Below are 258,860 nucleotides of genomic sequence, written 5' to 3' on the forward strand. Positions count from 1 at the left end.
AGTTATTTCTCCACTGATCTCCAGTAGCATATTGGGCACCTACTGACCTGGGGAGTTCCTCTTTCGGTATCCTATCATTTTGCCTTTTCATACTGTTCATGGGGTTCTCAAGGCAAGAATACTGAAGTGGTTTGCCATTCCCTTCTCCAGTGGACCACATTCTGTCAGACCTCTCCACCATGACCAGCCCATCTTTCCAAAGAAAGGCAATGCCAAAAAATGCTCAAACTACCGCACAATTGCACTCATCTCACATGCTAGTAAAGTAATGCTCAAAATTCTCCAAGCCAGGCTTCAGCAATACATGAACCGTGAACTTCCTGATGTTCAAGCTGGTTTTAGAAAAGGCAGAGGAACCAGAGATCAAATTGCCAACATCCGCTGGATCATGGAAAAAGCAAGAGAGTTCCAGAAAAACATCTATTTCTGCTTTATTAACTATGCCAAAGCCTTTGACTGTGTGGATCACAATAAATTGTGGAAAATTCTGAGAGAGATGGAATACCAGACCACCTGACCTGCCTCTTGAGAAATCTGTATGCAGGTCAGGAACCAATAGTTAGAACTGGACATGGAACAACAGACTGGTTTCAAATAGGAAAAGGAGTACATCAAGGCTGTATATTGTCACCCTGCTTATTTAACTTATATGCAGAGTACATCATGAGAAACGCTGGACTGGAAGAAACACAAGCTGGAATCAAGATTGCCAGGAGAAATATCAATAACCTCAGATTTGCAGATGACACCACCCTTATGGCAGAAAGTGAAGAGGAACTAAAAAGCCTCTTGATGAAAGTGAAAGAGGAGAGTGAAAAAGTTGGCTTAAAGCTCAACATTCAGAAAATGAAGATCATGGCATCCGGTCTCATCATTTCATGGGAAATAGATGGGGAAACAGTAGAAACAGTGTCAGACTTCATTTTTTGGGCTCCAAAATCACTGCAGATGGTGATTGCAGCCATGAAATTAAAAGACGCTTACTCCTTGGAAGAAAAGTTATGACCAACCTAGACAGTATATTCAAAAGCAGAGACATTACTTTGCCGACTAAGGTCCGTCTAGTCAAGGCTATGGTTTTTCCTGTGGTCATGTATGGATGTGAGAGTTGGACTGTGAAGAAGGCTGAGCGCTGAAGAATTGATGCTTTTGAACTGTGGTGTTGGAGAAGACTCTTGAGAGTCCCTGGGACTGCAAGGAGATCCAACCAGTCCATTCTGAAGGAGATCAGCCCTGGGTGTTCTTTGGAAGGAATGATGCTAAAGCTGAAACTCCAGTACTTTGGCCACCTCATGTGAAGAGCTGACTCATTGGAAAAGACTCTGATGCTGGGAGGGGTTGGGGGCAGGAGGAGAAGGGGATGACAGAGGATGAGATGACTGGATGGCATCACGGACTTGAAGGACGTGAGTCTGAGTGAACTCCGGGAGTTGGTGACGGACAGGGAGGCCTGGCGTGCTGCGATTCATGGGGTCACAAAGAGTCGGACACGACTGAGCGACTGAACTGAACTGAACTTTAAGAGAGGATGGGACTGCTGTCTTCCTGGGTTTCCAGAAAGAGGGAACCAAAATCTGATGAAAAGATAACATCATCTCCACCACCACAGACACCATTCCTTCTTTAATCCTGTTAATGAAAGGCTACAGTTGGAGATAAGGGCACATCCTCGCTGGGAGAATCTCCTGTGAGTATATGAAAGGCCTCCAAATGGCGTGGCAGTAAAGGGGAATCTTTATTTGATTCAGCATTTCCTGAACATATATGGACACTGAGCCTGTTTTTCTGAGTTTCACCTCCCTTGGAACTCATATTCTGAGGCGTGAACTTTGGGAAACGGTCCTGTGGCCCTCGGTTCTCTTATCTGTACCAGCTGCCTGTCAGTCCATGGCGTCCGGGGCAAGAGGTGACTCGGGAACCCTGGAGAATGAACGGCCACTCCACCCCGACCCCAGGGTGAACCCGTGAACCCTTCTTCCTGGTGCCTCCCCACCCTGCTTCCTGTGTCAGTCACACCCCTTTTCTAGGAACATCACAGGAAGGCGTGGCCCTCAGGCTTGATTTGGAAGGGACCCGAGCCCAACCTCTGACCCAAAGGAGACTTCCCCTTAGTCTGCTCAGGGTGAGGCCCTTCCCTTCTGTTGGGTTCCTCCCGAGACCGCACCGGCTCCCTGGCAACCCTCCCCTGGCCCGGCTGGGCGGTTCAAGCTGTTAGCAGCCCTTCTCCCTCCCGGAGCCAGGATCTGCTGTCGGGGACCCTGCGCCCCCGCTTCCAGCTTAGACCCTCATTCCTTATCACGTGACAGACATCTGTGCCCCCACCAGCTCCTGCCACGTCTCTCCAGGCAAACTCCTGTGTCTTCAAACGTCAGTGAGTTTCCAGCCCCTCACGGTCCTGCCCTCCACCCCTGGCCCTGTCATTAATGTCATCATCTTTGCTGGGCTCAGCTTTCCAGTTTCTGGTAACTTCTGGAATCTTGATTGGGTCAAGAATCATCTTGGTGATTGGTCACTCTTTCCAGCTCTGCAATGCCTGCAGATAAACATCTCTGGTGACTCAGATGGTAAAGAATCCTCTTGCAATGTGGGAGACCTGAGTTTGACCCCTGGGTCAGGAAGATCCCCTGGAGAAGGGCATGGCAACCCACTCCAGTATTCGTGCCTGCAGAATCCCACAGACAGAGGAGTCCAGTGGGCTGCAGTCCCTGGGGTCGCAAAAAGTTGGACATGACTGGAGTGACTTAGCACGGCAGAGGCAGACAGACCCATAAGCCTGTATTTCTACAGCTTCATCCAAATCACTGAGCCGGGCTGGGGAGGGGAAGGTGGATTTGGAGGTTCAGGGAGGAGGGGGCGGGAAGGGTACTTACTGGGCTCACCTGCCAACCTGCTCAGGGGCCAAGTTTATATACTCAGTTGCTGTCTTGCCGGCCTTGCCCTTCCCATGTCTGGAAACAGCCCCCAGGAACCCCTGGCGTTTTCCAGTACGGTCTCCCAGGGGCTCTCATGCTCTCGCCAGCCCTGTTTGTCTGCTCATGGTTCATTGGCCCAGACACAGGGTCATGACGTGATTTTCTGCCTTGGCAAAGGGTCTGGTTTGTTTCTCACCAAAGAAAGGATGTTAAGTGTTCTTTCTTTTAATACTTATTTGGCGGCGCCTGGTCTAGTTGTGGCATACAGTATCTTTGGGCTTTGTTGCAGCCTGTGGGATCTAATTCCCTGACCAGGGATCAAACCTGGCCCCCCTGTGCTGGGAGCATAGAGTCTTGTTTGCTGGATCACCAGGCAAGTGCTCTTGATCTTGAGGAGATACTGGTCTGCAGGGGGAGAGGACTGAGGCCAGCCAGCCACCAGGGCACAGACATCCCAGCTCAGTGCCTGCCTGGCCCCAGGAGACAAACAGGTGGGGTTAACTGATGTTTTTTTGTTATCATCTCCTGAAGCTACAGAACAGTGACAGACTTTATTTTCTTGGGATCCAAAATCACTGCAGATGGTGACTGCAGCCATGAAATTAAAAGATGCTTACTCCTATGACCAACCTAGACAGCATATTAAAAAGCAGAGACATTACTTTGCCGACAAAGGTCTGCCTAGTCAAAGCTATGGTTTTTCCAGTAGTCATGCATGGATGTGAGAGTTGGACTATAAAGAAAGCTGAGCACTGAAGAACTGATGCGTTTGTACTGTGATGTTGGAGAAGACTCTTGAGAGTCCCTTGGACTGCAAGGAGATCCAACCAGTCCATCCTAAAAGAAATCAGCCCAACATATTCATTGGAAGGGCTGATGCCGAAGCTGTAACTCCAATACTCTGACCACCTGATGTGATGAGCTGACTCATTGGAAAAGACCCTGATGCTGGGAAACATTGAGGGCAGGAGGAGAAGGGGACAACTGAGGATGAGATGGTTGGGTGGCATCACTGACTCAATGGACATGAGTTTGAGCAAGCTCTGGGAGTTGATGATGGGTAGAGAAGTCTGGCGTGCTGCAGTCTATGGGGTCACAGAGTCGGACACGACTGAGTGACTGAACCAAACCTGAAGCTAAGGCATGTGTCTAGCACACAGGACAGATGGGCCAAATACAACAAGATGGTACAAACAAGTGTGTTCACTGATAGAATACAATTGGGTATATCTGCACATACATCTAATAACTTTTGGGGGAAAAAAGTCCATGGCCCTGGCCTGACCACCTGTTGGCCTCTCCCTGTTATCAGAGGCGGGTGAGTGTTCTACCAGCCACCTCCCTCCCTGGCCTGGACCAGTCCGAGACATGACCCCAGCCTGGGCTCAATAGCTTCATGGGGAATCTGAGAGCAGCATCAACTGACAGAAGGCAGCAAGCAGGTGCCAAGTGATGCCATCTAAACATCTCATCCTCTTGTCACCCCCACCCCCTCCTGCCCTGCAGCTCCTCCTGCTCCCTTGGACTTGGCTGCATCCAAGGACCTATGCTTCAGAGAGAGGGCATGTCCATGGCTCTCAGGGTTGCCCCCTGTGTTCACTGGGTGGGGTGAGAAGTGGGAAGATGGGATGCTGGTTGGCTGAGTGGAAGGAGCCAGTCTCTAAGCAGAGCCCTTGCTAAGCTGTCCAGGGGCTGGCGGGCCCTTGGGGTCCTCCGGTGAATGACCCCTTCCTGGTGGTGCAAGAGAAAGCAGAGCATCCTCGGAGGTCACCAGAGGGGATGCGGCCTGAGGGGTGAAAGCATGTTAGCAGGATCCTAAAATCCAACCAGGCTGGACACTGAGCTCATGCCTTGGCGTGTGGGCAGACATCCTATGTGCTTCAGACACACGCAGGTCGTGTCTTTCCTACTGCTGTGTTGGCTGAGTTACCTCCCTGGCGTCCCTCCCCTGTGGATTTCCTGGACCAACAACCTGTTTACACCTGCCCCAACCCCTGCCTCACAAGGCGTGTGGGTCCTAACCTGGCCACCTTTCTGGAATTCAGCCTGAGCCAGTACTTTCGGGGAAATTTTCTGCAGTGTTTCAAGGAAGCTCTGCCCACAGAAACTAAGGAGGGGATTTCCCTGGTGGCCCAGTGGTTCAGTTCAGTTCAGTCGCTCAGTCCTGTCCGACTCTTTGTGACCCCATGAGTTGCAGCACGCCAGGCCTCCCTGTCCATCACTAATTCCCGGAGTTCACTCAACCTCAGGTCCATCGAGTCGGTGACGCCATCCAGCCATCTCATCCTCTGTCGTCCCCTTCTCCTCCTGCCCACAATCCCTCCCAGCATCAGGGTCTTTTCCAATGAGTCAGCTCTTCACATGAGGTGGCCAAAGTACTGGAATCTCAGCTTTAGCATCGTGCCTTCCAAAGTACACCCAGGACCGATCCCAGTGGTTAGGACTTTCCAATGCAGGGGGTGTGGGTTCGATCCCTGGATGGGGAGGTCCTAGGATTCCCACATGCCTTGTGGCCAAAAAACCAAAACATAAAACAGAAGTGATACTGTAGCAAATTCAATACAAGATTTTCTTTAAAAATGGTCCATATTAAAAAAAAAAATCTTTAAAAAATATAAAGACACTAAGGGGGACTCTCCAGCCCTGGGACCCTGCCATGAACACCATCAGGTAAACACACCCCTCCTGCCTGTCTTCCCACCCACTGAGCCCACTGCTCCCTCACCATCCAGACAACTACCCAGGAAGACAGCTCAGAACGACCCCCTGGTCTGAGAGCGGTGGTCAAGTCTTGAAGAAAATGGAGCTGACTTCCAAATCTAAAACTGCCTTTATTTGTGGTTGGCTCAGCATAAGATGCCATCATTGATCAGCAGAGTTATAAAACTGTACAGGAGGTACAAAAATAGGCTGTTTAATGTAGATAATTACCCTCACATCATCGACCTTTAAAAATACACATAAAAATAGTACAATCTGGCAGTTTATAAAATATAAAGCTAAAAAGGGGATTTTTAGGTTCCACAAAGAGGATTGTATCACACGATTAACACATACCCATGAAACAATTAACCATCCACAGAGAAGACACAATGGCACAGAATTTTTTTTAAAAAAATCACTTTAAAATGAACATTTTTACCCTGACCAAATTATTCACCCTTTAATGACAAAACTACTGTAAGGCATCCATCCCATGGAAGGATACAGTATAACTTTTCCAGTTTTAAAATGGTCAGGGGTGTTTATCCAAAGCAAATCTGCTGTGCTCTAAGCAAGTGCAACTGTCACGGGATACACTTCAGAGTAAAAATTAAATAAATATAAATAGGTTCAATAAATAGGTCGTTGCAAAAAGAATGCTACATAAAGTGAGCATCTGAGAATGTGGCAGAATCGACTGGTAATGCTTTCTAGGTCAGTGGGGACGCCCCCGTCACAGCTTCTGGGACACTGAAAAGGAATACTGGACACTCGAGAACTGGGGGTGAGGTGAGCGGGGTGGGGACTTTGGCTGGAAGTGTTGGTTAAGGCTGCTCTAGTGGGGAGGCTTATTCTGGATGCTGTCTTTGTGGTTTTCCAAGAATACAGAGAGGATTTAAGTCCTGATACAAGAATTGGAACCAGTTACTCATGGGAAATCACTGATTCACAGAGCAAACCAAATATACAAAAAGTAGACTCTTTGGTTTAAAAGGTAATGGTCCAAAAAAAAAAAAACAAAAAACCCAAAGAACGATGACGGTCCAGCCCTGGAAGGTAGAATTCCGGCTCATCTGGACAGGACACCTGGAGACTTACTTCCAGGCAAGCTCGACATGCGTAGCAATGCACAAATGAGAACAGCCCAGGAAGCCCACGCCTGGCCCCAGGCCAACTTCGGAGAAAGAAGTGTCCAAGAGGAGAAAGCCCTGCAACCCAAAGGAGCCCCCTCTCATCTGTGACGTCAGACCAGCCATCAGTTCATCTTTTTCACTGCGGTGATAAATGAATGGCATCCACACAGAACCTCACCCAAAGGATCAGTCAACTGAAGAAACTACTCCAGGATGGTGAAGGGTGGCCAAGGAAGAGAAACACTGGGAAATACGAAGAAGAGGGATTTCAGAAGCTGAACGATCGGAGAGAAAGCTCAAGAGAAGAGAGAGAGGCTCCCTCCAGGTGTGCTGTGCTCTGTCCCCCAGCCCTTCCACAGAAGGCTGTGAAGACGGAACCAGCCCACCTCCCGGATGACCTCAAGGCTGAGGATCCGATGAACAGAGACACACAATGAGAACAGTCCTGGGAAAGCCAAGCCTGGCCGTGGTTCAGCTTCAGAGAAGAGAGAGTCCAAGAGGAGAAAACTCTACGACCCAAAGGCCCGCCTCCCATCTTCGATGTCAGACCAGACTCCAGTTCTTCTCTTTCACTGCGGTGATAAATGAATGGCATCCACACAGAACCTCACTCAAAGGATCAGGGTGAGCTCTGATAAGGAACTTTCTTCTCAAGTTGGTAGGAAAGAAGCACTTAACTGGGCCTGCTAACCGCTGGACCTCCCACTGAAAGATGTGTAAGGGGTGGGAATGATGTCTCCCTGGGGAGAGCCGACAAGGACTACTGCACTGAGAAAGGGGGAGGTGGGAGAGGAACTTGGTGCCAGGGTGGCATGCATGAGACAGCAGGTGCTTTAGCGGCATCACCTAACACCTGTGATTGCAGACACTCTGGAGCCCGTGACAGGTGGAGCTCTTCAAAAACTGAAGTTAAAAGGACTCAAGAAGCAGCAAGAGGATTCTGGCAGGTGTGCCAAGGACAGATTCAACACAAGGTTCAATACGAGATTTAAAGAGACGATGGTGTCCTTGGGATTCCTAACAGATGTGACTAAATTCTGTCTTAAAGATGAGACAAGACTTCCCTGGTAGTCCAGTGGATAAGAACCTGTCTGCCAATGCAGGGGACACGGGCTCGACTCCTGGTCTAGGGAAGTTTCCATATGCCTTGGGGCAACTAACTGAAGCGCTTACTGAAGCCTGTGCACCCTACAGCCTGTAATCTGCAAGAAGAAAAGCCACCTCGATGAGAAGCTGGTGACCTCAGCGAGAGCAGCCCCTGCTTGCCACAAGTAGAGAAAGCCCGTGTGCAGCAGCGAAGACCCAGCACAGCCATAAAAAAAAAAAAAAAAAAAGATAAAGATGGTGTACTTGTGAAAATTCAGCCTTCCAGGAATCGTACAGAAGATCAAGAGCAACAGCTCAGCTGTGACAGGACGTGGCCGACTGCAGAACCCTGCCCAAAACAACAGGAAACCAGAACTCTACAGACCAGGACAAGATAAACCAGATGGTGCCCGAGGTGTCATCATGATGGGCACCCACACAAGCCCTCTACAGGCCACGTGGGAGGACTGACGGGTGCCTGGGTTCCCAAGGGTGACGGAGAGAAGATGAACAGAAGGCGATCTGCTGGGTGCCAACCCCAGACACACGCCCTTCCCCACCTCCGCGTTTTCCTCGCAGTGCTGGTATTTACTCCCTGTCCGCTCTCTACCACTGGCTCGTGCGAAAGCCGAGGTTTGGCCTGTTTTGTTCACCTGTGTCTCTGGCACCCAATATCCTGTCCAGCACATAGAGAAGTGCTCAAATAAAATACAGTGAATAAGCGAGTTTGAGACAGTTGGAGGGTTAAAAACCAGTACCACAAGCAGAAAAGGCAGTTAAAAAAAAAAGCTGTCCTGGAGGCAAGAGGGGCCAAAACAGAGAGACAGTCCTTTAAATCACTCGTGGTACTTTCTCCTTCTCCACCTCAACCAGTCTCATCATCTGCCCTGGCGGCAAAGCAACCTGCAGAGCCGTGTGAGAGCAGCTGGGGAGGGGCTGGCCCGGGAGCATCAGAGCTCGGAGAAGAAAGACGTTGGTCTTCCGTGTTCCTGAAAAACGGACAGCATGGTACGAGGCATGATGCCGACCGAGGATGCTGGGTTCCCAGGTTTAAGTGAGGCAATGGATGAGGTTTAAAGATGCAGGATAATTTTAAAAGAGAGAGAGAGAAGATGACTTTAGGCAGACGGAAAGGAAGGGAGTTAAATTCACTGAAGGCAGAATGAGTATGTTGGTGACTGGCTCTTGCTCAAATCCACTACCAGAAAACATCTTGCGAGGAGAAGAAACAGTGATTTCTCTCTGTCAGTTAAAGAGAAAATTGATAGTAACATTCTTTCTCCTGAACGGAGTCTCTGAGTTCACCAGGACCGAACTGCAGCGATCCGTCCAACTGGCTAGAGAAGGTCCTCAGAAAATGCTTCCTCACCTGTATCCTGACTGTAGTAAACCTCTAAGGGCTTTCGGCAGAGAAAAGACAGAGAAATTTTTGACTAAAACTAAGGTTAAACATTGTATCAATTTTGGGGGAAAAACCCCATGGTATTGACATGATGTGGAGAGTGGGATTGTGAGGCTGTGTCACACACGTACATAGTGTGGCCACTATGTAGAGAACCAGAGGATGGGGCTTTCCGTGCCCCACAAAATAGAAGATGTATTATTCTGTTTCTTGCATTGCTTCTTCATGAGTAAGCTTCAAGTTCAGTTTAGCTCACACTAACGTAGCATTCTACGGTATGATCAAAATAAAAAGTTATTAAAATCTGCCAGGAGAAACATAAAAGCCTGCACAAAGTGTGTGGTGACTCTGGCCTCGGCTCTCAACCCCCTGGCCCGTCCTGCTGGCCCCAGGGACAGAGTGGCCTCAACTGCCTGCCCGCTGGCCAGGACGCCCTGGTGGGCCCTGAATGTCCCCTCCGGCCCCTCTGGCCTGTCCCTGCCTGGGTCTGAGCTTCTATCCCTCATGGCCAGGGGACTTGTCCCCTCTTGCTCCCAGATGCTCCTAAATAACCCCAAGTGCCCAAGGCACGGACCCACCAAGGGCCACCGTTCAGGCCACCAGTGCTCGGGGCCACGGCATCCTCTCAGTGTCTGTGAGACCTGCAGACACAGCCTCGCCTTTCAGAGTGCCGGGCTGGCCTGTCCCCTCACCGCACCCCTATGCTCAAGGTTCTGGCTGCCCCAGAGGAAACGCTGGTCACAGTGACCTGGGAGCCTGTGGGTGCACAGTGTCTCTGATCCCCGGGGATGACACCCTCTGAAGGCCCTCCCCCTCCCAGGGGCCCTCTCCTCCAGGGCCCTGCTCCTAGCAGGGGCCACACTTGGTACAGCTCGGCCTAGCTGGTCCAAGAGAGGGTGCTCCTGGACCCAGCATGCAGGCTGGGAGGGGTCCCTAATCTCTCTTCTTTAAAGGCCTACAGGCCAGCATCAGACAGGGAGTTTTAAAAGAAATGCAAGTCTGAAGCGAGTATATCCAGGAGAAGACGGACGGTGCTCCTCTCTGCCTCTGGGACTGGTCCTCCTTTGCAAACATCCCCCAACGGTCCAGCTTTCATGACCAGTGTCTTCCCAGCTCCTCCGCAGGTTGGGGGGGTGGGGAGGAATCACCTCTCGCCCTGCCTGGGGTTGGCATCTTCCCCTGCTGGCTGCGGAGCAGGCAGCTCAAGGCACTTGGCTTCAGGGCCTGGTCTCCCTGCTTGGCCGGGAGGCACCGGGCTGCAGCTTGTAGAGACCAGGCCCTCAGTCCCAGCGAGGCCACCAGTGTGGAGGCCGCCCGGCTCAAAGGGCGTCTGCAGTCACAGGGGGCTGGGGCTCGGGGGGCTCGTGGTAGTAGGGCTGGAAGGGCCTCTCGTGGCGGCACAGCTCCATGGCGCGGTAGGTGTGCGAGAGCAGGTGGGGGAAGCGGGAGGTGAAGTAGCGCACGAAGTCGTCAGGGAGGGCGCCCAGCGTCTCCTGCACCTCCTCGGGCAGCTCCCGGTAGTGGTGCTTCTGCAGACGGGCGACACAGACACATGGTCGGCGGAGAGGAGCCTGTGGGACCCCGGCCAGACCCACTCGAGGAACACAGACTGCGAGGCTGGCTAAACGGACCACCCATCCACTCCCTGGTCTCTTCCCCTTCTTTGGGGGAGGCCTTTGAGGCTGGTGTGGGGAGAGGAGGGAGGGGCAGTCAGGTGCAGAAAGGGCCCCCATAGAGGGACTTCATTGAGTGCTGTCCAGGCAGGGAGAGGGCACCGGGCAAGCATATGGCGACTGAGCCCGCTTCCCAGAGCATGGCTTCCCGCCCCAGCATCCCTGAAGAGAAGGCTCATCCAGGGGAAGGAACAGCCGCTAATGTGTCCAGGGCAGCCATGGCCGCCCAGCCTCTGCGAGCTCCTCACTCCAGGGTGGCCGGAGCACCCATGGGGAAGGGATACGAGGAGGGGGCTGTGCAGCGGCCCTGCCCGGCCCCGCCGTGCGCCCTCGGCCCTCACCTTATTCCTCATGGCTCGGAGGAGATCTCGGACCGAACTGCCTTTATAAGTTCTGAATTTCCGCAGATCTAGGAAAAAAAAAAAGAAGGGAGGCAATGTAATAAACCCACTCGATTCCAAAAGAAAACAGTTTCTGGAGCTCCTGGAGATGAAGCAGTCTTAGGACAGAAACACGACCTAACTCCATCCTCATCGCAGATTCTCCCAATCTGAACCGGTGCAGGGCAGCTGCATGAGCCTGAATTCCGCCTCCCAGTCACGCCCGCGGTCAGAGATGGCCGCTGAGATCACCGTGCCTGGCACAAGCCTGTCACTCTGAGAGACGAAGGAGGACGCGCCTGAGAGCAGCGGGGTGACCGGCCACCCAGACCCCAGGAAGCCTCGGCCCCAGAAGCGGCATTTGGAGCCCCACGCGGCCTGGAGTTGTCGCTCCCACGCCTGCTTCTCAGAAGCGCTCAGGGGAACCGCTTCCGCCCACAGGCGCCCGGGCGCCTCGCGGTCACCTGTCTGCAGGGGGACGGTGATGTTCTCCCGCCAGTCCATCTTCACCACGGCCCGCCCGCCGCGCTCCAGCTGCTTCACTATCGGGCCGTCCAGGGCCTCCTTCTCTATCCGGTCACTCACGTCCTGGGAGGGAGACAGGGCGATGGGGGACAGTCAGTGTGGAGGCGCCGAGGGCCGAGGACGGCCTGGCCACCCCTGCCTGAGCCGGGCAGCGAGGGTCCTGCCTGCTCCCCGGGAGCGGCCCCGCCTGCTGCTCGCTGAGGAGAGACCTCCTGGCTCCACCAGACGCACGCCGTCCACAGGCCTGCAGCACCTCGCCCGCCTGTCACCCACACTACGTGCCACACGGGGCCACGTGTGCAATCTGTATTCACCGATGAACCAAGAAAAAGGTTCACTTGGATTGACACGCTGTGACTTCTGTGTGCCCACACACACAAAGCCATGACTGATGAGGGGAGGTTTATCATTCTTCAATCAAACAATTAGAAAACAACAGGAAGCCAAGACTTCTTTCGGAGGAGGAAAGCCAGTGACCAGAGTATTGGGTCCAAAGGCCCCGGCCATGGATCCAAATCATGCTCTGTGTTTGAGGGGGTGGACCTGACCACGGGCCTCTCGGAGTCCCCATTAGTGAGACAGATCCGCTGAGCAGCTTTGTGGGGAACACAGCCTTCATCTTTGATGAAGATAAAATCAGACCAGCTGACTGTCTAACTTGCAAAAGGAAAGCCCTGTGGGGAACTGATGGCCGACTTGGGTACAAGGGGGGCTTTCCTGGTGGCTCAGTGGAAAATAATCCACTGTAATGCAGGAGACGCAGGAAACAGGGGTTTATCCCTGGGTCGGGAAGATCCCCTGGAGTGGGGCATGGCAACCCACTCTAGCATTCTTGCATAAAGAATCCCACGGCAAGAGGAGCGTGGTGGGCTACGGTCCATAGGGCCGCAAGGAGTCGGACATGACCAGAGCAACTAAGCATGCACTTGGGGACATGGGGGGCACTTGGAGCTGAACCACAGAGCTGGCACAGCTTGTGATATGGACGGAAGCCTGTATGTTCACAAGACATGTGACTGGAGACACTAAGAACTTACATCTCAACCCGGGGTGCGGTGAAGTTCCCTTTGCATGAGCTTTATTCCTGCTCTACATCTTATCATCAGCCAAGTGACCTGGCTAATCTGGAGGGCCCTTGAAGACGTCTGCCCTCAGACATAACGTTACTGCATTCTTAGACTACAGTGTGATACAGACATTAACACTTATGCGTACTGGGAAACCGAAAAGTATGTGTGGCTCGCTCTACTACAGTATCTGGCTTATCACCAGGGTCTGGAGCCGAGCCTGCAGTATCTCCTAGGTCTGCCTGTATGAAGACAATATACTGAGATGCCAACTGTGGTTCTCTTTCGGTTGTGGGATTATGGGTCATTTGTTTCATTCTTTGTTCGTTCCTATAGTTTATGGAAAGAAACGGGCAAGGTTAAATGAATATCTTTGATGAAGAAAACAAACGTCTCCACCTGGAAGAACTGGAGCTGCTTTTCCAGGCTCCAGAAGAAAGGGTGTTTCAGCACATGCTTCGCTGATGGGCGCTTCTGGGGGTCCATGGCGATCATCTTCTCTATTAACTCCCGGGCAATGACGTCCTCTGCAGAGGAGGAAAACAGACACACAGCTCGTTATGACCAGCCTCAAGCTGCAAGCAGATAAATACCCCAAACCTTAACAGTCTGCATCCCTGCGACTCAAGGTTCTACTGACAAGTGAAAGTCGCTCAGTCGTGTCCAACTCTCTGCAACCCCACGGACTATAGAGTCCGTGGAATTCTTCAGGCCAGAATACTGGAGTGGGTAGCCTTTCCCTTTTCCAGCAGATCTTCCCAACCCAGGGATCGAACCCAGGTCTCCCACATTGCAGGCAGATTCTTTACAAGCTGAGCCACAAGGGAAGCCCAAAGATGCTGGAGAGGGTAGCCTATCTCTTCCCCAGCAGATCTCCCCAACCCAGGAATCAAACCAGGGTCTCTTGCATTGCAGGCAGATTCTTTACCAACCGAACTATCAGGGAAGCCTTGATAGCTACTGACAGAAACCCATTCCAATAACATAAGACTTTGGCTAAGAAGGAGAGACCTCATCACGCAGTTAATGAAAAGGAGTGATCCGAAATACTCGCTATCAGAGTCTTGGGTGACACAGTCCTGCCTCCACATGCTGGACTGTGGGCCACCAGGATGATGTACTGGCTGAATGTGGATGGACGTGGGTAGAGAATCAAGATGAAGGTTAAAAACGAGTGTGCTTTCCCTGGTGGTCCAGTGGTTGAGAATCCGCCTGCCAATGCAGGGGACATGGGTTTGATCCTTGGTTTGGGAACTAAGATTCTACATGCCACAAGGTAACTAAATCTGTGCGTCACTGTGCCCTAGAGTCTGTGCTCCACGACGAGAAGCCACTGCAATGAGAAGCCTGTACATCACAACTAGAGAAAGCCCGTGTGCAACAAAGACCACCCAGTGCAGCCAAAAATAAGTCAATAATAAGAAAAGAGCATGCTGCAAAATACTATGTACTATTTAACTCCACTTTTTATAAAAATATGAATATGTGTCTAGAGAGATGGTCAGAATAATGTGTACAAAGGTATCGACAGCAGTCATTCATCACTGTGTAACGGATCTATGAGCCTTTATGCTAATCTGTTTTGTCTCCAGGGAATAAGGAAAATTAATCCATGAGCAAAATTGTAAGATAGTTTAAATCTTTCTAAAAGGCAGGAGCAGGTGTCACAGGCCGATTACAATGTGGGAACCCCTTCAGTCAGGCAGAAAGGCTTGTCCTCACGCCTGGAGAGTGAGTACCCAGATCATCTGTCCCTAGACCAGGGTGACCCCCTGACTGCCAGCCCACACACAAGAGCCCAGTTTATGGGGCATGGCCCTTCTGTCTCCCCGAACATTGGGACAGGAAGGTACCACGAATTGTTTAACCCTCAGGAGTCACAAACTGGAAAACAGAGGTCCCCAAAGGGGCCTTGCCCAGGTCACATGTGACCTCAGGAACCTAGGAATTACTTGGCTTCAGGACACCCCACCCAGCCCTCCACCAGCTTTGGATCGAGTCCTTGGTTCACTGAGGCCCACTGAGCCAGCAGCTGGGAGGAAGGCCCTCTGGGGCCTCAGAGCCAGCACTACCCCCACCCGCAGGGGCTGCTCCCGAGCCCCCGACTCTGCCACCTGCTCACTGTACTTCTTGGGGTACAGGCAGTCGAGCCCTGCCTCCCCCCAGCCCCCACTCACCATGCTTCTCAGGGTGTAGGCAGTCAAGGCTGTAGGCACCCAGGAGGATGTTGGCCTGGCGTTGCAGGGACTTGCCAAAGGGGTGGCTGCCCTCAGATATCACGTAGTAGAAGACGCAGCCCGCGGAGAAGATGTCCACCGTGTAGGTCTGAAAAGAAACGAGGGGCGTCAGATGCTCTGGAGGGTGGGGGAGTTCTCATTCTCACCTAGCAGCAGAGTGCAGCTGCTCGGAGCAGTGCTGGGCGTGGAGAACTGGGCTCTGGAGCCAAGGTGTGGGACGCTGGCTCCACCACTGGCCCCCGGAAGCCCCCTAGCCACTCTGCACCTCCGCATTTACAACCATGAAGTGAGGATGAGCCCGTGGGGCTGCTGTGAAGACTGGCTGCGTCCTCACTGCTGGTCATTCTTTACCCAACCAGCTCGCCACTGCTCGAGGGCCAGGCTGCCCTTGCATCCCTGTGGTACCCCAGGTACGTGCATGCAACAGGTCTTAACCTCTGTTAATAAATGAAATACAATGTTTGGTGGGAATTCCCTGGCAGTCCAGATTAGGACTCTGCGTCTCACTGCTAAAGGCATGAGTTCGATTCCTGGTCAGGGAACTAAGATCCTGTGTGCTGTGTGGTTAGGCCAAAAAAAAAAAAAAAAAAAAAAAAAAAAGGAGTGTTTCATTCAAAAACAGCTCCAAAAAGTGATTATTTGACAAGTTTCCAGTGCGTTCACTTTGATGGTATCTATTAACATGTCTTACTTATCCCATGAAACCATTCCGTGTCTAGAGATGAAACCAGTGTGTGTGACTTCTAGCTTGGTCTACGTGGGGTGTAATGCTGGGGTGCAACCCAAGCATGGCGTAGGTCCCTCACGCCAGGCCCCATCACTTGGATTTTCCACTAGATGACGTGAGGCTCTGGTGAGAGAAAGTCAGGAGCTGGTCACCTTCCTCACCGGAGAAAACACACCCTTCGCAAGAGCCTCGTGAGGTGAGCGGAGCAAACGTCACCATTCCCAGACAAAGACACAGAGTGGTTCGATGACAAGCCCAGGGTCACTGCTGGGGAGTGACGAGCCAGGGCAAGACGCAGGTCTTATTGCCAAGTCCCATAAATTACTCTGTTGTCAGAGCGTTCCTGAGGTGGCCGACAGATTCAGTACAGGCGGAGCAAGTCCACCAGCGCCGTTTCCACCTAATGGCCGCTTACCGCCCCCATGGGGAACAGCTGACGTCCCCTGTTCTCCACAGCCTGTGATGCTGGTGTCCCCAGCATCCCCTCCCTGATGCCGCCCCAGGGGCTCCTGTCCTGCTTGCTGGCCCCTCTGCCTCCAAACTCTAGAGCTCACCTCTAGGCTCAGTTATGCTCTTTCCCAAACTCATTTCTGCCTCTGGTCCTTGTAGTTTAAATCCTCCATAAGCTGATAAAACACACACGCTGCCAAGTCTGAGGTAAGTTGAGTCTTTAGTAAGACTTGATACGAGAAAGTTGCTACAAAAATTGCTGTGGGATTAGATGTGGGAGACTCAACTGTGAGCTAGACGGGACATAAATAGCTTGAGGCTAGGATTCCGCTCTCAAATCACTCAGGGGGTGTTTAAAGTGTCTGAGTCTCAGTGCAGAAGTCACCGAAGGCATTGTGAGCGTGCTTTATGCAAGAGAGGAAATCAGCAACTCCACTCAGTTGGACCCAAAGTCAAAAAAACACCTTGTTTTACAGCCAAGATTTCTCTTATTTAGAGAGCCATGTGACTTAAATTTAAAATTAAATGTTTACAGTGTGTATTTTCTTATGATTCTCTATCGTAACTGACTTTTTTGATTAACAGACCAACTGCTGGTCCCCAGTGAATTAGATAAGATGGCTCTGGTGCATCTTATCTATTTTAGGATGGCTGATCCCATCCAAGTTTGCTCAGGAAGTGTCAGATAATCCTCCAGGGTCTTGGTGAGCTAGAAAGCAAGGTGCTCAGACACGACTGAGCTCTTAGCAGAAGAACGAAGAACCCAGCTCAAAGAGGCTCTGGTTGGGCAAATCTGGAACAATTTGAGTATCAAAAGGGATGGGAGCTATTTTCACAGACGTTTAAGAAACATCTGATGAAGCTCAACTTTCAGGAACCAAGGACTGCCAGAAAATATTGGCCTCTACATTAAGCATTTAGACACTTACCTGAAATCTGCTTTGTATAAAGAAATAGTATGGATATATTGAACTGCACATTTTAAAAAAACTTGATTGCTATTAAAGCAGAAATTATAAGATTGTAAAAAAAAAAGGGGGGGGATAGGAACAAAAACAAATAAGACTACACCGAGTTATATTACTTTTCTTTTTTTTAAATCCATGAGTCCATAGTGACTTAAAAAAAAATTGAAAGGGCATAGAAAAATGTCAGCTAATAAATGCAGAATTTCAACTGAATGGAGTGATTCAGGCAAGGGATGCCAACGAATGCTGAATCATTACCTGAGTGACTGTTGGTATCAGGACACTGACATTCTGCCAGGGTGCTGCCCCACAGAGTCCTGGCACAGGGGATATGCCACTGTTAAACACCTGCCAGGTGGGCCAACTCGGCATCGCCAGTAGGGGCGCGGTAATAGTAACGGTACAACCTGAGTGTGGCTGTTCTTGTCCAAAACACTTAATTTGATCCAACTGAACCTTTAGACCTACTGCTAGCTCACAAGAAATATAAGGAATAGATGGGCAAATTCAGCATCACCAAGAGGAAATGGGTGAGTGAATCCTGAGTGGGGCATTCTACAGAGAAGCATCTGGACTCCTCAGAGAGCCACTGTCATGGGGCAGAAAAGGTGAGAGAACCGTGTTAATTAAAGGAGAGAAAGTCAGGGACTTCCCTGGTGGCCCAGTGGTTAAGACTCCACACTCCCAACGTAGGGGGCCTGGGTTTGACCCCTGGTTGAGGAACTGTTCAAATGCCATGCAACAAACACGTGGTTGGTCCTGGTTGACAAAATCCAGCTCTACAACAGACCTCTGGGGAACAACTAGGGAAACTTGAATATGGATTGAATACTAGGCATCCCGGAAACAGTAGTAATGGTTGAGGTGTAACCATGGTGAAGTGGTTAGGAGGTAGAATGTACTTGTCTTTGGGAGACAAGTGCTAAAGCATTAAAGGGTAAAGGGCTGGGAGGCCTGCCACTTTTGTGCAAGTAGTTTCAGGGACAGAGAGAAAGTGAAAAATACTGACAGATGCTGAACTGAGGTAGAGGTACAGGGGCACTCACTGCTCTCAATTCTCTGTATTCTCAAAACAGAAAGTTGGAACACCAAAAATTTTAAAAAGAATGAAAACTGGAAGTCCTCTCACCTTATGCTAGCCCTGACTTCCCAGTTTCCCAAAACAGGGGGAAAGTGACTGGAAGAGTAGGAGGGGAGAAACACAGACCATGGCCCAGGAGGCAATGTCAGAGTGGCAGCACGCGCTGCTAGGAGAGTAGCTCTTTGCTAGAGAAACATCGCTCTCCAGCAGTGAGCGTCGCAGCCCATCGGCAACTGGAGCTTCTGACTCCCGAAGGTACAAGAGGCTGGCTCCGCGCTTTTCACAGAGTCAGGCCCATTACTCACGGGGTTCTCCTTGCAGTCTTCGCTCAGCATCTCCGGGGCGATCCAACCTTCGGTGCCTGGCACCCCCGAGCGGCGGCTGAAGCTGTGCCTGCCCACGGCCAGCTTCTTGCAGAGGCCAAAGTCGGAGATCATGGCCTTGATCCTGCCGTGTGCATTGGGCATGGAGAGGAGGATATTGTGGGGCTTCAGGTCTCTGTGAACTAATGGAACAGCCCAGGTTAGTCCACTTCTTCCACCATGGGGACGCGCCCTCCTCAGATTCCCGAGAGACCCGCTGCTGCCTCTAAAGCTTCTAGTCTACAAATGTGAAAGTCCTCGGGTATGTAGACAACTGGGACCCCGGCCATGCAGTAAAGAGCTTCAGCAGAGGCGAGGCTACCTGGCAAGTCATCTCCCCCCCCGGCAAGGGGGGGCTTCTCACCGATGTTGAGGGAGTGCAGGTGGGCCAGGCCCGAGGTGGTCTGCTGCAGCAGAGTGATGGGCTCCAGGCCGAGGTGGGCGAAATCCTTCTGTTCCACGTACTGCAAGAGGTACAAAGGCGGGGTCACCGCACGGGGCCCCTGGGGCTCAGCTCCTCAGCACACTTCTCTCACTCTCTTTTTAAAAGTGATTTAATTTTATTTAGAAACACTCTGCCTGAAGGCTTTTGCTTTAATTAACATCTGGTATTGGGTCAGTTTGTTTTCTCTTATCATATTTTAAGAAAGAAATGAGAATTTTTACTGACAATGTTTTCTACTTCCATCTTTTCCAGCAGACTTTCTCCTGGAGTTACAGGCTAACTTAAACAAGCAAACAAGGCTCCAGTTTACTAGTTTATAATGAGATGATGAAAGGGTAAGAAACCCAAGTTCATTGTCTCCTATAGTAAACTCTACGATGAGGCCAAATGATACTCAAACAGTTTTATAGCCTTGAAACTGAGCAAAAGGGATTCGATAGATGATCTTAATGACTCCAGTCATCAACTAGCATCCTCCTAGCCCACACCAGCCCTGACCAGGGACAAGAGGAAGGACTAACCATGTTTCTTGGAAGCCAAGAGGGAGAGAGATGCCACCTGCAACCAAAGACCTTCCCAGGTAGCCTAGGGGACCACACAATTAAAGTTTGGGTGGGGACTTCCCTGGGTGTCCAGTGGCTAAGACTCCAAGCTCCTAGTGCAGGGGGCCCAGGTTGGATCCCTGGTCAGGGAACTAGATCCCACATGCCGCAACTAAAGTTTTACGCGTACAGCAACTAAGAACTGGTACAGCCAAGTAACTACACTGAAAAAGCTGGGGAGATGAAAATGCACTATATTCCATCGCTTGTGGCTAAGCGTGTACATACCCTTGTCAACATGCAGCAAACGGTACACTTAAAACTAACATATGTTAATGTAACCTTAATCAAGCTGATAAAAGTAAGTGAACAACAACAAAAAAAGCAGGCAGTCCCTAAGCGCGCCGGTGCCGCGGGGGAGGCACGGGGCGCTCACCTCCTGCAGCGTGGCCGCGCACAGCTCGATGGCGATGTACTGGAACTGCCGGTCCCTCTCGGTGCAGAAGTAGCGGATCACATTTGGGTGCTCGTCCGACTCTCTCAGCAGCTGGACCTCACGGTCCGCGAAACTGAAGCACTCGGGGAGGATCCTCTTGACGGCCACGTCGCGGCTGTCAAACATGCCCCTGCCAGACGACGAGGGGAAGGTGGGCTACGGACATGCCCGGCGAGCACTGGCCCGCGGGCTCCTTCCACCGACGCAGCGGCTGCCTCTGCAGCCTCGTGGCCCACAGTGTCCCGACCCACCGCCCGGAGGCCCCGCGGCCATCACTACCCTCCCGGGGGGAGCTCTTCTGTCTGGTCACCGTGATGACCCCCAGTGCCCCGGGAGCCAACGGGAGCTCCCACATGAGGCCATGGGCGTCCGTGGCTCTCCAGACCACTCACCGGTACACAATCGTGCCCTCAGCTCCGTGGCCCAGGACATCCTTTGGACAGAAGGAGATTTTCCCAACCATCACCATGCTGGTCTCCTCATCTGGGTCAAAACAGGGAAAAGAACAGATGTGACCTAAAGAACCTTGAGGCCAGAGTGGCTGCGAGCTCTTGGTGAGCAGGAGCCCCTGGGTCCGCTCCCCACGCTTGCCCAGGGCCACCTCCTCCCTCGGTCTCCACCCTCTGTTCCTGCTTTACATTAATTACTGTGAGGATGGGAGCCTGAAGACAGGGCTTCTTTACAGGTCAGCCTAAAGGTCTGTACCTGAAACACTCAGGTAATGACGGGGGCAGGAGGCATGTGAAGTGGAGAGACCAGTAGCAGAGTCTCCAGCCTGAGACCCGGGACTCTGAGGTCTCCTGCCCTGGTCCTGCGTCCATCCCCCCAGAACATCAGCCCCAACAGCCGGCCTGAGCCCACCTCCCCAAGGGAAGCGGCTCCACAGCTGCACATGTATGCGTGGTAACTGGCCAGCCTGGTAACTGGCCCGCCTGGGGGATGCTCTCGACCCAGGCGCCAGGGTAGCTCAATCAGCAGCGACTCCCAGCCCCAGCAGAGCGAGACAGAGGGAGGAGTGCCACGGTGGCCCCTGGGAAAGAAGCCCTTTGAGGGGGAGAGGCTGAGCGATGGGGCAGAAGCCCAGCCCCCGAGTCAGGGGATGGTAGGAGGGGGTGAGACCTCAGCAGACCCTTGGGAACATCATAAAGCCATGGAGACCCCCAGGAGGCGCAGGGGGCTCTGTGGTCCTCAGGCTGTGTTTCCACGAAAGAAAAGACGGCAGCTCCCTTTACCCTCGTCGTCCTGCTCCGGGAAGGGGCTGGTGACAGCCTTGGAGGTGGAGCCGGTGGAGTGGAGCGAGTGGTTGGAGGCTCGGGGGGACGTGTTGGGGCTGCTGGTGGCCGAGCTCTCCGAGTATTGGCCGGACGAGTCCTGGAGCTCGGCGTCCTGTGCTGCATCCCCGGGCGGGTGGAAGGGCAGCTGCTGCTGCTGCAGGAGCTGGATCTTCTCCAGTTCCTTCTGGAACTGCTGATGCTGGAGCTGCCGCTGCTGGTGGATGCTCTAGGAAGAGAAGCACATGCCCGGGGCAGTGCAGCCGCTCCCCCGGCGGACAGGCGGGCGTGGGAGGGCAGGCTGCCTATGGCAGAGGGGCGGGCGACACTGGACGTGACCCCGGGGGTGGGACGCAACTATAAGAAGGCAGCAGAGGGCAGGATCGGTCAAGGACTGGATGGAGGTCTTCCTGCCTGTCAGACTTCCTAGGACAGCCCATTCCCCCGACTGCAGGGGCCAGCAGCGGCAGCCGAGGAGGGATTCTGATGTAAGTGGAGGACTCGGCCAGGTGGAGGGGGTTCCGTTCAATTCTACAGTTCTGGGGCTTTTATGAAAGTCTGGAGGACTTCTCTGGCAGTCCGGAGGTTAGGACTCTGAGCTTTCACTGCTGAGCGTGCGGGTTCAATCCCTGGTTAGGGTGCGTGCTAAGTTGCTTCGGTCATGTCGGACTCTCTGCGACCCCATGGACTGTAGCCCGCTGTCCCCGGGACTCTCTAGGCAAGAATACTGGAGTGGGTTGCTGTGCCCTCCTCCAGGGGATCTTTCCAAGGATTGAACCTGTGTCTTGTCTCTTATGTCTCCTGCATGAGCAGGTGGGTTTTTTTGTGTTTTTTTTTTACCATTAGTGCCACCTGGGAGCGTAGCCAAAAAAATTAAAATCATGAAAGCCCGAGGATTGTTGCAAGAGTGAAACCAAACAGGAAGAATGGGTACCAGGTGTCTGAGAGCACAGCAGGCACGGAGAAGACCTGGCCGTGCTGTCTACCACGGCCATGCACTTGGCAGAGGTTTGTGCAAAGATCGGCAGCAGTGCAGAGGTGAGGACGCTGGGGCTGAGATGTGGGCAGCTTGGCCGAGGTCGGGCTCCCAGTTCACCCCGCTGCTTTCCCCACACCCACACTCCTCTCATTTAGTCTGAACAAGGCATTCCATCCTGGTTTGAAGTGGCAGCGACTGTGATTATTAATTGTCCCCATGCGTGGGAAGGTGACTGTAAGGATGGGTATGTAGCCAACACTCTCCTGGGAGTTTTCTGGAGAGTTCGCTCTCTCTTTTTCAACTTGGGTTGCAATTCTGGAAATTCCATCTAGTAGCTGGGTTACCTTGGGAGAGTTACTGAACTTCCCAGAGTATAGTTTCTTTCTTTGTGGTTAGGGGATAAATAGGGTTTCCCTGGTGGTGCTAATGGTGAAGAATCCACCTGCCGATGCAGAAGACCGGAGAGACACATGATTGATCCCTGGGCTGGGAAGATCCCCTGGAAAAGGAAATGGCAGCCCACTCCAGTATTCTTGTCTGGGAAATCCCATGGACAGACGCTGCCCCTTGGCTTGTGGGATCTTAGCTTCCCGACCAGGGATGGAACCCAGGCTCTGGGCAGTAAGAGAGCAGAGGCTTAACCACTGGACTGCCAGGGAATTCCCATGTGTAGTCTTAAAAAAGAAAACACAGTTAAGTATTTAAAATGATCGGCAAGCAAGGTTTCCAAATCAATTTTTACAGTCAAACTGTAAGTTTTAAGTACAAAACTGTAATTTCCTGAGAAGTGAGCATCTCTTTGATTACAATGTATTTGAAGGTAAGCCAATATTGACTCTTCAGTGGGAAAAGAAGCGTATTTGCTTGTTTGTTGCCTTTGTCTGGACCTCACTGACAGGCAAAGGTTCAGAAACGTGTGGGCGGGATGGGGGGGAAGGAGCAGAGCCTTACCAGGGGGTAGGTGATGATGAAAGCCACCCAGCCGATGAGCAGGAAGGTGCTCAGGATGATGGTGGCCATGTCCTTGAGCACGGAGTCCACGGGGGCCTCGGGCTTGGCAGGGGCACGATCGAACTTCTCTTCCACGGCCGGAGAAACCGTGGTAGGTGCGTTTTCTGAAGTCTGGTCAACCAGGTCGATGACCTTATGTGGGAGAGAGTGGCGACATCACTGCTCCATTTCCAGCCAGATATAAAAGAGCCAAACAATCAGGAGAAGCCGTGACTCAGCTCAGATGGGAGTGGGGTTTAGGGGAGAATGGATACAGGTATGTGTATGGCTGAGTCCCTTTGCTGTCCACCTGAGACTATCACAACATTGTTAATCGGCTATACTCCAATACAAAATAAAAAGTTAAAAAAAAAAAAAGAGAAGCCATGATTATTTATGAGGAATGACTATGCTGTGAAATATGTTGGATTGTTTTTAAGGCCCACCCAAGACCACAAAGCCAGATAACTGTTGCCCTTTTCAAAGCAACTGCCTTGAGAGGCCATGTGCTATTGCAGTGATGGAATCATTACTCAAAAAAACGGTTTCTAGAGAAATACTTTTGAAAGTGCCTTCACATGCAATATTCTTTCGAAAATCCTTATTAAAGGCAAAACCCTCCTTGGACAGTAGATTTGCTGTTTGGGGAAACTCTGAAATCATCGGTAACAAGTCTGGTAGAAAGCTGGTGGTCCACTTGATAACAGCATTTCACATTAAAAAGGAAAACACACAATCACACAATCTAGGAAGTAATAAAGCAACTTTCCAACGTTGCTTGTAAACTTTCAGTGCGACTCCAAGCACAAAACCATTTATTCAAACAGTCCACTATATTTCAAAGTTTTCAAAAAGCTTTAGGGTCCTTTGTTAAGCCCCAAATTAACTCAGATAAAGTGGAGTTTTTCTCAAACTCTTCAGAAACTCTAGGACTTCTAGAAAAATGCATTGATTTGTTCTGGGACATCTACTTGTCCAGGCGTGCTTCAATTATTTGCTGGATGAGATGGACACACAGCCTCCTTGGCACCCCCATGCGCTCACGCCTCCCTCCGCCTCCCTCGGGCCCACCGCCGCCTGTGGGGGTGTGTGGGTGGCCTGGCTAGTGGCAGCTGAGGAATGTTTGCTGACCATGTGACCAGAGACACACCACTCATTTGGTTATATTTGCTCAAGTGTGTTTGTTTTACAAAGTTACTCTTCAGTTCAGTTCAGTTCAGTCGCTCAGTTGTGTCCGACTCTTTGCAACCCCATGAATCGCAGCACACCAGGCCTCCCTGTCCATCACCAACTCCTGGAGTTCACTCAAACTCACATCCATCGAGTCAGTGATGCCATCCAACCATCTCATCCTCTGTCGTCCCCTTCTCCTCCTGCCCCCAATCCCTTCCCAGCATCAGGGTCTTTTCCAATGAGTCAATTCTTCGCATGAGGTGGCCAAAGTACTGGAGTTTCAGCTTTAGATCATTCCTACCAAAGAACACCCAGGGCTGATCTCCTTTAGAATGGACTGGTTGGATCTCCTTGCAGTCCAAGAGACTCTCAAGAGTCTTCTCCAACACCCCAGTTCAAAAGCATCAATTCTTCGGCGCTCAGCTTTCTCTATAGTCCAACTCTCACATCCATGCATGACCACAGGAAAAACCATAGCCTTGACTAGATGGACCTTAGTCGGCAAAGTAATGTCTCTGCTTTTCAATATGCTATCTAGGTTGGCTATAACTTTTCTTCCAAGGAATAAGCATCTTTTAATTTCATGGCTGCAGTCACCATCTGCAGTGATTCTGGAGCCCCCCAAAATAAAGTCTGACACTGTTTCCACTGTTTTCCCATCTACTTCCCATGACGTGATGGGACCGGATGCCATGATCTTCGTTTTCTGAATGTTGAGCTTTAAGCTAACATTTTCACTCTCCTCTTTCACTTTCATCAAGAGGCTTTTTAGTTCCTCTTCACTTTCTGCCATAAGGGTGGTGTCATCTGCATATCTGAGGTTATTGATATTTCTCCTGGCAATCTTGATTCCAGCTTGTGTTTCTTCCAGTCCAGCGTTTCTCATGATGTACTCTGCATATAAGTTAAATAAGCAGGGTGACAATATACAGACTTGACATACTCCTTTTCCTATTTGGAACCAGTCTGTTGCTCCATGTCCAGTTCTAACTGTTGCTTCCTGACCTGCATACAGGTTTCTCAAGAGGCAGGTCAGGGGGTCTGGTGTTCCCGTCTCTTTCAGTCTTAATACCAGACAATGCCCGCCAGAGTATTTTAATGGACTTTCAGAGGACTCTTTGCTCAAGATGGAACGATTATATAGGAAAATATCCATGACAGCCATCTCTGAGTGTTAGATTAAGGGTATTGTTTAATTTTCTTTTTAAACTTTTGTTTTCTAGGTGTTTAATAACAAATATGCTAGGCTTTACTCAGATCAAAATCAGATCCAGATTTTAGGGCCCTGATCCCCCTCCAACCTGGCTGCCTCCAGAGACGAGGGACAACTCAGCACGTTCCAGAATCTTAAACGTCCACGTGATTTTCTTTCCGTTTCCCTCTGGATAAAAACCTAAATCTCTAACGTGAATTTGATATGACCACAGCCCTCCCCCCACATCAGCCAGTTACTCCCCTCTTTCTCTGGCCCTGCCCACAGGCCCTTCTCAGCCACAGGGCCCCCGCCAGCAGGGCTGCAGTCGCTCCCCTCTTTCTCTGGCCCTGCCCACAGGCCCTTCTCAGTCACAGGACCCCCACCGGCAGGGCTGCAGTATCCTCCAAGCCCGAATGGCCTCTGGACCCCGACCCCCAGCTCCCACCCTCCTGCAGCCTCCACACCTGCTCTGTGCCCCAGAGGCTACGCACATGGGCGAGATGATGGTCTCCCCGCTCCCTGGCTTCCACCAGCAGATGAGACGGGGCTGGAGTTCTGTGGGGCTGCCCAGTGTCTTTGCTGGAGCTCCAGGCTCCACTCCCTCCCCACTGGCTTCAGGCTCAAGTATGCCCTGAGCACCCCAGAACTGCCCATGGAGTGAAGGAAATCCCCCTTGAGTCATCCTAGTTTGGGTGGTTGTCTGCTTCTGGCTGAGACCCTGAAAGCAGGCTTCATTTCCCCGGGCTCAGGAGGGCGACCTGGGCCGAGTCAGGCGGGCTTCCCGAGTGCCCACACCCACTCAGCAGGCGCCCTGGGTACCTGCCAGACCAAGAGGCCAGAGCAGGCCAGGCCTGGCTGGAGAGCACCTCAGTCTCCCACCTGCTCTCTCGGCCAGCTCTCCCCTCACTGCCCGGCCTAGAGCACAGCTTCTGTGCAGTCACCTGACCCTGTCTCCCACGGCTCCCTGCCGGGCATCCTACAATCCCGTCAGGCTGTCTCCTCAGCCCCAGAGACAGACGCACAGGGTTAACCCTGCTCCGGGCCTGCACCTCCACCTGTGTCCCTCTAGCGCGCCCACCGCCTCTCCCACAGGGCCCCTCCCACTGTCGGCCCTCAGCACTTTGCTGTGGATTCTCCTGTACCCCTGCCCCTCCTGAGTGGACTGCAGGCCCTAAAGGCAGGACAAATGCCTCATTGCCCAGCCTCTGACTCGGGGCCCGGTGACCAACTGTCCATGTCCCCACTCACCTTCTCAAAGCTCTTCTTCTCCGAGTCGGCAGGAATCACGTTCTCCCGGTGTTTGGGCAGGTTGTTGGGGAAGCGCTCCAGCATTTTGGTGGACGCCGACAGTGGGGTTTCGTGGTGTCCTGTGAGAGGAAGCATGGCCTCTAATGAGAATGGTTTCCCCACATGGTGGTCGCACTTGACGCTCAACTGAGACATCAGTCGCCACCCAGAGAGGGGCCTGCGATGCAAGTGCTCACGTGTGTAAAGGCAGAGAAGGTGAGAGCTAGGGACTGGAGGAACTCCACCAAGACAGAGCTTTTACCTTCGAAGGCCAAGAATGCAGTATTCTGAATCTCACGATAAGGAGCAAAGACGTGGCCCTGTCATGAGAAGGACCGCGATGTCCAGGACACACGCAGAGCCAGGCACAAGTGTGCGCACGCGCGCGAGCGTGTGCTCAGTCATGTCCAGCTCTTTATAATCCCATGGACTACAGCCCGCCAGGTTCCTCTGTCCATGGGATTCTCCAGGCAAGAATACCTGGATTCTTGGATTGCCATTCCCTTCTCCAGCGGATCTTCCTGACTCAAGGATTGAACTCGGGTCTCCTGCATTGCAGGTGGGTTCTTTACCATCTGAGCCCCAGGGAAACCCCCAAGGACTAGTCTGAGCTATGTACACTTCTCATTTGGAGAAATCCCCTTGAACTCTCCCTCTAGGTCAGTTCTCTATCTACACCGTCAACACTGCTCATTAAGGGAAGCCTAGGTTTGTTTTGAGACATCAAGTTCCCCTCATCTTTCAAGGAACACCGAGATGCAGGATTTCCTGAACTGGCTGCCTGCTTCAGACCTCTGACTCACACTTGCCAGTGGGGCCCAGGGATCTGACCCGGGAGTGTCTCCAGGTACCTCTGAGGCTCGGGAACAGGAGACCCTCAAGCTAAGAGGAGTGAGGCTGCCCCTCCACATGCCACCCTGTGCTATGGCGCTCTGCCTGCTGCTCTCCTGGTTCCAAGCCCTGCCCCTTGGCCGGGCACCTCCCAACACACTGGTGAGCCCAAATCCCCTCTTCTGCCCACAGTCCTTATAAACAGGCCTTCCCCTAGCGGAGCCTTTAGCAGCATCATGGAGGGCACTCTGAACCCATTGTGCTACAAACGTGACTGTGAGATCCGGAAACACTTCTGCGCAAACAAGACCTGGTCTTCTGTTTTTCCAAAAGAGCCACGAAGCCTGTTTTTCTGGATCTTCCATGGTCTCACATACATATTTCCTCAGTTTCCAGTCGCTTTTCTTAATTTCACCTCTGGCTGGGCTGAGTCTTTGCTGCTACACTCGGGCTTTCTCTAGCTGTGGGACCAGAGGCAGTGCGTGGGCTTCTCCTGGGATGGGTTCTCCTGCTGCAGAGTACAGGCCCTAAGCGCAGGGCCCTAGCAGCTGTGGCTCGTGGGTTTAGCGGCCCCGACGTACGTGGGGTCTTTCTGGGGTAGGGGTCAAACCCGTGTCGCCTGCATTAGCAGGCAGATTCTCAACCACTGGACCCACAGGGAAGCCCAGTTTCCAATAATTTTTTCATTCTTAACCACTGGTAGACAGTCAACGCAACCCGTAACTGCTACATAAAACCAAGTGGCCCTGTGATTTTAACGGCCTCTGCCCATCAGTTCTTTTTTTCCTCTGCTTTGGGCCCATTCATAACATGCTTTCCAAACTACATCTGTTCAGGAAAAAGGGTAGAATTATTTTGTTATCTCCTATGCTCATTATTTGGTAAAAATAATAACCAGAAGAAGAATGGAACAAGGAGTCAGGATGAACAAAGAACAGCAAGGCCTGGACGATGGCAAAGGGACCCATGGGGGCTCTAGGACATCTCGCTTCCTCTCTGTGATGCCCAGTTACCCCCCTTTGGTATGTAAAGGGAAAGATGACACCCGAAGGCAGCGAGTGTGACCGATGAAGGCAGAGGGGACAGGAGCTGCGTCTCTGGCAGGCGTCCCAAGTAACTAGCGTAACCCCCACCCAGATGCCACTGCCTGGCTGCCTCCAGGGTGTGCAGGCTCCTCGGCGGCTCCACCTCCCATTCCCGGCACCCCAGGCCTGACCTCTCTCTGCTCTGGCCCCAGCCCGCACGAGCACTGGGGGAGAAGGGTGGGGAGAAAGCTCATCAGCCCCTGTACTGCACCCGCTCCGGGGCTTGGAGATGGCAGGATCGGGGAGTAGACGCCACACAGGAAGGGCAAACCCGATTAAGAAAACTCCATATTGCTCTAATTACTTGGGATGCTTGCCAACAGCTCCTGTCACCTCTGCCGTCCTCGGTCACACTGACTCAAAGGGGCCTCCAGCCTGGGGGCCAGCAGGGATGGCAGCAGAAATAGAAGGGGAAAGGGGCCATCCCACACCCCCGGGACTTCTGCCTGCTGCGGCTCCTGCACCTCAGTCCAGCCTCTGACTCTCTTCCAGCCTCAGTCCCTCCTGGGTCTTCAACTCATTCCTCTCCCACTCCCCCCGGTCGTCCACACCAACTCCCAAGTGAATTCTTCCACAAAGGATGCCTGCTTCCTTGACTCTTAACTGGATATAACAAGGGTGCTGACCTTGCAAAGGGGTCATTTGTGGGAAATAAGGAAATACTCGAAAGTGCCTGGCACAGACATCCAACATGCGTCAGATCACTGCACAGAGCTTGTAATATTTAGTACTGGGATTTTGGAACATTAGTCAAATGATTTCTGAGAACTGACTTGGTAATACAGCTAGACTGTTTTGTTTTCCTTGGGGTTAAAATAGTCCACGGTCTGAAAAATCAACGTGGACAGGCTTGGAGCACAGAGCTGAGGGCTATGACTGGTAATGTTGTCTCTTGGCCACAAGGAGGCAGCAGGTCATCGTCGGCGCCCCGAGGAGCTGACTTACCAATGAGCAGCCAGTAGTTCCGCAGGTAGTTGAGCTTGCTCTTTCCTTTGAGCCCGGGGTCGAACTTCAGGTCTGTGCTGGGCGTGATCACACACTCCCCTTTGTCCCCGATGGTGACACCGTCGGTCTGGGGGCCTTCCAGCAAAGGAAGGGTGCTGCCCCGGGGCTGTGAAGACAGACCGGAGTGGGGCTAGGGGTGGCTGGTAGGACAGCAGTATTCCCGTGCAAGGCTGGTTGGGAAGGCAGTTCAGTTCAGCCGCTCAGTTGTATCCAACTCTTTGTGACCCCGTGGACTGCAGCACGCCAGGCTTCCCTGTCCATCACCAACTCTGGGAAGGCAGAGCGGAACTCAAAGGCCCCAAGATGGGGCAGGAGCAGCCCTTCCCTCAGGGTGTGACAACGCTGCCCTGATGTCTTTTAAAATTTGGCTGTCTTTCTATTTATTTATTTACTTATTTATGCCACACTGTGCGGCATGTGGGATCTTAGTTCCTGGGCCAGGGATCGAACCTGTTCCCCTGCAGGGGAAGTATGGAGTCGTAACCACTGGGACTCCAGGGAAGTTCCTTGGACATCTTTTGAAATGTGGACATCTCTCTAAATCTGGGAACAGGGAAACAGGAAGGGTGTGTGTGGAATTCCACGAGGGTACTGTGAGAAGCAGATATAACTGATGGAATTCACACATGGTACAAGTGACTGGGGTGCGGATGTTCCAGCTGCGAGCCCAGTGCTGGCTCGGGCACCACTGGACCCTGGCAGGCCCTGCCCTGAGCAGCTGACAGACTCACTGGGAAGACAGGAGACGCCAACCAAACAGCTCAAACACCGTAAGGACCAACACAGCAGCCCGGACGGTGATGCCTCAGACTCTCAGAGACAGAGCGCTTGAGGCGACCTGGCAAGGCTGGAGGAGGCTGGACCAGTCACCAAAGGATGCCCAGGATTTGGGGAGGAAAAGGGAAGACAGGAGTACAATCCAAGTGTGAGGCGCAGCCCGAACAAGGGCTGAGAAAGATGGACTGGAAACTCTCGGAACTCAGGGAGGAGAGGGGCAGTGTAGCCCCCACCGTGACACCAGCTGTGGGGCGGACGGGCACTGCGGGGTGGGCCTGCGGGGGGCCTGAACCCCAGCTGGGGAGTCTAGACTGGAATCCAAACGCCAAGGGGAGCAACCGGGGCTTCCCAGGCCCAGGCGGCTGCCTCAGTCACAAGACTGCTCATGAGGCAGAACGCGGCACGTGCACAAATTATCTCTGAGGATTTAGGATGCGTGTCTTGTGTCCTTAACAGGATGTTGGCGTATCATTCAGCTGTTCTTTGCTGAAATGGAACAGGAGTGCGTTGAGGTTGCCTCCGTGAGCCCCACCCCCCAGCCCCCAGAGTGGACTTACCACAACGGCGACGCCCTCGTGTACCATCGAGGGGGAGGCATAGAGGCTGGTGGAGTATTTCCCCACATACAGGGTGGGCCTAGGAGACAAACAGACACGTGCAGGCCACTGTCATTTAATCTCTGGACCCACCAAAGGGGGCTTTCAGGAGAGAGTCACAGCCCTGACTACCACCCCCAGGAAGAGGCACACGAAGCCCCAAGCTCTGAGCGTGGAGAGGGTGGGAGGCAAGGGAACTGCCCTGGGCCCGAGGAGAGCGGGACCACGAGCCCTGATGTCACTGATGCCTTTGCTGGGCCACCTGCCTGCAGCCTGGGTTTCCTCAATTGCAGGTGGCGGGTCTGCACCGGCCCATCCCCGCTTCTGGCCTCAGAAGGGACCCTGAGCAATGATCACCCAGGAGAGACTGAGGCTGGAAGGCATGCAGCCACCCCACAGCCTCTAATTCGGCCCAGCCAGCATACTTTGATGGCTGACGGGCCACCAGAATCCCCACCATGATGGCTTGTGGACGCCTAAAGATTCTAGAGGTTCTACAGAAGCCTGGAGAAAAGTCTTATCTGAATGCTTGAAGCAAAGGGGCTGCACAGGAAATTCCAGCTGGGTGAGACTTCTGGTGGGTGGTCTGTCCCTGTCGGGGGCACTGAGGAGGCGAGGGGACCTGGCTTTTGTCTGTGGTCGTCATGAGTGTGAAAACACGAGGCTGCACGTCCAGACCCTGCTAACTCGGGTTACTATCAACAGCCAGTCTTGGGGGTGGGTCACCCACTAAATTCTCTAAACCTATCTCAACAAACATCTTATCTGAACAGTGCTATGAACTCAGAGAACATTTCACGCTCACTTGATCATTTCCACGGCTCAGCAAAATGGGAAACTGAGACTCCGCAAGGCTAAGTGACGGGGTTACAGGCTGTTCGCAGGCGGGGGTGGAGAAACGGGCCTGAGTCTTAGACACACACATACCCTAACACTTTTTTCCTGATTTTTAAAGCAAATACAAAAAATTTTTGGAAAATACAGAAAGCTAAAAACTAAATAGCCTTCCCCGTGCTTCCACCACCAGAGAGAGGTTTGATGGCGCTGCAGCTGCACCGGCAGTCTCTTTCCTGTGTCCTTCCATAATTTTGGCTTCCCCAGTGGCTCAGCGGGTAAAGAATCTGCTTGCAGTACAGGAGATACAGGAGATGTGGGTTCGATCCCTGGGTTGGGAAGACCCCCTGGAGAAGGAAATGGCAACCCACTCCAGTATTCCTGCCCGGGAAATCCCATGGACAGAGGAAGCTGGTGGGCTATAGGCCATGGGGTCACAAAGAGTTGGATGGGACTGAGTGACTAAGCACCCTAGCACCCATAGTTTCAATTTATTTAATACTCAGGAATCTGAAGCATCCAGGGGTGCCCACTTCTTCTGAGGTTTCTGAACAAGCTGTTCTCAGCTGTTTATATTTCTCGTGGCTTCAGGGGTGTCTGCCCCAAGCCCTGGTGCCCAGTGCCTGGTACAGCACACCGCTGCAGGCCCAGAACACCGGGGACGCGGCCCCTGTCTTTCCACCCCAAGTCCTGGACTCACGTCAGCTTGCTCTTGGCCTCCGTCTCCTTGGGGAAGGGGTACTTCCACTTGGTAATGCGCCCCACCTCCCCCGACATGAAGGTCAGGTAGCGCAGGGTCTCCACGGCGACGTTGATGTGCATCACCTTCCGCAGACCCTCGCGCTGCCAGATGTAAAAGGCCACCACGGGGGAAGCGTAGTTTTGGATCCACAGGACGTCCCCAGACTCGCTGTCCACTGTCACCACCAGCCCATCGCCATTGGACACAAAGTGGGACATCTCTGTACGGATCAGATAAACATGGCATGTCAAGTCTCACCTCAGCTTGCAGCCACATCCTCCGTGCTCTTGCCAAGCTGCAGTCACCTGACCAGAGGAAACAGGCCTTCTGGAGTGTTCTCAGAATGCCTCCCAACAACTCTGCTGGCTTTCAGTGAATCTGCTCAGGCTCTACGACAGCGAGAGCTGCCTGGTTTATAAACCGGAGACAGGGTCACCCTCTCACTTGGCGGTGTTCTTTTTTCACTTGGTAATTCAAGTCAATTAGTGGGTTTCGCTGGTGGCTCAGATGGTAAAGAATCTCCTGGGTCAGGAAAATCCCCTAGAGAAGGGAATGGCAACCCACTCCAGTATCCTTGCCTGGAGAATTCCACGGACAGAGGAGCCTGACAGTCCATGGGGCTGCAAGGGCCGGACACGACCGAGTGACTGACACAACACACACACACAATTAGTGGGAGTAAATAGTGGAGGGAAGGGAACCAGAGGAGATCCTGTGAACCTGGCGTTTTACAGCCATCCTTTCAAAGCTACCAATCAAGCTGGAGAGTCAGGGCTGACCACTGACACTGCCCGCACGAGGCCCAGAGGACATCTGTCAGACTTACAGGTACCGGTGTTAAGATGGCAAAATTGGCTTTTAGTTTTCATTTGAGCTGGGGGGATGTTTTCTAGAGAAATAACTTGGGAATGAGCCACAGTTACGGAGGCAGTTGTTCATATCAAACTGACATTTAATTTTGCTTCCCATGGGCTTGAAGTCAATTCCTGCAACATAGAGGGACTCCAGGAAGTGTGTCCTACCTCCTCCAGGGTAAACTTACCACTGTTTTACCTGGGTTCCCTCCATACTTCTCACCCAGGCCCCTGCTTTCAACACTGGCTGTTAAAAAATAGATAAATAAAAGGGAATTCCCTGGCCGTCCAGTAGCTAGAATTCCACACTTTCACTGCAGGGGGCCTGGGTTTGATCCTTGGTCAGGGAACTAGGCTGCAGTCCATGGGGTCGCGAAGAGTCTGACACGACTGAGCGACTTCACTTTCCCTTTTCACTTTCATGCATTGGAGAAGGAAATGGCAACCCACTCCAGTGTTCTTGCCTGGAGAATCCCAGGGACGGGGAGCCTGGAGGGCTGCCGTCTATGGGGTTGCACAGAGTCGGACACAACTGAACCGACTTAGCAGCAGCAGGGAACTAAGATCCTGCAAGCCACGTGGTACAGCCAAAAAAAAAAAAAAAACAAAACCCCATTGACTGTTTAAGTATCTACTACAAGTCCATGGAAAGTCCAAAATCTGGTGACCAAGAAGGTCTTAAAAGGAAATTCGGTTTTCTGGAACCCTCGTTTCCCCACAGGTCCTAAGTACCCGCCTGACCTCGCCATGCCAGGGAGGCGGGGGTGGGCTACTTACTGTAGTCCCCATCGTCCTCAGGCAGCGCGGCCGCGTAGTCAAAGTAGGTGGCGTTCCAGCGCAGCTCGCGGGTCTTGGTGTCGTACATGGTAATGGTGTATTCTGAGTGGGGAGCACACAGCAGCCTGTTACCGGAGGGGCCGTCCATGTAGGGAGAGAGAGGCCACGGGGAGGAGGACTGGAGTCCCAAATGCACGAGCGAACCCGGCCCACAGCCTGTGCAGCAGAGACAGGCCGCCTATGCTGTGTCCTTGAACTCAAGGCTCCCGAATCATGAGCAATGTCCTGGTGTTGTTCTAAGCCACTTAAGTTTTCGGGTAGTTTACTATACAGCAATAGAGAGCGGACACTAGAAATCGGTACCTAGGTGTGGGATGGTGCCAGAACAGAACCCTAAAACGCGTGGCACTGACTTTGGGACTGGGAGGCAGATGGAAGCTGGAAGAGCAGTAAGGGAACAGCTGACGGAAGCTGAAAACGATGACCCAGGTTAGCTGGTGGTGACACAGTTACTAGTTAAGACCACTTCTTGCCATAACTTGAAAAATAGAAAGATTTAAGCAAGTAATGAACTTGTGGCTCTGACTAAGGAGATTTCCAGGCAGAATGCAGAACACGCCAAATGGTTTCTCTTAACTGTGCGTGGTAGGACACAAGGCCTATAAGCTAAAGAGGAAACCACTCTGTTTTCAAGTTGAATGTAGAGGAAATACAGAAGGTCCAGGACTGATGCTCCAGCTGGAAAAGACTCTCAACATAAAAAAATGGCCTTGGGGAGGGACTTCGCAGGTGGTCCAGTGGTTAAGAATCTGCCTGCTAATGCAGGGGACATGGGTTCGATCCCTGGTCTGGGAACTAATATCACACATGCTGCAGGGCAACTAAGCCTGTGCGCCACAACTACTGAAGCCGATGCACCCTAGAGCCTGTGCTCCACAACAAAAGAAACGAGCACTTCGAGAAGCCCCTCACTGTAATGAAGGGTAGCCCCCATCTGCTGCAACTAGAGAAAGCCCACACACTGCAGCAAAGATCCAGCACAGCCAAAATAAATAAATCACCTAAAAGAAAAAGGCCTTAGGATGAAGATCAGGTTCAGGTGCTTCCAGTAAAAAATGGCTTCAGGGTTAAGGCCAGATCAAAGATGAGGCTGTAAGACCCTCCTCTGAGGCCTCAGAAAGGTTCAAGGTGATCCTCCATAGATCTGCTTCCCCTTGTCGCTCTATCTGAGCTGTCCGTTATTCTTATGGAGCAGCGGCGGGGGCCAGGGCTGCGCCTGTGACATTTGGGAGGCGGGCCCCTGGAGCAAAGGGCCGCCCGCCCACCCACTCATTCGCTGCAGCCTCTGAGCCCCGGCCACGTGTCAGCCTCACGCCAGGTGCGGAGACTCAGCAGGCAGACAAGACCAAGCCCTGCCCTCAGGAATCCAGAGGTCTAGCTGAGGGGGCAAATACGATTTAGAAACGCTTGGCAACAAGAGTGGAGGAGGAGGAGGAGGCTGAAGAGAGAGGAGGTGGGAGATGGTGTGGTAGGGAGGCTGCTGATGTCTGGAAAGGGCCAGCGATGGGCCGTGTGAACAGCTGGGTGGTGTGAACAGCTGAGGCTGAGAGCAGGCAGCCACAGAGGTGGGGGCTATATCACAGGAGCTTCATAATCCTCGGGCAATGGGGAGCTTCTAGGGGGTATCATAAAGGGGAACAACATGGAAACCTGTGTGTGGACCAGGCCGCTCTGGGTGCGTTCTAGAGAATGAAGCCTGGAGGCAGAGACCCCAAGGGAAGGCTATTTCAGGTCATTGTTCGAAATCAGGCAGGCTGTACACGATCAATGATTCCTTCTTACCTGTTCGCCCCAGATACAGAAGAGAGGTTGATGGGCAGAGACTGTCTGCAAAGGCTGACGACAGGGTCTGCTGCTTCTCCCCAGTCAGGAGGTCGATAACGTACCAAATGTCCTGCTTTTTACCTGCAAGGTCACAAGGACACGTGGTGGTTAACACTCACCCAACATGGAAAAAAATATCCCCGCCAAACCAGCAGCCCAAGATGCTCTCTGAGCTGAGAAACAGGCCTGAGAGTCTCATGATGTTGAAGACACTTCTATGATGGTCTGTCGGTGACCAGGTTAATGGTAATGTGCAGATAATAAAGCTTCTTGGGCCACTGGGTCCTATAACAACTTAATAACCTAGTCATGGTATAAAAATTTCTCCACGCCTAATAACATAACAACTCACAGATTTTATTGCTCTGATGAGTAGCCTTAAATATGAAAAATCTGGCCTGTTAAGACAAACCTTTTCCCATAGACTAGGATCTATATAAATCCAGAAGTGCACCCAGGGGCTCATCTCCCTGGTAACCATCATTCACACATCTCAACATCCCTACTCATGAGCCCTCATGTAAAAAGGACCTACAGACACTGGTTTATAATCTAATTAGTGACTGGGCACTAGAGCTGGTGGCAGCCCAGTGCTAATGAGGCCAAAGTGATCTCGGCCTCGACCAGCAAGTGACTCCCCAGCCACACGCTACACCCTTCCTCTCGGTCAGCTGATTAAAAGGTATGAACTGGTGGACAGTGTAGCTAAACAACACAATTAGGAAAACTCAAACCTATGGTGACACACACCAGGGCATCCTGGTGATGGCAAGCTCCTAAGAAAGCTGTTTTATAAATACTCCATACTGTTTTAATAATTTTATTATCTGTTTATTTTTGGTTGTGCTGGGCCTTCGTTGCTGCGTGCAGGCTTTCTCTAGTTGCAGTGCACAGGCTTCTCACTGCAGGGGCTTCTCTTGGGGCAGAGCATGGGCTCTGGAGCACACAGGCTTCAGCAGTTGCAGCTCCCGGACTCTAGAGCACAGGCTCAATAGTTGTGGTGCTCGGGATTAGTGACTCCGAGGCAGGTGGGATCTTCCCGGATCAGGGAGGGAACCTGTGTCTCCTGCGTTAGCAGGCGGATTCTTTACCACTGAACCACCAGGGAAGCCCAATACAGGGTATTATTTCCACTATGATTTCAAGATAAACACAGCTCCTGCCTGAAGGTCAACACCTTCACTGTGATGTGCACGCTTCTGTTTCATAAGGCCTGTCTCCCAAAGACAAGTCTTCTCTCTGCTCACTCGTGTCTTCCTGCCTCATCGGCCATGCTTCCTACTTCAAGGGACTTTTGGAAGCCAAGTACCGAGATGCCAGCAAGCTCACAGGGCACGTGAAGCTGCTAAAGCTACGCCTAATTCTAACACAGGGAGCATACGGGCCAGTCTACATGTCGGAAACGTGTCCACGATCCTAACTTCCTGCTCCCAGTGACAAATCTTAATATGAAAAAGATCTGAAGATGGAGACAAAACATCACACCCGACAGCTGTGGCCAGGATCCCTTTCTGAATGGCCCGGGCACCCTTCTGGTTACTATAAGGACTGTGACAGTCTGCGTGACCCAACTACCACTTTAATGGATGGGTCGGGGCAACTGCCACAACTTACATGCACCCTAAGTGATGAATTGTTGGTCAGAGCTGGAAGATCAGCCAGACAACAGTGATTACAGATGGTGAGAAGATGTTCAGAGGGGCCCGAGCACGGCTCAGAGCACAGAGAAAGCCTGTGTTGATCACTTCCCCTGAATCCCTGGCCAGGGGCTTCCTCATTCTGAAGGTGTGGAAAGAAGAGCCCCAGTTTCCTTAGACAAAGACTTAAAATCCAGCCAGGGCCTGTGCTTGAGACCCAGAAACACACATAAAAAGCTCCCAAGGCATGAATAGGCCGTAAGCACTTTCAGTTCCTCAGAAAGAAAGCTGCTTTATAAATACAGGATATTATTACTACTATGCTTTCAAGATAAATACAGCTCTCCTTTGTGTCACAAATGCATTTTTATTGACATTTTGGCAGCAACCTGGTCAAAGAAAAGCAGCTGATCTGATGCTTTGAAAGACGTGACCCCTGTAGGTATGAAGGAGGCTTATCTAAGCAAGCTGTTAAGTGCTGTTTTTATCCAATATTCTGATAGCAGGAAATACTAAGAAAGCCCTATAATTAATAGGCAGAGCCTGGCTTCCCTTTCTTGGCTCAGACTATTGTAATTCACTTTAAATTTCATCCAGTTGCTTCTGGGTATGTTGCAATCTGTAAATCGCAGGGGTAGGTCAACACAGCAGCTAAAAGCTTGTTAAATGAGTAACCATATTAATGGTGTTAGGTCTGCTCCCAAGTGTGGCGGTAGGGGTAACCCTTTCTTAATTGGTCAGCTAATCCTGGCCTGAACCAGCCCAACCGAGGCAAGAAAGGCCTTCCCCAGAAGGGTGGGTAGAGGAGTGTCTATACACACATCTCCTCTCTCTCAGACCCGCCACCTTCCCAGATTGTGGCATTCGCTTCCAAAAGGGATCAGCAACAGGAACTCTTACCCATGTAGAGAATGCCATCTGAACTTCGGCACGGAGATGCCTGCACCAACTCAGGGATCGTAAAGGGAAGTTTCTTTAAAACAAACCAAAGGGGAAAAAAAAAAAAAGCAAAGCAAAAAAAAAAGTTAACAAGGTCTTGTGCAATGATTACAACTTCACTGCAGTCTGTTTGTGTTACCCAATTCTGCTAAAAAGAGGTGGTACGTGGGGTTTTCCTAACTGGAAACCAAGGAGAAGGAGGCACCCTAGGCTCCCTGCACACTGTGGGCAGGTGTGCAGGGAGCCTAGGCTTCCAGGTCCTCGGTGCCGGACACACTGGTTCTTTTACGTGACATGCCCCCTGCAAGTCTCTAGTCCAGAGCCCTTCTGGGGCTCTTTGACCTTTTCTGAAAAGACACACAAATAAGGACAGAACGACACAATCTTTGAAATCCTAAGGGTTGGGGGTTGGGGGGGAGGAGGGAGAGTTGCCCTGTCTTGGAAAATTATCCCAGAGCTGCTTAGACGGAAGCAGAAAACACTCCTCAGAGTGGGAGTCAACCAGGAGACTACCCTGAAAGGTGGCCTCGAGGGAGAGGAGCAGCCGTCACTCTGCGGGCAACACAGGAGTTTGGGGAAGGAAGAGAAGTTTTGGTGTTTTCTCTAGCAACGAATTCTCCTACTGAAAAAGAGAAGAAGACTGGGCTTTTTGGTATTAAAAGGAAGTTATGGTAGGTGCTAGGAAAAGAAACTCAGAGCAGTCCGCATGTTTCAACTGCATTTCATCATAAAAACCGATCCTTCAGAGTTGACAGCTGACATCTGACAAGCTCTTTGGGTTCGAGTTTGTTTCAGAACACTTTATTTTTGGAACATTCTGTGTTCTTGAAACCATCCCCTGGATACCTGCCTCATGACAACTGTCACCTTTCTTGCCAAGAAAGCAAAGTCAACAGAATTTTCAGGAACCAATAATGCAGATTTTCCTGTCATCCCAGTGTTTAACCTAAGCGTTAGCAGAAAAAACACGCCCTGGAGAGGCTGTCCCAACGGGGTTCTTCCAGATGTTTCTCAGTATTAGGATGTTGTTGCAAGGTTTTCAGTCTGGACTGTTTTGCAGTCTGCAGGGTCAGGCTGAGTGCGGCCACCTCGGCCTTCTGATTCGAGGCCCAGGCTGGAAACCATGTTCTTGGAGCTGCTAAACCACACCAAGTGGTTTGCGGCTGGTGGCAAGAGCAGCCTCTGGAAGGTGGGGGTTCATGGAGCACCCCCTCCACCTGGTGCTTTGGCCTTGGGCACATTCCTTCACCTCTCTGGGCAGAGTTTCCACACCTCTGCTGTGGAGATGACCATATGTGTGGGCCCACTCCCTTTCTCGGGAGCTTTTTTAAAAAAGTCCTGATGACCTAGGTCAATCAAATGGGGACTTTGGGATTGGGACCTAGACAGTATTTTTTAGAGATCGCCAGGTTATTACAATGTGCAGCTAAGGTTGTGAACCTTAAGGTCTGTTCTCAAATGGAGGCAGCAATGGAATATAACCCCCCACCCCCACCCAGGGGATGTCTACTGAGGGATTGCACAGTGTTGCAAACTACACTCCTCCCCCCAGTTAAGAATCGCTCACGTTAGGGACTTCCCTGGTGGTCCAGAGGTTGAGACTGCACTTCCACTGCAGCGGGCATGGGTTCAGTCCCTGGTCAGAGAACTAAGATCTTGCATGCCAGGTGGCCAAAAAAAATTTTTTTAATGATAATAATAATAATCACTAGATAAAGTGAGTCCTGTTCCTGAAGGAATTTCACATCCTTCCAGTGTGCTGGCTGAGCCCTGAGAAACTGCTAGGATAGGTCAGTGTTTTTGAACTCTGGGCTATACATTTAAAAGCTCATCGAGGGAGCTGTGAAAAAGACACTTTTGCCCAGGCTGGACCCCCTAATTCAGTATCCCAGAATCTTTTGTAAGTTCTCAGATGATCCTGATGTACAGCTGCAGTTGAAAACAGAGGACTAGAACCTCCGGAGCACCAAGAAGCTCAATACACTCACCGTCAGGCCTTCATTGTTCTTGCCCCCAAGCGTGTACAAGCTGCCGTCATTGGGATCTGGGAGGAAGGCAGGCCTGCAGGTCAAGCAGTAAGTATTAGTGACAGATTACAGCCCAGGGCACAGAATAAAATACCAAAGCCAGGCAAAACCACGATTGGTAGCAAGGGGTGTGTGTGTGTGTGTGTGTGTGTGTGCGCGCGCGCGCGTGTGTGTGTGTGTGTGTGTGTGTGTGTGTGTAGCAAGGGGTGTGGGTGTGTGGGTGTGTGTGTAGCAAGGGGTGTGTGTGTGTGTGTGTGTAGCAAGGGGTGTGTGTGTGTGTGTGTGGCAAGGGGTGTGTGTGTGTGTGTGTGTGTAGCAAGGGGTGTGTAGGGGTGTGTGTGTGTGTGTGTGTGTGTGTGTGTGTGTGTGTGTATAAAACAATTCCATCCACTTCTTTTTCATCTTAGCCACAGATAATAAAAAATCCTTCTGGTAATCTCCAACGGTCCCCAACGTTTTTTTGGTACCAGGGACCAGTTCTGCAGGTGACAATTTTTCCATGGATGGTGGGGTGGTGGGGAGGGGGGAGGGTGTGGTTCAGGATGATTCAAGTGTATTCCATTTATCGTGCACTTTATTTCTATTATTATTACATCAGCTCCACCTCAGATCATCAGGCATTAGGTCTCAGAGGCTGGGGACCCCTGGTCTATACTATACTTGGCGTGGGAAAAAAAAAACAAACCAACCTGCAGTGGAAAACTAGTCCAAAACCACAGAGGAGTAAATCATCATTTGGTCAAAGCACGCTGGCTAAAGGTACAATAGGGGAAAAGGACCCAGCAAGCCTGCTTTTCAGTTTCCAAGTCAGCTGCATACAGGACCGCAACAATTAATGTTTAATAGCATGGCATGGCACCTAAACAGGGAGAACAAATGTGTCTTTGGTGTTCCACAAACATTTATTTTTAGGAGGCAATAAAAGCTTGACTTGAGAAAGAAGCTGCCAAGGGGATGGGTTAGGTTCTCACCAGCTGCTTCTCAGGAAGCAGGTTCAAGGTGCTCTTCTGTGACGCTAACCTGCTAACCACTGAATGATGACTAGTCATGCAGAAACCCCTGGCTGAATCTTTTCTCTCCCCAGTTTAGAGCATCATTTGAGGCTCTAAGAGATGCCATCCGAACTTTTACTCCAACACACACACTCTAATAACAAGTCATTTTCTTGTTTCCTCTCCACAGTTTTGCACAGAGAATGGGGCAGAGATCCAAAGACGCCTGGGCCCTTTTGAGAACTCTGGAAGCTTAAGCTCAAAACTCACCTTAAATTACATCTCAAAGAAGCCTTTTTAACACCCTTGCCTCCCCACCTCACCCATCAAGGAACTGACCACCCTTTTCCCAACACAGGCTTCTTTCAAAGTACCCATGAGTCATTTGTTCTCATTCTACTTAATATTAATATCGATGTATACATGTGCTCCCAGCAACTAGCTTCATAAACAGAGTAAAACAGAAAATGAATCAAAGGGAAGTGTGCAGCAAATCAGAACACTTACTCTTCCACGTGTGTTGGAACCTGCAGGACTGGATCTGTGCAAAAGAACAACAAAGGCATTGTCAGACAGACTGTAAAATGTCAAGATTTCTAGAGTTCCTAGGACCAGCTCACAAGATGGACCAATAAATTTATCTACACGATAAAATGTAGGTGAAGGCACTTTAGAAAACTCACACAAAAACACTAATGTAGGCTCTTGGGAGCGGGGCTGGTGGGGGCGGGGGGGCAGGGGCTTCCCTGGTGGCTCAGCCGTAAAGAATCCACCTGCAATTCAGGAGATGCAGGCTCAACTCCTGGGTGGGGAAGACTCCCTGGAGGAGAGCATGGCAACCCACTTGAGTATTATTGCTGGGATAATCCCATGGACAGAGGAGCCTGGTGAGCTACAGTCCTTGGGGTTACACAAGAGTTGGACACGACTTAATGACTAAGTACACACGTACACACGCACGCACGCACGCACGCATCACTCATGCAAGCTCTTAGGTCCGTTGCTGAGATTGGAGAGGGGGCTGAGGGCAGGATGGAACTGCTCTCAGAAAACATGCCTGTGACTTGGAGGCTGGACATATAAGGAAGCACAGCGACAACCCACAGTGGACAAGGGGTCACAGTATCACTATCTGACACGTTAAGGACTTCTAAACCCAAACCATCTCTGGGTCAGATACCTGGCGTGGTGCTAGATATTTCCATTGGGAAAGCAAAACTGTGGCTTAAGAAGCAGTTTTGCTGTTGATGAGAATTTGACTGGATGGTAAATGGGGCAGCAATATGATGACTTTAGAGCCTTTGAATGTTTTCTTCTTGATCCCCTTTGATCCATTAATTCCATGTCTATAAAGTCTGGTTTAAAAACAACACAAAGTATATAAAATGCTTTCTGTACAAAGATCTTCACAGTAGCATCACAGATGACCTAACTGTTCAGGGATGTGGTTAAATTATGGAATGTCCACTTGGCAGAAAATTAAGACTTCTAAAGTCGCTCAGTCAGGTCCACCTCTTTGCAATCCCATGGACTGTAGTCCGCCAGGCTCCCCTGTCCATAGAATTCTCGACAAGAACACTGGAGAGGGTAGTCATTCCCTTCTCCAGGGGGTCTTCCCAATCCAGCAATTGAACCCAGGTCTCCTGAATTGCAGGGAGATTCTTAAAGCTTCTAAAAGGGCTTATAAAGTTATAAGGGCTTATAACTATATATGTTCAGGAGAAAAAAATAACATTGTACCTAGAGTATTAATGCAGCTGAGAAGAAAAAAAAAACACCTATGTGTGTTAAAAAAAAAAAAAAAGACGGAAAGGTCAAAAAAAGCGCTAAATTGTAAGTTATCTTTGTTGAAAATATAAACGACTTCTCCACCTTTTCCACATTTCCCCAAATTTCTACAAAAGTAGGCATTACCTTTGAAATAGGAAACACAGTTTTTCCTTCAAGTCGTTTTAATATTGGGTTGGCTGAAAAGATTGTTCAGATTTGTCCACTTGATGGTACAGAAAAACCCAAACGAACTGTCTGGCCAAGCCAATATTTGCTGTCATCTGAATGACAGAATTTCTCCTGGGCACAGATCACAAGGACAATCCAGAGTCCACGGGGTGGCTGGAGGCCACTGACCCAGCAGTACTGTAACAGAGCTGAAATCCTAGGCATGAGACTACACAGCAATGAGGTGTTTCCAGCCATTGGGACCCCACAGGCTATCAGCCATGCTGCCCACAAAACTTCAAAGCTAGGGTTGAGGACGGCAAATGCTGTGATGTGACTCTGGATACAGGCCCTGCTTATGGTGGCAGACAGCTGTCTAATTCCCCAGGTCAGCTGGGATTCTCAGATGAAGGAAACCCTTTCAAGCCTTATCGTGTGTTGACTTTGCTTTGCAGGCCCAGCTCCCACATGAAGGTGGACCAGTGTTCACAACAACAGAGGCGTACACACCACATGTGGTCTGTGGGCAGCAAACAAACAATTCATTAAAACCAAGAGCATTTCAGGAAACAGGAGGAACTTTCAGTTGGTAAGCACATGGTGATCGTCCCCATTAATCACCTCTCGGTACACTCTCACAAACAGACTGATGCAAGAGACAGGAAATGAGGGTGCCTAGCCCTCACCCTCCTGAAACAGACCAGCAGCAATTATAACCCAGCGCCGCCAATGCAGCCCAGAAGCTGAGTGCACCAGGGAGAGCGAGAAGGCATGTTTCCAAGAAAACACAGTAGGAGGAAGGCATCCTTTCGATTCGCTCCGGCCACTTAAAGGTGCCGCAGATCAACAGAGATGAAGAGGACGCTACCAAATCCTAGCTGTTCACCAAAAACAAGACGTGGACACTGAGGGGGTTTCGATGCCTGTTCCTGAGCTGATCTTTGCTGGTCAGTGTTTGCTTACTCTCGGGGTCTCCTCCTTCACTGTGGGTTTTCCTGGTTCTCTAGAGCTTATTCAGCTTATCTGACACGGAGGCCTCAGGTCCCAAAGTGTGTCCCGCACCAGAGAGGTTCCAGTTAAGACACAGGCTGCTGGCAGGAGCCAGGGAAGGGCGGGTGGACACCTACAGCAGGGTTGAGGAGCCACGCTTTCTCCTAGGCTTAAGGGGACATGACCTCCAAGAGGGGCACCTCCTCATTCACTCGTAAAATAGGGCCCCTGGAATACACACCTGCAGAGCTGCATGCATGTCACAGCAAGCAGATGTGGAACAGTGACCCGTTCTGCGTATTTTTCTTCTTAAACAATCATTTGAATCTAAGGTTTCCTTTCAAATACTACAGGAAACTGGAGGATAATTCCAATGTTGTGGTTTTTTGCCATACATCAACATGAATCAGCCATAGGTATACATGGGTCCCCTCCATCCTGAACCACTTCCCTGGTAGTCCAGTGGTTAAGACTCTGCATTCCCAATGCCAGGGGGCACGGGTTCGATCCCTGGTCAGGGAACTAAGATCACACAAGCCACGTGATGTGGCCAAAATAAATAAATTAATAATGATATAAAAACAACACAAGGGAAGGAAACAAGACAAAAAAATGGCAGCCTGTTGATAAATGTTTAAAGATAGAATTGACCACACTGGCCTGTCATTTACTGTTCTCTCCACCTCTGCTTGAAATTTTCCATATTAGAACAGGTTAAAGGATAAAAATATTTGAAAAGCCAGCAAAATAAAAGGAAAAAGCATCAGCTGAAAATGTGCCATGGAAGCGCAACATGAAAAGGAATTGTTTTGGATTTAATCATGAGAACTGGACTTAGGCAAGATTCTTGCTCTCAAAAAAAAAAACAAAACCAAAACACAAAGTCACCTTCATGTGAAAGGAAACAGTGGCCTAACCCTAAGGCTAGAAACAAATGCTGCTACAAAATAAGCCTCTCTATCTATATGGAAACCGATAAGGACGAAAGCCATCTCACCAAGCTGTTTTACTTTCAGAAAGGGCAGGAAAAAAAAAGTTACTTTACCAGTATAAAAATGGGTGTTATTCAACGGAAAGGTAAAGATATCAGAAGCGGTGCGGGGTGGGGGAGGAACTGAAATCAGTGTTTGGTCTCCAAGATCAAGACAGAAACAGATCTGCCCACTTCCCCCCTGGGAGCGGCCACTGGACTCGGCTCCCCTGGCGGGTCCATTTCAGGCCTGATTTACTCTGGGAGATGTGGCTCCTGCTCTGTGCTGGTGGAATCCTCCTTTTCAACCCGAGGCAGAAATGACCCAAGACAGACGTAAACATGTTTATTTCCAAACGAAGTGAGTTTTCATCTTTCCAAGAATACCTTTTTCACCATCCTCTCTGGAACCTCCTACCTTCTCTGCACCGGGCCCTGACTGCACACTGGACTCTGCTCCCTTCTTGAGCCCCGGGGCCTCGAGGTCTCTGTCCATCAGCACCCACAGCTCTACTCTTGCAGCTGGTTCACTACCCTGCGGGTGATCCCACGTGCCTGCTGCTGCACCCGCCTCAGGTTCGACCCTCCCCTCCCCCAGCCTCTCCACTTCCTGGTCTCTGCGGCCCTGCAATACTGCCAGATTTTCACTCATCTCTTTCTCTCCCTCTCTCTTCCGCCTACTCCTCTCCCCTCTCCCTCCCTCTTCTTACTCCAACAGGGAAGAACTTTTCCTAGCTCTCTTCTCAGTTCTCTCTGAGAGCACATCGATCTCTGTAGCTTCAACCATAATCACAACAGGAAAATTCTAGGTCCCCATCTCTCAAACTCTTCTTTCTGGACCCACTGAACCTTTCCATCATCTCCTGCCAGCACCTCAACCACCACTTGCCCAAATCACACCCTCCATCGTTCTCTCCAGACTGGCTTGGCTACCCTGTTCTCCTAGGAGATAGGGAGTCCTCAGACCACACTGCTAAGTCACTTCAGTCATGTCCGACTCTGCAACCCCACAGACAGCAGCCCGTCAGGCTCCCCCGTCCCTGGGATTCTCCAGGAAAGAACTCTGGAGTGGGTTGCCATTTCCTTCTCCAATGCATGAAAGTGAAAAGTGAAAGTGAAGTCACTCAGTCGTGTCCAACTCTTAGCGACCCCATGGACTGCAGCCTACCAGGCTCCTCCGTCCATGGGATTTTCCAGGCAAGAGTACTGGAGTGGGGTGCCATTGCCTTCTCCCTCAGATCACACTGCTGACGCTCACTTCCCCTGCAGAACCTGCCATCGGATGTCTGACTCTCTGGTCTATTTCATCACTCTTCTTCCTACTTCCAGCAACTTTTCAGCATCACTGGAACTTGTCTTTCAAGAGTTCCCTTTTCTCCTAGTTGTATGCCCTTTGGGATCAGAAAAACCTAGGATTAAATCCAAGCTCTGCCACTCACCAGCTGAGTGACCTCGGCAAAGTTACTTAACCTCTCTGAGCCTCAGTTTCCTTGTCAGTAAAGACAAAAATAAAGAGATAGAGATAATAACACCAAACTCGAGGGGCAACTTTATGTTGATTAAATAAGGTTAACTATATCTTAAGATTGTAAGTCAGTGCCTTGACATAGAAGAGTGATGCTTCGAAGACATAAATCAGATAATGCCTCTCTGCCACTCACAATCCACTGACGGGTATTCTGTTGCCCAGTAGAGGCCAATGTTCACCCAGTGAACATCTGTGAATCCACGCAACCCCACACCCACGCTGGCAGTCTGCCATGATTTCTTCCTTACTCTGTTCCAGCCATGCTGGAATACAGGCTACTCCTGGACTACTGCCAAGTCTAAACCTGCCTTGGGGCCTTTGCTTATGCTGTTCCCTGTGCCAAGGTCTTTGATCAAACATCACCATCTCAGAGAGGCCTTCCATGACCACTTCCTAGCCCTGCCCCCAGGATCCCCTACTCTCTTCCCTGCTTGATTTTTCTTCATGACACTGACCGCCTCTGAAGTGCTACGTATTTTACTTTTTAAATGTCTGACTCTGGTCACTATAAGATCCGTGGGGGCTGGGATTTATCTTCTGCAGTTTGCCAACAAAGGTCCATATAGTCAAAGCTATGGTTTTTCCAGTAGTCATGTATAGATGTGAGAGTCAGACCATAAGGAAGGTTGAGCACTGAAGAATTGATGCTTTCAAACTGGTGCTGGTGACAGCAAGGAGATCTGACCAGCCAATCCTAAAGGAAATCATCCCTGAATACTCACTGGAAGGACTGATGCTGAAGCTCCAATACTTTGGCCACCTGATGCAAAGAGCCGACTCACTGGAAAAGACTGATGCTTGGAAAGGTTGGGGGCAAGAGGAGAAGGGGATGACAGAGGATGAGATGGTTGGATGGCATTACTGACTCAATGGACATGAGTTTTAGCAAACTCCAGGAGATGGTGAAGGACAGGGAAGCCTGGCGTACTGCAGTCCACGTGGCCGCAAAGAGTGGGACATAACTTAGCGACTGAACAGCAACATACTCCCGACATCCTGGGTACTTTCCAAGTACTTCCCTGGGTACTTCTTAACCACTGGTACAGTGGTTCGATCTTAACCACTGGTACACAGGCTTGATCCCTGCACTGGGGAACTAAGATCCCATACGCCATGGAGCAGCTAAGCCCAAGAACCACAGTGAAGAGCCCATGAGCCGCAACAAACACCCAGCACAGCCACCCCCCCGCCCCCCAAAAAAATAGTGCCTGGCGCATGAGAGGTGTTCAATATATTTACGGACTGAAACAACCAACAAATACTAGTTTCCTTCCTACTTGTACTCTTGCCCTGCCTGGATATCCATCGCTGACCATTCTATAATCCAGCAGCTATGCTCCATCAACCCTCCACCCAGAATCCACTGGGCAATCCCCTCTCCTCCTCCTCAGTCCTCTGAGCACTGCTGAAGAGAACACCATAATCACTCGTGGAGATCGCAGAATGTAACCGTGGCCAGCTGGGCCCCGAGTCACCGGAGATATGTTTATCTACTTCCTGTTCTGCTCCTCACAGCTGGTGTTTCAGACTTCCATGCCTTGTCTCTAGGCCCCTTCCTCTCCGCACAGGACTCCCCTCTGTGGCACGGGGGAACTCAGAGACTTCCTACCCCTCGTCCTCCAGGTTTGCCAACCCCACGCCACCCTGCATGTTTCTATAAAAGGACACGCTTTCACCTTCACATTCACAGATACTTCACACTCACACATCTAGAACCCCCAGTATTCTGTCTCCCAGGGGTCTTCAAGTCCTTCTGGATAACTCCCTCCTCAGCCTGTAAGCATGCCAAAATCTTCTTTGCACCTTTCCTAAATGCGTCCATTTGAGTCTTTTTGGTTGCGTTATTTGGCTATACCACACAGCTTGTGGGATTTAGTTCCCAGATCAGGGATTGAACCCATGCCCTTGGCAGTGAGATCTCAGAGCCCTAACATTGGACTGCCAGGTAATTCCCTCAAGTGGCAATTGAAATGCATCACAGCAAAGGCCCCCAACTCAGCTGGGCAAAGGAAAGCAGTGCAGTCTAACGCTGAAGCTACTAGGGCTCAACACTTGTGGAGGGCTGCTGTGTTTCTCTTAAAAGTCTAAAACTTTAACTACCATGCCCTGAGAGCTGACTGTGTGCCCAGGGCCACTCAGCACATGGGGGAACCACAGGCCTTAAGCATTCAAGGCTCTGCAAAACCTGGGCCTAATTCTTCTCCATCACAACTCTTCCCAGAACTCAGCCCTTGCTTTCCTGTCTGTCTCTGAGGTCACCATCACTTGCCCCAACTCTGTCTACCTCTGCCCGGCCTTCAAATGCCCCTTTCTCCAGGAAATCAGAAATGGAGCGCCCACTGCACTTGGCCCTTAGCACATTTCTCAGGCAACAGGTTCTTAATTGCATGTGGCCTCTCTGGTTCTCAAAGATCTGGGGGCTGGATTGAATTTTAAGCACTTTGTAGGGCAGGGACCATCTATTTTGTTTCTTGAGAAATACACATGGGAAAGTGCCTGGGGCTTATGACAGTTCAAGGAGTAATCACAACGTGCACTCCAGGGTAACTGCTGCCCAAGTCTTTGCTCGCCTCCTACTCAGCAGGTAAAGCTGTCTGTAGAATGTAAAGAAAAGTCGATAATTTAAGATATCCAATATTGCACATGGAATGCAGTCACTCAGATAAGTTTATCTTAATGAGAAGGGCTTTTCCACACAGAAACCTATTTGATAAAAGCAAAAAAGAGCTGCCCAGGTGTAGCTGTGTTTGTTCACTCACACTTAAAAATTATTTTAATTTACGGGAAAAAAATGATACGGTGTTTGCTTCCCAATGATGGAGATGGGGAAGAAGACTGTCATGTGTGAGTCGTCACTGAAGCTGGATATCTGAGGCTTTCATACTATTCTCTTTACTTTTGCATATGTTGAAGTTTTTCTAGAATGAAAAAAAAAATTTAAGAGAAGCTAAAAAAAAAAAAGAGCTATTTAAGGAATATCTTTCTGGGAGGTGGGTGGAAGGGTGAGGGGGATGGGGTAGGATGTGGCAGGGAGGGTCTGCAAAGAAAGACCTGTTCTTCCTGCCCACCCTCAGCTGCAGCGTGAATCTTGACAGCCTGATCCTATAATGTCCCAGGGCTGGAGGAGAGAAGAGAAGCCCAGGGGAGGAGCATGAAGGACCCTGTCAGCACCATTTCAGGCTTCCCTTAACACAGAAAAATCTCTCCGATGAAGTCGGTCACCATTTGAGTTAATTGCTTCAGACCAGAGTTTGGGGCAGATGGCCTCTCTCTGCAGGTGACTCTGGGCCGACTCACTCTCACGTGGGAAGAAATCAGATCGCTTTGATTACAGAGGCTGCAAGAACAGGCTGCCCATCTGACTGGAGCTCGAGGAGCCCTGTGGGTTCCTTCCCCGTCCCTAGATGAACGCCGATATTTCTGGAACACATTGCTTCTCCGGTGGAATGTAGGTGGGTGCAAGGTTTACTGCCCTGCTCCTCCTCACCTGTCTTTCCAAAGCACCACCTCCCCCCTGCCCCTGACAGAGCCCGCATTTAAAACCAGCCCCAGGGCTTCCCCAGTGGTCCAGTGGTTAAGAATCTGCCTTGCAATGCAGGGGATTTGGGTTTGATTCCAGGTTGGGACTAAGGTTCCCGCACAACTCAGAGCAACTACGAGCCCACACACTCTGGAGCCCGAGAGTCACAGCTAGAGAGTCCAGGCGCCGAAAGGAAGGATCCCATGTGACCCAACAGAGATCCCGCGTGCAGCAACTAAGACCAGATGCAGCCGAATAAATATCAAAGACGAAAAACAGCCTCAGGACCTCCCTGGTGGTCCACTGGTTAAGAGTCCGCCTTGCAATGCCACGGATGTGGGCTCGATCCCTGGTCAAGGAACTAAGATCCCACATGCTGCGAGGCAACTAAGCCCTCGAGCCACAACTAGAGGGCCTGCATGCTGCAACTAGAGTCCGTGTACTACAACAGCAGCAGCAGGTATCCCACATCTGATGCAAGAGAGATCCCCCATGCTGCAACTAAGGCCTGATGCAGCCAAATAAATAAGTGAATATTAAAAGACACAAACCAGCCTCCTCTCTGACTGGAAGACCTCTCCAGGTGCAAGTAAGATGTCTTGTTGGCTAGAAACTCTGCAAACCAGACCCTTCTCAGTGCACCTCTAGCAGTGACCAGAAATGTCCTGGGTTGGCCCTCTTGAAAGGGATTTAAGGACTGAAAGACCACAGGTGAAGTCCCAGCTGCTCTATGCTCCCTGGAAGCCTCCCCATATACCCAGTCTTTGAGAGCCTCCTTCCTTCTGGGAGCAAAACGAGAAAGGGTGGACGGTAGGTGGAGAGACTGTGGAGAAGAAAGGGGTGAAAACCTTGGGATGCGGTGCGGTGGGCACCAAGGAGGAAGCAGCCTTTTGAGAAGAGAAACGTGGTACAAGACTCTGAAGGCAGGTGAAGACAGGCAGGCACCAGGGGACAAAAGGGGATGTGAGAGAGAAGGAGGAAGCACAAAGGGAGGGTAGCGAGGGGGATGTCCCTGGTGGTCGAGTAGTTAGGGCTCTGCGTTTCCAGGGCAGAGGTGAGGGGCTTCGATCCCTGATTGGGGAACTAAGATTTCATATGTCACGTGGTGCAACAGCAAGAAGAAAACAAAGAAAAAACCAATGGGTAGTGAGGAAGGCAATGCCATAACCCCAGTAAGACAGTCTGAGACAGTTTGGGGGTGGGGTGGGAAAAAAGAGGGGTGGTCAGAACCGAACAGGACGGAAAAGAAACATCAACAGGACTTAGTCCCAATCAGAAAAATGAAGTGAAGAAATGGAATGAGTTTAAGAGGACACGGAGATTTTAATCCCAACTGACAGTGAAGCTAGCTTGGTTAGTCTGCATGCAAAAAGCTGCCATTTCCTCAAGAAAATGCTTAAGGGCCTAATACCCCTTTTTTTTTTTTCAATAAAAATTATTGGTAGAAACAAGGTCATTCACCACTCCCCCACCTTAACTCAAAACTTAAGTCTCCTCAATATGGTCCATGCACTCAAGTGAACCAATTAGGGACTCCTTCTCCCCAACGGCGGCTCATTTCCTTCCTCCAGAGTGAAGGAACTTGGGTAATCTGTGCCCTAAACTCCCATGAAAGTTGTCAGGTCCAAGTTGTAGGGCAGCAAGTCTCAAAGTTTCCTCAAAGCTCAGCTTTCATGACAAGAGCATTTTAAAATAGATCTCTGCTCAGAAGCTCTTAAAATCCACAGTGAAATTCCAAATTTTATCAGAGCTAGGGGGAGGGTGCCATAAGCTTTCTTCCAGGGTGATCTCTACAAGGGGCTCCCCTGGTGGCTCAGCAGTAAAGAGCCCACCTGCCAGAGCAGGTTCGAACCCTGGGTCAGGAAGATCCCCTGGAGAAGGGAATGGCAGCCCTCCCCCATATTCTTGTCTGCAGAATCCCATGGACAGAGGAGCCTGGTGGGCTACAGTCCACAGGGTCACAAAAGAGTCAGATATGACTTAGCAACCAAACAACGACAATCTCTGCAAGTCACCAAATGTCAAGTTTGATGAAGAGAATCCTGTAGAAATACCAATATAATCTGAAAAACCAGCCATGGTACCAAAGGCTGTCGAATGCTAAGGTCTCACTCATCCTTGCCCTGGCACAAGTAACTCAGGCCGAAAAACACACCCTGCATGCTACAACCAACCATGAAGGAATTCAAGCTATAATCAATTGTGAAGGAGGACAAGGCAATTTAATGCTTGGGACTCTGCCCCAGTACCTCTCAGGATGTCATTAACTTCACAGAGTTCAATTCTGGAGCAATCAGAGTGTTCACCCAAAGGTAAGTAAAAGGATGGTAACTAAGTCACAGCCAAAACTGGCCTTTTATCCTGAGCTTCAATATTCACAACTATATTCTGAAACACACCAAGCAACACTGCAGAGAATGCCTGCTGGAGCTGAAATCTATGCTACTGTGTGTGATGATAGCTTTTTTTTTTTTTTTGGCCATGCTGCATAGCATGTGGGATCTTAGTTTCTCAACCAAGGATTGAATCTGAGTCCCCTGCAAAGGAAACACTGAGTCTTAACCACTGGACCACCAGGGACGTCCCATGACCACTATTTCCAAGAGCCCTTCCATGACATGAGACATATTGCTCCAAGGCAAACCCCAGGCATGTGGGAGGGACGTGAGTGTAGGCACAGATACACGAGGCTGTGTACCAGCTGGTGCTCACTGAAGCTGAGTGATGGGTACAAGAGTGTTCATTAGATCATCATCTCTTTGTCTGTGTGTGTTTAGACTCTCTTGATAAAAAGCAAAACACTCAAAAAAAGAAAATACTTTTTCAAGAGACTCAAAAGCAGAAACTCAAAAGCAGAAAGGCCTCTCTCACAGCCCCTCTCAGAAACTTAGTTTTTAGTCCTTCAAAACAATGGAGAACAAATAAACACTTTTCTGTGCTTCGGCAATTAGGGAAAGACAGTGATGGCGTAGCTTAAGCCTAGAAAATTCCTTAAGAGAAAATAGATTAGAACTACTAACGAAACATCGCCCCCTTTCCCGACCTCCCTTCTCTTGAGTGTCACACACAGTTTTCTCTCAAGCCTCTGACGGTGGCTCGCTGACACTCCAGGGGAACACGAACCCTGTCTGAAGAACAGGAGAGAAAACCAACTGCAGAAAGTCATGAAAAGCCACGTGCAGCTCAAGATCAGAAACTGGAACTGGAAACTTCCATGATGACGGATCCTGGGGAGGCAAAGCCCGCCTCGCCCGCTTCTCCCTGGGGCTCAAGCTGGCACTGGGTGTCTTAGAAATTTACTGAGACCCCCTCCTTCAAGGAGTTAGAAATCCACTGGAAGGACAAACAGAGCCAAAAGTCCCCAGGAAGCAGGAGGTGCCGGTACAGAGGCTCCAGCGAGCTGCCTCTGGAGCCTGATGAGGGAAGGGCTCACCCTGCAGCAGGAGCCCAGGAGGTGAGCTCTGAAGGGGTCTTAATGGATGGAAGGGGGCTTGGGCAACACTGCAGGCTGCTGGTGGGGAGAGGCTGTAAGCAAAGGCCCCGTGTCTCCGAGAGCTGATGGCAACAAGCAGCTGAGGCTGGAGAGGCGGGTGACAGGTGTGATCAGGGGCTAGACCTCACCCTGGGGCCCAGCGCTTCTCCAGCTGACTGTGGGGAAGGGCCAACTGTTGAAAAGTCCAACCCCCCAGGAATGAGGCTTCCGCTCCCTTTTGTACTTCTCTCCTCATGGGCGAGGAACATGGGTGGGCAGACCACGCTCGGAGTAGCACCGTGATGGAGAACGCCTCTCAGTAGGGGTGCAGTGTGGTCTGTGCAGTCGTTTCAGAGGCCGGCCGTGTGCTGGGTGATGGGGAGGGTGAGGCGAGCAGCGGGGATGGTGGTCAGCAAGCTGCTGCATGGATCCAGGAAGTGCATGTTGAGAGCTGGGCTAAGACACTGGCAAGGGGGACCAGGAGGAGGGCTCAGGTTTGGGATACCCTCCGTGAGTCCACGTGGCTGGACTGGGTGACCAAGGGGCAGAGCACTGCTCTTTTCTAGCCTGGGTGGCCCATAACTGTCAGCACCGGTAGGAACTATGAACAGAGGCACAGGGCTGGAAATTCACAGGAGAAGATGTTCTTCAGGCCTCAAATAACTAATTTTGTTTTTAATCCTTCCCTCATAAGAAATCTCCAATATTAACCATTTAGGGAGCATCTCAGGAGTTTGGACCTCTCTGGCTACAAGGGTAGCATATTGCTATAGTTAGTAAAGAATGGTTCTAAGGACTTCCCTGGTGGTCCCGTGGCTAAGACTCCACACTCCCAGTGTAGGGGGCCTGGGTTCGATCCCTGGTCAGGGGACCAGATCCCACGCGCTGGAACTAAGAGTTCTAATGCGGAAACTAAAAGATGCTGTGTGCCACAACTAAGACCCCGAGCAGCCAAATAAGTAATTTTTTTTTTTTAAGATATGGTTCTAAATTAGACCTAGTCCTCTGGACCTATTATTGCAGGAAAGGAGATGGAAGGGAATGGGAGTGGGGGTTGCTACAGAACCTTCTGCAGTTTGATGAAGATCTGAGTATCAGACTCACCAGTCATGGCAATAACAAAGAGAGTCTTTTAATCCCACCAGGCCAAGGCAAGCTTTAGTGAAACGAATCTAACCCAGAACATGACAGCGATGTTCTCCGTTTATGTCTGGGATGGGAGTGCAGAAATGAAACACACTCAGTCATGATCAGTGGTGAAATTTCAGAGACAGACAGCAGTGCTGCTGCAGTTACAAAATCACAGCTTACTGGGATCACACCTATGGGAAAACGCCAGGACTCAAGTCTGTTTCCGAAAACAAACAGAACTTGTTTTCTGTACTAAGTGGAGTTCGCTGCTGTGATGTGAGAAATCTCCATTTCTGGGAACAGCAACACATGTTTGGTTGAAGAACAAAAGCACCTGCCAAAACCATTCTGTGGATAGAAATTTAAAAAAAAACCACTCCCAGTTTCTCAGTCCCTGAAAAAAGTAAACAGTTAGGAAACCACAAAATGGAGTCATAGGTCAGTGCTCTGCAGAACCCCAGCTTGATGACTTGGAGGTGTCTGTCTGCATCAGCAAGTTTTCCCATTTCAATCTGACTCGCCACGGCCACTCAGGCCCACGCCCGCACCCTCCCCTGCCTGGACCGGTGCAGTAGCCTGCACAGCGCTTATCGCCACTATGTACCTTATCTCCTTATCTGATTGCCCCATAGAATGAAAGCTCCATGCAGGCAAGGATTCTGCTGTATTTTCAGGGTCTAGAAGAGCAGCTGGATACATTTATACATCTACTTATGTATTGTTGCTGTTGTTTTCCACTGTCTCCCAGAGTTTGCTCAAGGTCACATCCATTGAGTCAGTAAAGCTATCTAACCATCTCATCCTCTGCTGCTCCCTTCTCCTTTTGCCTTCCATCTTTCCCAGCATCAGGGTTGGAAAACCAAAGAGTTGGCTCTTAGCATCAGGTGGCCAATGTACTGGAGCTTCAGCTTCAGTCCTTTCAGTGCATATTCAGGGCTGATTTCCTTTAGAAGTGACTGGCTTGATCTCCTTGCCGTCCAAGGGACTCTCAAGCGTCTTCTCCAACACCACAATTCGAAAGCATCAATTCTTCAGTGCTCAGCCTTCTTTATGGTCCAACTCTCACATCCATACATGACTACTGGAAAAACCATCGCTTTGACTACATGGAATTTTGTCAGCAAAGTGATGTCACTTGCTTTTTAATACTCTGTCTAGGTCTGTCATAGCTTTCCTTCCCAGGAGCAAGCACCTTTAAATTTCATGGCTACAGTCACCATCTGCAGTGATTTTAGAGCCCAAGAAAAGAAAATCTGTAAGCTTCCATGTTTTCCCCTTCTATTTGCCATGATGAGGTGGGACCAGATGCCATGATCTTCAGGTTTTTTTTTTAATTTTTCCATTCTCCTTTCACTTACATATTAATGGTTTTGAAATCTTTAGTTATAACTGCAAGATTAAAATTAAATTAAAAGTTCAGGGTCTCTATATGTTACCATCTTTAATCTTTGTATAAAAATATACAGAGAGAAGGAACTCCCTGGTGGTCCAGTGGTTAAGACTCCATGCTTCCTCTGCAGAGGGAATGGGTTCACTCCTTGATTGGGGACCTAAGATCCCACCAGCTATCCAGCCAAAAAAGAGGCGGCGGGGGTGGGGGGGTCTACCAATACTAGCCAGGGCCCAATTTAGCTAAAATGAGCCAATTTATTCTCAGAAAAACGATGAGACTTAGAACATACTGAAATTTCACTGAATTAAATTGAACCGAATTTCATTACTTGAAATTCCTAGGTCTTAATCAACTTTCTCTAATTCTGCCCACAAGTGTCTTTTAACTCTGCCTGCTCTGCCTACCTAGCCAGTTGCTGGGCTCCCCGATTCTATTTCTGGCAGGCCTCTCATCCTTCCCACCTCTTCCCTTTTCCCTGCCCCCCTTCCTCAGGTCAGCCTGCCGTCTCTAGTCGCACACACTGCTGCTGAATTAATTTGGAAGCAGTAGCACCTGTTGAGTCACTCACCTGCTCAGGCGTGTGAATGGCTCCCAACTTCCTGTTCCCTCAAGTACAAATGCCTCAGAGCTGCCACAGGCCTCAACATCCCCTGTCTGCCTCCCTCCACCTCCATCGCTAAGCCCCTCCCAAACCAGACCTGTCCTCACACCCCAGACTGATGCCTTTGTTCCCCGCCAGGCTTCCACCCGACTGCAGTTGCATCCACCAAGGCTCAGCTCCGCACATGGAGCCTTTCCTGGCCCAGCTGGAACGGTTTCCTAGCACCTCTCTGCGGTGGTTACAAGGCTGCTTCCCTGTTGAACTTCTGTGTGCTTGTCATGTCTCCCTCCCGACTGTGGGCTCCTTGAGGGTAGGGGCTGTCTTTTTCCTCTTTGTGCCCCATACAGTATCTTTCACAGATAGAGTTTAGAGTTCTCTAAATTTGCGTTAAACTTAAAAGGAGACAAGGGACTCCCTGGTGGTCCAGTGGTTGAGAATCCGCCTGCCAACGCAGGGGACACAGGTTCCATCCCTGGAAACCTAGCTCGCATCTGCCACGGGGCAACTAAGCCCGTGCACCACCGTAAAAGACCCCACCGGCCACAGCTAAGAGCCGATGCAGCTAAACAATTATTTTTAAAGTATCTTTAAAAATTAAACAAACAAATAAAAGGAGGCAGTTTCTTTCAGCTCTAAATTACAGGAGAGAACAGATTGTTTCTTATGTTTGGCTAAGTAACAAACAAAGCAGGACACAGTTTTGCTGGCTATAGGCAAGGCTACTTGCAGAAATTAAGACTTGGAGATTGTTCTAAAACAATACACGCAGCAGAAAAGCAAAGCAGAAGAATGAAGTGGCTTGGGGGCAAAAATGTTGTGCCTGGGAATACTGGAACTGAGGGAACAGCTCTCATATTTAAAGCAAAAATGTTTATCTCAATCCTTTTCTGACTTGTTGATTTTCATCTCTGGACAAAGTCAGACATTCTGAAATATAAAGAACTCTGCTTACACATGAGAGCACAGATAATATTCGGAGAGCCTGTAAGGTACTGCCAAAACTGGGCTCTCCCATCTTGTGGGCTCTCGCACCTGAGGGACCTGGTCCTTTCCATCACTTAAAGTCCTTGCTGATCCAAGCTGGCCCAGACAGGTGAGGCAGGGCAGTCTGTGGTTACCTAGCTGCCAGCATCTGTGGATGGCAACCAGGTTTGCTGCTGAATGGACCAGATGATGTATGACCTTCTGATATAGGCTAATATTTTTCCAACTAAAAACACTATTTTGGAACATTTTATTAATGAAGGGAAAACATTTGCTGTGTTCAAGAGAATAATGAGTCATGGATTAGGGATGAAAGAGAACATACCAGCCAGACCTGAATCTACGGCCAAAGGAGAATTACGATAGGATGGAATACAAGATGACTCTGAAAGCCCCCAATCCTGGGATTTGCCTGGCTTTTATCCAGGAAGATTACTTTGGGAACTGAATACGATTTCCCAGCTGTAGGGAGTCCATGCTGCCCACCATCACCAGAAACACAAGATCATAAAATGGAAGCTTGGTAGAGTAAATGAGAAACAGCCTCTGCCTTCCACTTCCCTCAATGTACAGAGCTAATAAAGTGACTGACTTGGATGAATGTCAAATCTTACAGCCCTCAGTTATTCCAGCCTCTATAAAAACAAAATGAGTAATTTGAGGTTAGAGAAGATAGCTTCTTGTAATTATGATTACAAGATTCTAATCATTAGAACTTAAAAAAAAAAATTAATGTAGCATGACTTCGTAAAGACCAACCAGCCAGAACTATTCATAGAAAAGCCTAGAGCCATTTATACATGAAATCTAGATAACTGCAAAAAAATAATAATAAAAAAGATAAAGCTTATCTCAACTGATGCCCTGAGTGGATAATCACAATTTGAGTTGTAAACATACCCTTTGTGTGCACTTCATCTCTTCTCTTTGACTCTGTTATCTTTTTTTAGTTTATTAAAATCATGTATAACTGTTTCTCTCTTTTTCTGGAATGTTTCCTCAGAAGCAGATGAGCAAACGTCCATGTCACCCCAGGACCAAATCCCAATTACCTTCTTTTAAAGTCCATTTGATGGAGCCTGTCCTCTTGCTGACGGCATGCAGACTTCCATCCAATGTTGACACAAACAGCAAGGTTTCAGGAAGTGTCACAGTGCTGGGACTCCCAAAAACCTGCAGTGAGAGGTAGAAGAATCGATGTGGTCAATATGATTCTTCTTGGGTGTGCACAACCACAGACCAGCTCCTCCCTTACCTGAAAAGTTATCCTTCTAAGATCCACCACGTCACAGAGAAAGAAACCGAGGTTGACGAGATGAAGTTCCCATCAAGGGCATGTGTCTGGACAGCAGCTGGTTTAGGACTAGAACCAGATTGCCTTGTTCTATCTGAGTAACAGTGCTTCCCACACAAGGGCTAATGACCTAACATGTCAGGGACGAGGGACTCTGAATAGCCCAAGGCCAGCCTCCACTGAAACAGACGGGGAGAGTATGTATGCTCAGCTTTGAGTTCCTTCTCTTGGTTATATTTTACTTTCTGAAACGTGGTTATCTTGCAAGACTCCATACTAAAGTAGAATGCCAACACACAGACCCGCACTTACGAGACTTTAAAAGGCAAGCAATCTGGCTCAGTGGTAAAGAATCCGCCTACAACACGGAGACTTGGGTTCGATCCCTGGGTCAGGAAGATCCCCTGGAGAAGGGAATGGCAACCTACTCCAGTATTCTTGCCTGGGAAATCCCATGGACAGAGAAGCCTGGTGGGCTACAGTTCATGGGGTTGCAAAAGAGTCAGACATAACTTAGCGACTCAACAACAAACAATAACAAGGAATTTGGGGGAAATATTTAAAGCAAAATAGGAAAAACTGCTCTCATTATAGAAAGAGTTTATATAATAGTAAACACCAAGATTTTGAGAGAGACATATCATAAAAGAAACTGTATGACTCAGGGAGTTCAACTTGGTGCTCTGTGACAACCTAGAGGAATGAGATGGGGTGGGAGGTGGGAGGGAGGTTCAAGAGGGAGGGGACGCATGTATACTTATGATTGATTCATGCTGACGTCTGGCAAAAAGCAACACAATATTGTAAAGCAATTATCCTCCAATTAAAAATAAAATCTTAAAAAATTCGCCATCATAACCCAAATTATTCTTCACATAATAAAATACAATTTAAATTAAAACATCTTTTATCTTTAATGAATTTTTAAAAGATTCTACAGAAAATAACCAAAGGTAGTGAAATTCACTTTCTCATCCACTATTGATTGGCAATGAAAATTATGTTAGTGCAACCTTTCTGGCAAGCATAAAAGTATTCATGCTTTTGACTCTCTAGTTCCTCTTTTACATCCTAAAGAAGTTAAGTCCAGCTATGGGAAAAGCTCGTTGCACAATGATACTCATCAAAACCCATTTATAAAAAAACAGGAAAGACCTGAACACTTCTACAAACAAATTAGGACACAAACAGTCAATGGAATATCATGTAATCATTAAAATGGCCCTTGGAAGAATCTACAATATAGAGAAAAACTTGTATGTGTTGTCACAGGAAAACTATAGAATCCAAAATTAAATGTACGCTGTGTTATAATTAGCTGACAGTTTTTTTTTGCTTGCCTGTCCTCTGGGTTTGCTAGGAACTGTACACTCATCCACATGGTTTCCATGGGAGCGAATGTGTGCGCGTGTGTGTGTGTGTGCGCGCTCAGGCACATGCGCAAGCAGGCAATAGCTGGTACGGTTTCCTAGGATAACTCCCTTCTGAAGTCTGGGTCCACTCAGCAATGCCACCTGTAATGAGATTTTCTCTTCTTTGTCACCGTACTGTCACACCAATCAGCTGGTTCCTGCAAGTCTTGAATTAAAAACAGGCCAATGCAATTTGCTTACACTGCGACAGTTTAAGTTTTGGCACAAATGCTTTTTTTAAAAATACAGCAGTATGGCTGGCTTTTAGCACGAAACATAAAGACTGCATGGGAGCCTGACCCCCAAAATACCTGGTCACTCTTGGTAAAAGCCAGGATGACACTAATTAATCTCCTAAAACAGATGGCTCTCTCCAGGGCAGCCTGAGCTGGTGGGATAAACACTCCAGTGCCTGCATGCCTTTTCCAATGTGAAGACCCCCAGGCAAAGGGGCCAAGCAGCTGCCAGAACCTCCTCTACCTCTTGCCTGTGTGTGGCCTGCAGGGGAAAAGCCCTGCCCTCCACTTTGCCCAGGGCGAGGGCCCCTTACCTGGGATGAGCGAAATAACTGCAAGCCTTATAGTTCCTGCTGAATCTACTCTCCAGGTTAAGCCTTAAGGCTGAGAAGAAGAACCTGTTTTTAACTTCACTTCTGCAAGTAGGAGATCAGTCTCAGTACAACCTGGCTAGGAAAACAGAAGCCCCAACGTGGTGGCTGCCCTGGGCGGAATCCAAAGTCTTGTACACCAATTGTCTAAAATTATTTTGGACCATGGGGTATGGATGGTGACTAGCCTCTTCTAGACCTGCTCACACCTGAACACGTATCACCTGGAGCACCTGGCCTGGAGAACAGAGCCCTGTGGTGACCACTGAGGCTGGAGCTACTCGGGACCCTGGGGGAGGGGCTACCTCCATTAACAAAGGGGAATGAATGGGTCCTCGACTGGATGTGGGATGGTGGGATTAAGTTAGGTGAGGGCAGTGTGAAGGTCGACCAAATGAAATGGGAACATGTATGCATATCTGGGGGCCAACAGGTGGAAACCCCCTCCCTCTGTCACACAGTTACCCTGGGAATAACCATTCTTAGGTCTTGGGAATCACGTCAGAAGCAGGTTGAACAATCTGGGTGGCTGAAGTACTAAGAAATTAAACTCAGAAAAAATAAAAGGGAATTAAACTCGGGACGTTTCCGTGGATATGTTTTTCTCCATGTGGAAGAGGCTGGATGAGAGCGAGAAAGATAAAGACAGAAAGAAGGTTGAGAAGAAACAGGGCAGGAAAGCTAGGAGAAAGACCCTGGCCTCCAACACTTCTCAGGCCTGGCCAAGCCCTGTCCTTGGGCCCAGGGACACCCAGCCCGTGCAATCAACTCCCCTGTTTGCTTAAGCTTGTTAGAGCTAAGTTTCTGTCCCTCGAAACTGAAACAGTCCTAAATACATACACACACATACACACACAAGTATTTTCGATATATCTATAGAAAAAAAATGTAAAATTATAGCCCTAGTTTTTTCTCCTTTATTTTCTAAATTTTCTATAATATGATCATAAAAAAGAGATGGATAAGTTAGCAGGTAGAAGAGAAGCTGGGATTTAAAGGACCTTCAGCAAGCCCCTAAATTCCAGAAGCCCTTTCCACCTCAGGGTTATTAGGTAACCCAATCACCTTTGATCATTGAAATCCACCAAATAAGGGACAGAAGTTTAGAAACACAAAGGTCTCCCGGTCAGAGAGTGTACATCCAGAGAACAGAAGAGTTTCACTGTAATTAAAGCCTACAGTACAACTATAATTTAACTAAATGCCCCCAAATACATCTCATCACAGTCGTAATACTTAAAGGGGCCAATATTTACTAAAACATATCAGTGCTGCTCCACTATTGGCATGGAAACGAAAATTAGCTGCTTTGCCTGAGCATCTTGGAAACCACAGGAAGAGCAATTGTCCATGGTTGGTTGGTGTCTCGAAATAAAACACTCATCACATAACTAACATGGTCTTCTAAAAATCTCAGAAAGACCAGGTTTGGCCGGAAGTCGAATTTAGCAACTGAGAATACTGAATTAATCACAATGTCCACAGTGATGTCACAAACCCCATCTCACCAGACAGATTTTTCTCTTCTCTGAAGCTCTTGACAGTCTCAAATTAGAGAGAGACACTCTGAGCAGCATTAGTCTCTCATGAGGCAACTTAATATCACAAAATATCTGCCTTTTTCTTCTGGCATTTTTTAAAGCATTGAAATGCTTGCCCTCAGCTACAGCTGCTATTTGTTGTTGCTGTAGTTCAGTCACTGAGTTGTGTCGACTCTGCGACCCCATGGACTGCAACACACCAGGCACCTCTGCCCTTCACTATCTCTCAGAGTTTCTGCAAATTCGTGTCCATTGCGTCGGTGATGCCATCCAACCATCTCCTCTTCTGTCCCTACCTTCTCTTCCTGCCCTCAATCTTTCCCAGCATCCAGGTCTTTTCCAGTGAGTCGGCTCTTCGCATTGGGTGGCCAAAGTACTGGAGCTTCAACTTCAGCATCAGTCCTTCCAATGAATATTCAGGGTTGATTTTCTTTAGGATTGACTGGTTTGATTTCCTCACTGTCCAAGGGGCTCTCAAGAGTCTTCTCCAGCACCACAGTTCAAATGCATCAATTCTTCAGTGCTCAGCTTTCTTTATGGTCCAACTCTCACATCCATACATGCCTACTGGAAAAACTATAGCTTTGACCACATGGACTTTTGTTGGCAAAGTGATAAGTTGCTATAACTCACGTGAATGCCACAAGCAACTAATTCTGTGTGCGATACTGAGCACAGCTCAGAATGATGTGTGTGTCAAACATTTAAAAACAGCGCTTCATGATGACAATCTGGCACATCACCTTCACCCTGTTGGTGTTCCATTTTCCCTGCAATGGATATAAGGGCTTCAGGCCCCAAAGCTACACACACTAGTTTCCAGACAGCCTGAGAGCGGAAAGAAAAGGTCTGATCCTGCCAATCAGCCTGGAATCTGCCTTGTTTTTCAAACTAGTGGGTTATATACTCCTGGCTTCATTGGTGACTTCTAAAAAAGTAATTGCAGTGACATGGCGGAGGCCGTGGCGGGTAATCTAGTCTAGTCTAAAATGAGACATCCATTAGCTAATTGGTCCTCCTGGAAGCCTGGCCCTCACACATGAGGTGACCCTGACATAGCAACTCGGGAAATGCCCCGTCTGAGGACCGGAGAGCTGGGCAATTTGGGCCAGATGATGCTGGGGAAACGTGTGCCTGTAAAAACAGCTTATTTCACTTAGGTTGATTCCGTTGTTAAAAGCCAGCCCTCACTGCTGCTCGGCTCAGCCAGGGCTGCCTCCTGTGAAAACATAATTCCCAGGCTGGATCCTCATGTTCAATTTTCTTATTATAAAGCAAGATTAAAATGCACCACTTGCTTTGCATTTCCCACAAAAGACATGAACGCAGCTACCAACTGCTCACACAGAGATGAATAAAAGGTAGTTAAGTCTCCAACAATCTCATTTTCTAATATTCTAAACTCAGCTAATTGTCAGTTGCTCCTGCATTAATGAACTCAAATGATTATATTTCAGGCAAGAAAAAAAAGTCTTTCCTAAAACAAGCTCTGGAATAACTTTGTTTAGTACAGACAAAAGGGACTATCTGTACAAACACTCACAAATCAAGTGTTTAGGTAGCACAAAAACAAATGAAACGGCCTCTAACACATCTTTTTTTTTTTAAGATAAAAAAGTAGATATATATATTTATTCATTTGGCTGCATCAGGTCTGGCTGCAGTCGAGATATGTGGGATCTAGCTGAGGAGGGTTCGAACCATGGCCACCTGCAATGGATATGTGGATTCTTAGCCACTGGACCACCAGGCAAGTCCCTTTAAGATTTTTTTGATGTGCACCATTTCTAACTTCTTTACTGAACTTGTTACAATATTGCTTCTGTTTCATGTTTTGGTTTTTTGATCACTAGGCATGTGGGGGGTCTTAGCTTCCCAAACAAGGATCAAACCCTCATCCCCCAGTACTGGCAGGCAAAGTGTGGAACACCAGGGAAGTCCCAAACCTACCAGTTTCTAAACTAGAACTTGGGACGGGTCAGGCCAGAGGCAGCTCCCCGGTGGCTGGAGAGGAGCCCACAAAGCTGGGGTCTGGTTGCAGTTGCCCGGCTACCACTGACAAGGCTGCTCCCCTGCACCCACCCTCTGGCCCCTGAGGATGAAGCAGGAAGCACACCGCATGCTGCTCGAAGATTCAGAACACAGGGCAGCCCCATGCTTCCCCATTAGGGTTTTCCAAGAGGCTGCACTTTCCAAAGAAACACAATTCTTAAATTTCAGACACTTATTTCAAGCACCAGCTCACGGTTTAACAGACTACCTAATAACAATGGTCAGAAACAAGATCAATGAAGACCTTTCATCTCGAAGTCAGAGGGAAGAAGTGGGGCCATGCACACACGTGTCTGACACCCCGATTTCCAAAGTGATCTATACATGATACTGTAGTATTGGTCCTCTCCCCAAACTAGTGTGTCCTTGTTGTTTAGTTGCTAAGTCGTGTCAGACTCTTTTCTGAACCCATGGGTTGTCCATGGGATTTTCCAGGCAAGAATACTCGAGTGGGTTGCCATTTCCTTCTCCAAGGGATTCTCAGGAACCCAGGAATCAAGCCCACGGCTCCTGCTGTGTCTCCTGTAATGCAGGCAGGTTCTTTACAGTTGAGCCACCAGGGGAGACCACACACACACACACACACACACACACACACACACACACACACACACACACACAAAAGAGGATGCGCACACTGTGAACAAGAGAGCCACACACTTCTCAGGTGGTGTGCAAACTGATCAGGTCCAACCCAAACGCCCATCTCCAAAAGCTCAATGTACAGGCCCTTTCCTGTGAAACTTTCCCCATTCTTACCTCCACCCCAACGGACCAAACCATTTATAATAATTAGAATACAATAATCTAGCTAATTACAAAATGGTATTATTTTTCTTTCAGGAGTACCACATTGATTTCCAGGATTTGCTGAGAGGTGGGGTTTTTTGCTTGTTGGTGTTTTTTGTTTTAACTAATTTTTTCCTGCATGGTTATTGGATTACTGTTACATTACATAATCCTCACTTTTAGTTTTACTTATTTAATTTCTATCTGAAAGACACAAAGGCCAAGTCCATAAAAAGCAGAATTTTAATTTGGAAAATAGTTTAAAATGTGACAGTTCACTATCTTGGTAGTGTATATTTTAAGACACAATAAATCCATAAAACTTTTAAATAAAGACATGGAAATATCGCTTTAGTATGCTTGAAGTATAAGCAGAGGTTAAAGGGTGATTCCAAACGTTCTAAGTTATTCTTATGGAATAATTTTACTAGTTTTCAAGCCCAAGCCCGATATAGAAAGAGTCTAATGATTGTGTCTTTGAACATACATACTCTCCCTGGCATAAAGAATCTGCCTGCAATGCAATAGACACAGGTTTGATCCCTGCTTGGGGAAGATTCTCCTGGAGAAGGAAATGGCTACCCACTCCAGTGTTCTTGCCTGGGAAACCCCCTGGACAGAGGAGCCTGGAGGGCTCTAGTACGTAGGATCGCACAGTTGAACACAACTGAGTGACTAAACCACCACCACCAAGGTTAAGAAAACCCTTCCACCAAACTGAAAATACAACACTTGCATTAGTCTAGCAAAGATATTGGCATGTGTCCAACAGAACATCCTTATACAACATCAGTTCAGTTCAGTCGCTCAGTCGTGTCTGACTCTTTGTGACCCCATGAATCGCAGCACGCCAGGCCTCCCTGTCCATCACCAACTCCTGGAGTTTACTCAAACTCATGTCCATCGAGTCGGTGATGCCATCCAGCCATCTCATCCTCTGTCGTCCCATTCTTCTCCTGCCCTCAATCCCTCCCAGCATCAGGGTCTTTTCCAAAGAGTCAGCTCTTCGCATGAGGTGGCCAAAGTATTAGAGTTTCAACTTTAGCATCAGTACTTCCAATGAGCACCCAGGACTGATCTCCTTTAGGATGGACTGGTTGGATCTCCTTGCAGTCCAAGGGACTCTCAAGAGTCTTCTCCAACACCACAGTTCAAAAGCATCAGTTCTTCGGTGCTCAGCTTTCTCTATAGTCCAACTCTCACATCCATACTTGACCACTGGAAAAACCATAGCCTTGACTAAACGAACATTTGTTGGCAAAGTAATGTCTCTGCTTTTGAATATGCTATCTAGGTTGGTCATAACTTTCCTTCCAAGAAATAAGCATCTCTTAATTTCATGGCTGCAATCACCATCTGCAGTGATTCTGGAGCCCAAAAAAATAAAGTCTGACATTGCTTCCACTGTTTCCCCATCTACTTTCCATGAAGTGATGGGACCAGATGCCATGATCTTAGTTTTCTGAATGTTGAGCTTTAAGCCAACCTTTTCACTCTCCTCTTTCACTTTCATCAAGAGGCTCTTTAGCTCCTCTTCACTTTCTGCCATAGGGTGGTGTCATCTGCATATCTGAGGTTATTGACATTTCTCCCGGCAATCCTGATTCCAGCTTGTGCTTTTGCACCTATAACCTGCCACCTGGAACCTATAACTGGCCACCAACAACCATTCTGCCTTGTGCAGTGCAAGGCTCCCTGCCTGGGCTCCAACCCACTGCACAGCAGGCCATAACGGTAAAAGGAAGGTAAAGTGACTTTTGGTTGGTTGATGAAGATCCATTACAGTATTATTAAGACTTAAGACAGGCATGCAAGTGAAGGAAGGATTCCACAGGAAAGATTTCCAAGCTATTTTGCTTTTACTACTTAGGACAGGGGGAATCTTGAGAACAATTAAGATTGCATGTCACCAAATGTAGAATAATAAATTGCAAATGGACTTAGAATGTGCTAGGGAATCAGAGCTTCTAATTATTAACCTTAGCAATAACACTTGGAGGTGAGAAGGGCATTGGGTGCCGGGGGAAGGGCCAGTGCCAAGGCACCATAAAGAGGAGAGAAAATAAGGCTTGCACATCTGCGTGTGTGGGTGTGACGGGGGAGATGGTTCCTGTGGACGAGAAAGCGGAGGCATGGAAAAATCACAAGTAGACTGGATCCTCCTATGGGCTATACCCAGCTGAAAGCCACAGGATGGGTGAGCTTATTTTGAGAGCTATGGGTAAGACATTTTCTGGCTCGTCATACCAGATCCCAGTCCTATAGGGCTTCCCACAAAGGGGAAACCTGTGCAATTAAGCAGGAAGTTCCTCAAAACAGTATTATGTAACACAGTCCCTTGGCAGGCCCGAAACGATTGAAAACAAAACAAAAAAAGACATCTTTGTCTACAATTCTATTTGCAGCCATATTATATACTTCTGGCTACAGACTCCAGCAGAGTCTGGCTCTTTGCAATTCTGGTGGCTTCACAAAACTACTAAGCGGGGTACTGTCATATTTGGCCACATGGTAGAAGACTGTGCCCAGAGATGGCCAAAAAACCACCAAGAATTCTCCAAAGCAGCATGCGACTGAAATCAGTGCCCAGTAAATGCCGGCACACACCCATTACATAACAGTCTCCTGTCGAAAAATGAAGCCCCCATCATGATCAGTGGAGCAGGCTAGAACAGCAGCTCACAAAGCCCTTCCTTTGAGGGTATCTTAGGTAAAGGTCTGATGAGACAGATCCAACAAAGTGTAACAGAGTCTGGCATCTTCTGTTATCTTCTGCTTTCTTATCCATAGGAACCGTTTCCACCATCACACCCACACATACACACATGCAAGTCTTATTTTCTCTCCTCTTTACGGCGCCTTGGCACATCCCCCGGCACCCAATGCCCTTCTCAACTCCAAACGTTATTGCTAAGGTTAACAATTGGAAGCTCTGATTCCCTATTCTAATCAAACTGCTCCCCATCCCCTGTCTCACTGACATACCTGAATTAAGAGTCAAGTACTCAGTATGGGTTTCCCTTGCGGCTCAGCTGGTAAAGAATCTGCCCATAATGCGGGAGACCTGGGTTTGGAAGATCTGCTGGAGAAGGGAAAGGCTACCCACTCCAGTATTCTGGCCTGGAGAATTCCATGGACTGTATAGTCCATGGGGTCGCAAAGAGTCGGACACGTCTGGGCGACTTTCACTCACTCAGCTCAAATGTGGAGACTTTTATACAGTCATCTGTACACAGCGACACAGAAACCTCATTGGGTTTATCCCAATCCAGTAGACTAAGGATGAAGAACGGAATTAAAACACCGTTGATATTAAAGAGACTTTTAATTGTGTCTACGTTTTAATGGTTTCAGTCTAGGATAAAAACCATGCCAAACTCTGACACATTTTGTTTACCCGAGCTTAGATCAGCACTAATCCGTCAACTGTATATATTTCCTGCTAATCAGCCCATCGGCTGCTGTTTCTTGACATCGGGTCAATAAAGGTAACCGTGACATTTGCTTTGGATGGGAGTCGGGTGTCTAACTGGGATGCAGAAAAAGGGCAAGGTTTAGCTGAGCAGTGCTGGGACGTTTCCAAACTCAGCCACTGAGACAGTTAAGCTAGCATTTGCAGCAATTCTTGCGTGTGGTGTAATTAACCACCACCCAATTCTTTGGTGGTCTAAGCTGCTCCCTTAATGGATCTGATAAAAGGTTCCTTGTAAGGCCACATGATTTCTGACAGTAAAGGTGTGCTCATTTCACAACAGGTGAAGACACTTTCCCCAACTGGTTCTGGGGCCCCAGGCTAAGTGTCTAAGCAGCTGGCTGTTCCATTTGTCTTCACGGTCCCTCTGTCATCAACTTATATTGACCCCAGGGGAGGAGCAAATATCTTTGGGCGTGAAAGGTGCTACAGGAAACCCTTTATCATACTGTGGTCAAGGTACCAAGCCCTGTTCTTAGGGTGATATCGAATCCCTAAAGTTGTTAAGCGTTTTATTAATATTAAAACTAAAACCCAAGGTTTCACCATCATTTAGTGGTTGAGATTTAGAATGCATGTATCACCACCATTATTATTCAGTCTTCTTCACTGAAGGGAAACAGCAGCAATGCAGGCCTTGTAAAAAACTAAGAATCCTATTAGGCTCACTCACTCACCTGAAGCAGCACTGTAAACAAACAAAACCAATAAAAGTCTGATTAGACCATAAATTCATAAGGGGACTACCAGCTTTACAAAAAAAACAGATTTTATCTATCTGAGTAGCACATTCATCTGCAGTTAAACCTATTATTAGGAAGTCTTCCTATGAAAACCCCAAGGGGAAAAAAACTCAATTAGATACCAAATTTTTCAGTCTTAATAACCGCAGTTAATCTGAAACTGTCAATTTTGCTCTTTAAACTTGGTAAGAGATTCCTTTCTGCCAGAGACGGACGGAAGGGGTCGAATAGAAACTGGATAAATGCTCTAGTTGAATAAACATCCATAAACAACTGTATTTATGTATTTATGACATAATTGCCACCTAGGCCTGCCAGATGTTGCCAAGCTTTATAATGGAAGTCAAACACTATGAAATCTGCCTGAAGTTGAGCTCCTTGGCCAGATCGACTTTCCCCTAGACAAGAGTCCCCATTGTCTGAAGTACGTCTGAGGATTACCCACTGCCTGGCTGGCCCCATCCACCATGCCACCTTCCCCTCTCCAGTTAGCTGATGGTCCCGGAAATCCACATGGTTCCAGACAATACAGATCAAACAAGCAGGGGCTGTTTACGGCTTCTGGGATATGTAACTCCAGCAACGAAAAGAACTGGAGAAGGTCACCTTATTGCAGCCTCTTAGCTCACAGGAGAGGAGTCAAGGCCCAGAGGGTGAAGTGACTAGCTCAAGGCCCCACAGACTGCTAACCGGACTGGAACCAACGTCTCTCTGCCTCACCTCCTGGTCCTCTGCATACTGTACCACACTATAATTTCCCTGCTTTAAATCACGGTTTTCTGAGAAACACAGGCTTCAATTACTTGAGGCCCGGAGTCCTTTGAGTCTTGCTGGAGATCAACACTGTTCTGATGGGGAAGGGGTTGGGACCTTTCGGATGAGACACCAAATTTGTAATACATATGTACATAGCCACCCAATAGACCAAAAGGCACTGCAAATTATACAGGGTGGGGCGTTAAAAATAAATGTTCTGGATAAAAATTCCTGAGATCCCACTGTAGATCCAAGTGGGCGCGGACAACATCACAGGAAGTCAGAGATCATGGCCTTAGCCACTATAAAAAATATTCCTGGAATCCATCTATCCAGCCCCGTTCTGATGGTTCTTTAAAAAAGTGCTCTTTGATGATGATGGTGATGATACAGGGGCCACTGCCCATTCCTTTGATGAAGTGAGTCATTCTTTTAATGCCAGCGCCAAGGAAACGCACATTACTGATTAGCACTGGACGACTCCTTTTGCACATGGAGGACCACTTTAATAACATACGTACACCCATGAGCCTCACGTAGCAAGCCGTGACAGCTTCACTTTGCAGGAATAAGATGCTTCCAAAAATATCGACTTTTTCACAGCAAAGAAAATCGTATAAACAATAAGATCCTACTGTATAGCACAGGGAACTATATTCAATATCCTGTGATAAACCATATTGGAAAAGAATATGAGAAAGAATGTGTGTGTATATATGAATATATGTATCACCAGATCGCTCTGCTGGCTTGATTAGAAACTAACACAACATTGTAAATCAACTATCCTTCAACAACAAAAAAATTTTAATAAAAAATAAAATCGTATGTCACAGGATTTCCATACTCTCAGCATAGGTTTCTATTTTCTAGGCTCTTCTGAGAGGCAAATATAAACATCCCAGTGCAATTCCCACACTTTTGGACAGAGATAGGAAAGTGAAGAAACCGCTTGGAAGACTTGGCACAGGCAGACCTACGGAGTCGTGGTGTGAAAACTGCCGCCCGGGAACTGGCCGAGATGGAAGGACCGCTGCCTCCCCTGGCGTATCTAGGGTGGGCGGGAAACGGGAGCCGGAAAGAATCACCCCAGGAGGACACCACGCCTTCGGGTTCGAGGAAGAAGCCCTTCCAGACACAAAGGAGGACTGAACGCCCTCCGGAGAAAGGAAAAATGCCGTCCAGGGCCGGGAGGGGAGAGGGCACAGGTTCCTAACAAGGACATGTTCTGCCGCCAACAGACTGCATCCCAGTCAGCCTTCTGCTTTCTCTGGAGGTCATCCAACCTCACTGCCAACTTCTCGGGGCCAGAAGAAAGGCTTCCATGGGCAAGTGACCTGTGGGGCAAGGTGGCTAAGCTTCCTACTCTGTTTTTCCTTTTGAAAACTGAGCAATAGCAGTATCCCATTGAATGCTCAGCAAAATAAATATGAAGGATGTCAAAGACAAGAGCTGTGTAAATATTAGGGAAGACCATCTTATTAAAGAAAACTGGTGCTGGCCAAAGATACCAACAGAGAGTAAACAAAACGCAAAACCTGATTATCCACTCTGTCCCAAACCTCAGGTGCTCCCCACCTTTTGCTCTTGTGGGCAGACAATACAATGTAAGAGCTGGTGGTGACAAGGCAGCAATAATGTAAGAGCTGGTACTGACAATCTAGAATAATCAAGAAACGCTTGAAATGCTTGGTTTGTGGTGTTTAAGAGGGAAGAATAATATAACTGCTGAAAAGGTGTCCACCCCACAGTTCTAGGGCTGTATTTGGATTACCTGGAAACTCATTTATGCAATAGCCCCCATTTTCTGACAGTTCAACGTATGTTTGCTATGTTTCATGTTTTGTGCCCAAACAGTATAATGTGTCTGCAAGAAGAGCAGTCACTGACTTATCTGTGCCTTGGTTTTCTCACCTGCAAAATAGGGGACAACAATAACGCTGATTTCAAAGCATTGGTGAGTTAATATATAATGGGTTAAAATGTATAAAACTCTTAGTGTACAGTCAGCATCACGTAAGTGTCAGCTCTTATGACGATGATTAATTCAGGCTGTGTAAGACGCTAGGAATTTTTTGGGATGACAGAGGATGAGATGGCTGGATGGCATCACCGACTTGACGGACATGAGTTTGAGCACGCTCTGGGAATTGGTGATAGACAAGGAAGCCTGGCGTGCTGCAGTCCATGGGGTTGACTGAGCGACTGAACTGAACTGAACTGAATACCCTAGGATCTAATCACAACAATGATCTGATCCCTGCCCTCGTGGAGCTTACAGTCTAATAAGGGACCACAGGAGTAAAAAAAAAATATTGCACAAACAGAATGGCAAATTGCAGTGAGTGCTATAAAAGGGGCATCCCAGGAACCACGAGAGTGTATCAGAAGCCAGTCTGGTCTGGTGTTGCAGGGGGCATGGATCACAGTGTCAAATGTTTTTCACAAGGCCTAACAACGGAATGAAGATCTGCAGGAACTGGGAGGTGGGAGGAAAGAAGAGAAAAATCTCCTGGGCAGAGGAAACAGCCTGTGCAAAGGCCTGGAGACTAAAAGTAATTTGCTGGATTTGAGGACCTATCAGGCCAGTGCTGCTGGAGAGAGAAAGCAGAGGGGTTACTGGGACAAGGAGGGGCTGGGGAAGCAGACAGAAGGCCAAGGGTGTGGGGACTTCCCTGGCAGTCCAGTGGTTAGGACTCCAAGCTTCCACTGCAGGGGACATGGGTTTGATCCCTGGGCAGGGACGTAAGAATCCACAAGCCTCACGATGTGGCAAAAAAAAAAAAAACAAAAACGGCTGAGTGTGTACTTGTACGGAGTGGGTCACAAAATCCACGTTTTCTTGGTTTCCTGCGTAGCTCACAGAATAAGCAGGAGGGCATGCTGTTCCTACGGATGCAAAGCAGACCTGGGGGAGAAAAACACTCCTCGAAGGGGAAGCGTTAGATACGGCTAACAGTCTGTTCACAGCCCAGGTGAGGCTTCCTGGTGTTGTCATTTAGACTAACGTCGGACTGGTGTTGCTTAGTTGGTTTACAGCTGAATAGGAGCGTCACACACCGAAACCTCACGGGAGAGTTTCACAAATGAGACAGTTTTTGTGGTGAAATATGGCCCACAGAGCAACCTCATGGCAAGTTCTCCTGCTTTTGAGACCCGTCATCTGAGGCACTTCTCCAGCCAGACCCCAGGCACTGGATCACAAGGCTCCCCTCAGGAGGCCAAGGAGTGACAGGCACCCTCTCCAGTGGGGGGTGGGGAGGGGCTCCCTCTGCAATAACTGCAGTCACTTCCAGGGCTATTTTCTCTGCAAGAGGCAGAAATCCAGGGCAGGGAGGTGGGGGAGTTGGGGGCACTAACCTTCCAGGTCATGGCTGAGTCCTGGATCACAGGCTCACGTTACTCAGGAGGGTTGGCAAGGACAGGCAGTATTTATCAATCTCTTCCAGGCACTCCCTGGTTTACGCTTCTTCCTGTTGGCTGACTCCTCTATGTCCAACTTTCTTACTGGTTCGCTTATTTCAACCCCCACCCCCACGCTGGACTCCTCTCTCCTACAGGTAACACAGAAAGAAGGGTCCTGTTTTCCATGAGGCACTGGCGCCTCGAGGTCTGTAGGACTCCTGCCTTCAAGGGTTTTACCATCTTGCAGAGAAAAAGTGCCGTACAGGGGAAAAGACGGCAGGTCCCACGACTGTGACCCCTGGAAGCTGAGCTGGCAGCATGCCCAGGCCCTGCCCAGGGCAGCTCCCTAAGATTCTGAGCCCACATGTCCCTGCTCAGGCCTGCTGCTCACTCTTTGGCCCATCCTGGGTTCGTGCAACTCCAAAGCCAGTTAATCCTTAAAACTCCAAGTGAAGGGACTTCCCTGGAGGTCTGGTGGTTAGGACTCTGTGCTTACACTGCAGGGGGAATGGGTTTGATTCCTGGTTAGGGAACTAAGATCCCACATGTCGTGCAGTGCAGTCAAAAATAAAAAATACATGGAACTCTAAGTTAAAAACCCCCAAGGTGTCTCCATGAGCCTGTCACACGCTCAACAGATGTTATTTGGAGAAAGAAAGCTGAAAGATGAGCTGGGGCACAGGGATGTATGTCCTGGTTCGTGCTCTGAACAAATCATTCAGTTTCTCTGTGCGTCAGCTTCCGATTCTCTAAAGAAGACTGGGTTGGGTGTGCCCTTTAGCTCAGAAGTAGGACAATCCAGGGTTTAGCAGGCTCTCGCCTCTCCTCATGGTTTACTGTGGATCCTTTCGGTCCCCAGTCAATCAAAACATGACCCAAACCCAAGTAAGAATGAGAGTGTTCAGAAGTCTTGATGCCTTTGAACACAGTGCTGGTCTTTCAACACCCCAGTCTCTCCACTTATTTTGAACTATTGCAACACTGAAAATTATAATAGTAATAACCTGATTCACTTTAAGGTTCAGGGTGGGGAAAAGAAACATCACATAAATGGACTCATATTATGTGGGAGGAGATAGGTGACTCTCAAGTACACGTCCTTGCCATAGACTCTTGAACCAACCATCTCCTAATCTGAAAGGGAGATCTCTATTCTTCTCCAAACCACAAACCCGATAAGTGACTGAACTTCACCCCAGTGCCAAAAGCCCCAGAGACTTCCAAGTACTGAACCGTCAGATAAAGATGATGCAGGATTGGTGTCAGAAGCAACTGTGGTTTGGTTTCCCAGTTCCAGTACCCAAACTTCAGATAAGCATGTTCTTAATCTCTCTGTGTAAAGAAAACCATTTTCTTCTTTGCAAAACCAGACCCTGGCAAGTGGAAAATGAACCCGAACAGAAGGACTGGGTGAGGTCACTGGATTGTTTAGAGGAGGTGGTGTTTAGAGGAGGAGGTGAGGCTAATCACACCTCTGGAACTTCGAAAGGGTCCTTCACACCCTTGCTGCAACTCAAGAAGTTCCACAAGATACCCATCTCCACTCCAGAGGAAGCACGAGGGTCCCGCACACATCAGGGGGTCAGATTCCCTAAACTTGGCTTTATACTGTTCTTGTGGTATTTGAGTTTATCTGGAGATTTTATAAATACATCCACAACAGGTAAAAACTATTTAATTCTGTTTGTAAATACACACACACTCACACACATATATATATACACACCACATGTGTATTTGAGAACAGAAACATCACAAAAATCAAAGAACCACTGCCTCTGTCCCCTGAGTCACAGAGGCGTCTGAGGTTTCCTTGACAGATTTTTAAACCTCTTATGTTACTGTTAAAAACTGACAACAGTTATACTCAATACCTCATTTTTTCTCAGGATTTGCAAACATACGTGAGTGGTCAATACCAGTCCTCCTGGGGACTTCCCTGGTGGTCAAGTGGTTAAGAATCCGTGCTGCCAAAGGAGGCCATATGCCAAGGGGCATGGCCAAAAGCTACACAAAACAAAACAAGACAATGGGAAACACACCAGCACTCCTGAAGATGAGACGAGAAATCAACTGGAAGATGAACTGGCGTAGGGACTCCAACCCTAAGAGATGTGATGCTACTTAGAGTGCAGGGAGGGCACAGCGGTCAGGAAGGCGCCGGGCTTCCGCGGGACCCTACAGGACCACCGAGCCATGGCTGGCAAAAGCACAGCCCCGTGGCGACTCCAGGCCCCCGTCTCCCTTGCTCTGCTCTTTCTTTCCACAGGATTCCATCACCTTCGCATAGCCTGTGTATCCTGTAATGACCGTCACAGGATCCCATCACCTCCGCACGGCCTGTGTATCCTGTATTGATCGTCACAGGATCCCATCACCTCCGCACGGCCTGTGTACTCTGTATTGATCGTCACAGGATCCCATCACCTCCACACGGCCTGTGTACTCTGTATTGATCGTCACAGGATCCCATCACCTCCGCACGGCCTGTGTACTCTGTATTGACCGTCACAGGATCCCATCACCTCCGCACGGCCTGTGTACTCTGTATTGACCGTCACAGGATCCCATCACCTCCGCACGGCCTGTGTACTCTGTATTGACCGTCACAGGATCCCATCACCTCCGCACGGCCTGTGTATCCTGTATTGATCGTCACAGGATCCCATCACCTCCGCACAGCCTGTGTACTCTGTATTGACCGTCACAGGATTCCATCACCTTCGCACAGCCTGTGTACTCTGTATTGATCATGCTGCTTGTTGTGTCTTGTCTGTCTTCACCAAGTAGGTGGAAGTTTCTCGAGGGCAGGAGACTTTGTATTGTTCATTAACGTGTCCCAAGCCCCTCAGACAGCGCTGGCATATACAATAAAGCTGGCAGAGGAACCGGTGGGATCCACTATGTTCAGGAGCTGGGGGGCTTGGAGGCTGGAGGCAGAGGAGCCCCCACCTTCCCCCAGCCAGCTAAGAGCGGAGGTGGAACAGTGGAGCTGGGGGACTCGTCCCTTTAACCTCAACGGTGCCTAATCGGAAGATGTTTAGAAAGAGGCCCACGAAGACGTTTCTAGTTCCATGGCCCTGTTTTACAGATAAGGAAATACAGGGGAAATGACTCATTTGCCGGAGTCTCCCAGCACCAGCCCCTCATCTCCCAGGTCCCTCTCACAGAAAGAAGCCATTTTTATCACGTAGGTCAAAGGTGTGTGCGAAGGAATTTCCCTGGCGGCTCCAGTTGAGTTAGGACTCTGCACTTCCACTACAGGAACTAGGATCCCAAGGCCAAAAACAAACCAAAAATCCCGATGCATGAAAACAGAAGACTGTGCCTATAAACAACATTTCAAAACAGCTAAAATGACCAACTACACTAGTCTACCTGCTTAATGAACACAGACTCACTTGGGACTTCCCTAGGATTAAGTTCGGTCGGGAAACCCAGCTCTCAGCCTGGAGCTCACCCAAGTGTTAGGTTAGATGCCGAGCCCCGTTCAGAGGCTGTCTTCAGGGACTTCCCTGGTGGTCCAGTGGTTAGGACTCTGTGCTTCCACTGAAGGGGACCCAGGTTCAAACCCTGGTCAGGGAACTAAGATCCCTCAAGCCACAGAGGGCGGCCAAAAATAAGAGGCCGACTTTACAGAGTGACCTCCCACTTCTACTGACTTCTGTCAGCATGGTTCCGGCAGAGTTTAGATGTGGTCTGGACCAGTCCATGTGCGTTTCAGAAGTGAGTTCCCTCTTGTTTCTAAATCAGCTCTTAGGATTCTCTGGGTAACAGCTGAGGGGCAGTGGCTAAGACAGGGACTGGCCATCTCCTGCGGGGCCTTCTGCGGTGTGGCCTTTCAAAGGTGCACCTGCTGCAGAAAAAAACCTTCAGGCTATGATAATCACCCAGATGCTCACAACACTCCAGATCACAGAAAGGGGAAGGAGAACATCACAAACTGGGTCCTCTGGCAACTCATTTCCAACGTGCACATTCTCACCCTGCTAAGAAAGCCCCTTTTGGCTTTGTATGCTTCATTCTTTTACTTTAACAGTTCAACTCACTCCTTCCACAAATTTCTCCCATACCTACTTGCCTTGGCTACTTCACTCTGGCTACAAACTTGAAGAAAGATTTTATTACCCACCAGGGGATGTGAAGGAACCTGGAAAACGGTGTTGTTTGGATTCCTTCAGGCCTCTTAATGTATGAAGAAGGCAAAAATAATACATCAGCTTAAGTGGAACTGCAATTCTAAACATCTTATAATTCAATAATGAGATGTATTTGAATGCAAGGCCAGTTATCGGTTAAAGCTGATTTTTTAAAAAGCAAATTCAGTAGTTAGTACTCAGATAACAACAACAACAAATATCCATCTGTCTGGAATTACTTGTGCTTTAAAAGGTGGATAGTTTCACTTTCATGCATTGGAGAAGGAAATGGCAACCCACTCCAGTATTCTTGCCTGGAGAATCCCAGGGACGGGGGAGCCCGGTGGGCTGCCGTCTATGGGGTCGCACAGAGTCGGACACGACTGAAGCGACTTAGCAGCAGCAAAAGGTGGATGTAGTGTACTAGAAAACACATAATATGTTTCCCAGGTGGCTTAGTGGTAAAGAACTCGCCTGTCAGTGCAGGAGACAAGGGTTTGATCCCTGGTTCAGGAAGATTCCACATGTCAAGGAGCAACTAAACCTGTGTGTCACAGCTACTGAGCCTGTGCCCTAGAGCCTGCACTCTGCAACAAGAGAAAGCATCACAGTGAAAAGCCCATGCACCGCGACGAGAGAGCAGCCCCACCAGCCACGAGCAGAGAAACGCCTGCACAGCAACAGGAGCCAGCATGGCCAAAAACAAATAAGTACACAGATTTTATTTATATATATATAAAGAAAACAGATAATGCTAGGTTCTCTATTTCTACCTTTTTTTTTTTTTTTTTTTTTTGGCTGCACTGCACGTGGGATCTTAAGTCACGAAACCAGGGGTCGAACCCACATTCCCTGAATTGGAAGTGCAGAGTCTTAACCACTGGATGGCCAGGTAAGTCCATCTATTTCTAGTTCTGCCACTAACTAGCAGGACGTATCAATCCTAACTTCCATATAACACACGCTGAAAGCCAGTGGCTCTGGGCTGGTCCAGGGTCCTGTGAATTTTTTTTTAAAGAAAGCATGCCAACCTCCTCTCTTAGAAATTCCGATTTCATTCATCTGAAGTGGGGCCTTGGCATAAGGTTATTTTAAAAGGTCCCAGGTGACTCAGTCAGCGGGGTGGGGAAGCACTGACTCAAGTTAACACCTTCCCATTGCAGCTGAAACAGGTGTTTCTCTCACTCCTAGAGGCTCCTCAGGAATCACGGGTCATTTGCTTCAAGAGGAGGGAGATCCGAGTTAGTTTTGGTCAACAAACTCCCCTGACCCAACTGGAGATCGACGACAATGTCAGGGTCAAGGTTTCTGATGGCACTGTTTGTTCAGAAAATGTATGAAAAAAGAAAAAAAATCCGGTTTCCATGACAAACTCTCCTGTAGCCAGGACAATGATTCCCCCCATTCTGAAATACAGAGGGGAAGATAATCTCTTCAAGGAAGGGGTGGTTTTGAATTATAATTATAAATTAGTCTATTAACTAGGGAAATCATGTTTCATACATAAGAGGACTACTCTGGATCAAGGTTCATTTTTTTAATAGTGAAACATCATGCTGAGTGAAAAATGAAACTGACTTGGAATAATCGCAAGCCATTTATCTCCTGGGGTTTAGCAGTGGGAAAATTAATCTCATGACTGATATGAGGGGCCGATCAAGAGAGCACCACACACTGGGGGTCATGTCCACCCAAGCAAGTATCTTGGAACCCCTCTCATTGTGTGGAAGGAAACACAGTTGATAAGATCCCATTAAAGAATGCAAATTACAGCTAGAGCAACATTTTCCTTATTCCCTGCCCCAAAACCATAGCCCATTTACCCAATGATAAAAGAGCTCCTTGTCTTATTGGTCTTCAAGAGCCTCCAAGAGAAATCTAATCAATATTCGCTGAGTGCCTGCTACAGAGGGTATGGCTGACTCACCATGCTAAACACCATAGAGGGTGCAAAGATGGGCAAGACAGTTCCTGGCCTCAAGGATAAACCGGCAGGAGAAGTGGGCCACCCCACGCAGGGGGACCTTCCTGCCCCCTCCTCTCTCTGTCACCACCCTCTCCTGAGACCCATCCTCTACGGTGGCCCAAGGGCCAAGCCTACTCCCTCTCATGTCATCAAACACCCACATCCTGGTGCCAGAATCTGGTGGGAGGTGGGGCCCTCTGCAAAGTCAACCCACACCCCAGACCCAACCTGACCATTAGAGAGTTCTGTCTTTTCGGGACCCCTTGCCCAAAGCTCTGACTACAGTAGGGAGGAGCAACTCTGGTTAAAGGCTTCTAAGACGTGAACTTTCGGTTTTGCTATTTCAGATACATTTGGGGGCAAGACCTTACAGAAAAACATGCACCTGCTTGGATATTATTAGACCTCAAGCAAAGAATCGAGCTTAAATGGCAGGTTTGGTGTAAGAGCCTCTTCACCTGCACTGTCCCCATGATCGATGGATGCAGTCAATGTTCCTGATGGAGATGCTTAGAAGGCAGCGTTTTCACCCCAAAGCTGCATCTTTCTCAGGTTGAAACGAAGGGTGAGAGGCTGCGACTGTCCTGGGAGGATGGAGACCATTGGAGCATCTCCCCAAGCCTAGAGCAAAGCCTCTTTCCACTCCTTCTCTGGATCCCATCTCTCACTGCAACACGGCTCGGTCGGCCCTCAGGTTTGTTCTAACAAACGTACCAGAACGTAAGCACTGCAGGGGCTGCTCTTCAAAGGGAAGCAGGAGGATCAGATTCAAGGTTCGGTTCCCTCCCTGGCCCATGACCACAGACAGGTCACCGGCTCTGTCTGGCCTCAGCTTCCTTGTCTATCTGCCATGGGAACACGGCAAAGCAGTGACTGTTCACCTGGAGAGGGCAGTGGTGATGCCTGGGTGAGGGTAGTACCCGCCCCAAAATACCACCCTCGAAGGTTCTAACCTGCTCCCACCACTGTCACTGATGGCCATGCATCCCATTCCTCAGGTGGGGGCAGGGTGGGGAAAATATTAAGACTTGGTGGGACTTCCCTGGTGGTCCACACTCCCAGTGTAGGGAGCCCAGGTTCAATCCCTGGTCAGGGAACTAGATCCTACATGCTGCAACTAAGACATGGCATAGCCAAATAACTAACTAAATAAACAAATATTTTTAAAAAAGATTCATTGGTCTAAACCAGCAAGATCTTTTCTAGGAGTCTCACATACTCTTTTTGTTGTTGCTGTTTAGTGACTAAGTGGTGTCTAACTCTTTGGGAACCCATGGACTGTAGCCCACCAGGTTCCTCTGTCCATGGGATTCTCCAGGCAAGAATACTGGAGCGGCTTGCCAGTTCCTTCTCCAGGAATCTTCCCAACCCAGGGATCGAACCCACGTCTTCTGCATTGCAGGTGGATTATTTCACCACTGAGCCACTTGGGAAGCCAAACATACTCTGATGGGAAGTTATGCATTTATCCATACATGCTCTCACTGCTCACAATACATCTGGAACTTTTTGGAAATTTTCTTCAAAGAATATACTTTTGAATCCTCTAAGAGGTAGAAAGTCTCTCATTAGTTTTTAGAAACAACCAAAAATCCAAGTGCCCTTTATAAATCATGCAATCAAGCTAAGTAATAACAGTTTTGATCAAAACTTCAGCGTGGGCCATGTCAAAGCTATATTCAAGCAGAGACTGGAAAAAATTGGGAAATGTTTTAAGTTGTGTAAGAATAAACAGCTTAAGAATTAAAAAAATAAATACTTGCTTTTTCAGGGCTCCTTTTTTCATTTTAAAGTTGAATTATTAAATGACACTAAAAAAAAAAAGTTTAAAAAAAGACTGATTTGACATGAACATTGACCCTGAAGGGGTGATGATTTTGAAAGACACGACATTCTCTTGGATGAAAAAGTTCAGGTACGTTTGTGGAAAAAACAAAACAAATGTTTCACTCTATTGTCAAGCGGTACTTTAATTTTCCTAGGAAAAACAGCTGTATGGACAAGCTAATGTTTTAAGAACTGTGACCTCCAAAAGAGACAAACAATGCAGCAATTTTTGATTTATAAACCGTTTTGAGTCGAAATTTTAAATGGCCTCATAATCAACTATCAAAAGAATTGTGGGAATTCCCTGGCAGTCTAGTGAAGGACTCCATGCCTCCACTGCCGTGGCCAGGGTTTAATCCCTGGTCAGGGAACTAAGATCCTCAAGCCTTGTGGCACAGCCGAGGAAAACAAACAAACAAACAATCTTTTCTCTAGAGAGTGGGCTACCCATAAAATCAAACTCAAAGAATAATGCCAAGGTATTTCTGAAGCCACATCTGCTAGAAAGCTGATCTGAAACCACGGCAGACCAAAGGACCTATACTAATTAACATTTTTCGATAGGTTTGTAGGTACACAGGGCATCATGAAGGAACTGCTGTGATTATTCAGGTCTTCGAAATATAAGCAAAATAAAACCTACACATTCCGTTTTCAGACTTTAAATCCACCCTGCTAAAAGGAAACACTTTAAAGCTTACTCTAAAATGGCTATCATGAAACCAATTTAAGGTTTGTTTGTGCTTTTTAAAACATCTACTATTGCTTGAGGGCTGGAGGAGGGAGCTCTTAAAGAATACATATGACCAGCAAATTCCAGCCCTAGGAATTTATCCCAAGGTAATAATTAAGCAGTTGCGATGGGCTCTGGCGTTTAGCAGTAAGGTTCATCACAACTGTTCACAGTAATGAAAATTAAAAGCAGCCTGAATATCTAAATGGTTGAGTGGTCAAATTATGGTATACCCATTCAGAGAAGTATTACAGTGAGCTGTATACAGGGAAGCAATCAGTGAGAATAATGTTGTAGAATTAAATTTACTGACCCAGTAAGATCTATGATATATTTCAGTTTGGGGAAGAAAAGCATAACTTATGCAAAGTGAGCACATAAAAATGTCCAGAAGGACATATATCAAGATATTAATAGACTAGTCATCAGAGAAATGCAAACCAAAACCATAAGGAGTTATGACTTCACACCCACTAGAACAACTATAATTTTTTAAAAAAAAGACAGATATTAAGTGTTGGTGAGAAACTGAAGCCCTCCTAAACTGCAGGTGGGAATGTAAACTAGTACAGTTGCTTTGGCAAATGGTTTGCCAGTTCCTCAAAAGGTTAGACAGAAAGTTACAACATGACCTAGAAATCCCACTCTTTAGTATATACCCAAGAAAAATAAAAAATACACGGCCATTCAAAAATTTGTACCTAAACATTCACAGCAGCATTATTCATAATAGCCAAAAAGGGGAAACAACCCGTGTCCGTCAAATGAAGAATGGATGTACGAAATGGGGGATATCCACATAATGAAATATTGTTGTTTAGTCACCAAGTCCTGTCTGACTCTTTTCTACCCCGTGGACTGTAGCCCGGCTGGAGTGAGCTGCCATTTCCTTCTCCAGGGGATCTTCCCCACCAAGGGATCAAACACATCTGGGCATTGCAGGTGGATTCCCTACCACTGAGCCACTAGGCAAGTCCTCACGGAATATCATTCATCAATAAAATGGGGAAAAACACTGATACAGGCCAGCAGACGGATGAACCCTGAAAATGTTACGCAAAGTGAAAGAAGCCAGACATGAAAGACCACATTTGGAATGATTCTATTAATATGGAATGTCCAGAATAGGCAAATCTATAGAGACAAATGGAGATCAGTGGTTACTGGGGGCTGGGAGGCTTGGGGGATATGGGGTTAACAGGTACGGAGTTTCTTTCGGGAATGACGAAAATAACATAAAACTGTGGTGATGGCTGCACATTTCTGTGAATACACTAAAAATCTGAACTGTATATTTTAAGCGAGTGAATTTTATGACATGTGACTTACAGCTCAAAGGAATGACAGAGATGGCTGGATGGCATCACTGACTCGATGGACCTGAGTTTGAGCAAGCTCCAGGAGTTGGTGATGGATAGGGAAGCCTGGAGTGCTGCAGTCCATGGGGTCACAAAGAGTCAGACACTGCTGAGCTGAACTGAAAGCTGTTAAAATGTTAACAGAAATAATGTTTGCGTAATATAATTATAGGTTTATTGTGTTTATTTTTTAAATTTAGACCATCTATATTTCTAACTCTTCTTTTTACCATAAATATGATTACTTGAGAGGTTTTCCCAAATCTCTCCATGTTATTATACAGAAAGCACCAAACACAAAAGATCTGAAGAAAAGGAAATATACCTTTCTTACAATAGTGGAATAACTGGAAAACAACCCATATGACCCCAGTAGGGTGATCACTAGGCAAAGCATGGCTTGTTACCACATTAGCCCTGGTCAGTTTTGACCCCCGTCGCTATCCTGAGGCTGACACAGAAGGCTCAAATGCTTTTTGCATGGATGATAGTTTACTAAGGTGCTACTGAAAGTCACAGACACAGTGGTGCTCTCAGAATACTTCCTAACAGGTCACAGGAGACGTCTGGTGGGAAAAAAAAACTGAACAGAAATACCGAACTCTCTTATACTGTTCGATTTGCTGTGTGTTTGTACGTGAACAGAGATCATAAGATAATCAGAAGTGATGCAGAGCCTGTGTAAAAGTGAAAAATTGTTAAAGTCATGTATGCAAGGACCTTAGGACTTTGGTGTTTGAGGGGAGGGCGGGTCTCAAGCTCTACTTTTCCCAGTCCACATGTGTTCTGGCGCACTTACTCATTTAAATATCTCTAAGCACTTGTTGCTCTGAGGCAGCAAACTCTGAAACCAAACATGGAATATAGGTAAAGATAAAATAAGGGGGGGGGGGAATCCCCAGCCCCTGAGAAATACAGCCAACCAGCATGTTTATTATTCACAGACTATGATTCACTGTCCCTGTTTTTTAAGCCAGCATCACATTCTAATCATATTGCTAGGTTACGGGCCCTGAGTTATGCGTGCATAATAAAAACGGAATCCATCAAAATGATACATTAGGCTTTTCTCCCCATATCATCTCTTTAGGGAAAACATGTGATCATGATAAAACACACACAGTATTAAACCTAAATATTACTGTGGATTCCCCAAAACAAAGAGGTTTCCAATGAAAATGAAATAGTTATCCTATGAGTATTCAACCTGGAAAACAGAGTTGCCATCAAAGGTAGGCAAAAAACTATATTCCCAAGAGGCCCATGCAGGTGCTACTATTTGGCTCAGACAGGAGGAAACCTTTATGTGGCTCACTGGTATTTATATTCAGGAATATGGTTTACCATCAAACTTTCTCAAGGATCACTCTCATACACATCTTCTCCTGTGATTTCAGAAGCTGTATCACTGTGGAGAGCCACGCGGGCATGCAAGTTACAGAAACAAAACAGACAAATGCGAATTACAGTCTAATTTCACGGTCAGCAGTCTTGAACGTGAGCTTCAGGAAACACTCTCCTCCACTGTATGAATACTTGAGACCTCCTATGGGGATAATTCATGCAGGTAATAAGTATCAGAATAAATAAGAAGCAAGGCCATTTCTAGGAAGACTTAATGTCTCAGTGTGTTTTTGTGGACACTTCTCCGGGACCTTGTTTAGTCCCCTCTAAAATCCAAACATCAGCTCAATAAAAGAGATCGCATATCCTAAAGTACCCTGAAGAAGGTGCCCTGCCTCGCATTCGACAGATCTCTTTGGTACTTGAGAGAAGTGACACCCAGACGTGGCACAATGAGGACCACAGGGCAGCAGTGATGTGATAGCAATGATGCACCACAAACCAACGTTAGGCACAAGATCCAGGTCCAGGAAGGAGGAGGAAACTCACTGAATAAAGCACCTTCTGGATTAACAAGACAGGCTCGGGTGCTTAGAAACACCGACGTAGCTGCATTTTAGGTCCAGTAGCCTAGAGTCTCGGCTTGTGGACGTCTGGCTAAGACACACACTGAAGGGGAACCACAATATTGCCTCCACTGCACTAGTTACTTCATCAGTCAAAAAGAAACAGCATCAAAAAAATATCCCCTGCCCAGGCACTGTGTAATATTTAAAAATGATGACTTACGAGTGAAAAACACCTTCTGGGGGATGGGATGGCAAGGAGAATTTACATTGTTATCTAATGTGATCTGCCAGGTCTCGTCACACATGTGAGTGTGTCAGCTGTCCCCATTTCACAGAGCAGGAAACGGAGTCTCAAAGACTCTGAGGACACAGCTACCAAGGGACTGGAAAGCAGTCAGGTTTGTCTGATTTTACAGCTCTACATTCTGCACGGAACATCACTGCAGCCTAGCTTAACTGTAAACTCTGCATTTAGAACTTCAAAATAATAATTCCTGGATTCTCTGCTGGTGCAGTGGATAAGAGTCCACCTGCTGATGCAGGGAACATGGGTTCGATCCTGGTCTGAGAAGATCCCACGTGCCACAGAGCAGCTAAGCCCGTGTACCACCACTACTGAGCCAGTGCTCCGCAACAAGAGAAGCCACTGCAACGAGACGCTCGAGCACAGCAACGAAGACCCAGCACAGCCAAAAGCTAACTAAAGGAAAAAAAAGATTTTAAAAAATAACAATTCCCACCATGTTTGGAGATCGAAATTTTTACGGGTAGGTGATTCTGGGAGTGAAATTCTGACCTTTTCCCTAAAGAGCTGTTACACTCTAGCATAACCTTTTGATAAAGGGTCTGAACTCTTTTACCAAGAACTCTGGGAATTTTGGATTCTCAATACAAGTTGGAAATATTTACATGAACTGAAACTATAGTCCCAGTTAAAGGCTACAGTTATTTTTGGTTCTTTAGCCAAAGTTTTTCAATAACTGAAACACTAGAATCCAGTGACAGAACAGTAAACGAAAAGAGGTGGCAAAGAAAACCAGATACACAGTGATGATATGCGATGATTGGTTTCCATGTCATACACTTTGGTCATCCTCTTCACACTCTTTTTTGTGAACGGATGCCAGGCACCAATTAACCAATCCAAGATGAAATGTTCAAGTTCAAAACCTGACTCCTGTTGAGAAAGTGGATTTTTTTCCTCAACCAGAAGGAAAACTTAACTTCCATGACTTTTGTGGAGTGTGTACAAAATTTAAAAAATGAACTTGAATTTGAAAAAAAATGGCCTCCTACTTCTTCAGCTATTTCCAAATTCTTGTTACCTACCCCAAGAGCACAGACTAGTATTTACCTAAAATGCATAACCTCCAAAGAGTTCACGCTATGGCACTCAGGGACACACACGTCCATTCTTCACCTGAACACCTAGTACCTGATACACCATATTAAAGAGTACAAAGTGGAGGTCATTAAATAGAACCTGCTCCAGTGTGCCATGCCCACATCCTGAACAATACGTTAAAAAAAAAAAAAACCACCTAAATTAGGTTCTTCCAACCAGAAGGGGGAAAAAAAAAAAAAGCCGAGTTTGTCCACAAAATGTCCTCCCAGCCAAGGTGTCCGAGTCCACAGCCTGAGAGAAGGTCTGAAATCGTTAAATAAATGTAAACCAGGCTCTTCTCTACAGAGAAAAAAGAAAAAAAAAAAAGATGAAAAGACGTTTCGGACAGCCCCGCGGTGTTCTCCCACGAGGAGACAGTCTATCGTTTAAAGTTTAGGAGAAGCCTCACCGCTGGTCCCATATGGGGTTTTTTAAACCGAGTCCCATTCCCACCGCTTAACCTGCTTAAGGAAGTCTTGCTGCCCCCAAAGGAAGCGCGCTGCCTCCAATATCAAGAAACCTGCAAGGCAGGTAAGCAGAATCAACTCTTGGGGAAAGAATGCTTAGCCACTTTCAGTGGCATTTGTTTTCCAAAGTTTTCGCATTTTGGAAAGTTCAAGCGAGGATTATAAACGCAAGACATTCCCTTCCCCTTGGCCACAGGGCCCTTCCTGCCCTCCCTCCGCGTCCACCGCCAGGCCAAGCCAGCTCCCACCTGTGGAAAGGGTCCGACAGGTGGGACGGCCTCCCAAGGGCCCCGGGCCTTCTGGACACCCTGAGGTGCCGCCAGGGCGACACAAAGTTGCGTCGGAGAGCACGCGGCCCGGGAGGCGCTGCTCGTGACAGCCGCGCCGGCCAGCGAGGCCCATGGGTGGCGGACGCCTTGGCGGGGCCGGCCGTGGCCGCCACTCGAGCCGGTCAGGAGGCCGCCTCTCCACGCCCAGCGTCGCCTCCGCCCCGGCGGGCGCACGGAGCCTGGGGCCGCCGCCGCCGCAAGCCGCCGCGTTCCCGGCTCGGACCCCAGCCCGTGCCGCGCTGTCCCCCACCCCAAGCTTCCCGGTCACTCACCCCGGGGCCGGGTAACAGCAATGCCAGCAGCAGCAATCGAACAAGCATGGCGAGGACTCGGCCTGGCTCCTGGCCGGCCGGCCGGCTCCAGGGGGGCGGTGCGGGCAGGCGGGCAGAGGACGGGGCGGGGGCGTCGCGACGACAGAGCGGCGGCGGCCGGGACTCAGGGGACGCAGCGCTGACTAGGCGGTGGCGGCACCCCCATTCCCGGCCCTATAAGTGCCGGGCGCCGGCGCTTCTTCCGGTCGGGGCGGGGCCGGAGGCGGGGCCGACCTAGAGGCGGGCCTGGGATTGGGCGGGGCCCTGGTTCGGGGCGGGGATTGGGCTGGTCTGGGCGGGGTTGTCGCGGGGGGCGGGGTTATAGGCGGTGCCAAAGGCCTCCAGCTGGCCTTGGGTCCCTTGGCCGCGGCGGCGGGAGAAGAGGACCAGGCCTCTGTGTTGGGCATCTAGGGGAGCTGAGTGAACGAGGCAAAGAACTTGTCTGAGGCAAGTGGAGGCCGGTAACCCGGCCAAGTGGGCGCATTCCCTGCCCCAGGCGGTCCCACTGACCTCCGTCTAGGGACCCTCTGCGTCAGGCTGGATCAGGAAAGACCAGGAGACAGGCGGTGCCTTGAGTCTAGAGCCCCGCCGTAGTGGGATCGTCGGTGGTCTCCTGAGCGAAGGCAGGCAGCTGGCAGGGGATTCCTGCAAACCCGGCGTTTCTGCTCTGCGCGTGGCTATTGCTGAGTTCACATCCCTGGTGCCCTCCAGTTGCGCCTCAGTTAACCCAAAGGTCCTTTTCTTCCCTTTCTTTGCCCTCAGGAATTCCCCTTCAAATCATATCCAACAGCCACCAATTCCCTTTGGTATAACCATGGCCAAGTCATTGGCCAAAAATTACAAACAAAGAAACCATTTTTGGCTGCTGGTGTCATGTGTGTTTATGTGGCATTTGTAGATGTGACCTTGTGAAGCTTGACATGTGTCAAGCTTGGAGAAAGTGGGTTTGTTGAGGACTAGTACAAGGTCCATTTGAAGGCTATGGGCTCTTAGCCTCATTTAAAGAGCCTGGAAGCTGTTTGGTCACTGGGTCCCATGCTGCCCTCCACTTATATAGGTGAAAACTGGGAGAGAGGACATTGTAACAAGAGAGAGGTTGGAAGTATATTTCTATATTCTAGGAGAAGAAGAAAACAAGGATAGTGACTTCTCTAATTTTTCTTGACTTGTTCATATGACAGTCCAAGATTTTTCAGGGTTTAGGGGAAACAAGTAAGCAATGCTAGGGAAAATAAAGAAGTAGTTGGGATTGTGTTCAATATCTTGTAAGAACCTATAATGGAAAAGAATCTGAAGTACACACACACACATATGAATCACTTTGCTGTATACCTAAAACTAATACAACACTGTAAATCAACTGTACTTAAATTATTGTTGTTTAGTCACCCAGTCATGTCCAGCTCTTTGTGACCCATGGACTGCAGCACACCAAGCTTCCCTGTCCTTCACTATCTCCCAGAGTGTACTTCAGTTTGAAAAAAAAAAAGTAGTGGAGGACTGACCAGATGTCTGGTCTGGACATATATGAGCCAATCTTATCTCATTTCAGCAAACAGAAATGCTCATAGCGGGACTTCCTTGGTGGTCCAGGGGCTAAGACCCCATGCTCCCGATGCATGTGGCTTGGGTTCGATCCTTGGTTAGGGAACCAGATCCCACGTTCTGCAACTAAGAATTTGCATGTAGCAACTAAAGATCCCGCATGCTACAACAAAGATCGAAGATCAAAGATCTGCAACCAAGACCTGGCACAGCCAAATAAATAAATATTGGGGGAAAAAAAAAAAGGAAATGCTCTCAGTAAACTAAAATCCCATCAACAAAATTCCCCAACAATATTCCCCATTCCTCTTCACTTTCTGCCATAAGGGCGTGCTGTGATTCATGGGGTCACAGAGTCAGAAACGACTGAGCTGCTGAACTGAACTGATTCCCCATCCCCAACCTGATATGCCTGTCACAGTCGAGGGACTAAACACTACTCATGTTGGAGAATCCAACACATCAGTTTAAGGGAGGACCAATCTTGGTAACTAGACACATTTTAGTGTGTCTGTTACTAGACACACTAGAACACAGAGTAGACACATTTTTGAAAAGTGTTATCTGCATGTCAAAATGCAGATGGAGAGGTTTGGGATTGGGAAGAGATGTGCAGTAACAGAAGCTCCATCATTCCTGGAGCCAGGGTGTCCAAGTGGCCAGGGAGGAGCCCACAGGAAGTGGGAGGAGCCCATGGAAAGTGGGAGGAGCTCTAATGATTATCTGTCCAGCTTGCAAGAGGACCACAGGATGTGTAAGGCCACACCTGGCTTCCCACCCTGGGCTTCCCGATGTAAGACCACAGGGTTGAGTTAAAAGAGAAGCTTGACTGGATAATGCTGCTTTCACATCCCTTCTCTGGTGCTTTTTTCCTCTAATAGAGTAAATCCAGGAGGGGAACTTTCTGTGCTGGAACTCTGGAAGCCCTTTGACAATTGAAAATGTCACTGTGACCCTGTAAGCACAGTAGATAAAACACAAAGGGGAATGCTTACCTCAATCTGACTCATAAATCAATTTTAAAGATTTAATAAAGAAAAAAATCCATTCCAAGGAGACGGGTCCAGGTAGGTATATTTATCTTGTACTTGTTTGAACCAAATCTCCAGGCCATAATTGCACTGTTTTAGGTAATCCAAATTTCTTATGCACCAGTTTGATTTTTCGTATGCTTAATCAGTCCATCTGTCTTGTGCATGTCTCCACTTGATTGGCAACTCATACTGATAAGTTCTGGTTTTATTTATGGCAGCATTGCCCACAGTCTTGTTCAACAGTCAAGTATTGTTTCAGAGAGTTTTTTGCTTGTGATAAAGCAAAAGCTGGCATCGCTGATAAATAGACAGAAATGGAAATACTTCTATAGGGTGCCTTTGAAGTGGACCTGACCATAGAAAAGACCAGAAAATGGTCAGTAAATGACCTTTCTGGAAGTTGTATTAAATAGCATCCTCTACCCAAAGCAAAGGTCATGTTTTTAGGGTAAAGATAAGCCCTCTTTTTCCACCAAGGTTAAAATGTATGTTCAACATGTGACTTCCCTGGTGGTCCAGTGGTTAAAGAAGCCGCCTTGCAGTACAGGGAACATGGGTTCAATCCCTGATCTGGGAACTAAGATCCCACATGTTGCAGAGCAACTAAGCTGGTGTGCCACAACTAGTCAGTCCACATGCCGCAAGGCTCATGATGCATTGAAGATCCTACATGCCACAGTGAAGGCCTTTTTCAGCCAAATAAATTAATAAATATATTTTCAACAAAAATTGGAGCAAGCAGGACCTGAATTTTATCAGCAGGGGAGAGCTAGTGGTGGGAGAAACTGAGTTAAAATCTTCACTTCTCTCTAAATCAGCGGTTCCCAAACTTGGAGAGGTTTTCAAAAATAGATTTCCAACACCTTTTTATGCCTTCTTCCCCCCACTGATTCAGAATCTTCTGGGGTGGAGCCCTGTGGGGTGGAGAGTGTGTGTTTTCCAGTTTCTGCAGTTGAGAAGGGCAGCCAAGATCCTGGAATCCCAGCTCACTCCTAATGTCCGGTGTTAATCCCTCTGGCCAGTAATTCCTTTTATTTATTTTAGCAAATTTCGCCCTCTAGTGGAAGAAATTACGACCCAGCCTGCAAAAGTTTGTGCTGAAACAAAGTTTCGATTCTATTTGAAACCCTCCAAAATTTCATTTAAACATGATTGTGAGGTTAGTTTGCAGACAGCTCTTTAGTGAGAGATTAGTTCCTTTTGAAGAAGACTTGAAAGGAAAATCTGGTAAAACCAGAAATGGAGGTCATGCTTGAAAGCTCCAGTACCATATCAAAGGAACAATGTCTTTATCAGAATAGACCCACTTTTTTTTTTTTTTTTAATGATTTTCATGCTGCTACTGCTCCCAAACATACTTGCACTTACAGCAGACATTGGTAGTGGGGTAGTTAAGAGATAAATAAAATGATGAAGCAAGACTCTCTGGTAGCAAGCTAAATGGGAAACTTTTTCAAAGCTGCTGTCACTGAGCAGTTTGGTAGTAAGGTAAATAGAAGTTTGGTTCTTCCTGTTCTGGGATTTGAAATGACTGTGATGCTCACTCTAAAAGAACCTCTTTTTACCACAGAGTCCAATCTACCATGCACTTTTCTTGTACCACAAAAATAATTCTTTCTTATCCACAGTCAATATTTGTTGGCTGTTGGCTATTATTTTAAAATGTGCAAAAAACGCATGCATTATAGGACCAGCTCATGTTATCGGCAGTTCTACGAGGTAGTGTTTTTGGCCCCATTTTACAGATGATGCATTGGAATTTTAAAAGATTAACAGCCAGGTGGGTAACACACAGCTAGTAAGAGGCACAACTCAGATTTTTTTTTTTTTTTTTCTTGGCTGCACTGTAAAGCATGTGAGATCTTAGTTTCAAACCAAGGATCAATCCCAAGTTCCCTATATTGGAAGACGGATTCTTAGCCACTGGACCCCCAGATAAGTCCCAGCACAACAACAACAAAAAAGAATATTTTTAAAAAAGGAAGAAAGAAAAGAACTCAGCTATCAACATAACTTCGAAGAAGCCATAGCTGCTGCAGTGTTCCCCCTTCATCGGTGTTATTCTTGCCCGTCCCTAGTGTTGTGACAAAGTCCCCATTGTGTGGCCCGTAAAGGTGGTTAAGCAGCAGCCCAGGCTGCTGGAATACTATTAACAACCAGAAGTTTGTACAAATATGTGATGATAAAGGGCATTGCCTCCAATAACATGTGAGTCTCTCAACTGGGGGTTGGTTGTGCAAAAAGCACGACCCACAAAAGTTACCGAGCAGCCACGTGGGAGAGAAGAGTGGACTTTCCCGTGGGGTTTCTGCCCCGGGAGGGAGCTCAGCCCAGTCCTGTCTGATTATTTGTTCACTTGCCTCTGAGAGGTTGCATTATATGAACCACCCATTTGTGCTGAGTCTATATGCCACGATGGTGAAGCATCCATAGCGGTACCAGTGTGGGAGTTCAGTTGCTCAGTGGTCTCCAACTCTTTGAGAGCACACTGGCTGCAGTACGCCAGGCCTCCCTGTCCTTTACCATCTCCTGGAGCTTGCTCAAACTCATGTCCACTGAGTCGGAGATGCCATCCAACCGTCTCACCCTCTGCTGTCCCCTTCTCCTCCTGCCTTTAATCTTTCCCAGCATCAGGGTCTTTCCCAGTGAGTTGGCTCTTTGCATCAGATGGTCAAAGAGTATATTAATATTCTCAAAGGGCTGCTTCAGTGCCAACGTGGAAACAGCCATCCTCTCATAGTGCCTCCAATACCTCCTAATCCCCTGGAGTCTGGCTGATTTTCACAGAAGTCTCTGGAAAGTACTCTCAGGCAGCTCATAAACATTCTTCCTCCGGTATAATCCTAGCAGGCTTGCTTCATCTTTTTCACTCTGGCCCTCTCTTGTTTTTTGTTTGTTTTTGGCCGGGCCATGAGGCTTGTAGGATCTTAGTTCCCCCACCAGGGATTGAACCAGGGGCCCTCAGCAGTAAGACTAACCACTAGGCCGCTACAGAATTCGCCCAGGTATGTTAACAGTCCTTTTTTTCTTAGGCTTTTCCTCCTTGGAGAGTACTATTTTCTAGTTTTCCTGTTGTCTATCTACTCTTTTTCCTCCTTCCAGACTGTGTTTCTTAAGGCTCAAGATATAAACCTTACCTATTCTCTCTCTCTCTCCTTTCTTTGTAAGAGAGCTCATTCACAGATAGAACCAAATTTTAGAGCAGAAAAACTTCAGCTATAATTTCATCCTCTTCGTTTTGCAGGTGATGTCATCTTTGACCTTGCATGGTTACCACTCATTATTCATGCATTCTTTTAACAAATATCATCGAGGGCATCCCCTGGTGGCTCAGATAGTAAAGAATCTGCCTGCTATGCAGGAGACCACGGTTCAATCTCTGGATTGGAAAGATCCCCTGGGGAGGGAAATGGCAACTCACTCCAGTATTCTTGCCTGGGAAATTCCATGGACAGAGGAGCTTGGTGGGCTACAGTCCATGGTGTCGCAAAAGAGTCGGGCACAACTTACTGACTATACAACACCAAAGGTGATGAGATGTGCACAGAGAGCATCAAAGTATAAGGCCAACTGTGAAAACCGCAAGAAGGCAGAAATTAACTTTAAAAGAGAACTATGGTGCTCATGGGAAATAGATGGGGAAACAGTGGAAACAGTGTCAGACTTTATTTTGGGGGGCTCCAAAATCACTGCAGATGGTGATTGCAGCCATGAAATTAAAAGACGCTTACTCCTTAGAAGGAAAGTTATGACCAACCTAGATAGCATATTGAAAAGCAGAGATGTTACTTTGCCAATAAAGGTCCGTCTAGTCAAGGCTATGGTTTTTCCTGTGGTCATGTATGGATGTGAGAGTTGGACTATGAAGAAAGCTGAGCGTCAAAGAATTGATGCTTTTGAACTGCGGTGTTAGAGAAGACTCTTGGGAGTCACTTGGACAGCAAGGAGATCAACCAGTTAATTGTGAAGGAGATCAGTCCTGGGTGTTCTTTGGAAGGAGTGATGCTAAAGCTGGAAGTCCAGTACTTTGGCCACCTCATGCGGTTGACTCATTGGAAAAGACTCTGATGCTGGGAGGGATTGGGGGCAGGAGGAGAAGGGGACGACAGAGGATGAGATGGCTGGATGGCATCACCGACTCGATGGACGTGAGTCTGAGTGAAGTCCGGGAGTTGGTGATGGACAGGGAGGCCTGGCGTGCTGCAATTCATGGGGTCCCAAAGAGTCGGACACGACTGAGCGACTGAACTGAACTGAACTGAACTGATGGTCTTCATGAGAAAGATGGGTCTGGCGGAAGGAAAGGAACGGGATAGATAGAACAAAGAGGGCTTCGTGGAAGAAGGGGTATCTGGGCTGGACCATTTGTCAGATTTGACAAGGGGAAGGATAGTCTGGGGGGAAAGAAGGATCTGAACAAAAGCCTGGAGAAAGGAAAAGCATGTGTGGCTTCCTGGAAGCCCTAGCTGACTTATCAGTGAGCTCGTGCTGACTTCTACCTGGAGGAACTGTGGGAGGTAAGCAGGGCAGGCAGGATGGGCATTAGAGTCAGGCTGGGCTTTCTTACCAGGCAGCAGAGTGAGATGCTTCAGGAAGAGAGTTAAAGCAAAAGACAGGCATTTGAGAGACATTAGAAGACAGTGAACAAGGGTTGTGTGTGTGTGTTAATCGCTCAGTTGTGTCCGACTCTGCAACCCCATGGACTGTAGCCCACCAGGCTTCTCTGTCCCTGGAATTCTCCAGGCAAGAAAACTGGAGCGGGTTGCTATTCCCTTCTCCCAGGGATCCTCCCAAATCAGGGATCGAACCCGAGTCTCCTGCATTGCAGGCAGATTCTTTACCATCTGACCCATCAAGTCCATAGCAAGGGTTATTTGGGTCTTTACTAGAAAAAGAAAAGGGGAGACCAGGGCTCACACAAGAGACCTCGTCAAAGCAGGATGGAAAGCGTCTTACTGATGCAGTTACACAAAGAAGATTCAGAACAAGGAATTCAACGGCAATTATCAAACGTTTACCACGTTCAAGGGACTGTATTATCAAACTGAACTCAGGTCCGCTCGCCCACCTCGAAGCAGAGCCAAAAGTACAACACTTATTTACAGCATGTCAAATAAGGCACTTCCCTGGTGACTCAGATGGTAAAGCGTCTGCCTGCACTGCAAGAGGCCTGGGTTCGATCCTTGGGTTGGAAAGATCCCCTGGACGAGGAAATGGCAACTCACTCCAGTATTCTTGCCTGGAGAATCCCATGGACCCTGGTGGGCTACAGTCCACAGGGTTGTGAAGACTTGGACACGACTGAGCATCTAAGCACACACACAAGGAAAGTGAGGGAACGCAGGAACAAAGGACAACATCAAGAAAAAACAGTTCAGTGAGTAAAAACCTAAAATGGAAAATAATTTCAAAAATAATATATGTGTGTTTGTACAACTGAATCATCTTGCTCTGCACCTGAAACATTGTAAGTCAACTATACTTTTATATATATATATATATATATATATATATATATATATATATATATATGCCAGCATGGGATATATATATATATATATATATATATATATATATTTAATAGTTCAGCAGTAAAAGAGTTCAAGTTCCTCCTTAAGGGATATACATAATAAACTGGTATGGTCTTGGAGTTGTTCTACAGGAACTAAGCCCCCTCCTAGGTGGAGGATGGCTAAGACCCCAGACTGGTCTGAACCTAAAGAATGATGTTGATATTTTTCTGACCTCTGTGACTTCAAGCAACTAAAGTTTGGACCCTGTCAAACACTGCCCCAGTTCTGTGCTGAATTCTCCTTTACTCAGATCCCTTTATGAATACACACAGCCCCAGCCCGTTCGTGAATATGAATATTCCCTTAGCTTAAAACTTCCCTAATTTTGCTGTTTGGGGAGACACTGCTCTGTGAAATATCCCTGGCATTCTCCTTCAGTTCAGATCAGTTCAGTTGCTCACTTGTGTCCGACTCTTTGAGACCCCATGGACTGCAGCATGCCAGGTTTTCCCGTCCATCACCAATTCCCAGAGCTTGCTCAAACTCATGTCCATCAGAGTCGGTGATGTCATACAACCATGTCATCCTCTGTCATCCCCTTCTCCTGCCTTCAATCTTTCCCAGCATGAGGGTCTTTTCCAATGAGTCAGTTCTTCGAATCAGGTGGCCAAAGTATCAGAATCTCAGCTTCAGCATCAGTCCTTCCAATGAATATTCTGGACTGATTTCCTTTAGGATTGACTGCTTTGATCTCCTTGCAGTCCAAGGGACTCTCAAGAGTCTTCTCCAACACCACAGTTCAAAAGCATCAATTCTTCGGTGCTCAGCTTTCTTTATAGTCGAACTCTCACATCTCACTGGAGAAGGGAATGGCAAACCACTTCAGTATTCTTGCCTTGAGAACCCCATGAACAGTATGAAAAGGCATTCTCCTTACTTCCTGCAAGTAATAAATCCTTCCTTCTCCCAATCTTTGGCTTGGCTATGTCTTTGGGCTTGAGGCAAAAGATAAAAGAGGCCAACTGTTTTCAGTTAACAAGGCTAGTTAACCCACAGAATTGTGAGAGATAATAAAAGTACTGTTGTGTAATACCACTAAATTTTGGAGTTGTTTGTTATGCAGTAATAGTTGACCAAAACAGCTACCCATCTGACACCTTTATTTGACCCATGGGTATGCTTGTATCCGATCTGGCCCCAACTAGAGCCACAAAAAGGACTCATTTCCTTTCTACTGGCAAAGCCAGGAGTGTGAGGCCCAGGAGCTGCCTCTGTCTGTAATGAAAGCCATTTCAAAAGAAAAAAAAAAAAAAAAAACCTGACAAAGAGAAGCACAGATGTGGTAAAGGAGTCCAGGACAAACTTAAGTTCTGCCTCTAGTTGCCTTGAGATCAGCCTGCATGGCTTGTCTTCCCCTGTTTAACTAAACTTTTCCCTATTTATGGGCTTTCCCAGGTGGCACCAGTGGTAAAGAATCCATCTGCCAATGCAGGAGATGCGAGATGCAGTTTCAATCCCTCGGCTGGGAAGATCCCTTAGAGTAGGAAATGGCAACCCACTCGAGTATTCTTGCCTGGGAAACCTCATGGATAGAGGAGCCTGGTAGGCTACAGTCCATGAGGTTACAAAGAGTCAGACATGCTAGCCTATTTAGACCAGCTAGTTTGAGTTGGGTTGCCATCACTTACAACCACTAAACCCTGATTAAAATGCAAGCTCAGCATTTCTAAGAGGACTAAATCAACAATATACATGACACCATACCTGGCCCATCAGTTCAGTTCAGTCACTCAGTTGTGTTCAACCCTTTGTGACCCCATGGAAAGCAGCATGCCAGGCTTCCCTGTCCATCACCAATTCCCAGAGCTTACTCAAGCTCAATTCCATCGAGTTGGTGATGCCATCCAACCATCTCATCTTCTGTCATCCCTTTCTCCTTCCGTCTTCAATCTTTCCCAGCATCTGGGTCTTTTCAAATGAGTCAGTTCTTTGCATCAGGTGGCCAAAGGATTGGAGTTTCAGCTTCATCAGTCCTTCCAATGAATATTCAGGACTGATTTCCTTTAGGATGGCCTGGTTGGATCTCCTTGCAGTCCAAGGGACTCTCCAGAGTCTTCTCCAACATCACACTTCAAAAACATCAATTCTTTGGTGCTCAGCTTTCTTTATAGTTTAACTCTCACATCCATACATGACTACTGGAAAAACCATAGCTTTGACTAGACAGACCTTTGTTGGCAAAGTAACGTCTCTGCTTTTTAAATGCTGTCTAGGTTGGTCATAGCTTTTTTTCCAAGAAGTAAGCATCTTTTAATTTCATGGCTGCAGTCACTATGTGCAGTGATTTTGGAGCCCAAAAATATAAAGTCTGACACTGTTTCCACTCTTTCTCCATCTATTTGCCATGAAGTGATGGGACTGGATCTTAGTTTTCTGCATGTTGAGTTGTAAGCCAACTTTTTCACTCTCCTCTTTCACTTTCATCAAGAAGCTCTTTAGTTCTTTGCTTTCTGCCATAAGGGTGGTGTCATCTGCATATCTGAGGTTATTGATATTTCTCTCAGCAATCTTGATTCCAGTTTGTGCTTCATCCAGCCCAGCATTTCTCATGATGTACTCTGCATATAAGTTAAATAAGCAGGGTGACAATATACAGCCTTGACGTACTCCTTTTCCGATTTGGAACCAGTCTGTTGTTCCATGTCCAGTTCTAACTGTTGCTTCTTGACCTGCATACAGATTTCTCAGGAGGCAGGTCAGGTGGTCTGGTATTCCCATCTCTTGAAAAATTTTCCAGAGTTTATTGTGATCCACACAGTCAAAGGCTTTAGCATAGTCAATAAAGCAGATGTTTTTCTGGAACTCTCTTGCTTTTTTGATGATCCAGCAAATGTTGGCAATTTGATCTCTGGTTCCTCTACCTTTTCTAAATCCAGCTTGAACATCTGGATGTTCACTGTTAACTTACTGTTGAAGCCTGACTTGGAGAATTTTGAGCATTACTTTGCTAGCGTGTGAGATAAGTGCAATTGTGCAGTAGTTTGAACATTCTTTGGCATTGCCTTTCTTTGGGATTGGAATGAAAACTGCCCTTTTCCAGTCCTGTGGCCACTGCTGAGTTTTCCAAATTTGCTGGCATATTGAGTGTAGCACTTTAAAGCATCATCTTTTAGGATTTGAAATAGCTCAACTGGAATCCCATCACCTCTACTAGCTTTGTTTGTAGTGATGCTTTCTAAGGCCCACTTGACTTCGCATTTCAGGATGTCTGGCTCTAGGTGAGTGATCACACCATTGTAGTTATCTGGGTCATGAAGATCTTTTCTGTATAGTTCTTCTGTGTATTCTTGCCCTCTTCTTAATATCTTCTGCTTCTGTTAGGTCCATACCATCTCTGTCCTTTATTGAGCCCATCTTTGCATGAAATGTTTCCTGGCTATCTCTAATTTTCTTGAAGAGATCTGTAGATTGTATTGTTTTCCTCTATTTCTTTGCACTGATCACTGAGGAAGGCTATCTTATCTCTCCTTGCTTTTCTTTGGAACTCTGCATTCAAATGGGTATATCTTTCCTTTTCTTCTCTGCCTTTAGCTTCTCTTCTTTTTTCAGCTATTTGCAAGGCCTCCTCAGACAACCATTTTGCCTTTTTACATTTCTTTTTCTTGTGGATGGTCTTGATCCCTGCCTCCTGTACAATGTCATGAACCTCCGTCCATAGTTCTTCAGGCACTCTGTCTATCAGATCTAATCCCTTGAATCTATTTGTCACTTTCACTGTGTAATCATAAGGGATTTGATTTAGGTCATATCTGCATGCTCTAGAAACATCTATTTCTGCTTTATTGACTATGCCAAAGCTTTTGACTGTGTAGATCACAATAAACTCTGGAAAATTCTGAAAGAGATGGGAATACAGACCACCTGACCTGCCTCTTGAGAAATCTGTATGCAGGTCAGGAAGCAACAGTTAGAACTGGAAATGGAATAACAGACTGGTTCCAAATCGGAAAAGGAGTACGTCAAGGCTGTATATTGTCACCCTGCTTATTTAACTTATATGCAGAGTACATAATGAGAAATGCTGGGCTGGATGAAGCACAAGCTGGAACCAAGATTGCTGAGAGAAATATCAATAACCTCAGATATGCAGATGACACCACCCTTAAAAACTAAAGCTCTTTAAAACTAAAGAGCTTCTTGATGAAAGTGAAAGAGGAGAGTGAAAAAATTGGCTTAAAGCTCAACATTCAGAAAACAAAGATCATGGCATCCAGTCCCATCACTTCATGGCAAATAGATGGAGAAAGAGTGGAAACAGTGTCAGACTTTATATTTTTGGGCTCCAAAATCACTGCACATAGTGACTGCAGCCATGAAATTAAAAGATGCTTACTCCTTGGAAGAAAAGTTATGACCAACCTAGACAGCATACTAAAAAGCAGAGACATTACTTTGCCAACAAGTCTATCTAGTTAAGACTATGGTTTTTCCAGTAGTCATGTATGGATGAAGAATTGGACTATAAAGAAAGCTGATGCTTTTGAAGTGTGATGTTGGAGAAGACTCTTGAGAGTCCCTTGGACTGCAAGGAGATCCAACCAGGCCATTCTAAAGGAAATAAGTCCTGAATATTCATTGAAAGGACTGATGTTGAAGTTGAAACTCCAATCCTTTGGCCACCTGATGCAAGGAACTGACTCATTTGAAAAGACTCTGATGCTGCGAAAGATTGAAGGCCTGAGGAGAAGGGGACGACAGAGGATAAGATGGTTGGATGGCATCACTGACTCAATGGACATGAGTTTGAGTAAATTCCGAGAGTTGGTGATGAACAGGGAGGCCTGGCATGCTGCAGTCCATGGGGATGCAAAGAGTTGGAGATGACTGAGCAATTGAACTGAACTGAACTCCATGGTATAGTGATTTTCGCTACTTTCTTCAACTTAAGTCTGAATTTGGCAATAAGGAGTTCATGATCTGAGCCAAAGTCAGCTCCCAGTCTTGTTTTCTCTGACTCTATAGAGCTTCTCCATCTTTTGCTGCAAAGAATATAATCAATCTGATTTCAGTATTGACCATCTGGTGATGTCCATGTGTAGAGTCTTCTCTTGTGTTGTTGGAAGAGGGTGTTTGCTACGACCAGTGTGTTCTCTTGGCAAAACTCTGTTAGCCTTTGCCCTGCTTCATTCTGTACTCCAAGGCCAAATTTGCCTGTTACTCCAGGTATCTCTTGACTTCCTACTTTTGCATTCCAGTTCCCTATAACGAAAAGGACTTCTTTTTCGGGTATTAGTTCTAGCAGGTCTTATAGGTCTTCATAGAACCGTTTAACTTCATGGGCCTTTATCTGGCCCATGACTGACATTAAAGATATCATTTTTACACTTACCATATTGGAAAACATATTAGAGCTTCCCTGGTGACTCAAACGGTAAAAAATTTGCCTGTAATGCAGGAGACCCGGGTTCTATCCCTAGGTCAGGAAGATCCCCTGGAGAAGAGAATGGCAATCCAGTCCAGTATTCTTGCCTGGGAAATCCCACGGTCAGAGGAGCCTGGCAGGCTGCATGTCAGTATCCATACCTGATAGTGAAAATATCTCCATTTCAAGAATCCGTGGAATATTTATAAAAATAGATCATGTTTTAGGTCACAAAGAAAACTAATTAATTTCCCAATGCAGAAACTGTACTACAGAGTAATAAATGTTGAAATTAAAAACAAAAGTTTATTAAACAGCAATGAAAATAATCATTGTAAAGAAAAAAAATGTTGCCTGCCATTCCAGTTCTACAAGGATCAAGCCATTAGCTGCTGCAGTTGCCCACCACTGACAGGGGACCTGAGGGGAATCAGGAGTGAGAAAAATAGGAAGCATTCTTAGCTTTGGATACTGGCCCCTAGATAGTTGAGATACACATCTAGGGAAAAATGTCTACAACCTCCAGATTCTTGCCTTTTCCCATATATAGAAAAGCACTAAAATCATTAACTTGAGATGGCTGTTCTTTGTGAAAGGCAGTAATCTTTGATGTTCAACTATATTTGTTTTCTTTTTTTTTTTTTCCCAGCAAAAAATTCATGTATTTCTTGGCTCCTCCCTTGCTTCTTGGGAACAGTTTCTCATAGCTCTCTGTCTCCTGGCCTAAAATCCCCAGTAAGACACTGAATAAACTCAGCTCACACGTCTTACACTGTGGGTTTTTCTTAAAGTCCACATCATCTACAGGTTACAATACACTTGCCAAAACAATGATTGTTTTGGACCAAAGAAGAATTTAGAAATTTAACTAAAGAGTATGTAGAAAATAAGGAAAGTAAGAGTCCTATTAAACTACAAACACAGGCTGAAATGCTTTCATTATTACAGAAAACAATAAACTTTCCTTATTAAGTTGGGAGAAAAAAGGAAATTAATTCCCAAGGAAAACATATAAAGGAAGTAGTGATAAACAGATTATTGTGCCTGTGTGTTTTCTGTTCTCCTCCCAGTATATCAAACCCAGAGTGTGTGAGTGCTCTGTTGTGTCCAACTCTTTGTAACCCCATGGACTGTAGCCTGCCAGGCTCCTGTCCATTGAATTCTCCAGGCAGGAATATTGGAGTGGGTTGCTATTTCCTCCTCCAGGGCATCTTCCCCATCCAGGGATCTAACCAGCATTCTTATTCTTTACGTGGTGAGCTACCTTGGAAGCCCAAATCAAACCCAGATAGCAAGGACATATTCTTATTGTCCACTTGTGAATAATGTGCCTGCCTCACAGTTTGATCTCGGTACTTAGAAGTACTTTCAGCTTTCCCAAAGTTAGACCGTCTCTCCTTTCGGCCTCCGAAGTAAGCTACTTCTATTTTAGCATTTATTAAAGTAATATAATCACATAAGCCTTCCGCATCACACCAGTACTTCAAACACACGTATTTGTTTACCACTTAGAATGTATCAGTTGATTGACATTAATGTAATCCTTGTACACCACTGTTATTTTGGATTTCTCTGTTTTTCAGAAATCGAAGTTCAGAAAGGCTGAGTGATCAAGGTCAAGAAGCGAATTCATCACAAAGTCAGGATTTGGTAGCACCTCGATCTGCTTTCAAATGCAAGCTTTTTCTGCCAGAACAGGTTACTTTAAATTCAGGGGCAAGACTATTGTCACCTCAGCTCCTAGCTTAGCTCGTGGAACTGAATACCTAACAGGTTAGGCATTTCTTGCGCCCTACTGTCTGTTCGGTTCCGTTTTGTGTACTATAGAGAGATACATCACTCACAAGCCGGTGACCTAGGTGAGGAAAGAAATCAGAACTTAGGACACTGCATGACATAGCCTTTGCTTAACACCCATCTCTATGGTTGGCATGTAACCACTCTATACTCTGGAGGATTCAGCGAGTCCAGCTAATCAGTGAGTTACTTTAAGGTCACGTGGCAGGAAGTTTTAACTTGCAATTGGTCAATAGCGGTAAGGCCCGCCCAACTACATCCGATCTGCTTCTTTAAGTAGAAACCAGGCCAGTTTCCTTTCCTTTCAGCAGCTGCGGAGCTGGGCAGGTGAGGTGGTGTCTGCTTTGTTCTGGGGCAGGTCTGTACCAGGTCTCGAGGGCCTGGGAGTCGGGCGGAGGGCGGGCGGCCTGCGGTGATGACATCCCAAATAAAGCACGTGTTAGACTGCTGACGCGGGTGATGCGAACTGGAGTCTGAGTCGGGCTGCCTCGGCGGCTGGGAAGAGACGGGCTTGCGGGCACATCGCACTTCTCACCCACAGCTCTTGTTCTTGCAGATGGCTCGAGAAGGACGTCGGATGTCATTGTCCTCCCAGCTTTAAGATCTTCCCCCGAAGCCCCTCAATAAAATGGTTTGATCCTAGTGGTGGTGTCCGATGTTGTGTGTCGCGACGCGCTGCCTTTGAGCCCCCGCCGCGCCTGCGCGTGGCGCCGGGGGTCAGGCTGCAGCGCCAGAGGACATGCTCGCGCATAACTGGGGTCGTCTGCCCCCGCGGCTGCGGCCCTTTTAACCGCGAGCGACACGGTCGCCCTGGGCTGCCGGGGCGGGGTATACAGGGGTCTGGGGAAGACGTCGGGGGTCCTGTAGTCTCTTATTTCTTGTGACTTCACTGAGTCCGAGTGTCACTTTCATGGGGACCTGTGAGATGCGCAGCTTCATTTAACCGCCGTGTGGATGGCCATTTGCAGGCAGAGGAGATGAGAAATAGGCTGTGGCCTTAACGGTTCAAGTGCCGTGGTGTACTCCACTGGAATTGGCCTCCAGGTCTTGGGCTTCACGAACTTAACTTTATAAGGGGTATTCGCGGACTACTTAAAAATAGGCTTCCCTGGTGGCTCAGACGGTAAAGCGTCTGTCTGCAATACAGGGAATCCAGGTTTGATCCCTGGGTTGGGAAGATTCCCCTGGAGAAGGAAATGGCAGCCTACTCCAGTACTCTTGCCTGGAAAATCCCATAGAGGAAGGAGCCGGGTAGCTACGGTTCATGGGGTTGCAGAGTTGAACCCGTCTGAGCGACTTCACTTTGACTTATAGGGTATGCCCCAGACAGTGTGAACAGCTCACAGTACCAAGGTATTTTGCCACAGGGCACAACATAGGCACCTACTTGCAGGTGCAATCCACATTCTGGGTGTTTTAAAAACGTGCACAAAGGGAGAGTTGTTTTATCATCCACTGGATGGACATGAGTTTGAGCAAGCTTGGAGTTGGTGACGGACAGGAAAGCCTGGTGTGCTGCAGTCCACGGGTGGCAAAGAGGCGACTCTAGTTGTATTAGAGGCAAAATGAGGGGCAGCCCAGGAAACATAGCTCTGAGCACTGCTCCAAAGAAGCAAGTCAGTACAAAAGAGATTTTGGTGAGGGAATGCATGCAATTGAGCACTAGTTTCTCTAGTTTTCCGCTTTTGCTAGTCACAGGGACAGTTGTCAGGTTTTCAGTGTTTTTGTAGACAACGAAGGGAGAAAGTTGAACTCAGCTCCTGAAAATGTATCTGAAGATCTCTCTGCCAGTCCCTGCCTGGAGCAGAGTGCTTTATTACTGCTCTCCACTTGTAGGGGGTGGGTGTTGAAGGTCACCAGCTGCAGCAACACAGGATTTAATCCTTGGAGGGGTACATGGCAAGTGCCAATTTGTAGTTAAAACAGATGACAACAGGCTCTGAAGCTTAGCTGAAATGTGCATCAGTTCCGAGGATAAGGCGGCAGGTGTTGAAAGGTGAGAATGCACCAGTGCCATATCTCAACGGCTTTGTTGCTTAATAATGGAGGTGGCTCCAAGTTAGTAGGCAGTTGGTGCGAACTCAGCCTAGGAGGGCTCTGCAGGTAGTGCTAGTGAAGAGTCCACCTGCCAGTGAAGGAGATCTCAGATGCAGGTTCAATCCCTGGATCAGCAAGATCCCCTGGAGGAAGGCATGGCAACCCACTCCAGTATTCTACCCTGGAGAATTCCATGGACAGAGGAGCCTGGCAGGCTGCAGTCCATAGGGTTGCAGAGTTGGACACGACCGAAGGACATAGCCCATACCAAGGTGTGGTCTACGTTGGATCCTCAACAGAATAAGTCCAGTGATCACTCAAGAAACAAGCTGCCATTGGCAGCTGACTGCTCAGATTCTGTGCCACAGTTTATTCTAAACAGGATTAAGTAGAAATAACTTGGATGCTTATCTAGTATTTGACATGAGATATTTATTTGTGAAACAATGCAAGCGATTGTAAATCCCCCACATACTATTTGATTAAGTGCAATAAGGTACAGTCATGTGTAATCTCTTTACACAATAGTGCATCTAGTCCTTTGCCTTAAATTATTGCACAAAAATTATAAGACCAGTGAAGACGACATGCGGACTGACAGGCAAATTGGCCTACACAATGAGAACAGTACACCAACTGGAATGGTCCAATAATTTAAGTCAAATGTTTTAATGGTGCAGTTAAAGTAATCAAATAAGGGTTCAAATATATTTTTTCAATATATTAATTTCTTTAAAGTCATGTTCAGGCAAGGTGCTGCTGCTGTTTAAAAAAACACTATTAGCTTTGTCCACAGATGTAGTTGTCAAAAGTCACCCAAGGTAAGTCTGATGTTGAATGCAGCTTTAAACCATTAAAAATTTGTATTTTGAGTGTACTTCTCAAAGCAAATTATACAGTTGAGAGCCCTGAAACTTGTAAACTAGACATTCTGACGCAAGTGCACAAAATAAAGTTGGCAATGTTAAATGTGACGTTAGTTTTGAGATCTGTAGTGTGTGATGTTGAGCGAACTTTTGGTCTTGACTCAAGATGATAAGAGAGCAGTCCTGTTTTGGCCATCAGAAAAGGAAACTGCCCACAAAACATCCCTAGCCAATTAGGTTAACAAGGCATTTAAGACGCCTATTTAAAGCTTCCCAGAGCACAAAGGAAGTGCCAGGTGGCTGGACAGTGGCTCTGGCTTCCAGGCCGCACTCCAATCCAGTCTTGTGCAGTGTTTGACATTTTCACATATGCTCGGGTCTCAGGAAAATGGGATCAGTTAGAAACCAGGTGATTGTACCTTGTTGGTAGAAGGCATGGGATGGTTTGATCTCATGGCTTTGCCTAATGTACACATAAATCCCACCATTCTCGCCCCAGCTGGTAGTGTGTTAAGAGTTGTATGTTCTATGGCTAGTTGCTTCCAAAACACAGTAAGAGTAAGTTGCTATGCATATCTTTATCAGCAAAGACACAGCTCACAAAATTCCACTCCCCACCCTCCACACATGGAACTACACTGATGTTCTCTGGGGCTGCCTCACACAAACTGGAGAAGTGAGAAAATGTTCCACTGCGCTGGCTGACTGAGCAAAAACCTTGGAGGCATCGAGGAGGCAAAGGGAAGCCTTCCAGCTGTGCAGCTTTGCTCTTAATGTGCTCTTTTGCGACAACAAAACCTGGTAGACTTAGAAAAGCCAGGGTGGGGGTCACCAGTAATCTCTGGACCCACCGGGATGATCCTTCCAGTTTTCCTTTGCTTAGGCAAAGCTTTGCAGCAGGCAATCTGGACCCCAGTCTCGGGACACCTCAGGGTGGGACCGGCACCGGCAGGCAGAGGGCAGAGCGCTGGCACAAGGAAAGGCCAGCGCTGCAGCCCAGATGGCAGCCGAGAACCCCACACTGAGCTTATCTCCTACTACTGGGAACACCAGGACTGCACCCATCACAGCTGATCAGCAGCCTCCACAGGTGGGTCTTTCAGGAGGCTGGAAGTGGAGCGAGGATCCATGGCCGAGTGCATGATGGGGATATAAACATCATCCATGTTTGGCATGACAAAAACTTTCTGCAGAAAGAAGAAACAGACATGAAACAAGGCTCTGTTCTCTGGGAGTTGCCCTATTGTGTTCTGATAAGAATTTTAGGCTTTAGACAAGTTTTTTAAATACATATGAAACAACTTTTCTTACACATTCCAAACTAATTCCTCTATGATATTCAGAAGGCCTTGAGGGATCAACACCAGTGCGTGAACATGAGAACCCAATAGGCTGTGAGGCAGAAGCAGCCTTTGAGTTCACTTATATATAATAAAATTACTCATGAGCTGATAAATAACGTTAAGAGAATGGGCGTAAGCTGCTCACAGGATTCCAAATTACTATATCCAGAACACATGTTCTAAGTAAATTTTATCCTAGCACTCAAAATCCTACCAACAAAAAACTAAGCTATTTTTTTTCCCCCAAACCAGAACCAGTTAAAGCTGCATAGAAAAGAAATCCTACTATCATGAACACCCAAAGAATAAACAGTGATTGACAGTAATGGTGCTTTGCCTATTTATAAACTAATTTTATGTAAGTGAATTCTGGCAATGTATTCAACTTCAGCAATGCTTCCAAAAGCAAAAACAAAAACATGTGGCCTTGGGAGAATGCAAACAGTTACCCTTCGACTTTCCAACTTGCCTCGAGAATACCATGCACCAAAGTCTGCTCCCTAGAAGGGGTGACCATTCTACCCCAATACTCTTAAAAGAGATGACCCACCCAAATTCCTCATGTAGGAAAGAGGAAAAGAACTAAAGGCATGAGGTTGTTTTTCCCCTAACTAGGTTCAAAGTACTTTTTCTTTTGGAGATAAAATAAAGCTTTCCATAAATTGGTTGTTATATTTACAGCTACAGCCTTTAAATAATATAGTTTTTAGATAATAAAAAGTATAATTTTAAAGGCAATGACTCAGAAAGTACTACTGCAAACATAATATGGGTCTTCTTCAGAAAGTGAAATTCATTATAAAATAGTCTGTTAATCCATAAAACCTTAAAAGTCAACTATGCCTCAAAAACCTGATAAAAATTTAATAGAAATAGCTCATTGCAAGGCCTTGGCTACACTGCTATTTTCTGTGGTGGAAGAATGCAGAGACAGGCTTGGAGAATGAGCTCTGGTTGAGTCAGCTCCAGGACTACCCTCGAAGGTTCACAGGGTAGGGACAGGCCGGATTCATCTTTGAACTCCCAAGGCAGGTGGAAACTGCACATACGATGTTTGTAGAAGCACACAAACTGAGCAAGGTGGGTACCATACAAGGGCAGGAATGACGTCCCTGACCACGGCCCAGGTGCTACTCACTGGCCAATTCCAGGCCCCACCTAGAGAAAAAGTCCAAAGATGGTCGCAGCAGATGGACAACTTAACCCTCGCCAGGCCTACTGGGACATGACAGTCATTTTGCTCTTTGACCCCCACATTTTGAGTTTCCTCTGAAGACTATGTAACAGGGCGTGGATGAGTTTCAGGGTTTCCAAAACTAAACCTGAAATTTTATGCCTCTTTGATCACACGTGTACTTTCCCCAGATGAGGGTCCATAGCTTTCATCAGATTTTCCAAGGAGGATCCTGAACCCCATCCAGTTCAGAAGCTCTGTTCTGCCCGGCGCTTTTAGACGCAGCGTGAAATGCTAGATGACCCAGCAGGTGTACCTGGAACTCTTGTTCCAGTTTCTTCTCTATCCAGTCTGTCACATGAACTAAAGTCACTTCTCTCTCTCCAAGTTTTGGCCGAGCTTTCAGCTCAATATATGGTGGCTTCCGGAAACCATACCTTTTAAAAGAAGACAAATAACCACATTTAGAAGCAAAGAAAAGAAGCGGATGGTACCCAGAGTAAACATTCCTCCTTTACACAAGGCTTTATCAGTACTTGAAAATGTTTTCTTCTTCTGAAAATCCCTTATAAAAAAACACACTTCACTGCAGCAGGTATGAACTGTGAATTCCCTGTGTCCCTGGACCCAGGGCTGTGATGACTGGGGAACCGTTCTGACAAACCAAGACAGCCAGGAAACACCACTGGAGAAGTCCATGACCTGGGCATTTTTCTCCTAAAATGGCGAGGATATTTTTTGTTTCTATTTTTATGAGAGTACGATACATCTGTTACAAAACCCCAAATATAAATGTGTATAAAGCAGGAAATAACACTGTCTCTCTCTGGATCTCATAACCAAGAGAGGGCCACTGAGAGAAAGAGGATCAACTTCCCCCACACTCCTAACATGCATACGTAAACAGAGAACCTTCTGTAACCTGCCTTTTCACTCCGTACTCCACACTATGATTATTACAGCTTCTCAGAGGAACCAACTGGCACTCAGGACTGTTGGTAAGGTATCCAGTCAAGAGACTGTGTACTCTCAAACTAAAAACTTTGATCCATTATAGACCAACGTTTTAAAACATCCAGGTACACCTTGGAGATATGTGGGCTCAGTTCTAGATTGCCGCACCAAAGCTAACATTGCAATAGAGAGTCATGTGAATTTTTGGTTTCCCAGTGCATATAAAAATTATATTTACATTATGTTGTAGTCTAGGTGTAGACTAGGTGTGCAAAACAAGGTATATACCTCAATCAAAAAATACTTCATTGCTTAAAAAAAAACGATAACTATCATCTGACAACACAGGGTTGCCACAATCTTTTATAAAAAGTGCAGTATGGGCAAGTACAAGAAAGCAAAGCATAGTTAGACAAGGTCTGCCCATACGATAAGAATGGCAAGTTGCTATAAACTAAACACTCTGAATGCGTACAGTTATCTTTGTGGATTAGTAACAAATAGTCCGGCACTCATGCATGCACTGAGTAGCACTAGGCTGTGTGTGCTAAGCCGCTTCGGTCATATCCAGGTCTTTGTGGCCCCATGGACTATCGCCCACCAGGCTCCTGTGTCCATGGGATTTTCCAGGCAAGAATACTGGAGTGGGTTGCCATTTCCTCCTCCAGGGAATCTTCATGACCCAGGGCTCGAACTGGCATCTTGTACATCTCCTGCATTGCAGGCAGATTCTTTACCGCTGAGTTACTAGGCTGCTGCTGCTAAGTCGCTTCAGTCGTGTCCAACTCTGTGCGACCCCACAGATGGCAGCCCACCAGGCTCCCCTGTCCCTGGGATTCTCCAGGCAAGAATACTGGAGTGGATTGCCATTTCCTTCTCCAATGCATGAAAGTGAAAAGTGAAAGTGAAGTCGCTCAGTCGTGTCCGACCCTCAGCGACCCCATGGACCGCAGCCTTCCAGGCTCCTCTGTCCATGGGATTTTCCAGGCAAGAGTACTGGAGTGGGGTGCCATTGCCTTCTCCGGAGTTACTAGGCCAGAGGCCTCTAATTTTAATTGCCATTGAGCAGTGGTGTTTGTAACTCCTAAGTCAACTCTTACTGTTAAAAAAAAATTTTTTTTAATTAAGCTGCACAGTAAAGTATTATCTGGTTATTTTTAGATGATAAAGTTATAGGTTCTTAGTTTTTGTTGTTGTTTTCATGTTCTTCCAGCGAAAATACTTTTTAAAAATAAAATCCTAAATAGTATTTAAAAGTTTTTAATAGGAAAACACCACTATCATCATTAAATGATCAGCCAATTAAACAACCCTTTTGTAATCATTTTTACGAGTCCTTCTGAACACGAGGCTGTGCAGCAGCATTCTGATTTCATGTGATGAGAGAACAGATGTGTCTTTTTCATAGGGGCTGCCCTGGTGGCTCAGTGTTAAACAATCTGCCTGCCAATGCAGGAGACTCAGGTTCAGTCCCTGGGCTGGGAAGATCCCCTGGAGAAGGAAACGGCAATCCACTCCAGTACTTTGTCTGGGAAATCCCATGGACAGAGGAGCCTGGTGGGCTGCAGTCCATGGGCTTGCAAAAGAGTCAGACATGACTTAACAACTAAACAACAACAACAACAAGCTTTTTCATATGAGTGTAGCTTATGGTACAATGCGGTCTTTTATGTAATCACGATACACCCTTATGCATATTTATAGGTCTTACTTGCCAACTTAAAATTGAGATTTAGAAATAGTGATTTTCTTTTGCTGGGATCATGAATAATTTTTTTTCAGTGATTCTCAGTCCTAGCTTAGTCTCCCAACCCCAGAATCATGGGGGCCGGGCTCAGCACAGCTTTAACAAGTCCCCAGGTGACTGCGGCATGCAGGCAGGGTTAAAACCCACTGGTTCATTCAAATGACAACTCTTTGGGTCACCCTTCTCAGTAGCTCAGCTGGCAGAGAATCTACCTACAATGCAGGAGACCATGGTTCGATTTCTGGGTCCGGAAGATCTGCTGGAGAAGGGATGGGCTACCCACTCCAGTATTCTTGGGCTTCCCTGGTGGCTCAGCTGGTAAAGAATCCACCCGCAACGCAGGAGACCTGGATTTGATCCCTGGGTTGGAAAGATCCCCAGGAGAAAGGAAAGGCTACCCACTCCACTATTCTGGCCTGGAGAATTCCATGGTTGCAAAGAGTCAGACACAACTGAGGGACTTTCACAATCTACCAGAGTTACCAAGCACACATCCTGCCTCCTCAATGTGCAGGTCTGACCTGGGGAAGTCTTCCCTCACCGCCAAGGACTCTGCTGGCTGTGTGATCCCCATCTGCAAAGTGGGGCATAATGGTAGCCCTGTCTCCACAGGACGCTGGGAGGACTGGCCCGGCAGAGAATAAGGGTTCTACAAATCACAGCTCTTCTTCCTGGTGGAAAGGGCTGACTTGAGAGAGGAGGAAGACCTAGAAACAGCTCATCCCACAAACTTCACCGGTTGACCTTAACTTTTCCTAAGTGTGAAGATGATTATTTTTTTGTTTAATTTTTGGTTGCAACTCACAGCCTATGGGATCTCAGTTCTCCAACCACAGACTGAATCCATGCCCCCTGTAGTGGGAGCCCCGAGTCTTAACTACTGGACCACAAGGGACATTTCAAAGATGAGTATTTCTCACCATTTAAAAAACATCTGAATTATCATTTCATGGCATAATAGCACATGTGTGTGCTTCAGCTGCTCAGTTGTGTCTGACTCTTTGTGACCCCATGGGTGTAGCCCTCCAGGCTCCTCTGTCCATGGAATTTTCCAGGCAAGAATACTGGAGAGGGTTGCCTTTCCTCCTCCAGGGGACGTTCCCGACCCAGGGATGGAACACCCGTCTCCTGTGTCTCCTACAGTGGCAGGCATATCCTTTACACTGTACCGCCTGTGAAGCCCTGAGGTGTATCTTTATATTTGAATTAACCACTCACAGAAGAAAAGTGGAATCAGATTTACAACTAACTTTAAGGTCCCAAGAAAAAACATTTGAAAGTATTTCTTCCCAGGAAGAAGGTACTTTCCATAATGTCAAGGGTCAGCAGACTATGACTATTATGATCATGCTCAAAGGGAATTACTGGCTGACCCCGAGGGGCCTTCTACACACGCACCATATTCGATCAGTCGCAGGAGGTGGAATGTTGACTGCCAAGGTTCCTCTACATTCTTGCACTTCTACAGTTAGCAGTAGGGGTGTATTGGAGACTTCTTCAATCTTCTTTTTAATGAATTCTGTCTCTGTTGCTTTTTGGAAATATTTTGACTTGGTAATTTTATCAACAAACCTCATGATCTTGCTTGTTCGATGACCTCCAACATACCTTTAAATGAGAGAGACAGGCAAGTGTTAGTGTCGACTTTGTTCCTTCATAAACAGAAACTTGGCTTTCTGTTCACCTGATTTTAGACCAGAGTTTCTCAACAGCAGAACCACTAACACTGTGGACTGGGCAATTTGCTGTGGACGCTCCTCTGTACGAAATGTTTAGCGGCATCCTTGACCTTGGCTGCCTTGATGTCAACAGCACATCATCTCCCAGCAGTTAAGACAATAAAGTGTCTCTGGATATTGATAAATGTCCCCTCAGTTCTCAGTTGCTCAGTTGTGTCCGACTCTTTGTGACCCCATGAATTGCAGCACGCCAGGCCTCCCTGTCCATCACCAACTCCCAGAGTTCACTCAGAGTCACGTTCATCAAGTCGGTGATGCCATCCAGCCATCTCATCCTCTGTCGTCCCCTTCTCCTCCTGCCCCCAATCCCTCCCAGCATCAGAGTCTTTTCCCATGAGTCAACTCTTCGCATGAGGTGCCCAAAGTACTGGACTTTCAGCTTTAGCATCACTCCTTCCAAAGAACACCCAGGACTGATCTCCTTCAGAATGGACTGGTTGGATCTCCTTGCAGTCCAAGGGACTCTCAAGAGTCTTCTCCAACACCACAGTTCAAAAGCGTCAATTCTTCGGCGCTCAGCTTTATTCACAGTCCAACTCTCACATCCATACATGACCACTGGAAAACCATAGCCTTGACTAGACGGACTTTTGTTAGCAAAGTAATGTCTCTGCTTTTCAATATGCTATCTAGGTTGGTCATAATTTTTCTTCCAAGGAGTAAGCGTCTTTTAATTTCATGGCTGCAATCACCATCTGCAGTGATTTTGGAGCCCCTCAAAATAAAGTCTGACACTGTTTCCACTGTTTCCCCATCTACGTCCCATAAAGTGATGGGACCAGATGCCATGATTTTTGTTTTCTGAATGTTCCCTAAAGGGAACAAAATAACCCCTAGGTGAGAACTACTAGTTCAGATAAGGTGTAGACATCAGATGGAGCCTAGTCTTGATGATGGAGAGTCAGGCCAAGTTCCCACAAGTGCAGGCAGGGAATGCATCTCACCTGCTCTCCTTAATAACCTTCAAATACTGAATACAAATCTCGTGCCCTCTTAGAAAAAAATCTCATCGTCTCTATACAACAAATAAGACATCAGGCTGAATTAACAGGGCAGTAGAACACAGTAAAACATCTGCCTTTCAAGACAGTGTCACACTGACTCTGAGCAGCAATTACTTGTCAAAGAGTTTTAGGAGCATCTAAGGAGAACAGCTACATCAAGATGATGGGCTGGCTGGCCAGGAAAGTAAGCTCCTCTATCAGGCCACATGGACCTAGGACTGCCCTAAGAAGAGAGGATATTTGTTTCTTAAAATCCTCCGCAGATCTGGAGTTCAGGAGTAGTATATGTATGTGTGTAGGAAAAAGCCATCACTATGAAGGTCAGGTGGGGAGTTAAATAGTGCACACAAACTCTACTGCCAACTCCTCAGACATCTAGATTCTTTTTATCTTCTGTAGGATTTCAAAAGTGAACAGGAACAGGTTGATGTTTTCTTAAAAAGGCTTCTGAATCCCTTGGTTTCTTTGTCATTTCAGTTTCTTTGCTCACTGTAAATAATTAAAAGATCCTTACAGAGAGGCGGCCTAAGCACTTGGATCATTCCACAGTCCAAGTAACAGGCAAAAGGAACCCTCCAAATGAAGTTCATGATCCAAAAGGTCATCTAAGTGATGCACGTTTCCAAAATTCACCAAGGAAATCGTTAAAATGTCTCAACTTTGCAGGAACTATTAACGGATCACTGGAGGCACGTGACCCGTAAGAAGGGACGTAATGCTTCCCACCGACACCAGGGGGAGGTGCTGTGCAATTTATGGTCCTTGCGTTAAACATCCTTTCCATTCTGGTAGTCTTTACTCCAAAGGTCTGAGAAAACCATTTTGGTCTGGACTCTGAAAAAGGGAAAACTATTTGGGTGTTTTTGATTTGGGGTCTCGAATTTTAAGCCACTGGCTTTGAATTATTAATGCAAAACCCATTCACTCAAAGTAAAGGAGGGAGGAAGACCAGAGAAGGAAGAGGCGATGCAAAGCTCACGCCCAAATTGGGGCCCTGACCACCCCCCCACCCCGGGAGACTCCAGAAGCTGGGTCCACTCACCCCTCAGCCCCTGGGAGGAGCGGTTTGTCTCCGGCGCTGGGCTCTGGTGCATCGTCTTCGTCGGAGGAGCCAGCACTGGAGGACTCCTCGTCGCTGTCGGCCAGACAGAAGGCCCTGGGCCTGCAACTGATCAGGGCAGAGTCACCAGGCTGCCCGCCCAGCGCAGGCTCTGCTTAGGAAGAGCACGCGCTCCACCGCCACCATGGTGGCAGCACTCCCCGCTCCCCCTCACCCAGACAGAGGAGGCCTAACCCAGAATCCTCGGGTGGGCCTGGTCCCCTAGGAGACCCTTCAGCGCCCAGTCCCGGGCAGAACCGCCGAGGGCTTGCGCCGGGAGGGTTGGATTCTGTGCATGCGTCAGAAAGACAGGCGGTCAGAGTGTGATGCGGTCCACACAAAATGCAGTGATCTCATCCACACAAAATGCAGTGATCTCGTCAACAGTGCAGAGCAGCCAATGGGCGGTGAGTGGAACGAATGAAGATTGCATGGGTGACGGGACAGCTCATGTTAGTGAGTGACCACCTCATGGATGACGGGGTTGTTCAGGCAAGTCCTCTGACACTGGCTGAGTTCAAAAAAATTGTGCTTTCTGGCTTAGTCATCTCCAAGTGAGTTTTGGCTGGAGACTGCTTCCTTGTGAAACTACATAACCCCCTCTCCTGCCCCAGCTCCTGAAGGTCACAGAAAAAGCCAACAACCAGAGGTACAAATCTCAAGGGATTCCAGGAGGCAACTGACATGGGAAGCCAGGAACCTTTCAGGAAAAGTACTAGTTTATAACTTTTTAAAAATAAAGTAATAAAAAGCTTCACCAGAGAGCAATGTTCCTCATGAATCTTTCCAGGGTAGGTTCTCAGTTTCCAGAGGCCTGGAGGGTCTGGATCACCAGAGTGGCAAGTGATCAAGGTTCCCCACTGAGGGCACTGGAGGGCTCCCAGCTGAGCTCTGGCCCCACAAAAGGCAGCTTCCTCCCTGAAGGGAGGCTTTACTTCCGAGAGGCAGAGAGACAGAAGGCAGGGCCCATCTCAGGCTCAGAGACTTGATGGGGACAAAATGAACAAGGGACAGAACTATCTCTGAACATTGTTACGCTATCAATAGTCACTAAGCAGAAGGTCGGTCTTGTAATTTTGAGGACAAAATCACCAGGACAGGGGAAGGCATCCCAGCTTAGGTCCCATCTCCTGCATTCAAAACCCTCTGGGGTTTTCCTCAGATGCTGTCCTTGGCTACCAGAAGCCCATATGGGCGCTCATCTTTTGGCCAACAAGGGCCAAGGGCACCCAAGGGCAGAGCACACCTGCCAGTGTGGCCTTGAAGGCCCAGCTGAGGTCCCAGCATGGGAGAGGAGGGCTCTGAAATCTCCACCCTGAAACAGGAGCCTGGCTGTAAGAGGACCTCCCTGGCAGGACACCCGGATCCTCCTCAACCCTGTTCTGAAACATTAGAGCCTGTGCTCTAGCCAACAGGCTTGAGTGTGGCGTTGAGAAGAAACTCCCTCTGCAGACACAAAGGCCTCTTGTCCCCAGCCTCGGGGACAGCACCTGACTCTTCCTCCTTCCATCAGAGGCCTGGCCAGTCCAGGAAATGTCCCTGCTGGTCACAAAACCATCTCAGCCCTTTCAATGGTTGGGCGGCCCTCACAGAGCTCTTCTTTTATATAAAAGGCAACGTAGGATTCCTAAGAAAGCTTACACGGGGACTTGGGATGAAGAAAGTCAGGGAAGTAAATCCCCAAAGATAATAATGACCTTTCTCAGAAACCTAGCTTACTTCTTAGGAACATGATGGTGCCCCCCTGGTTCAGACCGCATGCTGCCAGGTAAGGAATCTACACAGCACCAAAGGCTGCCTCGGTATCTTGGACCGCAGTAAAACCTTCAAGGCCACTGGCCTCTCCTGTCCCCACTGGTATTTATCATCTGGCAACCTTCTGACCTGAGGCAGAAGATGCCAAAGGCTGAGCACTGCAGTGAGCTCTCGGGTTCCTGAATTAACCCTCCGCAGGACAGAGAACAGGACAAATTTTGTGGCTTGAAGTTAATAATTTAGACAATGCCTTATCAGTTAAAATAGATCAGATGACATGAAATTCTGATTGCGGCTAAATGGTACCTCTCCTCTCTGCCTGGGGAGCGGTATTATGCAGCACCAACACTAATTAAAAGTGGGGCTAAATGTCTGGCTGATTCAAGTTTATAACTGAATATGCATTTTGTGATCTCAGACTTATGATGAATTTAAGAGAAAGACACCCTGCACATTCTTATATATAAGGTGTGCTAGTACATGATAAGCCTATTTTTTAAAACACACCTTGGGATTCCAGATGAGAGTCATATCCTTTCTAAGAGTCACCTTAAAGGGCTGATTCCAGTTTCACTGCCTCTGCTAAAAATCTTTTTGGAAATGTGCTTGAAGTCAGACACATAGGAAAAGTGAATTATTTTATCACTGATAGTCTGTCTTGAGCCAAACATTTCTTAGCCCCATAATCACTGGCACCTCTGAGTGATGCCTGGCAATTACTCAAATATCTGATTCATCTAGAAAAAGTAGGCTGATTTGCTGTCAGAGTACTTAAAAGAAGGTCACAGACACTAGAGGCAGCTCTACAAAGGAGCTCCAAAGAATGCTTCAAGTGAAGCGTGCATAATTAAACAGCCCAGTGAGGCGACTGCTTGGAGGGAACCACACTCTTGAGAGTGTTCGTTTTCTTTAACAGAAATCAGGCCCATACTGCTACAGATACATGTGCATGTACACCCACAGTTAGACTGAGTCACAGCGTGGATGACAAGGACGCGGTTCCCAGGACATCAGGGCCTCGGGGCGGGGCAGTGGACTCGGGTACACTGAGCAGCCTAATATGGAGGTCGGGGGGCCCCCCATGGGACTCGCACACCAGCCCAGGCTGCCGTGGTAGAGCAGGGACAGGTCCTGTGCCTTACAGGAAACCGCCGGCCCCGATGTGCATTTAAAGAACAGCCAGCGTGCAGAACATTCCCCTTTCCTGACTCACTTAGGTACCCTTCAGGCAATTCCTAAAGTTCCAACCACCCAGCTCACCACCTGAATTCCATTTTGAGCGTCTTACGGCCCAAAGTTACCATAACTACCGTACACAACCAGAAGACTATCGGGGAAATGAAAAGACTAAAGGAAAAAGTCCTCAAGTACAAAGTGAACCCACATTTCAAAGGGACAGGCCTTCACTAGAGTGAAGACACACAGACTTCTCACCACCAGCCTTGGGGTGATGACGTGAGGATGGAAACAGACTTTCTACGATAGGTAGGACTTCCAGAGGGCCGAGCAGCATCTCCTTGGGGACTTCCCAGGGCACAGTCATTTGCGTGCTTCAAGGGGGTCGGACAAAAGCAGTGAGACCAAGCAGAGGCCCTGCCAGAGCAGGACGACAGGGGACAAGCCCCCGGCTGGAAGTGAGCCTTGGACTGGCGGCCACGAGATAAGGGGAGGAGAGGGCTGCTGCTGGCCCCACTCTTCACACCCGCGGCTCTAGGAGGGGCTTCCTGAAGGAAACCAAGGATCATGTGCCAGCCACAGGTGCAGGGACTCCGCCTCTCCTCTGGGACTCAGCCTCAGCTGGGATTAGGCTCTTAGGTACGGGTGAGCTTTCCAGAGGCTCTCGAAGCTCCCAGATATTGTGAGCCAAGTGGTGTGTGTGTAGGCATCTTTCTGGGGCAAGGATCCAGAACTCTCAGATTCCCAATTGGGTCCTTTTTGCCAAAAAAAAAAGAGAGGGGTTAAGGGTTCATTTTTCCAGGCCTTTTTCTCCCAAGATCAAGTGCTTTGGAATTATATTTGTCTTTGCTTTTAAAATTAAATGTCAGCCAATTACACATCAATATAAAAGTTAATACCCTCACAGGAAGTGAGGCAAAACATACCAGACTCTACTGGGAAAAAAAATGGTACTTTAGATATATATTAAACATTAAATATAATATCATTATAGTCTTAAATCAGAGGATATTTTTCATGCAGTCTAGAGAAGCACTGCTTGCTCAGAAACATGTCCATCCTCTGATCAGCCGAGTTTTATGAACTTGAAATTGCTCCAGGAGAGCCGCATGAATAACAGTGAACGTGGGACGCCTCATGGCAGGGATCTCAGGGACCGGGCCATGATGGGACCGCACCTGCCCACAAGACCCCCTTCTTTCTAGTGGAGCCCCAGCAGCTTTGGGCAGCACGGGGCTGTTTCCCGAAAGGGCTCCCTGCACAAATGCTCCTGACTTGTCTGCTCTGTCTCGCCCCTGGTTAGTTAGAGCTCACTTTCAATACCGCTTCTGCCTGCGGTGCTTGGTTTTATTGGCAGCTGTCTTTGCAGTTCTGCTATGCTGCGGCTGGCCTGATGGCGCTCAGCGGGGCATGGCGCTGGGGAGGGGTAGCCGGGGACAGAAGCTGGGTTTGACTCGAGGGCTGGATCAGAACCCCGGCGATCCCAATCGAGAAAAGCCTCTTAAGTGCTCCTGATCTCAATCCTCTCAGGTCTACAAACGGGGCCTTTATGTCAGGGGACGTGATGAAAGGACAAGCTTCCTTGTGGTGTCACATGGGTCCACACGAGACTCAGCACTGATGGGGGGATGAAATGCTACACGGAGGGCCGATCAATAGCACTCACCGGAAAACACAATCCACAGATTGCCGAATCCAAACACATTTTAACAAACAGTAGAAAGGTGAAAGGAAAACAGCACAGATACAGGTTAGATTGCATACAGCAGGTGAGATTCTCCAGTAATTCAAATATAAACATTTTCATTAAATCTCTTGGACACATCAGAATCATCTCAGTGAAAGAATGTTCTGCAATGTATGATCCAGCTCCCCCATCTATTGTGTGTCTACCACAAGTGTGAATTACAAGCATTAGGGCAGCGTCATAACAAAGCAAACACCCACGAGGAGCCTGTGTCTTATGTCTCTATTGAGGTGCTGGGAGGGTGGCTCCTGGTGGCATTTCTTATCATTTTACTACTCATTCCATGCAAACAGGTTAAACATGTGAGATGCAGACTCTAATCAGCAATTTTCAGTCTGATAACAATAATATAATTTAAATTTGTCATCTGAAGCAGTCATTTTTAAGGTGTGTGGGAATGTAAAAGGTCCCAACTTATTAAGTCTAGGCATCTAAGGGAAAAAAAAATCAACTTCATCAATTGGCTCAAAAATTAGGAATATTTACAAAATCAGACAACCCCGCGGCAGATGCAGTATCTTCTACAAAGAGAGGCATTTACTAAGAAAATCAATGGTGTATTATTTAGGGGAAAATACATTTCAAAACACTTTAGAAGCACCCTCTTGGCTACAAAATCAATCATCTAATTATAAATAATTCTGACACTGTGCTTAAAGCAGATAGACCCCCGAAGGACCTCAGCCTGGCCCATATATTGCTATTTGTGGCTGTAAGTTGGAGAAAGAACTTTCTGGATGGTGATTCTTATCACAGAGCATTTTACTGTGCAGCCTGCCCTGCTGATCCGAATCAGGGATGCTTCCTGGGTAATCAATACTGTGCAGCCCTGAGGCTGGTGGCCAACGGCACTGAGCAGAAGTGGAGATTCATGGTCTGCAGGGGATGAAACCAGGAAACATTCCCTGAAATCCTCTGTGACCAGGAAACACGTTCATGGACGCTCACTCAACCTTGGGTCTACTACACAACAAAGGTGCTTCTCAAGGGCTGGAGGGAGAAGGAGGTTCCCCGGGGTTGGGTTAGTAAATTCATATAGCCCCTTACCCTTCTTTGCCAATTTCTCCAACCTTCAGGGCTTCAACAAGAGGCTCTTTACCTAGTTTGGTCAAATTCATTTTGGTCTCGAGAGTCATCAGAAAGGACCCATTGTAGGACATTTCCAAATCGATCCAGAGTCCTGGAGAAAGGGTTTAAAAAAAAAAAAAGGTTTCTTTCCCCTAGAAAAACATAACTACAAATACAGTATTAAAAGCTATATTTTAAAGTATCTCAGTAGGTATCATATTGCAAGCCTATATATACTGCCTGTACTACCAAGGCATGTGAGAGGAGACTGTGAAATGAGAAGCTTCTAGAAATAGTTCAAGCATCTGGAAAATTGCCAGCATTTCAACACCCATTACAATGATCACAGTGACCTCAGCACACATTGTTAGAGATGGAAGAGTCCAGTCCTCTGAGTTCTTCTAACACTTAGTAAGAAACAAAACCCCCAGGAGGAGACGGCTTGTCTCAGGACAAAGGCGGATTCTCAGTGGGTTAGAGGCAGAGGAGAGGTGCAGAGACTTCACAGCAGGTTGTGCTCTTTAAAGACACAAGTGAGAACCACTGTCTTTCTTAAAATTCTCCCCTCTTGGGGAGTGGGGGTGGGGAGGGGCACAGAAAATGGTTCAGGTTTAGGTTGGTGTGATAAGGATGATGACAAGACCTTTTACAACCCTTTTCTTTCTGGAAATTGTGTAGTAATGGGAGCAAAAGTATTTATGTTCCAGCCCCAGGATTATCCAGATAAAGCTGGGTAACCACTTTGTACACCTTTGCTTTAAAACCTGTTCCTTAGAAATCACTCATGTTGATGACAACATATCTTAGAGGCTTTTGGCTTTGTGGAATTTCACTGGGAAGGCCCATCAGAAGTGGCCACTGACCAGATGTCTAAAATGCAAACAGAGGTCATCTCATGACCTTCTACCCAAGGTCCTAGAATTCAGCAGGCAGGATAGACCACACTGTGATTTTGACACTCCAAGCGCCACAGCACCTCATGGACTTCCCGTCAAAATGTGGTCCTTCAAGTGGGTGTTTAGATGTTAATAAACTTACAAGATAAATATCTGAAAGGAAGCAGGAAATTAATTGAAAATCATGTTCACACACAGCTGCATTTTCAAGTAATTACAGTAAATAACCTATTCCCTGTTTGGCCACCAAGCATTAATGGTACAACTCCTCACTAAAGGCAGAATAATTCCATTTTGCTTTCACCAAACTCCTTTTTATCATAATTGAAGGTAATTATTTTCCATGAATGACCTGGTCTAATTGATATGCAGATCAGCTGTGAATGTCTTTGCAGCAACTCACAAAACTGCTCTATTTCTTGCTTATGTTAAACACTTAAAAATCATTAATTAGCTTGGTTTCCAAAGGCACTATTACTGGAAATAAGGGCACACCTGCTCTAATAAAGATATTTAGTCATTAATCACTTACAAAAGAAAAGGGATTAGGGTAAAAGGCTTGATATTAATAGATTTTTAAGCTCAATATAAATAGAACATCAATAAAGAAGATATTTCTTAAAAAAAAAGTTGTTTTTGTGTATCTCCAGCTTTATTTAACTTGAGAATCAATAGACTCAAACTACCTGCTTGCTGTCTGTATTCATATACGATCATGTCCTTTGAAAACCCTACTCAGGTTTCCAATAAATATTACTAGTTCAGATTCCTTTTGAAGGTTGTCATATTTATATACATATACACACACACACACGTTCTTTTTTTTAGTGCTAACAAGTTTTAAAATTCCAGAGTCATCCATAACTTTCCATTTGTACTTATCCCTAGCTTCCCTCTTTATTTTTTTAAAATCAATTTATTTAACTGGAATACAACTGCTTAACAATGGTGTGTTAGTTTCTGCTGTACAACAACATGAGTCAGCTAAGGCTTCATATTAAAAAGAGCCAGAATTTTACTTGTTATAAAGTGGGAGTGTTCGTCTGTTTTTCAAATAAGGGGATATGGATAAAGGTTTGGTAAACAGCTGGTGCACACCCCAGTCATGAGGACACTCCACCCAGTCACCTGTGATCTGGTCCCTCTGAGCTGAGGCTGGAAAGAGGGGAGAAGAATATGTGGAGCTCAGTCACATGGACCAGGGCTTGGGTTCCCCTGGAAACTTCTCGACCTCTGGGCACCAGCCTCCTCCTCTGCACCAGGGAGATGATGCTGCTTACACAGCCAGCGCCTGGTGCATCCTGGCAGGGCTCTTCCCTTTCTGTGCCATCGCCAGCCCACTTCCTTTCACAACTCTGGGCTGCAGCCTAGCTTGCTGTTGTTGCCGTGGCTCTTGGGAACCAGACCAGAGGAGGCCAAGGGGCCAGAGGGAAGAGGCTATACCGGGCAGCCAGACAGCCCTGTCTGGCTGGGAAGTGGAGGGTGGTGCATGGACATCTGACCAAGCTTCTGCATAGGTGATAGAGCCTGTTTTTGTATCACTATATATGTCCCATGATGGTTGGATGGCATCACCAATTCAACAATGGACATGAACTTGGGCAAACTCCGGGAAACAGTGAGGGATAGGGAGGCCTGGTGTGCTACAGTCCATGGCTCCAAAGAGCTGGACATGACTGAGCGACTGAACAAAGTATGTCCCATGAGACCCACCCATGGGGCCCTGCTCAGTCCTCGTTCTCAGTGAAGATGTAGAGTCAAGAATGGTTTGAGACTCTTTAAACACAGATATAAAGTACAAACACTCAAGTTATCCTAATATGGCGTGCTTGCATTCAGGTGAGGATGAGATGACTATTTGAACATTAGATGCAAAGAAAAAACATGTTTCTGTGACAATCATTCAGCAGCAAAAATCGCCCTGAAAACCTTGGAGCACACACACCTGGAGCCAAGACCACCTGGTTACATAAAGAGTGAGTCGGGAGTTCCCACCCTGCAGAACTGAAGGATGAAATCGACAGTTACCATAAAGGGACAAATGTAGCAACACTGTGAAGTGGGGACACACGCTGTCCTGAGTGGCACCCTGACCCTAACGGGCTGCACACTCCTCACCTGGGTGAGCGCGGGAACGGTTTCTTCTGGGCTCTTGACAAAGATTAAGACTTCCTTGTGAGGCATTTCATTTAAAATGTGGCTTCCAGACTCCCTTGGTGGATCTGTGGATAAGAATCCCTCTGCCAATGCAGGGGACACAGGTTTGATCCCTGATCTGGGAGATTACCATATGCCACAGAGCAATCAGCCTGTGTCTCAGAGCCAGGGAACTGCAAGTACTGAGCCCACACTCCCCACAGCCTGTGCTCCCCAACAAGAGAAGCCTGCGCACCGAGACTCGAGTAGCTCCCGTTTGCCGCAACTAGAGAGAAAACCCATGTGCAGCAAGGAAGACCCAGCGCAGCCAAAAAAAGCAAATAAAATAACAACAATAAATAAATAATTTTTAAAATTCTGCTTCCTACAACCACCTGGTCTTGGTAGTGCTCAAGGACAAAAGCCAGAAGTTAAGGAGCAGGACCATTTTTTAAGTCTTTAAACAGGAGTAAGGTGGGCTTCCCCTTGGCTCAGCAGTAAAGAATCTGCTGCAGTGCAGGAGACACAGGCGAGGTGGGTTCGATCCCTGGGTGGGGAAGATCCCCTGGAGGAGGAGCATGGCAACCAACTCCAGTATTCTTGCCTGGAAAATCCCATGGACAGAGGAGCCTGGCGGGCTGCAGTCTGTGAGGTGGCACAGGACCAGACACGACTGAGCACAGCACAGGACAGTCATACCGAGAGGCTCCCTGGAAAGGACGTGAACGCAAAGGGTCTTGTCTTAGTCTCTCAGGCTGTGCAAAAAAATACCACAAACAGCGTGGCTGAAAAAACGGATACTTATTTGGCACCGTTTTGGAGGCTGGAAGCCCAAGATCAAGGTGCCGGCCAATCCAGTCCTCGTGAGGGCTCTCTTCCTGGCTTGCAGACAGCCACCTTCACCCGTGTCCTCCTGTGGCCGACAGCGAGTTAGCTCTCTGGTCTCTTCTCATGGGGGCACTAATCCCATCGTGACGTCATCTAAGCCCAATCACCCCAAAGGCCCTGTCTCTGCCATCTCATTGCAGGCAGGGCCTCAACAGCTGGATCTGGGAGGGACCCAAACACTCAGTCCATGAGGTCTCCACCACACGAGGGGTCTTATGCTGTGAAGGCTGTCCCGTGGTGAAGGGGGGGCACCTGGTTGCCAACAAGTCCCTATCGGCCTTTCACTGGCAACAGGGGAAACACAACTGACAATGAACGTGACAAGCTTCAGTCAGGCTTCACACAAGGGCCTGAGGAGCTCAGAAGGCTGTTTTTCTGTTTCTCTTCAACTTCGTAAGGAAGGATCAGCTTCCACCACCCCTGCTATCCAGGGGGGGACTGCGGCAAAAGTAACTACTCACTTTTACTGCGGCAAAAGTGAGCAGTAGTGTAACTCCACCCCAAAATGTCTATTGAGTTCTGTTTTTTCTTTTAACATAGCTTCTGTCTTTTTTTTTCCTCCTGGCTGCACTGGGTCTTAGCTGTGGCACTTGGGATCTTTATCACATCAGGCGGGATCTTTCTTGTTGCGGTGCACGGGCTCTCTAGTTGTGACCCTAGGGCTCAGCAGTTGTGGGGCGCAGGCTTAGCTGTTCCACAGCATGTAGGATCTTAGTTCCCCGAGCAGGGATCAAACCCACGTCCCCTGCATTGCAAGGTAGATTCTTAATCACTGGACCACCAGGAAAGTCCTATTTATTGAGTTCTTGACACAAGCTATCAGACCTCAAGACTTTGAGCTAAACCCCTATCCTCAGGAAGTTGATGCCTGAAGAATAACAACACCCTGGGCCGTGGGGAGCAGAGCAGACTGAGATGCCACCACAGGTAAAACACGTACTCTGGTGCATGTCACCTGAGACAAGCAGAACAGAGCTTCTTCCGCTTTCTCCCTGGTAGTTGATTTAATGGGGTCGCAAAGAGTCGGACACGACTGAGCGACTGAACTGAACTGAACTGAACTGAACTGAACTAAGGCTTCCCTGGTGGCTCAGTGGTAAACAATCTGTCTGTTAGGCAGGAGATAGGCCCAATCCCTGGGTCAGAAGATCCCCTGGAGGAGCGCATGACAACCCACTGCAATATTCTTGCCTGGAGAATCCCATGGACAGAGGAACCTGGCGGGCTGCAGTCCACGGAGTTGCAAAGAGTGGGACACACTAAAGTGACTGAGCACAAAAGCATTAGGACTAAGCAGCAGTCTTGCCATGCTGGTAAAAATCTAGTACTTTCACTCAGCAATTCACTGCTGTGTTTACTATTAAAATAACTAAGTGGCCTCAGTCTCACTGGAACAGGTTAAGGGGCAGGGGCCGCTCAGGAGGTAAGAGGCTCTACAAGCCTTGCTCACTGAGCCCAGCTCGTGTTACCTGCTCCCCCATTTCCCTCTACCTGTAACTGATGGCTGATTTTCTCTCTGAAAGCCAACACCTGGCATCCGAAGAACAAAAGCTCTCAAAATGGAAGATGTAGTCATTTGTTATCAAGAACGGATGTTTGAGTTATTCAGCTCTTAGACAAGCACAACGGTGACTGTTCTGTTCCTGGCAAACAGACCGGTGCCATGTTGCTCCCTGGGATCCCGCAGGAAACTAGTATTATTCATCGTACTTGGGTGTGTCCTTTAGGACAGATGTCATCTTTGGTTCTTTCGACCTGTAACTGTTCTCAGAATGGCTCCACCTTTCAAGGTCGACACAGTCCCAAATCAAGAGTCTCTCCTCCCCATCTCACCCAAGACCTGCAAATGGGTACATTTTTCTCCTTTCCGCAGAAAGTATGTTTTTTCTTTCTGCAACACCAGCTGGCCAGACAGTGTGTGTACCATTCTTGTGCTAAGCCCCACAGTCTGGCCTCGTCACTGTGGTCAGCCCTGGGCAGCTGCTCTCTTGATGAGGGTGTAGCCGACGGAATGGGAAGCTCACAGACTGACTCTGGTCGCACTCAGCTCACAGCACTGAATAAAGGCACCAGACACCATAAATCAAGGTCAAGAAGACAGTGTAGATGGTGGACCTGCCAGTCACGACTATGGGCATCTCTGGAGACAGACCAGCTTCCCATTCCTGTGGGACACAGTCATCTTTCCAGAGAATCCGAGCTCTTTAGTGGAAACCTGGGTTGCTGGTTGGGTATCTTGAAACAGGGAAAACCGGTATCACACGGCTCTTTTCATCCACTCAGTGACCATCTGCAGACTTAACTCCACGTCGCAAACATCCTGAAGACTAAATGAATTAATCTGAACCTGAGGGGGTCATAGTCCATGTCCCTGGTTCATCCTGACACTGCTGATGCCCCCCCCAGGCACTGCTCTGAGACCTCTGGTTCCAGGTGTGGAAGATAAAAGTCTGGCCGACAGCCGAGGGTCCCCACTGCACCCCTTCGGGAAGATTTTACTGATCAGGCTTTGCAGCAGCAAACACCAGCAGCTTCCTGTGTGTCCCCTGTGCTCTCTGAGGGTAATGCAAAGCGCTTCATCTCCACCATGACCAACAAAGGAGACGCTCCTGCCCTCAGCACTCTGTGGATGGGGAAACCAAGGTGCTGGGTGCTCAGTAACCTCCTGAGGCCCCGCTGTGGGATCACAAAGGAGCAGGGCCTGAAGGCAGGTGGCCTGGCCCAGAGCTGGCGCGCACACGAACCTCTGGCCTGGAAGCTGTGGAGCAGGATGAAGGCGAGGCTCCTGAGTGGCCTCTGGCATGTCACCCCCTCTCTGCGCTTTGGCCTGTTCATCTAAACAGCGCAGGGTCCTACTAGGGAACCTCCGATTGCCTTCTCAGGTCTAAACAGTCAATCTAACCAATTCTTTAAGGGTTGGAAAAAGGAGCTATACCTTTTCCACGAATTTTTTTAAACTTTTTACTTTCTTTTGGGGTACAGCCAATTAACAATGTTGTGATAGTTTCAGGTGGACAGCTGCAAACGGACTCAGTCATACATAAACAGGTACCCATTCTGCTCCAAACACCCCTCCCAACCAGGCTGCCACATAACATCGAGCAAAGTTCCCTGTGCTATACAGTAGGTCCTTGTTGGTTATCCATCATTTTAAATTAATTTTTATCCATAAGAAAAAAAGCTCAGGAGAGAATGGACTGAGAATGTACCAAATGTAGCAGAAACAGTCACCCGGTTATCTCTGAGTGGTGGGATAAAGGGTTATATTTTCCTTTTTACTTTTCTAAATATTCAAGCTTTCCCCACTTTGGGTATTCGTTGAATGAATGAAGGTGTAAACATTACCCTAACAGAGTTAATAAAACAACCAGAAAGAGCTTGGCCTGGTGGCCCTCCAAGGTCAGGCCCAGGGGAGAGCAGCCGGTCGGGACGAGGGGTGGGAGGAGGAGGCTGTGTGGCCTGCGGGGAAGGAAGGAGACCAGTCCCTGCCCCATATGAGGTGTGTGGGGGGCAGGCAGGGATCAGAGAAAGGCCCACAGCCAATTTCTAAGGGATGGCCTCTCTCCACCTTCTGGCCACCTGCTACTGGTGGGAAGTGAAAGTGCCCCAGGAAGTAAGGGTCCTTTTCTCTTATTTGCTGCACGAGAACCTGGCTGTGTGTTCAGGAGCCAGGATAGGTCAGTGGTGGCACATGACTCTAGGTAAGTCCCTAGAGTCAGTTTTAACAAGTCACTCCTGATTTTAATTTCCCCCAAAGCGAAGGTTTCTCTTAGAGCAATGGAACCCAAGCCACACCGTCCCTTCATGTTCATTTCTGTTTTACCATCACATGCATCCTTTGCAGAATTAGAAAAACCTAATTTGATCAAACTTTTAAAACCTACAGGCTTTATGTCTTTATCATTCCTTTCTTTAGTAACATTTCCTCCCTTGTTATGTAAGCAGGGAGATCTCTACAATTTGCCCTGCAAGGAGTTAAGTAAGCCTCAGATGGATTAAAACCTGGCAAAGCTTTGATTTGTATAATAAAATGTCTGGCTGCAGCTCTGGCTCCAGAGGAACAGGAAAGAGACTTTAGTGTATTTCACTCAAAGTCTTACAAAGCTGCCCTGAGAGGCTGCAGAGTTCACAGCCACCGGGACGCTTCTTAAATGCTTCAAAGCCTCGCTCTGGCCCTGCCCCCGCCTTTGGAAATTTCTACTAATTCAACAAAGGACAGTCCTGAGATAAGAGACTGCAAATGCATTAGTAAACAGAGCATGCACACGTATTATTATATTTACTTTCTTTAAGCCCAACTCTCAGGAGGTTTATGTTAGCTGATCATTTACCAGCTCGTTACCAGCCAATTCCTAATGAGGCAAAGGGCAACCCAGAGCCTGCTAGAGCCAGAGGAAGGCGGGCCGCCCTGGAATGCCGATGGGGCCGAGATCCGGGCTCCGCACCTGACGTGTAGATAATGCAGCTTTTAAAACTTCACTTGCGGTTGACAGGACTCCAGTAAGGCCACTTGTAAAGAAACAATCCTTTCTAGCTTGACTCTTGGTGAACCAGAAATTAACGAAACCTGGGAAAACTCAGTACTCTTGCCTGGAAAATCCCATGGACGGAGGAGCTTGGTGGGCTGCAGTCCATGGGGTCGCTGAGAGTCGGACAGGACTCAGTGACTTCACTTTCACTTTTCGCTTTCATGCACTGGAGAAGAAAATGGCAGCCCACTCCACTGTTTTTGCCTGGAGAATCCCAGGGACGGGGGAGCGTGGTGGGCTGCCATCTATGGGGTCACACAGAGTCGGACACGACTGAAGCGACTTAGCAGCAGCAGAAACACTCAGCTTCATCAAAGTGTAGACATGATTAAATGGTCACAGGTGATCTCAACATGCTATTATATGGACCTCTGGATTTGCAAATATTACTCTGCTCTTTCTCTGAAATCGATGAGATGCTGCTGCTGCTAAGTAGCTTCAGTTGTGTTCGACTCTGTGTGACCCCATAGACGGCAGCCCACCAGGCTCCCCCATCCCTGGGATTCTCCAGGCAAGAACACTGGAGTGGGTTGCCATTTTTTTTCTCCAATGCATGAAAGTGAAAAGTGAAAGTGAAGTCACTCAGTCGTGTCTGACCCTTAGCGACCCCATGGACAGCAGCCTACCAGGCTCCTCCATCCATGGGATTTTCCAGGCAAGAACACTGGAGTGGGTTGCCATTTTTTTTCTCCAATGCATGAAAGTGAAAAGTGAAAGTGAAGTCACTCAGTCGTGTCTGACCCTTAGCGACCCCATGGACAGCAGCCTACCAGGCTCCCCCATCCCTGGGATTCTCCAGGCAAGAACACTGGAGTGGGTTGCCATTTTTTTTCTCCAATGCATGAAAGTGAAAAAGTGAAAGTGAAGTCACTCAGTCGTGTCTGACCCTTAGCGACCCCATGGACCCCCATGGAAAATCCCATGGACCGGAGAAGCCTGGTAGGCTGCAGTCCATGGGATCGCTAAGAGTTGGACAGGACTGAGTGACTTAACTTTCACTTTTCACTTTCATGCATTGGAGAAGAAAATGGCAACCCACTCCAATGTTCTTGCCTGGAGAATCCCAGGGACGGGGGAGCCTGGTGGGCTGCCGTCTATGGGGTCGCACAGAGTCGGACACGACTGAAGCGACTTAGCAGGAGCAGGAAATATGAGCTTCACTGTCAGATGAAACATTTGTTAGAGCTGCTAACTAGAGTTGGAAAAAAAAAAAACAACTCTTTGTATTTACATTAAATGTATACAACACAGAACTTGATTTCACTAAATATGTTCAGGAGCCATCTGATGGAGCCTTACAGAGATAAAAGTAGATGCTAGAGTTTATAAATTTTATAAAACATTTACTTCAAAACAAACATTCTCTTGAGAAGTTGTAGTCATTTCCTCTCTTACTTTGTTCCCGAGTGTTTCGAGGAGCACTGTAAATCTAGTTTAAGTGCAAAGAGGCTCTGGGCTTCCCTGGTGGTCTAGTGGTTAAGAGGCCACCTGCCAATGCAGGGGACACAGGTTCCGCCCCTGATCCAGGAAGATCCCATGTGCTTCGGGGCAACTCAGCTGGCGTGCCGCAACTGCTGAGGCCTGTGCACCTTAGGGCCCGCACTCCGCAATGAGATGCCACAACAGCGTGCGAGGGGAGCGGGCCTGAAGCGCAGCCAGCGCCTCGCACCCTGCCAAGGGCAATGGCCATGCAGAGCCTGGCCACACAAAAGCTCAGGTCCCAGGAACTGGCATGTGGGCATCTCTGGGCTGGAGGAGGATCTTTGAGGAGGGGAAGTCCAGATATACTCCCCATCATTTTAAGGCTGTGACCATTAAGAACAGAAGACACACAGCATGAAATACGGTTAAAAACGCCTCTGCTAAAGTGAAAGTAGCTCAGTTGTGTCTCTTTGAGACTCCACGGACTATACCCGCCAGGTTCCTCTGTCCATGGAACTCTCCAGGCAAGAATATTGGAGTTGGCTGCCATTCCCTTCTTCAAGGGATCTTCTTGACCCAGGGATCAAACCCATTGCAGGCAGATTCTGCACCAGGGAAGTCCAAACACAAAAACAGGGAAGCCTCCAACTCTCACCAAACACAAAGCCTTGGTTTTCAATCTGCAGTGGTGGCTGTATTTTAACATTCATATAATCGCTCGGTTCCTCTCTAGAGCCAGTTAAGAGTTACCTTGGTGGTCAACGTAAGGCTTGAAGGCCTGAAGGATTTTTGGCACAGCTACCCCCATGTCAAGTTCCGTCAGAGTTAGCTCATTCATGAAGTACGGGAGCTGGAGGAGAGAAGGGAAAACGAAGGAGACACGTCAGTAGCCTGGTTAATGTTAGAAATCAACAGTCTCTCAGAGGGAACGATGGGGTGGGGAGAACACATTTATTTAGTCAAAATTTATTAAGCACACACCACATACGAGGCATCCTGTTACAGACAGAGCCGTGGACGAGTCAGGCAAGGTCCTTGCTCTCATGGGGTTTAGGTTGAAGGGGGAGAGACAGAAAAGTATCCAGCCTGACTCAGAGGCTGACTGGGCTACAGAGAAAGCAAGGTGGGCGATGGGGAGGAGGGATGCTGGACAAACTAACTCAGAGGTTGATTGGGCTACAGAGAAAGCAAGGTGGGCGATGGGGAGGAGGGAGGCTGGACAGCCTAACTCAGAGGTTGATTGGGCTACAGAGAAAGCAAGGTGGGCGATGGGGAGGAGGGAGGCTGGACAGCCTAACTCAGAGGTTGATTGGGCTACAGAGAAAGCAAGGTGGGCGATGGGGAGGAGGGAGGCGCAGAGTTCTGGATACGGTCAGCGAAGGCTTCTCTGAGGGTGCTGAGTGGCGAGAGGCCAGACTGTGGAGAAGGAATCAGTCATGCTGGTCAGGTTAATAACGTCCAGTATTGGCTGAAGTCTGGGAAAATGGACCTCTGAGAGGACTAGCGGGGAAGACAGGAGGTCACTAGAACATTTCCTGTAGGCCAACTCACAACATATATTAAAATCCTTCAAAAAAAAAAAAAATCACATACTTTGACCCCTGTGCTAGACCTTTTCCCTTTGCCCCCAGGGATCTGAGTTCCTCTCTACAGCCCAGGAGGCTGGTCTGCAGGAACCGCACGGGTGACCTCTCTTGCCCTCTGACTTCTGGTTGAGCTTGGCCGGTGGGACAGAGTGGGCAGGGGGCTGGGAGGTACCAGGAGAGAAGTCCTGTCGGGCACTTGTCCCCTCCCTTTGCTCGAGGCCACAGCTCCTGCCAGACAGGCAGCACCTTCGCACAGCCACCCTGCCTGAGTCTGGGTAACCGCTCCCTGCCCGCTCTGGAGTACGCACTAGGACTTTTGGTTTCTCTGCATCAGTCCACACCTTCCTAAATCCTCCCTTTATTAAACTCTCCCCTGCGGCTTGTTCCATCTGAAGGTGTCATGTGTTTCCCACTGGAACCCTGACTAACACAGCTGTCATTAAGAATTTACTCTAAATGAACTAACATAAGAGTGCTGGTATCATGCTTAGAAATTTCTACTTCACCTCAGGAGCACAAAATTTAATTCTATGCTTCCTCCACCTGGATTTATATATGTGTATGTATATTTTAAACAATAGAGTTTAGGTAGTCCATTCCTAATTTTAGTGTAAGACATAAATTAGGAATCTACCTTAATTTTTTTCCCCAATGGCTACTCAGGCGTCTTAACCTACTTCTAAATCTTTCCCTACTGACCTGCAAAGCCACCTTTCAATATGAGATTCCCACCTCACTGGAGTCTGTACTGAGCAGTTTCCTACCAGTACCAAAGTGCTTTTATTACTGTAGCTTTAAAATACATATTTAAATCTGGCAAGTCCCTTTCCTTTCCCCAGAATTTTCTTAGTCTTATAAGTACTGCTCCAGTTAAACATTAGAATAATTTTGTAAAATTTAGAATATAATTAAGAGTTAAAAAAAATATTGAACATATGCTGAACATTTCCCATAAAATGAGAAGCACTGAGCCAAGCATGAATTTCGTGCCTATTTGGGCTGGACCTCTTTAGCTGTCTCTCTGCAGAGAAACTCAAGACATTTTCAGGATTCGCCAGTCAGAGAATGTCATCTCTGATTTTTTGTGGGGATGGAGGTGTTAAATAGGTTATGATGTCTGAGATGGACAAAACGTGACTAGAGACAGTATTCAAATGTGTGTTCTGAATTGGTGGTTGCTTTATTTGGAAAACCCTTTTTCCAAAGCATCAGTGTTATATGGTTCTTGGCCTCCCAATCAGCCTACAGAAATGCTACTTAGCCAAGAATGTAGCCAAAATCTGGCACCCCTGCCCCAGTCCTTTGTGTCTATTATTGTCATCCTCACACCCAGTGTTTCTGGAGCAGGTCAGGTTTCTATGGGAACAGGAGTCGACACTGAGACAGGGAGTGAACTGCAGATAGAGAACACGGTGTCCCTCCCTGTGCCCCGTCCAGCCTCCCACCCACCCCCATCCTGGTTCCCTGGAGCCCCCAGAGGGCAGAGGAAGGGCCTGAGACGAAAGCAGGAATTGAAGGAGACTGAGAAAGGCTTGGTGCGGTGGTGGGTGCCAATTACCAGTAAGCAGGAGGGGGTGGAGATCAGCCGGGCGTCTCTCCTACCTACTCACCTGAGTGCCCAACTCCAAGATTCTACAACATTTCTAACCAACGCCCCAGCCCTGCCTTGCTCAGATCTATGATCTGAATCCAAACTCTCAGGACCAGGCCCAAGAGCAGCTTCCTTCCTGTGCTGCAGGGGGGTTGGGGGCAAGGAAAGGTCACTCCCCCAACAGAGACTCTCCTCTTCCCACCCAAGGGAACCCACTGTGTGCTCTTTTCGTAAACCCAGCTGGGGACCGGGCACTCTCCAGGTTTCTGGGGGGCGAGCTGGAAACCACTGCAATATCTGAGCAGCATCTGCGGACCTGGGCACATAGGCCATTACTACCGAGCGCTCGAAGGTGGTGTCGGAGCAGCTGGCCAAGCCCAGGGTGTACCTGCTGTCGGGACAGAAACTCAGCTTGTTTTAAACCCATCAATGGGCACCAGCTACACACACAGGGCTGCTCTTTCATGACGTAAGTCATAATCATGGGTAAAGGTGACAAGCTGAGACTGCAGCCAGCCAAGCGCTGTCCATGTGTCAGGCCCTCGAGGAGACCAGGAGACGGGAGATCTCTGTCCCAGGGGCAGCTGAGGACCCTCCAGCCATTCTGGTTCCTGACTGGTCATTCACCAACACTCACCACTGGATTTACGGAACTGCCCTGCCTAGGGAGGCTTGGCTATTTGCTGATAGTAGGAGTTCTCTTGGCAGGGGTGGTGGCAGGTTCAGAAGTGGGGTGACACCCTGCTGCCTTCAGGTGGGGGTGGAGGGGGGTAGGAGCTGCTGAGGCTGGCAGTATGGGGAGGACAGCCCCTGCCTCTGAACTTCTGGCACTGCTGGATTGGGGTCACTTTCTCCTCCCTAACCTCCCAGCACTCCGGCCTCAAAAAACAGGAGGAGGTTTAAGTTCGTGTCCTGCAGAATAGCCCACATGGCCAGCCAGCAAAGGGAGAAGGTGAAAATGAGAGACTTCTCTCAATCTCTTCTGGGTTAGGGGACCCCACGGTTCTCTACCTGGGGTGGATTCCTAGCACACAGCGCTCTGATACCCTGCGCCAGTCTGTTCTGGAACGTCTGTAAGGGGAGGGCGGTGTCCCTCATCATCATGACCTGTGGCCCTGCTGCTCAGGGAAGCACCCACGACAGTCTCTGGGAGAAGAGAGGTACCAGCCCCACCCTGCATCTCCACCCAGAACTCAGGCCCTCCATGGTTTCCCAGAAAGTGGAGGAGGCTGAGTGAGCTCCAGGGTGGCTGGTGGCCTGTCCACTCCAAACTGCTTCCCTGGGGAGCTGGCCAGCAGAGCAGGCAACCCTCAACTCTCCCGGAGAACACAAACAGGCTGACCTTGTCCACAGGGCCCTCCCACACCCCTGCCCTGAGCCCTGCCTCGAGACCCGCTCCTCAGGCTGAGGTGGCGCCTCTTCTTTCTCCTCAGGGCCTGGGGAAGGGACGACGGTGACCAGCGTGGCAGGGAGAGCCTACCTGGGTCACGAAGGGCTCTGTTCATGATCTAAAGGAACCAAACCGAAGCTCCTCCACGCCCACAGTTTCTTCTAATGCCATCTTACCTTCATTCACTGTCTCTTAACATGGAGTCCCTGAACTCTCTGAGATCATGGGCAGGATTCTGTCACGGTGCATTTTTCTAGGGAAAAGATCCATATGTTTCTGCGTCTCCAAGGTGGCTATGACCCAAAAGACCCACTGACCTCAGCTCCTGACTGGGCAAGCTCTCGTCGAGGATCTGGTGACCAAAGCAACTCTTCCTTGCGGGGTGCTCACTGGGTCAAAGCCTTAAGTCTCAGCCACCTAGCTCAGGTCTCTTGGTTGGCAAAGGTGGTACTGAATGAGTCACCAAGCGGCAACCATGAGGACCACTTATGCAAGTTCAGACTCACTTCCAAGCGGGCCTACACCAGCACCAGGGCTGTTTCTTCAGCAGAGAGCCCAAAATAAAAACGCCATCTGGCCAGCAGTAAAGGTCAAACGCAGACACACTGAGAGTGCAACGGAGGCCTTCCCAGCTTTTGAGAGGAGCTGGGAAAGAGGCCTTATATAGTCTGGCATTTTCCTCATAGCACTTGCTGTGTGGCCAAGACTGTGTGACTGGGTGAGCTCTCCCGCCATACAATTCAAGTTCATTACTAACTTAAAGATAACAGAATTCTACACAGAGAAATAGCTACAAAAGCTCACGTGGTCCCACATCGAATCCTGGATGTGATAATCCTAACATGGATAACAATGAGGACCATGGAAGGAAAAAAGTAAACAGGAACAGTCACTAAATCCCCAATGTGGTTAGTCAGATGTCAAGGTCACAGCCCAGATGTGTTATTTGGTAAGAACTCACTGCTGTCCATTTGTTCTGTGTTTTCAACTCCATTATTTTTCACTTAGGACGTAACGTATACAATTTCCAGAAATTAAGATGTGATGAACTGGAAGGTTCTTGTGTGGAAAACCATACCTTTATTTTGCTGAGTTTCATTTGGATTTTCTTAGACACCAGATCAGACCAGTACTTCTCTCCTAAGAAGTCCCAAAACATTCTTCCAAGCAAGGCATTCACCCAGGCTTCCTGTTCCTCCTCCTCAGAGGGTGGCACCTCTGGCAACTGGCAAAAGGAAAGGGCCCCAAATTAGCTAGAAAGCAACTGGAGAACAAGACAGGTGCTTATTTCTATAAAGTCACTGAAAGTTCCTCCCTCTTGAAATGGGGGAACCACATGAGTCGTATTTCTTCCCGATAAATTACAAGTCCCACATTATGTCAGTGAACAAGAAAAAGAGAAACGAAAGCCACCATCACCGATGAAAACTCCTCTTTGTCTATTTTCTTTTGCTACCAGTCTTCCTGTGAACTAGCTAGTATTTCATACAATTAGCTCAGCCATATTACCCTACTGCACTCCCCTCTCCTGCCCCCAAATCAGCTTGGTACCAACGTTCTGACTCAGTGATACATCTGATCAAACGCTGGCCTATCCTTCTTCCAGTTAAGATTCCCAGGACGTCTAATTGTCAAGCTGGTCTCCCCAGGCAGCCCCAGGACTCTCACATTTAGCCTGACTCCTGTGAGGTCACGATTCTCTTGGGTGAAGGGCAAGGGTTGCTTAGAAATACTGGTGTCTCAGTGCTATATCTGGAGATGCTAATATAAGTGGGTAAGAGGATTTTCTAGAAGCTCTCTCAAGGATGCAATGAGCAGGTGAGGTTGAGACCCACAGTGCTGGATTAGAGAGAGGAATTCTGTGAAACTCCTACAGCTGTCCTCTTCCATCTCAGCCCAGGCCTACCCTCTACTGGATACAATCCATCCGAAACGCCTGTCAGGCCAACGTGCGAGGTGGTGGTGGTGGTTTAGTTGCTAAGTTGTGTCCGACTCTTGCGGCCCCATGGGCTGTAACCCTCCAGGCTCCTCTGTCCATGGACTTTTTCAGGTAAGAATAACTGGAGTGCGTTGCCATTCCCTTCTCCAGGGCATCTTCCCAACCCAGGGACTGAACCCAGGTCTCCTGCATTGCAAGTGGATTCTTTACTGATTGAACCACCAGGGAAGCCCAACGTGGGAGGTGGGAAAAGAGCAAACCCTGTCAGCCTCTAATTTCCAAGGCAGAGTGTTGAGCTCTAGACTCTTGATGGGAGAGGGCCAGGGTGGGGGACAAGAGGAGGGAGAAGTGGCCAGGACACCCACGGCCCCTGTCATGGTGCAAGTGACGCTTGGGGGCATCCACTGACCCTACACCCGGCCCTGGGGTAAGACTCCTTCTCAGGCTCCCTCACTGGCATCTCACAATACCCCAGAAAGACAGAACTTTCACTTCTATTTTAGGAGGAAAAAACAGACTCAGCACCGATCAGTGCCCTGCCTGAGGCCCCTAATTCATCAGCGCAGCCTGACTCACAGCCTCACCCACCCGTCCTCCAGTGCTCTATCCTGTGGGAGTCAGAGGGACTGACTGGCCCCTTGTGTGACAGTTGTGCCCTGTGCCGAGGGCTCTAATGAGATGACAGCTTCACAGAATCAATTAGCCTTGGAAAGCAAAGGCCAAAAGGACTAGAAATGCAGGATCTGCGGGCTGTTCACCCTTCCTCTTTCCTCTACAGCTGATACAAATGCATTTGGATTCCTCACGGCTGCCTGCAGCCATTACACACAGAGACGCCTCTGTGTGCCACACGTGCTGGCTCACGCCAGTCACGTCTGTCCTGGGCAGCCCCACACAGCTGTGTCCTAGGCTGGTGGCAGAGTACACGTGTGCGTGGCCTGGTGCTCATGGATTTGACACTTCAGAGATCTGGTGACATGCGAGTGTCCTTAAGGTCTATGGCAGGTATCTATGTGACTCTTCTGAAGTCCAGAGCCCTTAAGAGTCTGGCCCAGTAGAACTGGCCACTGAGCGTGTGTGAAGCTTGGCAGACCACCCAGCACCCACCTGTCCTCTCCTCCCATCAGAGCGTGTGCCGTCTCTCACTTTGGGGACTTGGTGTTCACGTGCATTTCCCAATGTAATCGCTCAGTCGTGTCCGACTCTTTGCGACCCCACAGACTGTAGCCTACCAGGCTCCTCTGTCCATGGGATTTTCCAGGCAACAGAACTGGAGTGGATTGCCATTTCCTTCTCCAGCGGATCTTCCCGACCCAGGGATCGAACCCAGGTCTCCCACATTGTAGACAGACGCTTTTACCGTCTGAGCCACCAGGGAAGTCCCGTTACTGCATATAAGCAGGGATATTCTATGTTCGAGGAATCCTTCAAATTGGGATGTTTTCAAAGTTCTCCCTTATGAATGTTGGTGAGTTTCATGAAAAAAAAAAAAAATTAAACTCTGGTTCAAAAAATAAACCCATGTCGGTCCCTGCATTTCAGAAGACACAGCTCCAGCTGCCTTGTGTGAGCAGCTGTGAGGCACCCTCTCTGTGCCCTTCTCGTGCTGCACAGGCTTCCGAGAGCAACCAGGGCACCTCGGCCACCAGGTCCTGGATGGATGAGCCGGAGTCTGTGCCCAGCAAGCACTGTCATGCCTCAAGTTGTATGTGGGTTTTGGAATCGTTTTTTTTCTCTGCCCAAACGTCTACACCCCACCCGAGAGGGATCCGGTCTTGCTTTTCCGAGGTTACTCACTGTCTCTGAGTCACATTAGATTATCCACGCAGACTTCTGAGTGAGCGCTCACCCAAGGACAATGCCCTCCTCCCCCCAGGGAGCCGGGTAGAGCCAAGATGCTGCCCATGCAGGACAGCACATGTCACGCTCAGATCTGTAGGTTGTACAGAGAAGAGGTCACTCTTTCCCCTCTCCTGTGGGAGGGCTGGCCCTTTACTAACCTCTCCTTACACCCGAGTTATTCACAGGAAACGGGGTTTAACACAATAGCAAGAAACAAAGCCTATTTCACAACTTTTGTCCAAGCCAAAGGCATATGATGTGGAAACAAATTTCCGAAATTACTGACAAGCAGGCTGTGTTTTTCTTTTCAACTGTTCCTTTTTCTAATGCAGGGTTTCGCCTCAGACTTGAAGGGAACAAAGAAAAATCCAGGAGCAGCAGAATACTGACAATGCATCAGAGCAGCTTTATGAACAAAATCTGGGTTCAACAGGCTGCTAAAAAGAATGCATTTTCAATGGAAGTCATAAACATGTAACACCTTAAACAATAAATGTGCATATATTTCCTCAGGCTGCTATTTGGCTGCAGAGAGGAATGTGAGAAGTATATTCACGCCACCATTTCAAATAAAGATGTATATTTAGAAAGGGTACGTTTCTAAAAATGGCTCCCAAAATAAAGTTTGGAGAGCTCAATGGCCAGGAGCTGAAGCAAGGCCTTTAGAACGGTCTGATTAGCTCTCGGGAGATATTTTATTAAAAACTAACCCGTAGAAAGAAAATAGTACAGATTTACTTTGTGTGGTTTACTTGTCTCCTATTATAAATAGCCAGATGAGCCCAGCTTTTTATTTTAATTTTTTAAATTTTATTTTTACTTTATTTTACTTTACAATACTGTATTGGTTTTGCCATACATTGACATGAATCCACCACGGGTGTATACAAGCTCCCAATCCTGAATCCCCCTCCCACCTCCCACCCCATATCATCTCTCTGGATCATCCCTATGCACCAGCCCCAAGCATCCTGTATCCTGTATCGAACATAGACTGGCACTTCATTTCTTACATGATAGTATACATGTTTCAATGCCATTCTCCCAAATTATCCTACCCTCTCCCTCTCCCTCAGAGTCCAAAAGTCCGTTCTATACATCTGTGTCTCTTTCTCTGTCTCGCATACAGGGTCATCATTACCATCTTTCTAAATTCCGTATATATGTGTCAATATACTGTATTGGTGTTTTTCTTTCTGGCTTACTTCACTCTGTATAATCGGCTCGAGTTTCATCCATCTCATTAGAACTGATTCAAATGTATTCTTTTTAATGTGAGCCCAGCTTTTTAGGGACAAAAAGAGCTTAGTGGCTTTGCTGCTAAGGTTTGGTCACACACAATCTGGTGTCATGAGGGTTTCACAAAGGGCTGCATGGTCCAGGAGAAGGAACAGTGGAAGACCCTCCCACAGGGGCTGTTTCCCCAATTACAAAACCAAACGTAAGTACCATAGAAAACACCCATAACCCCACTATCCAGATTTAATTATTTAAAACATTTTAATTATATCTTCTTTTGGTCTGTTTTCAATGTACATATACTTTTAAGAATACATTGCTTAAAAAAAAAAAAAACAGATGTAACTAACGTGGTTTTGTATCCTTTTATAAAAACAGATGTACGGAGATATAATCCAGGAGGCACTACTGGTAAAGAACTCACCTGCCAATGCAGGAGACTCAAGAGACTCAGGTTCAGTCCCTGGGTTGGGAAGATCCCATGGAGAAGGGTATGACAACCCCCTCCAGTATTTTTGCCTGGAGAATCCCATGGACAGAGGAGCCTGGCGGGCTACGGTCCATGGGGTTGCAAAGAGTCAGAAACGACTGAACTGACTAAGGACACAGCACAATCCACATACCATACAGTTCACCCATTTAAAGAACATAATCAGCGGTATTTGATATAGTCAGGGTCGTGAAGCCATGAGCACAGTCAATTTTAGGATATCTTCATTACCTCCAAAGAAACCCTGTATCCACTAGCATCACTCCCCATTCCCCCCAACTCCATCCCCACCAGCCTGGGGCAACCAATCACTAATCCATGGCAGTGGATTTGCCTATTCTGGACATTTCATAAAAATGGAATCATACAATGTGTGTTCTTTCGTGACTGCTTCTTGCACTAAGCATAATGTTTTCAAGATCACCCATGATGTAGCACGTATCAGTACATCCATCATTTCCTCATATTGTGGAATAATACTCTATTATGTGCATACATCACACTCCTTCATTCTTCCATTGATGGCTACTTCAGCTGCGTTCCACTTCTCGCTACTGTGAATAACACTGCTGTGAACAGTTGTTCACAAGTTTTTGTGTGGACACAGTTTCATTTCTCTTAGATATATACACAGGAGTGGAACTGGACCCCGTAACTTTTAAGTTTATTTACCATTCTGTTGTTGTTCAATTGCTCAGTCTTTGTAACCCCGGGGACTGCGGCATGTCAGACTTCCCTGTCCTTCAACCATCTCCCAGAGCTAGCTCAAACTCATATCCATTGAGTCGGTGATGTCATCCAACCATCTCGTCCTCTGTTGTCCCTTTTCCTGCCTTCAGCCTTGCCCAGTATCAGGGTCCCTTCGAATGAGTCAGCTCTTCGCATCAGGTGGCCGAAGTGTTGGAGCTTCAGCTTCAGCATCAGTCCTTCCAATGAATAGTCAAGACTGATTTCCTTTAGGATTGACTGGTTTGATCTCCTTGCAGTCCAAGGGACTCTCAAGAGTCTTCTCTAACACCATAGTTCAAAAGCATCAATTCTTTGCCACTCAGCCTTCTTCACGGTCAAACTCTCACATACATACATGACTACTGGAAAAATCATAGCTTTGACTATACAGACCTTTACATAATGTCAGCAATGTAATGTCTCTGCTTTTAAAAATGCTGTCTAGGTTTGTCACCGCTTTTCTTCCAAGAAGCAAGTGTCTTAATCCTGTGGCTGCAGTCACCATCTGCAGTGATTTCGGAGCCCAAGAAAATAAAGTCTGTCACTGTTTCCATTGTTTCTCCATCTATTTGCCATGAAATGATGGGACCATATGCCATGATCTTCGTTTTTTGAATGTTGAATTTTAAGCCAACTTTTTCACTCTCCTCTTTCACCTTCATCAAGAGGCTTTTTAACCTCCTCTTCGCTTTCTGCCATAAGGGTGGTATCATCTGCATATCTGAGGTTATGGATATTTCTGCCGGCAGTCTTCATTCCAGCTTGTGCTTCATCCAGCCCGGCATGTCACATGATGTACTCTCTATAGAAGACATTCTGAGGAACCATTAAACTGCTTTCTGCAGCAGCTGCGTCAGTTCACATTCCCACCGTACAAGGGTTCCCGTTTCTCCACATCCTCACTAACTGCAACTGTCTTTTCACTCTAGTCATCCCACTGGTTGAGAAGTAGCACTGCATTACGGTTTCGATTGGCATTTCTCTGATGACTAATGACTTTGAATATATTTTGTATGCTTACTGGTCATTTGTATATCTTCTTTGGAGAAATATCTGTCCAGATCCTCTGTCTATTTCTTAATTAGGTTTTTGTTATTGAGTTGTAAGAGTCCTTTGTACCAGTGATCCCCAATCTTTCTGGCACCAGGGACTGGTTTCATAGAAGACAATTTTTCCACGGACCAGGTTCGTGGCGGGGGATGGTTTCAGAATGGTTCAAGCGCTACTGCCCACTGTATTTCTATTATTATTACGTCAACTCCACCTCGGATCACCAGGCATTAGATCCTGGAGGCTGCAGACCCCTGCGTTATATATTCTAGGTACAAGGCTCTTAGACATATGATTTGCAAACTCTGGGTTGTTTTTTCCCTTTCTTGATGGTATGTTTGCAGCATAAATGTTTTAATGTTGATGAAGTCCAGTGTATCTTTTTTTTCCTCTGGTTGTGCATACTTTTGGTATCTTATCTAAGAAGTTTTAATCTACCTCCAAATCACAGAGATTTACTCCTATATTTTCTTCTAAGAGTTTCATAGTTTCTGTTCTTCTAGGATCCATTCTGAGTTAACCTTTGTATACAGTGTGAGGGAGGAGTCTGACCTCATTCTTTGGCATGTGGATGTCCAGTTGCTGTGGCACTATTTGCTGAAAAAACTATACTTTCCCCCACTGAGTTGTCATGACACTCTTACCTGGAGGCTTTCTAAAATTTATTTTTAAATTGGATATATGGCTTTATATTTTTTACTTATTGTATGATAAGCACTTCACAATTCCACTTTTAAAAATTTAAAAAGCAGACTCTGAGGAGGCAAAGAGGAAGCCTTGGGAAGCCACTCTGCCTGTTAAGACTTCCTGGTTTCTGTTTGATTCCTGTTTGCTCTGTAGAGTTCTTATCTCCTGATAACACCAAACAGGAGGTAGTCCGTTATGATCCAGTTTTTAGGCTAACAAGATAGTGGAACTAGTAATAATGAAGACAGGACTCTCCAGACCTGGGGCAGACTTTAACACCTTCCAGCAAAAAGCAGTGTGGCAGTGCGTGATGCGATCTGAATACCAGAGCCGCATGCTTGGAGGACTCACAGAGCACGGCCTCACCGATGTCCCCCCGCCCCAGGCAGGCCGCTCTGGGGCCCACAGAACTAGCGGCATCCCTGGCCTTGCACCCCTCAGCAAATCCACAGGCTGCCAGTGGGTCTCCCCTCCTTAGGTCCCCACTCCAGGTAATACTATCCCACCTTTAGACATTTCTTAAGAGCTTCCTCATTTTCTTAATTTAGATCTTCTCCTCAAACCAAGGAGACCACCTCAACAAGATGGTCCAGCTCTGGGTCTCCTCAGCCAGCCTTGGGGTCTCACTGTTCTAGAGGGTAAGCTGCCTGAGAAAAGAGAAAAGCACCAAGATCACAGGGCTTTGGAGACTTCAGAGGCTGGCACAGCCTGTGCTTGTGAGATAACACAGAATCATGAGGGCAAGTCAGGGCTCAGCAACTGACAGCTAACTGCTAACCATCTGGAGAACCAGGCCCTTCCTCCAAAAACAGTGGTATTTTATAATTCAAGTTTTGAGCTCCAAAGTGCCTTCAGAAACCCCTAAAGTAGCTTTTAATTATTGAGTGAGAATAACGACCAAAAGTGCTTAGTACTGTTTAATCCAAGTCTACGGGGAGCCTGGTGGGCTGCCATCTATGGGGTCGCAGAGTCGGACACAACTGAAGCGACTTAGCAGCAGCAGTCTATATTTACTAATTATCACTGGCTGTTGTTAACATGGGTTTGGCTCCTGGGCACCTGCAGCCTCACTCACCTCCTGACCCAGCTCAGCACTGGGCAACGTATGAAAAAGGAGGCCAAGCGTGTGGACACTGCCATTAGACCTGGAGCCCTCCGGGTGAGGAAGGCTTTGAACAGGGCCTGTCAGAGGAAGCAGCAGAGTGGGGCACAGGCTGGAGCTGTGTCCCAAGCTCCCTGAACAGAAGGGGAAGGACATGTGACCTGAGGTAAGCATGCAGATGGTGGCCCACACTGACAGAGGGACAGTGTGACCTGAAGAGATGTCCAAGGTCCCCTTGAGTCTCAGAGGCCCTTCAATCCCTCCTGGACTCGTGACAGCAGAGGCAACATGAACCAAAGAAATACCCTGGCCGCCTCGGGCAGAAGGACGTGCACAGATGACCACATCCGAAAGGCCCACACTCGATGAAACTGTGAGGAGACAGGCATCTTGTGGCCAGCGGGAATGAACACCGGTGCAACCCTTATGGGGGGGAATTTGGCAATATGTAACAAAACCACATGTGAGTTTACATTTTGACATTCTGCTAAGATTTTACCGTGAAGCTATATCCCCAATAAGACAAAAATACACATAAACAAAGTTGTTCACTGAAGTGTTATTTGTAACTGCAAAATATCATAAACCATCTATATGCCTATAAGAGACTGAATATACTATAGAACATTAACACAATGAAGTCAGTCTTCACGGCTGCGTTAAGAAAAAACAAGAGGAAGGGAAGATACCTAAGAACTGACGTGGAGTGATTTCCAGAGTGTACTGGTAAGTGAAAAGAGCATGCGGGAGAGTGTCCTTAGCATGGATACCCTCTGTGTAAGAAAGGAGGGGAAACGAACCCAGAGAGGATGAGCCAGAGACTAAGGACACTGGTTCACTATTGGGGTGAGGGTGGGGGTGGGGAGGATGGCATGGATGAATAGGGTGGGGGAGATGGCACTTTTCTGAGTATGGCTTTCTACAGCTTTGGTTTGGGGAACCATGTTAACGCTTCACAGGCAAAGAATAGAAAGGAAAATCAAAGATGGGGTTGGGTCCTCATTTGCTCAAACGGCAAAAATAAAGAGAAATAAAACTAATAAAGAACTATCTCCACTGAACAGAAAAGCCTGAAAAGTAACAAAAGGTGTACAGGAATAAATACTGTAGCAGATCTTATGTCCCCAGAATGGTGCAATGCTCTTCTAAGAATTTGCTGCTCCCTCAGCAAAAGGTAGCATCTATGCCCCTCTGGGCTCTTTGACCGCTTTGACTAATAGCGCAGGAAGGAAGTGACATTATTTTACTTCCGAGATGAGCCATACTTTTACTGTCATAACAGGCAGTATAGCGTCTACCTGTCTTTTTCTCTAGGGACACTTGTGCTTAGAACCCAGCCACCACAATGAAGGAAGCCCAGGCCACAAGGAGAAGAACCAAGGCCCTCAGCCTGAACTCCCAGCCAGCACTCAGTGTCTACACGCAAGCCGTGTGAGCACCATCTTGGAAGCAGGCCCTCCAGCCCCGGGTCCAGCCTCCCCATCTGACACTATGTGGAGCAGGAAGAAAGCTTTACTGCTAGGCCTGGTGAAATTATAAATTTGTGAGCAAAATAAATCATTGCTATTGTTTTAAGCTACCCCATTTGGGGCTGTTTGTTACATGGCAATAGATAACCAACACACACGCCTATACCTTATTCACAACCATCTCTACTCTCAGACCACCTGAGAGCCAGGATGTAGCCAACATGTGCTTCAGGCCGGCCAAGCAGATGTGGAAACCCAGCACCAATGCTCCTGCACTTTCTTCAAAAGCCCCTCTTCCAAAGACAGCTGTCTGTTCACACAGTTCTGGTTCTCTGTTGTTTCCTAGCTCGGGCAGATTAGAATCAGTAAATTAAGGAGAAGGGTGGGAGATGAGGATAAGCACTCAAGGAAGGGCAATTAGAAGGACACACAGCAACACCAGCCAACGGACAACTGACAGAAAATGCTGCAGAGTCTGTGGTCTGGGATGGCTCAGACGGGATGAAAGGCCCTAACTCAGTGGCCTCCCCAGACCACAGGCCTGAATTTCCATGTGTTGTACTGAGTCTTTAAATCAGCAAGGCAAGATAAAATCATCCCTGCCTGCTCTGCCTAAGGGGGCCAGGAAGTGCCATGTGGTTTTTAGAGATTTTTATCAGGCGCAGAAGATGAAAAGAGATCTTGGTGCCTAAAGGGGTAGTGCTAAAGTGCCTGGAAGAAAGGTCGGCAACAGCAGCGCTAGGCCGGGGGCTGGGCCACGTGCCAGCAGGGCCTCCCACAGACCCCAGAGACGAGGCGAGACACGCACATGTAGACACATACTGAGGGAACGATGCTGTAAAGCTGTTAATTTTCAGAACTCTTTTTTAAAAAGCAAGCATTTACTCAGATCATTTTCTCACATCACACAGTTCTCCTCCAGATCCTCCTGAGTCTGATGAGGGTCAAGACAGCTGACTGCCCAGGGAGAAAGGGAACCGGGGTGGGGGAGTGGGAGTCAGTGGTAAATAGGACATTTCTAGAACAGATGTATATGATCCCACCCTAGCTTAGCAGGAAGCCTACTTCCCACTCGAGCTGGTAAATTAAGTCAGAGGTACAGGCAGTGGGTCAGAGGCCAGCAAAGGCATATGGTCTTTTTTGGCCCTGACAGAGTAGGCTGGGGGTAGGTTCTGGGGCCTCTTCCATAGTGAAGAGGGTCAACAGAAGAAATAAAGGCTGAGGGCACAAAGAGGAAGGCCCCAGATGCTTCGGTTAACAGAAACACGGTCATCTGATCAGATGTCAAACACTTTAGCAACTGAACATGGCTTCGTCCTACTCCACAGGCGGATGCCATGCTTCAGAACCTGAGTGGCTGGAGGCCTGCGGTAAAGCAGTCTGAGAGGACCCACCAAGACGGCAGTCCTGGCAGCCAAAGGACCTTGGAATCTCAGATCAGGTTTTGAGTGCTCCATCACTTAGCAACTCTAAAATTAGCCTAATTAACGTCTGTGAGGTTGGGTCTCTCCACCTACAAAATGGAGACAGTACTAGCTGGTTTGCAAGACTGTTCGAGGGATCAGAGTAATTCTATTAAAGGATCTAGCAGAATCTGGCAGATGGCAGCTTATATTAATCACAAATGCTCTCGAGTCAATGTCCAGCTTGTTATACTAATACTGTGCAAATAATGCTGATGGTAAACCTTCAAAAGCCCTGGACACAGCTGAGGAGTCTGAGAAGTTGAGAATACAATGGTTATTGAAGAATTAGACTTCTGTTGCTAATGATTTTGTGAATTTCCCTACTGGTCACCCAGCTGCTCAGATCAAATGCTAGGGGTAACCTCTGACTGCTCTGGTTCTCGCCATCATGCGTGGAATTCACCCGCAAACCCAGCCAGCTCCCTCCAAGAGTCTCGCAAAGGCAGCTGCGTCTCAGCCCTGCTGTGACCCTTCAGTCTCAGCCCCACTCTCGGCTGCCACAATCACCTCCCATCCACCCTCTTCCTCCTCCACCTCTTCTCCATGAGAGTCACATATCTTTTTCAAATTCAAATCAGATCAACATTATGTCCTGCTCAAAACCCTCCCAGGGCCTCGATCTGACTGCCAAGGAGCTGACCTGAGGAGGCCGTGCCTCTGTCCCTCGCTCACTGTCACCCACGCCAACCTCATGGCGGTTCCCTGAACACTGCAGCCACATCCCTGCTTTGGGGCCTCTGAACCTTCTGGTTCCCACACCTGGAACGCTCCCCCGACACAGACCACAGGGCTCGCTTCCTCACTCTGGCCAAGGCTCTGCCCAAGTGTCGCATCCTCAAAGAGGCCCTCCTCTTGAGAGCACTGCGACGATCAATCTAAAGCAGCCAATTCTCCCTTGCTTGGCTTTATTGTAACCCTTATCAGCACCTGAAGTTCATTGCTCACTGTCTCCCAGACTAGAGTTCAAGTTCCCTAAGAGCATGGCCCTCATCTGTCTGGTTCATCACTGTGTCCCCAGTGCCTGGAACAGGGCCTGGTACAGAAGAGCTGCTCGAAGGGCTGAAGTACGAAGACCTGAGTTTACACGTAGAACAGCCAGGCCAGTGCAGCCAGCTTTACCTTTTTCCCCGCGGTGGGGCTGCTCTCCGCGCTCTGCACAGGGCTCCTCTGGGGGCTCCGGTTTTCCTGGGGGACACACCTAGCCATGTACACACTGTAGTCCAGAAGCATCTTTTGCCGCACGCCGCCCACCAGCTCCTTCTGCTTCGGCTGGGCCACGAGCTCGTCCACGCTGCCTTTGCTGCTGCTGCGGCTGTGGGTCAGGTGCCCTGAGGGGCTGCTGTGTCTGCTATGTGAGGGCAAAACCCCTGGGACAAAGAAGAGATGGCTGTTAACACACACGAAGAGCGTAACACCAAGGGAAACGGAACACAAAGCGTACTCCACTGGGTTCAATTGAAAAGTGGCTAAAATGTTATCAATCACTGTTCAAAAAACATAAGACTATTTCCCACCCTGAAAGACACCTTCCACTGTTATGATAGATCACTTTTTTAGAAGAGTTTTCATTTTTCTTCAGGATGATTTGGAGTAATGGGAGCCATGATACATATCTGGTAGGTACCTTTCTTTCTTCCTGGTAACCTCTTAGGGTCAAATGCAGGACTGACATACCTCCCAGGGGCACATGGAAAGGGGGCAGAAAGCTAACTGGAACTGCCTTAAGCCTGTGGATGGACAAATACACCATCTTTCATTCATTCATTCAACACATTGTTTAAATCAAGCACTTTCTCTGGGCCAGTTTCACAGTAAGAAAAAGATTAAGACATACACAATAACTGCCCTTGAACTCAGGCACCCAGGCAAATAAACCACAGTTTTCTGTAATAAGCACTGTAACTGAAGCACGACTGGGAAGCAGAGGGAGAGTGCCTCTGCCCGAGAGAGCTGAGAGGCGCTTCCTGCAGCACTGACCTCCACAGGCAGTGACCTCTGGACTGCCCCTTGAAGAAACAGTTGGCAGTTTTCCCGGCCCAGGTGGGGAAGAGCATGCCAGGTAGAGGGAACTGCGTATGCAAAAAGCAAAGATGGCGCAAAAAGCAAAGACAGTGTCCTCCAGGCCCCGTCTGGAGGACAGGGAGAGAGTCAGTGACGTTCCAAGCAAAGCACATGGGACAGAGGGACAGGAAATGAGCACAGGGGCCTGGTGCAAACGCAGCGAGTCAGGAGCCCAAGGATTCTGGCACTTGGTCTTGGGCATGGAGGCCATGCTGAAGGCCGGGAGCTTGAGAGCATGAGCTGCCTTCTCACGGCCTTCTTATTATAACTAGGGTTCTCCTGCTGCTGCTTCTCTCAGAGGAGCCTCAATATGTAAAAATAAATAGAGTCCTTAAGGAACCAGCAAAGAGAAAAAAAACCAAAACTATGAATGTTTCCATCACTGGTTAAATGATTCAGTTCAGAGTACTGCAGTGAGCAGCCTAGAAGGGAAAGGACCCCTGAACACACCTTCGGTGGCACAGTCACCAGTTCAGGGCGGGCTTCCTTCCTACCTGGGACTCTCTCTCAGTCCGCTCACAGGCCCTTTAAAAATACATAAGCACTCAGCACACACGTCATTACCTGCTCTACTTCCAGAGACACCAGGTGGCTTCTTGGTTTCTGACTTCAGCTTAGATGCCAGAATAAATCTCCTAAACCACTCCTCTTTTTCTCGGCCAGTTCTCCCAAAGAGATAGAGTATCTGATCTCGATGGCCAGATCGTGTTCCCTCCTGAGGGTGGGGTGGCTTCTTAGGGTCCTCGCCTCCCAGCTCCCGCTCAGCTGGTGGCTTCTCTTCACAAGTTTCTTTGTCAGTCTGGGCCTTAGACATAAAGTCATCTTGTTGACCAAGCTCAATACAAATGGGGTACTTTTTATTCCAGATTCTTTTTCGAGCCAGACTTTTAGGCACAAGATAAACCTACAGAGAAAGGGAAATGATTTACATGCTAAATTAAGAATTGGCTATGATGAACACTACTACTGTGCAGGGCACAGATGCAGACGTCACCGTCACTTTTGACTGCAATGATGAACGTAAAAGAGCTACCATCTGTCCATAACACGACTAGAGAAACTATAACTTTTCAGAATATTTATTTATTATTTATTTGACTGCCAGGTCTTAGTTACAGCACACGGGATCTTTAGTTGTGGCATGCGAACCTTTGAAACTAGAATTTATAGAAATGACTTTTTCTTCAAAATACGTCCAGAAAGGAGATGTTCAAGAACGTCTGCCAGTTACAGATATCTATGATTTCCAGGTAACAGTAGCACAACAACTGTTCAGAGGATTATCATCAATTAAGTCTGGATATGAACTGAATTTAATGACCCTAGGCCAAACTTAAGCTGAGGAGGGGATAAAAAAGAATTTATCAAACTAGATCTCGACAAGAAGCTCAAGTTAATCAACCTCAAGTTAAGAATGAATTTATAAACAAAAAGAAAATTTTTTTAACTTCTGCAATTTTGGGGAAACTCAAAGATCATGCACGAGAGTTTTAAGAACAGAGAACCTACAGCTTTTTGGAATAACAAATAATTTACATTTCTCAAGAACAGAAGTATGTGATACTTTTAACAAAATGTGGCTATTCTGCATATATACCCATAATTTCCAATTTGTAGGGCCTCCATTAGTTATTAGCCAGCACTGTAATGTGTGACTTTTTGTTTGACCCAAAAAATTAACTCTTGAAGTCAGAAGGGTGTATGATGCCTTTGCTTCTCAAAGTGTGGTCCGTGGACTAGCAGCATAGATAAGATCTGGGAGTCACAAAAATGCAGACTCTCAGGGCTCCCTCATAATTGCTGAATCGGATTCTGCAATTTAAAAGACACTCGGGTAATTCATATGCATATTAACGCCTGACAGATACTGCTCTAAATTAGAAGAATCCTTTAAAAACACGCACAACCTTTTTAAGGGAAAAAAATACAGTAAAGCATCCAAGATTCCAACTGCTTTTCATTCATCTAAGCTTCCAAAATTAGACAGGCTCACCTTGCTGTCCGAGAGGTCGTAGATTTTCTGGCTGATGTAGGTGACCTCTGGTTTTGTTTCATTGTAGCTTGCCCTTCTGGATATATTTTTATTGGGCTTTGAAAGTCTCAAGGTCCCACCCTCAAGTCGAACGAAGACTGAATGTGTCAAAGTCGCATGGTAAGTTTCTGGATCATAGCTGTAAATCTCATTCATCCATCCCTGATGGAGAAAATTTTCCATTAATAAAATGAGAATAAACAGACACCTGACTCAGTATGAAAACGATGGCCACTTTGGTATTCAGGACACTGAAGCCAAGCTTGACAATGATGCAAGTACTACCTTATTTAACAAGAGACTGTTGAGACAAGTTGCTTAGCTTGAAGGATAATCAGTGCTGAGGAGTAATTTGATATGTTTTTGATAACTAAAAACCTGGATTCAGGTGGGGAAAAGATAATGTCCATTTTCCTAAATAATTAAAGGTTTCTTTCTCTTTTTGAAGCTGATAAGCAAATCAGGAAACTTAAAAGTTGTTTTGATGTAAATATAAGTGTCTCACCCTGACCTCCTCTGGGGACCAGTGATCCCACACAATCTGTTCTTCTTAATCAACCCAACACATCCATATCTCAGCCCGCCTGAAAACAATCTTTGAGATTTCACAGACCATATTAACTGATGTTACAGTACCACTCTCCATTTATATCTCAGTGAAATCACATAGTAAAGCAGATGATCAAGAGTTAGGTATTAAATAGAACTTTCCTGGTGGCACAGTGGATAAGAATCTGCCTGCCAATGTAGGGGATGCAGGTTCGATTCCTGGTCTGGGAAGATTCCACACGCCTAGCAGAACTAAGCCCGTGTACCACAACGACTGAAGCTCTCACTCTAGAGCCTGTGCTCCGCAACAAGAGACGCCCCTACTCGCCCCAGTCAGAGAAAGCCCGCATGCAGCAATGAAGACACGGCGCAACCAAAACAAATAGACAGAGTGTACAAATAAATAAACTGCACTTATACATATGCTATTTCAAAAAAAGAAAGAGGTATTAAATAAATCACAGATACGATCAACAATACACCAAAATTTAAAGATATATAATAACTTTTAAAGTTGTGTTCCAGGTTCCCCTACCCATTAATATAAGTTTAAAAATCCACATATGAATACAAACAGCAAACATATGTATACACACACGTGTGTGTGTGTGTGTGTGTGTGTAGGCTGTGCTGGGTCTTCATGGTGGTGCTTGGGCTTCTCGTGTTGCACAGTGTGTGTGTGTGTGTGTGTGTGTGTGTGTGTGTGTGTGTGTGTGTGTGTGTGTGTGTGTGTGTGTGTGTGTGTGTGTGTGTGTGTGTGTGTGTGTGTGTGTGTGTGTGTGTGTGTGTGTGTGTGTGGCTTCTCGTGTTGCGCAGCATGGGCTCTAGAGTAAGGGCTCAGTAGTCGCAGTGCAAGGGTTTAGCTGCCCCAGGGCAGGTGGGGTCTTAGTTCCCTGACCAGGGATCAAACCCACATCCCCTGCAATGGAGGGCAGATTCTTAACCACTGGACGACCAAAGGAGCAAACATATTGAACAGTACAGGCAATACACAACACCGTTACACCGTTATAAAATTCTGCTAAAGCTGGTTTTAGCTGTAGTCAGTATTCATCACTTAACACTGCCAGTCCCACAGTACTTTTTCAGATGATACGGGTGCCCCAGATCTCTTTAAATGAAGTTCTTAAGGGAATTTTAATTACTATGTTCCCACTCTCATTTCATAAATGTCTTTGAAATAAACAGAAAAATGCTGAAGATCACTACACTGGAGTTGGGGTTGTCATTCAAGGAACAGCCATTTCCATGGTGAATATTTGAGTCTCACACTAAAATCTTGAATTGAGATCCTTGGCAAGTGAGGGATTCTCAAAATTCTGTTTCATTCTTTCATCCATTCATCAAAATATTCACTGAATCTACATGCCAAGTAGTGTGTCAGGAGTTGATACTCAGATTTTTAAAAGAACAAGATTCTTGACACAAAGGTACTCCCAAAACAGGAGAGAAGAATCGGTCATTTCACCATTCCACGACCCCACTAGAGTAACCATTTAAAAAAGTCCTCACAAAGAGTATCCTGAGCACATGATTGGAAATAAAAACAGACAGATATACTTCGTCATTGGGTGTGTGTGTATATGAAATTTAAGAGCCAATTATATAGATTTATACACTCCAGATCTTTCGCATGAGCTAGGAGTATTTCTCCATCCTCCCAATGAGTCATTGCATCTATTTAAAAAATGTTGGATGAGCAAGCAAGCAGTGGCCATGGGAAGAGGGTATAATCTAGGTGTTTGAAAAGAAAGGGCAATGATCAAAGCAATGATGCAAAAAAAGGGGACAGGCGAAACAGCAGCACTGGAAGGTCTGAAGTGCAGTGGACTCTCAGAGCATCAGCTTGGGTGGGCTTATTTTGCTTAGGACAGAACTTAATGCAATTTTTGGTTCACAGTTTGTCTTTTTCTTCAGTCTATTATTATGGTGAAGTCCATTCACTGATTTTTGAATGTTGAGCAGCTTGCATTCTTGGGAAAATTATGTATGGATCATGATGTGCTTTAGTTGTACCAGCTCACGAGAGCTGATTCCACACATCTTTTTCCAACTCCACGTTCAGGGACCTTATGCTGGTAACTTGCCAATTGGTCATGGTGGGAGATTTACACCATGGAAATCCATACAAAGAGGGTTTCCCCCACCAACTGGGGAGCCAGTTTACCAGCACAACACAACTCCTATGCTATTTAAACACTGTTGAATTCGGTTTGCTGGTCCATTTGTCCCAGTGTATGAAGGAAGGGTTTTTTTGTCCATTTGTCCCAGTGCATGAGCGAAGGTTTTTTTTTGCAATATCTTTTGGTATCATCTAGCAATGGCACCCCACTCCAGTACTCTTGCCTGGAAAACCCTATGGACGGAGGAGCCTGGGGGGCTACAGTCCATGGGGTCGCTAAGAATCGGACACGACTGAGTGACTTCACTTTCACTTTTCACTTTCATGCATTGGAGAAGGAAATGGTAACCCACTCGAGTTCTTGCCTGGAGAATCCCGGGGATGGGGGAGCCTGGTGGGCTGCTGTCTATGGGGTCGCACAGAGTTGGACACGACTGAAGTGACTTAGCAGCAGCAGCCTCATAAAATGAGTTGAGAAGTGTTCCTTCTATTTTCTGGAAGAGTTTGTATAGAAATAACATTTCTTCCTTAAAGGTGGTAAATTTGCTATGGAAGCCATGTAGGTCTCAAGTTTTCTTTATAGAAAGGTTTTAGATATGAATTCAATTTCTTTAGTTACTATTGGACTATGCAGGTTATCTATTTCTTCTTGAGTGAGCTTTGATACTTTATAAGGAAATTTGTCTATTTCATTAAGTTATCCAGCTTCTGGGCATAACGTTATTTGTAGTATTTCTCTGTTGTTCTTTTAATTACTATAGAGTCTGAAGTGATGCTCTCTCCTTCAGTCCTGATACAGATATTTCTTCCTTTCTAATATAATCATTTAATACTATTAATTTCTCTCTAAGCACTGTCAGCTCTAATTCTTGATTTGCTATATTTTCAATTTCACTCAATTAAAAATATTTTCTCCTTTCCCTTGTGACTATCTTTGGACTCATGGCTAATCAGAAGTATGTTGTTAATTTCCAAATATCTGGGAATTTCTCAGATATTTTTCTATTATTGATTTCTAGTTTTTTTCCATTAGAATCAGAGAATGTGCTTTGTGTAATTTCAGTTCTTTTAAACTTGTTAAGGTTTGTTTTATGATAGAATATTTTCTATCTGGGGACTGGTTCATGGACACTACAAAAAATATGCTTTCTGCTATTGTTGGGTAGAGTTTTCTATAAATGTATTGATAGAGTTTTCTATAAATGTCTTTTTAAACACAAACCTTCTTCACTAAAGATATCCTAACATATGATCCATACTTTTCTTTTTTATCCAATTTGGTTGCAGGAAATACTTTCTTACATATAACAGGTTTACTATGCTTAAATTCCTAAAGGCATCTAGATTAATAGAAAAGTTGAAGCAGATCTGATTTTTCTCGGCTGCTTCAGAGCCATGCTCAAGGCCAGGTTATGTTTATTTGTAATGTTACTAAAACCAAGAAGAATCCACGGAAGGAGGGAAGGATGGGCTGGTGCTTAAGAAGGTCTAATGGTCAAGGAAGGACTATGAAACTAAAACGGCAACTTGCTATCAGTGTCACTTTTGAGCCATTTGGCCACATGGTCCTCAAATGGGATTGCTTTTTCTTAAGTACTGAATTCATTACAATATTGCTTCTGTTTTAAGTTTTGGTTTTTTTGGCCATGAGGCATGAGGAATCTAAGCTCCCGGACCAGGGGTCAAACCCACACCCCCCTGCACTAGAAGGCGAGTCTTAGGCACTGGACTGCCAGGGAAGTCCCTGATCATCATAATTTGATATGACAAACATTTTTGCAGTAATGTCTCCATATAAACAGAGAAGGAAATGGCAACCCACCCCAGTATTCTTGCCGTGAGAATCCTATGGACAGAAGAGTCCATAGGGTCACAGAGACTCAGACACAACTGAGTGACTAACACACCTATCTCCATATAAAAGACTTTTTATTAGCTTCCGGTTATATAAGATTATACTAGACATATAAAAAGCCAACAGCATGAACATGGTTCTGAAATTTTTAATAAAATCCCCAGCCTTATAGTTACCATCCAGTTAGTTACCAGACCAAAAGTATGAAAGGAAAAAAGACAAGCATTATACTGTGAAGTTATCTCAAATATAGGACAGTCTCTGAGAAAGAGTGTAAAGAATTTTCCCTTTTTGAAACTCCTGAGTCTAGACAGGCTATTTATGAGTAAGAGAAATTTAAGAATAAAAGATTTGATTGTTTTTCTCCAATTGGGCTTCCCTGGTAGCTCAGCTGGTAAAGAATCTGCCTGCAATGCAGGAAACCTGGGTTCGATCCCTGGGTTGGGAAGATCCCCTGGAGAAGGGAAAGGCTACCCACTCCAGTATTCTGGCCTAGAGAATTTCATGGACTATATAGTCCATGGTGTTGTAAAGGGTCAGACACAACTAAGCGACTTTCACTTTCTCTCCAATTGCTTTCATTTCTTCTTTGCTAAGTCAGAAAATTATCCAGGGAAGCACTCACTATCTAATGGAAATACAACGTGAGCCATAAACACGCATCATTGAAACATGTAATTTTAAACTGGCTAGTAGGCACACCAAAAGAGAAAAAAGCAGGTGAAATTAATTTTAACAATCTATTTTACTAACCCAACATAACCAATTATCATTTCTTTTTAAAATATTTATTTATTTGGTCTCAGTTTCGTCACATGGTATCTTCCTTGCATCACATGAGATCCCTGATCAGGGATTGAACTGGGGCTCCTGGCATTGGGAGTGTGGAGTCTTAGCCACTGGACCATCAGGGAAGCCCCCAAATGATCATTTCAACACGTAATAAATATTAAAAATTATTTTAAAAGGCTTTTGTTTGTACTAAGAGAACTCTGTAGTAAATACTGTACTAAACATTCTTTGTTTTGTATTAAGTCTTCAAAATCCAGTGTGTGTTTTACATTTCGAGAACATCTCAGTTCAGAATAGCTATAGTTCAGTGCTCAGTGGCCACACATGGCTGGTGGCTACTCTATTAGACAGCCCAGGTCCAATTCTGGGGTTCCAGCTTTTTAAACCTAGGCGCTGGGCTCAACCAGAATGGTCAAAACCCTCCTCTTTCCGCTTACGGATACTTCCATACATGCAGGTTTATGCTGTATGTTAGTAGGTGCTTTACATTATTAAATGAGAAGATACTCTTAAGTCATCTCCAGATGAACCATGCTATTTTAGAAATTCAAAACCCCTTTAAAAAGCTAACATCAAATACTAAAAACTCAGGAATAAAACCAAAAGTAATCTAGCTAACAGGCTAAGGTGTTTAAAAGCTCATGAAGTTCTATTAAGACCATTAAAAGATACTCAACTTGTGAACAAACTTATGTAACATTTTTAACTTATTCCTTTTAGTAGGAAAGATAAGACACAGGCTTGCTCATGCGAAGAGCCACCACTCTGCACTACCCTAACAAACAGCTGCTCAGTCTCTGCTCCTTCTTCTTCTATTTGGTTAATGAGAGCAACCGTGTTTCCAGGTGCTTCGGGGACTGGTTTTGGCCACAAAGCCAGGCTTGCGATGCAGCCGCTTGAGCCTCCACTTGTGGCTCTACAGAGTTCCCCTGGGCCACGGCCTGTGTCACCCATGTGGCCACAGCTCTCAGGGGAGACGTCGTTGTCCTTCGCGGATGGCTCTGACAGGGACAGACCACCCTCCGCCACCCGCCAAGCTGCAGGAACACTGGAACAGCCTGATTTTGAGGAATGTGGGGCAGTTTCAAGTCCCCAAAGCCACAGGACTCTGTCCACCCCACTAGAAGGGATGTCAGGAAGAGGCAGGGGGAGGCCCAGGGAGAGAGTCCAGGAGACGCTTACCCAAAGCGGAGGGGCTGCCAACTCCCTCTTCCAGTTATGACTGGGGCGGGCCTGACCCTCCTTCTCCCAACCCCCATTCTTTCACAATCACCCGAGGCTGTGCTCCAAGTACAAAGGCACCTGTGGTTTCTCCTTCTCTTTTATCTTCATATTTCCTCCTTCCGGCACTACCATTCTCTTCTTTGTGTTAAAAATATATCGGAGGTTAAGGTCCACAGCTGCCAAAACCGAATAAATACAACCCACAAATCAGGATTTGAACTGCATGTCTGCTGTGAATGATCGTTTGTTAGCTTCAGTGAGTCTGGGTCCTTGATTTTACTTGATGTTATGAAAGCTGCTGGTCCAAACACAGGCATGGAAACCAACTCACATCCACCAGCAGAACCACCCAGAGTGTGACACAGTTAGGTTCTGACCCTGGCCTGATCACTGACCACCTGGCTAGAAGATGCTTAGCCTCAGACCCTCGGCTTCTCACCTGTAAAAGGGTCTGGCATGTCTTCCCGGCTTCATGCCTCCCTTGTCCCCACCTCCCACTAGGCTCATGCCAGAATGACTTTCTCCACACTAACAGTACTTAATTAAAAAATATATATATATTCATTTTAAAAATATTTATTTATTTAGCTGTGCCAGGTCTTAGTCATGGCATTCCAGATCTAGAGTTGGGGCATGTGGGATCTAGTTCCCCGACCAGGAATTGAACTCAGGCCCCCTGCACTAGGAGCTTGGAGTCTGAGCCAATGGATCACCAGCCAAGTCCCAATAGTACTTTACTGAGGTACAGTCTGCATGTAGAAAAGGAACAAATCATACACATATGATGTTTAAAAGGCTAATATTAGTATTCATTATAAAAGCTGGCATTTCAGTTCACATTATGATCCTGGCCTTCCCATGAATTATCTCCTTCTGCCAATTCCCTAAGAATTTGCAGGTAAGGAAAGTGGCGAGGCAGGTTAAGTGATTTGCTTAGACAGTGGGTTTTTCTTTTTTTTAAAGCGGTCTGTGGAGTGGCAAATCTGGGACTTAAACCAACCCATCTCCACGGCACAGCCCCACCTTCAGCCTGGCTAACATCTGCCCGACCCCTGGGTCATGGAAAAGATATCACTGCTCCCAGAGAGCTTCCCAGATTCCCTAAACTCTGTTCTTTGTTACCTTTATCCTTCATTCACTACTGCCTGGTTTACTTAACTGAAGTCTCCACAAGACAATCATAGTTAACAAACGTTTGTCGACTGACTGCATAGATGCAGCCTAATTCAGAGGGTGGCTACGAGCACTGAATAAAATCTGTAAAGCACAAGCAAGCAGGACAGGGTGGTGTGCCCGTCATAGGCTGTAGCCACAGTTGTGGCTGCTCAGGTGGAGAGAAGCAAAGGAGTGAGCTGAGATCCTACTAAGCGCAGGGGCTGCAGGGTTTCCTTTGAAGTAGAAGACTTGGTCACTGTTCCCAAAGAGGAAAATTAAACCATAACTGCATCAAAGAGCACAGAATAAGAGAAGAAGCAACTCAGAAAGACACCAAAGAGTGAACACTGTTAATGCTTTCCAGACTGGAAACTGAATTAGCCACTTCCCTGGTGGCTCAGATGGTAAAGATTCTGCCTACAACACAGGAGACCTGGGTTTGATCCCTGGGTCGGGAAGATCCCCTGGAGAAGGGAATGGCAACCCACTCCAGTATTCCTGCATGGAGAATTCCATGGACAGAGGAGCCTGGAGGGCTACAGTCCATGGGGTTGCGAAGAGTCGGACACGATTGAGCACCTAACACTTTCTAATACTTATCAGAGAAAGCAGTGCTGTGACTGGAGCCCAGATGTCCCCACTCCCATGGAGGGCTCTCTGGAACACCACAAGCTTTGATAGGAAACCCCGAGAGAACCACATGAGCTGCTACTTGATCCACACTGTCAGGTATCCAGCATGCATACTGGCCGTTGGGAGGCCCGGGTCAACAGGTGGCCAGGCACTACCGCTCTCCGGTTTCCTGTTCTGCCCCTGAACGCACTCCTACTAACCTGAATCCAGGCTGCCCATGCAGAAAGCAATTACCCAGTACAAACTCCAACTGCTTCTTTCGTGTGTGTGGCATGTAGGATATTAGTTCCCTGACCAGGGATTAAACCTACACCCCCTTATAGTGGAAGCTCAGAGTCTTAACCATTGGACCACCAGAGAAGTCCCAAAATATGAGATTTTTTTCTTTTTTTAATTTTTTTTTTTTGGCCTCACCGTGTGGTATGTGGGATCTTAGTTCCCTGACCAGGGATCGAACCTGCAACCCCTGTAATGGACGTATGGAGTCTTAACTACTGCACCACCAGAAGTCCCATGACTGCCTTCTGATACCAGCAATCAGCTAACTTTTTCCTGGGGCCTGACCTACTCCCTGGATGAAGCTATACATAGACTTTCCAGACCAAAGCTGCCAAATATCCAATCTTGTGAGCAGCGCAGCAATTCCAGGGCCTTCATCATGTTCCCCATATAGTGACCAACTGTCTGCTGCTCAGCTCTTCTAAAGTTCTGAACCCTGAACTGCTTACCAAGTAAGATCTTTCTCCAACTTTGTTTTGTTATGGGACACAGGGGTGGGAATAAAGGGAAACAGATACAGTTAGTAACTCATTCCATTTCAACAGCTCAACTAAAGAACTTCTCAGTGGAAAAGGAAATGGCAACCCACTCCAGTATGCTTGCCTAGAGAATCCTGTGGACAGCGAAGCCTGGTGAGCTGCTGTCTGTGGGGTCACAGAGAGTCAGACATGACTGAAGCGACTTAGCATGCATGCATACAAAGAACTCAGAGACACTCCCAACCCACATTAGAGAGTCTTAGACAAGCCTTGTTTTTTTCTGACGCTGGCACTGTCAGCATGGAGACACACGGCTGGCCACTGGGGGGGACAATGACTACAGTCAGCTGGTCTGCAGCTGTATGGCCCACAGACTAGTCCTGTGATCCCAGCTGTAAAAGATCAGGGGTTTCTCTTCAATTCTTTGCTGGATTCGTAAGCTGTGACTGGCTGCAAGTACAAACCACAATCTATAAAGGGGCTCATTTAATACTTGAGAAGATTAAAAGCTACAATTAACCTTTTGCAAAATAATAAACTCTGGAAGAACTACTACTGTGCTCACTTTCAGTTACAGCGCCAATCAGGAGGTCAAGGTCAGTGCTCTCTTCGTCAGCTTGATGTTGAGCTGACCAGAGAAATGCACCAGTGCTTTGGCCTGAAGAAGCAATGGGGATCTCTGTCTTCAGTGTGTGGAGTGCCTGGGCCGACATCCCGCTGTCACACAGCTGTGCTGGCCGCAAGGCTGCCTGCCCCTGCGTCATTCCTTCATCTTGTCTTTCAGAGAAGGAGCAAACCCTAAACATAAGATCAGAGCCAGGACCGGAGGCCCCTGCCGCTGAAATCATCTCTGAAGCACACAAAAATGTGGCCATTTTTCTTTTGTCCCCCAGACTAAAACATAAGCAGGATTTTCACTTTGCCAGGCTCCAACCCTTTCTGGTGTATTAATGGTTTAGAACCAGAGTCATCAGTTAAAACGGAATATCATAGATCATGGACTTAGAGAATATGGCAGGAACAGTCTGCTAAACTCTAGATGCTAATCTGATTTTACCCACAAAAGATGGATAGACCTACTATGGACACAGAACTCACACTATGAATGACAGGCTTAAGTGAAAAAACATTCAAAATAAATGCTGCTTGAAGACACTAACTTAAAAAAAATTAAAAGTCCATTAAGGGAGGAAAGCACCAGCATCAATACTGTCCGCATCCTCTGATTGCTGGCTTCAAGGTCACCTTCAAGGCAGTGTCACCAGACGCACTGGAGTCAGGGTTAAAGCCACAGTCTCAGCCTGGGAGAATGGCTGTCACCCTAGTTTTTCCTATCTTTTGGGGCAGCTTGCAAATTCAGGTATCTGCACTGGCAGACAGGGATACAGGTAGGAGATAACAATCATGTACACTAGAAAAATAACACTGAATATCAGATGAACCAATGAAATAATTAAGGTCTGATTTATGTCAATACACAATAAACATTAAACCATATTAACAAGTGTTGAAATTATTAAACAGATTAGCAAGCAAATAAATTAGTAAATCAGCTTTAGCTCACACATCCTATCAGTTAAATTTTTTTGAGAATACTCACAGTATATACATTTACTTGTAAACTATCAATACATACATGTTCTAATACAACTTTTATAAAATACAGCTTTTATAAAAATTAAAAACAGCAATAAAGAGCAAAAAATGAAATATTTAATAATTAGCCTTTTTACCAACTTAGTTATTATTACTTTCTAACAGCTTTGTACTATCTTCAGCTGACACATCAAGGCTCAATATATACACTTTAGGGTGAGGCTCACTGTTAATGATAATGGATGTAAATCCATATTTCAAACAGTCTTCTTGGTAATTTCCAAGGATATTGACCAAAGGTCAACAAATGGCCATTTGCACGTTAAATATTAGGAAAGCTTATTTACTTTATTACAGATAAAGAATAAAAATACATATGCAAATAGAAACTGTAATATTTTCTTCTTGGACTGTGTCTTCAGCAACATATTTTGGAGACTATTGAATGCAGAGACAGAATGAAACAGAGTTCACAGGGGCCACTGGGGCACCTAGAAGCCAGCATGCTCATATGCTGGGGCTAGCCTGCCTATAATCTCTTGCTTTTGGGGGGAATGGCAAAAAGCTAGTTCTTAAAGGCTAATTATTGCACAGTAAGAGCAATCTTCGATGGGTTTTGGATCTTCCTTTACGTGACACATAAAATTTGGACAGGAAAATATGTCCAGCATTGATATTTTTTCATGGTTAACATCTTTGCTGTCGCTAAGTCGCGTCAGTCATGTCCACCTCTTAGCGACCCCATGGACTGTAGCCCACCAGGCTCCCCCGTCCCTGGGATTCTCCAGGCAAGAACACTGGAGTGGATTGCCATTTCCTTCTCCAACGCATGAAGGTGAAAGTGAATTCGCTCAGTTGGGTCCACCTCTTAGCGACCCCATGGACTGTAGCCCACCAGGCTCCTCCGTCCCTGGGATTCTCCAGGCAAGAACACTGGAGTGGGGTGCCATTTCCTTCTCCAATGCATGAATGTGAAAAGTGAGAGTGAAGTCGCTCAGTCGTGTCCGACTCTTAGCGACCCCATGGACTGCAGCCCACCAGGCTCCTCCGTCTATGGGATTCTCCAGGCAAGAACACTGGAGTGGGCTGCCATTGCAACCTTACTCTTCTAAAAAAGAAAAACACACACGCATGATTTGAGAAACCTCAGACTCATAATGCCCACGCCTCTCTGCTCATTCCTAGATGACACCTGGAACAAAACCATAAAGGATGGTCCTCCAGTACCGAGCAGGAATTCAGGATGCATTTTCCCAAGTAAGTAATGCTACAAACTGTAGTTACATGTAGGTGGACCAGAATTATGGTTTAGCCATGCCATAAGTTAACAGGTGAAAAGGAAAACTGGCAGAATGTTGATAATTATTGACGCTGAGTGTTGGATTTGGGGGGATCCATCATACTTTTCCCTCTACTTTTGAGTATACTTGAAATTTCCTACAATAAGACATTAAGAAGATGAAAAAAAAAATCACTCCAGGGTAGCCTGACATCCTTGCCACTGTTCCTATGCAATCAAGAGGCATTTTCCACACAGCTTCTCCAGCCAACTCAAAACACGGGGTAAGTGAGACAGTCTGCACTGAGACACCTCACCTGACCAACTCTCCTAGCAACAAGGGCACTGGGAAATAGCCGTGATTATAAAAGCCAGACAGAAAAATGTAAGTGACATATTTCAGGGGCAGGGTATTTTCAGTTAGATACAATGTGGGGAAAAAAATTTTTTTTTTTAAATTTCTTGTACTCATTGTACTGAGAATTCCAAGAGACCAACCAAGAGCAACCTTTTCTGGCTGTATGCAACGAGTGAGTCTCTTTCGGCTGAATGTAATGAGGTTGTTTTTGCCGTAAGCTTTGCTCACTCTAATTTCTTAAAAGAAAGAATTGCATGAAATTGAGATTAAAGTTACAAGTTAGAATTTCTTCTCAAAATTGATAATGTTCTCCCTACAAAAGTATTCCTTTTTATGTCAAAATCACAGCCTGTATTTAGGGAACGCAATTATAAAAACCTATCCCTCTTAATAGAATTGAAGCTTTTGAACTCTGGTATTGAAGAAGACTGCAGAGTCCCCTGGACTGCAAGGAGATCAAACCAGTCAATCCTAAAAGAAATCAATCCTAAATATTCACTGGAAGGACTGATGCTGAAGCTCCAACACTTCGGCCACCTGATGAGAAGCAGCAGCTCACTGGAAAAGACCCTGACGCTGGGAAAGATTGAAGGCAAAAGGAGAAGGGGACAACAGAGGATGAGATGGTTGGATGGCATCACTGACTCAACGGACATGTGTTTGAGCAGACTCTGGGAGACAGTGAAAGACAGGGATGCCTGGTGTGTGCAATCCATAGAGTTGCAAAGAGTCAGACACAACTTAGCGACTGAACAGCAACATACCTCTTATTAAATATCTAAATGTGACATGACCCAAGGAAAAAAGGTTCTCCAAAATTAATGTGTGAGTTTGGCAATGGTGTAAATGTAGTATTAGTCAACCTATAGGCCATATCTTTCTAAAACAGGTCATCACTATGGAAACCAACACCCTATTGCTGGGTTCTGCAGGTGGTTTATAAGTCTGAGCTAAAGACTTTACTCATGAATATAATTTACAATTACATGAGTCATACACTCAGACATAAACCCAGAGCCTTTCAAAATCTTTAGGAAGCATCTCATTATGGACATGTGGAAACTCTGTGTGCAAGAATGTCACTGAATATAATCGTGCCTAAGCAACCGAGGATTCTAAGACCCCCGCGGACAGCAAAATCCATAGATGCTCAAGTCCCCTTATATAAATGGTGTCGTATTTGCATGTGACGTATGCACATCCTCCTCAGAAACTTTTAAAAAACTTAATCAATTAATTTAGCTGAGCTGGGTCTTAGTTGCAGCATGCAGGATTTTTTTTTTTTTTTTAGTTGCAGTATGTGGGATTTAGATCCCTGATCAGGGATCAAACCCAGGCCCCCTGCCTTGGCAGCATGGAGTCTTAGCCACTGGATCATCTTACCTAAAATAGTGCTAACGCGCTACGTCAATAGTTGGAAATACAATGTAAATAGTTGCTGGCATGTGGGTTGCTGGCATGCAGCAAATTCAAGCTTTGCTTTTTGAAACTTTCTGGAATTGTATTCAGACAGTTTTGATCCACAGTTGGTAGAGTATGCAGATGGGGAACCTGAGGCTATGGAGTCTGACTCTACACTCTTGGTCATGAGACAAATACAATCTTGGAGAAGAAAGAGCATCCAACGTGCTTAAGAACACTCAGCGAGGCAAACATCCCAAGTGCGAATATGAGATGCCTCATTCTCTCGTTCTTTCCCAGGGCCCCTGGTTCAGGGTATCTAGCTAGTCACACAAAGTAAAACTCCTGGAAGGTTACTGCCTAGGGGTGTCGCCCACAATGATGCCCTTGGACTCAGTGGCACGCACAAGGCCCCACCTGGAGCTAACTTACCCGGACCTCCATGCTCGTAAGTCCCATTAGCTTCTCCTAACATCTGGGTCTTCCCCGGGCTTTCATGTGCTCACATGTCACTTTGTTTTATTTTATTTGGCTGTGCTGGCTCTTAGTTGCAGGTGGCATCTTTAGCTGCGGCATGCAAGATCTTTTAGCTGCAGCATGCAAACTCTTAGTTGCGATATGTGGGACCTAGTTACCTGACCAGGAATCGAACCCAAGCCCCCTGCATTGGAAGCGTGGACTCCTGGCCACTGGACCAACAGGGAGGTCCCCCACATGTCGCTTTATTATGAATGCAGGTAGCAACTTTTTCCTCCTATTCTCTGCTTCGCATCAGCTATGAATTCCCATCATTAAGAACAAGCAGGCCTTGGAGAAGGTTCTGAGAATTATCCTGTGTACATTGTGACAGCTCTTTCGCCACTGCTTCTGTTCCAGACAGCAAAGCTGCTGACTGGCAGGGCTTGGGGTGGGTGGTGGCAGAGTATCATGAGGTCTAACCCCACAACAGTCTCTGAGAACAGCTACAGCTTGGTTGTAAAGTAGTCTTTTTGGCTCACCATCCCACATACTCATCACTGCTGCAGTGTCGTTTTTAAACACAAATGCCTGCAGTGTGGCTGGAACAATAAAACCACCTGGATAAAGTACAGAAAAGCTTTACTTTTCTCCTCCCTTTCCTTGTCACGTGATGGCACATCAAAGAAAAACTGCAGTGTTCCTTGAATTGTTTATGAGGCCAATAGAGAAACCAGGCTCTCAGTCCAGGCTGCAAGGACTTCCTGGGCCCATCGATGAGAACTTCTATGGGTCAGAGGTTTAAAACCACACTGGCTCCTCAAACAGTCCCAAGCACCAAGCTTCCTGCCTGACGGGTTTGGGGGCTTCCAGATGAAGAGCAGGCAGTCTGCAGATCAAGGGGCTGGGCCTCTGTACTAGCACATTCTATCACAGAATGATGTTTTATAGTCTCCTGTCTTACAGAATGCTTAAAAAATGTTCCATACCTGCCCTCAAGAACTGCTTCATGTCCTTTATAAAAACTAACTAAATAGCATCAGATGCACAGGAAACAAACCCGCTGATGAATCCCCTACACAAGACATTTTTCAAAAAGTGACTCTTTCAACTCCCACTAGAAACAGGTTCACAGAACTGCTTTATAAAGAAACCAAGGCCCGTCTTCTGCACCACTTTAAAAGCCACACATCTGGAGGCGGAGTGGAAACCGAGAGCACGCCACCATCCCCATCTCTCCAACGCTCGACTTGGCATGCATTCCTCATTCCTTACTCCCCTTGCACTCGCCGAATGAGCACTGGTAAGAGGAGAGCAGACTTGCTGCCAGGCGATTTCTAAGCAGCAAACATCAAGTTTCAAGCCCTGTCAAAGATGGACCATCCTGGCTTTTCCAACGCTGGGGAAAAAGAAAAAAACTCTCTGTAAGCTGTACTTTTTATTGTAATTATTTTTTATCTTCTTGAAAGATCACTCTTATCAAATCTCTTTTAAAAAATACGTATTTGGCTGTGCCAGGTCTTAGTCGCCACATGTGGGAATGTAGGATCTGGCTCCCTGACCAGGGATCAAACCTGGGTCCCCTGCACTGGAAGCATGGAGCCTTAGCCACTGGACCATCAGGTAAGTCCCTCAAATCTTTTAAATGTATTTTTAATTGGAGGATAATTGCTTTACAATATTGTGCTGGTTTCTGCCATATATCAACATGAATCAGTCCCCGCAAAGCTTGACTAAACGTTTTTCCCCAGAAATGCAAGTGTCAGGGATTTTTTTAAAAAAGCAACTTCCCAGGGAGATGACAGGGTCACTATTAACTTACTGCCCACATTTTCAGATTAAAACCTCATTCATTCATCGCATCCATCCTTCCATCCATCCATCCACCCACCCAACAATTACTTAACATGTGCCTAGTACATGTCAGGGGCTGAGGACACAGTGATGAACAAGATGGCCACGGCCTGTGCGTTCATGAAGCTTATGGTGTCCAGGGAAGACAGACAGTAAACAGACAACTATAGCTCTGATAAGTTCTATGAAAGTGAGGTAGAGAAGGCTAGTTGTGACTTCAAAATTTAGGTATCTCTTTCCATAGTGGGAAGGGGCTTCCCTGGTGGCTCAGAATGTAAAGAATCTGTACTACAAGAGACCCAGGTTCCATTCCTGGGTTGAGATCCCCTGAAGAAAGAAATGGCAACCAACTCCAGTATTCTTGCCTGGAGAATTCCATGAACAGAGAAGCCTGATAGGCTACAGTCCATATAGTCCACGGGGTCACAATGAGCTGGACACGACTCAGCGACTAACACTTTCACCCTTTCCATAGTGTAGAACCACTGCAGAGAAGAAGCTGCCCCATGGAGTCCTAGATTTCCCAGGGCCTCTAGCATTGTGGAGGGCCTATGGGACTAGCTCATCCCAGCGGAACTAGCTCACCCCAGCGGAACTAGCTCACCCCAGTGGAACGTGAATGGAAGTGATATGTGTCAAGTCTGGGTCCAGGCATTTAAGGAGGTATACCTTCTCTTTGCTTTCTCTTTCCCCTTCTGCCAGCTGGATGCAAGGAACTCTAATAACTTAGGGCGGGGGTCAGCAACCTGGGCCCAAGGCCTGTTTCTATGAAGTTTTCTCGGAACACAGCCACACTCATTCATTTACATATGGCCTACAGCTCCTTTTCTGCTACAATGAGGAGCTAAGTGGGTTGCAACAGAAACAGAGCCAAAAGTCTAAAATATTTACTCTGTGTGTGTGTGTGCTCAGGCATGTCCAACTCTTTGCAACCCCACGGACTGTAGCCTCCCAGGCTCCTCTGTCAATGGGATTTTCCAGGCAAGAATACTGGAGTGGGTTGCCATTTCCTCCTCCGGGGGATCTTCCCAACCCAAGGATCTCTTACGTCTACTTGATTAGCAGGTGGATTCTTAACTACTGTGCCACCTGGCATTGGGGTAAATATCTACTATTTAACTCTTCAAGAAGTTTGCAGAGCCACAGGATGGAAGGAACTTGGGCTCCTAACCAACATGGGCCCCCATCCACTGCCAGGAACACCCACACTGGACTGTTAAGAAGGCAAGGAGCAGACTTCTAATTTGTTACAACAGCAAACGTTATCCTACCTCATACAGAAAGCACAATGTCCAATGAGAAAATGGAACAGAGGATAGATGCTCAAAGTTAGGCTCTATTATACTATCCTTTTCTTATCACAACACTGTGCCCTAAATTTAATGTCAACACGGCTGAATGTTTTAAAGTGTCTCTTTTCTTCCTATTTGGCTGCGTCAGGTCTTAGTTGTGACACACAGGAACTTCCTTCCTGCAGGATCTTTCATTATGGCATGCAGGTTTAGTTCCTCCGTGGCATGTGGGACCAAGTTCTCAGACCAGGGATCGAACCCTTGTCCTCTGCTTTGCAAGGTGGATTCTTAAGCACTGGACCACCAGGGATGTCCCCAAAGCGTCATCTTTTTAAAATGCTTCCCCAGAGTGTGATTTCCTACTCAGTAAAACTAATCAAGCCCAAAGCACAGTTGCATTTGAAATCTTCAACTTGCAACATACATCCTACCCTTCCAATTCTTGGTAGTGGCCCCTTTAAAAATATAGAACGTATTTAGCCAGGTGTCTAAAAACAGCCCTGTGCACCAAACAAAAGACCTCAAGCTACAACATACAATTTTCTTGAATTACAGGTGTCAATCCATGATAGCACTGAAGTATTTGTTCTCTGCAAGGAAAATCAAATATATTTATCACAGGGACCAAGGGTAAAACACCTTCCTTTAAAAAAAAAAAAAAAAATTCAGTCCTGCCTGGGCCCCGTGTGACTTTGGGTGGGTAACTTACCCTCTCTGTGCGTCCACATCTGCATGAGCACGTTACCTAACTGAAGAGGGCTGTGGTGAGGATTAAATGAGATGCTATACCCAACATTCAGCCAGGCCCCCTGTCGGTGCTCAGCTTCATAGTGCTGCCTTTACTGTTTCATTATCAGATCAAAGCAATCACACTGTGCCATAACTTTGGCATCTTCCGTGTAGTTAGTAAATTCTTGACTAATTAGTAGAAAACTTAGTAAATTGTAGTCTCAGCACTAAAGATCGACGGATTAAAATTAAAATCTTCCCAAGACAATTAAGAGCTCAAATCATTTTAAACAGAATACTGCAGTCAGTCATTAGGCACTGGAAGCAACGTAAGCAGCATTTTTCTTTGCTAAAGTTAGCACTAACTTACTTACAGGGCATGTAATTCAGGTAGACGCGGCACCACCCTTATGGAAAAAGCTTAGCCACCAAGCATAATGATCACTTTTGCTCCACTTCTTACATGAAGGCTACACTTCAGTGTGTCACAGCCTCAAGACTGAGCACCAGCTTCTCTTAAAAAAGAAACACTCTCATAACATATTGCCATGTGAAAGGGGGAAAAAAAAGGTTGAACTGCAGAACACAGGCATACCTCATTTTACCGTGCTTTGCTTTAACTGAGCTTCACGGATGTTATGTGTTTTACAAATTGATGGTTTGTGGCAGCCATGCACTGTCAGCTGATGGCTGACATTTTTTCAGTAATAACTTTTTAAAAAATATATATTTTATGGAAGTACAGTAGATTTACAAAGGTGGGGAGCAATGAAGTATTTTTATTTATTTGGCTGCACAGGGTCTTAGTCACATGGGATCTTCAATCTTCGTGGCACCATGCGGGATCTTTAGTTCCGGCACCACATATCTTTTTTGTTGTTGTGCCAACTCTTAGTTGCAGCATGAAGGATCTAGTTCCCTGACCAGGGATCAAACCTGGGCCTCCTGCACTGGGAACATGGGAGTCTTTGCCACTGGACCACCAGTGAAGCCTCCTGAAGTATTTTTAAATTAAGGTGCATACACTCTTTTTTTAGACAGAATGCTATTGCACACTTTACAGACGACAGTATAGTGTAAATGGAACTTTTACATGCACTGGGAAACCGAAAATTCATCTGACTCCTTTACTGCAATATTTTGTTTTATTGTGGTGGTCTAGAACTGAACCCATAATATCTGTGAGATGTCTGTATATGACCCCATTGAATCAAAAGAGTTCGTGTGTGATATATGTACTCATATTTGCAGAAATGTAGGAAAAAACAAGGATACATACCAAATATATATATGTATATATTATATATTGTATTAACTATAATTCCCTCCCACTACTGTGATAAAGAATAATTTTTTCCTTAGGGTTTTCTTTGTATCTTTAAACATTGATCATGCATTTTTTTAAATAAGAGGAAAAGGTTATTAAATTAAAAAATAAAGCAGAACAAACAGTATTTTGCGCTCTGAGAGTTCTTCCCCTTGTTTTGCGGGGTTTTTGTTTAGCAGTAAATAGAGACCATGGTGCTCTTTTTTGGAGCACCCATTTAAACAGAGAGGAGGAAAAACCTGTTAAGAGAAACCAAACAAGCTTTGAATTATCAAAAAATCAGAAAATAATAAGTGTCAGCAAGGATGTAGAGAAACTGGAACCCTTGTGCACTACTGGTGAGAATGTAAAATGGTACAGCCACTGTAGAAAACAGTACGGCAGTTCCTCAAAAGATTAAAACTAGAATTACCATACAATCCAGCGATTTCACTTTTGGGTACATAAACCAAGGAATCAAAAGTAGGGTCTCAAACATCTCTTTGTACACCTACATTCATAGCAGCATTGCTCACAAGAGCAAAAATGTAGAAACAACCCAAGTGTCCATCAACAGATGAAGAAATAAGCAAAATGTGGTTAGCATATACATACAATAGCAGCCTTAAAAAAGAATAAAATTTTGCAATATGCTACAACATGGAAGAACCTTGTGGACATTATTCTAAGTGAAACAAGCCAGTCGCAAAAAGACAAATACTGTGTGATTCCACTAATATGACATATTTAGAATATTAAAAAAAAAAAAACAAAAACAACCAAGGAAGTAGAATGGTGGTTACCAGGAGCTAGGCAATAGCCAGGAAAATAGGAGGTTACTGTTTAATGGGTTTAGAGTTTCCGTTTTAAAAGGTGAAAAGGATATGGAGGTGCATGGTGATGATGGTTGTACACAATGTGAATGAATATTAAACATAATACTGCTGACCTGTACACTTAAAAATGGTTAAGATGGTAGATTTTGTTAGGTGTATTTTACTGAAATTAAAAAATATATATACAAAAAAAATGTATATGTGCTTAACTTATGACCTATATAAGCTACAGCTATGGTTTCAATTGTGTATATTATGAAACATATAGAAGCACCAGAAACTTTTAAAATACGTGGAAATAAATACAAATGGAAGTTCTAATATTTTCTTTCCAATGAACTGCCTCAGGCACCCCTCGGGAAGTCCAAATCCTAAAATCTGACAGGCACAGAAAGGTAATGCCTCCTTCTCAAGCCCAGGCCCCACTGTGCACAGAGCAGCGTGCAGCAGCCCAATCCTGACATTAAAATCTGTCTTCTCTTCCTCCCTCCCTTCTCTTGCATTTCAGGAGTCTTTAACCCTGCTCCAGGTTCTCAAAAAAAATTTTTTTTATTTATTTATCTGGCTGTGCTAAAGTCTTCACTGTAATATACAAGATGTAATTCCCCAACCAGGAATCCAAACCAAGCACCCTGCATTGGGAGCATAGTCTTAACCTCTGGACCACCAGGGAAGCGCTACCCTCAAGAATATTTAATCCTAACAGACTCAGCTACCATGAATCCTCAGGAGGCAGCAAATGCCTGCCAAATTCAGAGAGCGATCGAAATGGAAACGAATGGAAATGCTACTGGAAATGCTCCAGAGCCATGGAGATCCTTGAGAAGCTACCTGGTGAACTGGCAAAGCGGGAGCTAGAATGAGGTTTACCAAACAAGTCTTTTGGGTACCTGGAGATTCCAAAGTTTTAGAAACACTGCTTGAGCAAACACTTGTGGAGACAGTGAACTGAAAGGATACAGTCAGATCTACAATGAGGCTGGCTGCCAGCCAGCAGCTGCAGAGAGGCTTACCTTCAGGATCTCAGGTTCTTTGATATCCAGAGACCTTGGGTTCCAGTGTTGTAGATGTTTGTGTAATCTGTGATGTTTATGAGCACTTGGTGGTGTAAAAAACCAAATCAGGCAGACTGCAGTCATGAATCCAAGGCCAATGCCCAGAAGGAGTCCGCTCAGGTAATGCGGGAGAGGGAGGATGAGGTACGCATAGACGCACAGGACAAAGCAGCCCAGCGTCTTGATGGGTAATTCCAGCTGCTGCGCGGCCGAGTCCACCTCGTGGTCACTCTCCAGAGCTGGGCCATCGTCTGCCAGCCCCTCTGGCTTGAGAGGACCTTCTGGGAGCTTCTCAGCTTTATTCTCCCCCTCCGGTTCCAGGTCAAAATCCTCGGTGTACAGTTCGCAAAACTCTTCGTCTTCTTTGCTCGCTAAGGCAGACAGAGAGCATTTCTCAAGAACCAGGGAGCCGGTCTTCGGGCCTCCCTCCTTCAGCCCGCTCCCCTGGGAGCTCCTCAGTTCCGCCTCTCTGGCAGGCTCCTCGGAGGACTGTGGGTGGTCGCTCCTGGGGACGCCGGGGTCGCTCCCCACGCCCTCCCCCTCGGAGTCACACTCCTCCTCCTTGATGCTGTAGTTGTTATTACTTTCCAAGTGACCGTTCAGGCTGGACAGATTGGAGAGCTCGGAAGCACTTGAAGATAAGGCTTTGGGCCTGTGGCTGCCACTTTCTTCCCCTATAATTTTACTGAAAAGCTGAAAAGGGTCATAGATGACTTCCGAGAGGCGTCGCTTAGTGTCTTCGATCTTGGCCTCCATTTCGGGCACTTTAAAAAAGGAGCGCGTGTCGGAAGGCGACGTCAGAGGGGAAGAGGGTGCAGTTTTGGAATCCCCACCTGTGTTCCGCGGCTGCGTGAACTGCTTGAACAGGTGTAAATTCAGCTTGGAGTCGGGGGGCCTGTAGGACACGGCGTCGGACTCCTGCCGGGACGTGTCGGTGGACAGAGACTTGACTAACGTCTTCATCAAGTGCCTGTGCCGGGGCGGGTGGGGGGACTCTTTTGGCTCCACCTCGGTCGACAGGGACTTCACGAGGCTCAGGAAGGGTTTGGCGCTGGAAAGCGTGGAGGACGAGGCGCTGGATGAGAGGATGGGCGACCGGGAAGGCGAGGACAGCGGGGAGGAAGAACTGGTTTTCTGTTCGGACAGGGAGGACACGCTGGGAGAACTAGCTAAGGGCCCCGACGAGGACGAGCCCGGGGACAGAGCCAGTGGCACTGTACCGAATACTTGTGCGGCCGGAGCAGGGGGCTCCAGCAGCTTTACGGTGTTCTCAGAGACGGGCACCACGGCGGGGGACACGGACAGGCCATCCGCCAGGATGAGCTGGGCGCCGGCGGGGTCATGGCCACCCCCGGGTTCCAGGTAGAGGTCCTCCTTGGCTTCGAGCCCCGTTACAACGCTCTGGTCGTCCAGCCCCTCCTCCAGGAGCTCCCGGAACTCCTCCTCCTCTTCCTCCTCCTCCTCCCCAGACACCGAGAAGTGGATGGCGATAGTGTCTCGGGACACGGACCTCTGCACGTGCACTCTGGGGGCTGATGGTTTTGGCATGTCAAGGGTTTTCTCGGCATGGCGACCATTCAGACTTGTCATTGCCGGCTTCACAAGGGCTCAGGCTCTGTGAAAACAGCGAGAAAAACCAGAAGTCAGAAAGTGTTTTCTCCACAGGAGACGCTGTCCTGTGTGGACCAGAGCGCTGCTACGGCTCACTTCTAATTGGTGATTATGCTTTTACCTGGCAGATGGCCACCCTTTCTCATTTGAGCAGGTTTAATGGTTTAATTTTCATCAGATAAATTCCAGCGAGGCATTCTCTTTTATAAGCAAACTACCCACCCGTGTTATAAATGCCATACAACCTGTCTTCCTTCACAACATCTAAGTAATTGTTTCCTCCCTGTTAACTGGCCCATTTCTATCAGTAATTCTATACTGCAAGGCTTGAAAGACCTGCATGACAGTTGTTACCAGCATTAGTTCAGAACTCCCACAGGATAAAATGCAGCATCCTGGCGATTTTGAGGATCTCGGAACAAAAACTTCACCAGTGGCTTTCCAGCTATAGAAAGCGAATCCTGGAGGGTTATGGCTTTCACTGCAATTTTCACAGCAATCCTAACAATTATTTGGCTTGCGTCTCCCACCAATGCTCATATAGGCTGCCACTGCAAATAAGTAGCAGAGTAACCAAGGGTGGCAAGGGACATCTGAAAACTCACTGCTGTGACCGGCTGGCTTATTTCCCAAATGGTAGGTATCCTAAGGCCAGAGTATTTAGGCAGCCATGAAGACATGGCCATTTCTAAGACTTCAAGATAAAGCAAAGTTATATTTTCAGCTGAATCCAAGGGCAGGAAAATGAAGTCTCAATGCTGAAACCTACCACCAACTGAGAACTCTGCTAAGAGCTGGGGTGAGAGACACAGAGGCGACATTGCTTAGTCGCTGTAGAGATAAGAGACACCCAAAAAGCTGGGCAGCAAAGCAAAAGAAGCCAAGCCTACCTGTGACACCCGGTGCATGACACCGTCCCCCACTCCCCATTCACTTAAGGCCCATTTATAGGAAACCAGGCATCATGACAGGTCCTACCAGAAGGAAATGAACGCCACCATCTGGAAAGCATGACTATCAGAGTAGCTACCATGCACTTGAGGAGTGACCTGCAGGCCTTCTGAGGAGGGTGAGCAGCATGGGAGGCAGGACACCTGCCTGCTCCTTTAAACTGGCGGCAGGCCGTGGCAGGACAGGCCTGATTAGAAAGAAGGGACGAAAGCATGAAGATGAGCATGGGCATGGTGTGTCCTCACACAGGGGTCTATTCTCCACGTCCAGGGCGGAGGGTGGGTGTTGGGGGTGAGGGCCGGCATGAGCGCGGCATCACGGAAGAGAGGAAAGGGCAGCCTTGGGGCCAGGAAACAAGGCTTCTGACACTTGATCCTTCTCCAGCTGACTTGGTGGGACCTTGAACAAGCCAAGACCTCTCTGGGTCTCGGAATCTTCATCTGTCAAATGAGCGACCAATGACTTTGAGACTTTCCAAATCTCAAACTCTTATGTTTATGTTTACAGGTGATAGTACACAACCCAATCTGATACTTACCCTGGTAATCTGCCATAGAATCAACATTATGCTGCCTGCTCCTTTAATTTGAAGCACTCCTATATTTAAGTCTTCTACCAAACACTCAGGTTCAAAATGCTAGTAACTAAGACTATAAAACAAGAGAAAAAGTAAACCTGTGTTTGTTTGGAGGTGATGGGGGAGAAAAATCAGGCTGGGGAGGAGAGGGAGGGCAGGAAAAACTATTTCCTAGAAACAGGAAATAATCCAGTGATGACAAGAACTACAGTTCAAGAGCCCAGTCACAACAAAGATACATGTCAAACTACCGATTGAGAAATTACTTTCATAAAAACTTTTTCAACAGAGTTTTGTCCAAGCTCCTTCATGATCCTCAGGCTCTCCTGTCTCCTTGGAGCCAAGAAAAAAGAATGATTTCTATTGATCAGACAAAACAGTCAAATCCAGGAGCTGGCAGTAAGCTAGAAAGACACAGCCGCGGGTCCAGGACAATCCTTCCCTGTTATCTCAAAGCCAACATGTCTGTTGGCTTAGGAAGAAGAAAAATACCAAGTACAAAACACATTTTTCATTTTAACGGTCACCTACTTTTATAGGGGCTTCCCTGATAGCTCAGTTGGTAAAGAATCCGCCAGCAGTGCAGGAGACCCCAGTCCGATTCCTAGGTCAGGAAGATCCTCTGGAGAAGCGATAGGCTACCCACTCCAGTATCCTTGGGCTTCCTTTGTGGCTCAGCTGGTAAAGAATCCGCCCACAATGCGGGAGACCTGGGTTTGACCCCTGGGTTGGGAAGATCCCCTGGAGAAGGGAAAGGCTACCCACTCCAGTATTCTGGCCTGGAGAACTCCATGGACTTGCAGTCCATGGGGTGGCAAAGACATGACTGAGCCACTTTCACTTTTACAAGGGTAATTTTAAAATAAGATTATAGAGGTAATTTAAAAAGAAAGTTTGGTTTTTGATAATTCTCAGTAGGCTGAAAAATAAGCTATTTCAATAGCTTTAATAACATAAAGGATGATCTGCAAGGCTCTGCTACTCTAAGGCTGGTAGTGAAAGTGACAGTGGGCACAGGTGCAAATAGAGAGCATGACTGGGGGCTGAGCAGGGTAAGGGAGTCATCTGGGGAGCAAGAGTGGAGAGGCTCTTCTGGAGCTGAGGTAGGATGGTTTGGGCCACCCTACGGGCCCAGTGAGGCCCAGTCCAGAAGGGCCAACAATAGTGCTTCCAGAAGCTTGTGGTCTCAGCAACCAGACAGGGCCATTAGGGGCCCATCTGCCCAACCCTCCAACACATAGTTGGGCCTCCTGACTTGACAGGAACCTTAGCTGATCTCTGACTAGACTGTCTTAAAAACTTGTTGGGCTGCACCCTGCAGGCCTACAATGCTGTACTTGCTCAGCTTCAAGACCGAAGAAGAAACAGCCCAGACTCAGTGACGGAAACATCAACGGTTTACTGGATGGGGGAGTTTACATGTCTGAAGCAAGGTTCTGGAGCAATATCCACCATGTGCAATGGGTGGTGAGCAAGACATGGCAGCAGTCTTTGCTGCCAAAGGGAAGGGGAGATTGCTAGTTATAGGTGGAACTGGCATCAGGTTTGCTCATTGGTAACCAGGGGAACTAGCAGTGGGGCATGCCCCTTAAGGCCCATTTTGATAAGAACAGTCACTAGCTGGGGCCTGGGCAAATATGCAGGTGGGTCAGTCCTGAGAGTAGGTGTATGTGAAGCAGGCACTGGTAGAGCAGGGGATGTACAGAGAGCAAGAGAACAGCCATCTTGAGTGGCCTGTGTCAGCCAAATGGGCCTGAGCTGGGCCTCCTCAAGAGCTAGGTGCTAGTGTGGCTCACCACTGCTAACGTCTTTCTCTAAGGCTCAAGCAGTGGCTTCAGAGGTTTGGAATAAACTCTCCCAAATTAGGTTTTACTAAAACAAGCCACATGAGGCTAAAGCAGCACTACAACTTTTTAAAAATAAGAAAATCTTACAGCCCTTTTTGCTCATCTGCAAATGAGGGGGCTAGGTCAGATAAACAAAGATTGCTTCAAGGACCCAAACTGCTGGATAGCTCTGTGTCCTGGAACCAGAGGCCATGGATTGGGTTCTACACAAACCTGGTCACCACGTGGCTGCTCCCTCTTCCTCCTAGGGAGTCCTCCAAGCCCTGCCCCCACCCCTCCATCCTTCATCGGTGAGCAGCTGGAGCCAGTAAAACTGACCCTCCTACAGCCAAGGTCAAGGGGAAAACCACCTGACTGCTGTCCGGAACTTGACGTGACTGCGCCAAGGACACAGCACTGAACGAGGAGTGGGTGGGGAGCTGGTCAGACTTGGGCTTTTGACACTCATGTCCTGATTCACCACCACAGCGATCTGCCTCCTCAAGCATGTCATGCACGCTTGTTATTCCTGCTTGTCCTGGCCTTGGTATGGCCCTCCATGCACCAGCATGAACTGCGCTCTCAGGAGCTGAGAGCATGGTTCTCAACAGCTAGCATGTGACCAGCAGGATTGGGAAATAAGAATTCGTTATCCATCTGATAATCTAGCATCGTAAAAAAGTAGCCTCCTGCCCTCTACTATCTCAACTCAACCATAACCGGACTCAAAATAAATAAACGAGGGCAACCTTTTCTCAAGCTCTCAGGAACTGAAATGTCAATAAAGGTCATTTCTCTCTCACCAGGTCTCCTTTTTCCAAAGCCACCAGCACAAGACCTTGGGTTTTAACACTGATTTTGAGTCTTGTGAGGGGAGGGCCTAAAGCTTACACTGTCAATTAGGATGATTTCTTGCCAGAGGTATGCTTAAACAGAAGTCTGATTTGGTCATGAGCAAAGTATGCTAAATATGAACCCCATCCAGCCCCAGAATGGATGGGGGTGCAAGAGCTAGGTGATGTTGATAAACACCAGAGGCCAGAGGTCTGGTGACTGGGAAAACAGGTTCTATTTTTCAGGTCCACCATTCTGCTAAAAACAACTAACAGTGAAATCAATAATTTTTTTAAAAAAACTGAAAAGCACTGAAGCTTCAACAACTGAGTAAAGGAATCACGAGGCCAGAAGGAAGAAAGAACCTCAGAGAGATGAGGCCTACAGAAGCTGCTCTTGCCCTCAAAACAATGGATGATTCTGCCAAATTGGAACCTTCATTTTATTCATCTTCTGAGCAGAAATCGTAGCTTGGGGCTGGCTGAGGTGGAGCCCTAACTGGAGAGTGTTCCCCAATGAGCTGGGACGTCAAAGGGCTACATCTCCCTGGGAGTAGGTGAACCAGAGGCAAATGGCCCTCACTTAGATCTGAGAGCTCCGAGGCCATTAAGCTAAGTGAAGGAAACCAATCACAGAAAGATGAATACTGTGTGATTCCATTTTGCGAGCCATCTAAAGTACTCAAATTCAAATACACAGAAAGTAGGATGGCAGTTACCCGGGGCGGGGGAGCAGGCAGCAGGGAGTTGTTTTGTAATGGATATAGAGCTTTGTATGATGAAAGAAGTCTATAGATCAGCTGCATAACAATGTGAATATACTTTCGCTACTGAGTTGTACACTTAAAAAGAGGATGGTAAATTTTAAGTTATTCCTATTTTACCATAAGACTCTTGAGTCCTTCGGACTACAAGATCAAATCAGTCAATCCTAAAGGAAATCAACCCTGAATATTCGTTGGAAGGACTGACGCTCAAGTTGAAGCTCCAATATTTTGGCCACCTAATGCAAAGAGCTGACTAATTAGAAAAGACCCTGATGCTGGGAAAGGTTGAAGGCAGGAAGGGAAGGGGATGACAGAGGATGAGATGGTTGGATGGCATCACTGACTCAATGGACATGAGTTTGAGCCAGCTCCAGGAGATGGCGAAGAACAGGGAAGCCTGGCATGCTGCAGTCCATGGGGTCAGAGTCAGACTCGACTGAGCAGCTGAACAACAATAATTAAAAAATAACTTTAATTTCACCAGTCGTAACTTTAGAGTGAAATAATATAATACTCTGAACCACTTACGCTGACTAAAAAAATTCAAAAAGCTCCCATTGTTCTTTAGTGTTTATACCACCATGTGGTTATCTTCTAAGATAATAAATGCAGATGCATTCATTTACGCTCTCATACTTTCAGCGGGTGGGGAAGTTATTTAGAGCCAAACGCTTTCTGAACCTTAGTCAGGTCTGTTTCAAGGAAGCAGAGTATCTTGAACCATTCTGGGGATGGGTCTTGATTAAAGTCTTCACTGTTTAAGTCTCCAGTAAAGTTATTATGCCTTGTAAAGATTTTCATAGCTCTAAGACTGAGAAAGCCTCTAATGAGGGTTTCTTGCCCCAGCCCTGATGCAGGATCATAGTCTATTCAGTCTAAAAATAAGGAACAAATCAGTGGCTCCCATCTAACCTGAATTCAGAAAAAACAAAGGCCTCTACAAGCTGGTAGCCAACTGCTCTCCAAACATGCCCTCCCATGGATATCAAGAACTCCATGATATCAACCTCAGTGAAGTCAGTTAGAATAGCAAACATCCATGAAATCTGTATTATTTCTAGTCACTCAAAAAGTTTATCATCATTAATAAGTCCACGAAAAGCCAATCAACAATAAATCAGATTGTACAATGAAAAATGAAGAACTCTTTCAAGGCTCACTGTTGGCATTTATTAACTTGGATATAACCACCTCTCTGAATCTGATAGGTTTGTTTTCTGTGAGTTTTCTGGACTAGTTTGCTATTAATAACTGCCCTTCCTGCCTCTAGCTGTATTTGAAACAATTCAATCTCGGGATCTTACAGAGCCATGAAAAGAGAAGAGTTCCTTCCAGGCCACCCACTCATCAGCAACTCATCTCCTCGGTCCTCTCACATTATAACAGCCTAACAGTTAGTGTAGCCATTATTATTATCCACATCATTATTATTAATTTCTCAGTCATATGCTAGGTTAGAGGAAGTGCTGGAGGAAGGAAAAGGAGGAGGAAAATGAGCAACTGTGACTGAAAATTAAACGTGTCTCCAGATGTCGAGAGCACAGTTACACAGCATCTTGAGAGGCAAGCCTGGTTTGGGACATGCCTCATTTCTCAGGAGCATCCCTAATCCTTCAAGATCATTGTGAAAATTTTGTAAAATTTGGCCCATTAAGACATTTGCTGTCTCTGGACGAGCTTGCACTTGGACATATGATGTATGGGCACCATCTGCTAGCATGGGTTGTGTCAGTCCACAGTCTTAATTCCAAAGCAGCTCTTGGCAGAGGAAGAGAGTCAAGCTGCATTGTACTGCAGAGGATGTCCTAACATCTCTTATCTGTGCAAGCTTTTAATAGGATTTGGTTTTATGAAAAGTAGAGAAGGGCCTCCGGACTCATTTTTTCCCACCTTGATGCTGCAGAGGAAGTGGTGAATCTGGTCAAGAACAACAAGTATAGGCAGGTCTGATTTAGCCTAAAAATCTCAAGTACATCTTAACAGTCATCCCTTGATTCATTTGAATTCAATGAAGCAGCTGAGAACTGCCAGCAGCCAGCAGATTCTAATCTGTTAATACTCCACCTTACAAACAAAAATCAATATTGACATTGTAGATAATGAACTAGTGCTAGCCTTAGCTTCATTTACAGAGAGAAGAAAGAGAAAAGATGGTACTCTACTACCAGCACAGGCATTCTCACAAGGCACTTAGACCTTGACTGTGAGAAACCTAGAACTCCTATGCCATCAGTTATTAGGTTCCCAGACTGACTCAAAGTCTCTTCCAACCTAGTAGAACAAGACAGCCCAAGGTTGATATGATTAACACACGACAGCTTCACCTTCTGCACCCACTGCACAGACTTTTACACCTACTATGAGGAAGGCCCACCTGGGAAGAGGGCCACATCCCTGAAGGAAAAAGGGGTTCAGAAGCATCAATGTGATGAGAATTTTGCTTTATAGATTGCTGGATGGTTCTGGTAATGAAATCCAAATGCAGCAACTCTTTCAAAATCAGGTCACACCTTTGGCACAACTACATGAGGCCTACGGAGGTTTATAAAAGATAATCCCGATGCCATCCATGGGGGGCGGGGTGGGGAGATCGCAAGGAGACAACAGATGTCATATGATGACATCTATATGAAAGTTCAAAACAAAACCACCCTGAAGGAATGAAAACGCAGGACAGATATGCCCAGATCAGATGGTGCTAAATAGAATAAAGAAGGAATTTTTTTTCAGCAGAGAAACCATGTTATGTGACTTAGGAGGAAGTGATGTGAACAAAATAATCTGCCGGATGTGGAACAGCAGCATATAGAAAGGCACTGGGATGAAAACAAGTCAATCAAGATAGAACGAGACAGTTGCTGAACGACTGGGTCGGCTGCAGCTGAAGGGCTGTTCTAGAGGCATGGCAGGAAGATTAATATTTGATTTCAGAGGCAGGGAATCAATTGCTCAACGCCTCTGAAGCCTAAGTGCTTGGATTTATATTTAAATCTTAGGAAACAGAACCACTGTAGGTCCTTGGGAAGTCTGCAACCTGGATGTAAAATAGTTTTGTTCAAGTGAGTGCCTGGAACCTGGAAGACTGTGGTGCTGAAAATCTAGGAGGATGAGCAGAGGGTAGTGACTGTGGTCACAAAAGAGCACATTTTTCAAGAGGTCATCAGGTCAAAGGTTATTAAGGGGGTGAATCTGACAAAGAGTAAATGAAGTTCCTTATTCAGTTTTCATCTGTGCAACCAGGAGATCCAACCAGTCTATCCTAAAGGAGATCAGTCCCGGGTGTTCACTGAAAGGACTGATGTTGAAGCTGAAACTCCAATACTTTGGCCATCGGATGTGAAGAGCTGACTGACCTGAAAAGACCCTGATACTGGGAGGGATTGGGGGCAGGAGGAGAAGGGGATGACAGAGGATGAGATGGCTGGATGGCATCACCGACTCAATGGACATGGGTTTGGATGGACTCCGGGAGTTGGTGATGGACAGGGAGGCCTGGCGTGCTGCGATTCATGGGGTCGCAAAGAGTCGGACACGACTGAGCGACTGAACTGAACTGAACCGATTTATTTATGGCCACACTGTATGGCTCGTGGGATCTTAGTTCCCTGACCAGGGACTGAACTCAGGCCCTCGGCAGTGAAAGTTCAAGAGTTCTAACCCCTGGACTGCCAGGGAACTCTCACAACCATTTAAAGTCTGAGATTATTTCCAAATGAAAAACAACAACAAAAGCAGTTTCCTAACTACTGTTTGGCTTTCGGTCTGTTGTCATATATTGCGCCTTCCCTCTGTCCATGGGCCCTTCCTATAAGAGTTATCAAGCTCAGTTACAGGAGGGAGCCCGAGTTTTAATACTCTTTGAATTTTTAAAACTTTATTTTGAAATAATTATAGACGCTCAGGAAGTTGCATAAGAGAAGTCCTGTATACATTTCACCAATCATTCCTTGTATTTTAAAATCAAACCTTTTTTAAAGTGATTTTTTGATCATGCCGTTAGGCGTGCAGGATCTTGGGTTCCTCACTACGGACCAAACCTCCACCCCCTGCAGTGGAAGCACAGAGTCTTAACCACTGGACCACCAGGTCAAACCTTAAAGGCAAATTTCAAAGGGTCAGGAAGTCAAGTTTTAACCACAGACCACGAGTTCATCCCTGTAAGAAAAACGTACTCCAATGGGCAGAGTGAAACTTCTGCTTTTAAGGACTTTCTAATAGTCTTGCTTAAGGTCTTCAATGGTCAACTTTAGGAAGACATCATCAGTAGATACTTCCCAAGTACAGGAACAGCCAATTCACTCGAAAGTTCAAAAGGCCAACAAAGAATCAAGAAACAAATCAATGAAACAATTTTGGTCACCAAATTTCATCATTAAAACATAACATGGGATGATGTCAAGGGCATGTTGAGACAAACCCTCTATTATACTGGCACATAATCAGCAAAAAGTTCTCTGAAACCAATTCTGCAGTAACTATTAAGTACCTCAATAATGTTCACACCTACACACACCAGGCAAAAAAAGGACTGGAGGGGGATTAATGCTAGTTTTCTCCATGTAACAGGCTTATCAGTAATTTTTATTTTCTACTTTTTAGGTATTTCCAAATCCTATTAATTAGGTAATTCCAAATACTTTCATAATCTCAGGGGGGGGATTACATGTATTAAGTGTATGTAAATTTTTATAATAAAACATTAATTTCAGAATATCTAATTGTATTAATACTAGCCACTCATCCCCTACACCTTACCCATGAGAAAACTAAGACACAGAAAGATTCATTTTAATAAAATGAGTCACATCGTATGTATGTATGTAATCTGTTTTTATATTCAAGAAGTAACCTAGCATCTGGAAAGTAATCTAGAATCTGGGAATCTGCAAGACCTTTGTGTTCAGTTCTACTAACTTGGTAGGAATCTGACCCTCAAGCAAATTTATTTGCTCTAACCAAGCCTCCATTTCTCCATTTGCAAAATGGGAATGACAAAAGACAATTCAGAAGATTAAACAGAACAAGTTATACAAAGTACTGAACATGGTTCCTGGTACAGAGCAAGCATTTCTAAAATGTTAACTGTTTGTATGTAAGTATTTCCTCAAGGCAATAGATTCTTTCACACACGACTTAAGTTTTATGAAATGAATATAACGGAACCATTCCAACACGGGCTACAATTTTTTTTGCTATTACACACATGCTGTAATACATTATGATGCTATCCTTACCTGTGGCGGCTTCTCCAATTATTTCCTTGTGTGTGTGTGTGTTTGCTCAGACATGCCCAACTCTTTGTTACTGTATGGACTGTAGCCTGTCAGGCTTCTCTGCTCATGGAATCTTCCAGGCAAAAATACTGCAGCGGGTTGCCATTTCCTTCTCCAGGGGATCTTCCTTACTCAGGGATCAAACCTGCATCTCCTGTGTTGGCACATGGGTTCTTTACCTGGGGAATCCCAGGGACGGGGGAGCCTGGTGGGCTGCCGTCTATGGGGTCACACAGAATCGTACACGACTGAAGCAACTTAGCAGCAGTCCTGTGATACGAGCTGGCCCTGAAGTCCACCCCGCAGTGTGAGATTTTGACAACTGCTCAGTTGGTAGTGGAATCAGTCACTGAAAACGCAGACCAAGGGAAGCCATGAGGCAGCAAGGCTAGGAGCCCTGAGGAGGACCAAAACCTTCAAATGACAGTGACGGGGCTCGCGCCCTTCACCTCCTAGGACCTTGGGTTCTTTCGCTGTGAACCAGGGGCAAGGGGAGAGAGTGTCCTCCATTGTGTTTAAGGAATTTTCCAGAAAGCTCTAAATTTTATTAGTCTATGAGTCTATAATTCAATTTCCATGGAAAAGAACCTCCTTAGAGTCCTACTTTTTCATTTTGCACCAGAGAAATTCTTGGCCAGTGCTCAAGCTAAGTACACTTGGACTAATGTGCCTAAGGCAATTAAGTCCAAATACTTCTCTAATAATATTGCAACAGTTCATCTCACAATAACAAACACTTCTAGACCTTCCGGACTTGTCTTGCTTAGCCCAGCTGTAGAAACATCCCTTATCTCTGGTTTCAGGTGGAGAGTGGGCTGAGTCCGCTAAGAATGTGATGCAGATTAGCAGCACCTGGGTGTGCTGTGGCAACAGAGGCCATGTGTCAGTCTGGCTTCCTCAGGCATCCCTTATCCGTCCCACCCTCCACCCCCGCATCCCCAATGCCACACTGCACAAAAGGGCTGCCTCTGCGCCAGCTGTGCTAAGGACAATTCCCATCAGGCTCTCTACCCCACCACTTCCTGTTCTTACTTGGCACAGACGTCCCTTCCAGCGCAACCTCTTGGCTCCTCCCTCCTGTGGATTCATCCCACACCAGCTCCACGTTCCCACTGTCCTCACTTCTACAGTGCCCTGCAGAGACCCCCAGGGACACAACTCTCTGCTTCTCTCACAAAATACCATCCGCCTTCTATTCTGCCTGGCTTTTTTTCTCAATGAAGAGGAGACCAAAGTAAGAGAAGGGCTGGCCTCGTTTTCAAGGCCAAACTACCATCTGTACTTTCAGAACAAACCACCATCTGCACCACCCTCTTTAAATCATCAGCACTGCTCTCTCTGCCTGTGAGACATCCACACCAGGTGCTCCTGCTGCCAGGGATCTCGACCCCAGCCAGGGAGGGTATGGAGCTGGGAGGCTTGGGGGCATTGCGGACATGGCTGCTGCAGACCCCAGCCAGGAGGCGGCTGTGGCATGCAGACCTGCCCTATGTCCTTGCTGTTTCCAGGAAATTCCTGAATGAGTGCACTGATTTCCTAGTCAGACCCCCCACTGGTGTGGTTCCAGGCCTTGTCTCCCTTCCAGGCCTCCAATTTTGTCTCCCTCCTTTCTCTGTCTGGGCACATGGCCTTGCCCCCAACTCACCAGGAAGGCAGTATGAGTTGCTATCTTGTCTCCCATATCCATCTATCCACACCAATCACTATTCCCATTCCCTGGAGAGAGATTCTTCTACCCATTCTTATCTCTTCTCCACCGACACACAGACTCTATCTGGGACCAAAGAAGTCTAATTCTAAACCCAAGGGACCCATCTCATTCCTGCCTACCCCACCCTCGCCCACTAAGTCCCTCCCATCCATCAAGGAACCACTGCTCTTCCAACCGAGGCCCCAGTCAAGAGTCTTCTCTTCTTTACCCTCCAAATCTCTTCTCTTCAGTTCTCCAAGTCCTGCAGACTCCCACCTCATACCTCAGCATTTCTTTCTGACTTCACCCCCTGCCCCAGTCTCCAGCCTACATGGCATTCAGCTACCAGACTAGTCTTCTTTAAAATACCTCTCTCATCATGTCACCATTTTGCTCAAAATCCTATCACGTTTCTGTGTCTCATCTAATCTCGTTGGCCTTCAGGACCCAATATGCCCCAGCCCCTCTGTCTGCTGCTGCTACTGCTGCTAAGTCACTTCAGTTGTGTCCGACTCTGTGTGACCCCATAGACGGCAGCCTACCAGGCTCCACCGTCCCTGGGATTCTCCAGGCAAGAACACTGGAGTGGGTTGCCATTTCCTTCTCCAATGCATGAAAGTGAAAAGTGAAAGTGAAGTCGCTCAGTTGTGTCCGACCCTCAGTGACCCCATGGACTGCAGCCTATCAGGCTTCTCCATCCATGGAATTTTCCAGGCAGTACTGGAGTGGGGTGCCATTGCCTTCTCCGCCCCTCTGTCTACTCAACCTTATTTCCAGTTACTGTAAAGTGTTCCCAGTACTCTGGTTGGGTGTAGGAGGCACTGGCTCACATGCAAACCATCCTCCTTCCACCTCCACTTCTGAAGCACCCCTTACTAGACACGCCTTCCCCTCTCTCCTCTGACTTGTCAAATCCTAGCATAGTCCATGAAAGCAGTGATACCTGAACTGAACCCCTACTTCCTTCTGGACAGCTCTAGTCCCTCAGGTGACCTCCTACAACATTTACACCACCAAAATAACCAAAGAAAGTGAATCCTCAACCAAAAGGAAACCGAGTTCCAAAAGTTCATCAGTAAATCAAATGCCTAAAATTCCAAATCCATTTATCCTGAAGGAAAAAAAATGGGAAATAGGTTCATAGGCCCACAAAATTTACGCAGTCCACAATATAACCTCTATGGTACAAGTTTTCCAAACTGTGCAGAACCACTATTTATAATTCACTCAAAAGGCTGAAGGCAAAAGGAGAAGGGGAGTGGCAGAGAATGAGATGTTAGATAGCATCACCAACTCAATGGACATGAGTTTGAGCAAACTCTGGGAGATGGTGGAGGACAGAGGAGCCTGGTGTGCTGCAGTTCACGAGGTCACAACGAGTCAGATATGACTTAGCAACTGAACAAAAGAAAAACACATTCTGAGCTCAGATAATGTCAGGACCCTAGAATGAGGGCCACGCTCCAGTAAAAGGCAATTTTAGAGACTAGGAAGCCAAAGGCCCAGGGGGTAAATCCAGACACTTTTTACCTCTCTGACCCAAGAAGTCTTCTAGAGTCTGAACTCCAGTTTCCAATCCCGCCCAAGGACATGAGTGCTTTAATTCATGTGTGAAGTTTTCTCATTCAACAGAAGCAAGCTCCTGGGAAAGTACGGAGGAACTGGGCCTGCGGGCCCCAGACACACAGGAGTCCAGGTGACAGAGGAACACCTCCTCCCGGGACCGCAGCAGGCAGGAGGGACCGAGGCGGGCAGGAGGGACCGTTGCAAGGACTCCCAAGCACTGCCACAGGAAACGGCAGTGGGGAGAATGTGGGAAACTTGTTATCGTGTCTGCAGACTGGAGCAGGGCACACAAATAATGTCTAATTTTAGCATGTGTAGGAATCTGGTGGCCGCTCTCTGGGGGACTAGGTTTTAAGGTCAGGGGGAAAGAAGCTATATATAGCCAAAATCACCCCAAAAGCAAATGCCCAACATGGATGGGAGCATCTCTGGGGCTCCTGCTTGCCGGCAGCGTTTACTTCGTATTGTTTTAATATTAAGCCTCTGTGACTCGAGTACACATTAACAGAAGTATTTGTTGTGAGGATTAAGGTGGAAAGTGGTTAGTTTTCTGAAGTGAGCTGAGAACTGGACGAGCCCCGTGGAGCACAGAAAAACCTGGCTGAGAGCTCTGGTACTGAAGAGACCCAGCTTCTGGATCTCTAGCCCACTGCTTCCTGCCAGCATGTGACTGTGGACAAGTCACTGCAAAAAGCCTCTTTTTTCTCGTATGTAAATAAAATGGTGATAATAGTGCCTGCCTCACAGGAGCTGCTGGGAAAATTAAGAAATAACATTCAAGGGACTTCCCTGGTGATTCAGTGGTTAAGACTCTGTGCTTCCAATGCACAGAGTAGGTTCGATTTCAGGTCAGGGAACTAAGATCCCTTATGAGGTGCCACTAAAAAATTAAAAAAACAAACATACACAAAAAGAAAAGAATATTCAGCATATGTAAGTTATTATTCTCAGCATCCCAGCAAGCATGAGCACATCTTTTTCACCCACACAGACTTGGCCAGAGTTGACCCCACCAGCCATGGTACCAAAGATCAAACAGACAGACTTCTCAATCACTTGAGCTAGACTGTCTGGTGTGACCTCAGGTTTATTTCAGGCAGCTGTGACCATTAAGAATGACAAACATAGGAGCAAAGCAGAAAACTGGGAAGGTCTATACATTATAATGCAAAATGAAAAAGCAGAATTTGGTATGATGTGTATACATCAAACACATCTACGCAAAAAGTACATAAAACCAACAGGATCCCGGGAGGCTACGGAGACTAAGTATTAATAGTCAGTGCTTCACTGTAAATTATCTTCGCTTTTAGTGCAAAGCTGGTTAAAAGGGTCATTTTTAAAATGAGGGCACTAAATGAGACCTGCTGTTTTACTAACCTTTTTTTCTGTCTCTTCCCCAGGCTGGCCACAAGATTCTAACAGATGATGTTTAACAGTAATTGATCGATTCCATGTACTAGTGTTCCATTTCAACACGGATCCAAATTTTACCCAACAATCCACATTTACAAAGGGCTCATAATAATATTATGAAATCAAATCACTGCTACAGGTGAGATAATGATAAGCACAGCTAAGTAAACAAGAAACAATCGGTTGCTTAATTTGGATAGTAAGGGCACTCGTATTCAAGGTCAATCTCATTCTAAAGGTATTGAGCATGTTCAGTTTGGGGAATGATGCCTGATGCCAGCTCTAGTAACAATGTCTAAAGTCAGACCAATCCTGTCTCAGAAATTCCTATTATGTCATTCACAGCCAATCAGAACTTGGCACTGGCATGAAACCATACAGACTTGCAATTCCCAACAAAAGCAAGGAAACTTGATGTTCTGGGTAGCTTGTGTGTCCTCTTCCTGGGTAAAGGTGTAGATTCTGTGAAGCCTTCTGAAATGCTGAACATGGTGCCCTGGCTCCTGTGGCTCCTTTGCAGATCCAGGTTGGAATCATCAGCCTCAGTCAGTCCAGCTCCGAGCAGCAGCCCGTGGTGGGACAACTGACCAGCCAGCCCTAAGCACCTTCTTAATCCCAGCTCTCAAAGGGCAGATGCACCTTGGGGTGGGGCAGAGGGGAGCTGTGCCAGAGAATCCTAGGAAACATGAGCACGCAGATGACTCAGCCATTCCTCCCCATCTTGGGGTCTAGCGCAATGGAGGAGGGAATGGAAGACATTTAATTTGAAAAAATCCCCCTAAGTATGCATGCGCCCCCGCCCCAACCCCAGTATCTACCATGGAATTGAGACTCACTGGTCTAAATCAACTCAGAATATCAGGAATGCATTACATATACTTAAATACACACACACGTACATACATTCACCAGAAACTGAGTTGGAGAGAGACACAGTATCAGCTATTCCTGGGCACCAGGAACTTGTTAATCCAGTCTACACAGAATGCGTCACCATAGGGGCAGGTTGCTTTGTAAGAGATTACTGCTGTGTATCAACATGAAAGAAAAAAAAGGCCAAGCTCCACCAAGATTACTTCAGATATTTTCAATGAGGACTCACAGGTGGGCCCACTGCTTCCGCAGGCACGGGACACGATCAGACTGAGTTCTGCTCCTGATCTTTAACTCACCTGCCTTCACTGCCTGCCCCGTGAGTTGTGGCCACATCTCCTGGGGCCGGTTCCCCCCTCCCCAACCCCCATCCCCACCCCTACCCCAGACCCCACAGTCGGGGCCTCCGGAGCTGCGCATTCCTGAATATCTGACCCTAAAGGCCTGAAACAGGACAGAAGACAAAAGACAAGCAGAATGAAAAAGAAACTTGGATGCACCAAGTAACAGGAGAAACAAGGCTGCTTCTCAGGCAATCAAGGAAAATAAGCGCAAGAAGCATTTCATAACCAGAAACACGAGTACATGGAATCACAGTCTAATCTAATTCTGGAGCACTTTAAACCTGACGGCCACACTGGGGCTCCATTTGACGTTTCAAAGAATTGAACGCTATAAAGTTGTGATCTTGATATTTTCCTCTTCACAGGTCCAATAATTGCCTAACAGCAGTGTCCAGCCCTTTCCCAGATGATAAGTGCTGAGTTCGTTGTTGGGTTTTTCCTTCTAGCTTATGTGGGTCCTCAGATAGTCCTCTCGGCCAAAGCGAAATGCCAAAACAGGAGCAGAACTTTCTGGCCATTCTCGAGCGACTAGGATCCCATCAAATCCCACTCAGATAACCCAACACCTAAAAGTGCGCTGCCTGGGCCAGCTGAGGCTCCCTGGAAAGAACCTCCACTCAGGAGAAGCCTCACTGGGTCGGGGTTTTCTGATCCATTAAATGAGGGTCATGATGGAGAAACCCTCCCCCTCAGATTGTTGGGAGAAAGAATAAATAGGCTAGCCCTTCATAAACTGCAAACTTTGGGCACATTAATTAATTAACCACACTGCACTCTCCCCCTGGATACAACCAACGTAATATCACCACTTGTTCCCAAAATAAGCTGTTTGGCTGATATTCTACTTAAAGATGTATCATGGTTATTCTTCTCTCGAGAAAATTCAGGGTTTTTTCCCCTCCAAAAGCTTTGTGACAGTCATTTACATTTCCATAATAAAGAGCATCATTTATGCATAGAACAGTATTTGCCCCAGGCATCTAAAAAGCAGGAGAGTTATTTCTGGGAGGAAAGGAGGGCCATGAGCTACAGAGATCCGAGAGAGACACGAACCTGAGTCAATACCAACAGCTCCCTTTTACATGGCTCTAAATACCATACCAACAATACCTCATTTACGTCTGACGACCCACTGAGGTAGGTACTGATACTATTTCCACGATTTACAGGTGAAGGAAAAGACCAGAAGTGGTTTCCAAGATAACAAAGCTACTTATTAGCAGAGCTAGGACTCCAAGGCCATGTTCTTCACCACTGTACCATACTGCCTCCCTCAGCTTTTTGCAGAGACCAGTTGATCCCAGGTCAACAGCAGCTTTCCACAGGTGCTCCGAGCTTCAAGAAAGAGTTCCATCCGGTCCATGTTCACTGAGCGCTGGCTCTAGACCAAGCTCAAGAGCGTCACCCTATCTGTCCAGGGAGTATCCACCCCAGGCTGTGTCTAAAGACAACTCAGGAAAGCGCTGAAAAGTGCTTAAAAACAAAACACTGCAATAATGCACAGAATGGGCTATAAAATATTCTACTGTTCTAGGTTCTGCAAAGCCTGTCTGGGATGACAATTAACTCATTAAGGACACATGCTCCAGGGTGGACAGATTTTCCTATGGCATAACAAACCTCTTTACAGCAGAAAACAACCAAGCAGGCCACAAGAGCTTAACACACATGGGCAACCAAGGCTTCTATGCGTGCTAACAGGAACACAGTCCTTACAAATGGCAAGCATGTAAGGACTATAGAGAAATGCGGCGATATGCAAATAGAATCCTGATAAATGAGGGGGACGATGCAAACTAGTAACAACACCGTGTGTGTGTCAGTCGCCTCAGTCATGTCCGACTCTTTGTAACCCCAGGGACTGTAGCCTGCCAGCCTCCTCTGTCCATGGGGTTTCTCAGGCAAGAATACTGGAGTGGGTTGCCATTCCCTTCTCCAAGGGATCTTCCCTACCCAGGGATCAAACTCAGATCTCCTGCATTGTAGGCAGACTCTTTACTGCTGGAGCCAATAGGGAAGCCCCACACTGAAAAAGCAATGCTTAAAAAATGTATGTTTGAAATGCTACAGTGATATAGAGTTTAACTCTCTTCTATGGAGAAAAAACACAGATACACACACACACACATATACATACACATTACATATGTACATAGATGTGGGTGTGTAACTGTGTTTAAAGTCTGTCACAAATATTTTAAAGTCTATTAACCCTCCAGGTACCTGAAACAGCAGCTCTTCTCAATGCGGCACTCCCAGGCCAGCTCACAACACCCAGCCCAGCATAGACTCAGCTGGGCCACTGGCTCAGATGCTGGGCAAAGTGACGGAGGCGATACTGAAGAAGAGGATGGTGGTGCGGAGTTACAAAGGGAAGAAGGGAGCAAGGGGCAGGTGGCCTCTGGCAGGGGAGGCAGGCACCGGGTAGGGTGGGAAGAACCTGAGTTTCCAATTCAGACTGTGTGCAAACCCTAGCTCGGCCCCTCACCAGCTACATGACCTCAGCCAGGTTACATGATCGTTCTGAGCTTCAGTTTTTCATCTATGAAGTGGGAAAAATAAAGTCGACCTCAGAGCATCTGTGTGGGGAAGAAAAGCGTTCTACACTAGCTCCTGTACAGGCTTCTCTTCACATGGCCAGACCCCTTCCTTCCCGACCAAAGTCAGTTTCCTTGTCTGCCAAGGGACGACAGTAACAACAGGATGTCTGAGGCCTAGTGGAAAGCTTTTGGCAACGGATCTGTCCATGGTGGCCCTAAACAAACACTGGTTGTCACTGTACCCTGGGCATGTGGGGTAACAGGAACAACTGCGGGCTTCATCAACCTGTCACATGAGACAAAATGTATCAAATGGTGGCAGCATCACTGGGGGGGCTTCCCAGATGGTGCTAGTGGTAAAGAACCCACCTGTCAATACCGGAGACATAAGAGACACAGGTTCAATCTCTGGGTCGCGAAGGTCTCCTGGAGTAGGGAATGGCAACCCTCTCCACTATTCTTCCCTGGAAAACCTCACAGACAGATGATCCTGGCGGGCTACAGTCCATGCAGTCACAACTGAAGCATCTTAGCACAGCATCACTGGCAGAAGCGTTGTTGCTGTTTACCTGCTAAGTCACGTTTGACTCTTTCTCGACCCCATGGACTGTATGTAGCCTGCCAGGCTCCTCTGTCCATGGGATTTTCCAGGCAAGCACACTGGAGGGGGTTGTCATTTCCTCCTCCAAGTGATCCTCCTGACCCAGGGACTGAACCCATGTCTCCTGCATTGGCAGGCAGATTCTTTACCACTGGGCCACCTGGGAAGCCCCGGTGGAAATATCAGTTCAGTTCAGTCGCTCAGTCGTGTCCGACTCCGTGCAGTCCCATGAATCACAGCACGCCAGGCCTCCCTGTCCATCACCAACTCCCAGAATTCACTCAAACTCATGTCCATCAAGTCGGTGATGCCATCCAGCCATCTCATCCTGTGTCATCCCCTTCTCCACCTGCCCCCAATCCCTCCCAGCATCAGAGTCTTTTCCAATGAGTCAACTCTTCGCATGAGGTGGCCAAAGTATTAGTTTCAGCTTTAGCGTCATTCCTTCCAAAGAAATCCCAGGGCTGATCTCCTTCAGAATGGACTGGTTGGATCTCCTTGCAGTCCAAGGGACTCTCAAGAGTCTTCTCCAACACCACAGTTCAAAAGCATCAATTCTTCAGCGCTCAGCTTGCTTCACAGTCCAACTCTCACATCCATACATGACCACTGGAAAAACCATAGCCTTGACTAGACGGATCTTTGTTGGCAAAGTAGTATCTCTGTTTTTTAATATGCTATCTAGGTTGGTCATAACTTTCCTTCCAAGGAGTAAGCGTCTTTTAATTTCATGGTTGCAATCACCATGTGCAGTGATTTTGGAGCCCCAAAAAAATAAAGTCTGACACTGTTTCCGCATCTATTTCCTGTGGAGTGATGGGACCGGATGCCATGATCTTCATTTTCTGAATGTTGAGCTTTAAGCCAACTTTTTCACTCTCCTCTTTCATTTTCATCATGAGGCTTTTTAGTTCCTCTTCACTTTCTGCCATAAGGGTGGTGTCATCTGCATATCTGAGGTTATTGATATTTCTCCCAGCAATCTTAATTCCAGCTTGTGCTTCTTCCAGCCCAGCGTTTCTCATGATGTACTCTGCATATAAGTTAAATAAGCAGGGTGGCAATATACAGCCTTGACGTACTCCTTTTCCGATTTGGAACCAGTCTGTTATTCCATGTCCAGTTCTACCTGTTGCTTCCTGACCTGCATATAGGTTTCTCAAGAGGCAGGTCAGGTGGTCTGGTATTCCCATCTCTTTCAGAATTTTCCACAGTTTTTTGTGATCCACACAGTCAAAGGCTTTGGCATAGTCAATAAAGCAGAAATAGATGTTTTTCTGGAACTCCTTGCTTTTTCCATGATCCAGCAGATGTTGGCAATTTGATCTCTGGTTCCTCTGCCTTCTCTAAAACCAGCTTGAACATCTGGAAGCTCATGGTTCACGTATTGCTGAAGCCTGGCTTGGAGAATTTTGAGCATTACTTTACTAGCGCATGAGATGAGTGCAATTATGCGGTAGTTTGAGCATTCTTTGGCACTGCCTTTCTTTGGAATTGGAATGAAAACTGACCTTTTCCAGTCCTGTGGCCACTGCTGAGTTTTCCAAATTTGCTGGCATATTGAGTGAAGCACTTTAATAGCATCATCTTTCAGGATTTGAAATAGCTAAACTGGAATTCCATCACCTCCACTAGCTTTGTTTGTAGTGATGCTTTCTAAGGCCCACTTGACTTCACATTCCAGGATGTCTGGCTCTAGGTGAGTGATTACACCATTGTGATTATCTTGGTCATGAAGATCTTTTTTTGTACAGTTCTTCTGTGTATTCTTGCCACCTTTTCTTAATATCTTCTGCTTCTGTTAGGTCCATACCATTTCTGTCCTTTATCAAGCCCATCTTTGTGTGAAATATTCCCTTGGTAGCTCTAATTTTCTTGAAGAGATCTCTAGTCTTTCCTATTCTGTTGTTTTCCTCTATTTCTTTGCATTGATAGCTGAAGAAGGCTTTCTTATCTCTTCTTGCTATTCTTTGGAACTCTGCATTCAGATGCTTCTATCTTTCCTTTTCTCCTTTGCTTTTCGCTTCTCTTCTTTTCCCAGTTATTTGTAAGGCCTCCCCAGACAGCCATTTTGCTTTTTTGCATTTCTTTTCCATGGGGATGCTCTTGATCCCTGTCTCCCGTACAATGTCATGAACCTCCGTCCATAGTTCACTGCTTCCTAAAAATTGTTTCATAATTTTGTGATTCAATGCTTAAAAATGATATCACGAAAAAACAGCCTTAGGCCAACAGCTACCATATTTCACCCTATAACCAGGCCCCCTGTGTCTGGGACTAAGGGCCAGCTCAGGTCATATGGTGTGGTGAACATCCTAAAGAAAGCAATCAGGTGTTTAGACCTCCTGAAGTGACAGGTGAAGAAGTCAGTTCATACATTTTATTTTTACTTTTTATTTATTTTTAAAATTTCCTAATTTTTCTTTTTTTAGTATAGTTGACACACAATACTATGTTAGTTTCAGGTATATAGCAATGATTAGACATTTAAGCACTTTATGAGATGACAGCCATGATAAGTCTAGTAAACTTTAATCCCCATAAAAAATAATTACGATATTACTGACTATATTCCTCATGTTGTATATTACATCCCCAAGACTTAATTTATTTGTCAACTGAAAGTCTGCACCACTCAATCCTCGTCTCCCATTTTGCGCATCACACACTCCTTTCTCCTCTGGCAACCGCCAGTCAGTTTATTCTCTGTATCGGCTTCTGTTCTGTTTCGTTTGACTTGTTAGACTCCACGTAGAGGTGAGATCATATGGTATTCGTCTTTCTCTGACTCATCTCACTCAGCACAGAACACTCTAGATACATTTATGCTGTTGCAAATGTCAAGGTTTCACTCTTTTTTATGGTTGAGTAATATTCCTGTGTTTGTGTGTGTGTGTGTGTGTGTGTGTGTGTGTATGTCGATTACAAATATGTCCTCCCATTCAGTAGGCTGCCTTTTCATTTTGTTGACGGTTTCCTTTACTGTGCAAAATCTATAGATTTCATGCAATCCCTATCAAAATACCAATGACATCTTTTCACAGAACTAGAACAAAAAATCCTAAAATTCATATGGAAACACAAAAGATCCCAAATACCCGAAGCAATCTTGAGAAAGCAGAACAAAGCTGGATGTGTGGCATCCCCTGATTTCAAACTGTGCTACAAAACTGTGACAGTCAAAATGGTATGGCACCGACACAAACACACACACACGAATCAACGGAACCGAACCAAGAGCTCAGCAAGAAACTAACACTTATATGGTCAATTAATGAACAACAAAGGAGGCAAGAATATACAATGGGGAAAACAGACAGCCTCTTCAACAAATGACCTTAGGAAATCTGGCCAGCTACATGCAGAAGAATGAAACTGGACCATTTTCTTCTACCAAATATAAAAATAAGCTTCAAATGGATTAAAGACTTTAATGTAAGACCTGAAATCATAAAACTTCTAGAAGGAAAAAAAAGGCAATACACTCTTTGATATTATTCTTTTAGATTCATCTCCTTAGACAAAGGCAACAAAAGCAAAAATTAACAAACGGGTTCACACATTTTAAAGACTGCTGGGCACAGATAACATCAGAAAGCCAGGTACAGGGGCAGAGCTCCAGGCCAACTGGACAGCAAGCAGGGAGACGCTCAGTCTGCTTTGAACCTCGGCCAAGACGTCAGCAGCAACTTCATCTCTCCTGTTCTTGCCGCAAGAAAACTGACAGTAAGGAAAAGAGGGCACCAAACCAGATAAGGCTAGATCACCCCCTCAAAAGGCCACTGACGCCAAAGTCCTGACTCTTCAAAAGGTCCTTCAAAGTAATCACAGTCTCTACAGAGAAGCCTCACTGAATTCCACGGCCTCAAAGACAACTGTTACTCCCCCAAATTCGTGGCAGTAAAAATAATGGCAGGACTCATCTCAAATGCTTCCTCCTCAGGAGGACCTTCTTGACTACCCTCTCCAAGAACGTCTCCCAATCCCTTTATTCTCTTTATTTTTCAGAACACTATGCTATATGGCTACTTACTTCTTCCCCTTACAGAATACATCTCTATGTAGGCAGAAACGTGGTTTCTTTGCTGCTGTGACCCCAGTTTTGTCCAGAGCAGACACTTAAAAAATATTTACTGGTTGAATGAACGCATGAACACTATATATAATACCTAAGTAACTTGTTTATGTCCTTTTCAGAAAATTCCATACCGTAGAGAAGATAAACCTGTCATTTACAGTTGAGTATATTTTTAGAAACTGGGCATCAGGTTTTAGCTCCTGAATATAACATAACTGTTGTTATGAACAAGTGAGATCTAATTTAAAACCCAGATGCTCTTTACTCAGTAATACCCTTCCCAGGAACACAAGCCTTCCTAACTAAGGACTGTGGGCATGGTCCCTCTCACAGGACCACTCTGCACACTGTTTCTGCTCAGAAAATGCATTTCTTTTAGGAAACCTGGTTGTTGTTCAGCGACTAAGTTGGATCCAACTCTTTACGACCCCATGAACTGCAGCACGCCAAGCTCCTCTGTCCCTCACTACCTCTTGGAGTTTGCTCAAATTCATGTCCATTGAGTTGATGATACTATCTAACCACCTCATCCTCTGCTGCCCCCTTCTCCTTGCCCTCAATCTTTCCCAGTGTCAGGGTCTTTTCCAATGACTCAGCTCTTCGCATTAGGTAGCCAAAGTATTGGAGCTTCAGCATCAGTCCTTCCAATGTATATTCAAGGCTGATTTCCTTTGGGATTGACTGATTTGATCTCCTTGCTGTCCAAGGGACTCTCATCAAGAGTCTTCTCTAGCATCACAGTTTGAAAGCATCAATTCTTTGGCACTCAGCCTTCTTTGTGATCCAACTCTCACATCTGTACATAACTACTGGAAAAACCATACTGTTGACTATACAGGCCTGGATGCTGTGTCAAAGTTGAGGATCCTTCAGGACAAGGGGGAATATTCTTGAGTGGTGCTGAGTTCTTAGACCTCAATGGCATAAATAAAGGCTCCTCTGCAAGTCACCATCCACTGAGGTGGCAGGAAGGGTCAGAAGTGGAAATTAAAGAAGTACTGCTAACAACAGGACTCCAGACCTGAGGCTCCAGGGTCTGCCCTTGGGTCAGAAGCACCTGACCCCCAGCTTGCCTCATACAGGAAGGCTGGTGGAATGCGCAACAGATGATCTGAAGCCAGGACACAAATGCAACAAATGCCGTTTTCTCAAGGCACTTTCTTAAACACATATATTCTCAAATGGGAGAACTCTGAAGTCATGTTGTGCCATAATAAAACAGGCAATGCCTCCTTTAAAACTAATATAACAAGCGATTTACCTAGCAAATTAAAAACCCACTGGGTCAAAGGCTGTATCTGTCTTTCCACTCTAAGGGAAAACACACATAGATAACTAGGGAAATACATGCAGAGTCGGTGCTGCTTTTCTACATAATTTGCCCTTAGACAAAAAGAACCTTCTCCCCAAGGTCCCTAATGGGGAACTGGGCCCAGCTCTGCAGGGGAGGGGAGCTGCACCTTCCAGAAGCACTACTCTTGGGTCACATGGCTTTCTCAGAATGAGGCCTGGCTGCAGCTTCCAGCCCTGCTCAAACTTACAGTCCAACAACCCACAAGGTACATTTTCAAGCCACAGCCTGAACTCTCCAATGAAAAACGGTGTAACAGCAGCAAACTCCCTTCTAAAATTCTCTCCAAAAACTTGCCTCTTATTGTAAATCAAGGGTTTTTATGTCTACATGCAAAATTGATCTGTGTGTACATGTGTGGTTTTCTAGAGAGATCTCATGGGGCTCAGAGACTCAAAAGTGCATGGCCTAAAAACAGTTAAAGTACCACTTAAAGGGCAGCAGAAGTTTTTCCTTTGAGTTATTTTGGGAAACGAGTTTCCCTGATGGCTCAGCTATATAGAATCTACCTGCAGTGCAGGAGACTCAAGAGATGTAGGTTCAATCCCTGGGCTGGGAAGATCCCCTGGAGAAGGAAATGGCAACCCACTCCAGTATTCTTGCCTGGGAAATCCCATGGACAGAGGAACCTGTTGGGTTACAGTCCATGAGGTTGCAAGGAGTCAGACACAATTAAGTAAGCATGTAAAGCTTCTCAGAGCCGCCGCCAGTTTCTAACGAAGCTGCTGGTTTCTAACAAGTTAGGACCTGCCTGGAGTCAAACACTTTTTCCCAGGAAGTATACTAGGAATCGGCAGTACTAGCTACCATACTTTTGTGGTGCAGATCCCCCACATTCCTGGGGATCCCAATGACAGGGCACCGGACCTCACAGCTATGACAGCCCCTGAAATCAAGATGGTGAGTCAGTGAGGTCTGCACTTAGGATGCTGATTCCTGAGTTTGCTTTAGACTCCTGGATGTTGACATTTTCCATTGCAAGCTGGTAACACGTCATAATAACTTACTGGGGTTTGTTTCTTTTTTTTTTTTTTTTAACTCAGAAACACATTATTTTATCCACCTTCCTAAGCAATATCAAAATTAACGTTGAGTCTTCAATGCTGCAGTACATTACTCAAGATACAGGACACATCTCCATAGAAACTTTCCTCCCAGGCAAGTTTTATCTTCGACTGAGCATTTCTACATCAAAATGTAACCCTAAAGTCATCGTTTCCACTGGTCTCTGACCCTCTCAACATACTGTGTCCTAGACATTAAAGAATTTTCAACATTCTGTAAGAATTAATACTTGTACATTTGCCCTCCCATTAAAAAAAATTTTTTTTAATTTTTGTTTTAATAAACTTGCTCTCTCTGAGGTTTTTCTAACATGGAAATTTAAATACACTACCGATTACATAAACTCGCCACTTCTGTCAATCCCAGATGCTGGACCTGCTGATCACACACCCTTTGTTTCTACAAGCCATGGAACAAAGTGACTTTGTTACTCTAAAATCTCATCCTAATTTCACGTGTACCCAGTTACCAATGTTCTTTCACACAAATGGCAATTTTTGGTCTTTATTCCAAAAATGTGACCAAACGTACAACGAAAGGCTGAAAATTACTGTTCTCCTGGACTACCATCTCCCTCTAGCATTTCTTCCAAACCAAAAGGTATCACTGCATTTGGAAAATAATCAAGTTTTTAGAAAAAGGTACCTTTATGCTATTATTTCCAGAATGACTTAGATACACCAAAGGGGAAATTACAATCTGCTGAGAAAATTGTAAAATAATTTCTAATTCTATTTGCTATAATTTGACAATTCTATCTTAAATAGTCTAGAAAATGTACCATTGTGAGATGTCTCAAAGCCATTATCCTAATTGAAATCTATTTAAATGGACTAGTCAGTTTCTTTTCAAGTCATATAGACCAGAGATCCTGCCTATTAAATCAAGGGGGGCGGGGGGGGGTGGTATGCCTGTAAAGTACATGTTGCGAAAGGAGTAGAGATTTTAACCTCAAAATGCCTCAGCCATCAATCATGGCATATGTAAGCGGCGGTCTAGAGAGCTTCACATGCTGACATACACACGAAATGAAGTATTGAACAGTCCTCCTTTTTAAAAAATCGAAGTCAGGAAAAGCAGACACGTTCTGTTCATCAGGCAGGTTTTCACTCCCAAGTTTTTGTTTCCCACGTGTTTGACTGTTTTCTTTAAACAGTAAACAGACCTTTCACTTCTCTGCATTCACAGAAAGGTGGAACGGAGAATCCCAAACAGCTGGCTTGGGAATGCACTGCATTTTCTGGATAGCTTTCCATTAAAATGGGGCAGAGGCGGAGGGAGGTAAACTGACCGGGGTCCCAGGTACAATGGGGAGAAGGAAAACTTAGGGGCTGGTGAGAAATAATTCACCTTCGAGAAACAGAGCCAGGGCCATAACTTCCTCTGTATTTACAATCCACAGTGCTGACTCTTCGTTAATTTTAGATGAGTTTCACGGTAGGTTTTTTGTAATTACCAACAGCTTGCATTACTAGCCCAGGAGCTGGCTCTATCAATTAAGAGATCCGGTTTCCCAAGCAGAGCCTCCTGGATCACATGCCCACCTTCACATGAAGGTGTGTACTGCCGGGGAGCTACCGAATCCTCAGAAGCAGCAAGAGAAGAAGACCTTCCTCCAAGACCCCTTTCCGGGCCAGATCCCTGACCCCCCAGAACTCTGGGAGAGAAATTCAGAGAGGGGAAGAAACTCAGACTACCAGAGGTAGCTGATGATCACCTTTGACTGTGAATGTAACAGGGTTCTGCTGTAACAACGCTCATGTCACCAGTGCTGTCATCTACTGGTCCGCCCCTGCAAGAACGGTCTTTTTTTTTTTTTTTTTAATTTTTTGGCTGCACCGCATGACATGGGGGAATCTTAGTTCCCCAACCAGGATCAAACACAAGCCAAGCCCCTGGCAGTGGAAGCACACAGTCTCAACTGCTAGACCACCAAGCAAGTCCCAAGAACGGTCCTTCTGAGAGCAATTTCTTCTGTCTTTTCTGCCTCTAGCAAAACTAGAATAAGGCATATAAAACAGAATCATACCTTCATAAGCAGAGCTCACATCCTAGGACACACAGGAGGTCCACAAGGAAAGAAGGGAGCCGGTGACAGGGAGGGCAGGTAGGGGTTCCTGACCAGTTAGAGGCTGCAAGAGGAGATTGCTGGACTTCAGGCTAGGAATGGTAAGCTGAGACCCAAGGGGCAGAGTCGAACAAGGCTGCAAGGCTCAGAGTCTCAGTTCTCTTTCTACTTCAGGGCCCCCTTTCTGGCTGCAGACCAAGAATCACCAGACCCAACAGAAAAGCCCGTGAGAGGGAAAAGATTAACTTAGAAGGCATTAGGATAAAAACAGAAGGAAGAAAAGGTGGTATAAAAGAGATGAACCCAAGAAAAGAGAAGCCCCGTGAGAATTCAGGGGGTTGAGGGGAGAGACTGGGGCACTGATTAAAAGACACTGACTAAGGAAAACCAAGGAGAAGATATCTTGGTATAAGACACCTGGTTCAGAGGACAAATTTATCCAGTGCTCTCCCACAAAGGACATCTTAAGGATTTGAGGAGGGCAAAGAGGCCAGCAGTAAGGAAAGAGAATCTCAGGGGTCCAGGCTAGCCTGGCATGACTGGTGAGAAGAAGCCAGGCTTGCACGCACAGACTCCCAGCTGCTGGGACCCTGGAGCCTTTGTTCCAGGTTCTCCCTCTACTCTGAATCGGTCCCTCCTTTCTAAAAACCTGGCTTCAGAGCTTTTTAGACGAAACATAAAGAAACTTTAGAGCTGGAGTTCTTCCTTAACCTGATAAACAACACCACCCAGGCCTACCACCACCATCACTGCCACTGCAGCCAAACGCACACGCACAAATGCCCACAAGATTTCACATTCAACTTGTGAGAAGACAAAGACTTCTCCCTTCCCCAGCCCAAAGTTAAAAACCCTGGCTGAAAGAACTCAGTACACTGTTTTTAGTAAGGGGGGGTGGTAGTGTCTTGATCCACACCCCTCTGGTTGGTGGGTGCATGCTCTGTAGGCCGTCCGAGAAGGCTGAGGTTCTGCTCTAGGAAGACAACACTGGTCTAGCACCTCCCAAAGCGTCACCAGGACTTTTTACTCCTGGAACCAAGACCTTACTGGGAAAACAGCTGGTTACTTTCTACACACTCCACAAATAGGCCCCAAATAGAAAAACAAATGAAAATTCCAAAACATACTTTAGTTAAAAAAGAAAAATAGAAAAACTGGCACGTTGGCTTATAAACTACTAACCTGGGAAAAAAGAATCTAACCAGTGGCTCAGCTGGTAAAGAATCCACCTGCAATGCAGGAGACCTGGGTTCAATCCCTGGGTTGGGAGGATCCTCTGGAGAATGGAAAGGCTATCCACTCCAGTATTCTGGCCTGGAGAATTCCATGGACTGTATAGTCCATGGGGTCACAAAGAGTCAGGCAGGACTGAGTGACTTTCACTTTCAACCACTTTATAATTAAGAATTTATCAGGTTTAATTGCTGTTCAAATACCGGCTTTAAGATTTTTGAAATGCCATCTTTAAACAAAGAATGGCAAAGTGGGTAAGGACTTCCTTTAGGAGATATACAGCAGACTGACACTCACTGAGAGAGTCCAGGCCTCCCAGTGACAGTCCCCAAGCACAGCCTCTGTCTTCTGAGCGGCGTCATCTGCTGAATGCTCAAGGGATCCTTGGAGTTAGCCCATACTAACTCAATATGGGGATAACCTATTTGACAAGCCCTTTCTCAAGCCTCAGAGAATCTGGCCTGAAATCATCACGGTGATTGGAGGAGGGGTTCTAAAGCCAGTCTCCAGGCTTCCCACTTGTCTGGCCAGACCACTCCCTTAGCAACAGCATCACACCACTGAGAGATACTGATGTGACGCCCACAACCACAGGCAGGAAAAGGGGCCGGCAGGGCTGAACCACATACCTGCCCCTGTCGCACTATTGCCAAAACAAGAAACCAAAAACCTCTCATTCATGCTTGAAGTACCAATTTGCTCACCTATAGAAAAGAACTCCTAAAACAGAAAAATGTGGCCAAAAAAATACTCCTTTCTTCCTGAGCTTGAGCACCCCTCTCACTCAACACTAACCAATTACCAGAGCTCACCTGCTCTGTGCTCACTCAGCGCAGCAGTGAGGGAGAGGCCAGGAGACCCCACTGCAACACTTGGGAGGAGCCCAGGGGAGGCAGGACAGCGTTTTTGGGAAGGGAAACTGAAGATAACAGGTCAACAATTCTGACAGATAACACAGAAAGATTAAAATTCTCATCAAGCCCCAGTAGAGGGAGGTTTCAGAAAACAGTTAGGTTGGCAGTTTCTGGAAGATTTCTTCTTAGCTGTGGGTCAAAAATGTATATACTTTAAACATGTCTTATATTTTAATCTGTGAGATTAACACTCTGGCATCATAAATTTACACAGTTGGAAGAACCTCTTGACCATCTGCCCCAGAAAACCCTGGGCCCTGTACTTGTTCCCTGTGCTGCCAAAAGTGACTCTTATCACCTAATTCAGAAACTCAAATTGTGCTTCTTTCCTTCTATGAGATTTTCGTACCACAAATCAGACCTCATGAAACAAAATTTCACTGCAGGCTATTAAGCCTCTGCCAACACCCCTCTCGATCACAGTCAAGCCTGAAGACAAAAGCTCAAATGACCAAATGAGTTTGGTTTCAGGCTCAGAGCATGATCAATAGTCATTTCTGTTGGGAGTTTTAGCCTTAAAAAAAAAATTAATGTTCCTGCTTTACTATAACCTACCCCATCAGGATCGAATACCACTCATCACCTCCCCACAGACATTAGCCTACCCTGGGAAATTAAAACAAAAGCAACTCCTTTCCCCTGGGCTTTCCACTACTCTTGACTTATTTTCCACTTCGATCTTGCCTGTGAACTTAGCCAAAGCCCACAGCTCCACCTTCCCTGAGGACGGCTCCCTTCAGACTTCCTAGCACAGGTACTAGGAGACCCCACTATTTCTGTCCTGAACCTGGGTGGGGGAACGGGAAACCCACCAGAGGCCACACAGACTAGTCACTGCCCTGGGCTAATGTTCCAGAGGTCACTTCTAACGGACATCTGGACGCTGAGGACACACAGATGGCCTCCCTTCCAGCTCAGGTGAGGAGCAGGTCCCTCAATTTGATCAAAGGAAGCAACAAAATGAGGTAGGAGATGCTCAGCCCAGTGACTGCAGGGTGGAGAGCAGGCACCGTGGAGCCGGCCTCCCCTACCCCGAGCTCTCTGCCTACTGCTGGCCGCAGCCACAGGCCCCCTTGCTGTCTGCATGGCTTCCCCCTGTCCTCACTGTCAACCAGGTTTTCCGCATTTGTACACACATATACACACACACACACACACACACACACACACACCCCTTTACCTGCTCTCAGAGGTAAAATGATCAGCAAGGTAGGGTTAGAATCTACCACATGGCCCACTCTGAACGGAATTCACCTTATACAAACATCTGCTTGGTCCACTACACCTGCCAGGAGGCATGTTTTAAAATCTGTCTATGAAAAAAAAAAAAATCACTGCCTCCTCAGTCTGGCAGGCAGAGTCCCACAGTGACATAACCTGGCCTCTGCTCTATCATCATTCAAACGCTCCCCGCCAGCCTTCCATGATCAGGGCACACAGTGAAGCTCGCAGAGGGTTTCCTTTTAGAGCCAGGTGTACCCACACTACCTGGCTCTATTCTAATCCTCCCTCCCACCAGATCATAGTTACCCGGCTGAGCTATTCAGGCTTCCAGGGCATGGAGGCATCACCTGTTCACCCTCCACCAGCGGCGTTCTCAACCAGCTGATGCCAGTTCCCACGTGGGAGCTCCTGGGCACCACTTCTGGACCCACACTGCTTCCCAGTCACACAGGCCTCTATAGTCTCTGGTTCTGCCATTTTCCTGGACACTTTTCTGTCCCCTTAATATTCAGCTTAAAGCCTTCTTAACCAGACTTGCAAGACTCCCGGAAGTCATATCACTCTGGTCTTCATGAAATACCTCCTCTCTGGTTATTGGAGGCTCTGGATCAGGGAACCAGTCCCTTCCTTCCAAAAATAAAAACAAAAACACACATTACCTACGAAACCAGCTAGTGACATCCCATCAAACTGAGAAAACATCCCAGTTCTCTTTCAGAATCACAAAAGTTATAGAAGAAATATAACCACCATCTCTGCCAAGTCCTTCCATTTCCCAGCTAGAAATTCATAGTTTCTGGTGAAGATCCAGGTTTCCCCTATGAGTCTCTCCAACATGACAAGAGCATCTGATGAGCACCCGCAGGCTCCTCCCCTCAGCTAGAAGTGGCCCAGGAAGGGGGCGTCTCCTCACCGGCAGGGGCAGGACTGAACGCAGCTGCCTCTGTTCCTCCCAGTGGCTGCAAGTCTCTTCCGGACCAGGCACAACTAGAATCCCCTCCCACTGCTGCCGAGAGTGTTTCCCAGGTGGCTCAGCGATAAAGAATCTGCCTGCCAATGCAGGAGACGCAGGTTCGATCCCCAGGTCAGGAAGACCCCCTGGAAGAGGAAATGGCAACCTATCCAACCGACTCCAGTATCCTTGCCTGGGAAATCTCACAGAGGAGCCCGGCGGGCTACATACAGTCCATGGGGTTGCAGAGTCAGAGGTGACTGAGGACCACACTGTCAAGAACTCTTTCTAGGACCCACCTGGCATGACTTTGGAGTAGCACCACCACCTGTGGGGCACAGCCCAGGGGTGCCGATGGGAGTAAGAGCCATGGTGGAAAGCGAGGAAAGAGAGACAAAGATGAACAGGGCAGAATCCCGACTCCAGAAAGACAGGGGGATTACCACATCCCCGTCTGTGGGTTGTGTATGGAAGACTCCAACCAGTTCTTAAATCGGAGCCCAGTGCAACTAAGCATATACTCAGTGAGAGTGATGCCTCCCGAGGGCAGGGATAGGAAGTCAGACAGGGGGGCCACCCCTAACTTGGCAGGCAAATGCTTTTCAAGTACAGGTCAAGACATGTTTCTCCTGTAAGGCAACGCTAAACCCACCAGACAGCTCCAACCACAGATTCCCATGGACTATCCCTCCAACCTCAGCCCCCAGCCTGGCCACTTCCCTTCTCAGGTTATCCTGCTCTAAAAACCATTCAACCCTTCCAATAAATCCAAGTGTTAGAGAGCATTCTCGCATGTTCCTAATGTGCCTGCATTCATTCACTCACTCATTCACTCACCCAGCAAACGTTTAAGAAGCTCATGCAGCGGGTCAGATGCTGAGCGAGGCACTGGTATATAATCGCGAGCACAATGGATGAGGTCCCTGCCCTCCCAGAAGAAGTGGGAAAGCAGATGTCTCCTAAAGAATACGTCACAACAACAGCGAGAGGTGGTGTAAAGAACAAGAGAGAAAAGGGGACCGAGGTGAGGAGGCGGAGCTGCTTCCTGAAGAGGGAGATGCCCGGTGGGTCAGTTCCTGAAAGGCTGAGCTCCCTTCCAGCTGGGAACAGAAGGGTCACGGACTGTAATTAATTGAGACGGGAGGCCTGGGGCCAGGCCGCAGCAGAGGCGGGCAGGGGGCGCTGAATCACACAGGACTTTCAGACCAGGTTCAGAGTGTGGCTCTTATCCTGGGAGCAACAAGAAGCCTTCCTAGGATTGGGAACAAGGATGTGGTGTGATCATATTAGGAATTTTTAAGAGAAAGAGACCACTCCGGCTGCCGAGGGGTGAAGAGATTAGAGCGGAGGGAAAGTGGCTGTGGGAAGAACAGGGGGGTGGCCGCTGCCGCCTTCAGAACCAAGAGAGTTGTTTGGACTAGAGTGGTGGCAGTGAAGCTGAAGAGAAAGAGAACCGTTCAAGAGATATTTAAGAGATGCAAATAACAGCACCTGGTAACGGACGAGATAAGAGCCAGCTTGCATTTGTAGTGAAGAGAAATGTCAATTACCTCCGGCAGCAAATACTGGCTGTACACACTCTGCAGCTCACTGGTATTACACTCACTTCCTTTGGCACCTATTTTTCAGAATTTCTAGACAAATTTAAAGCTCTTCTCCTTACTTGCTCTTACATCCATTCTTAAAAGCTGTCATCCATTTTTGAAACATATTTATTGAGCATGTACTATGTGCTGGGGAGGAAAAAGGTGACTAAGAGAGCCCAGGCCCTTGGCATGTCTCCTCTGAACCTCTAAACCCCCCTGCAGTGAATGCAGCTACCAAGAGTAAGGTCACTCGACCACCTGAAACCTTCATATGAGCCACTCAACAGATTCCCGTCTACCTCTTAGAAAGCTTCTGTGATGCAAGAGCAGCACAAGCGCTTTGCACTGGAGAGAGTCACTCCTTCTTCCATAAGATCTGAGCCCTGGAAGACATCCCGCATCAAATCTAACCTCTCAGGTTACTGAGCTGCCAAAACCGTGCTCTCAGAGGAAGACCATGAACCCCAAGAGGCAATTCTTCCTTCTACATAATCAAACTCCTTTTCTCTAAAATATACTGAGTTCGGGACCTACACAAGTATTGTGCTCTCTCTCAAATTAGTTTCTGCAGGATTTTTCCTATCGCAGAGATTGAACAGTGTAGCTCCAGGGTTTACGACACCATCAATGTGGCCACATAAGAGCTATTTACCTGAAAATTAAGATTAAAACATCGGTTTCTCAGTTGCACTAGCCACCTCACAAGTGTTTGATAATCAAGGCAGCTAGAGGCCACCATATCAGATGGAGCACATTCTCAACACTGCAGAAGGGTCTGTCGGAAAGAGTTCCACAGAGGTGCTGCTACGAGGTTCTCTGCAGGTTTGAACTCTCCTTAAAACACACACAAAAGTTTAACGGACAGAGACTTTCAATATATAGCTGTGTCCTCCTTGATTTTATAAGTGAATGCCACAATCTGGAGAAGGCGATGGCACCCCACTCCAGTACTCTTGCCTGGAAAATCCCATGGACGGAGAAGCCTGGTAGGCTGCAGTCCATGGGGTCACTAAAAGTCGGACACGACTGAGTGACTTCACTTTCACTTTTCACTTTCATGCATTGGAGAAGGAAATGGCAACCCACTCCAGTGTTCTTGCCTGGAGAATCCCAGGGACGGCGGAGCCTGGTGGGCTGCTGTCTATGGGGTCGCACAGAGTCGGACACAACTGAATCAACTTAGCAGCAGCAGCAGCTATAATCTGGACTTAATATACACCAAAAAATAGTGCTTTTTAGTTAGTCTCATAGTTAGGGGTTGGTGTATATTTTATTTGCCAGGGATGTTGAAAATAACCATGTGATTCCTTGTGAGGAAGAAAGGGACCAAGATTTCACAAGCCACTGTGAAGACTGTCTTATGCTTTTCATGTGTGCGTGTGGTGTATGTGACTGTGTGTGTGTGTGTGTGTGTGCACGTGTGCGCACGCTCAGTTGTGTCCAACTGTTACCCCCGTGGGCTGTAACCTGCCCAGGCTCCTTTGTCCATGGAATTTTCCAGACAAGAATACTGGAATGGGTTGCCAATTCCTTCTTCAGGGGATCTTCCTGACCCAGGGATTGAACCCGTGTCTCTTGAGTCTCCTGCATTGGCAGGCAGATTCTTTACCACTGCACCACCTGGGAAGCTTCTTTCATATATATCTTATATATTGCTCAATGCAGTTATATTCTCAGTAAATACACAGATTATTTGGCCATCTAATTTTGTGCCTACTTTTCATAAGCAAGTCTATAAGGGGCTTGCAAGAAATGTTCTCGGCCCCTCCTCACCACAGCCACACGGGCCACAAGCCACTCCCTCCCTTGAGGCGCCTTCCCAGCTCTGGCTCCCTCCCTTTATTCTTTCTCAGGGCCTGTTTTTTTCCCCCCCTCAGAGGAAGGAGACTTCCAGCTTCTCACAATTTAATGTATACGACACACACATCAGTTGACTTGTTTACTGTCTAGACTACATAATGTGCTGTGTGCCAGCAGGGAACACATCTGTTTCGCTCCCCACTGGATTTCTTTCCAATGCTAAGCACAATGCTTGGCTCCAGCAGACACTCAGAGAGATACTTGTTTAATGAATGATGATCGCTGTTCAGTCAGTCCTTTCAGTGGTAAGATTTTTTAATTTTGTATTTCCAGCCCCAAATGATACATACATCTTGGGGAACACTGCTTAAAAGACAACGTTAAGTGTAAGAAAGGACTTAAAATTGAGAAAGAGAACAGGCCAGCTTATGTCAGCTTTAAATAACAAACGTGAAATGAAACTTATGAAATGCATATTGGGATTCTCAAAGGTTATTTGCAGGAATAATCCTGCAAGGATTGGGGTGGGGCGGGGGGGTTTAAATCTCAAAACCTAAACAAGTTGAAGAGGGCTCCTATTGCCCTGTCCTGGTCTCAACTGTTAGGATAAGCCCGGGAGAGGCTCAGTGTGTCCAATCATCTCTTTAGGGGAAGCCGTTAGAACCAATCTTCTGGGCTAACCCAACAAAGGTCCCTAGGTTGTTTCAAAGCCCACCCGTCAGCCACTCCAGCAGCTTCTTCACAGAAAGGCCAGATTCTTCTCTCAACAGTCCTATCTATGCTCACAGGGCCTGGCCTGTGGCTTTTGTTCACCAAAGAAAAACCAAAGAGGACTTAAGTCTTCTGCAGCTCCCATAGGGTTCGTCCTTAAATTTAACAAAGTTCTCCCAACACACAGCAGATGTTTTAAAGGAGAACTCAGAATATAAACTGGGGTCAGTACACAGTAAGAGGCTGGGAATGTATGACCCCATAGCAAATGGAAATCTCACTTTTTGAACTGAGAAAACGTCCAGGGCACATGGCTTAGAAGATTTCAAAATGAGGCAGGGTCCACCCGATACAACCACAGAACTCACGATGGGGAGCAACATAAGCCTGAGCTCTAGTCCCAGCCGTAAGCCCTTGTCCTCGCTGCATGATCCTGAACACGTTACTTAACTCTGAACTTCGGCTTTCTCACCTTAGAAAAAGATTGACACTAGGGTCTACTATTCGTAAGGGTTTCCCAGATGGCACACAGGTAAAGAATCTGCCTGCCAGTGGAGACGAATGAGACTGGGGTTTGATCCCTGGGTCAGGAAGACCCCCTGCAGTAGGGAAATGGCAACTCATTCCAGTATTCTTGCCTAGGAAATTCCATGGACAGAGAAGCCTGGGGGGCAACGGTCCATAGGGTCACAAAGAGTCAGACACGACTGCGCATAAGCATTCACAGGGTGATGTGAGGCTGAGGAGTGGGGACCGTGCCTGGCACACATCAGTTCTCCATGAATGACAGTTACTCTTATTGTTTCATCACCTGCCCATGTTTCTCATTACAAAAGTACTAGCACAAACAGCCACCTGAGACTTCAGGAGTCCTTTCCCTTCAAACAAATCCTGAAATTCATAAACTCACATAATCGATGACACTGTATTGGAGGGAGCGGGAGGAGGAGACTAGGAAATCAAGTCCTCACTTTGAAGAGAACTTCAAGGTCCAGAGTAGGGGAATGAAGTGCCCAAGACACACATAACTGGAGAACCCCCAGGACGGCCAGCGGGCCTCTTAATACCAACTGCAGTGCTCTATGCACCTCACTCAGAAACTCAGGGTTTCCGTACTTGCCTCCGAGCACCCCTCTGATGAATGGGGCTGCACAGACGCGTCACACGATGCAATTAAGCATCACAAGGAGCCTGGCCAGAGGCAACATGGAATCTTGCACAAAACCCTGAGGTGCTTTCAAATTCACACGTAAGAGTATTCACATCAGCCCAGGTTTCCAAACTTCTCATAAGGATAGTTATTTTTAACTTGGGATTTGAAGTTGACAAAGAACTTAATGAACAGGCAGGGAGCTGTCTGTCCATGGCTGGTTAGCTCCTGAAGTTAATGCTTCTCACGGGGACAAGAGTCAGCCAAAGGACAGAGCTCCACACAAACTGGAAAATGTTCCTGCAGCCCACAGATTGTGGATTACTGCCTGGGCTCCGAGTGGCAAATCTTACAAGACGCTCCCTAGCTTTCTTCCAGAGCCACCTACCAGTTAACCTTACGTTCTGTCATTCGACAGCCTCACGTGTACATGTTCCTGGCTCACGCTGTAATCCTCACAACTACCAACAGAGAATGTACTAGTGTGGTTCATCTGGCCTAGGACCCCACTAGGACACCGTTATTTTATGTACGAAGAAAGGAAGTCCTGCCAACTGCAACTGTCAGACCTCAAAGATTTAAAAGATACTTTGGCTTCCCTGGTGACTCAGACTGTGAAAGCATCTGCCTACAATGCAGGAGACCCGGGTTCGATCCCTGGAGAAAGAAATGGCACCCCACTCCAGTACTCTTGCCTGGAAAATCCCATGGACGGAGGAGCCTGGTAGGCTACAGTCCATGGGGTCACAAAGAGTCAGACGCAACTGAGCAACTTCACTTTCACTCTCTTTTCTTTTCAGAAATGTTAAGATGAGACAAAGTGTATTGTCTTACGTTTGTGGAAATGTAAACACTGTTCCATTTTACAGATAAAGAAACTGAGGTATACAGAGAAAACAGTTTGCCCAAGGTCACAGAGCTAGTGAATAGAAGTACTGGGATATAGACCTGGTAAGTCTGGCCACCTTTTCATGGCAGTAAACTCAAATTTCCCAAGAGTCATGTGAATTACCCAAAAACATACCTGACAAAGAGGCAGGGCACAGGGCACTAAGACCTGCCCCGCCATGAGCACATCAACTGTGGCAATTCTCTGAACCTGACCTTCCACACGTCCAAGAAGGCACTGTGCTAGACTAGGATAACCTGCCTGTCTTCTTCTGCGAAAGCAACTGGTATACTACGGAAAACATCCATCTGGAATCACAAAGTCCTAGACTGAAGTTCTTGTTCCAGGGAATTCCCTGGTGGCCCAGTGGTTAGGACTCTGCTTTCACTGCTGAGGGCCTAGGTTCAATCCTTGGTCAGAGAACTACGATCTTGTTCCACCAACTAAGCAGCTTATGCCCTGGGCAAGCTACTGAACTGCTCTCACTTTCCTCTCCTGTAAATTGAGACTCTGTGTGTGTGTGCCTGCGCACGCCTACCCGCTCAGTCACTCAGTCGTATCTCTTTGCGACCCCATGTACTGTCCTGCCACGCTCCTCTGTCCATGGAATTTTCTAGGTAATACTAGAGCGGGTTACCATGTTCTACTCCAGGGGATCTTCCCAACCCAGGGGTTGAACCTGCATCTCTCATCTCTCTGGCATTGGCAGGTGGATTCTTTACCACTGCACCACCTGGGAAGTCCAACATTGAGGCTACCAGCATCTGTCTCCCTTAGAGGGCTGCTCAAGGACAAAAGAGGATATATTGGGTTGGCCAAAACGTGCGTTCAAGTTTCTCCATAAGATGTTATGGGAAAACCCGAATGAACTTTATGGCCAACCCAATATACACAGAGAAAGCAGCAATGGCAGAGCTGGAATTCAGCAAATGCTCTTTCTATACCAGCCACCTTTCGCTTTGGGACAGAATTAAAGAACAAACAATTTCTTGTGACCTCAGCAATTCCCCAGGGGGACACTCTGGTGAGAATCAGGATCAGATAGAAGAAAGCTGACCCTGAGGGCCACTCAGGCAAAGAAAATGAACTGGAAGCACCTGGAGGGCAGGGACAGCTGCCTGACTTCCAAACTTCTGAGTAAACTCATTGACAGAGGAAAAGGTTAAAAAGAACTTAACACCATCAAAGAGAGAAGGCAATGGCACCCCACTCCAGTACTCTTGCCTGGAAAATCCCATGGACGGAGAAGCCTGGTAGGCTGCAGTCCATGGGGTCACTAAGGGTCAGACACGACTGAGCGACTTCACTTTCACTTTTCACTTTCATGCATTGGAGAAGGAAATGGCAACCCACTCCAGTGTTCTTGCCTGGAGAATGCCAGGGACGGGGGAGCCTGGTGGGCTACCATTTGTGGGGTCGCACAGAGTCGGACACGACTGAATCAACTTAGCAGCAGCAGCAGCAACACCATCAAAAGACACTGATCAACAGATATGAGGATGAAGAGATACCAAATCTGACACAGAAAAGTAGTCTTGGAAGATCCAGTTTGATACCAAAAGTGACCTACAGCGGGATTTCCCCACTGTCCTGATTCATTCTTACGATAAGTAATATTCTGTGCATTTCACCTCTTTCTTTCTTCAAGAGCTTCAGAAAATCCTCATAAGTTATGAGCTTTGGGAGGGAAGGTGAGTCATATGGATGCAGAAACAAACTCCTGACCTGCCTTTTCTCTCCATCGTACCCAGAATGCCTCAAAGTTTCTGGCACATGGCCAACTCTCAACAAAAATTAGTTGAGTGAATATTTTTTGACTACTTGTCATTTCACTGGGACCAGAACTCCCAAACATCCTATACATTTATCTGACCTAAAAGACTAACAACAGTCTTTCCCACTTCTTTTCCAGACTCATCCCAAAACCATAATCTCTAATATGCAAACGATACACTCGGCAATGCTGTTTCTCCAATCCTCTCACGTGATGACTTTCTACTTGCTCTTCAAACCTCCAACAAGGCCTGGTCCCCTTAGTCCCACCAAAACCCCTGCACTCTCTCTTCCCCTTCCTCTGTCCAGCCCTTGGGCCACTAGGCAGTTGCCTCAATTACCACCATTATCTGAATCGGTTTGTTAATCTCCTTCCTCTCAGGCATAGCACCTTTCCTGGGGATAAAAGCAGGCAAGTCCAGTTCACCCACAGCTCTCCACCACCCACAACCCTGAGGCCCATGTGAAAAAAAGAAACCATATGGCAAAAATCCCACTCTACCCTCATCATCTCAGGAGGCTGTTTGTTTTACATAAAGTTTAGTTCAATCACCAACTTTTAGAAGAATCTGAAAGAATGCTGTAATGACTTAAGGGTTGGGTAAGAGCTAATAGGGCTTTCCTAGGGGCTCAATGGTAAAGCATCTGCCTGCCAATTCAGGAGACTCAGGCAGTTTGATCCCTGAGTCAGGAAGATCACCTGGAGAAGGAAAGAGCAACCCACTCCAGTATTCTTGCCTGGGAAACCCCATGGACAGAGAAGCCTAGCAGGCTACAGTCCACCGGGCCGCAAAGAGTAGAACCCGACTTAGTGACTAAACAAGAACAACCAGAGCTGACAAAAATGGCACTTTTGCTCTTTCAATACCTCCCTGGAGACCAGCTGCACTGTGTCACCCAGCTCTAAATCCACAAACCCAGACTTTCAGGAATTCCCTGGCAGTCCAGTGGTAAGGACTTTGTGTGCTCACTGCCTAGGGCCCTGGTTTGATCCCTGGTCCCAGAACTAAGATCTCATTAGCTGGGTGGTCAAAAAAAAAAAACAACTAAACTCTGCAAACACTCCCCATTCCAGAGTTCAAGGACCATTTGGGTCTCCGTTTTTCCTTATTGGCTTCCATATAAAAGTTACTCATTGTTTTCCTCCCAGCTTACATCAGGCTCCTGAAAGGACTCCTTTAAAGCCTTTGATGAAAACCATCAAAATGCGAAAGGCTGGTTCTTTTCAACGTCTGCGCAGAGCAGTCGAGGTGTCACAACCTAGAACTTCAAACATGAATATGGCAGCACTCTTGCCTTCATGGAGCTCACGCTTTTCCTCCAAATAAAAAAGTATGCCCTCCATGGGCAGCGTCTCTTAAAGACGGTAGTGACAAAGTACTTCACGGCTTTGGAGGAAGAGCGAGGGTGGAGACAGGCTTTGCCCTTACATTAGATGCCCTGCAACCATAACAACCGATGGTTTCAGTAACCATCAACCCACCGAAAGGCTAAGTTTTCCAAAAGGCATTTTCAAGAGGGCAAAACTCCCCTGCACCGACTCCCGCGTCAGCCGAGCGTTCTGGGGAGCTGTTCAGCCCATCTCTGATCCCACCGATTCGTTCCGGCGCTCACCAGCAGCACAGCCTCCGCCGTCACACCCCGCGCTCCGGGCAGGGCACCTGGCGTTAGGCCTCAGCCCAATGTCACTTGTTAACCTTCCAAAACCCCCGGCGTTCGGAACGCCGTCGTCTCAAGTCTAAGGCACGCGAACCACCCACTGCCACCCGCGATTTCCAAGAGCTGGCGAAAAACAACCCGAGGAGCTGAGAGCCTCTAAAAGATCCGCTTAAAAGTAACTGCGGTTCTCGACTTCCAGGCGTTTCGCGACGTGAGCGCCGGGGGAGACCAGAACCCGGGGCCCCATTCATAAAATCACAAGCTGTTTTCCCTCAGTTTGAGTGTGGACGGTGCTCCCCAACCCGGGCGGAGCCCGGAGCCCGTGGACGGCAGGCTGGGGGGCTGGCCGGCGGGCACCCCTGGCGGGGTCAAGCCCAGACCGCCCCACACCGCCCCCAGAGGAAAGAAGGGTGGGCCCGGGGGCCTCGCTGGTAGGCGTCCATGTCAACTTAACCTGGACCGTGACAGCGGGGCGGGGCCCTGGGGGACCGGACCCCCGCGCCCAGCCGCGCCAACGGCCGCCGGCCCCCGGACCCTGAGGAGCCGGAGCCGCCCCCAGCCCCGGCCTTCTCGGTGGGCGCTCCCTCCACCGCTCCGCCCGGCCCCGGGAGCGCTCACCCTGGATCCACTGGCTGCCTCATTGTACTGCGCCGGCGCCCGTGCTTCACGGCCGCCGCAGACCCCGCTCCGTTTCGGGCTCGGGCCGCTGTCCTGCCGGCCGCCCGCCCGCCCCCGGGGCACCGGCCACCCCGCCCCGCCGGCGGACCCGCCCCGCGCCCGCGGCCGCCGCCGCCAACCAGAGGGCGGCGGGGGCGGAGCCGGCCTCGCGCCAGGCCCGGCCAATCCAGCCCCTACCAGCGCCCCGAGAGCGGCCGCGGAAATGGGTGTGCGATTGGTCGGGTCTGTTAAAGAAGCCGCCGCCCACGGGGCTGGGGAGAGGGGCGGCAGCCGGGTTACCTAGGAGAGCCTGGGTTGGAAGGGATGAGACCTTCTGTTCTCTCCCTAGTCCGGCAGCTTCGCTCTTCCCAGCACTTTGCATTTGTTAATTTCCGCTTCCTGAAGTCTAGCAACAAGTGGGGGACAGAACCTGCCTCTGTCAGAAAGAGAAACTGAGGTCCCGAGGGTCTCCTCGCTTGGCACAATGACTGGAATTTGAGTTTCATAGGGCCGTCCGACACAAGTGTTCCCGTCCAGTCCCAGAAATTGACGTAAAAATTATCCAGCTTCACCCTGGAGAATTTTGTAAAACATTTAACACACATTCCATGTGTCTGAAATGCGCCTGGGGAAAATATGTATTTTTCAGCGCCCGTCCCCCGAGGTGATTCTGATGTGGGTAGTGTTGGTACAAAAGCCACATACAGGCAGTCACGTATTATTTCAAGTCCCTCGTGGCAATGAAGTTCAAGTGCAACTGCCATAAATAAAGATAAGCTATTCTTTATCCCCAAAACCAGTAATATGGTTGGGAGATTTGCTAGTTTGGGTGGAGGTCGCCTACTGAGAAACTCAGGACAGTTCCCTGAGTGGGTCATGCCAAGAACTGAGTCTGAAGGGCACCAGGCTGGGCTGAAGCAACAAGGCAGTCTTGTTCTCTAACTCTCTAGACAATGCTTAAATACTTAAATGGCAAAACACACCCTTCCTTGTTGCCATTACCAGGCCCAGTCATAACCCCAGGAAGGTGCCTGGGTTCCAATGCCATCCAGCCCTGCCCATTCTCCGAAACACATGCCTCTCCTCCTCCCGGGGTCCCGGACATCCATCTGACCCAGAAGCCCCTGCCTGAAAGTGAGCGTCTTCTGCCTAGACCCCTTCTAAGAGAAGCAAACTGCCTCCAAAGAACAACCGTATAGCTGGTGGTGGTGGTCATGGTGTTCTGGCTAGTTGTTTTGGTTTTTGCTGTGATTTCTGTGGGTGTTGTGTTTGCCAGGAACAGCTCGACACACACATTCATCAGCCTCATCAAGATTAAGTCTCTGGGTTGCAGACATCACTGCCTGGGAACACTATTTGCTTCCCTTGGCCCTTGCAAAGGAAAAGGAATTCTTGTTTTAAATACAGAGGGTTCCAGCCTTGGGTATCTGGAACTGTGCAACAAAGGCAGTTAGCACTAGAGAAACAGCCCGAAGTTCATCTTGGCCACACCTTAAAACCTCCACCATTTGGTGAGGGTGGAGTGGGCAGTGAAGGTGAGGGGGCCTGGAGCTGTACCACTGCAAGGGTCCTGGGGAAGCTGGCATGGTGTATCTCAGAGTGCCTGCCTCCACCTTCCTTGCCCAGGCAAAACCCTACATAAATATTAGGTTAATTTATATAGTGTCAACCTGACCTCAAGCTGGAGGCCCATAAGATCCAGCATGAACACGAAGAAGGAGCCCTTCCTTTTGAAAAGTGAGGAATTTGGATGCTTTGAAAAATAAACAAATGTATAATACTGTAATAATATTAACACTTTCTTCTACCTTTAAAAGATTACTCTGGGCCAACACTATGTCAAGATCTTTGTACCCATTAATTCATTTGAAACCTTATAAGAACCCTGTGTGGTAGGTGTGGTTGTTATTTTCTCCATTTTACAGATGCAGAAACAGAAGCTCACAGAAGATTGGGAATGTGTCCAAGGTCACAAGACTAGCTTAAGAAAGAGCCAGCCTTCATGGCCTCCTAACTGCCTGCTCCAGTGCCTGCCAAAGTGCCCTTCCTTCTTGCCAGAAACAGGACAGCTAAGTTCAAAAGGCAAACGAAGCAAACATCACTGCACTTCTCCAAAAGACAGTGTATTGAATATAGCAGCACTGCCTTGGAGTTTCAGTTCCATTGCTCTAATGTACCATCTGTTTGACCTTGAACAAGACATATCATTAAATCCCTGTGAGCCTCTGACTGCTCATCTATAAAAGGGGATGATGATAACAAATTCTGCCTGCTTGGACTGGCAAGAAAACCAAATCAGTAAATAATATATATGAATATACTTGTACTTTGAGCTTACAAATGAAAAGAGTGATGTTAGACCTTAGTATCTGTGACTCAGTAAAGTGACCAATGACAAAGGCCAGGGATTGTGATGCTAAATTCAAATATCAAACAAGATTCCTTACTTTGTCCCCCAGGTATCTATAGGAACAGTTTAGTACAAAGTGAACTAAATTTTTCCTACCTACAGAAGAGATAGAAGTCACAGAAATTCAAATCTAAGTTATCCCTCTGGCATCTGCCTCCCTTTACCCCTGCCCCCCAACCATCACCCAAGTCTCTCTTACAACCCAGGCTTCAGTTTAAGCCTACAGATTCCAGTATACTTGAATCATTCCCAATTGTGACATTTCAAGACAATCCTGATTTTCTTATGAAACTTAAAAAAAAATGCTCTAAGATTTTTACTGCAATTTTTTGACACTGCACTTCTGTCTTGGCAGGAGAAACGGTTATGAAGTACACAAAAACAAAAAAGTTGATCCACTTATACATGGAAAAAAAAGGTTAGGGACCCATTGTGCCACAAGCTGCACCATTAATGAACAATTACTGAGAGCTCCGTAAGTACCAACTGGTGTGCTCAGCACTGGAGATGAAGACAGTACTTTTTGTTTTAAGTGCAAAAATGGTGGGCTTTTGGCACTAGATCTAGCAGAGAAAGACTAATATATTGATAGACCATTATTGGCCTCCACAGAATTAAGCCCAAGAGCTATGGAGGGACATTTATAACCCCTGGGGAACCCCAATAATGTTTCATTTTTAAAAAAAAACTTTTATTGTTGCTAGCTTATATATTTATTTTTGTGGCCATGCTGCAGGACATGTGGAATCTGTTTCCCGACCAGATATTGAACCGGCACCCTCTTCATTCAGAGTGCAGAGTCTTGACCAGTGGACCACCAGGGAAGTCCTTGATAATGTTTTAAGGTTGACCAGATGAAGGCTATTGAGAAACCAGAAAGGTAATGAAAACCTAAGGAAGAGTGTTGTCTGCAGGGGCCAAGTGGGGAGAGATCTGAACGTATACCTTGGGATTTGGAAATTAGAAGGTTACTGACCGTGCTCAGATGCTCAGTCACGTCTGTTTGTGACCCCATGGACTGTAGCCCTCCAGGCTCCTCTGTCCATGGGATTCTCCAGGCAAGAATACTGGAGTGGGTTCCCATTTCCTCCTCTAGGGGATCTTCCCGACCCAGGGATCGAAACTGCTTCTCCTGCATTGGCAGGTGGGTTCTTTACCACAAGTGCCACCATCCCAAGCCCAGGAACTACTGCTTCAGAAGGTTACTGAGGCCACTGACAAAAGCCGTGTGGGTGGGGCTAGAGATGCAGACTCTCGCTAGAGCTAGACTGAGAAGAAGAGCCAAGAAGAGAGAATGAAGAGGCCAGGCAGGACAGGACCGATGGGACAGGGTCCCAGGAAGCCCACAGGGACAGGGAAGAAGCCCTTGGGGAGGAAGAGGGTCTGTTCTTCCACCTAAGCTGGATGTAGATAAGAATGGGTGTGGGTGCAGATTCATTCATAGACGGAGGGCAGGAAGTTGAGGAAATTCCTGCCTGCTGGTTTCTATTATTTTCACTCTAAAGTGAGAAACGAAGTCGTCTCTTGAGAGTGGGTGGGAGGTGGTAACCGGGCCTTGAGGAAAACAGTGAAGAACTGGAAAAGCCACCAAGAGGAATGAAAGAGGGAGCTGCCAGATTGAGAGGGGAAATTCCTGACAGCCCAGGGCCCATGCATTTGAGGCATTCCCCTTGTGGCTCAGCTGGTAAAGAATGCACCCACAATGCGGGAGACTTAGGTTTGATCCCTGGATTGGGAAGATCCCCTGCAGAAGGGAAAGGCTACCCACTTCAGTGTTCTGGCCTGGAAAATTCCATGGACTGTAGAGTTCATGGGGTCGCAAAAAGTCAGACACAACTGAGTGACTTTCATTCACCATGACAGGGGTTAGATGTCAGGGATGGTTACGTGGGGCTCGGCAGCTGGGTCCCGTGTGGAGAATCCAGAGTGAAGAATTTACAGGGTCAGGAGCAGGAGAAACTCCAAACAGTGCAAGGTATAGACGACAGATGGTCGCAGTGATGGATCGTGGGTTCTAAGTTGGATGGAGATAGAAGGAAATCTGCGGCGGTGGAGGTAGGGGGCTGCTGCCGGACTGGAAGAAACATGCGGGGCAAGAGAGATGGGAAGAACCAGACATGGTGTCAGTTTGGAGTGGGATGGATTAGGTGAGATGTTCAGAGAAGAGCAATTCTGAGTGATGACAAGGTCAGGTCTGGCCACGGAGTTGGAGTTTCTAAACACACTCGACTCCTGGATTGTCCCTGGTTCCTTTTAGGGAATGATCTGTGGCTGTGTGGCCTCCAGTGCTTTCTGTTCACTCTGCACCACTCTCTGAGATGATGGAGGTGGGAGAGCATCCTTCTCTCTCATCTGGTTTTCCTTCTAAAATAAAAACCTGTTAATGAACAGAAGGACTCCCACCATCGTCATGGAGACAAGAGCATTTGCAGGAAGGGATGCCGGTGGGAAGTCTTCCGGGGCTTTAGAGGTGCCTCACCTGGTGGGTTGATGTACTTGTGAATAATTCCCAGTCATCAGGGAGTGGCAAACAGCCAGCTGATGTCGATTATATATTTGCTAATTAGCATGTAAGACATGAGGTTATTAAATATAAATGTCTCAAAGCTCTGTCATTCTAAGGGGAGGACCAGTAGGGGAATGGTGGCTTCTAATTGTCGTGGAACAGAGCTAGAGTGGACTTCTAGGGAGAAATCCTGACCCCTCCGTCCATTTCCCTGCTGACTCTCTGCCCACCCTCTGCTCCACGCAGAGAGCAAATCCATCACACAGCATTTACTCCCTCCCTTTCTTCTAACCCGCCATCCTCGAAGACTTCCAACGACTGGATCTTCTACTGCACTCCAGCACAGGAAATTCAATCTCTAGCTTGTACAGAAGCACCCTGGTGCACAATTTTAACTCCCAGAATGAAGGGTCAGCCCTGCAGCCAACAGGTGCTGGCCTCCACTTCTGTATCTCTTTTCCCCTTAAGTAGCAGAAGTGGGAGGACTCAGCTGGCTTTTGTGGGGTGGGGGATGCTCAGCTTGTAGTTTGTGGGATCTCGGTTCCCTGACCCAGGCCATGGCAGTGAAAGCCAAGAATCCAACCACTAGACCCCCAGTGAACTCCCCCAGCTGGCCTTTTAATGACACATGTGCGCGTGTGTTAAGTCGCTTCTGTCGTGTCCAACTCTTTGCGACCCTATGGACTGTAGCCCGCCAGGCTCCTCTATCCAGATTCTCCAGGCAAGAATACTGGAGTGGGTTGCCATGCCCTCCTCCAGGGGACTTTCCCGATGCAGGGATCGAACTGGTGTCTCTTATGTTTCCTGCATTGAAGGTGGGTTCCTACCCTAGCTCCCCCTGGGAACCCCTTAATGACGTACACATCCACACACACATAGGGGAAGGTTGTTTTCATTTTGAAAACGTGGTTTACATACCCTGATATAGAGTAGCTAGAAGTCAGTCAGAAATATCCACTCCCAATCAGGTTAAACAAAATGAGAAGCAGTAGAACTGCTAGCCTCTGCCATGTCCATGTGGCTGCTCTGCTCAGCATCTGTGTGATTCAGAAGACAAGAATGGTCTATATTTGGGTAAGAGCTTAGGCAAAGGAAGTGTTTCAGTCTGTTTTGGACAAGGTTCCCCTAAAAGCAGAACTTGAGACAAAGCTCACATTGCTCAGGAGCACGAACCCAGGGAAGATACCCAGGGCTCAGGAACCAAAGCAAGGATGGGGGCAGAGGCATTTGATCATGCATTACTGGGGTGGCCACTGTCCGGGCTGCTTGATTACGATATACTAAGAAGCCCTGAGAGAAACATGTTAGGATGCACCTTCTAGGATAGGGGAGACCGGGGAGGCATTTATCCAATGGTTTCTGTCCCCATTGTCGAAGACCTATGCACAGGGATCTGAGCCCTGCTTCCAGGGAGTGCTGGCCTGGCATCGAGTGGGTGGGCATCAACAGAGATGCTCTGGGTATGATCCAGAGACAAAACACTTTCAGATTGTACCTGCTGGAATCTGGTAGGAGAAGACACAGAACTGGCCACTAGAGTGGTGGCGGAAGATCTCCAGTGGTACATAAGAGGTTTCCAATCCAAAGCCCAGTTTTTAAACAAGGTTTCCCTTGTGGCTCACTGATAAAGAATCCACCTTCCAGTGGAGGAGACACAGGTTCCATTCCTGGTCCAGGAAGATCCCAGATGCCATGGGACAACTGTTGCCCCTGTGTGATCTACAGTCTGCAACCAGACAAACTGCCTCAGTGAGAAGCCTGCATACTGAAGCTAGAGAGTAGCCCCTGAGCACCAAAACTAGAGAAAAAAGCCTGCACAGCCATGAAGACCCAGCACAGCCAAAACCAATTTTTTTTTTTTTAAAGAGAAGAACATTCCACTGTTCCAAAAAAACTTGTCATCTGAAGTTAGGCTGGATGGACACAAGATTTCAAATGTCTTTTAATGTCATTATAACGTTCTCTTTAGGGAAGCAGCGTTAGGCTGGTGGCTTTGGGGTCATTTGGACTGGTTTCAGGGTTTGCATCTGTCATTTCTGAGCCATGTGACTTTGGAAAAGATATTGAACTTCCTTGAACTTCCTTGAATTGTTTCCTCATGTATAAGTTGGAGATATCCATACCATATGTTGTTTTAAAGGTTAAGAGTATGCATAAATCCTTAGTGTAGCATCTTTTCATAATAAGTGCCCAATTAATGGAAGCTGTTGCTTTTTACTCTAGGGCAAATTCCCAGCCATGGAATTTATCATGTACAGGAAAACAATGGGGTGATATGCCTAAGCCTCAAAAATAGAAGTGAAAGAAGCTATCACATGGATGCAGGCAATGAAAAAATGTCTAATACTATGAAATAACCAAACAGCTTTTATCTACAGTGGCTAACTATCTTGGAGCTTCCAAGAAAGCTCAATTTCAGATGTTCTCTTGTGTTGATGTTCAGTTGTGTCCAACTCTGTGCGACCCCACGGACTGCAGCATGCCCGGTTTCCCTGTCCTTCACCATCTCCCGGAGTTTGGGCAAACTCACGTCTGTTGAGTTGGTGATGCTATCCAACCATCTCTCCTCCTGCCCTCAATCTTTCCCAGCATCAGGGTCCTTTCCAATAAGTCAGCTCTTCACATCAGATAGCCAAAGTATTGGAGCTTCAGCATCAGTCCTTCCAGTGAATATTCCAGGTTGATTTCCTTTAGGACTGACTAGTTTGATCTCCTTGCTGTCCAAGGGATTCTCAAGTCTTCTCCAACACCGCAGTTTGAAAGCATCAATTATTCTCTTGTGTTGCCCCAGTACAAAAACGCCTGTTTGAGGGGTGGTCACCTTGACCTTGGATCAAAAAATAGCATTATGTGTACATCCCACTAGGAAGGGGATCATCAGTCCTCCAGTTTCTTTTGCTCTACCAATCCCTGGAGTGTGGGAAACACAGCTCTTCTTTTAAAAAATGTTTATTTATCTATTTCTTCGGGGGATCTGCTCATATCAGGGATTGAACCCATTCTCTTACATTGGCAGGTGAATTCTTTACCACTGAGCCACCTGGGTTTCCCCGGTGGCTCAGACAGTAAAGAATCCACCTGCAATTTGGGACACCTGGGTTCAATCCCTAGGTTGGGAAGATCCCCTGGAGGAAGACATGGCAACCTCCTCCTATATTTTTGCCTGGAGAATCCGCAAGGACAGAGAAGCCTGGAGGGCTACAGTCCATGGGGTCGCAAAGAGTTGGACACAACTGAGCGACTAAGCACAGCACAGAGCCGCCTGGAAGCCCTCCCTTTACTCTTGTAGGAAGACTCCCGTGTCCTCAGTCTCTCTTTCTCTCATCACACCAGCTCCTTCTTCTTTCCGTCTATGGTGCACACACACGCCCCAGGCCCTTACGATGCTCTCCTGGTGATCTCAGTCATGAGGATGTGTAAGCTGCCAAGAAGAGATTAGCAAAGGCCCTTCACCCTTACAGAGAGCGCCTGCTCAGTTCAGCCAGAGGAAACTGGAAACACTCTCATCAGGTCCCTGGGGCGCACAGGCAAAGAATGGAGCAAATGCAGACAGAACTGCCTACCCACTCATCCTCAAAGCTAAGTCCTAGAGTTATCTTTGGGCTAGAAAATGATTGGCCTCTTTCACAGTATCCAGGGCCCCGCTAAGTCTCCTGGAGAGGACACCAAGTCTCTTCTTCTGAGAACTAGCGCTCAGCTTCTGGTTTACTAGGTGCCTTTGATAGCCATCATTTCAGTTCAGTTCAGTCACTCAGTCGTGTCTGACTCTTTGCGACCCCATGAATCGCAGCACGCCAGGCCTCCCTGTCCATCACCAACTCCCGGAGTTCACTCAGATGTCCATCGAGTCAGTGATGCCATCCAGCCATCTCATCCTCTGTCGTCCCCTTCTCCTCCTGCCCCCAATCCCTCCCAGCATCAGAGTCTTTTCCAATGAGTCAACTCTTCACATGAGGTGGCCAAAGTACTGGAGTTTCAGCTTTAGCATCATTCCTTCCAAAGAAATCCCAGGGCTGATCTCCTTCAGAATGGACTGGTTGGATCTCTTTGCAGTCCAAGGGACTCTCAAGAGTCTTCTCCAACACCACAGTTCGAAAGCATCAATTCTTCAGTGCTCAGCTTTCTTCACAGTCCAACTCTCACATCCATACATGACCACAGGAAAACCATAGCCTTGACTAGATGGACATTTGTTGGCAAAGTAATGTCCCTGCTTTTCAATATGCTATCTAGGTTGGCCATAACTTTTCTTCCAAGGAGTAAGCATCTTTTAATTTCATGGCTGCAATCACCATGTGCAGTGATTTTGGAGCCCCAAAAAATAAAGTCTGGCACTGTTTCCACTGTTTCCCCATCTATGTCCCATGAAATGCTGGGACCAGATGCCATGATCTTCGTTTTCTGAATGTTGAGCTTTAAGCCAACTTTTTCACTCTCTTCTTTCACTTTCATCAAGAGGCTTTTTAGTTCCTCTTCACTTTCTGCCATAAGGGTGGTGTCATCTGCATATCTGAGGTTATTGATATTTCTCCGGGCAATCTTGATTCCAGCTTGTGCTTCATCCAGCCCAGCGTTTCTCATGATGTACTCTGCATATAAGTTAAATAAGCAAGGTGACAATATACAGCCTTGGCATACTCCTTTTCCGATTTGGGGATGAGGGGATGACTGAGGGGATGACTACCCGCCTACACCTACCTTGGTCTCTTGTGGCCCTCTGAGCAATCACGTTGTGACCCACTTAAATGATCATTCAGAAGAGCAATTGGTCTCTCCTGGCTATAAGTCATCCCCTAATCCCCAAATCGGAAAAAGTCTGTTGTTCCATGTCCGGTTCTACCTGTTGCTTCCTGACCTGCATACAGATTTCTCAAGAGGCACGTCAGGCATCTCTTTCAGAATTTTCCACAGTGTTTTGTGATCCATACAGTCAAAGGCTTTGGCATAGTCAATAAAGCAGAAATAGATGTTTTTCTGGAACGCTCTTGCTTTTTCTAGAGGCTCTATAATTTTGTTAGTGGTGCCTACAACCATTTGGGGTGATAGATTATCACAGCCATAAAAAACCCAAAGACAAATTAAAAGGAAGGAAAAATCGAGTAGTTAGCCTGAGGCTCAAAGCAAACCCTGCTTACTTGTGGAATCGGAATTGCCTCCCTGCCATTTTCCCATCAGGCTTCCCAGGTGGTGCAGTGGTAAAGAACCTGCCTGCCAATGCAAGAGATGCAGGAAATGCAGGTTCGAATCCCGGCTCAGGAAGATCCTCTGGAGGAGGAAATGGCAACCCACCTCAGTACTCTTGCCTGGAAAATTCCATGGACAAATGAGCCTGGCAGGCTACAGTCCAAAAGGTCACAAAGAGTCAGACACGACCAAGCAACTGAGGACACATGCCTGGGTTTGCTAATCACCCTTCCTACCCGCCTACACCTATCTTGGTCTCTCGTGGCCCTCTGAGCAATCATGTTGTGACCCACTTAAATGATCATTCAGAAGAGCAATTGGTCTGTCCTGGCTATAAGTCATCCCCTAGTCATCGTCATCATTGTTATAATTAGTAAGACTTCTCTCATTAAGTTGTGAAGGCATCTGTCCCAAGCCTTAGAAGGTCACCCAGTTTCCAGAGGCTGGGAGAAACCATGATGCTGTTCATTCATCCCAGGCCCAGCTCATGCTGTAGTTTTCATGCTTTCCAGAGCAGAGGAGAAAACACTCTCTGTGCTCCATCCTTACCTCACTGCCTGCTAGGTCACTCCTGGATGTCTGATAATCATCTCATGTTAAAAGTCCTCAAAAGGAATCCTTGGTCCCTGCCCACCCCCATCGTAGTCAATAGCGCCACTGCCCACCCACTAACTTGCTGGAGTCAAGAACATCAAGAATAGTGAGTTGGCAGAGGGGAGGGATAAACTGGGAGATTGGGATTAACATATACACACTGCTATACGTGATAGTACTGTTTATGGTTCAGGGAACTCTACTCAATACTCTGTCCTGACCTATAGGGGAAAGGAATCTAAAAAAGAGTGGATGTATATAGCTGATTCACTTTGCTGCATGGCCGATGCTAATCTGTTAGCACCTGTTAATCAGCGATGTAGTTTGCTAAGCCATGCCGGACTCTTTTGCGACCCCATGGACTGTAGTCTGCTAGCCTCCTCTGTCCATGGGATTTCCCAGGCCAGAATACTGGAGTGGGTTGCCATTTTCTTCTCCAGGGGATCTTCCCGACTCTGGGATCAAACCCAAGTCTCCTGCATTGGCACACGGATTCTTTACCACCAAGCCACCAGGGAAGCCTGCTTTGAAAAAAAAAAAAATGAGTTATCTGACATTCCATCCTTTTCTGCTCACATCCAATCCATCAATATACACACTTGCTCTAGCATCTCTCTTCTGAAAAATCTCCTTTTTGTCCAGGACTCCCTCCTGCTGTCCTTTATGGCACAAGTTCTCAAAAGAATTCCCCTCTTCCTCTCCCATCATCCTCTTTAAGCTGCTCCTCCAGCGGCTTCCACCTCCACTGCTCCCTAGAAACTGTTCTTGTCACATCATTGATGCCCTCCACTCTGCCAAGCCAGGAGTCACTCCTCTGACCTATCTGACCCTTAATCCTTTCACAACATCTACTGGCCACCTCCCTACGCATCCAGTCCTCATTCCCTTAGTCCATCTCTCATACTCCCTCCATGCCATTTCCAGGGGTCTGTTGCTGGTCCAACAGATCAGACTTCAGGCAGGACCTCAAACTGTCCCTGGGGGCTAGGCTGGTCAGGGCAGGCCCTGGGATGTCCTCAGACAACATCCCCACGAGCCTGTTTTCTTTGTCTCTTACACAGAGCTGGAAATGGAAAACTTACCATGTTGGCAGAGGAAAGTGACAGCCTTGCTGTGTGTTTTTTTTTCCCCTATCTCACTTTCCATTACTGCTGTTACAATGGTGTTTACGCAATAGAGGAAAGTTGGGTGCCCAAAAATAAAAAGCCTGATAAGAAGATTTGGCTCTCATATGTGGATGGAGTTCTGGGGGGAGGTGCCAACGGTGGGCAGCAATCCATGTAGTGGCAGCCGGGGGTCTGGCTGGCACTGCTCAAACCTCCCTTGCAGCTGTGATGGTATCTCAGTGACCTTTCAAGAGCTTGGCTGCAGCCTTCATATGTCTGCTGTCATTCTGGTTCATGTTTATGCTGACAGAGCACCCAGGGAACAACCTGAAAAGTTCCTTGCCTTTTTTTTCCCTTTCTGGAGATTAATCCATATCAAATTGCAACTTTTTTCATCAACATTACTACCTTCTTTTCAAACCTCTTCAATCAGACTCTTGCTTTTCTTTTTCTTTCTTTCTTTTTTTTTGACCACACTGCCCAGCTTGTAGGATCTTAGTTCCCTGACCAGGGATTAACCAGCGTCCTTGACAGTGAAAGCGTGGAACCCTAACCACTGAACTGCCAGGGAATTCCTCAGACTCTTCCTTCTCTAACGATTAAATTGAGCCCTGTCACCCTGGCAACCCATTTCCTTTGGCCTTGGGTTGTAAATCGGCTTGGCCTAGATCTTTCTAGTCCTGACTGTTTCCTTTGTGACATTTATCCAAAGAGTGATTCAAGAATTATTAGCATCTTTGCCCCTGGATGGTGAGTTCCAGGAGGGCTGGGATGAGATCTGTCTCTCCCTCCTTCTGCAAGACCAGGCCCATCACAGGCCCTCAGTAACACTCGTTGCTGAAGGAGTGATGACCAGTAAGAGCCAGTGAAGGGCCCTCCTGGACTGGGAAGCACGTCTCAGCTCTCCTCTCCACTTGGCTCTTACAGACAAACGCTTCCAGCTAGAGTTCGGACAGATCTCAACTGCCTCCAGCCTGGTTTGCCAGAAGGAAAGAAGAAAGAAAATTCCTGCCTTGGGATATATATATATATTTTAATATTTTATTTATTTGACTGTGCTGGGTCTCAGTTGTGGCACACAAGTTCAATCCCCGGTCTGGGAACGTGACCCTGAATGTCGTAATTAACAGCCCACGTGCCACAACTATACCTGGCGCAGCCAAATAAATTTTAAAACGGGGGTGGGGAGAGAGCAGGGACTTCCTGGTGGTCCAGTGGTTAAGACTCTGTGCTTCCATTGCAGGGAGTGCAGATTCAATCCCTGGTTGGGGAACTAGGATCTCCTCGCCAGTAGTGAAAAAAAAAAGAGAGAGAGAGAGAGAGAGAGAGAGAGAGAGAGAGTTAGAGGAGAAAAAGAAGAAATAATAGCACAGCACCAGGATAAAAAAGAGAGAGTTAGAAACCCTCTAGTCTGATCCTTAGGATGGAGTTTCCAAAGCCTGGGGGAAAGTACAAAAATCCTTCCTATACATGGTGGGGCAGGGTGGTGGCTCCAATGCCTACATCTAACATCCACTGAACTTAATAAAACTCTGCAGTTGTGGCATTTAAGGGAGTGGACTCTCTCTGCCTTAAAATGCTTTATTTCCTAAATCACATGCGATATATAAGAATAGCTAGAAATTCCCATTTCTATGGTTAAGTTGGAGGGACAGAGCAGGAAAGGGCATGCTAAATGTTGCTAAGTTGCTTTTTCTTAAAGGCTTAAAGAAAGAATATCCAGGGTTTATAATAAAGTTTACATTTCTAATTACTCATATAGGAAAAGCTGAAGACACCTGAAATTTACTAAGCACCTCTTTCATTCTTTCTTGCCCAATTTAAAGTTGAGATATAATTGATATATAGCATGATATTAGTTTTAGGTATACAACATAATGATTCTATATTCTATATTTTTGTTTTGCATATATTGCAAAATAGTCCCACAAGTCTAGTTAACATCCATCACCACACATCACTACAAAATTTTTTCTTCTTGTGATGAGAACTTTTAAGATCCATTCTCTTAGTAACTTTCAAATGTACGTTACAGGATTATGAACTCCAGCACAGTATAGTACCATAATGCTGTACATTATATCCTAAGGACTTATGTATTTTATAACTAAACGTTTGTACCTTTTGGCCCCTTTCACCCACCCTCAATTTTGCCTTTGGCAACCACCAGTCTGTTCAAACTGTGGTGCTGGAGAAGTCTCTTGAGAGTCCCTTGGACTGCCAGGAGCTCAAACCAGTCAATCCTAAAGAAAATCGACTCTGAATATTCATTGGAAGGACAGATGCCGAAGCTGAATACTTTGGCCACCTGATGCAAAGAGCTAATTCTTTGGAAAAGACCCTGATGCTGGGAAAGATTGAAGACAGGAGACGAGGGCGGCAGGGGATGAGACAGTTAGACAGCATCACCAACACAATGGACATGAATTTGAGCAAACTCAGGGAGACAGTGGAAAACAGAGGAGCCTGGTGTGCTACATGGGGTCGCAAAGAGTCGGAGATGACTTAACAGCAAGTGTGTTCTCTGTATCTCTTATTTATTTTGCCTGTGCTGAGTCTTCACTGAGACACATGTGAAGACTTGTGTCTTCACAAACACATGGCCTTAGTTGCCTCTCTGCATGTGGGATCTTAGTTCTCCAACCAGGGATTGAACCGATGTCCCCAGCATTGGAAGGTGGATTCTTAACCACTAGACCACCAGAGAAGTCCCCAGTTCCTCTGTATCCTCTTGAGTTTGTTTTTTGTTTGTTTTTGATTCCATATATTAAGGACTCTTGAAGACTGAAAAAAACCAAGACCTCCAGTCTTGACACCATGCTGTTCCCAGGCTTTCATCAACATCCTCTTCCGAGTTTACCTCCCTGGGAACCAGCTGCCCAGAGTAAGTGCTGTGTTGACAAGCCCAGACCTGACTGCTGGCAGAATTGTCTGGGTGAGGCCTGTGTGTCTTGCGGAAAGAACACAGGAGGGTGGATAGAAGGTGCCAACCCACAGGAGGAAGAGCAGGGAGGGCGGGAGGGTGGAGGGGATTTGGATAAAACCACAGTGGGGTGTGAATGCCAAGTGCCAAGCAGTATAACTGTTTCCTTTTGATGCCATGACCTCCCCCAGAAGACAGTCTCCAAAAACACCTGTGTCCATAAAACAAAACATACGGCTTTTTAGACTTAAAATGATGCTTGAGGGACTTCCCTGGTGGTCCACTGGTTAAGACTCTGTACTTCCACTGCAGGGGGGCATAGGTTCTACCCCTGATTGGGGAACTGAGATCTGTCATGCCACACAGTGTGGCCAAAAATAATAAAATAATGAGTGAATTTCCCCCCATGAAAGGGAATGCTGGCCAATTCCAGAAACTTAACAAAGGCTGCACCAAATGATGGCTAAGAAGTGTGTGAAATTGTCATAAGAGGATTGATTATAATTCAGAAGACGATTCTCAAAAGTTTTAAAAAAAATGAAGCCCAGATCTCTAAGACTCTTTCCAGCTCTATAATCCTGTTAAAAATAAAATCTTAGCAAAACAAAATCAGTTGATATGTTTTGGTTTTAGGGAGAACTTAACTTCTGTTTGATGGAGAGAGGGATATGAGCAAAATTATTCTGTTGGTAGAAAGCCACCTTTTTCTGCCTGTCTCACTAATTGGGTACAACAGGAGATAAAAGGCTGTCTTCTCTTTGTTGATTCCAAGATATTTTTATTGCTATGTTTTAAACTCTTTGTCCTAGGAATTTTCAAACACATACAAAGTAGAGAGAAGAGCATCATTGACACCTGCGTACTCATAACCCAGCTTTATCAACCATCAACACACACCTCATCTTTTTTTTTAATCAATCCCCATTCCTCCCTTACTTATTTTAAACTACATTCTATACAATATTGTTTCATTTGTAAATGCTTTACTGCTATCACCAGGAAAGGCTCTTTAAAAGTATATAACCACAGTACCATCAGCACATCTAGAAATAGCAACAACAGTTTCTTAGTGCCGTGAAATATCCAGCCAGCAGCCTACTGGGGAGGGGAGTTTGGGAGAGGATGAATACATGCGGATACACAGCTAAGCCCCTTTGCTGGCCGCCTGAAACTGTCACATCGGTAACCGGCTACAGGCCAATATAAAATTTAAAGTTAAAAAAATAAAACATCTGGTCAGAGCTCAAGTTTCCCTGAAATTAAAAAATTTATATCTGGGGCCTTCCTCATGGTCCAGTGGATAGGGATCTGCCTTGTAATGCAGGGGGCATGGGTTTGACCCCTCATCTGGGAGGACCCCTCATGCCTTGGGGCAACTGAGCTCGTGCACCACAGCTACCGAAGCCAGGGCTCAGGGGCCCACAGGCCGCAACTACTGAGCCCACGCACCGCAAGGACTGGAGCCCGAGTGCCCTAGAACCCTTGCTTTGCAGCAAGAAGCCACTGCGATGAGAAGCCCTCACTCCACACCTGGAGAAAACCCGCGCGCGGCAACAAAGACCAGCACAGCCAAAAAGAAACAAACGAAAATTAAAAACAAACACAAAAATATTTGGTGCCGTGTATTTGTCAAGAGCCTTAAAATGTTTAGACTTGGTAACTTCACTTCTAGAAAATTTCCTAAATCCAGAAACAGCTTTATACATAAAAGATGTTTTCTGCAGCTTTATTTGTAATAATGAAAGTTGGAATAAGTGAAATGGACACCCTAGGTGAATGATTAAGTGAGTGTGGGTAATACCCAATGAACAAGCATTGTGATTAGAGAAAGACAGTGATGTTTGACATAATACACTTCACACCACCATTTATTATCAAGTTTTCTTGAAGCATCCTCTTTGCTCAAAGATAAAATATGAGTAATAACAGTATCTACCTCATGGAATGAGGACCAAGTAAAAATACACATAAAACACTCAGTAAAGTGTTTTCCTGGTACCAAGTGAGCCCTCAATATATGATCACTGTATAATATGCAGCAATAAACGTGTTTTTGAAGAACTTGTAGTAACAGAAAAGTATTACAGTATCCAATTTAAAAGCCGGTAAGCAATTTTACCACCATATAACCACAACCATGTTAAGGAAGTATACGAAGGTAGTATACCAAAATAACAAGTTTATCAGAGTGGTGATTCTCATCTCCCATCATTCTTATTTTGTAGAGGCGAAGTAAGTTCATTGCAGAAAAATTGTTAAGTGCAGAATAGAAAAAAAAATTGTTTTGATGGATTAAGGAGGGAGCAATCTTGAGATTTCCTTTTTAAAGCCCTCAATGTTTTCCACGCCCCAACCCGTGGCCGCCAAGGCCATTAGCACTCCCTTGTGGTCAAACAAAGCAACTACTCTTAGACAAAAATCCAATGAAGCATTAAATAGATGATTGTATCGCCCCACAGCGAGCGGAAATGTCACGCTGGGTCCTGTGCCATGGGACTTCCAACCCAAGCTCTATCTGAATCATGGGGCCAGGGGCAGCTTGGGGACATCGTGTGATTGTCCTCAGGTGAGAAACCTGGCTCAAGGATTTCATATGACTCACAAACTCATCATACTCGCCCCATGAATCTAGCTCACCCATCTCAGAACTATTGTATGAGCCATCCTGAAAACTCGTCTCCACTGTGTCCAACCTTCAGAGAGGAGACCCCCTGCCCTAGGGCTTCCTGCCTATGCAGAAGAAACCTAGCCAGCATCTGCCCACCCGAAGATCAGCAGAGAGAGAAACCCAAGAGCCACACCTGAGTTTGTCATAGCTCCACCCACCTCAGATCCTCGCTGGGTCAACCCTGATTTGTAAGGGGCGAAACCAGCTGCAGGACCTCGTTAAAGTCATCCAGCTCCTGCAAACCCGTTTCCCTTCCTGTAAAGTGGGAGGAGCAGACCCGAGCTTCTGGGTTCCCGGCACCTGGATCAACAGCATCAGAACCACTTCGGGGGGAGGTGTTGACTAAATGAATTTTCATGCTTCCACCCAGAAATTCTGATGCAGGCAGTCTGTGGGGGATGAAGGGCTGGGAATCTGTAACTGACGAAAGCTCAGCAGGTGTGGGGACCTGGGACTCTTCAGATGCTCTTCCTTTCGGAATTGCCGGTCTCTGTCTTCTTCCTGAGGAGTCTGGAAAACTTCCTCCTGACTGTGGCATTGCTTCAAGAACATCCAAAAGGGACACATATGTCCTCATGGATAAGAGCAGGACTCTGGAGGTGGACTTCCTCCTGCATCTGCCCTTTCACCTTGCTAAGCTTCAGTTTCTTCCCCTGTGAGATGAAGAAGATAATGTTAGTATCTACTTTACAGGATTGTTGTACAGGGAAGATTAAATCACTTATTACAATGGTTTAATTATATTTCCATTTAATTATAATTATTTTAGCTACCAGTAAGTGGCTTAGATGGTAAAGAATCTGCCCACAGTGTGGGAAACCTGGGTTCATTTCCTCGGTTAGGAAGATCCCCTGGAGAAGGGAATGGCTACACATTCCAATATTCTTGCCTGGAGAATTCCATGGACAGAGGAGCCTGACGGGCTACAGTCCATCCTGAGTAACTAGCACACATACACACACATAATTATTTTATATATGCAAAGCCCAAAGCTCTTAAAACAGTGTGTAACACACAAAGGCTATTATTAGCAGTGATTATTTTAACTATTATTATTGTTACTGTTCCATACAGATGAGTATCTTTTTTTTCAGAATTTTTAAAGTTTATACTCCATTAATAGTTATTGTAAAATATTGGCTACATTCCCTGTGTTGTACAATATATCTTTGTAGTTTATTTTACACCTACTAGTTTATATTTCTTAGTCCCCTATCCTATCTTGCCCTTGCTTCTTCCCTCTCCTCACCGATAACCACTACTTCATTCTCTGTGTCTGTGAGCCTGTTTCTTTTGTTGTTGTTGTTACAGATGGGTATCTTTAAATAATAATACTTTTTAAAAGGTACAACCCCTGGGGGAGTATGGGATGAATTGGGAGATTGGGATTGATGTATATACACTGTTGAGACTATGTAGAAAATAGCTTGGAGAAGGCAATGGCACCCCACTCCAGTATTCTTGCCTGGAGAATCCCAGGGACGGGGGAGCCTGGTGGGCTGTCGTCTATGGGGTCGCACAGAGTCAGACACGACTGAAGCGACTTAGCAGCAGCAGCAGCAGAAAATAGATAAGTAATGAGAACTTAGTGTATAGCTCAGGGATCTCTACTCAGTGCTCTGTGGTAACCTAAATGGGAAGGAAATCCAAAAAAGAGGGGGCACATGTATGTGTGTGTGTGTTAGGCAGTCGTGTCCGACTCTTTGCAACCCCATGGACAATGGCTGCCAGGCTCCTCTGTACATGGAACTCTCTAGGCAAGAATACTGGAGCGCGTTGTCATGCCCTTCTTCAGATATATGTATATGTATAGCTGGTTCTGGAGAAGGCAATGGCACCCCACTCCAGTACTCTTGCCTGGAAAATCCCATGGACGGGGGAGCCTGGTGGGCTGCAGTCCATGGGGTCGCTAAGAGTCGGACACGACTGAGCAACTTCACTTTCATGCATTGGAGAAGGAAATGGCAACCCACCCCAGTGTTCTTGCCTGGAGAATCCCAGGGACGGGGGAGCCTGGTGGGCTGCCGTCTATGAGGTCGCACAGAGTTGGACACGACTGAAGAGTCGGACATGACTTAGCAGCAGTAGCAGCTGGTTCACTTTTTTGAAGCAACTCTTCTCTGATAAAAATTAATTTAAAATATAAAAGATACAACCCTTAAACTGTGAAAAAGAACATATGAGGTGTAGTTAAAACTCTGGGTTCAAACCAGTCCTCTATCCCCTCCCAGAGTGAATGCAGGTGAACACCCAGGACAAAGATAAGCTGCACCATCTACAAAAGTGATGCTCCCTGAAAAAGATGTACAGAAGGGGTTTAGGTGTTTTAGGAAAAAGCCAGGCCAATTGTGGTGACAGGGGTCAGGTCTTAAAGACTATGGCCAGTATGTGATGATACAGAATAGGCTTTCCAAAGTGGGCCCCGGTACAGACACTCAAGAAGTTTCCAGTGGTCCAGGGACCTAAATTGGTCATTAAGATCCATGGACCACACCATTATTTGGACTCTATCCACGATGGGTCAGCTGACGTGGGTGCTCAATGCTTTGCTGACCTCTCCCCAAGGGCATCCAGTGAGTGTCCTGACTGCTCATTCGTCACCCCTAAAACTCAGAGGGGCTGCCTGAGCCTACTCAAGACCTCAACCCCATCCTCCTCTTTTTCACCTTTTTCTTTCTCTGCCAGGACACTCCCCTCACAACTCTCAGTCCCCAGATCTTTGGAGGATAGTTAACAGATACATGAATTTATTCAGCCACTGGGGTATGCTCAGAAATGATGCCCCAGAATACATACACATTTGAATCCCTGGACCTGTGGATGCTCCTTCTATGCAAAAAAAAAAAAAAAAAATCCTTGCAGATGTGAAGAAGTTAAGGTTCTTGAGATGGAGAGGCTATCCTCATTTATCTGAGTGGACTCTCAATGCGTCAAAAGTGTCTTTACATGATAGAAGCAGAGGGGGATTTGACCTGCAGAGAAGAAGGTGTCAGGAAGACAGAACAGAGAGAGACTTGAAGACACCATCCCTGGAGTGAATGCTCTACAAGTGAGGGAGGGCTTGGGAGTCAGGAGATCGGAGTTCGAGTCTCACTCTCCTTACTGGGGGATTCGAGGCAATCCTAATCTTTCGTTCCTTTGCCTGTAAAACTCCCGCAGTGACACAGATGAGAAAGGTTCCCTCCTGCTGCAAATGCTATTAGGTTTAAGGGAAATGCTGGTAAGAACACCGTGTATAAACACATGCTACTGTTACCTCTGGGGCTGCGGGTGGGGTGGCCTCACGGTAGCCCTCAGATTCTGCCACCAGTAGCCACCCTGCTTTGAATTTTAGGAATAACAATTATAATAGGAGCATCTTGACTGCATGCCTACTATGTGCCAGGTGCTGTGCCAAGCATCTTATTTGCATCCTCCAGAGACACGTAGAAATGGGATAGTGGAGTTTGCACTTTGGTGTTTTTGTTATTATTGTTTTTGCACTTTGGAAGCAGAAAGACCTAAACTGGAATCTCAGCTGTGCCCTATTTAGTTATGTGGCCTCAGGCAGGCAACTGCACCTCCTAAGCCTCAGTATCCTCACAGACAAATAGTGCTTGCTTGCTTTCTTTTTTTTTTAAATAATTTGACCATGCCTTATGGCATGTGGGATCTTAGTTCCCTGACCAGGGGTTGAACCCGTGCCCCCTCCATGGGAAGCACAGAGTCTTAACTGCTGGACCACCAGGGAAGTTCTCAGAATGGTGCTGTTTTGACCTGTCTTCCTGGGAGGTCACAAGGATCAGCTCTACTCTAAGCAAACTGTCTGGCGTGGTCCTCTTATTACCATTTGTTCCCTATAATCAGTGGCGGCTTCGTGGTGAGCACACAGGTTCATAGCGGGTACACTGCTGTCTCCCAGTGTAGAAACGTCTGTGTGCCACTGGCATCCATTCAAAAGGCAGCATTTCCACTCCCGCCCCACGCCTGTGGAACCACAGAATCTTTCTCCCATGACAGCACCTAGACACACTCATACGTGGTAATTTTCAGGCCAGAGCTGAGCAACTAATTTTCCCACCTAAAATTCATTCTTTCTTCTTTTGTTATTACAGGCTGGGGAAAAGACATAATAAAAACCCTCTGAGTCTGGCAAAGAAAAACAACGGTGAAATGCAATTTGAAACCGGGAGTAATCATTGTGTCTACAATTCTAAAAAAATAAATAAATCAAGGAGTAGCTCTTAGAGACAGTTTTAAATCATGCAGAAGAGTCAGAGTTAGGAAAAAAATTCATTATTTTCCTCTCTAAAATGCTGCTCCTCCTAGACTTTCCATCCCCGCTCAAAGCCCCACGAACCCTCAGACCCACTGTTCCCAAACCCCAGGATGCTGTCAATATTCCCCTTTTAACTCCATCTAGCCACCCAGTCCCTTGATTTTCTGCCTCTTGCAGCCACAGGGCATTTTCATTAGTCCCCTGCCTTCAGGCTTGAACTTGGCTGGCAACCCTCCAAGCCAGCCGCCAAGGGATCTTCCTGAAACACAGATAAGAAGATTAGCAGGATGACTGTCAATTACTGAGAACATATGGGGCATCTACCACGTAGCTGGTATTCTTTCATCAACCTCCCAAAGCCTCTCTTTCTCTCTCTCTTTAGTCGCTAAGTCGTGTCCGACTCTTTCAGCCTCATGGGCTGTAGCCTGCCAGGCTCCTCCGTCTGTGGAATTCTCCAGGCTAGCACACTGGAGTGGTTTGCCATTTCCTACTCCAGGGGATCTTCCCGACCCAGGGATCGAACCCGGGTCTCCTGCACTGCAGGCAGATTCTTTACCGACTGAGCTATGAGGGGAGCCTCATTATTAGTCCTATTTCACTAATGAAGCAATTTGCTTCTGTAACTTGCCCAAGATCACTGACCTGGTAAACAGTGAAACTGGGACTTGAGCCCACGTCTGGTGACTCCTGAGCTCTTCCCATGTCACTGCTTTCTCTCCTGGGCTTCCTACTGACCACAGCCAAGTTTCCCAAACCACGCCCTGGGGACATCACTGTATAAGATAGAATAAATTTTCTTTAAAGCAACAACACCAGTAAAATGTACGTGGAGGGGAGAAGTGACCAGTCTGCCTTAAATAAACTTAAGGCACGCTCCCTAGGCTGCCCAGTCTCAGAGAATCCCTGGCATATATTAAAGGCTTTTGTGTGTCCTACAATTATTTTAAAAAGAAAAAAAAACACAACCCACTTTAACCTAGAGTTTTCCAAAGTTATTTTGCCATGGAACCCCTTTGCTCTGAGCATCCATCACAGCCTGAAGGAGGACAGGTGTTCCTCGGCACACAGTCTGGGAATCACCTGCCTTCCAGCTCAGGCCCCACAAGCCCTGGGGCTGGGCTCAGCTGCCTCTCCAGTTTCACCTCCTCTTAAGCCTTTTGCTCCAGCCCCTCCTCAATGCTCAGGTTTCCTCTAACACGCCAGGGCGTTCCTGCCTGTGTGCCTTTACATGAGCTGTTCCCACCCTGAGTCTGCAATGCCCTTTCCTCCTTCCCTCCTTGAGGCGGTCTGGCTGAAATGTCTCCTATTCCGGAAGTGATTTCCTGGTCTTCTAACCAGAGCTAATCACGCCTTGTACCTCGAACTTACCTCTAGTAAAACACATTTCTCCAAAAAACATTTGTCTCCCCAAAGCTGTTTCCTGTGGTGGCCTGTGAGCTTCTAGTAGGGCAGACCATGCTTGCTTTATTTCAGAATCAACACCGCACACAAGGCCTGGTACACATCAGTTGTTTGCCAGGCGAACCTCCTTAGCTGCCTTCTAGTCTATTTTCTTAATACAGCTTTCTGATTATACATGTCACTCAAGCCCACTGTGAGATCTGAAAAAATACACATATATATGATGATATATGTTTAAAGAAGAAATACCCATAATCCTGATGGGAGAGACTGACTGAGGGGGAAATTGGGTCTTGTTCTGATGGGCGGGGTCATGCTCAGTAAATCTTTAATCCAATTTTCTGTTGATGGGTGGGAATCAAATCCCTTATGATTATACAGTGAGAGTGAGAAGTAGATTCAAGGAATTAGATCTGATAGAGTGCCTGAAGAACTATGGATGGAGGTTCATGACATTGTACAGGAGGCAGGGATTAAGACCATCTCCAAGAAAAAGAAATGCAAAAAGGCAAAATGGTTGTCTGAGGAGGCCTTACAAATAGCTGTGAATAGAAGAGAAGCGAAAGGCAAAGGAGAAAAGGAAAGATATACCCATTTGAATGCAGAGTTCCAAAGAATAGCAAGGAGAGATAAGAAAGCCTTCCTCAGCGATCAATGCAAAGAAATAGAGGAAAACAATAGAATAGGAAAGACTAGAGATCTCTTCAAGAAAATTAGAGCTGCCAAGGGAACATTTCATGCAAAGATGGGCTTGATAAAGGACAGAAATCATATGGACCTAACAAAAGCAGAAGATATTAAGAAAAGGTGGCAAGAATACACAGAGGAACTGTACAAAAAAAGATCTTCACAACCCAGATAATCATGATGATGTGATTACTCACCTAGAGCCAGACATCCTGGAATACAAAGTGAAGTGGGCCTTAGGAAGCACCACTACAAACAAAGCTAGTGGAGGCGATGGAATTCCAGTTGAGCTATTTCAAATCCTAAAAGATGATGCTATTAAAGTGCTGTACTCAATATGCCAGCAAATTTGGAAAACTCAGCAGTGGCCACAGGACTGGAAAAGGTCAGTTTTCATTCCAATCCCAAAGAAAGGCAGTGCCAAAGAATGCTCAAACTACCGCACAATTGCACTCATCTCACAGGCTTGCAAATTAATGCTCAAAATTCTCCAAGCCAGACTTCAGCAATACATGAACCATGAAATTCCAGATGTTCAAGCTGGATTTAGAAAAGGCAGAGGAACCAGAGACCAAATTGCCAACATCTGTTGGATCATTGAAAAAGCAAGAGAGTTCCAGAAAAACATCTACTTCTGCTTTATTGACTATGCCAAAGCCTTTGGATGTGTGGATCACCACAAACTGTGGAAAATTCTGAAAGAGATGGGAATACTAAACCACCTGACCTGCCTCCTGAGAAATCTGTATGCAGGTCAGGAAGCAACAGTTAGAACTGGACATGGAACAACAGACTGGTTCCAAATCGGAAAAGGAGTACATCAAGGCTGTATATTGTCACCCTGCTTATTTAACATATATGCAGAATACATCATGAGAAACGCTGGGCTGGATGAAGCACAAGCTGGAATCAAGATTGCCGGGAGAAACATCAATAACCTCAGATATGCAGATGACACCACCCTTATGGCAGAAAGCAAAGAAGAACTAAAGAGCCTCTTGATGAAAGTGAAAGAGGAGAGTGAAAAAGTTGGCTTAAAACTCAACATTCAGAAAACTAAGATCATGCATCTGATCCCATCACTTCATGGCAAATCGATGGAGAAACAGTGGAAACAGTGGCAGACTTTATTTGGGGGGGCTCCAAAATCACTGCAGATGGTGATTGCAGCCATGAAATTAAGACGCTTGCTACTTGGAGGAAAAGTTATGACCAACCTAGACAGCATATTAAAAAGCAGAGACATTACTTTGCCAACAAAGGTCCGTCTAGTCAAAGCTATGGTTTTTCCAGTGGTCATGTATGGATGTGAGAGTTGGACTATAAGGAAACCTAAGCAGCAAAGAATTGATGCTTTTGAACTGTGGTGCTGGAGAAGACTCTTGAGAGTCCCTTGTACTGCAAGAAGATCCAACCAGTCCATCCTAAAGGAAATCAGTCCTGAATGTTCATCAGAAGGACCAATGTTGAAGCTGAAACTACAATACTTTGGCCACCTGATGTGAAAAACTGACTTATTGGAAAACCCCTGATGCTGGGAAAGATTGAGGGCAGGAGGAGAAGGGGATCACAGAATGAGATGGTTGGATGGCATCACCAACTCAATGGACGTGAGTCTGAGTAAACTCCAGGAGTTGGTGATGGACAGGGAAGCCTGGCGTGCTGCAGTCCATGGGGTCGCAAAGAGTCAGACACAATTGAGTGACTGAACTGATTGAACTAACCCATAATCCTAGAGGGTTCAGGGTGAATGATTCTCAAACTTACATCAAAACATAAGAAGGACCTGTATGAGCTTATTAAAAACAGAAATGCTTAAACTGCAGCTGAACCATCCAGCTTCTGTCCCAGTGTGTGTTTGTGTGCACACACATGTATTTAATAAACTTCCAGTTGATTCTAAAAGACATCCCTTGGGAATTCCCTGGCAATCCAGTGGTTAAGATGCCACACTTCCAGTGGAGGGGCTGAGAGTTCTATCCTTTGTCGGGGAACTAAGATCCCACATGGCATGTGAATGGGTGTCCGACTCTTCACGACCCTGTGGACTGCTCCTCTGTTGATGGGATTTTCCAGGCAAGAATACTGGAATGGGTTGCCAGTCCCTTCTCCAGGGGATCTTCCTGACTCAAGGGATTGAACCAGGGTCTCCTGCATTGCAGGCAGATTCTTTACTGTCTGAACCACCGGGGAAGCCCCCACCATGTGGTGAAGCCAAATTAAAAAATAAAGAAAATAAAATGTACTGGGAATTCCCTGGCAAATTCACTGATTAGGATTCTGCACTTTTCATGGCCAGGGCCAGGGTTCAATTCCTGGTGGGTCTCAAAAGCCACCTGGTGCAGTCAAAAAAAGAAAAAAATGAATCCCTCATCAAGCATCACTGCTTAGGTGATTTCCCATGTTTTTGAACTATGAACAAGACAGTGATGAACAATTTTGTATGTAAATCTTCGTCTGTGGGTCTACTGATTGCCTTAGGAAAGATTCCTGGAAATGGAATGGTGGCGCCAAAGCAGGAAGGTTTCTCAGGCTCTCGGAGGAGTTATTCTCTGGGAAGATGGTGCTGCTCCCCTCTCCCGCCGGCAGCTTGTGAAGATGCTTGTCCCACCACGCCCCCATTATTATGGCCATTTTGGACAAGAAAGAATACAAGAATAGTTGCTATTAAATGTGAAAGAAAAATTGCCTAGCTGGGTGGTTTTTTAAAGAGGGACATTTAGCAAGCTTTTGAAGTATAATTACTGTTTAATCAAGCCTGGGAAAGCACAGTCATTAGTCTCTTTTTGTGCACGCTTAGTAATTTTGCCAACGAACGCTGTGAGCACCCATCACTTCATCTGCTTTCCAGGGCTTATGCCGCTTGTCTGTTTTCCTAGAAGAGCTTCAATCTCTCGTGCACTCTCTCTGTCTTTGTGTCTCTGTCTCTCTTGCTTTTGCTGAGGTATATAGACATTCGGTTTAGATTCTTCTTTTCCGGAGTCTCAGGTAACGGTCAGGTTCCCTTACCCTAGATGCTTGCACCCACCTGGTGGGCAGGGGGCTGCTGACTGCCCACCACCTAGAATGGTGGTGTTAAGCACCATTCCCTGGTGGTGCAGTGTATAAGAATCCGCCTGACAATGCAGGGGACATGAGTTCGATCCCAGGTCCAGGAAGATCTCACATGCCCCAAAGCAACTAAGCCCATGGGCCACAACTACTGAGCCAGCTCTCTAGAGCCCTCAATCCACAACTTCTGAGGTCTGTGTGCCCTAGAACCCACGCTCTGCAACCAGAGAAACCATTGGAATGAGAAGCCTGAACACCGCAATGAAGAGTAGCCCCCACTCGCTGTGACTAGAGAAAGCCCAAACGCAGCAATTAAGACACATCACAGTCAAAAAATAAAATAAATAAAGAGATCTTGAAAAAAAAAATGAAGCAAAAAAGACTAAACCTATATAGACGGTGGGAGGATATCGACTGTTAAACGAAAACAGCAGGAGAAAAAAACATGTTCGGAATGATCTCATTTCTGTGAAAGGAAATCATTCATTCAAACAGCATTTAATAAGGACCTATTGTGGCTCAGAGGGTAAAGAATCTGCCTGCAATGCAGGAGACCAGGGTTCAATCCCTGGGTTGGGAAGATTCCCCCAGAGAAGGGAATGGCAACTCACTCCAGTGTTCTTGCCTGGAAAATGCTATGGACAGAAGAGCCTGGCAGGCTACAGTCAGTCCATGGGGTCGCAAAGGCTCAGACCTGACTGAGCAATTAACACTCACTCACTCATATGCCAGACACTGTGAATAAATAGGTAAATCCACACAAAACTTGCCTACATGGATGTGCATAACCAGGGTTTATCACTAAACAGGAAGGACCCTGGAAGGACCTGTTCACCCTGGTTATTTCGAGGCAGAGTGCACAGGAGCAGGGAAACAGTTTTAAGAAGAGTTTTCATATTTTACTCTCTATCCTTCTATATTGGATTTTTTCCACAATAAATATGCACCACGTTTGCAATTTAAAACAATATAGAACGAAGACATGAAATAGCAGGGAAACAGAGCCCATGATACAGCCAGGCTGGGGGACCCAGGCCTGAGCTAATATCTCACCTCTGCTTCTTGGGACTCCGTCACTTTTCTCTCCATCCACCCAAAGGTTTGGTCTTCAATCTCTCCAGAGAAATCAGCCAGAGAAACAGAGATAAACGTTGTAGGGTAGGGTTCAAGTTTACCCCAGCTGTTACTACTTGGTCCACTGGTCCCAGGTCTCCTGGAGGAGTTCCTTGTGACTTAAATGTGTCCATGTATGATAGTGATTCCTTTTATTTTTAATTTCGGAAACTTTCCAGCCTTCAGAAAAGTCACAAGAAGTAATACAATGAACACTTGTATATTCTTCACCTGGATTCACTAGTTGTTAACATTTTGCACGTTTGCTTTATTTCATTCTCCTTTTATGTATTAACTGTAATCTTTGCTGAATTGTTTGAAATTTAGGTATAGACTTCATGACTTTTTATTCCTAATACTAAGAAAATATCTTGCATATGGTGTGTTATCACACATGGGAAACTGAACATTAACACTTTGCTATTATCTTGCATACCTTTCATATTCAAATATTCCCAATTGGCCCTATATTGTCTTTGAATAACTCCTTAAAAAAAAAAAAAAGATTTGAGATCCAATCCAAGATCCCAGGTTGCATTTAGTTGTCCAGTCTTTTTTAAGTACCCTTTAATCTCGAGAAGTTCCTCAGCCCGTTTTGGTCTTTTCTGATATGGAGGTACTTAGAAGTCCAAGCCAATTGTGTTAAAACTACCGCCACTTTAAAGGCAATACTGAATTCTACAAGAGATGTGAATTTTCGTATGCTACCGCTAGGTGACGCTCTCAGCAGCTCTTGCCCTTCAACAGCCCTTATGAAAGGATCCTTATTTTAAGGATTGTCTCAACCAAATAAGGCGCTTACTAGGTAAAGCATGTTTATGATGCCTGTATATTGGGAGGAGGGATAATTTAGGAGTTTGGAGTTCAAAGATACACACTACTGTATATGTAATAGATAATCAACAAAGACCTACTGTATAGCACAGGGAAGTATACTCAATATCTTGCAATAACCTATAATGGAAAAGAATCTGAAAACAAAACAAAAGCACACAGATAAAACTGAATCATTTTGCCATCTATCTGAAGCACACATTGTACCTCAACTGTATTTATTTTTTTTTAAGATTTTTTTAAAAATGTGGACTATTTTTTAAAGTCTTTATTGAACTTTTTACAATATTGCTTCTGTTTAATGTTTTTGTTTTTGGGCCACAAGGCATGTGGGATCTTAGGTGCCCAACCAGGGATCAAACCCACACCCTCTGCACTGGAAGGCGAAGTCTTAATCACTTGACTACCAGGGAAGTCCCAATCAACTGTATTTTAATAAAAATTAAACGAAAATAAAATGCCTGTATATTTATAAATGTGGTATCTTTTCAAGATACCTTGATGCTTTTGGATTGTGGTGCTGCAGAAGATTCTTGTCCTTTGGACTGCAAGGAGATCAAACCAGTCAGTCCTAAAGGAATTCACCCCTGACTATTCACTGGAAGGACTGATGCTGAAGCTGAAGCTCCCATGTTTTGGCCACAAGATTCAAAGAGCCAACTCATTGGAAAAGATTGAAGGCAGGAGAAGGGAGCGACAGAGGATGAGATGGTTGGTGGCATCACCGACTCAATGGACATGAACTTGAGCAAAGTCTAGGAGACAGTGGAGGACAGGGAAGCCTGCCATGCTACAGTCCATGGGGTTGCAAAGAGTTGGATGTGATTTAGCGACTGAACAATAGAAACATCCTTTCAAGAATGTCCTCCCAGCAACACCCAGATATTGTTTATCCGGATGCTGATTCAGTGGGGCTGGTGTAGGTCCTAAGATTATGCCTTTCTAACAAATTTCAGGGTGACTGTGATTGGGGAACATACCTGGAGGAGCAGGGTTAGGACAAGCATATGAAGAATCATATCTATTTACACTTGAAATGTGAAAGTGTTAGTCACTCAGTAGTGTCTATGACTCTTTGTGACCCCATGGACTGGGGCCCCCCAGGCTCCTCTGTCCACGGGATTCTCCAGACAAGAATACTGGAGTGGGTAGCCGTGCCCTCCTCCAGGGGATCTTCCCAACCACAGGGCATTAAACCTGTGTCTCTTGCATCTCCTGCATTACAGGCGGATTCTTTACCATCTGAGCCATCAGTGAGGCAACTTTTATTTTTCTGTCAGAGCCAGCAATGGAGCTGATCTGGTCTCCTGCCTTTTCCCTCCTTCCCTCCCTCCCTCCCCCCCGCACCCCCCGGCCCTTTGACCTTGGTGCTTCTCGGCCACAGCGCCTCTGTTCTAGCTGTCCTCTCTGCCTGCACACTCTTCCCCCAGGTATGCTTCTGTCTGGCCAACTCCATCAGCTTCCTCAAGTCTTTCCCTAAATCTCACTTCTTCTTCTTCTTTGTTTTATATATATATATATATATATATATATATATTTTACTGAAGTCTTCCCTGGTGGCTCAGATGGTAAAAAAAAAAAAAAAATCTGTCTGCAATTCAAGAGACCTGGGTTTTATCCCCGGGTCAGGAAGATCCCTTGGAGAAGGGAATGGCAACCCACTCTGCAATCTTGCCTTGAGAATTCCATGGACAGAGGAGCCTTTCGGGCTATAGTCTACGGGGTCACAAGGAGTCAGACATGACTGAGTGACTAACACACACACAGCTGATTTACAATGTTGTAGCAATCTCTGCTGTACAGCAAAGTGATTCAGTTATACACATACAGACATTCTATTTTTCATGTTATTTTCCATTATGGTTTATCACAGGGTATTGAATATAGTTCTCTGAGCTATACAGTAGGACCCTGTTGTTCTTTCATTCTATATATAATAGTTGACATCTGCTAATCTCACACTGCCAGTCCTTCCCTTCCCCTCCCCTCTCCCCCTTGGCAACCACAAGTCTATTTTCTATGTCTCTGAGTCTGTTTCTCTTTCATAAGGAGGTTTAGTTGTGCCATATTTTAGCCAAATCTCACTTCTTATCGAGGTTTGCCCAGACTACCCTATTGAACGCTGCCCCCTGCCCCCAGGGATTTCCTCTCTCCTTCAATCTGCTCAGTTATTTTCCTATAACCCTTACCATCTTTTCATGTATCATGTAATATGCTTATTATATTAACTGCTTATTTCTCTCTCTGTAGTAAGTTCCATGAGGGCAGATCTCTCTATTTTCTTCACTGATATATCCCTGGTACCTAGAACAGTGTCTGGCACATCGTAGGTTCACAAGAAAATATTTGTGGTCCTTAACGAGAGCTTCAAGGTGGCAGCTCCCAATCCCCTCATTCAGTTGATGAAGAAATGAGCTCCAGATCTTTGAGCATGATAAAGACGTGCGCAAGGGTCATAGGGACTGTAGGGAGATTGTCCAGTTTGTCTAAATGAATATAATTTAAAAGCAGGACTTGTTTGTATCAGTCAATTTTTCCTTTTTTCTTTTTCCATTTGTTGTTGGTTTTTTTCCTATCAGTTAAATTTTAAGCTGCCATCTTAATTGTTATTATTTGTGTTCGGCCTTTTCCCAAAAGGATCTGAAGCTGCCGAAGAGATGAAATGTCATATAAAACAGAACAGTTAGGAATCAAGTTGGAAGCGATAGCATCTAAAGGAAGAGGGAGTTGACTTTAACAAGCCCTTGATGGTAGTTAATTGCCCTAATGGGGTATAGAATTTGGCTCTGAATTCTTTGGCAGCCGAGTCAAACGGGAAGCATGTGGGGCTGCAGAGTATTCCTTGTCTGTGCTAAGAATGTCTGAACACTCAGCAGGGACGCACTTCCAGGAGGAATTCAGTACAAGCCCAGAGAACTCTGTGTGACATCCAGTGGCCCCAAGTGGGCTCCTGTTTACGAAAACCCCCAAAATCCTCAGTGACGAATGTGATCCTTTTATCCGGGAACACTAAGAGCGTGACGTTAAAACACATAATGATAACATTTATGGTTCCTGTGAGTTCTTTTCTGATGCTCTACCTGAAAATAAAGATGAAAACCAAAGAATCTAGAAGAAAACACAGATAAACATGTCTGTGTGCTCAGTCTCTTCAGTCGTGTCTGACACTTTTCGGCTCTACGGACTGGAGCCCCCCAGGTTCCTCTGTCCATAGGATTCTCCAGGCAAGGATACTGGAGTGGGTTTCCATGTCCTCCTCCAGAGGATCTTCCTCACCCAGGGATCAAACTCATTCCTCCTGTGGCTCCTGCATTGCTGGCAGATTCTTCACTGCTGAGCCACCTGAGGAAGCCCCAGTAAACATGTATGTCTAGGAATACCTTTTACAAATATTTGCTGTCTCAGATCTTTGACAAACATTGAACCAGAGGCAATTCATGGACTGAATTTTCATATGTTCAGTGGCAGGGAGATATTTATTTTTTACTGGATGGCACAGTGTTAAAGAATCAATGCAGGAGACGAGGGTTTGATCCCTGGGTTGGGAAGATGCCCTGGAGTGGGAAATGGCAACCCGCTCCAGTATTCTTGCCTGGAAAATTCCACGGACAGAGGAGTCTGGCAGGCCACAGTCCATGGGGTCACAAAATCTCAAATACAACTGAGCAAATGAGACAGAAGCATGAGAATACACCAAGCACTATAAATAGAATCCTCTTTCTTTTTTTCTCAGAGGGTACCCCCCTAGACCCAAGGACAGAGAGGGCAAGAGGGAAAGTCACTTCTGTTTATTTAAGTTGCAGAAAGTATTTGCTAGGGTGTATTTTGTATCCAAAAGAAGTATCCAGCAAATTCACCTCTTGGGCCACCAGGAAGCTGTCCTCCACCATCAAGTAAGGACAATCGCTCTCTGTGTTCTGCTGATGCTTTTTCAAAACCCAGTTCTTTTACAAAGCTGCTGAATATCCTGTATTTTAATAAATGATAATACGTTTTTTCTTTTGGATTCCTTGTCTCAAAAATTATTTAAAGATTTCCCCTTTAAGGTAATTCACAGCCTAATGACAGGAATAAGCAAACCTTAACAAATAACTATAAGAAATGTGATGGGTGCCATACTCATCAGTACATGGGTAAGAGCGGCTGGACCATTTCCTTTAACAACAACGTACTTCCTCTTTTTACATTTGTACATCGTTATATCATGGATTGTTCCACTGGGATCAGTCTTTTTATTTTTTAAAAAAATATTTATCTAGTTATCAAGTAAAGAGCCGTGCTAGGTCTTAGTTGCAGCACGTGGGAACTTTAGCTGCAGCATGCAAACTCTTAGTTGTGGCGTGCGGGATCTAGTTCCTTGATCAGGGATCAAACCCAGGCCCCCTGCATTGGGCGTGCAGAGTCTTAGCCACTGGATTACCAGGGAAGCATCTGGTAAACTTTTAAATAGCAATCACGGGACTTCCCATGGCCCAGTGGTTAAGAATCCGCCTGCCAACGCAGAGGAAACAGGTTTGATTCCTGGTCCAGGAAGCTTCCATATGCCATGGGGCGACAGAGCTGGTGCCCCACAACCCTTAGAGTCCACGCTCTGCAACAAGAGAGTAGCCCCCCACTCTCTGCAACTAGAGAAAGTCCGAGCAACAACAAAGACTCAGTGCAGCCAAAAATAAAACAATTGATCCAATTTTAAAAAAAGAAAAAGAAATCATCTCCAACTGAGCCCCACCCTCTCTGCTTCTGCCCGTCACAGCCGTGTCACACACGCATGGAATGTTCTTTCTCCTCCTGGCACTGGTTCTGCCACACCACCCCGGGCTGCGATATATCAAGTGGTGGGCCCACCTGGGGCTGGATTCTACTCCAGACCAACTCTGGGCTTTTGCCTGAATGGCCTGGAATCCTCTGCTTCCACTACACGGATTAGCTGCATCCGTCCTGAAAGAAGAGACCAGCTTGGGTTTGGCAAACAGCCAGCTGTGTGCAAACGGCAGGAGGGCAGGGGTGGTAGTGGTGGGGGTGGGGGGGTGGAGGGGAAGGTGCCATCTTTGAGGGCTGGGTCAGCTTGTAACTGGCTTGTAGTCTGTGTTGGTTATTTGTGGGCTCCTGCTTCTTCAAGGCCAGAGAAGGCAATGACACCCCACTCTAGCACTCTTGCCTGGAAAATCTCATGGACAGAGGAGCCTGGTGGGCCACAGTCCATGGGGTCGCTAAGAGTTGGACACAACAGAGCGGCTTCACTTTCACTTTTCACTTTCATGCATTGGAGAAGGAAATGGTAACCCACTCCAGTGTTCTTGCCTAGAGAATCCCAGGGACGGGGGAGCCTCATGAGCTGCCGTCTATGGGGTTGTACAGAGTCGGACATGACTGAAGCAACTTAGCAGCAGCAGCAGCAGCAGCAGCAGCTTCTTCAAGGTGTCTGCTTATCTTGGCATCTTCTGCACAGCTGTGGAATATGCAAAGCCTTGCACAAACCAGGCGCTCATAGCTTGTTGAATAAGCCCTGATGAGCAAAGGTGATATATTGGACTGTTTGGAGTCACATTGCCTAGATTTTCACTTTTTGCTTTCAATGTCACATCCCCATATGCCAACACCTCCCACAAAACAGAGAGAAGCACCTGTGTTGGTCTTGGCACGTGATCTGTTCAAGGGCAGGGAGGGGCCATCTGTGTTCTCTATTGCTCTGTGCATGTGTATGTGTGCACATGCGTGGCCCCAGGCTCCTGTGGGTGTTCACACACATTGACTTACGTAGGTTTTTTTTAATCTGCACGGAGTCTTAGTTGCAGCGTGCGGGATCTTTCAGTTGTGGGATGTGGGATCTAGTTACCTGACCAGGTATCAAACCCAGGCCCCCTGCATTGGGAGCATGGAGTCTTAGCCACTGGACCACCAGGGATGTCCCTGTCTACTTATGTTTGCTCATGGACCAAGGGTTGGACAGCTGTGTCCCTGAAAAGCAGCAAGTGGAACTCGGACAAATTCAGAGTTGAATACAGTTAGATCAACAGGTCTCAACCTGTTCAAGTTTAAGGATCCTTCTTCAACTAACATAAAAAAATTGCAGATTCTCATATGAACTTGTCTTTTCTGCATTTGCAAATTGATTTTTAAAAAATATCCCTATGCATTTGAAAACCTTTTGCAATGGTTCCCAGTCTCTCCAGATCTGGGGGTTCACTTCCCATATTAACACCAGAAAGGAATACCTCCTGTGAACCCCTAACATTCTAGCAACTTTCCCCCTAAACAAACATGACCAAAAGCGTGAGCAAAGTACCACAAGCCCCAGAGGCCACATATATCAGTTCTCTGATGCATCGTCTAACCTCACACAGGATCTGCACCTTAACAGATACTGAGAAAATACTTCTTGCTAAAACATCCAGAAAGGTGAGGATGGAACGGCTGGTTAGGCTCACTCACCAGCTATGCTCTATGGTCCTGCACACCAACCTCAAAGAGCATGATTCCAAGTTCTACGTAAGGGACTTCCCTGGTGCTCCAGTGGCTAACAGTCCATGCTCCCAATGCAGGGGGCCTGGGTTCAATCCCTAGTCAGGGAACTAGAGTCCACAAGCCATGATAAAAATTGAAGATCCAGAGTGCCAAAACTGAGACCTGGTTAGCCAAATATATAAATAAATATGTTTTTTAAAAGTTCTGTGTAGAAGGCCTGACTTATCATCCTCAAACTTGGCTCTGCAACAAACATCACATTACTTTATTATCGTGAAATGAAACAAAGTCTGTTCCTGGGCCTCCATTCTGCCAGCCTATTGGGAAATTTAACATCGGCCTCAATCGGCAAATCCCTTCTCTGTCTGGATTTACACAAGAATATGGAAGGATCGTGTGGTTCCCGGAAAATGGGAAGGGAAGGGATGCTGGCTGTGGTCCCTGCTCAAGCTTCTTGTGATTTGGGCTCCCAGGGTCCTGAGAAGACTAGTGACTCCCCAGGCTCCCTGTTACACGAGGTGTAAGGGGATTTTGGCCGAGGCTGCAAACCCCAGGCCTAGTGTCCAGCCTCCCTGGACACCCTGCGCCATCAGACACTTCCCTGAGGGACCAGACTCCTTCACAGGGATAGAGCACCCTCCCCAGTTTGGAGGACTCTCCTTTGCCTGCGGCTCCCGCTCTGTTCCTCCCAACTGCCACCTTCCCTGAAGTGAGGGGCACACACAAGGACTCAGCTGGACCTCCTAGAGCTGTGCCTGGTGGCAGGGGCTGAAGGATCCCAGAGAGAACTAAAGACAAATTGCACCTCGGTGACTGGCCCTGCCACAGGGGCCCATCAGAAGGACCACATGCCTGCCTCGTGTCTAACCCTTCTGGGCTATTTCTTTCTTTCTTTCTTTCTTAATTAATTAATTTTTGGCTGTGCAGGGTCTTCTTTGCTACATGAGGGCTCTCTAGCTGCAGCGAGCAGGAGCTACTCTTGGTTGCGGTGTGCGGGTTTCTCACTGCAGTGAGTTCTCTGGTTGCGGAGTACAGGCTCCAGGGCACTCGGGCCTCAGTGGCTGAAGCACGTGGGCTCAGAAGTTGTGGCTCCTGGGCTCCGTGGTTGCGGCACAAGAGTTTAAATGCTCCTCAGTATGTGGGATCTTCCCGGATCAGGGATCAAACCCATGTCCCCCACATTGGCAGGCAGATTTTCAACCACTGGGCCACCAGGGAAGCCCCAGTTTGTTTCTAAATAAGTCAAACCCCAAAGAGCTTCTTCTGCCTTCTTGTTTCTCTGAAACTGACTTGCCAGAGAAGTAACCTGGGAATCTGAACCCGTCCTCAGGGATGCATATTTCACTGAGTGGCTGGTGGTGTGACAGAGCTTCTCCAGACGCTGTCAGATCCTGGCTTGGGGTTCGCCTTCACTTTGGAGGCACAAAAATCCATTCTTTTTCCTTTTCCTAGGACCCTGTCCCAGGCTCCTTCAAAGTCCCAACAGCGGGAGGTTTCCTCGCAACAGTGGGAGGTTTCCTCGCTCGAGGAGGGGAGTGTTGGTTGTACCAGAAAACTAGTGGAATAGTTTCTGGCATGAAACCAGACCCTCTTGTGCCAAGAGGTTCCAGGAAAACCAGCACATCCCAGTACTGGGAGGAAGCAAGGCAGTGACTGGGGAGTTTTTCCTAATGAATCCAATAAATCCCTTGGAAAAATAATCCACCAAAGGTCAGATATAGATAGAAAACAACTTGCAGGCTTTAGGAGGCATTTTTTTTTTTTCCTCTAAAGAGAGAGAAAAAATCCCATGCATTGGCTCAAAGTAAATAACTAGGAATATGAAACTCATCTATTTATGTAAGAAATATATAAACTTTGGTTCTGGAATCAGAGAAAGGATAAGAGGTGAGAGGGAGAACTTGGAGGAAGATTAGAGAAAGAAACTAAGTAATATTTTCAGAGGCAGAGGCATGAAGCGCAAGAGAACAGGGCATGGGGAAAGAACATCAGATGGAGAAAGCGCAGAAGATTATGTTACAAAGAAGAGAGTAGACCTACCAGAGGGGAAGGGGTGTGGGGCAGGGTGAAGTGGGTAAAGGAAGTCAGCTGCATGGTGATGGATGGAAACTGAATTTTTGGTGGTGAGCACGCTGTAATGTATACAGAAGTCAAAATATAATGTTTGTACACATGAAACATGTTATACACCAACATTTACCTTAATTTAAAACAATCTTATTTGGGGGACTGTTCTGGTGGTCCAGTGGTTAAGACTTCAACCTCCCAATGTAGAGAGTGTGGGCTCCATCCCCGGTCTGGGAGCCAAGATCCCACATGCCTAGTGGCCAGGAAAAAAAAAAAAGTCTCCCCCCCCCCACCCCGGCAAATCACACAAAAAACAGAAGTATTGTAGCAAATTCAATAAAAATGGTCCCGTCAAGTGGCTGTGTACCACAGGGAGCTCAGCTCGGGGCTCTGTGATGACCTAGAGGGATGGGATGTGCGGGAGAGGGAGGCTCGGAGGGATGAGGTGTGTGTACACTCAGAGCTGAGTCAGGTTGTTGTTTAGCAGAAATTAGCACAACGCTGTAAAGCAACCGTACTCGAATTTAAAAAAAAAAAATTGTCCACATCAAAAAAATATTTAGGGAAAAAAGTCATCTGAAGGTAAATCCTTGTGGTCATGCTTTTCTTTTTACGTGAGCATTTGAAACACATGGAAAGTCCGAGCTACAAGGACACGAGGTCATCTTGTCCAATTCCTTCTGGGTTGCGTTGGTGTTCCCCTCTTCCACCAAAATTTGTGTCTACCTGGACCCTCAGATTGTGAGCTCCTTTAGAAACAGGATCTGTGCAGATGTCATTAGTTAAGATGAGGTTACAGTGGGCTAGGGTGGGCCCTAAACCCAAAGACTGGTGTGTTCAGGAGACGGTCACATGAAGACACAGACACTCAGGCATATGGAAGGAGGCCACGAGATAACAGAGGGGGGGTTAGGGTGGAACAGCAGCCACAGGCCCTCATGGATCGCCAGCAACCACCAGAAGCTAGAGGAAGCCAGGAAGCAGGCTTCCCTGGAGACTCTGGGGGGCTCCTGGAGCGGCTGACACTTTGATTTTGGACTTCTCACCTCCAGAATCTTGGGAGGGCAAATCTCTGTTGTTTTGAGTTGCGGTTTGTGGGGATCTGCTATGACAGCCCTAAGAAACTAATACATCATTTTCTTCTTCAAAAAACTTTTTAAAATTTGTTTATTCATTTATTTATTTTTGACTGCCCTGGGTCTTTGCCGCTGCACGAAGGCTCTCTCCAGTTGCAGTGACTTGGGGTTACTCTCTAGCTGCAGCAAGCAGGCTTCTCATTGCAGGCACTTCTCCTGGTGCAGAGCACAGGTTCCAGGGCACAGGGGCCCAGCAGCTGTAGTGCATGGGCTTAGTCGCTCCGAGGCATTTGGGATCTTCCTGGACCAGGGACTGAACTCACGTTTCCTGCACTGGCAGGCGGATTCTTTACCACTGAGCCACCAGGAAAGTCCAATACACCGTATTCGTTCTTTCTTCTCCTTTTGGCTGCACTGGGTCTTAGTGGCGCTCCCACCCAGAAGGTAGAGCTGCTGGACAGGGAGTGGCAGAGACTCAGACGTGGCAGGAAATTTCTGTGGGACCAGGTTCCGAGGGCTCTTCTCTTTTCTCTTCTCCCGCCTTCTTCTCCTCTCTTCTTTCCGCTTAGGTCTTAGCAGCTTGGGATCTCTGATCTTTGTTGCAGTATGCAGGATATTTAACTGGAGCATGTGAACGCTCAGGTGCAGCACGTGAGATCTAGTTCCCTGATCAGGGATCAAACCTGGGCCCCTGGCCTTAGGAGCATGCAGTCTTAGCTGCTGGACCACTAGGGAAGTCCCTAATATGCCTTCTTTTGCAGGAGAAGAATTGTAGGATGTGTGACATCGCCAAGGCTGTGGAGTCAACTGGTAGCCAATCTCCCACTCCAACTTGCCTTTTACTTCTCTTGAAGAATTTTATTTATTTCCAGCATCTTTCAGCCTCTCTGAATGTGGGAATAATTTCTCTCTTCATTGTTAAAGTTCACATTGAAATATTCGTTTCCTGTTGAATTAGGACATGTATGAAGGGATAATTCAGGCTTTAGACACACCTTGGACTCAGAAGCTTTTCAGATTATTTACTGCCTATTCCTTTGGTATTCCAGTGCAGTCTAATAGGTTACTACTTTTGAGAGATGAGGTGTCTCTTTTGAACACTGAAATCACTATTTATTTGTTTATTCTGAGCTGTGTTTTCAAGGCAAGCCAAGACCCTCTTAAGACATTGGACTTAAAATTGTCCATGAAGCAGACCCTTTGATAAGAAATGGATTGACCGCTTTCTGGGTTTTCTTTTCAAAATATTTTTTGATGTGAAGTGAAAGTCACTCAGTCATGTCTGACTCTTTGAGAACCCATGGACTATACAGTCCATGGAATTCTCCAGGCCAGAATACTGGAGTGGGTAGCCTTTTCATTCTCCAGGGGATCTTCCCAACCCTGGAATCGAACTGAGGTCTCCTGCACGGCAGGCAGATTCTTTACCAACTGAGCTATGGGGGAAGCCCTGATTTTTGATGTGAACCATTTTTAAATATTCTTCATTGAGTTTGTTAAACATTGCCTCTGTTTCATGTTTTGGTTTTTTGGCCCTGAGGCACATGGGATCTTAACTCCCACAACAGGGAAGGAACCTGGAGCCCCTGCGTTGGATGTCAAAGCCTTAACCACTGGACAGCCAGAGAAGTCCCACTTTCTGGGTTTTCAACTGAGATTAAATCATATGGAGAATGCATGAGTTTTTAGATTGTTTCATAGTTAACCCTTTTTTGGTTTATGTCTCTGAGAAACTGATAAAAGCTGTGTACTCTCTGTGCCAGAGTACTATATACTCTTACAACTCTTTTCACCCACTCCTGGGGGCTCACAGACAACATGCCCTACCCTCACTGCCCTGTGGACACCAGCTATGGAAACTGTCCTGTTGGGCAGCCACCTCCTTCCAGTTCACCTTCTCAACTTGAGGCTCATGGTGGTAAGTGAGCAAGGGTCAAATCTGACCTATGGCAGAGGTTTTCTCTCCAACATGCTAACGACACCTGTGTGTGTGTGTGTGTGTGTGTGCACGCGCGTGCTACTTGCTCAGTTGTGTCTGACTCTATGCAACCCCATGGACTGTAGCCCACCAGGCTCCTCTGTCCATGGAATTCACCAGGCAAGAATACTGGAGTGAGTTTTCATTCCCTTCTCCGGGGGATCTTCCCGACCCAGGGATCAAACCGACGTCTTCTCCGTTGCAGGCAGGTTCTTTACCGTCTGAGCCCCTGATGACAACTCTGAAAAACAACTGTGCTCAGAAACTGAGTTCTAGCTGAGCAACTTTTGGGGACCTTCTCCTTAAGGCTCTCAAAGACTGGGTCAGGCCGATGGGATGCCTGGCAGAAATTCTCGGGGGACATGGTGTGTTTTTGAAGAGGACTGATTGGGTCACAGAGCTGACAGGCTGTTTCCCTGGTATTCCTTGGGAACACCATCCTCTCCCTTGTCTTGAGGGCTCAGCACGTGTCCCCCCATTTTCGGTCCTGCTCCTTGCTCTTCACTCCACCTTTTCCACCTGCTACCCTCTGCCTACCCTCAGTTAGAGACTTCATCTTGGACACTTTCTCTGATTCCCCCAAAATCTTTGTTAGGAGCTCCCCGCCCCATGTCCCCGTTTTCTTTGAATTTCTCCATCATCACCTTTGTCTCACTGT

The 258,860-nt window shown here is 46.9% G+C and overlaps 2 protein-coding genes, 2 long non-coding RNA genes and 4 other non-coding genes across 11 annotated transcripts; 6 read left to right on the forward strand and 2 right to left on the reverse strand.

Annotated features, from left to right (window-relative positions):
* Positions 1-5,723: 5,723 nt before the first annotated feature.
* On the reverse strand, positions 5,724-89,271 carry ERN1 (endoplasmic reticulum to nucleus signaling 1). Its single transcript, XM_027974337.2, has 22 exons — positions 89,051-89,271; positions 59,644-59,764; positions 42,572-42,605; positions 41,034-41,106; positions 39,007-39,079; positions 36,428-36,550; positions 34,586-34,687; positions 32,913-33,174; positions 31,340-31,418; positions 29,946-30,111; positions 27,046-27,164; positions 23,391-23,582; positions 21,422-21,689; positions 20,582-20,672; positions 20,130-20,319; positions 19,071-19,170; positions 18,650-18,849; positions 15,059-15,206; positions 13,281-13,408; positions 11,754-11,877; positions 11,251-11,318; positions 5,724-10,765 (listed from the first exon to the last, which is right to left on the reverse strand). The coding sequence occupies exons 1-22, from the start codon at positions 89,096-89,098 to the stop codon at positions 10,556-10,558; spliced, it is 2,919 nt and encodes a 972-aa protein (XP_027830138.1). The 5' UTR covers positions 89,099-89,271; the 3' UTR covers positions 5,724-10,555.
* TRNAG-CCC (transfer RNA glycine (anticodon CCC)) lies at positions 45,441-45,514 on the forward strand. Its single transcript has one exon. It is a non-coding gene; the product is annotated as a tRNA-Gly (tRNA).
* Positions 78,175-78,247, forward strand: TRNAG-UCC (transfer RNA glycine (anticodon UCC)). The gene has a single exon. It is a non-coding gene; the product is annotated as a tRNA-Gly (tRNA).
* Positions 88,196-105,042, forward strand: LOC114116957 (uncharacterized). Its single transcript, XR_006061258.2, has 3 exons — positions 88,196-88,513; positions 104,187-104,758; positions 104,957-105,042. It is a non-coding gene; the product is annotated as an uncharacterized LOC114116957 (long non-coding RNA).
* LOC114117067 (small nucleolar RNA SNORD104) lies at positions 104,810-104,879 on the forward strand. The gene has a single exon (XR_003590859.1). It is a non-coding gene; the product is annotated as a small nucleolar RNA SNORD104 (small nucleolar RNA).
* A 30-nt stretch (positions 105,043-105,072) lies between the features above and the next one.
* LOC114117091 (small nucleolar RNA SNORA76) lies at positions 105,073-105,205 on the forward strand. Its single transcript, XR_003590882.1, has one exon. It is a non-coding gene; the product is annotated as a small nucleolar RNA SNORA76 (small nucleolar RNA).
* Positions 105,206-106,849: 1,644 nt separating this feature from the next.
* Positions 106,850-217,937, reverse strand: TEX2 (testis expressed 2). Of its 4 annotated transcripts, none has more exons than XM_042256178.1 (12): positions 217,843-217,937; positions 173,862-175,518; positions 152,615-152,815; positions 151,186-151,525; positions 149,680-149,927; positions 137,626-137,772; positions 132,731-132,830; positions 122,089-122,221; positions 116,307-116,426; positions 113,920-114,129; positions 110,137-110,257; positions 106,850-108,490 (listed from the first exon to the last, which is right to left on the reverse strand). In XM_042256178.1, exons 2-12 carry the CDS (start codon positions 175,491-175,493, stop codon positions 108,368-108,370), a joined length of 3,375 nt encoding a protein of 1,124 aa, XP_042112112.1. In that variant the 5' UTR covers positions 175,494-175,518; positions 217,843-217,937; the 3' UTR covers positions 106,850-108,367. The 4 variants fall into 4 exon arrangements, with proteins under 4 accessions (XP_042112112.1, XP_027830137.2, XP_060251755.1 ...); XM_027974336.2 differs by having other exon boundaries at positions 116,307-116,432; XM_060395772.1 differs by lacking the exon at positions 137,626-137,772.
* On the forward strand, positions 164,523-172,729 carry LOC132657434 (uncharacterized). The gene is made up of 3 exons (XR_009595614.1): positions 164,523-164,594; positions 165,369-168,255; positions 168,350-172,729. It is a non-coding gene; the product is annotated as an uncharacterized LOC132657434 (long non-coding RNA).
* Positions 217,938-258,860: the final 40,923 nt, after the last annotated feature.

This window comes from Ovis aries, chromosome 11 (genome assembly GCF_016772045.2).
Source record: "Ovis aries strain OAR_USU_Benz2616 breed Rambouillet chromosome 11, ARS-UI_Ramb_v3.0, whole genome shotgun sequence".
Lineage (NCBI taxonomy): Eukaryota > Metazoa > Chordata > Mammalia > Artiodactyla > Bovidae > Ovis > Ovis aries.

Coding starts and splice junctions, on each gene's coding strand:
- ERN1 (XM_027974337.2), bottom strand. CDS start 89,098: ATGCTTGTTCGATTGCTGCTGCTGGCATTGCTGTTACCCGGCCCCGGG. Junction 20,673..21,421: donor CCCGGAGCAGGACGACGAGG/GTAAAGGGAGCT, acceptor GTTTTGACCCAG/ATGAGGAGACCAGCATGGTG. Junction 20,320..20,581: donor GAGGGCACGATTGTGTACCG/GTGAGTGGTCTG, acceptor GTCGTCTGGCAG/GGGCATGTTTGACAGCCGCG.
- TEX2 (XM_027974336.2), bottom strand. CDS start 175,493: ATGACAAGTCTGAATGGTCGCCATGCCGAGAAAACCCTTGACATGCCA. Junction 152,816..173,861: donor AAGAACCTGAGATCCTGAAG/GTAAGCCTCTCT, acceptor TTTCTCCATCAG/GGATGGATGAATGAGATTTA. Junction 122,222..132,730: donor GCCTTACGTTGACCACCAAG/GTAACTCTTAAC, acceptor CCCTTTCTCCAG/GACTCTGGATCGATTTGGAA.